This window comes from Gopherus evgoodei, chromosome 4, assembly GCF_007399415.2.
Source record: "Gopherus evgoodei ecotype Sinaloan lineage chromosome 4, rGopEvg1_v1.p, whole genome shotgun sequence".
NCBI classification, from domain to species: domain Eukaryota; kingdom Metazoa; phylum Chordata; order Testudines; family Testudinidae; genus Gopherus; species Gopherus evgoodei.
The window spans coordinates 90405197-90693554 of record NC_044325.1 but is presented as its reverse complement, the minus strand read 5'-3'; the positions used below and the strand labels follow the sequence as shown (position 1 = coordinate 90693554).

General features: G+C 40.4%; 3 protein-coding genes across 8 annotated transcripts; all 3 read right to left on the bottom strand.

Annotated features, from left to right (window-relative positions):
- Positions 1–92476: 92476 nt before the first annotated feature.
- On the bottom strand, positions 92477–144307 carry SLC17A6 (solute carrier family 17 member 6). Its single transcript, XM_030560174.1, has 12 exons — positions 143267–144307; positions 140132–140384; positions 138574–138692; positions 112819–112933; positions 110887–110974; positions 110686–110772; positions 109152–109294; positions 104652–104801; positions 101830–101962; positions 100238–100348; positions 96463–96590; positions 92477–94599 (listed from the first exon to the last, which is right to left on the bottom strand). The coding sequence occupies exons 1-12, from the start codon at positions 143350–143352 to the stop codon at positions 94264–94266; spliced, it is 1749 nt and encodes a 582-aa protein (XP_030416034.1). The 5' UTR covers positions 143353–144307; the 3' UTR covers positions 92477–94263.
- A 16425-nt stretch (positions 144308–160732) lies between these two features.
- LOC115651152 (P2Y purinoceptor 1-like) lies at positions 160733–163561 on the bottom strand. Its single transcript, XM_030562114.1, has 2 exons — positions 163531–163561; positions 160733–161709 (listed from the first exon to the last, which is right to left on the bottom strand). The coding sequence occupies exons 1-2, from the start codon at positions 163559–163561 to the stop codon at positions 160733–160735; spliced, it is 1008 nt and encodes a 335-aa protein (XP_030417974.1).
- Positions 163562–174396: 10835 nt separating this feature from the next.
- Positions 174397–266715, bottom strand: ANO5 (anoctamin 5). 6 transcript variants are annotated; one of them, XM_030560167.1, is made up of 23 exons: positions 266400–266715; positions 241322–241366; positions 238270–238340; positions 231274–231321; positions 225064–225105; positions 222788–222901; positions 209553–209621; positions 207978–208262; positions 207409–207522; positions 204721–204836; positions 203408–203542; positions 201742–201847; positions 201586–201646; positions 199571–199722; positions 193747–193821; positions 192792–193014; positions 189144–189313; positions 185531–185628; positions 185073–185203; positions 183172–183377; positions 181904–182085; positions 180119–180224; positions 174397–178529 (listed from the first exon to the last, which is right to left on the bottom strand). In XM_030560167.1, exons 1-23 carry the CDS (start codon positions 266458–266460, stop codon positions 178305–178307), a joined length of 2835 nt encoding a protein of 944 aa, XP_030416027.1. In that variant the 5' UTR covers positions 266461–266715; the 3' UTR covers positions 174397–178304. The 6 variants fall into 6 exon arrangements, with proteins under 6 accessions (XP_030416027.1, XP_030416031.1, XP_030416028.1 ...); XM_030560171.1 differs by lacking the exon at positions 201586–201646 and having other exon boundaries at positions 201783–201847; XM_030560168.1 differs by lacking the exon at positions 225064–225105.
- Positions 266716–288358: the final 21643 nt, after the last annotated feature.

Genomic DNA, 288358 nt, shown 5'->3' with positions numbered 1-288358 from the left:
TTATTTGAACGGTACCCCTTTAGTTTGTTTAAAAGTTTGATGTTTCAATCTCTCTCTAACACACACATGCCCCCCCATACTCTCCCCCGTTCTGTTTATATTCATTTCAAGCTTTGGGTTTCTAATACTGGATTTTTTTTTTTTTTTGGCAACTGTAAAGAAGCAGCTTGAAAACCATGAAATTTGAAGAGAGACAATTTTGACAGTGTTTCCTAGCCCAGAATATCAACGACTATAATTGAATCAGTGTTGTGACTGGGAATTGCTAATCTAGTTTATAATGTCACTGCTATAGATGTCAGAGAGCCAGGAAAATAATGGTAGCTTTTAAAAGTGACAGCACCACATATATCATGCAGCAGATCTGAGCAGGAGCACTAATCCCAGTTCCTCAATCCCTAAGCTAGCTGGGGTTGAGAGCACAGCAAAAGACAGCACACGCTTAGGGTGAAATTTTGGCCCCACTGAAGTCGGTTGCAAAACTCCCAATGACTTCAATGGAGCCAAGGTTTCATCCTCCCGTCTTGAGAGAAGGGAACAACTTATGATGTGAGAGTTGAGTGTTCCTATGGACATATCTTCTCCTACTTGATTTTTAGACAAAGGAAATGCAGTAGATCTAATCTACCTGGATTTCAGTACTGGATACAGTTCCACACCGAAAATTATTAGTTAAATCGGAGAAGATGGAAATTAATATGAGAATTGAAAGTTCAATAAAGCACTGGTTAAAGGGGAAGCTACAATGAGTCATATTGAAAGGTGAACTGTCAAGATGGAGGGACATTACTAGTAGAGTCCCTCAGGAATCAGTCTCAGGACCAATCTTATTGAACATTTTTATTACTGATCTTGGCATAAAAAGTAAGCGTGCGCTAATAAAATGTACGCATGGCACAAAGGTGCCAGTACGGAGGATGAGTGGAATATCATACAAAAAGATCTGGATGACCTTGAAAACTGGAATAATAGAAATAGGATGAAATTTAATAGTATAAAGTGCAAGATAATTCATTTAGGGACTAATAATAAGAATTTTTGCTGTAAACTGGGACTTATCAATTGGAAATGGTAGAGGAGGAGAAAGACCTGGGTGTATTGTTTGATCACAGGATGACTATGAGCTGCCAGTCTGATGCAGCTATTAAAAAGGCTAATGTAGTCCTAGGACGCATCAGATGAGGTATTTCTAGTAGAGACAGGGAAGTGTTAGTACTATACACAAGGCACTGATGAGACCTTATCTGGAATGCTGCGTGGAGTGGGCAGCTGGTACCCTCTCCCCACTGCCTTCTTGACTTTGCAGAGCTGACCTGATTGGCTCACCACACTGTAATTTCTGTCCTGTCACCCTTGAGAGAAGAGTGATGCAAGCAGGCCATGCCTGGGATGTGCCAGGGAGAAAATCACCTAATTTCCCTCATGAGAAAAGATTGTGGAGCTTGAGTCCTTCATTGTGGAATAAAAGATCTCAAAGTTTATTGCTGAGATTTTATAAAGGTGGGGGACCTGCCAGTGGGTGGGGCTGAAAAGGCTATAAAAAGTGTGCTTAAGCTTTGGAGAAGTATTTTTTCAAACCTGACAGCTGCAACTTTGGAGGTGCTGATGTCCTGAATAAACACATGTGAAAAAAAAAATCCTGCCTCTTTTGAGACTAGAAAGAGATATTCTGGTGCAAACAAGGCATTTCTGAAGTGTGTCTGTTCTGGGTGGAAACCCACCTATCCCTTTTTAATCTCCAAAAATCTAGAGTATTGATATACCAAAATTCTGCTTAGGTGAATTTCCCTTTTTTACCTTTGTATCACCATTTGCATATGCACAGAAAAAGAGAAGCAATAATATTTCAAAGGCTGCACAGTAGCAGCCAATAGGCAGCCTTGATTCCAGGTGATATTTTATTAGAATAATGGAGAAAGTGACCAGATCATTAACATTTGAAAGAAACACAGAATCTGTTCCCAATTAAGTGTATATATGGCAGCAGTTTAGAGCCTTGCTCACTCTAATTCATCATCCATCACAGTTCAGAAAAATACTTATGCACATGCTCAAATCATTCCTATTTAGCAAGTCATTTTAAATTTGTGCTTAACTTTAAACAAATGCTTAAGTCCCTTTAAGTCAATGGGATTTATGCATGTGCTTAGCTTTAAGCACATGCATAAGTGCACTCCTGACTTGGACTGGCATGCTGAACAGTGGGTTTATTGACCAGATCCAAAACCTACTCAAGTAAATGGAAGGACTCCCATTGACTTCAATGGGCTCTAAATCAGGCTCCAAATAGCTAATTATTCTAGAAGGTGGGGTTTTTTTGTCTTTTTACATTTAAATACTATATTTAAGCAGCTGTTGTTTTTCTACTGTTCATAATAATTCTCCTTGTTTATCATATTATTCTCAGGGTTGTGATGGTCCTTAATTAGGCAGTGCTACATTCATTCCTATAAAGGGAGAGGGTAAAACAATGTCTGAATAATAAATGAAAATGTAAAGAATCTATATTGCATGGAAGACTCAGGGACATGACACGAGCAGCCTACAAGAAGAAATATCTCACATTTCCAACATAATTTATTCTGCAGCAGAAATATTTATCTTGATCTTTCTGATGCTAACAACAACAACAAAAACAAATCTACTTCACAATTTCCAATGGAAAGATGAAGGGATTTTGCACAGAATTCTGTTTTTAAAAGATATCATTAAAGTGAAAAGGAGGATCATTATGCGATTGTAAGACTCCTCTTCTTCCAGATCTGATTCCCTTCAGAGAAAGCTATAGATTTTTTACTGATTATTTTTCATAACATGGATTTAATGAAGATCGAAGTCAGAATGAAGGGATAACTGTTTTCTGCTCCCTGAACAACATTATTCCAATCCTTCTTCCCCAAATCATGTATATCTTTTGACTGTCTTTTAAATTACACAATGCATCTGTGGCAATAAATATCAAATGAATGGGGAAAGAAAAGCAAAGGAAACTCCATTGGGGTAATGAGATTACTCTGGAAATAAAGCGGTGGATTACTGAAATCTAATTTGGAAGTGATGAAGTACATGTGATTGCCAAGTAATTATTTCTGCACTGTTCTTGTCCATGGGGAAAATGGAGTTATTGGACATTGCACTATGTTAATAATCCCATAGCTTGACATTTACATGAACGTGCAGAAAAATTGGTCTTCCCCGTCCATTTTGTGACAACACATTGTATCAGCTAAGAAGCCTAGCATTAATATCACTGCACTGGAAACAACCTGAGTATACAGCATTTTTGTCTGGTCTATTGTCATGGAAGGAAAGGCATAATATTATACTACAGATTGTATCTAAAACTCTAATCATGTCACTCAACTCTCTATTGCAGAACATAAAGGAGGGGGCTAGGAGCAAATGGATGCTGCTAAGAGAAGTAATGAAGGAATGAAATACCCTGTACTGTATATACTGTATATATCCGAAATGTAATTTTGGTTGCAATATTCTATCTGAGATGTTTTTGCTAGATAAATGCTAATGGAAACATTGTTATACCCAAAATACCAAGAATGTTTAATAAAACGGCCTTATATTTCAGGTATGTGATCTCTTCATACAGTCTTTACTCAAACAAAACTGTCATTATATCAGCTGGGGTTTTAACGAACTGGGTTCATCATAAATAATCATGCTAAAACTAATCATTATTGGATTAAGGCACAGACACATCAGGTCTGTGCTTGACACCCCAAATCCCAGAGTAATGTGATGAAGTCAGAATCTCAGTTTTTATTTTAAAATAAATTATCTTAGATGTCATGATTGTGAAGAAAAGCTTGAAAACATGAATGGCATGTAAAGCAACTCAGCAATGTCTGCCTGAGTCTGCAGACAGCATTCAGCAGAGGCACAGCAGTAGCCACTGGAGCCAGGGAGGAAAAAAATCCCCTCAGAGCAGATCATCAGGCCACCTTGCTCAGTGGGGGCTGTTGCTATATGACAGGGAATGTCTTTTCATTGTATGTATGCACAATGTGGCCCTGATCCTTGATTGGTGTCAATAGGTGCTATCATAATAAAATAAATAAACACTAATAATAGTAAAATACCTCTGTGCTCGCCCTTGGAGGAGGTTACCACTAGCAGCCTATGCTCTGCTTGGCTAGTGCCTGTAGTGAGCCCTATATGGGAGTATATTTAGGGCCCCACCTTGCCTGATCTGACATTGAAGCTGCTTTGCTAGGTTTGCTTTCATAAACCCTAATTTTGAGAGGTGGGCTCAAGAAGCAAGATTTGGATTTCAAACTCTACACAGGGTTTGGCTCTTTCCCATTGCTACCATCATAGGAGCTCCATTCACTGATAATTTTAAAATAGACCATTCTGCCATTTTTACATGATTTCTAGAGAGCATTTGATCTTTATTTTTAATCAAAAATTGACTAGATTGGTAAAGTCAATTTTCATTTGCAAATACTAATAAGAATTGTTATAAAGTTTTCAAAATAGTATAATGATAGTAGAACTTTCACATTTCGTGTGGAAGGTAACATCATCTGATGTCTTGAAAGAAAAATTTTAGTGGCAATGGGAGCTGGTGGGAAAGGGGGAAGGTAGATTCATGAATTTTTTAGGATTTTTCCTCATTATTTTTTAATTTACCCCTCAAATTGCAAAATTTTGAGTGCTCTAGCACCAACATACTTCTCTTCTAACCAAGACATATTAGTTGGCTTCTGCAATTTAGCTCTCAGTTCAGGAAGATACATTAACTTCAATGAGATTAGTCATGTGCTTAAGTATCTACCTGGATCAGGTAGAAAACCTAGGGAAAATATGTTTTATAAATTGTATCTGCTTGTCAAATAATAGTAAGAATTCAAAAATAAACAAAGAAATAAAAATGTAGATAGACAAAACCCCAAAAGAGAAAACCATATTGAATAATGTCAGATTGAATCTATAAATATACTGTACTTCAAAGAAATGCTTTACCAAATGTCACCTCCAATGAACTACTGTTGTAATAAACTAGATAGAAAGCATGTTTATTACTGTGCTCTAGTAGACAGTATCAGAACTACTCAACTATATTTCATATGCCACTTTTTTGGCTGATCAAGTTGGTAAGAGCAAACCCACTTTTGCCAAAAAAGTTGGGACAGGACTTAAGAAAGGGACTGTCCCAGCCAAAATGGGGTGTATGGTCACCCTAATATAGATTATCAGAAGACAGCCTTTGCCTATAAGTAAGAATTGCAGAATATGTGCCCATATTGTAGCATAAAAATAGACAAATGCATATCCGATATTTTTTAAAATGTTTCCCAGTGGCAGATCTCCATCTCTAAACCTTAGTTTTACACCCCACCCCTATAAACATATATATTTAAAGTCTTGTTTGATATTTCCTTTTGCCCTTCACACCAGTTGTATATGTCCATTGGCCCCTCCCACACCCATTTGAAGTCCAAGCTCATAGAAATATTTCATTGACAAACCCATCCTCTTCCAGGGCTTCCCACCAACTGAATGCCACTTCCTCCTTTTCAATTGACAGTGAGTGGTAATGTTAGCAGCTTTTCACTGTCCCAGTCAGCTGAATGACCTGATAGAAGAAGCAAAACAAATTGGATGGAAGACAGACTGGAAATGAGACAGGTAAGCCTGTATTTTTCAGGTGCTCCACGAGAGGCTTGTCCACTAAAGTCTGAATTCTGGCAAGTGCTTCATTACAAAAAAAAAAAAAAAAAAGCAACCCAGCAACCTATGGTTTTTGTCCTTAATGCCATTTTATCAAGGACAGCTGTGAAACTGATACATATTAAGGTGCTGATCCTGCACTGCTGAAGTCAATGGGAGTTTTGCTATTGACTTCTTTGTGAACAGAATCAGGTCACATAGGTTTTATTTTCTAAGCAGTTTCTAAATTACAGGTGTAATTTTACATGCCTGTGTTTCTATGTAATTTTCCATTACTGAATTTTCACATGCACGTATATTTAAGGTTTGCACATCCTGGGTGAAATTCAATGCGCTGTACAGAAGGGTAGTACTAGGTTTGTGCAGTACTGGATTTAAACAGAAGCTAGGAACTAAGGTGACCAGATAGCAAGTGTGAAAAATCAGGACAGGGGGTGGGTGGTAATAGGAGCCCATATTTAAAAAAGCCCCAAATATTGTGACTGTCCCTATAAAATCAGGAGATCTGGTCACCCTACTAGAAACCTAAATACCTTTGAGGATCTGAGTCTAAGTCTCTTTATGTTTTGAATGATAGCATGGTGAGGAGGGCTGTATAAGTGCCTGGACACAGAGACCTTGTTACCTGATTGCCATTGAGAAAATGGAACTCGAAATTCAAGAAAAGAATTTTTAAACCAACATTGAATGCCTAAATTACTATAAAGAATACTTGATGATAGCTAATTTTTTTAAAGAATTTGAAATAAAAAAGTCTGATTAAAGAATAAATAACAAAAACCATTATACAAAATGTTATGCAGCAGCAAAGTCCATCGACCCTTTCACAATGATAGTAGGAATCAGGGAAAGGTGAAAGCTAATATGAAATGTAATTTTATTAAATTGACTTCTTGCATCTTATAAACTTTAGTTTTCATAATGCTGAAATATTTTGAAAAGCCATGAGCCTTACTTCCTATAAAACACATAAGCACATTGAGAATAATATTACACATATGTTCATGCATGCTGTGCCCAAAATACCTTCTTGGGAGCTAGGAAAATACTGTATAATAGTGAACTATACTTATAATGGTACATCTGGCACAAATATGACATGAAAAACTAGGAGAGATTTTCCTTTTTCAACAGGTAATACTAAAATTAGATATATACAGAAATATATTAAATAAACATATTGAATACATTAAAGAAATATTTACCCATCTTATTACATCTCTTACAAAAATATAGTACTAGAATAGAAAGTCTCCATTAACTTCAATAGGCTTTGGATCAGGACCTAGATTCCTATGGCTAATTACCTCTGGAACCACTTTACTCATTGGTTAGCATCCTTCCTTTTCTCTCTTGTGCCTGACTGCAGTTTAGCTAGTAAGTTTGCCAAGGGAGAAACTGTGCCTTGTCTTTGCTGATATAGTGCCTAGCACTTTGCAGATGTGACTGCAAACTAATAATAAATGATCATCAGCACTGGCATCTTCAATTGCCCATTACAACCCCATTTTTTTAATCATTAATTCTGTGAAAGAAACTAATTTAAGGGTGGGATTCTCAGAAGCACTCAGCTTTGGCCTAGTTTTGTTCTCATTGACCTCAGTGGGAAATCTCGACTTTTGTCATTAACTTCTGAGGGATTGGAGTTAGGCCAGGGCTGAAAATACTTTCTTAAATACGTTTGAAAATACTATCCTAAAATGATCAGAGCAGAGTTCGTCTAACTTTATGTCTGCTTCCCTCAGCGTAAAGAAGGGATGTTTCTTCCAGATGATGGAAAATGATGCAAAGTGACCACAGCCTCCCTGGAGAGCCTGTTGGGGCCAGTTCAGCCAAAAATGTATGTAGTACTGATAGTGAAGGGGGATGCACATAGTCAGTGTATTCCTTCAGCATCCTTTGCTGGCGAAGTTCCTATTGTATCTTAAAGCTACCTTCCACTGGCAAAAACACCCAGGAGATGGCTGGCTGTGGTACCATCACATTCCTTCCCTTGAGATGAATCTCTCTTCCAATGCTGAAGAGTAATTCACATCTTCCTGTGCCATCTTGGGTGAAGTTGGCCACTCAGAAGATGTAACTGATATGATGAAGGCACAGAAAGCAAAAAAAAAAAAGAAGATATCTGGAACCTCTGCAAATGCTAATGAAACATATTATTATGAGAAAAGCAACATCTACTAAAAGATCAATAGAACTCATTGATACATGGTGGGGTGATGGTTGGGAAATGGCTATTGCAAAGGTGGAAAAGATTTCATAGTGCTTGAGTGATGACTTTGAGGGGATTTATTCTTTGTTCCTGGCCCAGGGCTGTATACACTTTCTATAAAATAAAAAACAAAAAAAGATTTTAAACAGAAAGCTTAGATTCAATGTCCCAACACTGAGAATTCATTTGTGTTTTATAGAATTACATTTACAAGCCTGGTAGATTCATGAAATATATTTTCTCAAGTCAGTTATGAAACTCTAATGGGTTAAATTAACCAGGCAGTATAAATGTGAGCTGAACATATGGTCAGGCCCGCAGAGGGTTTTAAAAAAAACCAAATGTCTGGTAAAACAAGTAAAGTCCAGCCTCTGAGAATATGTTGTCAGCATGAAAAGAGCCCTCTTATTTATCACAATGAATAGAAGCGGACATCCACCATTATTTCACCTCTCTGGCATCACACAGTGAAATGGAAGAGAAACAATGTTTAAATAGAGACAAAGAGGAAAATTTCCCCAAAGAAATTGGAAGTTTCTTTGGGGAAACTGGTGTGAAGAATGGTAGGGGATGGAGAATGGTAGGGGATGGGTAGAAATCTTTGATGGCTCTGCCTTTAAAGGAAAGGAGAGAAAATCTAAAATGAAGTCGCACAAATTGCAACAAAAATTGAAATTCCTAGGAGCATTCTTTTGTGTTTTGCCTCTAATTGTAGCACTTCAAACCTAATGAGTTGAAAGTTTTGGATATTTCAAGTCCTTTAACTGAAACAGTTCATCACTGTAAAACACTTATTACTTGTTTGATTAAAATTGTTTTTGCAAGCTTTAGAATTTATCGTAGAAATCAGTCATTTGGATGCCACGTGAAAGAGAGTATAATAAATGTCAACACTTCCTCTTCTGTATGATGTGTCTCTGGATCAGAAATTATTTTCCCATCTCTTTCATTCATTGCAGAGGAACATATTGAAAGGGCCAAACATTTATTAGCGTGGTTTCCTTTTTCTGAGAGCAATTTGATCCCACACATTTGTGCCTGCATTTTTAGCACCATCAATTGAATTTCAGGTGGGATTTTCAAAAGTGTTCTGTGTTGATCTAAATCGGCCCCTATTAGAATCAATAGGAGTTTTACTGTTGATTTAAATGGGAATAGGTTTAGATCTATGCAGAGAGCTTTTCAAATCTTGTCCCATCTGATCTTTCATGCCTGTAGCATGAGAGTGGGAATGCCAATAAGATAGCAATAGAAGTGTTCCAGTTGTCACCCCTAGGTCATTTTGTGACTGCAAATTCTGCAGGCATGATGTGGACCCATCTCTTTTGAAAAAGTACCCAGTACAGAGCAAACATTTTTGCCAGCATTAATATGGAATCTCTCTCTTCTAGGTTACTTGCTAAAATTTAGCCCAGGTTGTTAGTGACAGAATATTGTGGTAGCTATGGGTCCTCTGGTGTTATAAGTCTGTGCGCTCATAGTCTTCATCCACATCAGAAAATCACATTGGCACTAACTAGTATCCTTTGATAGTCCTTTGATACCCTCTCCTTAAAAGAAGCAGAGCCAATTGAAGTAGCTGAAAAGAATCCTATTAACTTCGATAGGTTTGGATCAAGGCCTTAATGATCATTAAACATTTTTCCCCTGGAATATGTTGTTTACCTATTCACTTTCAGTAATTTTGCCTGATATGACATAAAAATTGTTCCATCTGACTTGTAAAAAGCATTTTTTCTAGCAAAATAATCTGCCTTTCACTTATCACAAAATCTACTGTAACTTGATTAGTTTTCACTTTTTCATGAAACACTAAAAATGAAAATGATTTTTGTTGATTCACATAATCCCCAACCAATTATGATGGAAGAAGATGTCTAATCATTCTTTCTTTGCTGTTTACTTTGGCTATTTCAAATCAAGATGTGAGCCAGATTTTCAGGACCATTTCTTCTGCATCTAGCTCAAGATGGGTGGCTACAAAGGTGGATTTAAGCCACATTTATGCATCCTGGGGGCTGCTAAGCAATGGTCCTGTCCTGATATTCAAATTAGAGCAGCCTAAAAGCTGTTCTAACTTGTTCAGGCTCATAATGGCCACCTGGTGTTAATGCAACTGGGGATTGGCCAGACATAGCAGCTCTTTGTTTACACCCCATATGTGGAACAAAGGCTGAGGCAGTGCAAGAGCTGCCATTACAAAGGAATGCTTTCTTGTCCAGTTAAGCCACCTGTGTGACTATTTTGGATTTGCAGACCAGTGCAAAGCACCCATAGCAAGGGTCATGATCAGGCCTAAGCTATTTTACAATACATTGGGATTTTTATTTATGCTTTAGATAAATGAAATGAATCAACTTTTAGTCTCTGTCACTGTTTCATGTGCTGGAAAAGTACGTGGAGGGAGAGTTGGTTGTTAAAACAACATAGCCTAGTGGGTAGGGCTCTGCTTTGGGACTCTGGACTCCTGGGTTCTCTTCCTGCCCTTGCTGGGTGACCTTTAGCAAGTCCCTTCCTGTCTCTATACCTTGGGGAGAGGGATAGCTCAGTGGTTTGAGCATTGGCCTGCTAAACCCAGGGTTGTAAGTTCAATCCTTTAGGGGACTACTTAAGGATCTGGGGCAAAATCAGTACTTGGTTCTCCTAGTGAAGGCAGAGGGCTGGACTCAATGACCTTTCAAGGTCCCTTCCAGTTCTAGGAGATGAGTATATTTCCATTTAAAAACAAACAAATGAAAATACAAAAACAGAGTGTACAAAAGCTTACCCTATACCTAATCCCTTTGAGAGATCTTAGGGTATGGCTACATTTGAAATTTCAAAGTGCTGCCATGGCTCTCCCAGCGCTGCATGTAAACCACATCCCTTACAGGTGTAGCTGAAAGCCGCGATCCCAGCACTGATTACACTGAGGCTTTACAGTGCTGTATCTTGCAGCGCTCAGGGGGGTGTTTTTTCACACCCCTGAGTGCGAAAGTTGCAGCGCTGTAAAGTGCCAGTGTAGCCAAGCCCTTACAGTTTTAACAGAAAATAGATCCATGTAGGTAGTAGGCCTAGTGCTCTTGAGAAACACTCAGAAGTAGCTTGCAGTTCAAAACATTTTGGACTTATGACTCTACAGGCTTGTTTATTTGACTTATTTACCTGAAGACTTGCAGGTTAAACACAGCCATCTGCAGTCAATTGTCCTGGTTAATGGGAGTCATCAAGATTCCAAACCACCATTAATGGCCCATCCTTTACATAATTACAATAGGCCCTCAGAGTTATATTTCATATTTCTAGGTTCAGTTACAAGAGTGGTGCATTTATACAAATAGGATGATCACACTCAGTAGATTATAGGCTTTGTAATGATACCTGACAAGAGACCTTTTACATGAAGCATATGCCAGTTACATTAGCATATTTTCACAAAATCATGTAGAGTGCAACATCACACCCTTTTCTTGAAATATGGTTGTAGTCTTTGTTTAGCCTCTTGCTACTAAAATTTGGGATTTTCCTGTTGATAAATGCTGTTATTGCAAATATGGGGCATGCAATTGTGCATACATTTTTCATATATAATTGTCTGGACCTAATTCTGATATGCATGCTTTAAATGTTAAGTGTGCAATTTTAAAAAGATAAGATCCATTGGTATGCCCACATAAAATACCTACATACTTGTAGTATTGAAAAACCCCACATTTGTCTTTCCATTGCCAAATCAGTGGTCATGCTACCTGATTTGTGCATACAAATGCTAGTTTGCATTTCAAAGGTGTGGTTGGTTGCAAAGTTCTAAAATGACCACAGACAGCACTCCAATTTGTTCAGTATTTTGATCTGAAGATCAGTGGGGCACAAAAATCATGATGGACTGATTTGTTTTTTTCTTCAATTCTTGAGAAGTGATCATTTAACAAAGTTTTGGAACAACTAGAGCCCTTCTAATGAGTACAGTTATATACTCTAATGACAGGATGAATTTCAGTTTACTTACCAGCTCCTTGGCCAGATTCTGCTCTCAGTTATACCAGTGTAAATCCAGAGTAACCCCATTGGTGTAAGCAAGAGTAGAATTTGGCCCTTAATGTTTCATTTCCCAAGGACATGGAAATATTTTTTTTTTGTGGGCAAGGATCAAATCCCATGAAATGGACACTAACTAGAATTATAATTTTAGATATTTTTTCAAAAAATAAATATATCCTTCATAGACATATTTTACAGATCTGTTTTTGCAGAGCTTGGAAAACTTGAACTAACATTTCTGCTTTCAGCTGTCATTCTGGCATTGGAGGTTAGTAAACCAGACATTTTTTTTTAATTGCATGTAAAAACAGACTATTTGCCTTACATTTCAAACTCTGTATTGGCCCACACTCTTGGAATTGCTTGAATTCTTGCTGGCTCACTAGTGAGGTTTTTATTTGCTTTCTTTTCATCTAGAGACATCTGCATTCAAGCTTGTGATGGAGTATGAAGTGAAATCATTGGGGAAATTGTAGTGGGCACCTGAGCTTGGGGGAGATGTGGAGGGGGGATTGTTCTTAGTTGAGAACTCTGTTATTCTCACCTACCAGACAGAGACAGCCTTAAATCCTCTCCTTATATACTGCAAGGCAGTTCAACAAATAATACACTGGAGGCGTTTGATAATATTCTGTAAGAGAATGTAATATTAAACCTGGACTACACTGTTAATAATAAAATAATAATGATTGTTTGAGTTGTGGTAGCACCCAGAGGCTTCAGTCTGGATCAGGGCCTTGTTGTGCCAGGCCTTGTACTAACACACAGAAAGACATAGTCCCTGCCTCAAATAATTAACAATCTAAGGATTAGATCTTGCAACTGGATCTGTGAGATAATCTCTGTACCTGAGTGCAGTCATATGGGCATGTCTGGATTACTCCTGCGTATAGGCTTGTGGGTTTTCATTGTGTGTGTCTTTTTTTCCTCATTCCCTTGCAAATGTATCCCTTCTTCAACTTTGCTTTCCCTCTCCCTTTCTGGCAATCAGGTAAGCAAGCTGTTTTTTAATGGCCTCGCCTCTCTTTTTCTATCACTCAAGACAAAACTCAACTCTTCTTTGACGAGTTCCCTGAGTGAAATCCTGTCCCCATTGATGTCAAGGCAAAACTACCACTTCAATGGGACCAGGATTTCATCCCTTCTTTCTGGATCATTAAAACAATGAGCTGGCTTCTAAAATCCCATATTTAATTCTTGCACTATGCCATCTGGGCAGATCTCTTGGTTCCCAATTACCCAAACATGTTCACCTGCGATAACCCCAGTAGTCACTGCAACAGGGTAAGTAGGAGAGTGGGAATTATTTCTTGATTTCAATTGTATGTAGCTTGTGTGTTGGCATAGATCTTCAAGCCCTATATTAATCACTGAAACCAGCACTTGCTTCATAGTACTGTGAAGTCAGACCACTTATATAGGTTTCCAAGGCCTTAAATCAGACAGGTTAAAATACCTTCACAGAGCTTAGAATATGGAAAAAGAAGCAGTATAACACCATGTGTTAGAATGTGTTTGTAGAAGTTGGTGATGAGTTTGGGATATTGAAATATCAACGATCCCTTTCTGCGTGGAAGGTAATGTGGTAATAAAGCAAAAAGTATGCTGGCCTAATGCATTTTCATGTAGTATCTTGAAAAATCTTCTCTCTGTGTGTCCATCATGCCACAAAAAATAGCAAAACTTCTAGATAATCTGCTAAAAAGATGCTAGGTAGACAGGAGTGTGAGATAATAACTTTTATTGGCCCAACTTCTCTTGGTGAGAGAGACAAGTCTCACCAACAGAAGTTGGGCCAATAAAGATACTATCTCACCCACCTTGTCTTTAAAAATACTGGCAAGGACCAAGGTGTAGAGTATCACAATATCCACCTTAACCATGGACTGGCAAATTCCACATTGGTTGACATACCTGGGTTTTTACTGTTATGGTGGGAAAATTCCAGAAGAACTGTTCTCAAATCCTTCAGAAGAAATAGCATGCAACTTCTTTTTACACTAATTGTCAGAAAGGTCAGAATTTGGTCCTGAATTTCAGCCTCCTCCTAGTTCTGTTTGTTTCTGGGCTTTCATTTATAAAGAAATGTATATTTTATTTTGTGTGGTCCATTGTTGAGTTCCTTTGCCTAAGAAAACATGGAAAAATATTAACAGATAGTGTGTACAAATCAACTAAATGTTGTTTTCCGACAAGAGTTTGTTTTGAATAAGATGTTCAAATTCTTTTCTGAAACCTGTCTTGAGAAACATACCCAGTGGTTTATAAATTCTGACTGTAAACTATTGCATGAAGTGAATATATATGTTAAAATGTGCATGATGCATCTTTCCACTATTGAGATTTCAAAATCCATCCTGATTCGCTGCTGTTTACATAGGGGAAATTAAAAAATTGATTAGTTACTTCCTTCTCTGCATTTCTATACCTTGAATGGCTATTTGTGGTGGCTAGGCAACCAAACTCACAATCTTTGGAACAAGTAGCAGACTTCATAGCACAGGGGCTATGAAGCAAGAGGCTCTGGGATCAATTAAAATGCCAGGCTTTTCCAGGCTAGTTTCCAGAGCATCTGTGCATGATTCCACATAAATTTAGGGAATTAAAGATCAGACAAAGATAAACATTTCTGTGCTTTGGTTAACATTGAATTAAAATGAGGAGATGAAATATGACAAGACCATGCAGACTGAGGCTACATTTACACACCTTTCATTTTATTTTATTTTTTTAAATCCAGTTTCAGTATTTTAGGTCTGTCATAACCATAGTCTGTTTAAATCATAACTGGGCAGAGCTGTGTTGGGGCTGCTATTTCAAAAGTTTAAATAAAGATAGTCTGGGTATTATCAAATGGTTAATGTAATATACATTACAATTGTATATACTTATATTAAAAGATCTTTCAACAAAGAAAGAGTTTTCCTGTAGTCAGTGCTCGTTAAAAGAAGAACTCTCCCAATGTAAATAACACATTCTGGATAACACTGTAGCTACAGTCAATCAGAAAGATTATTTTATCCTTTGAGGTAAGTAACAACATTTGTGCGTATGAAAGATACTGAAGTAAATTACATTCTGACCTCAAAAAAAGGCTGTAACAGGAAGAAAATAGGTCTCCTTTCTTTCTGTTGTTCTTAGCTGTGGGGAAAACAGAGATTTAGTGTAACAGCACTCTTTATAAAAGGGCTTGGTTGAATGAACAACCTACAAGCCTTTCCTTGCTGTGTGTAGATGGAGAGCAGACATGTCACACAAAAGTGATAGGATGATGTCAGCCAGTTCACAGGAGGCACTAGCTACATGAATAGACACTGCAGATTGAATGAAGAATACAGCACACCACGTGATAACAAATCCTGTGACACTGTGCAAAAATGCTAGAAACAACCCTTCAGTCAAAACAGCAAACAGAAAAAGCAGTTGAGAGCTGAGAAAAAAATATATAGTTTAAAGCAAATACTAGTTATAATTAAATCATTCTGCTTTATCTACATATGTGCCACTTCTGTCGTCAGAGTGATGAGCATATACATAGATAAAGGTGATAATTTGACCCTTTAATTAGGCCGGGATTTTTGAAAGTGTCTAAGGGAGTTAGATGGCCAACTCCTTTAGACACTTATCAAAATGCCATCTCAAATGCTTCAATTAGTGCAAATTTACTACAGCACATCATTTTATTTTTTACAGACTTTAAAAGATACAGAAGCTTCCCCCTGGTGCTAGATTACTGAAATTAAGTTTGGTAACAAGGTGGTTTGTGTTGCTAAGAAGCATACATAGATGTAATACAGTCTTTGCCATGGTACTTACGGAGCTGTATTAAGAAAAGTAAGGAGATGAATAAAATTCAAGCAGTATATGGTATGAGGCTCCAACACAGGTCTAGGACAATTTAATACAGTCTAGGATAAAACTCTGTTAGAGCATGTTTGTGACAATTTATTGTGTATTTTATTGGTTTCTGAAGCCTAGATCATGTTATACAATGCCAGCTCTTTTTGCTGCTTAAGAAAGGATGAAAGCTTTATGAGCACTGATAGCTGCTCTTTTGATATACTTCTGAAGTAATGCCTTCTTGGGCTAGGATAAGTTTAGCCTCTCTTCCTGTGATGTGATTGCATCTCCACCATCCATCTTTCCTATTGAGAACATATTTTAAAGGAACGTTTCAGAGGACTTACTCCAAATCCATTGTTATTAGGTTTTGGCACCCCATGCAAATCTCAGGCTATAGAAGAATGTCTCCCATTGTTTAAAGTCATTTACAAAATCATAGTGGAAGATCTGCCATGACTCCTCCTCCTCGGTGTCATGGTTAAACATATATAGCTCATCTCACCACCATCTATGGCATTCCAAGTCCTCAGATCTCTCCTCCTAACACAGCTAACAAAGCCTTAGGAAGAGATGTCCATCACAGTTCCCTTTCACTGTTACACGTTCAAATGAATTAAACCATGAACAAAATCTTTTTCTTACCTCAATATTAAGTCAGACCTTTTGTGAGGATTGAAAAGTATGATTCATCTTTTTGTGTGCTTAGTTTACTTTTCTTACACATCCACATTTTAGTACTCCTGCACCTCTGTGATCTCAGCCCAGCTTAAAACCAAGAAGTAATGGAAATCTCACGCAAAGGCATATTTTGACATTTATGTCTTGATTTCTTATCCAAAAAGAACTGATAGGTGAAGAGACGTCTACTCCTAAACCCCAACCTTGACTACATGTTATGAGAAAAGAGGTCTGAGCATATCCCACACTTATTATATAAATAATAACATAGTTCTATAATAGTAGCACGATATAATTAATCACCTTGTAGATCTCTGACTTAGTTTCCTTCAAAGTATTTATGTGTATGCGTGTTCTGGAGTTAGTTTAAATACATCTATACCATATCATAATGCCCAACCTTGCCTTCTTTGGAGAAAAGCAGTAAATGTTTACTAATTCTTCTTCTTCTGTTTATTTTACTTCAAATTTAAACTGTACAAGGCCCAGAATTTTCAAATGGCTTCCCTTATTGTGTCTGCAATTTTTTCATCCTTCTCTATTTGTGAATACAATCCTTCCCTTTTTACAGGCAAAATTTTTAAGCTGTCTGTCAGTGCAGTTGCCTGCCTTTTCCCAAAATGTAGCCTTTTTTGTGTGTCAAGGTGAGAGATTATCAGCTGACCTTCAAGGACCAAATTCTCAATTACATTTGATGAATTTCTGTTAAGTTTATATTTAGTTTCAGATATTTGAGATTAATAAGTATAGCATTCCACATCTCATTTGTGTCACATTTGAAAACCCTTTATTGACTATACACACAAGAGCATTAAAGTGATGCAATGTATGCACCTAGTAAATTCCATCTTCCTTCAGATTAGTACCTATTTCTTTGCTCTGTAACACAGGAGGTCACAGTGAGAGAGATGCCGCAGACACATTGTACACTATGAACGAAAGTGTCTGAAATGTAGTGCATGATGACCTTGGATCAATGCAGTGCAAAAATCGACAACCCCAACTACAGTGGGCCTGATTCTGATCTCAGTTACAGGGATAAGTCCCTCAGTGCAGAACAGGGATACGTCCATTGAAATCAGTGGAGACACAATGGCATAAAACTGGTGTAAGATAAGTGTCAGGTTCAGCCATTTCAATCTTTGGGCTAAATTGAATGCATGGGATGACATCTAGTTACACTACCCCAGGAGTTGCCCCCTGCTTCTTTCTTTCTTTCTTTCTTGCACTGCAACTTTCTCACTCAGGGGTGTGAAGAAACACCCCCCTGAGCGCAGCAAGTTACAGTGCTGTAAAGCGCCAGTGTAAACAGTGCCCCAGGGCTGGGAGCGTGGCTCCCAGTGCTGTAAGCTAATCCCCACCGTGAGGTGGAGTACCTGCAGCTCTGGGAGAGCTGCGACCACACTCGCACTTCAAAGTGCTGCCGCGGGAGTGCTCCCGCGGCAGCGCTTTGGAGTTTTGAGTGTAGCCAAACCCTTTCTTTCTTTCTTTCTTTCTTTCTTTCTTTCTTTCTTTCTTTCTTTCTTTCTTTCTTTCTTTCTTTCTTTCAATGGTGTAGCACACTCCCTCCATTGTGTGCCCTTAGTTCTTCTGATGGTTGGTATGTAGTAGAGGTGGAGCCAAAACTCAGTTCACTCCCTGTACCTCTCTGCTCCAGTCCCTTCCAGCTCCTTGTTGTGAGAGCAGGGCCAGCTCCAGGCACCAGCACAGCAAGCAAGTGCTTGGGGAGGCCAACAGAAAGGGGCGGCACATATGGGTCTTCAGCGGCAATTTGAAGGTGGGTCCCTCAGTCCCTCTCAGAGGGAAGGACCTGCCTCTGAATTGCTGCCGAAGAAGCCCTGTGTAAGAGTACCCTGTGTGAGAGTGCCAGCTGCACAGCCTTTGCTTCTCTCCTCACCCCCCCTTTCTGTGTTGGACTTAAAATCTGGTGAGCCCTAATATGGCCACCAAAGGGTGGAGGAAAGGCATCTGACTCTCTTGTACCCCTACATTAAGGCCAGTTATAATCTAGTCCTTTCATGTGTTTCAGTAAGGAAAGCAATTTCTAAGATGCTGTGAATAGATTTTTGCATGTATCTTACACCATTTTCAGAAGTGATGTCAGCATTTATATGGAGTAAAGGAGTCTGAAGTAGCTGTAAAGCAATTTGACACATTGCACAGTCTATTCATGACTAAAACTAAACATTACCCTTCCTCCAAAAGTATCTGTGATTGTCTGAGGTGGCATCTGCCTGCCTGTTAAATAGTCATTAACACACACTGATAGGAGCTTGGAGAACACATGATAATTGCTGCACTTCTACTGCAAATACAACTGCGATTTGATGTATCAGGTAAAGATTATTTACTTTTTAAAAAGTATAAATATATTTCTGAAGCTTCATGCAGCCAATTCTTTTTATACTTTAAGCAGGCCACCTTGGATCCCAGGCTCAAAGTATGGGTTCAATTATAGATGGAAATCATGCCCTTCATTATTATTATTTTTTATACATTTAAAAAAACCAAAATGATTAAGCACACTCTTAAAGTTACAGGTGCAAAATCTTATCCCTCTTCTGTATAAATTACATTAAAATGTCCCCATATAAAGAAAATAACTAATAGCTCCTCTAAAAGAAGGGTTACAATAGCGAAAAAAGCATACTTCCAGGTTGGATAATAAACCCAGCATGCTGAATTTATTGTGACTACTGATGTGCCAGGGCATGTCATTCAAAATCACACACTTTCTCTCTGCTCCATTGGCTTGCTTCATCCTTGTGAACTGGTAGGATATTGGGGTCTACAAGGCTTCTGCAGCAGCAGAGCCAGCAAATGGCCTACAGGAAACACACACACTTGGTTTGCTGTTGTTGGGCCATCCAACTCAGAGACAGAATTTTGACATCAGCCCAGTCCTCTTTTTCTTGAGCATAAAAATATCTAACAGGAAGATGCTTTAAAACAAAACAAACAAATGTAAATCTTTGGGGAGAACAGCACAGCTTGAGACCTGTCAGCCTTGACTGTGTCACTTTACATTGGGCTGCTTTTGCACTGCTCCAGCAACCTTAAACTTGCTGGATCCTGTCACTGGAGGATTTCCCCCTAAGTAAGACAATCCGCAAGTGGCATGAGCTTTCCTCAGTCATACCAGAGAATCAAGGCTGCTGTCTTTATAGCTTTCAGAATATCAATCATATTATCTACCTTAAAACTTATGGGGCAAAAATCAGACATTCCTGAAGTTTCACAAGAAGAAAGAGGGTATGTTTTTCAAAGCTTTGTGCTGAGTTTTAGCCGTACAGTTCCCAGTAAAATCAATGGCTATTACCTGGCCAAAACCCCAAGCAGCCCTTTGAAAATCTACCCTTAATGTGAATAACTGTAAAGTATATTTTAGTGCAGATGAATATGCTTCTACTGCACCGACAATTGTAAAAATAAAATGTCTCCCACTGCCGCCAACGTGTAACCCCCACAGATTACAACAACACATGTGCTCACAAATGCAGCACAGATATAGCCTAAACTTGGCTTACTAAAATGAACCACAATAATTCTTTCCAAGAAGTGGTTTAATTGTGTTGGCCTCGAAGGTTATTCATATTCTTGGCAGATAATCTGAATAACAGAATGCTGTGAGTACACACGCTTACTACATATAGAGCAGCTATTGCTGCACTTTCTGTCGCCATTCTGGTGCACCAGCCAGCATGGCATCTAATTCTTCTGTTTACCATTGTTGCTGGCAATGGTTGTGCAGCTGTTTCTGTGCTGCACCCAAGCTTTGGTTTCTCTGAAGTGTGGATTTTGTTGCCCTCCTACTGATGTCCTTGTCAACCAGGCAGCGAGTGAGGTTTGTCAGGAACACTTGTCAAAGGCATTGACTTTCATCTTGCTTACAGCCTCCAGAAAATTGTTCCCCTTGATGCTGAAGTCTACTGTTAATCCAACATCATGATTTTTTAATGCAAAGACCAATGCTTGGGTTCATCCCTCACTCTTCTTTAGCTTTGGACCATACAGGATTGATAGTACCATATATATGACACTTTCCGTTAGCAAATTTTTGCATGCATTGAAGGGGAAAAAAATGTTACCCATGACATTTTCCCCATTCTGTCTCTAGCTTCACTATATCTGGGTGTTTGGGGTGGAGTGGGGCGGGGGACAGAGGGGTAGTGTTATGCTAATGGAACTTGAAGTTTCAGGTGATAAAATATATGCAGTGGAGTATTACCATAGCTTCATGACATAATTAGCTGCCTGTTATAGAAAGGGCCCGATCCTCAGCTGCAGAAAATCAGAATATCTCATTGCCAGCTGAGGATCTGACTGTATGTGCTGTCTGAAACAACAGGTCATGAAGATAACAAGTTGTTCACTGACTCGGGAGTGAGTTTCAGGTAGAACTGGTTGAATTATTCTTTGAGAATAAAGTTTGTTAGGAACTCTGCCCCTTTTCTGTTTGTGTCATTTGTGAAGGGGTTGTGATTTTTTTGAAAGTCTTTGTTATCTGTAAGTATTCACTAGATACTATAAATCAGTATTTTTTGGCCTATGGGTTGTGTGCAGATTGTTCACCCTGGGGCAGATCCTTATCTGCTGTAAATTGTCATAACTATGACAATTTTCAAAACAGTCATGGCTCCATGAGCCAAGTGAGGATTTTCCCCTGTTACAATTTGTTATTCATATTTTAGAGTTGGTCACCTAAGCCAAAAGGTATTGGTTTTGCTCCTAGATAGGATGACTGAAATAGGATTTCAGTGACTAGACACTTATAAATTATTGATATTACATTATAGTATTTCTTAATTAATTATTATTATTATCATGTATTTACTTCTGTCCCGGTAGCACCCAAGACCCCCAAATAATGAGTCTCCCATACAGATTTTTTGAGTGAATAAATATTAATATTAAAAATACATTGACTTTTTAGGATTCATGACAATTTTAATGACTAGCCAATGGATTCTGAACACCCATGAATGATTAATAAGAGGATTTCATGAACAACAACAAATGAAACTCAGAGCTGGGATTCATAAATCAGGTTTTCACTATCTGAGCAGTACCTGTTCCTGTTAGACATTTTCAGAGATGCACCAGTTTTCACATAAGTCAAAATGTATCTAGCATATGTCATATGAGAGCTCTCTCTTTTCTTTTTCTGTGTATATTTACATGCTTATTGTCAAAATATATCTGCTTCCCAAGATCTTTGAAACTGTTCCATGCCACACTTTACAGCTCAGATATTGTATCCTTCTGTATCTAACCACAGAAAATTTAATGATTCAATATTTTCCACAATACATGCCCACAAGAATAGCCAAACCAATGAATGCTTCAGTTTTACAGGCCTTAACATGCTTTGAAAGTCTTTGATCATAATGCTGTTATTCAGTTCAGTATAGCATAAGGCAGTGGTTCTCAAACCTTTGTACTGGTGACCCTTTCACATAGCAAGCCTCTGAGTGCGACCCCCACATATAAATTAAAAATATTTTTTATATATTTAATGTCATTATAAATGCTGGAGGCAAAGCACAGTTTGGGATGGAGGCTGACAGCTCGCGACCCCCCATGTAATAACCTTATGACCCCCGAGGGGTCCCGACTGGCAGTTTGAGAACCCCTGGCATAAGGCATTCAGGATGACAACCTGGCCCCATTAAAGTCAATCAGATTTTCACCGTTGTCTTCAGTGAGGGCAGGATTTCACTCTCAGACTCCATATTAAATTAAGTCCTATTCTCACTATTGTTTCTGGGGTTCTGAAGATACGGAAAGCACCTTCGATGTCACATGGAATGCATGTTCGATATCACAGACATACAGTAGAGGTGATTCTTGGAGTACCTCTAATGCTGTCTTGGTTTCCTCTTGGCTGTTGAAGTATCCCTATACCATACCATTTAATTTATTCTCATAGAGTTACGCCGTGACAGATATTAATGGAACAGAAGATCCAGGTGCAGGAGGCTCTAGCCTGTAGCAATACCTTTGCTATTGCATGTCTGTGATCGCTTTTTGAGGCCTAAACCATAAGGTGGATAAAGTTCATGAGGATATATTGATTTTACAGACTGGGAGAGCATCCCTGGGGGGGTTTCTTCAGAAACTGTTTCATAGCTATCATCAGACTTCTAATCCTCATTGTTAGTGCCTCTTCTTTATGGATGTCGATACTGATCCTATGCAGGATCTAACTTGTATATTGACTTCAAGGGAACTCCTTACATATGTCAAGTGGTATACACATGGAAGTGTTTGCAAGATCAGGGATCTTCAGAATTCAAAGTTTGTTGAAAGTTCATGCAGTGTTATTGGTTTCAGGGCTTGCTGGGCTTCATATTTCATTATATTTCCTCTGGTAGTTATAGCCATACATTAAAGTCATTACCATCTATGCATTTCTATAAGTTCTTTTATAAGAACTGTCCTTCAGTGAAATTCTTGTGGCTGTAGCCACCTCCCATAAAAATAGTAGAAATATATATATGTGAAGCAAAACAGAGGAATAATGACAGTAGTATCAATTAACAGGAATGCAATATTTCTGTGAGCTGTGCTGTCTATTTACATCCTGGTGGAAAACTGAAAATAAAAGAGCGCTAACAGCTACAACCACGCAACTTGCATTAACTGGCCTCTCCCTTGACCATTTCTAAATTCTCCACTTGAAAACCAGATTATGGAGCATTAAAAACTAACTCACATGAAGACAACTTAAGTAAGGTTTAAGGTAGCTCTCAAAGAAACATATGTAAAATTAACCAATGTTTGTTTTATCATCTGAACTTGTCCAATAAGGCATTGAATCTTCTCCTTCTGTTGCTGTGTTGTATTTATTATTATTATACTTATCATATAATGCCAGAAGTATATCCAGTATTTTTTTAAAATGCCCAAAAAAGACAAGAATGCTTGCCTACTCTCGTGGAGAAAATAAAGCTCTTTGGTCCTTTTTCAGACATCTGATAAGCGTATCAGCCTACAACCTAAATATATATCCTGTGTGAGACATACTTAGATTCAAAGAGTCACTGTGAGTCACTTGAGAAAGTTGAAGAAGTTTTCCTAATAAGCTTACCATGGGATAGTTTTGATAAGTTTTCTCTGTGGAGCTGGGACTGATACCATAGAGGTAAAACAGATTGCTTGCTGATGCTCAGATGAGAAGCACCTGGAAGATCCAGGTGTCTATATTGATAGGGAATGGGACTATAAAAATGAGTCAGAAGAGTTTGGGCCCAGATCTACAAAGGGATATAGGTGTTGCTTCAAAGTTAGGTGGCAGCTAAACAGGGATTTTGCAGTGCCTGAATCTGGGACTTAGGTGCCTAAATCCTTTTGTGAGTTGGTCCTTACTCAGGAAAGTGCAAGAAACCAGATAGGAAATGTTCTGCAATATCTCAGACTTAAGTAGTGTGCAGGCTTTTTACACTGAGTGAGAGCTATCAGGAAATACTCTACATATTGAGACAGCAATCAAGCACTCAGTTAGCTTTATCTCTGTGCAGACCTTTCCCTATCAGGGAAGCCGTGTATGAGAGAAGCTATTAGAGCTCTCAACTGCATATCAAATTTTTGAGAGATAAAATTGATTCCTGTACATATATATCTATTCGTGTTGCTTTCTCCAAAGTCCATATTTATGCTTTTTTTAAGCCTGATGAATATTTGCATTGTGTTTTCTGTAAGATTCTCTTCCCTTCTTAAGGATGTTAAAGTTTTATTTATGTTTTAAGCTCTGTTGAGCTAGAATTGAAGATCTTAAAGGTACATTATTTCCCTAACCCAATGTCATTTTATTCAAGCCAAAATATTCATGTATGTAGCATCTTATTCAGAACTTCTAAAGAGTAAGGAAAAATTTGTTTTTTAAGTGAAGACCCTGTATGTTCACTGGAAGCCAAACAGGTGCCTACGGTAACAGATACTTGTAAATAACCTATTATTATTACCATTTATTTGTATTCTGGCAGCATCCAAAGTTCCCAGTCAAGATCAGAACCCCACTAAGCTTGCTGCTGCACAAATAGACATGGGTCTCCGTCCTAAAGCGTTTACTGGCTAATTTGCTCCATGGCTAATGCTGAGGAGTTTGAACGTCCTGAGAATCAGGAATAATGGAGCCCCTTGTCTGCAGTCAGTTCCTATATAGCACTTCTAATCTACAAAGCTCAAAGCATTTTATGAAGGGGTACAAATATAATTTTACCCATCAGGAAACTGAGGCATACACAGGGGAAGTAACTTACGCAGGATCACATAGCAGGTCAGTGGTGGACCCAGGAACAGAACCTAAGTTTGCTAAGCCCTAATTAAGTGTTCTAGTCACTGATCCATATTGCATATAACATTTATTTATAGTTAGCCCTATGTGGTATCTGAGATGTTGCAGCTGTGTTCTATTCTAAGGCCTGGTCTACACTGGGGTGGGGATCAGCCTAAGATAAGCAATTCAGCTACGAGAATAGCATAGCTGAATTCGATGTATCTTAGGTGGACTTACCTTGTGTCCTCATGGTGCGGGGTCGACTGCTGCAGCTCCTGTTCACTCCGCTTCCTCCTCTCGCCGTGGTGGAGTACAGGAGTTGACAGCAGAGTGATCGGGGATCGATTTATCGCATGTAGTGTAGATGCGATAAATCAATCCCTGATAGATCGATCACTACCCGCCGATCTGACGAGTAGTGTAGACGTACCCTAAGGCCTGGTCTAACTGGGGTGGAGGGGGGAATCGACTTAAGATATGCAACTTCAGCTACGAGAATACTGTAGCTGAAGCTGACGTATCTGAAGTCGACTTACCTCGCAGCCTCACAGCGTGGGGTCAACTGCTGCCGCTCCCCCATCAACTCTGCTTCCACCTCTTGCCACGGTGGAGTACAGGAGTCGACGGCAGAGCAATCAGGGATCGATTTATTGCATCTACACTAGATGCAGTAGACGTAATAAATTGATTCCCGATAGATCGATCACTAGCCTCCAATCCGGTGAGTAGTGTAGACGTAACCTAAGTCTGGGGAAGTACTGCTGCAGTTCAGGAACTGTGGGGAACCACAGATTAATGCTGACCTATTAGTAGCTACCTCATTGCCGTCTATAGTTAACAATAGAAGGAACAGCCCTTGTCAGGGATTATGAGTAAACCTAGGCCCATAAGTGGTCTTTTTAGGGGTTATGAGGCTTTGTATACTCTCCCTCACATTTGGCACCCACTTAGGGGTCAGGCATCATCTGACCCATAGTGACTTCACTCAACATTCTGTCATTCTTATTTATTTCATTTATATAAAATCTTGTTCACTGGAATGCTGAGTGAACTGCTGAAGGAAATGTACACATCATACATTTCTAGGATTGCGTTAAAATTTAGTGTCCTGTAAGACAACGAGGAAGTTAATGTGTGCTGGTAGCATGCATGTACCTGTTTCATGTTTCTAATCTGCCATAGAGAATGCTTTTCAGTGCTTTGACTTTGTTAGTCATCTGATTTTCTGCATCATTATATCATCTTTTTTTAAGACCTCTGACAGCATAGCTGCACCATCTGTTCCATCCCCAAAGGATGCTGATTAGTAATCTTCACACCTTCAAATTGAACTCCAAAAACAAAGCAAAAAATATGATTAAAAAGTTAACAAGCTGATTCATCCTACCATAACATCAGTTCCCCATATACTATATGCCCTATAAAGGAGAATAGCTCTTCCTCTGCATCATAAAGAGCTAATTACACTTACAGAGAATTCAAATATGCATGGTGAACTCCTGGAAAATCTTTGATTATTGAACCTGCTAGAAGATTCAGACCAAGTGATAAAAGGGAAAATAAACAGCGTGCACTATTTGTGTCAATAAAAGAGCTGTGGTGTTGAAATTCCTACAGTCTTGAGATCTCTCTACCTGCAAGATAATGTTAAACTGCTGCCAAATGATACAGATCTTAGATTATAAATGAACTGTCTGACATAGCGCTGTTATGGAAATGAATCTCCATGATCCCATTTCACAAAGCTTTAGATACAAGAGGCCTGTCAATATTTCCCACATAATATGTCCATGAATTGTATAAAAGAGGCCAGATCGTGGTATACACTATGGCCTCTTTGAACTATGATAGTGGCGCGAAGTGGATGTAAAGCTGTTGTAAATGGACATCTGATAATTCTTGCTATCACAGGGGAATCTTTGGTTCCTGTAGACCTGTAGCCAGCCTTACAACAAATGTCCCTGAAATAGGGGACATATTGAGATGTGCGAGGGTGGAAAGGGGCAGGGCGAGTGCATTCTGAACTCTGACAGTCTCTAGCCGGAGACTTGATGGAGTCATTGCAAGCAGGCACAATTTAGAGAAGCCCTGAGGATGATACTCTATCCAACTGGCTGCAAGTTACCAGCATGTTTGGGGGAAGGAGCAGAATGATGTTTGGAAATCCTCTTAGCTCTCTCTCTCAGAGGAACTGAGAATTGCTCTGGTGCATGAGAGCAGCATAGTTGCTCTACAAACTGACCTATCCTAATTTTGCAAAAACAAAAGTAATATGTACAGTCATACATTCTTGCTATCTTTTAATTTATGCAGAACACCATCACCCTGTAGATTATCCCTACTAGTAGAAAGAATAATCTGCGTGAGACAAGAATGAATGAAGTCAGGGCTCGGTGAAAGAATGTAAAATGTGTAACATACATTCTCTAAAAAAAACCGGAGTGACTCTTAAATTCTCTTGAAGTATTATCCTCTCCATGCCTTCATACACAGGAGACTAGCAGAGCTGCATATCCCCAGGTGAGATTTTCTCCACATGGTTATCTTCCCAGCAAGAGGTTTTTGGGTGTGTATATATGCACAGCTCAAGCCAGCATTTCTTGTATAAAGCTTACTGAAAAGAATATATATATATATATAGTAAGCTTTATAAAATCTTTATAATATATATAAAATATATAAAGCTACATATAATAATTGTGTATACACACACACACATATATAATTTCTAGTAAGATTCATACAGTTTTTTATATATATATTATATAACACTAATTAATGGAAGGGTTTCTGTATTTTCAAGGTATTGGGCCAGGTCCTTGGTCCCTAATGTCTCTTTGTGCCACTCTGGTGGTGCAAAGAGACCTTATACCTGCCCTAAATGAACAATTAAAGATGCCCCCAGAACCTGGGTGAATCCTTAGCTGGAATAAAGCCATCCAGAACACAGCATCTCCCACTCCGAGCATAGGGGTGGAAAGGGGCAGTACAGGATGTTCCACGATCAGGGGAAAGCCATTAGAAGCTGATACAGGTTAGAGCAGCTAAAGTAGCTGTTCTTCATCTGCTCTAATTTGCAGTTTCTGCCCTTCTCCCCCAACAATCTTGTATAAAGGCAGATACAAAGTAACTTTCTTAAATTCCCTAATCCTTCACTGCTATCTCTCCCTAAATAGCTGCTTTCTCCTGATTGTAACTTTAACATCATGTGGCTTTGAGTCAGTCATCCAGTTCAGGAACAAGAACAATACCACATGACATATGTGTCCAATCACAACTAATCATCACAAGTTAATAATTGAATATTGTCCTATCAAATGTTCTCAGCAAACTGTTTTTGGTCAATCAGCTGAGTAAAGAAACAACTTACAAAAACAACAACAAAGGTGTAAATTTAAATAATGAATCAATTTGCTGATCTATTGGCAGATATTCATCAAAAAGAGAAGGACACTTATATCCCAGTTCCCTGACGAGCTCCCCAGAGAGACCCATGTGCCCGCATGAAGCCCCACTGTCTTCATTGTCTAAATTTGTCAAGTAAATTATTCTCTGTGAATTATGGGCTCAGTTCCAATGCAACTACAAAAGAAAGGGAATCTATGTGGGGATGGGGTGAACAATGGAAACCTCAAGATGAAAATTCCAGAAATGCAAATCCACAGCAACTCTCCTCCAAACCAATTTAAATGGATGGTTAAGGGGATACTAACCGGTAAACGCCTTCAGCAATCAGTGCTGTAAAAATAGAGCAATGTACTTTAGTCATAATTTTCTACTACCCCTGAACCTTGAGATATTTCACTTGAGTCATCATTGAAGGGATTATTTGAGATGACTTGTGGGCTGGACATGACCTCAGTAAAGCCATATTTCTGACAAGAACAAATTTTACAGCTCCAGTGAAATTAAGTTGCTGGCCTGCTATTCATCACAGTCCTGTCTCCAGTCACTTCCAACAGAAAGTTATGTATGTGCTCAGAGAACATCTTTGAGTAAAAATTTTCTCTCCTGTCCAGCTTTCTCCTCACAAAATGTATTCAGTTTTGCAAAACCTTTTAGAGAATAATGGTTACCACATTTCTAAAAGTTTGCATGTTATAATTACCCAGTGAATATCTTGTGATGTCCAGACAACCTACTAGCAATCCATGTACAAACACTTGTGGGATAAGGAAAATATCAATCAACAGCTAATAAAGATATTACATTAAACAGTTAAGTCCAATACCATGCATGCACTAGTTAATAATAATAAACAAGATCACATCCTTTATTGCTTCATTTTGGTGGAAAGGATGACAGAACTTAGTGCAAGAGTTGTTTATCAGCATCAGAACTATAAAACCATAACAAACAACCCCATATAATTTCCATTGGGGTATATGCAGCTCTGTAATTTTTATGCTTTTGTTTTCCGTCTAGTATATTCTTATATTTATAGGAATCTGTTGTCTCCTAGATGTAGCTGCCATTTTGCACTCAATTCAAATGCAGCCTGTTGCAGACAAAATCTACACTTCGCTATTCCATGAAGAATTTACTTGTGTTCTTTCTTACTTGCTGTTTCCCTTTAATATAAAATAAAATTCACTTGGAGTGGAAATATGTGGCTGCTCGTGTGTATGGAAAAATGTGAAAATTGCTATATGAAATGTATGACTATTTATGTCTCTACCCACACATAATTTTCCCCCCTCCCCAGGAAATATGCATCTCTCTATATTAAAGCTAAGGGAAACATGTTAAACAGTGCCCTTCTTTTAGCAGCAGCTGTGAAGCAACATAAATTCTCCCCCTCTTCCCATGCTTGTTGCTGATGGCAGCATCTGTGTGAGCTAGAACTTTGGCTATGTCTTCAGATGGGATGACCATTTTTCCTGGAAGTCATTAAGTACTGCTAAGTGTGTTGTTAGGGTCCTCTGCCTAATGCTCAGGGTGGGTTGTAACAGAATAGTTTTAGCCAAGAGGGCCTGGGAAGGTAGGGAGTATGGGGAAGTAAGAAAGCTGTGGGGATCTGGGCTGTGGAAGCAAGGGTTAATAGACAATGCTCAGAAACACAGGAGCTCAAGAGGCTCCCTGAAGCCGGCTTCGGCCACTAATAAAAAGGAGGACATTATCTGTGAGGCATTTCCGGGAGAAGAGAAGCAATCCTGTTTGGCTGATCCAAAGTGAGGTTGTTCTTCACCTGGGCAATCCTATCATGAGACCTCATGTTATTTTCTCTGTATTTGACTGTCTGAAGAGCCTTCCATCTGAACAGGAGATGGGGCTTCAAAGACACATTTTTTTCTCTCAGCTTGCTTCTGAGCCTTGCTTTGTTTTGGTGAAAGGAGGAATTCCAAAAGATGGTTTTACTAGCAATCTGTTCACAAGTCTTGCTTATTTGTTTTGGGGGAAAAGAAGGAAATATAAAGGGTAGTGTTTGTTTTCAGCCTGGCTACAGGCTGCATAGTATTTTACCTTTACCTTTACCACCATTGCCTGGCTAGAAGCTGTGCTTTGCTTTGAAGAAGTCAGGAGTCCCAAACATTGTGTATTTACAGCCTGGCTGCGCCCTCACTTTACTTGCAATGAGGGAAAAAATGTGGTCTTAGAAAGGTTTTCAGGAAACCAACCCATGTGGCAGCCTTGTTCGAGGCGTAGAGTGACCAAGAGCTCCCCTTTCCCCTAGGCGTGCATGGTTGACTGCTGTTGAAGTGCTCTCTCACAGAGAGTGCTAAGTCCATCTCTGTTTTGCTCTGCTGTTGTGCATGTGAGTTAGATGCTCCCTGTACCCCCTTCATTCACACACACACCCACCCCATGCAATACAGCCACACAATATAGGCCAGAATGTTGGCCTATATTGGTTGGCGATATTGACATGCACCTGTGCTCTTCTGACTCAATACACAGCTGTCCCATTTATTACCTTATTTTGAAATCAAATCACAAATAAAAGATTCAATGTAAGCTCTTAACTGTATAAAATCCAACTGAAATTCATTTTACATTTGTTTCCTAGCTGTTTTCAGGTACTATGAGAGTTAATGGTTTGAGTTTCAGGCATATGTCAATTATCTTTGTACAAATAAGGTTTTTCTTGTTCCACCATGTTTCTACTACTGTTATTTTACTTGATGTTTTCTGTCTTTCAGACATGCTAGGGAACTGTAAGAAAGCATTTCACAAAGACCACAGGCAAAGCTCATAAAGCCTATCGGGGTACACTTTTGCTACCAGTTTTACTCCATTTATTCCCTTTCCTTCTCCTCTGAATGATTCCCTTATATTTTCTTCCCTTTGTGTGGTATAGGGGGTTTTTTTTGAGGGGAGGTATTTTGCGTTTTTTTAGAGGGAAGCTGATATTGCTGTGTCTTGTCTCTGACTCTAATGCATTCATTGGCTTTGAGAGATCAATGACTTTTTTTTTTACTAACAGAGCAAAAGATACCAAAGTATGCATCTTCTCTTTAAAAGCTGTTCTGGTTTTTGACTGACACATGTCACAGCACAGTTGGTAGGTCTGAGCCAAAAAGTCATTTTGTTATGCCGCACACTTTACTAAGAGACATGCCAAAAATCATTAAATTCTACAATACTAATTATAAAATGAATATCAAAATATTTCAAGTGTGAAATGCAGCTGCAGTGCCTCATGGACATTTTAGTTCAGGTGTCTCATACTCCCATTCTCCTCTGTAAGCTAGATTTTCTGGATGGACTACAGCTCCCACGATACATCCACATGACAATCATGTTATCATGTGAGACTAAGTCCACCACAGAAGCCTTCTCCAAAGAGGTGAATTAGAGTGCAAGGCACCTGACCTACCATTCCCATGAGGCACTGTGGCAGCAGTTTAAAATAAAAATATTTAAGTTTTGGCCAAATATTTCAGTTTTCAGGCATTCAGTCTTTCAATGAAAAATATTTTTTTCATGAAGACCCAATTTTCTCTTTAAAACAGATTTGAGGAAAAAACTTTAGCCAGGCCTAATTATAAGTGAAGCTGGTGGTGACACCTACAATTAAAGTTGCCTAATATTTTCTATTACAAGCACCTGTTTTCTACTAATTTTAGCAAAACTTTCACCATTTGGGCTGAAATTTTCCATGTCCGATTTCTGCATCAGGCTGAATTCCCTGAGAGGCAAAAAATGGTCCAGTCACTTCTGAGAACAAGGTTAGAGAAAAATATGCTAATGGTAATATTTTCCCCTTACCAATTTTTGAAGAGATCTAGCATCTCCATGTTTAGGAGCATATTATTGAAATTTGGCAGGAAGATTGTTTTGAAGTCAGAGAAGTGCCTTTTGTTATCCCAAAGGAAATCCACCCAGAGCTGGAAAAGTATTAAACCTTTTGAAATTGTCCTTTGCATATGCTCAGTGGAACTTGTTAGAAGATTGCTACTAAAATCTCAGAACATTCTAGCTGCACTAAACACGCTTCGTAGGTCCCATAGACTTTGAATTTTGCCTGGTACAACACTGCCACCACAACACACCCTTTGGCATATAAAAATAATTACTGGATTTGGAAACTGGAGGATACTATTAATTCTAGTCTCAGCTCTTTCGTTTACTGGTATGAATAATTTTGTGCAAAATATACACTTTATTATTGGGCAAGCAAGTAACATTCTTTTACATTACAGAGGAAGTAACTAAGAGGCTACACAAAATCATTTCTTGCAGCGCTCAAACTCAAGCCTCATTCACTTACACACAATGTCTTCAGAATGAATGTGTCAACTGTGTGTGCCTGGCTGTGCTGTCTGTAATCACTAGACCCTACCCTCTTTCTCCAAGAAGAGAACCTGGCATTTCTGATTCCCAACAGTTCATTGCTGTTTAGCAAATAGGTGCATAGACCTTCCACAAAGAAGCCTACTACTGCTACTGACTACTCATTTATTTCAAGTGGTAGAGGTCTGGGCTGTGGATTCAGACTCTGCTGATTACTCATCTGTGAATGAGCAGTATAATTACACATAATGAAATCTTATTGAGGGGATACTGCTTCAGCTGTGAATCAGAGGAAAGAATTTTGTGTATGTTCTACATTTTTGTCCATTTTCATACAACGATAGTATCCATTGTGGTTTAGCCGAAAAGGAGCTTGAGTAAGTAACTCTACCTCTATGTTCAGTTATCTTGGGGTTATGTCAATTTAAAGATCAGTTGTTTACTAAGCAATATATCATATTGTATCTTTAAAGTCAGACAACCCCTCTGTAGTACAAAGTGTACCTTAAGTTATTATCTGCAAATAAACCTTTGTAATGAGGTTTTAGATCTATTGGTTGAGTGTTGATGATAAATTCTCTGTGGAACTGACTTCAACCCATTAAGCAAGCTGGCTCCTGCCATCGTAGTTGTTAATTTGACAGGACTGTGTCACATTAAGTAGAACAAACATGTTTTCACCCACTCAGCCATCCAGAACGGACATGGCTGTTACTCTAACAACTGGATATTGATTGGAATCATTCACCCCTTCTGACCTGGGGCTGGTATACAAAAATAGAGCCAGGGCTGATTAAGAAATTGCATGTGTTTTGGGCACATGTGTGCAGTGTTAACAGTACCCATAAATTTCAAGCTATTTGAATATGTGTCATGTTAATGGTCTGAGCATTGGATCTGTCACTCACTTCCTTCAGAGGCACTGAAGCCTCATTTATCTTGAATTATTTGTTTTTCTATATTCATGTACCCATCTGGTCAGACTATATTTTTAGGGTTCACTGCCCCACATCCAAAAAATAACTTGGAAAACCTGCATCTACAATGAAATCTCTTATCGGGAAGCTAAAATCAAAAAATAATAAATGAGTAAAAGAAAAATTAGGATTTGTTTCCATTATAATCTAGGTGATGGTAAGTAATTAAGTAGCTACCAATGGGCTAGTTTTATGCTTTCTTGACATAAAATTTATGATTTCTTACATTAATAAAAGTTAAGAAGAGATAGAAAAGAATGTAAAAGTAGAGGATGCAGCTGCCACCATTCAGAAGGCCAAGCAGTTTTAGAGGACCAATACAAAATATATTACACTTCTTCCTCCAGATTCAGTGGGCAAGGTTATTGTTTAGCTTACACACCCACATGAGGGAGTAAAGGTGCATAGATTGTCCCCTCACTGCCCGGTGTGAGCCATATGCTCTGTGGCTCACAGCACAGAGAAAAGAGAATCTTGGAGTGGGCAGAGCCTTAATTTTAGCCCTGAAAGCACTGGCAAGCCTTGATGAGTGAGCATGGAGGGGGTGGGATGGGGTAGAGGGAAAGTAAGCTGCTTCTGCATAGGTCAATGGGGAGGGGGGTCAAATCATGAACCTCACTGTGACTGTTCTGAAGCTAGTGCAATTGCATGCTACCTCTTACTCAGGGCTCTTTGTTATGTCACAGTCCAGATTACACATAAGATTATGTATTTGTTGCTGGGTTGTTTTTAATTTTCTTTTCTTTTCTTTTTATGTTATAGAATGTTCATATTTCTGTATTGTATTGATTGTATTAGACTGATTTTATTAAGCAAAAGATCATTTGGATTAATTTTCCCAGTTTCCCAGGATAATTCACTTAAAAAGGTCTCTATTTTCCATATGTTGTTGTGCATTTAGTTAACTATTTTCTTTAGAAATACTGTCACTGAAGATAGTGGAATGGCAGAGTCCAAGAGGCTGCTGATAAATTCTTACATGTGAATTCAAAAATATCAAACCCAACAGTCAGAGCTTGTCGGAAGATGTGCATGCTTTTTAAAACCGTAAAAGAAAGCCAAGCAGGAGGGAAGAGGGTCTAGAGACAAAATCTGTATTGGTGAAGTGAACAGAGGGGGCTAACACTGATTTTCTCACTCTAATATAGTTTCTGGTTCAGGGTGAGAAAAAGGCAACTCTTTCTCTGCTGACTTGTCTCATGACACAGTGAACACTTAGATATATGACATTATTAATATGATTTAGCTAGCAAAGAGAGAGGGTGCAGCTCTCCTCATTGAGCTCTGCCATTGAGGAAAGAACTTTTTGGTTCTTCACTGCATATTCATAAGAATTTCCCAAAGTTTCTCTTTCGGACATTAAAGAACCAAATTTTATGTTGGAGTAAATGGGAAAAACTGCTATACAAATCCATTAAGCTGAGTCAATTTCCACTGGTAGAGAATCTGGCCCAGAAGTGCAATAGTTCTGTTTGGGACAGAGGATCCACATACCTGTGGATGATGGTATTTGGTGAACTATTGCAGTGGGCACAGTCTGAGCTAGTAAAAAAATAAAATCGGAAACAATAAAAGCTAGTCAATAATAAAATTCAAAATAAATTTTGTTCATTTTTTCCAATCTGTAGAATTCTTATTGAAAATATTTTCATCTTCAAAACAAGTCATGTTGAAAAAAGCAATTTTTCACATATTGAAACTGAAAATTTTTATTTCAAAAAATTATTGGGTTTGGGGAAAAAATGTGTCTAAGCTAACCAATAATAATTGACAGTATTTCCACACATGCCCCCTCCCCAAACAAATAGAAAATCAAAATGAAAAGGAGCTGAAAACAGGAAAAGAAAAGCTACGAAACCAGATGAATGATTATAAGAAAAGAAGAAAGATACAACCAAGGAATAAAAACAATATATGGAAAATAAGACTTACAACTGAACACAAATCAATAAGTTACAATAACAGCTGAAAATAATCATGAACAAGCTAGAAGAATAAAAATGAAGATCAAATATGAAGACCAAATACAAAGACTGCAAAAGAAGGAGAGGGGAATTTAAAAGTTAAAAAAAGAAGTTTTCACTTCCAATTTAAATGAAAAATATATAAAGACATTTAAAAAAACCTGTTTCATAAAGATTTTTTTTTAAAAAGCCGTTTTCTCCCAAAAACTGTTTTAATTGAAAAAAATTTGAGCAGCTATGCTCCCCAGTGCTTTAAAATGACAAGGGAAGACACTGTAGGAAGTCTTTTAAAAAAAGACAGTACAGTCTAGTGGAACTTGACCTTCTTTTACTGTAGCTCATGAGCTGCAGACCAGTCTAAGGAAGATATTTTGACACGTTGCACTGCAGAAGTCATTGGGTTTCAGCCAAGTGGACATGCTGATGAAAACTGACTTTGGCATCATGGAGCTACAATGGCATTAAGGATTCATGGGGACTTTTCAGAGGAAGGCAGGCACAGAAACCTGACTGAATGCAGGATTAGTCACAAGGGAGACACAGGCACTGCTGTGAATCCAAAATAAGCAATGCATTACTTTTTCATGCTGCTGAGCTATAAATATATCAGCTCAGAAAATGAGGGTCTCTATTACAACAGGATTATCAGGGTAGAAGAGTTGTACTACAGTATGTCATAGATAGATATAATGTATGTAAACAAAGCCATACTTCACAACAAGATAAGAAGTTAACTATCTTAATTGTAACTATTGTATATCATTACTATAATTTTACAATGATGTTGAATTGTAATGAATTTGCAATTTGGATATCCTCAAACACTTCTGCTATTGCTCATTTGTATGTAGATTTAATATTTTGCTTCATAAATAAAGGGATTCAAAATAATTATTTTCATTTACACTAGAATTATATTATTGACATTTTGCTTAGCAGACTACAGCCCCAGAAGACAATGACATTGTCTTTAAAACTTTCACAAATCCTGTAAACAGAGCAGCCCAGGTTCTTTGGTGTGATGCAATGCTTTGATGTGATGCACTGCAGTTGCGGCACAATCTAATGCCAAGGCCAGGTCAGTTAGCCACAGGAAGATCACCGCCAGTGTAAAGGAATGATACATTAGTATGCTGCCTTCCATATCAACCCTTTCCCTGGAATAAGGACATGACGGGTCAACAAAGAGGAGGACGGAAGTCTGAGACTTACCTATACGCCACTGATCCCTGAGTGCTGTATTGATCTTTGGGGCCACCATTAGCTGTATCTTAAAGTACCTGTCAGGCTGCTGTAGTTACACTAGTCTAGTGAACAGTTGGCCTATGATCAGGACACTGTAAAGGTCATTCCAGGCCTTTGGGTCATCATCCCAAAGCTTCATTGTGCACTCCTTAACCATAAATGAGAATCCAGGCCAGCATGTCCTGAACAGTAGCTGCTGCAAAACTCTTCTTACAAATGCTCTCTCCAATCTTCAAATGACTGTGCTTTGGCCATGTTCAAGCCCTTTTTGCATCTGCTTTCTGGGACTGAGTTTTACTGGCACAAGTATTTATAGAAAGGAAATTTCAAAGTTTTAGCATGGCTTTGTGGAAAATGAATTTTAAAGTCTTACATGCAAGCATTTATACCAGAGGTTCATGGGCATTAATCTAATGAAGAAGCAGAAACAATACAATGTGACATTATTGAACAACCATCCCGAGCCAAACAGCAAATAGTAACTACAGTATATGCCTGCTTATCGAGGTCTGTTTAGCCTGGGTGACCTCTGAAAGTTTCAAGTAACCAGGTGTTTGGATAAATGGAAGTGTACTATAACTAACATAGGGCTACGTGAGGAACATACTGTGGACTTAGATAATTAGGAGTTTTTGGTTAAAGGGAATTTGTATAACTAGAATTATTCTGTACTGTTATTTCCAAAGAGCTGTTCATGATTGATCTATAGAGCTAGAATTATTCCCAGAAACATTTGGGATCTGATCCTAAGGCCATTAAAGTCAATAGGAGTCTTTCCCTTAACTTATCATAGAATCATAAAATCATAAAATATCAGAGTTGGAAGGGACCTCAGGAGGTCATCTAGTCCAACCCCCTGCTCAAAGCAGGACCAATTCCCAACTAAATCATCCCAGCCAAGGCTTTGTCAAGCCTGACCTTAAAAACCTCTAAGGAAGGAGATTCCACCACCTTGCTAGGTAACCCATTCCAGTGCTTCATCACCCTCCTAGTGAAAAAGTTTTTCCTAATATCAACCTAAGCCTCCCCCACTGCAACTTGAGACCATTACTCCTTGTTCTGTCATCTGCTACCACTGAGAACAGTCTAGATCCGTCCTCTTTGGAACCCCCTTTCAGGTAGTTAGTTGAAAGCATCTATCAAATCCCCCCCATATTCTTCTCTTCTGAAAACTAAATAATCCCAGTTCCCTCAGCCGCTCCTCATAAGTCATGTGCTCCAGACGCCTAATAATTTTTGTTGCTCTCTGCTGGACTCTTTCCAATTTTTCCACATCCTTCTTGTAGTGTGGGGCCCAAAACTGGACACAGTACTCCAGATGAGGCCTCACCAGTGTCAAATAGAGGGGAATGATCACATCCCTCGATCTGCTGGCAATGCCCCTACTTATACAGCCCAAAATACTATTAGCCTTCTTAGCAACAAGGGCACACTGTTGACTCATATCCAGCTTCTCATCCACTATAACCCCTTGGTCCTTTTCTGCAGAACTGCTACCTAACCATTTGGTCCCTAGTCTGTAGCAGTGCATGGGATTCTTCCGTCCTAAGTGCAGGACTCTGCACTTGTCCTCGTTGAACCTCATCAGATTTATTTTGGCCCAATCCTCTAATTTGTCTAGGTCCCTCTGTATCCTATCTCTACCCTCCAGCGTATCTACCACTTCTCCCAGTTTAGTGTCATCTGCAAACTTGCTGAGGGTGCAGTCCACGCCATCCTCCAAATCATTAATAACTTCAGTGAGTTTTGGATCAGGCCTGTAATAAATTAATCTGTAGCAATCACAACCTGCTCTCAGATATTCCATGAGGATTAAGAAGTTAAACTCATTAGATAAATTATTCATTGTGAATTATTCACTCAGCTCTAATCACACACACACACACACACGTATATTGTATAAAGGCCATCATGGACCAGTCATCTCATACCCTGCTATTCCCTCATTGACTCTGTTGACCTTCAGGGCATGTTAAAAGTGCTATGTACTTCCTCCGTGTTTTCTTGAACTGGAGGAGGAATGAGTTGGGAAGGGAGGGGTCTTTGTTTTGTGAGTTTGGGAGAATTTTACATGTCGATATTAGATCATTTTTGAATTTTTGAATGTATTTGTATGTTGTATTCTCAGTGTGCCTTGAACTTTAGATACCACATAGATAATTCATAGCTCTCAGAGCATTTTACAAGGGAAGCTAAATATCATTATCCCAAATCTACAGTCAAGGAAACTGAGGTGCGAGGACTGAAGTTACTTTCCAAGGCTATATAGCAAGAGGCTAGAAACTATATAACAGAGGCTAGAAACGTATCCACTGTACAACACTACCTCTTTTTATTGGCATTAATAAAAGCCATCTGTATTTACTAGATATTCTCATTTAGTCATTACATCTTTACTATGCACTTCTGCCATGCAGAGAGAAAGTGATTAAATTTAGTAGAAGTTGCCCTCTTGAAAATCTTCTCGATTTAGAAATATAGAAGGAAGTGATTATATTTATTATAATCCATGGGATATAAACAAAAAGTTTTATATCTATAAAACAAAAAGAATTATATCTATAAATCCAAAATAGTGGATTTATAGATATAATTCCAACACAAAATACTGGGAGTGATTGAACTATCCCATTGCTTTTGGGTCTATTTAAGTCAATAGGAGCTTTCCATTGACTATTTATTTGTATTATAGTAGTACTTAGTGGCCCCAAAACAAATTGTATGATGTGCCTAGAGTCCTAAATTGAGATTGGAGCCCTAATGTGCTTGACATTTTACAAATCTATTACAAAGAAGTCCCTGCTCTGAAGATCTTACAGTCTAAGGGCTGGTCTACACTGAGGGGGGATTGATCTAAGAGCTGCAACTTCAGCTACACTATTCGCATAGCTGAAGTTGAAGTATTTTAGTTCTACTTACCTGGCTGTCCTCATGATGCCAAGTCGACTGCTGTGGCTCCTCTGTCGACGCTGCTTACTCCTCCTGCTGAGGTGGAGTACGGGCGTCGATTCGCAGATTAATTTATAGTGTCTAGACGAGAAGTGATAAATCGATTGCCGATAGATACATTACTACCTGCCGATCCAGCGGGTAGTATAGATGTACCCTAAGTGGATAAAACGTGCCAAGAAAGTAGTACTTATCCACATTTTACTCACGGGACTGAAGACACTTAGGACATATCTACATTTCAATGTAAGCCCAGTGTTAGTAGAAATCAAGTTACCAGACCTTGATTTTGTTAACTTAGGGTTTGAGCGTCTACACTCATTCGTAATCCCAGGTTAGAAATTGTTGAACTCTAGGTCCCAACCTGGGGCTTCAGTGTCTTCACTGCATTATGCAAGCCAGAGTCCAACCACCCATATCCCAGGCTTCTTAACTCCCTCCCAAAATGTAGCTGCTCTAGCCCTTTGTTCATGGTGCAGTGTGGGAAAACTTGACTGTCCACAGGATAAAGAAAGTTGGCCCACGGGATTTTGGGAAACTTTTGGCAAACTCCCAGAACACAAATCCAGTGGGGCTGCATATACACTGCAAAGCAGTATGGCTTGAACCCTGGATCCTAGCTTGACTGAGGCTCTGACCCTTCATGTATAGGGTCCTGGTACCCTTGATCTAAGCCCTGGGTTAATGCGATTTGTGTGTAGACAGAAGAGGGTTTAGGCTTGAGCCAGAGTTCAAACCCTGGGCTCAAACACTGCAGGTGTACACTGGAATAAAAGACCCCCAGCATAGTTGTGGCTGGCCTGGGTCAGCTGACTTGGGCTCCTGGGGCTTGGGCAGCAAATTGCTGTGTAAACATTTGGACTTGGGCTGGACCCTGAGGCCCTCCTCCCTTGCACAGTCCCAGAGTTTGGGCTCCAACCTGCACCTCAATGTCTATAAAGGAATTTTACAGCCCCACAACCCGAGCCCCATGAGCCTGAGTCAGCTGACCTAGGCCAGGTGTGGGTGTTTACTTTCTGTGTAGATATATCCACAATGATCAACACAAGACTTGCCCAAGGTCACCTTCCTCTGCAGCATAGGACACGGGTCACCTACTGGAGGATTCTCTGCAGCTTGAAGTCTTCAAACCACAATTTGAGGACTTCAATAACTTAGACATAGGTTAGGTGTTTGTTACAGGAGTGGGTGGGTGAGATTCTGTGGCCTCCATTGTGCAGGAGGTCAGACTAGAAGATCATAATGGTTCCTTCTGACCTTAAAGTCCATGAGTCACATGTCATATTTTGTAAGGAAATCTGCGATAGAGATAGGAACTGAACCCAAGTTTCTTGAGACCCAGTCCGTAGGATCAGCCCCACTGTGTCATGTTTGTAGGTTACTAGGCATCAACATAAAATATTTGTGATAAATCAAGAGCCCTTTCCTGCAGCCCCTACTCACAGGAGTGTTATAATTCTCCCCACCTATTACTATTTTCATTATTGAAAGTGACAAACTGTATGAAACAAACATGGCCTCATTTAAGGGAAATCAATGATAGATGTTGAGGCTGGTTCAGCCAGGGTTCTGATCTTGACTGATCTTTCTTAGCCTGATTAAATCAAGCCTGGGTTAGGCTACCATAAAGATTTAGTGAATTTGATTAAATTGGAACACTTCAGACAATTACAAAATGGCATATGCCTTTTCTGTGATATACTGCTTTACTATTTTGCTCTTTCCCTGCCTTAATATCATCTGATTGAAAGAAACTATGCAGTCTCCAGTGAACATTGTAGCAGCAGCAGTAATTTGTTTTCATATCCTGTTAACAAGCATTAAAAAATAAGTATTACTGGATAAAACAGAACTGAAAGTTTTCTTGATCTGTTTGATTGATTAGGAAAAATAATTCAGAAATTTAGCATTTTGGAGTTTTCTGAAAAAACACATGGGTCTGATTCTGATTTCACTTTGAGCAGCTTTACACTGGTATAACTCCTATAACTTTTATGGAGTTACTCCATTTACACTCTCCTTACAAAATATGACATGTGTATCCTCTGGGCTCCTTAGACTTCACTTCCTGTCACTAGAGTTTGAATATATCCATGGGCTATGCTGAGTTTTCCAGGCTTGACTTGTCTTCATTCATGCTCTGAAGCCCTGCTGTGCATTTAGGTCTTGGCTCCTTAACTGGGGGGGAAGAAGGGGGAGTGAAGGTGTCATCCAAGGCCACCCATTCATGGTGCCAAAATGCACTATTGTTCTGAGGAGATTAAATAGATCTTCATAATATGATGCTTCCTCTCCTTGCATGTAGTGAAATAGCGAACATGAAGACACTTAAACTATCATCACTGGGTGTCTGAATTAACACCCATGATGTTAAATGAGGCCAGTTCACATTATTCAGAGCTATTGTTTCAGGCTGTCCACAGATTCAGGCAGGTATTACGGCACTTGATTCATGTTTTCATGGTTTTATTACTAACCACACCAGCTAGACTTTAAAATGAAACGTGAGCTGAGATTCTGGAGAAGAAGCCATTTTGGGAGTTGTTCTGGTGTGCTATACCTCTGTATGCATAGCTTAATTGAAAACAAAAATGAATCTAAATATAAGGGGGGAAATAGAGAGGGTTCGCAAGGAAGTTACCAGCACGTGTGGCATGCTAGCATTTACTGTACCAAGGTGATACCATGCACACAAAAGACAACCTTAGTATTTATTATTTTATCTAGTGTCAGTTGTCAGCATCTGTGCATTGATTTATGAAAGGACTAAATCTGTATAAGAAAATTTGTCCTTGCTGCTGCAGACATTCAGTGCAGGAATACTAAAATGCTGAAGCCTGCAAATGTCATTTTATCATGGTGGAATTTTAATGAGTTCTTGAAAGTGCAGCTCATTTCTTCATTCATCATAACGTGTTCATTAAATAAAGAACTGATCATGAGTGACATACATCCACTTATAAAGACAACTTTCATATGAGCCATAGCTTGACTTGAGATGGTTTGTTTTATATCCAAGTAAATTTAGATTTGGAGCAGCAGTGAGGAAAGCAAAGGGAGGCAGGCTTGCAAAGATCCTGTGAGATAATGAGAGCAACCCCCCAAAGGAGATCAGTTTGCAGGGATTAATTTTGAGCAGCCTGGTAAGGATGATGAGAAGTGACCTGCCCTACAAAAAGAAGCAATAAGAAAACAAGATGTTGATTTGTGAAAATAATGGGCTGTGAGCAGTAAAAGAGAACAAGATCTGTTTTATCTTAGGTATTCATATGGCCCACGTCACTCCGCTATCTGAGCACCTCAGAAACTATAATGTTTTTGATCCTCACAATGCCCTTATGAGCTAGGGAAATATTCTTATTCCCAGTTGGGAACTGAAGCAGAGAGAGGCTATGTAACTGGGCTACAGTCACAGCAAAAGCTTGTGGCTGAGAAAGGAATTGAACCCAGGTTTCCTAAGGTAAAGCCAGGCTAGACTAGTGCTCTGACCACTGAGACATCCTGTCTGTTTAAAATTCACCCAATATTTTCTACATCACTCCTACCACATGGCAAAGGGACAGCCACTAGGGGGAGAATTAGAAGGGAGATGCCCCTCTCTGTCTTTTTATTATCCTGTTCTTTCACCCTCAGAACAGCTCCAGGGGAACTATTCTTTCTCACTCTTTGGTCCCTCTAAGCATTTATTTTATGTGGCTGTATATGTTCATGTTGCTACAGTACATTATTCTGATCAGTGTCCTGCTCTATCCATGTACTTCATGCAGTGTGCTCAGAGACATGGAATAAATGCAGGAAGGAGGTGGAGAGGATAAAGCAACAGAAAGGGATATTAGAGACTGGTTCACCAGGCCAGGAGTCCTTACACCATGTAGATGGCAAGCCTAGTTGCTGGTGTTACACTCTCAGGATAGTTATCATGGACTGTCATCAATACATCCTGCATCTTTTTAATATAGATTTTATTTTAGACAGTTACAAGGGAATAAAGAAAACTGAAAAAAGAGTGATAGCAATACAGCTTTAACAGAATGTAGGCAAGGTGTTTACAATCATATGATAATGGAATCCATTGCTTCAGGTAGGTGGAACAGTCAGGAAATAGAGAATTAACTTCACTGTGACACAGTGTGCCAGTAAGATACCACAAATGCTAAAGGCCTATTCCAACACACTTACTCTAGTTTAGGAGTCTAACCTACCCCATTGATTTCAATGGGAGCACTCAAAGAGTAAGATTCTACTGAATGTGACCAAGAGTATGAGAATCTGACTCTAAATTAGATGGTTTTGCTGCCATAGTATCTTAATCAACATGTTTTTTAAAAGTTTTCCAGATTGAAAAATATTATTCATTTTTACTTTGTTTCATGCAAGACAGTTTTTCCATAAACAGTATACCCCATGCTTCCCAGCATTCTGTAGTAAATCCTGAATTTTTAAAGACCAGATTACGTGGTTCACCAAAACTATTGACCTGATTAGTGTATACTTTTTGTGGACCTACAAACTAAAAATTACAATGTAAGTCACATAGCAGGGAATAAGTTCCATACTCATTGCCACAGAGTGTAGCGTCACTTTAAAAACAGCATAATAGTTTACATACATCTCCGTTATACTGCAGATTTTTTTACTGATGACTTTTTGTCAGCTACTTGATGTAACATCCTTTTCAACCAATTCTGCAATCTTTGGATTTCATATTTATATGCGTAGTAATGCACTTTTCATGTAAAGTATTTCCAGCATGGCATAAGCATTCATATATATGTATATCATAAAGGAGTGGAAACATCAGGCACAGGTTAGTTCCTAGTCTTGTTATTGGAATATGAAGCTTTTCATTCATAGGCCACAGTTTGAATTCAGTCCTAGAATTATTACTGTCCCTGTGGTATATGAAATCAGTTGATGGGTGTGGGCTTGGCCCAGTTCCTTATGGGTAGTTGTCCACATCATACAAACTCCTGCCATGCCTGTATAAATTGGCATGCTTGTTAACAGAGTCATTTGAAGGAATATGGCTGTTGAGGGGTGGAGCTTTTTGGTTAGAATAGAGAGAGATTGCAACAATGTCCATGAGAATTCACTTTCACCTATATTCAGCATCCTTTAGTCAGATATTGAGAAGTCCAATGGGGCTCTTCAAAATGAATGGAGCTATTTTAGAGGTAAAGGTTAGTTTTGGTTGCTTGGTTGTATTTTGATACAATTCAATTTGCTTAAGGAAAACCAAAACAAAACTTAGAGGCATTTTTCCATGGAGAGTTTGTACATATGGTCCAATATATTTTTAAGGATCAAGGATCTTATTGATCTTATTGATACAAGAAAGAGCTATTGTTTATGTTTTGTGAATTTACTAATGGCAAGATTCTGAAATCCTGATGTTGAGTGCCCCTTATTCCATGAGTATTCCCAATTAAATTCATAGGGTTACTTCATGATATAATGGGCTTCACAACATAAGTAAGGAAAGAAAATGTTTAGCTTCTGTTTCTTTCCTCCCATACTGCTATAATTTCAGGACAATTTTTCCTTTTCAGTTAGTGTCATTTGTTTTCTTTAATGGTGCTACATGAAAAGACACATATGACCTCACATCCTGTGAATGAACTATTCAAATCCTATATCTTGGCAGGGAGTTAGACTAGATGAGCCTTGCGGTCCCTTCTAACCCTATGATTCTATGGTAAGGTTTTTTAAAGAGCTCTGTCTCTTTAAGAGATGGAAAACATGTATCCCACTGAGAATCTTGCTGTCTGAACAGGCCTCTTGGCTTTAAACACTGACTAATGTCTTGTAAATGAAGCCTGCTATTTGATCATTCTTTTGGTCCATTAGTAATTCACAATCCATTGCTATTCATAATGCTATCTGTATTGAACCCATGTAGAGTGCATTGCAAAATGTTAGTAAATCTGCCCTTTGAAGGCTATTAGTTAAGCAATAAATCAACAAAGGGTGTGTAGGGCTGTGATGAAATTATCATGGTTCAGCATTGTTAGAACATATAAGGCACCATCAGAGGACTTTAATTCCTCTGAGGAAAAGAGGAATTTATTATAGCAACATTCTCTGAATTTCCTTTATTGGTACAAAAATTACTGTGACAGAAAATTTGGCAATGAACAGCAGTATTAGGGTTGTTAAATATTTCCTATAGATTGATTAATCTCTTCAGAACTCATACCAGCTAAAACCAACATGAAATGAAACCTTTCATAATATACAGCTATTTAATATACAAATATATTTTAAAAATGGGAGATATGGCAAAAGCAAAAAGTCCTGGTTGATTTCAGTATTTATATTAAGACTAAAGGACTTTCATTTTAATTTTTAAAAAGACAGAAGACTTTAACAGAACAATTGTTTAGTATCATATACTATAATTATGCTGGCTAGACAGTATCTTTAAAATCCCCTTTGTCATGTGCTCATAACAATGCAAAAAATTTGGGGGGGGGGAACTGAAACGTTCAAGCTGAGTAGAACATGGGCAAGTGGGATTCTGCCCCCATCTCTGGCACCTAATATATTTCTTTGTCTATAGGGAGAAGTGTAAACAGATTGCAAGGGCTTGGAGGAAAAGTCTGCAGAGAAGACGTGCATTGAGCTGCCATAGGTATCCCTAGGCTGCACCAGGTCCTGTGCAGATGCCTGCTAGGGATATATCTGGGGGCAAGAAGGCACCTGTCAGAAGCAGGGCAAACCACTATGAGTATTCAGGCTTGCATAGCACAGAGTCCCTGCTGTGTTTTTTGAGAGAGTGGGGGACTCAATAAAATACCTTCTGCCATTGTTGTGTCAGGCTAAGGTGATTAAAAAACTGTTCTTTGCGTTTTGAAAAAATTCTACCCACACTTTCTAGTGAGTCTGTGTCAAAAGTAGAGGAAGCTTTGGTAACTTTGGAGTGGATGCAAATAAGGATGTTGTAGGCAATTGAAAAGTGAGTTCTGAACATAATTTCAAGAATCCAGATGTGAAAACATTTAAGATGTGATTGTTTAATTTTTATTTTATTTTAATGGCTACTTTACTGCAAAACACATGTACAGAATGGGTGGTAGGTAGGTGCTGACTTTTGGGAGGCAATTTTGGGAAAATCTTCACATTGTATGTGTTCTGCTTCATGGTTACAATTGAATGAATTTATCTAATGGTTTTGACATTTTTTCTTGTCCTTTAAATTATACAGGAATGGACGTTCAGTTTTAAAAATTAAGGGTGAGCTCCTGCAAACATTTAGGGTATGTCTACACTTCAATAAAAAACCCACATCTGGCCCACAGCAGCTGACTCAGGCTTGCGGGCCTTGGGCTGCAGGGCCATTTAATTGTGGTGCAGATGTTCCAGCTCAGGCGGCAGCCCAGGCTCTGAGATCCTCCCATCTTACAGGATCCTAGAGTCTGAATCCAGCCTGAGCCTGTAAGTCTACTCTGCAATTAAACACAACCCAATCCCCGTGTCAGAGATTGGGGGCAGAATCCCACTCGCTCAAGTTAACTGTCATGGGCCAGCTACGGATGTCTAATTGTAGTGTAGACATGTTCTCAGACACGTGATATCACACATCGGAGTAAAATTGTTCACATCCATGTTTGCAGGATTAGACCCATATGCAGAGGTGAAAGTAAGCCGGTACAGCGTACTAGCTACCGGACCAGCTTCCCCAAGCTGCAGTTTAAAGGGCCTGGGGCTCCCAGCAGTGGCTGGAGCCCCGGGCCCTTTAAATTGCTACCAGAGCCCCGCTGCCAGGTAACGGAGGTGGCCAGGACCCCCGGGGCTCCAGTGGCGATTTAAAGGGCCCAGGGCTCCAGTGCGGTAGTGGCAGCTGGGAGCCCCTGGCCCTTTAAATCACCACCGAAGCCCCACCGCTGCTACCCTAGGGCTCCAGCAGCAGGGCTACAGGGATGATTTATAGGGCCCGGAGGGTAGCGGCAGCTGGATCCCTGGGCCCTTTAAATCACCGCCCAAGCCCTCAGCTGCCGCTGCTACCCCAGGGCTTCAGTAGCTTGGCTCGAGTGGCGATTTAAAGGGTCTGGGGCTCCCACTGCCACTACCCTCTGTACTCTTTAAATAGCTGCCTGAGCCCCGCTGCTGGAGCCCTGGGGTTGCGGCAACAGCTGGGACCCCCAGGGCTCCTTCGGCAATTTAAAGGGCCCGGGTCTCCACTGCAGTAGCAGCAGATGGGAGCCCCTGGCCCTTTAAATTGCTGAAGGAGCCCCTGGCAACTGCTGCTACCTTGCGGCTCCGGCAGCAGGGCTCGGGCGCTGATTTAAAGGGCCTAGGACTCCGCGGCAGTAGCTGCGGCTGGAACCCCGGGCCCTTTAAATGTCCCTGAGCCCTGGGGCTCCCAGCCGCCTCTGCAGCTGGTAGCTCCATCAGTGATTTAAAGGCTCCGGGGCTCCCAGCCACCACTACTGCAGCCAGAGCCCTGGGCCCTTTAAATCTTGATTTAAAGGGCCCAGGGCTCTAAAGGTCCCTCTCTTTCTACTTGAGGCCCTGCCCCCTGCTCAGGACTCCGGTGCACTGGTAAGTCCTTTAAATTACCTTCACCCCTCCCCTATGTGACTGAATTTTTCAAAACTGTCATCACCTTGCAGCTCCCATTTTTCTCCATTTTTCCATGACCAATTATCCCATACTTCCCAGTACTGCATAGCAAGTTCTGTATATTTTGAAGCCAGAATGAAAACATTGAAAGCAACTGGGTGATGGGAACTTTTGAAAATCTGGCTAACTTGAACTATTTGAGCAAAAGCAGTTGGGAATCAGTCCTGTACTGGTAAATCAGGTTTTTAAATAGTGGGCAAGATTGATTTATTGGGAGCACCTCAAGTTTATGAGCAGGGCCTGCTCTGAGCACCAGCGCTCAAAGGGGTGGCACTCCGACTCCTTTTTTTTTTTTCTGCTTGGGGCGCAAAAAGCCAGGAGCCAGCCCTGAGCAGAGGTGAGCTGCAGCGGTGGGGGGCGCGGGGAGGTCTGCAGGAAGTAACCTGGGGGGGGGCCAGAGGAACCGCTCCCCCTCAGCTCACCTCCGCCTGCATGCCGCCACTGCTCCGCTTCTCCTCCCTCCCTCCCAGGCTTGCCACATGAATCAACTGTTTTGCGGCAAGCCTGGGAGAAAGGGGGAGAAGCAGAGCGGTGGCGGTGCGCTCAGGGGAGCAGGTGGAGCAGAGGTGAGCTGAAGCAGTGGGGAGTGTGGGGAGGGCCACAGGAAGTAACCCTGGGGGGGACAGAGGAACTGCTCCCCCCCAGCTCATCTCTGCCTCCTCCCCTGAGTGCGCCCCCACTCCACTTCTCCTCCCTCAGGGAGGGGTAGTAGGGGAAATGTGGCGTGCCAGGTGGGGCTGGGGATTTGGGGAAGGGGTTGGAATGGGGCAGGGAAGGGGCAGAGTTGGGGTGGGGCCATGGAGTCACGGGAAAATGTTTTTGCTTGGGGCAGCAAAAAACTTGGAGCAGGCCCTGTTTATGAGAGAGACAAAACTGTTCCTAGTTAGGACAATAAATCTTCAAAAAGCTTCATTGTACTCCAACTTGTACTTTGCCTTGGCATATTTTTTCCAGAGAAAATACCAACAGCAAAATTCTGTTTTCAGATACCAACATATGACTCTCATTAACTATCTGAGATCAAGAAACTTAAAACACTCCATTAGAATGATTCCCCACTTTCCCAGGAGGTATGGCCACAAATTAAATAGCAATTTTAAGTAAGGAATTACTTACTAGTACCTGAAAATATTAAGCTCCTGAAAAAACATCGCCATCCTTAAAAAAAAAAAAAAGTTTAATTTTGAACGGTGGCCCAGAGGCATAGCAGGGTTGTACTCCAAATTGCCATAGATGAATTTGGTACCCTGAGGTTGTGTTAGTTCAGATTGATTGAAACATCAGTCAAGTTTAATCATGATGGTTGCGAGAAAGGAATATAAATTGTAAACAGAATGGTAGTGCCAAATAGGATGATCAATAAATAAGCGCTCACAGAAATCTGAAGTGTTACATTTCACATGAACTATGAACTCACTTCATAGTAGCTGTGCTAAAATGGCTGTGATTCATAGCAGGAGGGACTGATTAATATTGTTTATGACATTTTATTAAAGTAAGTTGAACTTCATTTTTCAAAATCCTGGTCACACTCACTATTTTTATTCAGTTCCTTTGAAAGCATTTCCTCAGAATAAATCCCATGATTTTTTCTTTGTGTGAATGGAATTGAGACTTTTAGTTAAAAAATAATGAACAGTAATTAGGGCATAAATTATTTAAAGGCCTTGTAGTTTAAGCAGACATAAAATCTGGCAGGCAATTAAATTCATGGCAAGCTCTGGGGGATACTGGTGGAAACAGGTGGAAATAAGTATTTTATGAAACCTGAAGACAAGCTTGAGGGCTCAGGAGATGGTGGTGTGTGGATGCAAACTGGCATTTTTCAATCTAAAGCTGGTTTAACAAGCTATTTGGGAAACCTTATTGCACTAGTGTGCATGTCCCCTGTGGGGTATCGTGAACCTAAAGCTTCTCATTTAGAGCTGCAGATGGGGAACAGCTAGCTAGCTCTATGAAAGCTTTCTCAGGTGTCCATCTTTTGTGCATAGAAATATCTGTGAAATGCAGCACAACATTACATATGCTGTGAAATCAAAGCAGAGTGAACAGTGTTTGGATAAATAAGCAAAGCTCACCAGCATTTATTAATAGGATTAATGGCATAGTGCTAAAGGCTCTGCTACAATAAACCTACACCAAAATGGAAAGTTTACACTGCTTAAATATTACTAAAATCTTGCCATAGAACTGAAAAAAACTTACCTTGACCTTTTGTTTTCCATGATAGATGTTTTAATAATTATCTATCTTCAGTATACCAACATCATTCCAGTTAATAAATAGCTTATGAAATAGTGGGATACATTATCCCTGGAAAAATGTACAGGAATTTGAAAAAATAGTTCAATTAAATAGACACAAAGCTCCCTTTTGTCAGCTGTCCCTTTTGTCATTACTGTGCAATGCATACAAATCTACAAGACTTGTCCTTTCTTCTCATTAAATATGGATTATTGTAAATAATAGTGATATCTCCTTTAGATATGGCCTAGCAAACTAGTATAATAAGTGTATATATAATCTATGATTTTGCGGGAATGATGCACCACCGAAGGACTTGATCCTCTGTTGTGAGGGAAAGAAAGTCACAAGTCCATTATGCAACCAAGGCTAGACCCTCATCTGGTATAAATTGGCATAAATGTATTAATTTTGAGCTCTGATAATTTACCCCAGAAGAGGATCTGGCCCATAGTGTTCAGCTATGCACTCCCCTCTTGGGGCCTAATCCTACAAACACTTAACACCTCAGATATAGAGATATACCGTCAGTAACTTTTCTCACCTACCTAAGTATTTGCAGGCTTAGAACCTTAGGTTTTACTCCTAGTAATAATTGGGAGGGGTATCTTGGCAGCCTTCTAACTGTGCTCTTATTAATGCCAAATCAGCTTCTCCCCATTATTGTTAACACTGTAAACCTTAACTAATGTAAAGCGTTACTCTTAATTTTGCTTATTTTTTTATCCCAGAGCTGAGGCTATCAGACTCCAGTACATCCTATGCAGCATTATTATACCAGAGTGTAGAGCTATGAAACAATATAATGATTAGACTATTATGCTGTCACATTTTGGGGTGCAACCCAGACTAGTAAGGTGTTCTGTCACTACGTGCCCAGAAACCCTAGGTGCCTTAAATGTTCTGCTGCAGTGGCTCACAGCCTGGTCAGCAGCAGCCAGAAGACAGGCGTACAGTTCCCTGAGTGTGTCTATGCTGTGCAGCAATAGTTCAGCACTCTGATCCCATCAGACAACACAACAGCCCCATCCTGTTTTCTCCCAGCTTTGGCTACTACTTGCCAGGTGACCCTAACACACCCTTAGTCCCAAATTTCCCCATAACCATCTGCCCTGAAGTGTCCAGCCTTCTCCTGGAACACTCAGAGAATTAGTACATAGGCACTGGAGGATTTATTTTAAATTAAAAGTAAATGTATTCAGCCAGATTTTTCACATTTGATAACTGGCGACTGTGCCTGTAGGAGAGGTTGTTCCTTTCAGAATATTTCAAATATACTTGTTAGCATCATATGGGGGAGGAGGGGCAGTGCGGGGGAATAACAAGGAAGACTTCGTTGTCCTGCCACCTAATTGAATTCACAGCCCTCAGTTAGACACGCAGACTCCCTATAGAATGAATGTGAAGAGTCAGGGGTTCACAGAAGCCAGCACACAGAACGAGGAGCCACCTAGGCTTGCTAATAGGAAATGCCAAAGAGAGGGTGTGGCCTAAAAGGGATTTGGATGCCTAACTCCAGGATGGAGGAAGACACCTCTCTCCACTTGAGATTCACCTGGAGTTTGGAGTATGTCCCTCGGCCCACGCCACTTCCAACAGCTCCCATTGGCCTGGAGCAGTAAACCGTGGCCAATGGGAGCTGCTATCGGTTGAACCTGTGGACGCGGCAGGTAAACAAACTGGCCCAGCCCACAAGGGGCTTTCCCTACACAAGCGGCGTCCCAAGTTTGGGAAACACTGCCTTGAAGGACTGATTATTTTTATACCTTTGGTGGGCTTGTGCAGAAACAGCTAAATATAGACAAATTTCTTTAACTAACTCTGCCTGCATGTAAGCGATACCCCAGTTAGTAATAAGTAAAATATTTTGCACAGTCCTAGTAAATCTATTCGTTTCCATTGTAACTAACATAGAATGTGTACTGCCCATTCTAACAAATGTAATGCTGCCATTAATAAGTAGAAGGTATATTTGTACCTAGAGTATAGGCAAATAAAATAAGTAAGACCAGTAATCTTTTTTCTTTCCTGATATATGAAGTGCCATGTAATTGGAAAATACAGTTAAATATGGAAATTAATGATTGATTAATAAACCTTCTTGCTGCCTAAAAAGCAGTTTTCTTTTTAACCTGTTAGATGTTGCCTGAATTTGTCAGCTGTGATTTCCAGAGTTGCCTGGGGCACTTGGGCACACGTTTACTCTTGATTTCAATGGGAACTGGGCATCTAAATCCTTTAGCCTGGGATTTTCAAAGGTGCTTTAATGTGTTGCTGATTTTATTCAGCCTTTTTATTCACATATGTGAGGTCAATTTGTTCTAAGATCCATGCCAACTTTACCCCAGAAATAGTAGTTCTACTGGTAAAAGTCTACCATTGCGACAGTTTTGGTGGCATGACCTCTCTTCTATTAGGTAAAATGGCACAATCAGTGCAGCAGGAAAGTGAGTAATATGGGATGGGTAGGAAGCATGAACAAATCATTCAGAAGATTATTGATTAATGTTATGCTGACATCTAAGGACCCCATCTGAGATCAGGGCCCCATTATACTAGTTGCTATCATGGACATGGTAAAAATCAGTCCTTGTCCAAAAGATTTTACAATGTTAACATTTTGCCCCAGGGAAGGTTAGTAGACCCACAGGGGGAAGGGATAGCTCAGTGGTTTGAGCATTGGCCTACTAAGGCCAGAGTTATGAGTTCAATCCTTGAGGGGGTCATTTAGGGATCTGGGGCAAAAATCTGTCTGGGGATTGATCTTGCTTTGAGCAGGGGGTTGGACTAGATGACCTTCTGAGATCCTTTCCAACTCTGATATTCTATGGGTTCAAATTTATATTTCACAAGTCTCATTTCAGTACTTTAACTACCAAAGCATTCTTCTACTTTGTGAATCAAAGTTTCTCCTAGACAGATTCTGATGGTAAAGATTCTATAGAATCCATGGTTCAGTTTTCATAGAAGACTGTAGCCTGAAGGTGCTTGTTAAAAGCAAGAGTGGCAGACAGTTCAACCATTCATCCCTACTTCATTAAAATCATGTAACCTGTGAAAAGATTCATCTTAATCATTGATGACCTTTTGATATTCATGAAACTCAATGGTAGGAGAGGATGTATTTGGTCATTCAAGAAAAATCAAAAATTCCTTCTACAGTCACAATTATATAGAGGAATGGGTGAAGGGAATCTTTGTTGTTGCTCAGTGACAGTTGAAGGGAATACAAAACTCACCAGCGTTGGTGGGAAAAGATAAGGTAGAAAGGAAGGTTCAAGAGAAAAAAAAAAGGAGAGAGTAGATATACCGATGGAGGTGCACTAGTGGGGAATCAGAATGGACAGTTTCTTTATGTGCTAAGAATACCATAAATCTCCCTAGCCTGAACTTCCCCAGCCATTCAAATACAAGAAGTATGGAATTGTATTACAGCCATCAACTGAACTTATGAGATGGGATTCAAATTACTTAAATCAATGCCAATAAAAACAAATAACTTGCAAAGAGGTGAAAAAATGTAGTTTTACAACATACCAGCAACAACTACAGAATAAGCAAAATAAAGAGTGCTGTATAGATGAGACACTCTTTAAGACCAATACCCTGTTAACAAGGAGCAGAGACAGCAACTGCAATCACATTTTAGTGTCTTGAAGATATTGTTGTCCCATCTTCTGACACCACTATACCATTCTCTGACACCAGCGTAACACCTCTGCAAAGCAGTAGCAGATGTCCAGGAGCTTGCAGGTTGGCTTTCCAGTGAAGGAGTAATGAGTGACACAGAGTCTGGATATATTCTAAGTGTACCTGCTTTATTTACAAATATACTTCAGTCTGAGAAAGAGGTATTCAAACAGCATGCAGGGCAATCCCTTCTTTCCGGAGTCTCAGCCCAACACCAATATCTAGTTCCCAGAGAGCAATTCTGCCTCAGAAATTGACTCTAATATAAGACCAAGGCAGAGAGTAAATTTTCCTGCTGCTCACACAACTCTTTCTCTGAGACCCATTGTCTCTACAGAGAACTGTAGAGGAGCGGACTCACCCCTGCAGTGCCTCCTGCTGGTGACTTCTCGGAATTAGCTTGGTTCCAGCTCCGGAGCACCCTCTGCAGGCCGGTGATCTGCCTATCCTCTGGCTCCCGTGTCCCTCCCTGGACCAGTGCCCTTTTGCCTGAGGTGCTGCCCCCTGGCAGTAACCCCTTTCTCTCCGGGTCTCCCCTCCCCAGGGAATTCCCACCCACTATGCCAACCTTGCCTCAGTATATGGCAACTGCCAGTCATAGTCTAGCCCCCACGCCCTGGGGCAGACTGCAGTATCAGTCTACTCATCACTGGCAAGGTTGGGTTTGGACCTGCTGCCTTGGCCTACCCCTGGGCTGCCCTCTGCAACCCCCAGTACCTCTTGGCCTTCTGCTAGGCCGCAGCCTGGGGCTTTCCAGGCTGGAGCTCCCTGGCTCCTCAGCATTTCCCCAGCCCTGCTTCACTCAGGTACCCTGTGTCCAGCTCCCTGCAGCCAGGCCCATCTCGCTCTACAGATAGAGAGAGACCTGTTTGGGCTTCTAGCTCACAGCCTCTTATAGGGGCCAGCTGAGCCTGATTGGGGCATGGCCACAGCTGATCTTACTTTCCCCAATCAGCCCAGGCTTCTTGCCCCAGCCATAGCCCTCTCCTGGGCTGTTTCAAGTCCTTCAGGGCAGGAGGAGGGGACCACCCTGCTACAAGAACCCTGCATGACAAAAACTAGCAGCTACGTGGAATGACTTAACAAGACTGAATATTTATTGAGGAGCTCTTTAATGACCTGAAAATCAAACAGAAATCCTACCAAAAGTGGAAACTTGGATGAATTGCTAAGGGCAAGCACAAAAGAACAGCACAAGCATTCTGGGGTGTATTAACAAAAGTATATGTAAGACATGGGAGGTAATTGTCCCATTCTACTTGGTACAGATGAAGCCTCAGCTGGAGTACCGTATCCAATTCTGGGCCCCAGGCTTTAGGAACAATGCGGACAAACTAGTGCGAGTCCAGGAGACAGCAATAAAAATGACAAAATATTTAGAAAACTGGCCTATGAAGAAAGGGTTAAAAAAACCTGGGCATGTTTAGTCTTTAGAAAAGAAGACTGAGGGGGCGGGAAACCTGATAACAGTCTTCAAATATGTTACAGGCTGTTATAAAGGGAATGGGGATCAGTTGCTTTCTATGTCCACTGAAGGTAGGACAACAAGTAATGGGCTTAATCTGCAGCAAGGGAGATTTAAATTAAATATTAGGAAAAAAAATTAACTATAATTAGAGCTCCGTGTCTGTCATGGAGGTCGCAGAAGTCATGGATTCTGTGACTTTCCGCAACTTCCATGATTTCTGCAATAGTCAGTGTGTCTGACCCCCGGGCTGGCCAAGCAGCTGGCTCGGGGGCCAGCTGCTCAGGTGGCCCCGCAGCCAACCTCACGGCCACTGCTGGAGCAGCCAGGGACCGCCCGAGCAACAGCTGGTGTGGCTGACCCCAGTGACCACCTGAGCAGCAGTTCCCAGAGTGGACGGAGCAGCCACTGTTCTGGCGCCTCCCGATAGTTGGTGCTGCTGGCCCTGACACCCCCACCCCAGTAGTGGTCCCCTGTGGCTTGTCCCCACAGCAGCAGCCCCCTGGGTCTTTCCCTCTGCAGCCGTGGCCCCCTGGGGTGCTCCCCCCGCACCTGTGGCCCCTGCAGCAGTAGCTGCCTCAAGATTTAGTCCGGAGTATTTTTAGTGTAAGTCATGGACAGGTCACAGGCCATGAATTTTTGTTTATTGCCCATGAGTTGTCCATGACTTTTTCTAAAAATACCCATAACTAAATCGAAGCCTTAACTAGAAGGGTAGTTAAGCTCTGGAATAGGCTTCCAAGGGAGGTTGTGGAATCTCCATCACTGGAGGTTTTTAAGAACAGATTGGACAAACACCTATCAGGGATGGCCCTGCCTCAGTGCAGAGGACTGGACTTGGTGACTTCTCAAGTTCCATTCCAGCCCTACATTTTTGTGATTCTATGATTCGCTCATATGCCAAGAAAGAAGACTTTGGGTAATAGTGGCACCCTGTGAGGCCTTCTAGAACAATATTCTCCATTGGTACTTTCCTTGCAACAAATGTAGTTGTTTACTGGCCAAAGTCAATTAGCTGTTGTTGGTATTCACAGGCACCAATGAATGATGGAGGAAGGGTGCTATCACAGAATCACAGATTATTAGGGTTGGAAGGGACCTCAGGAGATCATCTAGTCCAACCCCCTACTCAAAGCATGACAAATCCCCACTTCCCAAATGGCCCTCTCAAGGATTGAACTCACAACCCTGGCTATCTTCCCTCATATTAAAGCTTGTTCATTGAGTTTCCCCAGAGCCACTGTTGTTCACCTCATCTCAATTTAAAATGTCAGCAAAATATCCAAGGTGCCTTTGGAATCTTTACTGAGTTTCTCAGTTATGTTCAGGTTGGGGGTATGATTGATAGACAATCTCTAGATTGTCTCAAGGATGAATTTCGCTGGAGGTGCAAATCAGTTGCTGTTAACATATTACTCCAATAGACAATTAAATACAAAAAGATGTTTATACCCCTCACATGCCTTCTGTTATTTTTCAACACACACCCGCACTAACCTCTAGTTTAATCTTAGTCATTCTTTTGCTAGTTAGTAATGGCTCTCTTTGCCTTCCAAGGAGTTGAATAAATTCATTATGACTGATTATGTCAAACTCAAACCAATGGCATTTCCTTTCTTTGTGGTACTCAGTTTTCAAACCTCCCTTCACTTCTGTTAGAGGGCCCCAAAACAAGTTACTTTTCTAGCATCTGCTCAGATTTTGGCCTGTGATCTATTCTGGTGATTGACAATGTTATCCTGGAGTGTCACTCGGACCCTAGCCACTATGCATAGCTCAAGGAAATAGTTGTTACCTTCTTTATTTCTACTACAACAGTTCTTCTTTGTCTCTTTATCAGTCTGCTCAATGGCTAAGGAAAGGAAAGGGATAAACTCTCAGTGGTGTGGTGTTGGTGGTTTTCAATCGTAAGGCTATTTTTCAAGCTGGTCAGCCAGCACTGATATTATGCAGTTCTTTAGGAGGTGTTCTTTTGATGGATAATACCCCAGTGACATAAGCCAGAGCAGCAATGGCAGCAACAGAAGCAACTGAGGTGGTAGCATGATTTTTACTGCATGAAACAGAAGAACTTGCAGAACCTGTGAGAATGTGACCCACAGGAGAAGCTGTTGCCAACCTGCTCTCTTTTTTTTATAACTTTTCACTTTCTTTTTCATTATGTTTGACATTTTTCTAAGACTGAGTTTTGTTAACTGTAAGTAGCTTGTGGCAGTGAACAAGGTCTGCTGTGATATAGAACATGCACAAAGAAAACATATGAAAAAGAACTTTTAAATGATGGAGAAGACATTGGTGAGCTAGGGCTGTTTCTGTGAAGTACATAATGTCCAGTCATCACCCCTAATGGGAGCTGAGGATGCTCCATTACTTGCAAAGTTGCTCAGCACTCAGGCCCAAGGCTTTAGTTTGCTGTGAATTCCAGTGCCCAATGTGCCAAGCTAGATATTACAGTTATTCTCTCCTCACATCTTCACATGGCAAGGAGATTGCAACCTTGGCTTTCAAAGCAAGAGTTCTCCACAGTTATCCAACCAGGAGTTTGTCATGTCTGCGAATATCTCTGCAATCCACTCCAGATGGTTCTGTCCTTGAATTCTATTTAGAAATGTGGATAAGTGCAGAAACCTGTTGCTCACTAACTCAGCAGTGTTTATAGGTGAAACATACTATACCTTTGCTCTGCACAGATTGCACTGGCTCTGTTTCCAGGTACAGTTCAACGTATTGATTTGAGCTCTAAAAAGATTTACGTCTGGCTATCTAAGGGTATGTCTATACTGAATTTTAAAAAAAACACCACAGCAGCAAGTCTCAGCCCAGGCCAACTGACTTGGGCACTTGAGGCACACATTATGGGACTAAAAATAGCAGTGTAGACATTTCTGCTTGGGCTGAAGCCTAGGTTCTGAGACCCACCCCTCTTGACTAGTTTCAGAGCCTAAGCGAAACATCTACACTGCTATTTTTAGCCCTGTAACAGGAGGCCCATGTGCTCAAGTCAATTGATCCAAGCTCTGAGACTCACTGCCACAAGTTTTGGGAGGGGGACATTCAGTGTTAACCTACCCAGCCAGACCATAGGTGAAATACTGGCCTCACTGAAGTTAAAGGTAAAGCTTCCATTGACTTGAATGGAGACAAGATCCATCCCTATCTCTCCTCATGTACCACCCTGACTGCTATCAGCTAAGACATTGCCAGTGACAGTTCATAGATTGGTGCATGAAGACTGTATACTGCAGGCTTTAGTATTGTAAACTGACTCCTTGTGTAGCATTCCCAGTACCTTTCAGGGGAGGCATTTAATTATAATTATAATTTTGTTTTAAGCTATTTTCATCATTGTCTGTATAAAATATGTTCAGCGTTATCAGAAGCAGTGGTGGGACCAAGCTCCAAATTCCAGAGCTGCATTTGAACTTCAGGTATGTTTAGATATGGGGTAATCTTAGTGAAATCAGTGCAGTTATTTTGGTGTAAAATCAATGTGAGATCAGAATCAAACTCAGTGACTTTCTCTCTTACCAGAAAACATGTCTGCTACCACAACCTAGGAAGAGAGCCCGGGGAGGAATTTGCAGTGGAGGAAGGGTTGAAAGATGCAGCCTCCGCACCACCAGGACACACAAACACAAGAGAAAGCAACATTGCCAAGGATAGAGTTGATTAAGATAGCTGGGATCATCTACCTAACAACCGCTGTTCTCAGTGCTCCTAAACTGGTCACAAGCCTTGAGGGAAGGCAGTGTAGTGGTAATATCACTTGCCCTTTCTTGTGTTGACTCTTTTGTATATTAGTGTGGTGGGAACAGGTTTATGCAGAGAGCTATAATTCACATCTCACTTTCCTGGCTGTAGTGGCTCTGACCCAGAGCGATCTCGTGCAGAACAGTTCTTTAAAAAAAAAAATCACTGCAGCAGGTTGTAAATGATGTGAAGTAGGAAATGAAAAATCCTGCCTTGCCCCGAGTGTGCAGACAATGGAAACAAGGCTGACTAATCCCTGTTGAGCTATCCTGCACTACTTGCCGTGAGCCGCACAGAAATGCAGGAGTCAGCACAGCCACACCAGGTCAGAGAGAAGAAAAACAAAGCCACCTCTTTTCCACATTTTTGGTGAAGGATTTTCTATTATACTCCTTTTTTCCTATGCCTTCGTATTGTTCCCCAGCCCTACCCAAAACACTGCTTGAGATCCAGCTAAATGGAGCCCAAAAGAGTGTGTGTGCATGTGAGAGAGAGAGAGAAAGAGAGAGCATCGCAGTCAAAGAACAGCTAAAATGGCTGCTTGAGCAGGGGAAGCTCTGTTCTCTGAAGTTGATTTGAAAGCAAGGATTTCCCTCCTAATTTAAAATGCTGTTGACTGTTTGATTCCCCTGAACTACTATTCCCAAATGTTGATGTGTTTGATGGTAATCAGAGAACAAAACACCTATTGCTACTCCCAGATCTGATATATGTGGGGCCAGGTTAACTATTTGCACGTGTATATTTATCCAGTCACCTTAATCTGCATTAGTGAAGACAAGAAAAGAAACAACAAGCAGATAGGATTGCACAGTTCAGGCATTTGTTGCTATGATTATTATTTATGAATCACCTACAATATTCTCAGCACAGAACAAGACACAAAATGATGAAGGCAGTTCTTCCCCAAAGAGATTAAAATCTCACAGATCACATTATCTCAGCTGTGCCTATTGAGTGAGTCATGGTCAAATATATGCATACAACTGCATTCATCTCACTTTGAATATCTGGCCCCTGACCTGTTATGAATCAGTTTGTTTTCAATCCTGGTCTAATATTTGTCTTTAAAAAACTGTACAGAACAGAAAAGTTCCCCTGACGTTTCTTATTGCGTGTATATGTGTGTTTCTTTAAGAAGATACTCTATATCTCTGCAATAGCTGATGATCATCATGTGATGCAGGAATTACCATGGAAACTACCTGTGTGCATTTTTTATTCAGCAGCACAATCAAAAGGCAAGTGAGAGCCACATAAGTTGTTGGCACACAACTTACAGCTGCCCTTGATCTGTTAGCTTAGTCATTGGTGAAAATATATCATTGTTTTTAAATTGACTGCATATCTTTTCCATCAAACTAGTTTTCCTTTGGAGGCTGTGTGCAGATAATTCAAGAGCAAAACAGAGATCAGTTCATTTATGCGAGACAGATGCATAAATGAACTGATCTCTGTTTTGCTCTTGAATTATCTGCACACAGCCTCCAAAGGAAAACTAGTTTGATGGAAAAGATATGCAGTCAATTTAAAAACAATGATATATTTTCACCAATGACTAAGCTAATCTTAGACACATTTTGGTGACAATTGTGTGGAAACGATCCAGTTTATTTCTTATGCAATGGGGCCTGCATGTTCCCTGTGACTTGATGCCTAAAATAATTTCTTTCATATACAGAACGCATGTCATTCATCATACTTTTTAAGCCAGCCATTTATTCTGACTGTTCAGGCTTTATGGTATACTTTGGGGAAAATGTGGCTATGTGTTTGATATAATGAAATTAAGCATTTTTTCAGAAATACTTTGATAAAATTCTTCCTATAGTATTACTGTGTTCCCATTTCTTTCTAGTGTTATACAGCAAAAGGATTAGAAATTGAAATGCATTATTGTTTTAGTCAGAGATAATGGTACTATCTCGGGATTTAGAGCAGACCATTTATCATGTTCAGAATAGACCCCTAAAAAGCTCCTGTATATTGGTCTTGGGCTCCACCCTGGGAGATGCAGCAGCAGGAGGCTACATGTAATCTCATTCATTTAAGATTGTGCTGATCCTTCAAGAAGCATTTGCTACTCATTCATTCCATGTAAGCAAAGCCTAGCGGCTCTAAGTGGCTCATTGAAGTGCCCAGCAACATTTTGTTCATAGCTCTTCATTGCTTAAAGGAGAACAATAGCATCTTCCTAGGTGCAAAACATATTTGTATCTTCTGAAGGCTGCCTCCAAAAGGGACTATGGCAATCATTTTGTTATGCATCAAACTCATTATTACCTAGTCCTGTGCTTTACAGTCCAGTCCTAAAAGGTGCTGAATAACTTCATCTTCCACAGACCGAGGTTATATATGTCCTGTTGATGCAAATCATATTAGAGAAAAAGAGAGGAATTACTAAAGGATGTTGCAAGCAATTCAGCTATGATTAGTTTTAATCTCAGATATAGGATATTGCCCTGTAAGAATCAGGATTTAAACTACATCGAGGTTAATTCATGTCAAAACCCAACTTTTCAGATAAGTTTATATTTTTTCCCACTAATCAGGAAGGCAGAATAGGCTGGCTGATACAGCATTGAACTGGGAAACCTGGATTCTATTCCGAGCTCTGCATCTGGGCTACTGAGTGAACCTGAGCAAGTCATTTAACCTCTGTGACTCAGTTTCCACTTTCTGTAAAATGACCTTCATACTCACCTCTCTTTGAAAAGCACTTTGAGACCTAGAGACATAAAGCTCTGCATAAGAGCTGAGTGTTATTATAATCATCATTCTTATCATAAAGCAAATGCTCTGAACAATCATATAAATCCCATCCCCCCTTTTTTTTGTTTTCTGTCCCTGATCTTGCCCCTACTGACTACGTGGGGGCTCCATGTGGACACAGCAGTGAGCGCACACACAGAGCCATTTTAACACCCAATGTGAGCAAGCATATTTGTGCCCCCTACCATATTTTTGTAATTTTTCTGCTCTATTTTTCCACCCCTGAGGCTTTGTGCCCTGGGCAGCTGCCCTGCTATCCCTGCCCTGGTTGCCACCACGGGTACACACGATGAATTGCAGGACTGGGGGCTTAGTTGGTCTGTCAGCAGCCTACATTCCAGGCAAAAATCTCCTATTATTATCACAAGTATTCCTTTGAGGAAAAACATGGCTGTAGTCAAGGGCATCCACTGGCATACAGTATGCAGTATGTGGATCCATTTCTTTTATTTTTTTGGAAGCAAGACTATCACTCATTTTTCATCTGCTGCTGTAAACACTGGTGTACAATAATAAAGTTTAAATTGTCATAGTTTTCAGATCACTGACTTGCCACATCTTAACCTAAAATAATTGCCTCCATATAACTTCTGGATGTATCACTATCAAAGCCTGACTTCATTAAAAAAAAAAATCAAAACTCTTCCAGCTCTGGATTGAAGACAGAGACTTTAAAAATAACAAATCTCTTGCTTTGAGTCTTTCTCCCTGTCAACACCATCGGCTGGCTGCCTGCTGCCATACTCAACCCCTCCACAAAGCCACATTAGCTTCCAATGCACAGATGCTGATGTCACTCATATAAGATCTCAATTAACAGGGTTTTTATGGGGTTAGTTCTGATAATGCATTAACATTTTTAAAAAGGAAAAATGTCAAAACAAAGTTCAAAATAATTGTAACAGCCCTCCCATCATGCATCATCAGTGAGGCTTAAATCCTGAATCTGCAGCATAGACTGTTACTACTTGAACTACAAAATTATATTTGGCTGACAGTCAGAAAATGCTGTTATTCTACAAAAATTTGGGGGTAGGCCCCTGGGGCCAGGTGCAAGGAGATGGTCAGGCCAAGGGAGCTTGGCCTGGCTCAGCTTTCTTTTTCTTCCCACCCAGGAGCTGATGGAATTCCTGCCTGCCCCCAGAGGGGAATTAGCAGCTGGGGGCATGTTCTAGGGCCAGGGGGTGATTGGAGGAAATCTGTCCTATCAATTTCCCACCAAGTCTCATTCCCCCATCTTTTTTTAATAGCTGCTCCACCAGCTTCCAGATATTCCCAATTTACAGCTGCTTTGATGGCAGTGTTGGCCTGAATAACATAAGCCACAACAGGGAAATGGTGATTTTCAACCATTTATATTTCAGGAAAAAAAATGTATTTGGACAAAGCAATGATATTCTCTAGCCTCAGGACATTCGTCTGGCCAGAACTTCTTCTTATAATACAGAATATTGGTAGAAACTGTAGAAAAAATTTATGCACAGATGCTGAACACAACCTGCATGTGTATAACTTGTGTATGTATATATAATTTATGTACAGTATATTTTATTCATTTCTGTTCTAAAAATGCACTTATCCAGAGATTTAATAATGATAATATACAAATAAAGACACGTATATGTGATAGAGACATGCATGTGATAAATTACAGAGCAACATGATACACTGCAATAATCTTCCACCTTTGACCACCTCATCTGTACTCTGCCCACTAATCTATCTCCACTGGGACTACTTCTCATCCTCCAAACAGCTGAGCAGCTGTCAGATAGGCCCCAAATCTACTATCTTTTTAACGTTTTATAAAAGCAACATTCCACAAAAATAGAGAAATTTATGAGTAATGCAGACATTACATATTGGGACATATTCCTCAGCTGTGCCAAGTTTAAACACCGTGCAGCTTAGAAGAATGGAGTGAGGGAAGAATAACTAGCTCTAAGCCATTTTCTGCTCCCCCAAGCTGAGCAGGCCACAAAAAAACCTTCCCCCAGTGTAACTTATGATGGTTGCAGCAATCTCAGAGGGAAGCTATGATTGCTGAGCTTCTGGAAGAATGCCATGTGCTCTATCTTGCCCCCAGCATATCCCTCAAAAGGAGGGAGAGGAAGTAATATAATCTGGGTGTAAGGGCTTCTCTTTCCTCAAGAATCCTGGCTTCCCGTTTTGGGCAGTTTTTCAGCTGCTTTGCACTGCCTCAATGACTAATCACCTATACGCCATATGCTGTGTGTCATCTGTGTGTGTGTGAGAGAGAGAGAGAGAGAGTGTATCTAGCTGTAAAATAATAACACTATGGTGTATACAAATTTTATTAGCTAGCTTGAATTTGGGAGAACCGGTTTTTTATACATGAGTCCTGAGAGTGAGACTTTGATGTCATTGGGATATCCTGCATAAATAAGGGGAACAGGATTTGGTTCAGTGAGGTTATCATGATCCGGGGGGGGGGGGGGAAAACAATATACTGTTTGTTTGTGAAGCTTAGTACAGTCTCCCCTATGTGCTGATGTGTTGTGGTAAAAACTCTGGCTCTTCGTAGCACACCAGCCATTCTGGAACTATTATTGTTGAAGGAAGCTTCTCTTACAGAAAAGGAGATCACGACAGTGGTCATGTCACCATCTTTGTCACAGATGTATTTGCTTATAGGTCTTACAGACTGAGGAAACAGTGAATAAAAAGGGCAACTTCTAGTGATCAATAGACAAAAATGAACCAGAGAGAGAATTTTCCCTCTTCTTAATTTGATTTGACTTGTGAAAATCATGAATGGCTAATAGCATATACACCTAAATTCATAAATGTCTTTGACCATTTTTTGTTTTGCCTCTTTTCCTCTGCTCTCTAAAAGCATAGTTATACCACCATTTATTGTATACCCAAAACAAGACCAAAGCGTAGATGAGGTAAGAGCAACAGAATTAGGCCACAAACAACATTTGTGGTCTCAGCCAGGGCAAGAAATATTACTAGTTACCAAGATGGTAGACACCATAGAAACACCTTAGACAGATATATAACATAACTGAACTCTGCATGGAAACAGTTGATAAGATAGTCAAAACACGCACTTAATCTGCAGATTGACTATTTGTAGATAAAAAATCTTTTCCCAGTTGTTATATATTTTATTAGTTTTCCCAGCATTTGAATAAAAACAATGTTCTCTCTGGCTTGTGTAGTATATGTATTTTTACCATGTCAGGAAGAATCTCATTTTATTCTTCATTCATATTTCATTATTTGAACTTGACTAAGGGTTCCTCTCATTTAAGAATAAGTTAGTGAAATTTCTTAGGCTCTAGTGGCTCCTTGTGGAGTTGCCTCTTTTAGACTGAACTCCTGTACATAATTCACTATTTGATTCAGAGGTATTTGTCTTAACCCTTAGAGGAGCAGGTCATGATTTAAATGACATATTGTAGGAAAAGGAGGTGTTTAAAAATTGGAACACAAAAGTACATGAGTAGGCAGTTTTGCAGTCTCACTGTGCTCACTTGGTACTTTTCTGCTTCTTGGCATCTTCCTTAATCAACTTTGCTTTGGTGTTGTTTTAACTCTTAAAAATATATATATTTTGAAATCAACCCATATTTGATTGGAACATTTATGGGCCAGATCTTCAGATAGTGTAAATTGGCCTAGTCAATAGGGTGATGCTGATTTATATCAGCAGCGAATATGGCCCTCTCTTAGTAATGCTCTCGCTTTGTCGCCATCATCTTGCTACATTCCGCCACAATCCACAGCTGTTCAGTTAAAAATTTCTGAAGAAATTTACTCATCTATCCCATAGACAAAAGTGAAATCTCTGTATCACAAAGTAGGAAGAAACATTTCTGGGGATATGATGATATGCTAAGGGAAAAATGACTAAATAACTAAGATTTAATGCATTTAAAAGGTCACATTTAACTAATTGGAGGCAAAATGATTGAAAAGTAGGCTCTGATTTGCCATATGTAATTGTCACATTTATCTACTCAAGTGCAGTACATTAGGTACCAGATTACTGCATTCATGTGTGCAAATAGCTGCCTGCTTGTATTAAATTAGAAGCTGGACTGAAGTGAGATGAAAATATAGTCTTTAATATATTGTGATGTAAGGTGAAGAGCAATTCAGATCAATGGAACTAGAGACTCTCAGCATGTCCAAGAACTGCTCAGCACCTTGCAGCATTGAGCCCTATAGGCATTGAGCCTTCCTTTCTTTCTTTCTTTCTTTCTTTCTTTCTAAAGAATAAAACATGACTGACAGCCCTATATATGGAAGTCCTATTTATTCATAGGACATATATGGCATGGGCAGTGAGAAAGCAAGCTTCTCCAGCCTAGCTGTGTGTTTCATCTCTGAGGTGGAGGGTCTAAATTTAGACACCACCATACACTTTCATTTTCAAAGGCCAATTCATTTCTTTACTGAGAGTAGCACCAAGACCTCTTACAAAGAGCTAGTCTGAGCCATTAGGTTCAACCTTGAGCAAGGGGTGGGATATAGCTGAGCCACTCCAAAACTAGCCTCTGCTTTCTTCCTTCTGCTTTCTTTAGCCTTCTTCCTCTGCTTTCTTCTTGTTCCAAAGGGGGAGGAAGGTCAGCTACTGCCAATGTTGGAGCTTTCTTCCTCCTCATGCTTGAGCACCTCTAGCCAGTTACTAGAAACAAAGAGAGCAGGGAAGATCAAGGATGGGCTACTTGAATGTGCATGCTTCTCCCCCAGGGGCAGGTATGTGACAGATGTTAGTCATGTTGCTTAAGACACTACTGGGAGGTGTATAGAAAATATGATAAGCACAGTATAATAACCTATGTGGAACAGAATAGCCAAGGCTCTAGCCACTTCTTATACCTCTCAACAATTCCCTTCCCATTTGCAGGGTCTTCCCTCTGCACAAGAACTTGAAACAAGATCCAGGTAGAGCTTTCTCAGCAGAGAGAGGAAATGAGGGGCCCCTCTATTCCCATGTGTGGTGGGGCAAGTTTAGGGCACAATCTAGCTCAAAATGACTCTGTTTTATTTTAAATATCTCAAGAATATATTTTTTCATGGCTTATGTTTATTACAGCAGTTACAGCTGTCTCACAAATACGTCTAGTTTGCAAGCGAGCAGGGCCGCCCAGAGGGGGCAAGTGGGGCAATTTGCTCCAGGCCCCACAGAGGCCCCCACGAGAGTTTTTTGGGACCTCTGGAGCAGGGTCCTCCACTTGCTCCGGGGGCCCTGGGAAACTCTTGCGGGGCCTGGGCCCCTGGAGCTTTTTCCGCTCCCGGTCTTCGCCAGGGGAGGGTCCTTCCGCCCTGGAGTGGAAAGACCCCCCGCTGTTGAATTACTGCAGAAGCTGGACCCGCTGCCAAAGTGCAGCCAGGTCTTCGGAGGTAATTTGATGGTGGGGAGCCCCCTCCGTGGGTCTTCGGGGCACTTTGGCGGCAGGTCCCGAAGTGGAAGGACCTCCTGCCACCGAATTACCACTGAAGCAGGGCCCCCCGCCGCCGAAGACCCCAGGCCCCCAGAATCCTCTGGGTGGCCCTGCAAGTGAGCATCCTGTTTTAAGCTAGATACACACTCATGTAAGGGAAATGAAGTAGCATCTATGCAGCTACTTCCTTGGCATAAATGGAACAAAATACGGCCTAAATATTTTAGTCAAACATCTATGAAATCTTTAAAATGCAATGTAATTCTTGTGTTTCTTCACATTCCTTATCAAGCCCACTATTGTTCCCACTTACTCTAGATTTGGAATCTTACTAAAAGTCTTCAATATCTAACCCATTTCTGTAGCTTTCTATAACTGATGAAAATTAGAGGCATGACTGTGTTTCTTTTTTTATTGCTGTTGAGACACCTCATTTGAACTGATGTAAATCTAGGCCCTTGATTCTCTGGTGCATTAGTAAGGCTGTGTCATGCTATTCCCTTAATACAGTGCAGACTTAAACCCAGTGGATACAGCCACCAGAGAAGTCCCCTTGTGAAAGTGGTTCCTCGAGTGATGTGGAGCTACCATGGCAGCTCCAGTCCCCAATCTCTAAAGACTGGACAGGGATTAGGTGAGACCTAGTAATTCCCAGATGCTGGGATGGACCTTGTGTCATAAACAAATAGCTAAGGGTTAATGTCTCTTTCACCTGGAAAGAAATAATCTGAACCACCTGACCAGAGGACCAATCAGGAAACAGGATTTTTTTCAACTCTGGGTGGAGGGAATTTTGTGTCTGAGTTCTTTGTCTTCTGCCTGTATGCTCTCTCGGATGAGAAGTTTTTCTATTTCCTGCTTTCTAATCTTCTGTTTCCCAGTTGTGAGTACCAAAGATCAGATAAGAATTTATATGTTCTTTTGTATTTACATGTCTATAATTGCTGAAGTGCATTGAATTGTATTCTTTTTTAATAAGGCTGTTTATTCATATTTCTTTTAAGCAATTGACCCTGTATTTGTCACCTTAATACAGAGAGACCATTTGTATGTATTTTTCTTTCTTTTTCTATAAAGCTTTCTTTTAAGACCTGTTGGAGTTTTTCTTTAGTGGGGAACTTCCGGGAATTGGGTCTGCAGCTCACCAGGGAATTGATGGGAGGAAGAAGTCAGGGGGAGGTCGGTGTGTGTTAGATTTACTAGCCTGATTTTGCATTCCCTCTGGATGAAGAGGAAAGTGCTTTTGTTTCCAGGACTGGAATTACAGAGGGTGGACTCTCTCTGCTTAGATTCACGGAGGTTGCTTCTGTGTATCTCTCCAGGAGCACCTGGAGGGGGGAAGGGAAAAGATTTATCTCCCTTGGTTGTGAGACTCAAGGGTTTGGGTCTTGGGGTCCCCAGGGAAGGGTTTCGGGAGGACCAGAGTGCCCCAAAACACTCTAAATTTTTGGGTGGTGGCAGCAGTACCAGGTCCAAGCTGGTAACTAAGCTTGGAGGTTTTCATGCTAACCCCCATATTTTGGACGCTAAGGTCCAAATCTGGGACTAGGTTATGACACCTTGGTACAAGACCTTAGATTGAGCGTTATGAAGATGTCTTTGCACCTTTTCTCTCCTGAGCTGTTTGAGTGCTCAGGTACAGCCTTCAAACTGAGCCATAGAATTTCAGGTCAGTTGATGGTCAGACCATGAACTGCCTTTACTTTCTTTAGATGAAGATAAAAAATAGTAAATATTTTAAAACTATGATGGAACTGTAGAAACCTTGTCCTGGTGACAAAGAGGATGCTTTCTAGGAATCTTTAAATAGATATAGATAGACAGATATTGAGAACTGGAACATTAGCTTTTAGTTCTGCCATTTAGTAATACTTCACAACCCAAAGGACATTGATTAAATCAAGATCTGATGTCTGGGTAAATTGCAAATCAGATAGTCCTAACACTCCACAAAGAAAAATCTTGTCTGATGTATCCCTTAGGGAACAAATGTAATTGGTTAATATGGACAAATAGGGTCTGAGGATAGTCTCATCCTGGGACATTTATTATTGAAACAAATTGCTGAGCAAAAGTTTAAGAAGCTTTAAAAAAACTATCAGATGAACAATGAGCTCTACCTTTGGTCTGTGAGACAAATGGCTGGCTTTCCTGAAAGGGTAAGAAGGACACAGCATTGATTTGTGGGAGTTGAGGATATTCCACACCAAACCAATTTGGGTCTTTAATCATTGGGCTAGATTAAAATGAGCTTGATGCATAAAATATGATTTCCACCTTTCTTTTCAAACGCAGCCATCAGAAAGCACAAATTAATGGCATTTTAATCTGTTAAAATTCAAAAGCAGTATTAAGAATTCTAGTTGATCCACTCCCTCTTATGTCAAGAGACACTGTAACAGTCTTAGTATCCAAAAGAGTAAATGATGTATATAGGATCATTGTTATGGGGACTGGGGATGGATGGGGAACAACCAAAAAACAGGAAACTAGTATAAAAATAAACCTCTAAAGGCCTAGTCAACCAGATGGGCTTTTTCTGTTCTAAAATTATTTATATTTTCAAGGCTACATCTGTAAAAGAAAGTTAAATGACCTCTAAGTAATTAAAGAGAACTTTTTCAAAACATATGAGGACTAAGCAGAGTAAGAGAACAGGAAAGATAGAGACACCATCAAGGCTTAGACTTCAATTGATTTGTCCATTATGATCTCTTTTAATATACTACTTTATTTTCTTCTCTTTTGAGAAAATTTGATCAGTGAAGAAGCTTGAACAACCATGCTATCTGTCCAGCAGATTAACAAAGAAGCTCTGCACCTTGCTTAACCAGTACAACAGTGAAGTTACAGCAGTGAAGTTACTCCAGATTTTATAGATTCACAGATTATAAAGCTAGAAGGGACCCTTATGATCCTTTAGTCTGACCACCTGTATAATGCAAGCCATACAACTCCCTTGAATTAATTCCTGTTTGAACTACAGCATAACTTTTAGGAAAACATCCAATCTTGATTTAAAAATGTGCAGTGATGGAAAATATTCTACAACCCTTGGTAAATTATTCCAATGGTTAGTTACCCTTGATTAAAATCTTGCACTTTATTTCTTTAGTCTGAATTTGCATAACTTCTGCTTCCAACCATTGGATCTTGTTATACCTTTGTCTGCTAGACTGAAGAGCTCTCTTTAATCACAATTCTATACTTATAGACTACTTAAGCTTCCTTTTGATTTGCTAAATAGATTTAACTCCTTCTATCTCCCTTTATAAGGCGTGTTTTCCAGTCCTTTAACCATTCTTGTGGGGCTTGTCTGACCCCTTTCCAATTTTTCAACTTCCTTGAATTGTGGACCCCAGAGCTCGACATAGTATTTCAACAGTGGTTGCACCAGTGCCAAATACAGAGGTAATATAACCTTCCTACTCAAATTTCCTATTTATACTCCAAGAATTGCATTAGCCCTTTTGGCCATTTCCACTGGGAGCTCAAGTTCAGCTGATTATCCACCATTACCCTCAAGTTGCTGGTTCCCAGGATAAAGTAGCCCATCCTGTAAGAATTGCATGCGCTCTTTGTTTCTAGATTTATAACTTTACATGTAGTACATATTGTTTATTTGGGCCCAGCTTACCAGGCAATCTAGATCAGTGATCTGTTTTCTTCATTACTTGTCACTCCCCCAATCTTTCTATGAGTGCCAAACTTTATTAATAATTTCTTTGTTTTCTTCCATGTCTGTGAAAAAAATATTAAATAGTATAGGGCCAAGAACTGACCTCTATAAGACCCCTCTAGAAACACACCCACTATATGATGATTCCCCATTTACAGTTACATTTGGAAACCTATCCGGTTGCCAGATTTTAATCCATGTAAAGTGTGCTATGTTGATTTTGTATCATTCTAGTTTCTTAAGTCAAATCCCCTACAGAATGGAGTGGAGCGCCTTCTCTCTAGTTTTTCAAGAGAAAGGGCTGACCTGTCTTAGGCACCTAACTCTGAGAGATGTTTCATAGCTGTGAATCTCAAATGGAGACAATTAACTCCCTTCAGCCCAGAGCAAGGTCATGCCTACACTACAGAGTTAATTCGATTTAAGTTATGTCAACAATCATAAGCTGCTTTAATTACCCATTGGTTGTGCACGTCCACACAATGCTCTTTGTGTTGATGGAGTGCATCCATAGTCAGTGCTCTTGCATCAACAGAAAGAGAGTTGCATGATGGGTAGCTATCCCCCTGTGCAACTTGCCACCCTCTGCCACTGGCAGTTCTGGGAACGGATCATGGTGCATCACTGGGGCATGCTCACTGTCTCATGATGCATTTCTTTCTAACCCATCATTCCACTGGCTTCTGACTTTGTTTCATGCTGTTTTTCAATGGCTCTTGTTAACTGTTCATCCACCATCTCTGCCTGAAAGCATGGATCCTGAACTGCTGACCAGTCTGTTGATGAGTCTTACAATGCAGCTGGCTGGTCTTGCGGTATTTCATGAGCTGCAAATCAGAAAGTGAATAGGTGGTGCCTGCCCTGCTGTGTGCCATGGAAAGAGTGGTGGGATCACATCGTGATGCATGTATGGGGTGACAAGAAGCAGGAGCGGCGCCAGGGTTTTAGGCGGAGGTCCTTCCGTGCTCCTGGTCATTGGCGGCAATTCTGCTGCAGGGGGGTCCTTCTGCACTCTCGGTCTTCGGGGCACTTCGGCGGCAGGTCCCGGAGTGAGTGAAGGACCTGTTGCAGAATTGCTGACCATGACCCAAAACGTGGAAAGACTCCCCGCCGCCGAATTGCCGCTGAGGGCGGCTGCCGCCCTCCCAAATTCTGGCGCCCTAGGCCACCACCTAGGTCGCCTAAATGGAAGCGCCGGCCCTGACAAGAAGTGGCTGCAGAACTTTTGGATGTACAAATCCACCTTCCTGGAATCATTTGCAGAGCTTGCTCCAGCATTGTGGTGCAAGGAGCCAGAATGAAAACTGCCATCACTGTGGAAAAGTGAGTGGCAATTGCTGTATGGAAGCTGGCAACTCGAAACTGTTACCAGTCACTTGAGAATCAGTTTAGAATTGGAAAGTCCACTGTGTTGGCTGCAGTGATACAAGTGTGGAGGGCCATTAATTGCCTCTTGCTATGAAGGACTGTGATTCTCAGTAATGTGCAGGGAATATTTGATGGCTTTGAGGCAATGGGATTTCATAACTGCAGCAGGGTGATAGATAGAATGTATATCCCAATTTTGGTCCCAGACCGCCTTGTGATGGTCAACTAGACAGGTTACTTCTCCATGGTCTTGCAGGGGCTAAGGGATCACCATTTCACTGATGGGGCCATTTCACTGACATCAATGCGGGGTGCTCAGGGAAGGTGAATGATGTCCGCATATTTAGGGACTGGACTGTATAGAAAGCTGCACACTGGGACTTTCTTTCTAGACCAGAAGATTCAAATGGGGGATGTGAAAATGCCCATAGTGATCCTGGGAGGCTCACCTACCCCTTGCTCCCATGGCTCATGAAGCCTTACATCAGGAACTTAGATGGCAGCAAGGAGCACTTTGACAACAGGCTCAGCAGGTTCCGAATAATTGAAATGCCTTGGCTGATTAAAAGGTTGCTGGTGTGGCATTTTTGGCAGGTTAGACCTCAATGGGGAAAATATTCTGATAGTCATTGCAGCCTGCTGTGCTCTGCAAAGTGAAGGGGGAAGTTTCCTCAGGAGTGGAGCACTGAGGTAGATTGGCTGGCTGTTAATTATGAGCAGTCAGATACCAGGGCAATTGGAGGGGTATGGTGGGGAGGGGTTATTCAAATTAGGGAGTCTGTGAAGGAGCATTTTGACAGTGATTCCCAATAATGTATCTTTCTGTGATGCATTCATCCAGGCAATGTTTACTTGCTGCCATGAATGACCCCTGCAGTGCTTGCTTCCTGAGCAGTAATTGTACTGACCCCTTCTCCCAAGCCCACCCCTCCGCCTCTCCCCCAAGCATGCCCCATCCCTGCTCTGCCCCCTCCTCCTCCAAGCACCTCCTGCATGCTGTGGAGCAGTTGATCGTGGCAGGGGGGAGTCTCTGGAAGGGAGAGGAAGGAGATGATTGGCAGGGCCGCCTGCAGATGGGAGGCGCTGGGGCAGGGAGGGGAAGCTGGTTGCCAGTGGTTGCTAAGCACTCACTAATTTTTTTCCTTGGCCTCTAGCTCAAAACACAAAAATTTTGTCAAACAGGGTCCTAGTAATGAGGAACAGTCTCTTGGTTACCACTCTCACAGATGCGTTTAACTCCAGCTTTCACTGTGGAATTAAAGTCCCTAGGGATGGCATGCACAGGGTATTGCGAGGGCCCAGGAACCTGTGAGGAATGTGTTGGGGAGATTGGGGAAGGCATGGAACAGAGTTCTGTACTGTCTGCTGGAAGCGTCATGCAGGGATGTCCTCAGACTGCAGTGTAATGCAGGACTTGAGGATCTCTGCCTGGCCCTCCAGCAGTTTTGTCATCTGCTTCTTCCCCTGTGTCCTTTCGAGGCTATCCAAGCTGAGTATCATTAATTGCCTGTCTCCAAGCTCTTGTTTTGCTATGTGCTGCATCTGCTGACTGCGGCCCTTCACAAAACATAGCTTCCTTAGTCCTCCTGGTTGGCTACCTTATCTGACGGAGGTGCTCTGCTGGTGTGCAGGAGTGGGTCCTCCGAGGCACATCTGCAGAAACCACATAAACAATGTACAGAGACAGTATTGTGAGTCCACTCACAGCCATGAATCACAGAAGTTATACACACCCCTTTCTCACTGTCCCTTTGCTAGCACACAGCTCAGAGAGAGTCCCAAATATGATGAGTTGCGGGGGCAGAGTTGAGAATGGGGAATTGGCAAGAACGGAGAAAAGGTTTGGATGGTTTGTGAAGAAGGTCACTACATGCACCTCAGAAGAGTATTCTGAATATTGGCACAGGCTGAGATAATCAACCCCATATCTCACTACTGAGAGTAACCAAGAATGCAAGGGTGCATCTCTTCATGCATGTGACATCAGACTGGAGCCATATGCTTCTCACCTGGGTGCTGCTCTGGTCCCTGCAGAAATAATTGCCAGATGGCACAGCAAAGATTCCTTCAGCTGGGGGAGAAACAAGGCAGCTCTGCCAAGGAAACTTTGGCAGAGGATTGCAGAATACCCACAGAAAAGTTTCCTAGAGATCTCTATGGAGGATTCCGAGTACATCCCCATGTACATTAACAAACTTTTCCACCAGGCCCCACTGCATAGCTGTATTGGCTCATATGTTAATTTCTGTCCCTTATCCCTCTACTACCATATAACAAAGTACATGAGAGCTCAATCTCCTCGCAATGTGCTGTATCAAAGCAAAATGCTTGGCTACCAGAGCTCATGCCCCCTACTTCAGGCACTCCAGAGCTGAAATTCTGGGACTGGCTGGACCCCTCTGGAGTCAAAAGAGGTTCTGACTCACATTGCCACTGGACAATGCTGCCATGTGTACCACATCCCCCTCCAACTCCACTTCCTCATACACCACAGGGCTCTTGGTGGGGGAGGAGGGGTTACCACTGAGGATGGCATGCCGCTCCTCTGTCTACCTCCGAGCGCTTCCCGCAGCCAAACAGCTGCTTAGGACTTTCCAGGAAGGAGGGGGGAGGAGCGGGGATACAGCATGCTCAGGGGAGTAGGTGGAGAGAGGTGGGACCAGGGCGGGGATTTGGGGAAGAGGTTGAAATAGGGGCAGGGAGGGGGCGGAGTTGGGGCAGGGACTTTGGAGAAGGGATTGGAATGAAGGGTGGGGAAAGGGTGGAAAGAGGCTGGGCAGGGAAGACGTTCGCTGGATCAGCAAAACATAACCCATCTCTGGCCCTGCTGCTGCCAACTCCCCCACACATGCTCTGGGGAGGAGGGCAGGCAGGCGGGCTCTCAAAGCTGCTGTTTAAGGCAGTGTTTACAGTCACTCTCGCTCTAGGGATGGGGATGTCTGCTGCGTGCATTTCAATGAGCCATTTCCACAGTTCTCTGAAGTTTACCCTAGTCAAACTGCCCAAGCTTGACAAACAGCCTTGCAGCTCCTTGCTCCCAACCTAGCCATTGAGCCTGCTTTGCCTGCATCCCCAATCCTCCTCTCCAGCTATACCTCGACTCACACCAACCCTCTGCCAGCCCCTTTGCACTCTTCAAATCTCCCTCTCTCAAGGGATGGCCAAACAAATCACCATTGGAATCCATCCCCATTGATCCCATGCGCAGTGTGAAACGCTAGGGGAGAAGGGAGCCAGGAAAGCAGCAGCAGTTCAGTCACTGGGAACAGCCCTTTTCCTTTAACACTGGGAAGGAGGGAAAGGTAAGGTAAATCAGAGAGAAATATCACAGGGGGGGTAAGGGGAGAAGGGAACAGGGATATTGAATTTTCCAGTTTACAGAAGACAAGCCTGTTCCCCACACTTCTCACCTTCAACCATGCCTGAGTGAGAAAGAAATCCCTGATCCTCCTAGGGAACGCGGAGGCTTCAACACAGGTACTGACTGCTGAGTAAATTCACTCAATAGAGGCCTACAACTCCCAACTTGCTCTACTGCACCTTGCACCGAGCTGCTGCCTTAGAGAGAGAGCAAGGCATGCTGTGAGTAGTTGGGAAGAATGTTAAAAGTGGCAACTTATTCTGTATGAATAGTTACTTTAAAGAGTTCCTGCCATTACAGCTATGTTGATAGACTGTTAGTGTAGATCATCAGTGTTACTGACCACATAAGGTCTATATATTTTATTCAAACTCCTCTTCATGTTACAGTTTTTTAAAAGTTAATATATTGACTTTTAATAGCATATTATATTACTCTTCATTTTTTTCATTTTTGACTATACTATTGTATTGTATGAAAAAGTTTCCATGATGCGGCCCTTGGGCCAAAGTACTAGTCCTCATGTGGCCCTCATGGTGATTTGAGTTTGAGATCCCTGGTCTACACTGACACTGCATCGATCTAACTTTGGGCTTGTCTACATTACCCACTGGATCGACAGGCAGCAATCGGAGGTCGATTTATCGCATCTAGTCTAAACACAATAAATGGACCACTGAGTGCTCTCCCGTTAACTCCAGTACTCCACCAGGGTGAGAGGCACAGGCAGAGTCAATGGGAGAGTGTCAGCCATCAACTTACTGCAGTGAAGACACTGCAGTAAGTAGATCTAAGTAAGTCGACTTCAGCTACATGTAGCTGAAGTTGCATAACTTAGCTTGATCGCCCCCTCCTCTCCCCAGGGAAGACCTGGCCTTTGTTACAAAAAGTGCTACTCCTCTCGTCTAGGTGGTTTTATTTTGTTGGCATAGCAAGAGAGCTAAATCGGTGGGAGGAGCATTGTAATGTGAACACCTCAGCTGTTTTGTCTACGAAAGCTGATATTGGTTGACAAAACTGTTTAGTGTAGACAAGGCCTAAGGCACTTAATTACTTTTGAGGAATGGGGCTTTGGACACTCCAGCCCACAGCCTTAGCATTTATTATTGGCTAGTTTAAATGCTCTGCATGCTGGCTTCTGTGAATCCCATTCTTAAATGCATAGCATTTGCATTGTATAGGCAGTCTGGCACCTAACTCAGGGCTGTGAATTCCATCAGATGGCTAGGTGCCCAAAAGTTAGGTGTTACAATGCCAAAGTCCCTTTGTAGATCTAGCCCTGTGACTTCTTGAGAATGTAGTAAACCTAAATAGTTCCCAGTTATCACTCGCATTTTTCTCTACATTCTTTCTCCCAGCTGATTTAGCTCACAGTTGTTTTCAGCTTTTTGCAATTGTCCCTTTTAAGCATCAAGTATATATTACTAGTCTAGACTTTATTGTGTTTGTCAGAAAACAAATGTAATCAAGTCTTGATCACCGGTACCTAATCAACCACTAATTTTAGGTCTGTGATCAATTCCTCTTTATCTGTCAGAATGAGTGTGACTGAGAACAGGTTTGTCTTGTATATGTTTTAACTTTGCACGGCTTGTTTAAGCTCTGTTTAAAAATCTGTACCTGTCTCTCCTCTCATTTATGCCAGAATATGTTAAGATTAATTCCACTGAAGCTGATAGAGTTAGACTGATGTAAACCCAGTGTGCGTCCAGAATCACGCCCACAGATAGTATATATTGTCTTCCCTGATAAGTGATTAATGGAGTAACCATATATCCCCATTAAACAAACAAACAAAAACCTCTACAAAAACTAACATTTCTCACTTCCTGCTTTCTCATTTTATCCTGAAAAATGGAAAACAAATAGGGACATATTGAAAAATCGGTGACTGGGTTGCATGCACTCATACATAATACAGCAAGACAATGCCAAGTGACGCACTTCTGAGAAATCTCAGCTGGGAAACTGAAAGATTGGAACACATTTAAATCTGTGTAAATTAGATATTACTTATGTCTTATGATTTATTTGTTTAAAAAATTAATTCATTTGCATAGACACCAGGGACCAAATTAGGGTTGCACGAGCAACCTTAATTCTGGCAGTTCTTAACATTTGAGTGCTTGATTTTGGAACTTTAGCGTTTTTTCAGATAGTTTGGGTATAATAAAATATAATAAAATATCTATTGATAATGTATTGCACCTGTTCAGTTTGATGCTTGTGTGTCCTTGGAGGCATGAGGCGGGGAGGGGGCATTTCATTAGCTCTGCATCCTGCTGTCCCCCATGGACTCAAGTCAACTACTGAGGGAATACAGAGTCTGACGTTGAGTGAGTCTGTTCCAATTGTAATATTCTCCAGGATAAAATAAACCTAATTATGCTAAGAAATGTGGTAGTTATGGGAAATATTAATATAAAAAGCATGATATAATTTTAATTAACTAGTACAATTTTTAGAAGAAGTGAGGATGTGCAAATAAATGGAATTGATATTTCGTGTGTTTTCGTCATCTCTCACGCTTAAAATATTTATTATATGCCAATATTTTTCTTCATGTCATCCTGATGGATCCTCCAAAGATGTTGACTTGACAAAGAAAATAAAAATGAATTAGGGACAGAGGATGCTGTTACAAGATATTATTTTGTGGAGACTGATTTTGACTTACTGGGACTGTGTCTCTATTATCATTAAATCAAATCCTGGGAGCTCAAATCCTAATGCTATAGTGTGACATGAGATTTGGAACTGCAGCACAGGTGGCAACGATCCATATTTTAAGCTATCAGTGCCAGAAGTTGCTTTTGGAACAATTGTCTCTAAAGCAAATGGAAGAAAAAAGCAGTATTGCATCACCACTGTGGATACAGCTAATAATAGGAGAGGCTCTGAGGCAGCTTTCAATGAAGTTGCAGGTTAGCAGCTATATGCAAGGAGATGTCGCACTGCAGATCAAGAGGGGGACAGGGAGAGAGATGGTCAATAAAAAATTACATCAAGGAGTCTGGTGGCACCTTAAAGGCTAACAGATTTATTTGAGCATAAGCTTTTGTGGGTAAAAAAACCACTTCTTCAGATGCATGGAATGAAAATCACAGATGCAGTCATTATATAATGACAGATAAAGAGAAGGGAGCTACCTCACAAGTGGAGAACCAGTGATGACAGGGCCAATTCAAAAATTACATGTTGATAATTATGATAATATATTAATTTATTGTTTATAAAATATCAATAGCTTTTGCCTGCTCCGTTTTCACACAAAAACATTTGATTTGCCCTATGCCAAGGATTAGGGTATAATTGAATTTACACCATGTCTTGCATTCTGTAAAAAGTTGTTATGTAAAGTTGCTGCTGTTTCCACAAATGTATAACAAGGAAAAGAGTATTTGCAAAACTTGAGGGTTCATTTGCAAATAGCTTTATCAGCTATGTGCTGATTTGTTTTTATATACCCAATTAATCGCACACAGGGAGAATGTGAAAAAGACCAGTGAAATTTATTTTTATTGTCATTGCCTACAAGATAAAAGAGTGCTTTAGAGATGAACTGCAAGCTCTCTCCAATCAGTGCCCAAGTGAAAATCAATAATTCATCCGTATGCATCTCCTTGTACTTTGCTGGCAATCACAGACTAAATTAATGGCAGCACATGACAGATGAAAAGAATTACTCCACCATTTTCCCCCAGGAGAACAACACCATTTCACTGCAAATGGCACAGAGACTCAATGGTTCACACACTGTTGTCTCATGGAATAGAAGCAGAATCATGCTTAGATTCAGGATCTTTTAAAGGTATTCCAAGTAAGTGTTTTGCATTCATATATGCTTCAAATGTCTTTATATACAGCCAAAAAAGTTAAAAAAAAAAGAGATAGTTAATATTACCTTCTTATTAAGTTATGAGGAGGTCCCCGTATTTTATTTGTGACAGAGAATTTAAGCATGTTTCTATACATGACATCTGTGTACACTATTGCTCAATGCCATTATTTTACTAGCTGCAGCATTCTATTTTTGTTAACCACACTTATTGTGGGGTTTTTTCCTAATGCAGAAATTATACCTTTGGTTTTGCCACATATTTTGACAATAATATCTTAAAATATTCAAAACGTATCCCTTCACTGAACTGCAGAATTTGTTTCTCTCCAGTTGTTTCCCAAATTTACTTAACCTCTTTTCCCACTTTGGATTATTGTTGTTGGATTCTGCCTATGGAAAACATCTGGTCTCATCTATGAGCCAAATCCACTTGATTATGAAAAGCGTTAGTAATCCTAGAGAAAAGGATCAAGGATCACTGATCTGCTGCTAGTAATGACATTAATTGGTGTGCAATGCACCAATTAATTTTTTATAACATAATTTGGAATGATAAAATCATAAAAGGAAATAAAACAGTACCAATGAAAACACCAAGGGAAAGTTAATCAGTTCTAAATTCCTAGGTAATGGTATCCTGCAGTCAGGCCCACTAATTGCCCATTTAGTGTATGTTCTGATGACATAATGTGTTTAATTTGTTTCATTGGGTGAATGTTTTGATACTCAGTATTCTGTTGGGTGGATTTCTTTGTGAAACCCCATCTTGTGTGTGTCATTTGAATTCACTGCTCTGAATAAAATATATTTTTTTTAAATTTGCCTTGAGTCTTGCTGCTATTTTCTTTTACTATTTTAAGTAGAAAAGGCATTGTAGCAGCATGAGCTCAGGAGCAGACTAGCAAATGAATTGTGAACCAGAGAGTCACAATTTCTCCCCTGCTATTCTTTCATTCTGGAGGAGATGTAACAATAGAATTCTTGGAGTAGCTAATTCCCAATATGTGCTCTCTCACTAACAAATGGAGGGTGGGTGGAGGACAGAGTCATGGTTTTGTCCACTCCCAGCCTATCCCCGCCCATTTGCTTTCAGGGGTAATTCATGTTTGTCAAGAGTTTCAGTCTGAATGGAGCCTTACTCCCCTTTACTACTGAGTAAGGCTGATAGCCAGGTTTAGGAAATCTTAGACAAGATTTATCTAAAGGTATCTGAAGTCTGGGAACCTTTGGGACAAGTTTTAAGTGAAGCTAAGCAGAATTTTGAGCAAACTTGGGACAAATTTTGAGCAGAGTTGGGCAAATATGGAATGCACTTGAGACAAGTTTCAAGAGAACCTTGGCCAAATTGTGAGCAAGCTTAGAGCTACATTTCAAGGGTATTCAACTTGGATGGAACATTTTGAGCAAACCCTCTAGTCAAGACCTGAATAAAGATAGACGGGTTTATGGGTTTGGATGGAACCCATAATTATGGATGAAGCTCAGTGTTTTCATATGGCGTTGACTTGAAATAAGACAAAACTCAGTGGTTTTGGATGACTTTTGCTCTGAGTTGCTGTCTATATTCAAGTAATATATATGCAAATCCCTAATACAGAACAAAAGTTGTAATTATTCATGCTATTTTTAAATGAAGATTTATGCAATCTGTTTTTTTTGAAAATGCACCTCAAAGTACTGTCCACATACTGATAACAGAGAAATAAATGCAACAGCCTCTCCAAGAACCAGAAGAAATGAAGATCCATTATCCCAGCCTCCAGTGCCAACTGTCACTGCTCACATCCTACTCTTGAGATTACAGCTCTCTCCTCAAAAGCCTGGGGCTTTGAGACCACTGACTTTCGCACAACTGCACTTCTTACTGTTGGAGGTATTGTGACCCAGTTGCTAGACACTGGTCTGGGAATCAGGAGATTTGGATTTTATTCCTGGCTCTGCTGGGTGACCTGAAGCAAGTCACCTCAATCGTTAGTTCCTCCATCTGTAACATGGGCATAATTATACTTACCTCCTTTGTAATGCACTTTGAGATCTACTGTTTTTAAGAAGCACTATACAAGAGCTGGGTATTATTACTGAACAGATTCTCAACCTCTGATCTGACCCTTTATCAGAGAATAGGCCTCAGTTCGACAAAGTTTTAAAACATGCTTATGTCCATCTCTTAGAAAATGGGAGTTAAGCAAATGCTTAAAGTTAAACACATGATTAAATGCTATGCTGAATAGGGATGGACTGCTGAATCAGGGCCTTGGTGAACGCTTTAATCTCTATATCTTCTGTTATTAAGTACAGTTTGTATCTTGTCAAATAGACTTCATATACATTCTGTAAAGTAGGTCAAGAACAAGTGAATCACTCATGGCCCAGAGGATTTTATCCTAAATAAAGCACAGTGTAATTAAATTTAGTAATATATACACTATATGATTGTGGCAATAAAGCTAGCTCTCACCAATTGTGTGCTCAAGGTTATAGCCTACTAGAGATATTCTAAGACAAACAATCAAAAAAACAAATGCTCGCTTGAGTTTAAGATATCTTGCCTTGGCTGTTTTTATTCATATGAAACACAGGATGAGAAATAAACCAAGAGACATTGCCATGTGACAATTATTGATTCAAAAGGTAATTCTTATTGTCTTCATTTTCATTTCCATCTCTGTGGGACATATTCAATATCTAAAACTGATTAGTTAGTTTGACAAATAAGGTTTATTGATTTATGACAAGGTCAAATTTTAAGCTTCTCAGTATGGTTCTGAAGTTCTAAAGAGATTATGTCTGGAAAGGAACAAGAAGTTTAATGCAACAGGATGCATGTGATTGAAATATTACTAAAAATAGTAACAATGTATCAAAATAATGTTTCTCTATGACATTTTTCTCTAAATAGTTTTTACTACATTGTAAATTCAGCAACTGAATATCAGGTTAAGTTGATTAAAATAATGAGATGAAAAGTTCCATGAGGATTTGTACATGCAACTTATGGAAATGAAACTCTATTATTATATGTTATGCTAGATGTTTTTAATTTACATAGATGTGCATTACCAAGTGAGCAGGACTTGTCATAAAGCAAAGAATTTAAACATGACTGTTTAGTGTATATATAGACAAAAAATATATTGCACTGCTAGACTCTTAGGGCCAGACTATGATCTGTGTCCTCATGCTGGATAGTCAGAATATTTTTCCTCCACCAAATACTCCTATGAAAATTAAAAAATAATTTTAAAAAATTGTCTCTGAAATTTTCCAACGAAATTCTGACTTTTCAGTGAAAACTTAAAAGCTGGAAACTTTTGGATGAAAACCAAATATTTTGGCTGCTTGAAAATTTTTCAGTGAAGATTTCTTTTTTATAACTGAAACAATAAACTGAGAAATGCCAGCAGGTGCTGCATGTAAGCTATAATCTGAATACCTCATATCCCCAGTTTCCTTATAATGCAGGGCTCCCTGGTCAGACAAAATTTTTCATGATGCTCTTTTTGGTTTTCAGGTGTGACGGTTGTTTTTGTTTTTTATTTGACAAAAAGTGGATACTTTTAAAAAATAATTAAATAGGCATTAATCTCTGACAGCACCTTTCATCCAAAAAATGCTGTTGTCCTCTTCATATATGTGATATTTATCATTTGGAGTAAATTGCTCATATTTCTGATTGGGTTCATTCATGTATTTAGTTAGGCTGAAAATTAAAATAAATAACTTTCTAACCATGATATTATTCCTGCATACACAATACCTTCCAAGGGAAAATCAGCAGACAGCTTACCAAGAAATTAGTTATGTAGGCTGCAGGAGTACCTGTCAGAGCACTTCTGTGGTTGAATTCAAGCTAGTCTGCATTTAATGAACTGAGGTCCTCATCACCTAGCCAAGTACACTTGGACTGTATGCCTGTCTCAAATGCTCATCCCATTCATTAGCCTATGTGTACAGAATCTGCCAGCTGAACTTCAGGGTACAAGCAATGCATCTTATCATGCTGACTCCTTGTCATTAGACCAGAGGTACTGTAGTCTTTATAATGCCTTGCACGCTGCCATTGTTCATTGTTTGAACTGCTGAACCTGGTTAGTAGAAAGACAAAGAAAAACATGTCCTTGCATGTATTTGTGAACAGATGCTGTGCAATTGTGCAGCCGTGCTAAGCTGGGAGTTGTATAAAGGTCTATGCATTTTGGAAAATAAATCTTGCATTACAAGGAAACATTGACTGCCTCCAATGGTGACAGGGAAACCAATAATAGCAGCTGCTTTCTGAACAGAGTTAGAAAAGACTGTGGCCAGAGGTGGATTAAGATTTATTGGGGTCATGTTAACAAAGAACATTTTGACCCTCCACACTCTGGGGATCCACGGGCACCAGAATCAGGTGGGGACATTTGCTGAAGCTGTTCTGTGGCACCTGGGCAGGCGAAGATTTCGAGAATCCTCATAGCAGCCCAGGCTTCCTGGGCAGCTCTTACCATGGCCTGGCTCCAGCTTCTGGCCTGGCCAGGGAGCTGGGCCTGGAGGGGAAGAGGAGGATCAGGGCACAAGGATACAATTCTGGCACTAGTGGCTAGGGGGACCAGAAAGCAAATGTGAAAAATTGGGAGAGGGGACGGGGATAATAGGAGCCTATATAAGCAAAAGACCCAAAAATCGGGACTGTCCCTAAAAACTTGGAGCTCTGGTCAGCCTACTGGTGCCCCCCCTTCTACCCAGGTTTCAGTGCCCCTCTGGGGGCCCCCAACTTGGCCAGGGCCCCTGGGCACAGTCCCCATGAGGTCCATGCGTCAATCCACCACTGGCTGTGACAAGTTCACAGGGGAAAGCTTGGAATAGCTACATGAAGACACAAATGACAAACGAAACAGAGCCCTTTGCTCATGCCAAGAGAGTGCTCTACATCCTCTGTGTTAGAAAAAGAAACCTAATGTCATGGAAAGATAATGGTATAGTGCATCTGTGTGAGACAGACAGACCTAAAAAAGGAATCTTGAGAATGCTAAACAAAGACTTGAGTGATACAATGTCTGAAACATAAAACATTATAAAACATATCAACTCACTGGATATATTTTAGGAAAAATTATATTGGAATAACTGTCCATGGCCCTGATTCTGCAAAGACATAAGCATGTGCTTAACTGTGTGAGTTCACTACACACATTGTGAAAAGTGAAGCACAGGAGCTAAAAGGCTCTCTGAAGCAATGTTAACCATTTTAAATTAATTAAAAATGAATACTATAATAGTAGCATAAGAAATGTTAAAACTGTACAGTTTACACTAGTATTTTACAGAACAGATAGCCTAAAAGCAGAAAGAAAAATTCATCGGTGATAACCTCTGAGAGAAGAGCTGTTGTAAGAAGAATGCTGTGCATTGATGTCAAAGACTCCCACAGTTGAAAGATAAGTACCTGAGCAAGCAAAAGCTGATGATAACATCACCTCTTCTAAACAATCTGAAAGACAAACTGTCATAGGTCCTAGAATTTCTGTTAAAATATCATTTGAATAACTCTATAGTAAAAAACACACTGGCCTTTCAAGGGAAAAGCTGAGTGAATAGCGTAGCTGAAGTCGACATACTTAGATCTGCTTACCACGATGTCTTCACTGTGGTAAGTCGACAGCTGACGCTCTCCTGTCCACTCTGCTTGCTCTTATCCTTCTGGTGGAGTACCGGAGTCAACGGGAGAGCACTCAGCGGTCGATTTATCGCATCTATACTATACCCCTGCTGGATCGATCACTGCCCAATCAGAGGAGACATTTCAAATGGTCACACTAGGCTGGAGAATTTATGTACATGCAAGTTTTGCTTTGTAAGTTTCTATGTGTACCTCTTTTATCTAAGTGCTTACTTGGTTACTCTAAGTTCAATACTTCAAAGAGTTCAAAGCTGAGTAATAAAAAGCATGTAAATGACTAAAACATACAGACTGAGATTTACAAATTTGCTAAAGATATACAATTGATATGGACTTGCAGTGGGATTGAGTGTCTAATACCCTTCTGCCCCTATTGAAAATCCTAGCCATAATGTGTACTTGAATTCATGCAAAGATTCATCCTACATGTATGGAAATAGTTTTGAGTCAATAAGCGGCTAAAATTGCTAAGACTGGGGAAATTCATTACACTAGTTCAGCATAGGCTTTTAGCAGGCAACTGTGTTTACATGCAATGCAAAGATAGTTAAAAACAGCATGCTTACCTAAGGAAATTTGAGAAGAGAGATTTTTCAAAGCACCCAATTTATAGTATCATGTGAAACTGATAGCTTCATAAACAATACCAAAAGCTTGATTTATTAGGATAGAAGTCATCTACTAAGTGATGAACTATATTGGATAAAGGATCAAATTAGCTGCCAGCATAAATCCATTGAATTATGTAAGGCAGCAGAAATTTTTGCCCCAAAGAGTTTAATAGTTGGGTAATGTAAGAGTTTCTTTTCCACAAAGATTTGGGTTATAGCTGGCCTATGGTAAATTATAAAAAAAAAAAAATTAATTAGAAATAGCTTTCAATCATTAGGGGCTTCAGTGGGCTATGGGTCAGTCCCCAAGTGCATACCTGAAGTTGGTTTGTGATATTTGTGGGTGTATATGACTAGAAAAAGCTTGGCTATGAATTGTCATTATCTGGGAAGGTAATTTTGAACAGGATTGATATTTAAGTAAATTAAGTCATTGTTGCAATGTCTAACTTATCATTACTTTTCTGTGATTTCTCACTGACAGAAATCTTTTGATTTATACATAATTTGTCTAGCAATAGATAAGTGCCTGTTTTAAGGATACATGAGCCATACTAGTGTCAAACCTAGCCACCCTCACCCCCTGGCCCCCAGCCTTCCACAGAATAGCATAGAATTAGAGTAAGTTTATCACTTTGTTATAAGACTTTGATTTACTGTGATTTGAATTATGGCTTCTGGATAAGTTAATCACGATGGGCTGGAAAGCACCCAGGAGATCTGTCCAGCTGAGAATTTTCCTGCTGTGGGGGAGTTCTCCACTGATGTGGAGCAGGTATAGCTGACTTCTGTGTCAACTGTCACTTAGCTCCTGTGCAGAGGGCACATCATAGACAAGAGAGACACTATCGGGGTGTGGCTGGAGCATGCTGTGCTCCAGTTTTACTCATCTGATGTACTGTCTCTTAGGGACTGTTGGCAGCTGGCAGAAGTTAGAGCAGCCCCCAGGCTCAGGTGCAAGATCCATGCTGAAAATTAGAGAGCTTTACCAGTTCTTTGACTCTCCCCCTCCCTCACTGCTGCCTGAACAGAAGTTTGATGTAGCAAAGAATCTAGGCTGCTTTGTTACGTTTAATTGTTTAAACTTTCTAAACACCATCTTTGCTTTACTTTCAGTAATTTCTTATTTATCTTTAAATGTTAATATTTAAAATTTAATTCCATTGTGGTCACTTCTGCCTTTCAGACAGCATTAGTCTTCTCCTTCCTGCAGGCAATGACTTGCCTGAGGATGGATTATCCATGGCTTTTTCCACAGGAGTCGCTATACATCAAAATCCAAAATTAGAAATTTTGAACAATACTCAGATTTGGGGTGGGGGTATAAAAAGCCTTAAAAAGGGTGCATTACTTAGCAGTCTTTCTATAGTGTTACCTCCAAAGGTGGGAGAAGAGCACAACAAGGGGTTCTGGCTGGATTTAATTAATTACATATGCTACACAGATACACAAATGTAAATATATACAATTGCACAATACCAGCCAGTGATTATTCTGTGCTGTGCCTTAGGTGATAGCACACTGAAAAATTATTACGAAGAACTAGACTAGTAACATCAGACACAGTCAATGGCTTGGAGAGAATGTACATAGATATTCAAATTCAAATTAAAAGTAGTCCAGTGCAGTTCTAGGTTCATTATAATTTACTTTTAAATCTCAGAGTGCAGCGTTAGTTAATCTTTAAACAAGCTGAGAGAGCAAAGGAAATCCAGAGATAAAGCACCTGCTCTTAAATAGTTAATATAGAGTTGGACTAATAAATACTCAACCTTTCGAATTCCCACATAGCTTTCACTGAAAGGAACAAAACATTTTTATCTTTCAGAACTGGTGACTTAAGACTATGATGTGATCTTTCAAACAGAACAGCTTTGAACTGTGACATTTATTCTGACTTCAGTATTTGTTCCTATTCTAAGCTTCATACCAAAGGGGGATTTCATTTTGATTCACAGATATTCTTTTGTGACTTAGAATGCAGCCTTTACCTTGAAGGTTTTTTTCTCCATATAAAGGCATTTTTGTGGAATTTGCTCCACTAAATCTCATGGCCACTTCTGAAGGCAGAAAGTCTTTTATGATAACTTCATCGTTGCAACAAAGAGTACATGTGAACAGGAAAGGGTTTCAGCCACTGTGGCTTCAAATATAAATAGTGGTCATTAGGCTAGTGATAACATCCATGTGAAATCATTACAGAACTGCCATTGGACATAGAGGGTGGAATCCTGGCCCCATTGAAGTCAATGGCAAAACTGACTTTGACATCTATTTAATGCTGTCAATTTAAAGGCTAACTGGGGCAGTGAAGATTTGTGTGACAATTCATTTCCCCTCCTTTCACCACAGCCACCAAGTCACATGTATCAGGTATGCAGAGCAGCACAGGAATAAAGGGAAGATTAAAAGGCAAGGCAGCAGGGCCGGTGCAACCACTAGGTGAACTAGGCGGTCGCCTAGGGCACCAAGTAGTTGGGGGCGCCAAAAAACGGAGCCAGAGAGCCAATGTGTCGGCTTGCGGGGGTGGAGAGTCCCAGCCATGAAGGAGCTGCTGCAGCATGGAGGGGCAGCAGCCCTGCAAAAGCAGCGGCACTGCTAGCGGGGAGCAGCTGTGCCCCCCCTCCCCTCCTGCCCTGGCTGTGGCCTGGAGCCCCCACCTCACCCCGAGGGCTCCTGCAGGCTGCAGCAGATGCATGAAGGTGGCGGTCCCTGTGCGCCCCTCAGCTCCTCACTTGCCATGCTCGGGCTCTGCGGCTCCCGCGTGAGCCACCGCCGCTGCCCCTCCCAGAGCTCCCCTCATCCCCTGCCTCAACACTCTGCAGGGGAGGGGCTGCGCAAGTGGCAGCCCAGCAGTGTGTTTTGCCTCCACATGAAGCCTGTGTCTGACCGGCATGGGCATGGTAAGGGGAGTCCCAGGATACAGTCAGGGAGCAGGGGGAGGGTTGGATGGGTCGAGACTTCTGGGGGGTGTCCTGTCAGGGGGCAGAGAGCGATTGGATGGGGTATGGGAGTCTTGGGGGGTCTGTCTGGGGGTGGGTGGGTGGATAAGAGTTGGTAGGGGTAGGGTAAGGGGGGACAGGTATGGGGTAGCATCCTAGGGGGGCAGTTAAGGTGGGGGGTGTCTCAGGACGGGGCAGTCAGGGGACAAGGAACAGGGAGGCTTAGGTAGGGAGTGGGGTTCTGGGGGGCAGTTACGGGCAGGGGTCCCAGGAGGGGGGAGTTGGGAGTTCTGAGGGGGGCAGTCAGGGGGCAGGAATTGGGAGGGAGTGGTTGAGGCAGGGGTCTCCTAGTCTTCTTTTTTGATTGTTGAAATATGATAACTCTAGGAAATGAGGGAAGCCGGGGGCACGTGGGGGCCGGCACCCACATGCATCTGCTGCAGACTGCAGGAGCCCCCGGGGGGGGGCACAGGACCACAGCCTGTGCAGAAAGGGCAGGGGGGCGTGGTTACTCCCCACTAGCATGTTGCCACGTTTGCAGGGCTGCTGCCCCCGTGCGCCGCACTGGCTCCTCCATGGCTGGGGCTCGCAAGTGGGACGCTCTGGCTCTCCAGTGCCTCCAGAATGTGTCTCCTCTCTGCTGAGCTGCTGCAGCGGCCCAAGCCCAGCAAAGTCAGTGAGTGGACTCAGGGTGGAGGCCACTGGGTGGGGAGGGGAGGGCTCATGGGGGTGCTGTGCACCCTCCAGGGGAGTTCAGGGGGCAGGGAGGAGGGAACCTGGTCTGGGGAGCAGCCCTTGGGCACACTGGCCCCTGGGGTCTATAAAGGCTCATTGGGATTTGCCCCTCAATTAACCAATGTGCAAGGAGGGCACAAGGTGAAAGTTTCTCCTAGGATGCAAAATATCCTTGCATTGGCCTTGCAACGCAAGTGTACCTTAAAGCCTATGCAGAGTTCAGCTGAAGTTGTTGGAACTGATTGAAAGACTGGGACTTGTGGTCTGGAATTAGCACAGTAAAAGAGAGGCTGAAAAGGTGCGGGCGGAGGGGTAAGTAATGATTCTTTGTGAGGCTAAAGCCTAAAACGGAGGGAGGCATACATATAATCACCAATATGGGAAGGGAAGGGGACAGGTCCCTCAACTCCCTTCTCACTTCCCTCCTAATTCTGCCGTCTCCATGCCAGGGAAGTTAAAAATGAAAAAGCTTCCCCTTTCCCTAAACATGCCCTCCTGCTGCTTAATGGTCCCCCGGATCAAACAATAGTCTATCTCTCCCCTTCACCTCCTAGGTCACATTGCTGTTGGCTGGCTCCTGGGCATAACAGACCCCAGATCTGTAGGGAAGAAGCCTACAGCCCTTCTTCCTCCTGACCTGCTGTATAGATCCCTTTCCCCCATGCTCAGGGGACTAGAAAGCACCAGGAGGTGAGAGAAAGATTGAAGGCAGGAGACCCTGGGGATGCAGTGGAGAAGAAAGTAAAAGGAAATGGAGGACTAATGAGAAATCTCAGGGAGGGGATATATCTTTTGAAGAGACAGAAAAAAATCAGCTAGATGCTTTGTGTGCTAACGAGTTAGTGTTAATAAAGGGCTTTGAAGATGAGAAGTGGTACATACGTTATTTTTAAATAATGGATGAATATTACAACACTGCCCAGTCTTATATATTCAGACATTCTAGAAAGTTTTGTAAAATATGCAGAACTCTTTTCAATAGTTCTAAAAAATTGGCAAACCAGAAGATATTCCAGTTCCTATAAAAATCTCCTTTAAAATAGCAGAGCTCTCCCAGTCCTATAAAATAAGGTAATTGTTGGGTTTCTGAGTTCTGTATGGATGAATGGGGCAGTACTTAGATAAATTTAAGTGCCTCTGTTTGAAGAAATGAGAAGATGTCAAGCTAGTAAGAAAAAATATTGCCTGAACTTAGTTAAAGTATGTGATGGAAATAGTTCCTGAAAATACAGAAGCTTTGAGAGAGATTGAAAACTGAGAAGAGTTGATTTTTATTTTGTTAATTAGTTGCATTTTCAGAGTTGTTCACTTTCTATCATAATACCAGAGTATTCTTGGTGCTATTTATTATGCGTTCTGTATCTTTCAGCATGTTTCTATCATGACATCCCTGGCCCACAGAAGCAATTAAAGATAACTTCAAATGTTACCTGACTCTGTGTTCTGAGAACCAGCCTAGCCTAAGAGTGGGAAAGTCTGGGACAAAAATCATTCTGCCTAATCTTTTTGAGCCCTACAATTCCTTCTGTCCTGCAGGGTAAAATCAATTGAACACCATTAAGCTCCTATTAAAAAATACCTACCCTTGTTCAGGGACTTGTGGCATTTCACTGATTTCTACTGAGATTGTCTATAGACCTGTGGCTCTCAACCTTTCTAGACTACTGTACCCCTTTCAGGAGTTTGATTTGTCTTGCGTACCCCCAGGTTTCACTGGACTTAAAAACTATTTGCTTACAAAATCAGACATAAAATACAAAAGTACTGAAAAATTGCTTACTTTCTCTTTTTTACCATATAATTATAAAATAAATTAATTGGAATATAAATATTATACTTACATTTCATTGTACAGTATATAGATCAGTATGAAAAAGTCATTGTCTATATGAAATTTTAGTTTGTACTGATTTCATAGTGCCTTTTATGCAGCCTGCTGTAAAACTGGGCAGCTATCTAAATTAGTTGATGTATCCCCTGGAAAGACATCTGTGTATCCCCACGGTATGTGTACCCCTGGTTTAGACCCACTGCTATAGAGGGATGGATTGTAACCCTACATACTGTACTAGCCTAGGTAAGGAGTAGAGTAGTAGAAACAGGGCAGGAAACGGTTTCAGCTCCATGAATCACAATCTGAGCCCGGCTTCTCATTTATTCCAGGGGGGTAGTAAAATGCACCAGTCTTTTTGCTGGCGCAGATTACTTCCTTCTGTGTGCCAACTCTGCAGCCCTGGCTAACATGTTGCTCCACCTGCTCCCGATCCCTGCTCCACACTCCTCACTTACCTGGGTGAGAAAGGGGGAACAATCGGCCCAGAGGCTTCAGTGGGCCTGGGGCAAAGCAATTTTGAGGGCCCCTTCCATAAAAAAAAAAAGTTGCAATACTATAGAATACTATATTCTCATGGGGGCTCCTGTGGGGCCCGGGCCTGGGGCAAATTGCCCCATTCGCGCCCCCCCCCCAGGCAGCCTGAGGGGGAATAACAACCTGGTAGCAGCTGCTTCTCTTACTACACATCTGTATAGATAGGTGATGTGAATAGCCCATACAGGGCTCTTTATATCTTTTTACTCCCCTGCATAGGTACACAGCAGGGCTTATGACATACCCCAGAAAAAGTAATTGTAGTAACGTGATTCAAGTTGTTTATACCTCTCTGCATCCCAAACAAACGAAAAAGATTACAATATCCTTTTTTTATATAAAAGGATAAATAGAGCATTTTATTAACACTTTTTGCAGCAACAAAAGTGACACAGTCCACGTTTTCATTAAACACAGCAAAAGCTATGGTCACATTTTACATCACTTTGAGGCACAAAGCAAAATATTTTTTTTCCCTTAAGGTCAAAGTATGATTTGCATTTAAAAAAAAGGAAGAAGAAGAAACAATCCTCAAGTTGTATATTGCAATAGCAGGGCCTCCAATCACTAGCACAATACAATGAACAGATAAAAAATCCGGAATGGATTGTTACATACAATGATAATCATTTGATTTGAGTTGGGAAATGGATCACCATTGTCATTTTTAGAGCATTAAGAAGCGGTCAAGTGTTGCTAACTTTAATTTGGTTTGGTTTGGTTTTAATCCCAACAATCCCAAATGTCTACAACAAGCTTAATATAAAGGTACTATATAGACTAAAAGATTATGCACTTTATAATGCATTGCACTTATTGCTTGGTACACTAATGTTGCAATTCTTCTTGAGTTATGCTAAGAGAAGACAAGCATAATGAAAGTAGAAGTAATACTCTTCCTAAATCCATCACTAGTTATTTGCCACTTTGGTTTATTGTGAGGATTGTTACTCATATTCAGCATTTATTAGAATTCTATTTGACAAATACATTTTTGAATTCAGGGCTTTGTAAAATAACAACATTTTCTATAATTACAGTATCTTCAATAAACTTTTATCTATTTATACAACTGTGCCACAGTATGACAAAATAGGAAAACTATCAAGAGAAGAAGGATGAATAAATTATTTTCTGTTTCTTTCATTTAGTTCAAAATACTCTGCAAAACAAATACATCCATTTTGTGTTGGGCTACTTGCTCCTGGTAATTTTTACTTTGGATTATCTGGGGAGGGGGCACATATTTTTGTAGGGTATATCTCTTTTTCTTCTAAAGTGATTTGCAACCAGTACAAAGTAATTTACTATAATTAAAATACATTGAAAGTATTTCTTGCAAAGGTTGTTTTACAGTCTGCATGAAAATTCAGATTGAACATTATATGCTGTTTTTATACTGGTTGGTAAATGTAAGGAAGAATGTGACACATACTATAATTTCATTATATTCTGTAAAGAATACAAATAAGAATTTGTGCCTAAACATTTGATATAAAACACCCAAATAAATTCCTTTATTTATCACAGAGTAGCCTGCAGCATGTAATCACAATAAACATACAGTATGCCTTATTTAGTTCTTTTAGAGCATGATCCAATTCCCATTGAAGAGAACTGTATCAAACCCTTATAGATGTCTAGGACTGAATCCTTTCTTCTTGAAGAAAGTCCTTATCTTAGACCAAACACACAATCTCTACATTTTACTGAGTAAACGTGTATACTTAACACAATCAGTTTATGATCTCTTCCAATACCGTGTAACAAATATATAAGTGCATTTTTTAAAGATCAAGAAGTTTTGGCTTTCTGAACAGACTATTAGATGTGCCAACTTAGTTGGTTGTTGTGCTTTAATCCTTAATTATGAGCTTTAGCTCATGTATACTGAAAGTATCTAGTTGCCTCTATAGTTTTGACCAGTAAACCCTTAAAACTCTAATGTTTATAGAATGGATACACCCGAGTGGAGGTGATGACCTATCACAATTCATACAGATTGCACTTTAATGGTAACCTTTTTTTTAATTAGTTAGACCTTCCTGATATGTGTTTACATGTTTATACTACATTCTTTGTGTGTAAACAATCACAATGAATTTAATCACAAACACTACAAAATATATCTAATATTGAGATTTGTTATGAATAATCTTCTCTTTCCCTATGGCTGAATGAGTCTTGGACTTCTTCTTGTACAAATTCTTCTTTCTTCTCCCAACCATTTGGCCAACCACCATTGACCTGGGTCGTAGCACCATAAGACTTAGTGGTACCATAATTTACGTAATTCTGAGTAATGTCCCCTGTCTCTTCATCAAGTTCATCTTCATGAATGAAACCACATTTCTCTTCACTTGTCTGTTCAGGGTCAGCCCAAGGTTGTTTCTCTCCTGAAGCGAATATGCCATAGAATATAACTCCTGCATAATGCACTAAAGCAGCAATAAGGAAGACATACTGCCATTCTTCACGTGTCTGTAAAGAAGAGTATTGCTAAGTCAAAATAGCAGCACAGACTTGATAGCTGTTCTGAACTAAAAGGGCTGATTAAGGCACTGAGGATGTAATTTTCAAAAGGGCCCAACTCATAGACTCATAGACTCTAGGACTGGAAGGGACCTCGAGAGGTCATCGAGTCCAGTCCCCTGCCCTCATGGCAGGACCAAATACTGTCTAGATCATCCCTAATAGACATTTATCTAACCTACTCTTAAATATCTCCAGAGATGGAGATTGCACAACTTCCCTAGGCAATCTATTCCAGTGTTTAACTACCCTGACAGTTAGGAACTTTTTCCTAATGTCCAACCTAATTCTCCCTTGCTGCAGTTTAAGTCCATTGCTTCTTGTTCTATCATTGGAGGCTAAGGTGAACAAGTTTTCTCCCTCCTCCTGATGACACCCTTTTAGATACCTGAAAACTGCTATCATGTCCCCTCTCAGTCTTCTCTTTTCCAAACTAAACAAACCCAATTCCTTCAGCCTTCCTTCATAGGTCATGTTCTCAAGACCTTTAATCATTCTTGTTGCTCTTCTCTGGACCCTCTCCAATTTCTCCACATCTTTCTTGAAATGCGGTGCCCAGAACTGGACACAATACTCCAGTTGAGGCCTAACCAGCGCAGAGTAAAGCGGAAGAATGACTTCTCGTGTCTTGTTTACAACACACCTGTTAATGCATCCCAGGTTCCTTTGATAATCCTAGTCTAAAAGCTCAATTTGTACAACTGCAAGATATTTCTCTTACTTATTGGCTAACTTCTGTAAAAAAATCAATGAAAAGTCACCTCCACTATCATTAATTCATATACACAAGTTAATGTGACAAGCTAACCAAAATATCTGACCCAATACTCAGGTCTGTTTTGACTCTCTTATACCGCTAAGTGTAGTGCAAAACAACTGGAAACCCAGCATATTTTGTACCATGAGAAATATCACTATGCCTGAGGAAAGCCATCTGCTGGCATCTGAGAGGAAAACAGTGTTGCTGGTGAGGTTCTGCCACCAACTACCCTAACATACGCTTTGGACTGGACTGGCCCCAGTATTGGGGAAATGCAAAATCTTTGTCAAGCACTTCTCAGCTAGACCAAAGAATCCGGACTGTTGTTTCCAGTTCTAGGCCGAAATTTTGGAACCATTGAAAACTATGGGCAAACACCCATTGACATCAAAGAGGATAAGAGGGAGTCCCTATGAAAAATGTTGACCAGTTAATAAAGGAAAACATCACTATATTTCAGAGTATCATGAAACAAATGCACTGCTTCCAATACAGTCAGCTTTATTACCGCTTTCCCCAACACTATACTTGTTCTCTTTTCCATGAATACTTTCAGTCACTAGACCTTATCCTCCTTTTGGTACTTTACTTTTAGTTATGAAAAGTTTCAAGGACTATTTGATCTGGGAATATTTTTTAAATATTGTTTTTTTAAAAATGTACAAATTCATACTTGAAATAAAATTAATAGCAAGTTTGACACATATCTAAACAATTTAAATACTTGTTTGTGTGCCGGAAGGTGATGTTTTCCTTATGAAGGAACTGGTTACTTTAAGAGAGGGTAATACATATCCAGATAAAAACAGTAACAGTCTGTGAAATTCAACAGAGCTAAGGAAGACAAGGAAGACCTCTGACTGAGGTGGCATACAATGAAGGTTGCTCAGAGTTTCCAGGAAGTCAAAGTGCTGGATAGTTAGTGGATAAAGCCAGAAGCTAAGGGATATGGAAAGTAAGTTTAGGAATGGGTTTTGTCTTTAATACTAGTGGAATTAAACTGCTCCTCTTGAATTTAATGGGAATTATTTGAAAACCACATTACAGCTTACCTTGTGCTTTGTCATTGCTCCAACAATTATAGGGCAAACCATTCCAGACAATGTCCCAACTCCATTGGAAATTCCCATTAAGATGCTGGCATACCTTGGGGCTATATCTAAATGGTTGACATTGAATCCTGCAACACAAATACAAATGTGCATTCCCACCATAGAATGTGTCCATGACTATTTATATAGAGCCATTTTTGGGGTGCTTTACAGGAAAATGTGAAGCAAGACTAAATATATGAGACAGATTTTTGCTTTAAGTTTAAACTGAAAACAGCTTATAAAATTATAACTGTATTTTTTCCCCAAAAAATCTGTTTAAAAAAAAAAACTCTGAGAAGGGAAATTGAACCCACAAAATGATAATGCTTTGGGGGAAGTTCTCAGAGAGGGACTTGCGGTGTAATTCACACCCCTTTCATGTTGTAAATTACAGATTTTGTGGGTCACTTCCTGTTACATGCTGTGTCACTTCCTCTTCATTTCCTCCACATTTCTCTTCTTGGTCACACAAAGCATCAGGGTAATGGCTGTTTTTGTGTGGGATGGTAAAATAAGATCAATAAAAGGAGACTATTTTAAAAAGATATCATATTTGTTTGATTTTTTAAAAATTGTGTTTACTTCCTGCAGCTCTAACAAGCAAATTCTTTTCAAATGTAGGCTGCCACTGTTCAAAGAATCTTAGAGAGGGGAAAGTGTTTCTAAGAAGCTACAAGACTCTAAAATTCCCCCAAATAAACACCAAAAATATATGAAAACAGAATTTGAATGCCAGGATCCCTAGGCATTGGAGAAAAAGATAGATGGTGTAGGGGGGAAAACAGTTAAAAATAAAGCATAACACATCTTTTCATGGCACAATTTCTTACAGAAAGTTTGTGGTAAACACTGGATACACCACAAAATTCTCTTAGTTAGGTATTTTGTTTGTTACTAGGTTTAGAGGTGTTTTACAATGATTGAATTAAGTTATATTTCAGTAGAAGGATAGGTCTTGCAGGATTAATGGGTTTTAATGAGTGATTTGAATAAGGAGACAGTAAAGGTTTAACATAAATTACCATAGAGGCTGTTCCAGATATAAGGACTTGTGTGCACAAAAGGAGTTAGGTGCCTAAGTCCCAGTTTTGGGACCACTGTGATGCACAAAACTTTTGCTAAAACTTCTATGCTCCTGACTTCAATCAGCACCTATGTTTTTGCAGTAAAAGTTCCCTAGGTAGCTATGCTTCTGCTTTAGGGCATGCGCACTGCTGCTTCCCTCTAGGTGTCCTGTTATCTCTCTCTTTCCTAAGCCCCAGAGTGATTCACAAACAAGGGGAAGATAGTTCAGTCACCTAAATCTCATGAGGTGCCCAATCCCTGTAGGCATGCTCATAGGATGCTTACTGAACTGGGCCTCAAGCAAACTCACACACAACATCCAACAGGGGTGAGGGGGAAGGGGAACTCCCTCATAAGTTTTAACCCAGTGGCTAAGGTACTCAGCGGGGCAGTGGACCACCACCACTCTAAAGCCCTCCAATGGCTAAGAAGGGATTTGCTTTCTCTCAAGTGAGTGTTTTAAACACTGAGCTATGAGTCTGATGTGGGAACTCCTTAGTCTCCTGTTGAACCTGTTCCATCATAGATAAATAATTAAAGACATTAAAATAGGGGGTACTGGATCCTGGGTCTCCCACATGAGTGCTTTAGCCACTATAGCAAGCTACAGAATGCTCTCTCTCGCTCTCTGTCTCTCTCTCGGTGCAGAAAGAGCGAGAGCACAAATGTGAGAATGATACTATAGCCTGGTGGTTAGAGCATTCAGCTGGGAGATGAGAGATCCAGTTCCTGTGCTCCAGTGACTCTTTAATTATTTATTGAGGGTTCAACAGCAGAGACTGAGGGAGCACACCAAAGTATCCCATAGCCCAATGGTTAGAGCACTCACACGAGCCCCATTTAAATCCCTTTTCCTGCTGAAGTGGATGTGAGACTTAAACCAGGGGTCTCCCCCATTCCAGGTGAATACTTTAGCCATTGGGTTCAAAGTTATGAGGGAGCTGCCGCTCCTCTCCCCTTCCCACACCAGCCTCTTACTAAACCAATGTAAGCACCTAACTGCAAAAGAAGGTTCACAGCTGAGAATTGCTAACAGAGATAGGTTCCTATCTCCAAGATAGGAGCAGGACTTAGCACACACCCCTGTCATCATCATCTCCCATTGGGTAACTTAGGCAAAAGCATGCTGGCTTTTGTGAATTGCAGTCTAAGGTGCCTATGGCCATGGCTACACTTACAGTTCTGCAGCGCTGGTAGATACAGCTGTGTTTGTACAGCTGTGTAGGGCCAGCGCTGCAGTGTGGCCACACTGACAGCTACCAGCGCTGCAGTGTGGCCACATTTGCAGCATTTGCAGTGCTGTTGGGAGTGGTGCATTGTGGGAAGCTATCTCAGCATTCAAGTGGCTGCAACGTGCTTTTCAAAAGAGGGGGGTGGGGTGGAATGTGACAGGGAGTGTGGAGGAGACAGAGAGAATGGATTTTTGGAGTTGACACTGTTCTCAGCTCCCTGCCTTGCAAGTTCTAAGGACCTGAAGACACACAGTGCCTACCTTCAATCATTTTAAAAGTTCTGACCCCTTCGCCCACCCCTCTCTCATTCACTAAATGCAAATTATGTACTCCTAAATAGCCGTCAGACCAGATAAGCATCTGCTCAACATGGACTTCCCCCCTCCCTCTGCCGTGTGAGCGTGCTGTTTCTCTCTTCAAGCAAACAGCTGTGAACATTCCAAAGTAATTCCCCTGCCTGCCTCCACTCGCTCAGCAAACAGGAGCTGTGTTTGTTTTTTAAATAAGCAGTTTGGCTGAACTCCAAGCTCTCCCTTTCTTCCGGTTTGTTGTGGACAGGAATTCTGGGATACCTCCTTATACCCCGGAGGTCAATAAAAGCGCTGGTGGGGTCTACACTTGCTGACCAGCGCTGGATCACCAGCGCTGGAATCGCTACACCTGAGGCTCGACCGGGTGTACAGCCAGCGCAGCAACCAGGGAGTTGCAGCGCTGGCTGTGCTTTGCAATGTGGCCACATCCTAAGTTGCAGCGCTGTAACCCCCTCACCAGCGCTGCAACTCTCTAGTGTAGCCATGGCCTATGTCCTCCAATTCATTGTATAGAAACTTAGGTGTCAAACTCATGCTTTGTGAATTTCTAAGCACCTAAAAGTTACGCATTGTAATGCTGAGTGTCACAATGCCTCACTCCATTTGTGTCTACATGGGAGAGGTTGCAAAGATGACAGTGGGAAAATGAGGCAAAGTCAGATGACCCCGGTAATGCCAAGTGCATGAGAAGGGAAGTATGAGGCTGAGATGTAGGCAGGAATGGAGTTGTGCAGAACCTTAAAACAGAGAAAACAGCTTCTGAATATGCACTACATCAAGAAAACAATAACCAAATTTATTATTTTGTAATACACAGTAGAAACAAACATGTAAAACTCAAGCTAGATTGTTAGAAGGCAGATTCCAAAGCAGAATTTACAGTAATATATTTGCATTTATCCACGTGCAGGCTATATGGGGGCACGGAATGGAAATACTTGCACAAATATAATATACAAGATGTCATATTCATTGTTCTTTTCTCTGAAAATTATAATAAATAACACCAGGCTGAATCCTGAGATTCTTACTCAATTTAATGTCATGGAGTGAAAACTGAGTGAGGACCTCATGTTTTTCTTGAGATGAAATAACTTCCCCCTATTAGCAGAAATGGTATCTTACCGGATATGGCGAATCCACTGAAGCCCACAGCGAGTACTAAGAATGAAATAGCCATTCCTTTACTATGAGAATACCCCACCACCAGAAGAAGAGTTGCTTCCATACCAAAACCTTGGGAAATAATATAAGGACACATACATCAGCTTTAACTGCCTATTAAAAACTGCAAGCAGTAAGGTACCAGACCTGGTATTCATTTAGAATAAACAGTGAAAAAAACGTTATTCTTTAAATTTCATTATTTTAGAAATGCCTATTAATTAGAATTAGAATTATACAACTCTTTCCCCCAAGAAAGCACACACTTTTGCAATGTCAAATAACCTCTTGGTTCAGTGTTTGCATGCCAGCTTTTGTATGTCTCTGTATGTCTCTTTTCACAGTGATCCAAATGCAGCACCTCCATTATGCAGCTGAAATTTGGCTATCTATATTAAAGGCTGAAGTGCTGCATAGATCCTAACTGTGAATTTCATCCTCGAACTGAAGGAGCCTCACTGTAAGAGTTATATTCTCTTCTCATATGTCCAGTCACTAGAAATTGAGACTGAGTAATGCAAAAAGCATATAACAACTTTTCAAAGGAATGCAGACATATACAGTAGATGGCTAAAAATTACACATACTTGGACAATTTTCCCCCCTACTTAATTATTCACTTAGACTCTGTCTGCAATTGTGGAGGTCAATAATGTGATAGTGTATTTGTTTGTATTCAGCTATTTGAATAATGTTGTTTGGTGCACACTGAATTGTTGGGAAGCCCTGTACCTTAATCTACTGTGATTAACTTCAAATAGCTCTAAGAATTTTTAGACTAGAATTCTGCCTATTTCCCATTTCATACATTGTGTGAACTTTTCTTTTCTAACTCTCCCTATTAAAGCCACTACTTTGTAATCTTTTTGTAATGGTTTCCATATGTCTACACCAGAAGGAGTTGAATTTCAGTGAGGAGAAACTGGAAAGACAGGAGGAAATAAAACAAGCATTTGTAGGGGAAAGACATGTATGAAACCTTCATCCTAGCATGACAACCACCATTCCTTCAGTAAAATTCTGTGTGCCCCAAAGGCCAAGAAGAAGAAAAGGGAGAATCAAGGAGTGACAAAGGAGCCTGAGAAAGAAACTCTATTGGGCATCTTGTGCCAGATTTTCAAAGGTATTTGGTGCCTACAGATGTGGATAGGCCTGATAGGATTTCAAAAGTTCCTAAGCAGGTTAGTCACCAAACCTCCCTTGATTTCAATTGCACTTGGGTACTTAACCTCCTGAGACATTTTTTAAAATCTCACTAGGCACTATCTGCACTTTTAAATATCTAACTGTCCCCTTGTCCCTTCTCATAATTTCTCCGGTGAATGAAATATGAAGGAATAAGCGGACAACTTTATATCTGTGCTTGGAGGTCACCTTCACTTAGTAACCACCATTTGTTTAATAGCCACATCTTTATCGTACAAGTAAAAGGTGAAAGTAATACTTAATATAGCCATGGCTCCTACATGAACATATGCAATTTATTTATGGGCTATATTCTAAATCACATTCAAGGTATATAAGAAACTTCTACATAAGGTAGAGTGCCTTACCTCCACAATTCATTATCTTTCTCACGATAGTGGTTGAAAGAATTTGCCTGCTTCTTAGGAAATCTGCAATCTGTCCCCCGATAGGCACAATAATGGTCATCACTAAATGCGGCACAGCAGATAACATACCCACCTAAAATAATGACAAATGGGAAGTGTTGGCACCATAATAAAATATTGATTTATCATTTTCTGAAGCATCAGAAAATCAACAACTACTTAATTGATTCTCTGCGAGTTCAGGGTAGGTATTTAAAGCAGGCATCTTGATTTATTTTATTAAATGACTGAAATGTGACTATGTGCATGATTGTAACTTGCCATTTTCTTTTCTTAAGGATAGCCAAGACAAACTGGGAATCATGCACAGAACTCTGAGTACTAAACATTACAGGATACAGATCAATAGGTAAATTAAGTCAGGGGTTTCAGAACTAAAAAACATCAAGAAGCACAAATGTCCTGGATCTACATTTCTTGAACTTTCAAACTCCTGTTGAGAGTAGTGGAACTTTGTAATGTACAAGGAATTGAGGATCAGGCCCAGAATACTCCATGTTTAGAAATCATATGTAAGCTACACACTAATGATACACTCAGATGTAAATCAGTGGTATTTTTCTGACAATTGGCTCCATACACACACTAAACTTGACAGAAAATCCTTCACTGAAAACACATAATAAATTATGTATGCCAGGATAATATTAAAAATGAGGTTATGTCGGGGAACAGCATTTCTGTGGTACCTTTTACAAAATGCACTATGATCAAAGGCAGAAAATGATCTCCTTTTTCCATCTAAAGTGTGAAAATCTGTATTTTGCTGTAGTTTACAAGATAGAAGTCTAATCAGATGGCCAGATTCAGCCCTGATGAAAGCACGTGTTACTCCAATTTAGTCAGATATTTAGAATAGGAAGTAGCTACAGTATTTCAGGTACCACTATAGGATACTCTAGGTAAATGTTGGCTTTTCAGTTGCAACCACTGTCCGTAAACTAACTCCATTTGAGGGAGCTAAAATATTGGTTCTTGTGAAAAAAATATTTTTCTAGGTTTACAATAGGTGGACCATTGTTTGACTATCTAGCTCTTAAAATATTTTTTAGAGATGAAATGTTAAGACTAACTCTGTGTGAAATGACCATTCTAATCATATGCCCAAGAGAAGAGATTTCTTTAGAAACATAAACTAAAAAAAAAAGGTCTTAGAATACCCCCAGATAGACTAATTTCCTTAGCCCAGAACATTGAACAGTACATAGCTTCATATGAAGACTAACATTTAAATTTCCAGATTAATTTATCTGCTGTACTAGAACAAGGAAAACATGATAAGCAGCCATGTTGCTTGTTCATCAGTGAACGGAAAGGGCACAATGGATTTTAACTAGAACTTCTAATATTGCTTCTTCTGTGAAAAAGTTAGAAGCAGTGTTATTCCCATAGACCATTCACACTTTTCTCTGAAGCTGCAATATTGTGTAATGTATATTAAGGAAGGGGTGGATTCAAAACCAGTTTTTGGAGGTGGGAAGAGAGGTGATCAGAATCCAATCCTGGATCTGGACCTGAATTTCACCACTGGTCCCTTTTTCTGTGTGATGGCTAAACCCAAAACTCAACCTGAACTTTGAGAGAGGTTTTTAAGGTCAGGCTTGACAAAGCCCTAGCTGGGATGATTTAGTTGGGATTGGTCCCGCTTTGAGCAGGGGGTTGGACTAGATGACCTCCTGAGATCCCTTCCAACCCTGATATTCTATGATTCTATGAAAGTGAGTGATACAGAATTCAGATATGAATTTTGCAGCTCATGCCCATCTCTGACTTCTGAATGCCATAACATAATTGTGATTGTATCCTATAATACTGTAACAATTCTGTGGCTTCCTAGAGTTTTCTGGTTGTCAACATGCTGCACACCATAGACACTTGGACCGTCATTGTAATAACATGGCTAGAGTTTAGATCTTCCTGCACCAAAACCTCAGGCCCCTACCACTTGAGCTAAGAAAAATTTCTGTTCACTCTTTGCAGCATAGGACCTAAGACACACAGGTGATAAATTATTATTCCATCTATCCAATGTGCAAATCAAGGGCCTGATCTGCTCACTGAGTTCCATGGAAGGACTGCTTTGGACCAGTCCTTACTGGTCAGATTGTGCCACTTACCCATGCAAGGGGTGATACATAACTCCATCAACCTCAAGGAGAATGGGAGATGCCATTCCTGGCTGAATGCCCCAATGCATAGGGGACTGTGTAAGCTGCACCATTTATTTTTATTATTTATTTTTTGGATGATGCAGCTTGCTGTCCCCATTATTACCAGACCAGTGCAGGGAGGTGGAAGTGGATGGTCCTACTTTCCCCCCAACTTTCCCCACAGTCTTGGGGGCACCATGCTCTCCAGGGGGTGCACTGACAGACTGCAGTTGTGATGGGCCTTTGTGCAGTCTACATGGCTGAGGCATTTTGTATGCTCCACCCAAACACCAGTGCAAAGTCCTGTTCCAATATGGCTCCAGACAGATCACTATAAACTATTTCCTCTTAAAAAAAATTTAGTGAGTGCACTGTGTGTAAATTTAAGCCTAATCAAAAGGATACAAATCCCTTTTCAGTTTTGTCACTTCACTCACATATGCTGGTACATAAAAGGAATGGTGACTTGCTGCACGGGAGAGGAGCTTCAAGAATGATAAAACACCAGGAAACATGTGCATTACAATTTTCCCTCTCCAGGTAAATATCTACAAACATGATTCTTCAGTTATTGCTACTCAAAATATATGACGTTACATTATGTTTAAATACCTTGCTTATTTCAAACCCAAACACCTCTTCAAAGTAAGCAGGCTGGCTAATAAGCAGCAAATAAAAAGTCCAGCTTCTACAGAAGTTTGCAACAATTATTGCATAGACAGGCATAGAAGTAAAAAAATTTTTCCACGGAGTCTTGAATTTCTGAAATGTTGAGAGAAAAGCCCAGTTAATATTTTCTTGGTTAATGATTATTAAGCTTCCCTTACCATGCATGCTATTTTAGCTACTGTTCAAGGGAACAGCTGCTTAACTTGACATGAGTAGTTCCATTGGCTTTAATGTTTATAAAGTAAAATGTATGCATAAGTATGTGGAGGATCAAAGACTTAGCATAGAAACCTGAGCAAATGGTGTCTACAATAGTATTCAGTGAAGCAGCTCAAATTTACTCAATACTGTCATTCATTTCCATTCTTCTTGTACAAATACTATGTACAAATCTCATTCAATCTCCGCAAGTATGATTAGAACCAGTCATAAGTAATATAGCAATGTCAGGTAGTAAAGCTATCATTAAGGGCAGTTGGCTTTTCCATTGTAAACTTTGGAATATATGCTCAGCTGGTGTAAATCAACATAGCTCCAGTGAAGGCACCAGCTGAGAATCTAGCTCTGTATTTTGAACCCTATTTAAATTGCTTGTATAGTTTCATTATGACATTCTGGAAATTTCTTTAAACAAAGTCACAGCTGAAGCACCATTTTGTTCTAGTTTTTTAAAATAATACATTTTGACCAATGTAGGCTGATGGAGGAGGGGGATGGAAGAGAATTTAGAATTGCTGAAAGTTTACAGATTTCAACACTGCAACCATACAGCATCCCACACCCAGATCCACAAAGGTATTTAGGCACTTAAACTCCAGACTAAATCCCAATATTAGGCAATGCTGTGATCCACCAAACTCCTGCTTCACTGCTGCCAAACTCTGTAGGTAGCTAAACTCACTCAGAACGTAAGTTTTCAGGGTAGATGTTCCCTCAGCACCTAAGTTTCTGCCTCTGGGTATGAGCACTGCCACCTCACTCTAGGCTTTCAAACACCTATCTCCTAGTTAAGTCCCAAAATGATCCAGGACCTAGGGGAAGATAGGCAGAGGAACCTCTGTCTCATTCTTGGAACCCAATCTGGCAGGCATGCTCAGTGATTACCTACCAAATTGGGTCCCATTCAAAATCTGTCAAGTGGTCCCCACCTTATGACATTTAGCTCAGTGGTTAGAGCACTCAGCTAGGGATGTTAGAGACTTAGATTCTATTCTGCCTCCACCATTGTCTGAGGAACAGGAAACAATTTAAAGAGGGATCTCCACACATCTCTCAGGAGAGTGCTGTAACCACCAAGTTAGGGGGAATTCTGATATAGGGCTCTTTCAATTTCTGCAGAGATTACTACCCAGAGCCCCCAGCAAGATTTAGACCTTCCACCTCTGCATTCCAAGACCACAGCTTTAACCTCCTGAACTACAGAGCTTTGCCTGTTGCAGCAGTTCCACTTTGGATAAAGACTTAAATAGTCACTGGGCCAGAGAGACAAATGACTCTATAGCCTGATGGTTAGGGCACACACCTGCTCCAATGGCTCTTTAATTAGTTAAACACAGTGGAGCATCTTCAACAGGAGAGTTTGAGGGTTCTCCATTAGACTATCCTATATCTCTATGATTAGCATGTGCCTCTGAGTGGTATGTGAGCTCCTTGCTCAAATCCTGGTCCTCCCTCAGGCAGAGGGGGGAATTGAGCCTTGGTTTCCTATGTTCCAGGGGAGTGCTTTAATCACTGGATTAAAAATTATAAGGTAGGTGGCACCAAAACAACTTCCTCCTCCGGCTATAGTATGTGGAATGAATAGGAAGGTACCTAACTCATTATTACAAGAAACAATTTAGGCATCTAATTCTTGGCAGGGTTTAGGACACACCCCTCCCCTCAGCATCTCCCATTGGTTAATCTAGGTGACACCCTACCTAGTATGTTGGCTTTTGTGGATCATATGCTTAAGTGACTGTCTCTCTGCATGCATTGTATAAGGAGTCTAGGCACACAGCTCAGGCTTTATGGATCACATGGTTGTTCCTGTGATTTTTCTAGGCATTGTGATGCTCAGTATCACAACATTTAAGTCCTTTTGTTGATCCAGGCCCCAGTGACTTGAGTGGAGCTTCACATTGGCCCAGGTTTCTTCCTGTCTGTGTGGACAACTGCAGAATCTGTCCGTACAGGAGTATATGGAAATTATTTCAAAGGGTGCAGCTGAGGGTAGGATTAGGTCCATTAGGTCTTGAAAACTGGCATGGTTCCAAAGGAAAGTGGTGAAATTCACTCTAATACACAGAGTATGTGCAATGCTCTGTGCACCTATTAAGTTCCACTTACGATCCTTAGACAGGGTTAAGTGAGACTTAATTGGTGATGAGGGCATGGTGAATGCCCTGGGAAGAATGTCATACTGCACATATCAAAAGAAATTAAGCCATTAATACAGACTAATCACTTCCAAATATAATTTTGAATCCAGTTTTGAATAATGAAAGTACAAATAAAGGAAACAGGAAATCTCCAACCCAAACCTGAGCAGAATATACTGACTGCTCTTTAAATAATATTTGCACAAGCCTTAGATATTGTGTTTAGAATTTCAACCTGGAGCAAATTTTTCTCATCAAGCATGAGATTTTCAAAAGCACCTATGTCATTGAAAAGTACAAACACCACTGAATTTCCAGCTGGATACTACAGCTGTCAACAGTGGATCAAAGCTCAAAGGTCTTGATTACGGGAAAACTGGCCTAAGCCTGTGCTCAATCAAGAGCAAATGGTCAGACCCAATTAGAAAACACTATAAGGAGAGATCTCTGGGAATCAGTGACAGAGGAAGGTAGGATTAGGAAGGTACGCAGGGTAATAGAGGAGGCTAGAAAGCTAAGAAACAAATAGCAAAATCTAATTTTCCTTATTTAGCATTTGTAAAGCTATTTCTTTAAACCTTTTTAGAAATGAAAGGAATGGAAAAGTGCTCATTTTGCATGGCAGGTTTACTTAATGGCTGTTAGAAATGTCTCCATTTCATACCAGACTTCACAGGGTTCACTGAGATGTAAACCTGTATAGGACAATGTCAAATTACACAGGGTCTAAAGGGCTGTTCGTTGAAAGGGTGTTTATTATAACTGGAAAGGTTCTCTTGATTCCACTGGAGTCTTTCTTCTTGAAATGAACCTTAGGTAATGAAGTTACATTTGTTTCTCAAAGCTGTAGCAAGGTGAGAACTATTATGCCCCTAATCTCTGCGGTTAAGCTATATACTATGATTTAAAAATAGTTGGAGGCACAGAATTGTGAGAGCTTCTCTCAGTTCAATACATAAGCTTTCAGACAAATTGAACTTAGACCAGACCAGAAGGTGATGCAACCCTATCTGATTCTACTTCTCAGCATCTCACTGTGTATCCTAGTTTCTCCTCCACTTCAGCTGTTCCTCATTTTAACAGTCAAATGATTGGGAAGGGATAGAATGGGAAGGAAATAGAAACACTGTCATCTGCTCTAGACCTATAGAAACCTCATTAAGAGCCCAACAACCTCCAGGGTTTCCACATGTGGTGAGGCATTAGATCTGGAGTGGAGTGTGAGGGGAAAAACTCCCACTGCACAGCATGGTGCTGCTTTCTCTGAAATATCAGGAAAACTCGACAGAGACAATGTCTGATTAGGAGTTAATGCTGCTCCAAAGAGGATTAGCACTTTCAAGGTCCCTTCTATGGCAGCTATTCTGCACCTTTGAGGGAGATAGCATGGATCCTAAAGGAATATCCTTAAAATCACTCCTAGCATAGGCCACTTTTAAACACTGATTTAAAAAAATGAACTGAAAAATGCAACAGATGTAGATTAACTGAACATCAGTGATTCCATAGCATGGTATTTCTGTTGTATTATTGTGCAAAAACAAACTCATTGGACATAAATTAGGCTATGCAACTGATATCTGTACATAGCAAGGATTGGATTGAGGTAGGGAGGGGAATGATGCAGAGGGAGCAGAAAAATCCTTTGGGAAGCTAGCAAAGAAGTGAAGGAAGCTGCAAAGGGGGGTAATTGGGGGATGGTAGCTAAAGGGATGGAAGCTTCATGAGATATGCCAACTATGTGAAAAGGTTAGTTCAAACCCTTTTCATTTGGCATAGGCCACTTTTCTGATGATCTTGAGCTTTGATCCACTGTCGCCCTTATACAGAGCAGTCCTTTACTACATGTGTAGTAAAAGGAGGGAAGAGTTAGGCCTTGTATGCTTTATGTAATAGCACAAGCTATACAGACATTTCTGATGGAATTTGTTTTCTGGAGAGTTGAATTGTTTAGAATAAGTACATCTATCTTGGGTGGAGTTAACTCAATTGTTTCTTTTACCATTTTCCTCTCTACATCCAAAAACCATGCTATAATCTGATGCCACTGTATGTAAGGATAGAAATATATATAAGTTCTTACTTCCATTGCACCTAAGAGGTTGGCACTCTCTCCAATGCTCTCCTCTATGTATCTGCGCTCTTCGTCTGTGATCGTTGGGTGTTTTGCAGGACTCTCATATGACACCAAAAGCCAAAACATATACCAAACTATCCCAAAGCTCCCTGTTGAAAATGTAAAAGGAAGAAGGACCTTGAAAGGAAATACAAGCGCTCTAAAGCAACCAATGAGGAAAAATACTGGCATATTTCATTTCAATGGCATTTGAGGTTGCCTTCTTTACAGTGTTGTTCTCACAAAGACCAGATTCCACAAACACTTCCTATCGGTGAGAAGTGTTTGGCGGGTTGGGTCCATAGTGAGTCTGTCATTTCATTTCCAGAATGACTTCACTATAAATGTAGAATCACTGAATCCTGAATAGCCACTGGTACATTTCAGTGCATGGAAACAGCTTTGGAGTTGCATTCTACCTAGAGTGAAATTTCATTTCTACTTACCCTGTGTCACTGTTAGTAATTCACTACACTAACATTTTACCTGAAAAATAGAAGATTGTGGCACTGTCACCACCACATTTCTGTGTCATTTTGAGTGAATTTCTTCTCTGTTCGTACCAATGCTGAAATGGGTTTTAAAGATGTCTCGTCTAAGTAACAGCTCTTATGTGAAATTTTCTAGATTCTGTTGGTGTGATACACTAGGAGGCATGTGAAATGAACGGTGTTAATTAGAGCAGTGTGGGTATTCTGTGTTTTTTTTCCTGTGATTAGTTTGGTTAGTTATATTACACCATAAGGAGGTATTCATTCTGGTTAAAATTCATTTTAGGTTAAAGAAATAAACCCTTAGGACTAATTTCAACTCATTCCTTACACCCCAAGTTTTCAGTGGGGTTACACAGAGAGTATGTTTATGTATATAATATAAAATTTTACCATTATGCTTTGGACTTTCTTCTGACTTACAAATTTCTAATACAGCACTAAAAATTATAGCCACTTCGAGACATCTAATCCAGTCCTCTGCATTACTGCAGCACAGTTTTCAAACTTCCTCAAAATCTTTCCCAATAGTTCAGATCTATTCTCACTCTTTATGGGATCTTTCTCTACTTCATACAAGTTTTACACTGAATAATTAACTCCATTGGCCAGAAAGTCCACTGGTGTAAATCAGTGTAGCTTAATTAATTTATGCCATCTGAGGATCTGCCAATCAATCTCTGTTCAGCTACTCTTGATTTACACTGATGTGAATGAGGCATCGTGAATTGGTGATTTTACATTTCCTATTTAGTTTGTACCATAACCAAAACAGTAATTCTCGCTTTCATTCAGCTGAAATGTCTCCCGTTTAAGACCCCATTGCTTCTTATTCTACTTATACAATTCATTCACATTTTCCCTTCCTCCAACAGTTATTTCTCTAGGCTGTATGTTTAGATTCAAACTTTAGTCTTCCTTTATTAATATAGGATGAAAATAATGAAGCCGTTAACAGTACAGACTAGATTCATGTAGTAATGGTGGGATGTAAACAAAAACTACCATACCATACACATAAAACACAGAAGACCATCCAGTATATTGCACTAGAATCCCAGCTAAAGGCATTGCAATAACAGCTCCTGCATAGGAACCTATAAAACAAGAGATCCATGATTGAAAATGGAAATACATTTTCTATGGGACTATTTAATATGATCGGGGTAGGAGGGGAGAAAAGAAGAGGACAATATTAAAGGGTGTCTTACCACAAAAAGAAGTGGTTACTAGCCTACTTCTTTCTAAAGGAGGAGCCCACTTGCTCCATATCCCATGGCAGGCAGGATAAGTGACACCCTGTGGAGTGGGCATTCCACAAGTTAACATGTGCTAATCAATTAGTATTGTTTATGCATTTATATCTGTTTAAAACTAATATAAAGAAAATGATGATCTAATAATTATACTAGCATTTCTATAGCACTGCATGGGCACAATACAACTCCCATTTTACAATGGAAAAACTCCCATGAATGGAAATTAGATCAAGCCCTATATGTTTACTACACCATATGTAATTTAATAACTTGTTAATATTCACAGTGCCCCTGTGAGAAAGGTGGTTACAATAATTATAGGTGAGAATAGTAGGTACAGAGGTGAAGTGACATGCCCAAGGTCACCTTTCACATCCATGGCAGTGTCAGCATTTGAACTCAAGACCTCCTGACTTCTCCTAAACCTAGGTTTCTTCCCTTAGACCATACTTGAGCTATCTTAAGTTCTAGCCACCAGTAATATAATTGAAAAGTACAATGACATAGAAGCTAAAAATCAGCCACTTTCCTTTCACCCTGACCATAGAAAACAAGAGCAGTGTGATTCTGGGAGACTAGCAAATATTGCAAGTGAAGTCTTTCTCAATGTCTTTGCTGTAATAATTCTTTAAGCACATATGAAAAAGGAAAGCTGAACACTGTTAGTTGATTTCACTTTAAAATGACTACTCGCTCTTCAACACAGGTTCAGCCTTTTGTATAAAAACAGTAGAATTTCACTCAGATTATTAATATTTTTATGGACCATATTTGCACCTTGTAATATACAGTAATTTTTTACAAAATGTTCCCTTAATAGCCAATTACACATTAAAAATTAAAAATTGGATTTTTGTGTATTTTTAGAGCAGTAGTATTTTTCCTTCTTTTAATGTAACATTTGATCTTCAACTGAACATAATTTTTAAATTCAAAACTTTTTTTTTTTTTTTACAAATTGGAATTCTTTTTGTGAATTTGCAACAATTTATGCAAAACTTCAATTATATGGTTTCTACAATCCGTTGCAAATGTTTTTCACAATCCTGTTCAGAAGCAAGTTTTGCATGTAGAATTCCATCAAAGAGGGAAAGAGGATATTTTAATGTGACAAGTCTAAAAATATCTTGTTTTATTTTTTATCTCCTAGTCCTCTTTCTCTCTTTCCCACTTCCTTAGGAGGTGTAAAGATCTGCCTACATCAATTAATTTGCAAGACTGGGCCTGTATTTGTGCATGCAAATTTATATAGTTGGATGTCTCACTATGTAACTTGCACATGGAAATATGGGTAGTACACTAAGTATCCACCTTGCACATAGCTTGTTCACCCAAATATAAGGTTTTTACATAATAATAAGTGTTCAAAATTGGTGCATTGGTGATCTGGAGACCATGTATTCAAATCTGGTCTAAAAATGTTAATGAGACAATCAAATTTACAATACAGGCCTGGCCTTGCTCCCATTGAACTCAGTTGCAAAACTCCTACTGATGTCAATGGGTACATAGTCACTGCCTATTATAGAACCACATACTTGATTTTAAAGAAAGTGTTCATTCTCCGGTCCCAGTCCAGAAACTACCCTGTGTGGGACACCCCCCAGATCAAGGTCTGTGCAGCAGTGGCTTAATTGGGAATTAAATAGTGTGTATGCCTTGTGCTGGCCCTCTGAATGGGGGAGATTTTACCATGTAATTTTATAGGTGAAAGAAAGATACATTGAAAACATAACCCAACGGTTCAAATAGCTGCATTTCATTGCACTAGGATTCAGCTCTTAACTGGAATAATATTTTTTCACTTAAAACAAAGACTGCTGGTTAGCAGCTAATGAACATCCACAGTCATATTTTCTTTTTACTCCAACTTCTTTTCCATACCTCTACAAGGCCCTGCAAGATCCGGACAAAGATGACACACCCATAATGCACCTTAGCAGCAGATGGTATTAGCATATTAAGTGTGGCGGTCAGCAATATAGCAGCCCCAAAGACCCTGTAAAAGAAAACCAGGGAAATTATTGCAGTAGTGGTCAAAACAACAGAAATTTTCAAACACACACACACACACACACACACACACACACACACACACACACACACACACACACACACGTGTTAAATGAACATTCTTTACAGAGGAACATTGAAATTACCAGACTGGAGCAGACTCACAGTCTATCTAGTCCACTATTCCCTAATAGTGGCCAGCACTGTATACTTCAGCATAATTGGTCCCTCTCCACACATAGGACTCATCTTGATATGCAATAGTTTGTGATTGGTTTAAGCCGTAAAACATGAGATTTAATATCCCTTCCAAAATGTGTATCAGTAATTATGAAGACTCTGAACCTTCTTGATATCCATATAGATGTCCAATCACGTTTTTTTTTATCTCCCAAAGTTCTTGGCTTCAATGACTTTGAATTCAGCATCTTCCTATGGCATTGAGTTCCACAGTCTAAGTAAATATTGTGTGAAAAAATTGTCCCTTTTTAATTTTGAATTTCTTATCTTTTAATTTCTTAGAATGTCTGTCCCCTTGTTTTTGTATTTTGAGACATGGAGAACAGAAATTGCTGTTCTACCTTCTCTGCCATTACATATTTTTTACCATGCTTCTCTTATTCATCACCCTTCTAATTTAAACAATACTCATCTTTACAATCTCTCTACATAGGAAAGATTTTTCCAGGTCTACAATCATTTTCATCATTTTTCTCTGAACTTCCTCAATTCATCAATTCATCAATACTGTTTTGAGACAGATGACCAGTAGTGCACATGCTGTTCCAGAAGCGGCAATGCCATTTATTTATATAGAGGCATTATAATATTCTCAATATTTTTTATCATCCCATTTTTATGCATTCTAATGTCATTTCCTTTTTTGATCACAGCTTCACATTGAGTTGTCTACAGTGACACTCAGGTCCTGAGTTAATACCATTAATTTGGAACTCTGTAATGTATATGATTGGTTTAATTGTTTTCCTCTAGTGTGCATTATTTTGCATTTATCAACACTGAATGTCATTTGCCATCATGTTGTCCATTAACCTAGCTTGATTAAATCCCTCTGAAGTTCCTCACAGTCTTCGCTGGACTTGACTAACATAAATAACTTTTTGTATCATCTGGAAATGTAGTTACCTCACTTCTCATTCCCCTATCTTCTTTTCTTTAAATAAATATATTAAACAGCATGGACACCTAGTATGGAACCTTGAGGCAGCCCATGGTTAACCTTTGGCCACAATGAAAATTGACCTTTCAGTCCTACTCTTTGCTTCTAGTCTCCTAGACCATTTTTCATCCATCACAATATCTTGCCTCTCACCCTATGTCTACTCAACTTCTTTAGTAGCATCTAGTGCTGGACATTGTCAAAGGCCTTTTGGAAGTCTAATTAATGATGTCAACAGGTTCTCTTTTACCCACTACTTTACTGACACCTTTAAAGAATTCCAAGACTATGTCTACACTAGAGACCTTACACAGACACAACTGTACTTATGCAGCTGCGCCTCTGTAAGATCTCGTGTAGTCACTCTATGCTGACAGGAGAGAGCTCTCCTGTTGACATAATTAAACCACCCCCAACAAGCTGTGGTATCTATGTTGGTGGGAGAAGCTCTCCCACTAACATAGCACTGTGCACTACCACTTATGCCAGCAAAATGTATGTCACTCGGGGGAGGAGGGTGTTTTTTCACACCCCTATGTGCATATATTTTGCCAATATAAGTGGTAGTGTAGACATGGCCTAAGAGAATTGTTACACATTATATTTCTTTCCAGAAACTTTGCTAATTAGACCATATCATATGATTTTTCAGTTGTTTTGTTATTCTCTTTATTCCATTGTATCTATTTAAATATAATAAAACATCCAAATTAGGGAAAACGTCATTATTTTTAATATAGTGTAATGTAATCTCTTTCTTAGGTACACTGTTTAAACATAGTATCTATTTGGAAACTAGTGGCCTCATCTTGAAATTACAGAGCACCCATAACTCTTTTTGACTTGCATATGTGCTTAACACCTCTGAAAATCAAGTCTGAAGTGTTTGACTCTTGTCTGATGCTGGTATATATCAGAAGTAACTATTGATGTTAACAGACTTCCACTGATTTAATTGACAGTAGATAATTGACAATTTAGCCTGTTAATATTTAAAACAAACAGATGTTAAATATAACAATAATATTCTAACTCTTCTTCACTTTAAGAAAATGACCCACTGTAACATTCAGTACAATATCTGTTTGCCTCAAAGCTTTGATCCTGCAGTCTAACAATATACAATATTCCTGCTAATTTATGGCAAAATTTTATCAGCCTTATGATGAGCAACACCTTACTCCTCAAATAGTTTTATTGGTGCCACTGACTATTACTAAGTGTATCAGAATCTGGCCTTTAATAATAGTAAACAATATAAATCTTCTCATCTTTAAAGTGGTTTGCAGATATTGTGTAATTAATGAGTTCTACAGCATAGATGATTTTGTGGGTATTCCACGTAATTTTGTGAAATGTAAATATTCTTCTTAAAATATCATTTTGTTTCCATAGCCTGCTCATTATAAAAGCTCAGAATGGCTTATCTGACTGTATAACAGTTCTACATCAGTGCTCAAAAAGCACTCTAATTTTCACTAATTAAATGTCTGAAGTAAACCACATTTATCCAAAAAGTATGTCAACTTTTGTACATACTATGTGAAACCTACAGCGATCATTTGGTTAAACCAGATCATTTATAACCTTAATTCCTGTTGGGTATGTCTTTAATACAAAATCTACATGATGATCATAAGATTTAAAACAATCTGAATGTTTTAAAGAGTTACTTAGTGACTTGACTGAAATCTTGTTATGTATTGTCTATGATTATATCGTATTTTAGGACAAGATCGAACAAAGACAGAGCCATCCAGTTTCCCTACTACAGAAGAGTCTGCAAGACTGTATAGCTCAGCTATCTATTTTAGTTTCCATTTTTCCTAGCTCTTTGACATTTATTATGGGTCTGATTCAAAATTCAATGGAAAGATTCCTCAGTGGGCTTTGTCTTGGGCCTTATATGATTGTCCCTTTTGTCTCTTGATATTCATTATATGGCTTTTTCTGTCACCTTGAAATTGCAAGTGGATTTGTGTTGAAAAACTGATTCCTTTAAAAATACCCATCGTTAAAATCAAATTCTTCTTTTTTTTTTTCATCCTCTGCTTCCAGCCCAGAAAGTGTCACAGGGTGAGTGCTTCACACAGAGTTGTGGCACAAAGTATTGAGAAGCACATCCCCAGCTTCTCCAGGGAGCATAGCTTGCACCATGATGAGGCAGGGGCCTTATCTATGAGATACGAAGGAGGTGCCCCAGCCCAGTGGATGGTTATTGCTGGAGCTCAGTAAACATCTGGCTCTGCATTCTGTGCCCTTCCTTTCCTGGCCCATGCTAATGTCCACCCAAAAAAGGTTCCGTATACTGGGTGGATGGTGGGATGGGAGCAGGTAGTAACTAACCTTCCATTCTAACATTACACCAGCCAAGGGTCCCCTTTGTGCTACTGGAGCTGGGCCATTTATTTATGAAAAAATATAATGCTAAAATAAATCATAGGGACCTCCAATTACATGGCATTTTGCTATCACATCCAGAACTGATTGATGGGAAAGAGGTCACCAAGGCATTTATCAACATTATCTTTGGCTAATGACCAAAACTTAGTGATAACCAGGCCTAACAAGCAGGAAGAAATTATTAGTTACAAGGAGGAATTCTTCCAAATATATGTTTGTTTCATATATATCGATTTAAGGCTAAAGACTGACACAAATCCCTGAATAGGAAATTAAATATACTGTACTTTTAATTTTGACAAATGGTAAAGGGCAGCTGTACAGGAAGAGGCCTCTGTTTATATACCTCTTAACACCCCATACAGGATATATTTATGGCAGGGCTTGGCAAAATTTTTTGTATTTTTTCCTAGATGCCCCAGCCCAGTGGATGGTTATTGCTGGAGCTCAGTAAATATCTGGCTCTGCATTCTGTGCCCTTCCTTTCCTGGCCCATGCTAATGTCCATACAGGATATATTTATGGCAGGGCTTGGCAAAATTTTTTGTATTTTTTCCTAGATGCCTGAATTCTGTGTTAGCTCTTCATTTTTTAAAGTATAGCTTTTGTTTCCTGGTTGATGAATCCCATCAAAAGCATGTGCAGTTCATTTCCTTTCATTTTAATCAGATCCCTCCCAGAAGTTCAAGCATACTACAGCAATGTCACATTAAAATATTTTTTTCATTTTGCAGATGAGAATAAATTCAGCATCTTAGGAACTTTGTTTTAAAAAAATTTATTATTGCTCTAGAGCGTTTTTTTCAACCTCTCTAGAGCAATAGACTGTAACTGTCCTATGTAAGTGTCGCAAAAACAGAATGCAGGGTGAGTTTTATTTTATTCATAGGCAGGGATGAAGGGCTCTTTGGTTTGGTTTTTTCCTTTTATTTTCTGAATAGATCATCTAGCTAAGTGTCTTGTGCAATAATAATGCATATCTTTTAAGTCAGTTCTTTCACTGATGAACCTCCTTGGGCTAAGCAACAAAGAGTCCTGTGGCACCTTACAGACTAACAGATGTATTGGAGCATAAGCTTTCATGAGTGAATACCCACTTCGTCAGATGCATGCTGGTATAATGGATATTGGGTAGTGGGAAGTGGGTATTCACCCACAAAAGCTTATGCTCCAATACATCTGTTAGTCTGTAAGGTGCCACAGGACTCTTTGTTACTTTTTACAGCTCCAGACTAACACAGTTACCCCTCTGATATTTGACTCCTTGGGCTAGACTCTCAGCTGTTGTGAATCAATGAACTTCGTTGAAAACAGTGGAAATCACCATTCTCTTCAGCAGTCAGGCCAGGAAGGAGAGTATGTTAGAAATTACTACCTCCTTATAAAGAAGTAATTCCTAGAATTCCCTCTGACAGGAGATTAAGAAATCAGTTAAATCAGTGTAAATTTTTGCTTTGGCAAAGTGACTCCAAATCTATGCCACTATAACTGATTTCAGACTCTTGCCCCTAGATCCTGTTTTGCACAGTTTAGTTTTCGGTTTAAGGCTATATTTCCCAGCATGACCTTTGTGTCAGTCTCCACCAAACAGATATAAGTTGACTCCTTCAACTTGTCCTCTTCTAGAAGAGAAAGGAAGATGCCCCCCTAAAGAATGATCACAAACATATATCTCCCAGATGAGACCTATTTAGAACTGTAAATAACAGTAAACATTCAGTAGCATTTATAAGCAGATGACACAATAAACAGAGAATCCCACAACGCTATTAATAACAAGCTATTTTTAATTGTAGTACCACACTTTAACACAGCCTCTTAAAAACCTGTTCCCCTGCTATTTTTATTCTAAATAGATATGAACTCAAATCTAGGATAAAACAGCACCAAAAATTATTATTCTGGATTTAGGTAGCTCTTTATCCTCATTCTCTGTTGCAAAATTAAAAACTGTAACACCATTTTAATGCCTTACTGTTTTGAGGGAGCCAGTTTTCTATATTACCTTAAGTCTTGAGTAAATCTATCCTTCTATAGCTACCTATGCCTTTACACACACACATATATGAACAGCTCATTATTTCCTGCAGTTCAACATAATGTTTCCTTTTGCTCATGTATCTTTTGACAATGTGGTGCTTATTCATTCTCCACAGATCTCATATTCTTCCTCATTAGCAGAGTGTTTATATTTCTATAAGCCTGCTGTTTATTACTTCATATAACCCTGGTTAATCACATAGTCCACAGCTGACATTTATTCCGGTTTGAACGAAACCAGGATAGTTTTCATGTATAGCATTGCTAAGTATATATTTAATGTTCCTATTTTAATAGATGACATCCACAGATCGGAACTGAAGTTGCAATTTTCTCAGAATATGTTATAGTCCCACAAAATCAGTTTGCTTAACATCAAAATCAGTTGCTTGCTTCCTTCTAGTTCTAGTTCTTGTTAGTATTTTAAATTCTAATAATATTCTGATCAATATACATTAAATGCCCCTTTGCTTCAGTCCTGTTTCTCATACCTGACTCATCTGATAAAATTAGGTTCAGACTTGTCTCTAATCCTGTACTCTGCTCAGCAAAGCAGATAAGAAAGTAAACATGCACTATTTCCAGAAATATTTTCCCTCTGCTTTTACTGAAATCCTATCCAGATCAATATCTGAGTAATTAAAGTCTTTTGTGATCAACGTTCTGGTCCTTTAAATTACACTTATTTGCATACTATATTCTGGTCTTACTCTAAAACACATATAGATCTATAGCAATATCAGGATTCCCCCAATTATATTAAAAATCTTAGCTCCTATCCACATTATCTCAGCAATATTATTATTATTTATTATTTGACTTATGGTATCACCTCTGAGTCCCAGTAGTGGATCAAGATCCCATTGTGCTAGGAGCTGCACAAATGCAGAACCCTTTTGGTCCCTGCACCAAAGAGCACCATCTTTCAAAATATCTGCTACTGCTGCATTGCTGTATTTAAGCCACCCTCCCCAGTCCTTCCCTTAACTGCTGCCATCTTTCCTTGTTTTGTCTTATCTTTCCTCACTACTTCCCATCCTACTTGGTTTTTCAGCTCACCCATATATCACTTCACCATTTCAGAGAAAGTCAGTGGCACTTGGGTTCCTAGGTCACTTAGACACTTTAATCTTTTTTACCCAGGATCTAAAATTTTTTGCAGTCTCTTTTTGGGGCCTGATCCAATGAGAGTCCAATGAAATGGCACTATGTAAGCCAGCACAAACACTGCTGAAACACAGCTGGGAACTGAAGGAACTGCAAATAACACATATCATAATGGGGCTATCTTGCGGGGATTGTGGTGTACTGGATTGTCTTAGACATAGTACATTGGAGTGGAATCTGTTTGCCTATTCTGTTGCTGCACCAACAAGTCAAGCACTGTTCAGAGAGAGAGACCTCTCCTTCAAATATCCTAGGGAAATATGCACTAAGCCGGGTGACAAAAAATCACATGTTTATGGCCTCATCTCTGCTAGTTATAAATCTGGACACTTCATGATCCTTGTTACCAAACAAAACCTCATACCTCAAATGTAGACATCAGTCAAGCATTAACTCCACTTTTTAAAAATAAATTTCACATGGTCACTTCAGGAAAAGTTGGGACTATAATTCAAATCACTTATCAGGTATCCAAGCAGCCATACTCCCTTTCAGAGTGAGCGTGCCAAACCTATGGTCTTAGATTATCCTATATCCAATCACTGCTATAATCACTAGATGCAATCCCCTCCCAGAGTCAGAGAGAGAACCCAGGATTAAGTGCTTCAATGTTCAGCTCATGCTAGCACACATTGGCAGCTTTGAATGCCAACAAGTATGCTTATTTGTGCTTCTGTAATACAAGGAGTAATAACAGCAAAAGCAATTTTGAGGAGGAACTGGAATAGTTGAGATGCGAATGGGGGAAAGAAAAGATGATGATGACTCAGGAAGAAAGTGATTAAAATGGAAAGAAGTTGCAGAGGGGACTTGTTTTTTTGTTTTGCCTTTAAGCTGACTGGTTCATAGCCCTCCTTTGAGGGAATGAAAGAGAATAAATGTTCTTCATCTCTGGGTTTTTCATCCCCACAACTCTGCAGCTCCGCTGTTGTCATCTGCCATTGGCATGCAGCTGGCACTGTATGACTACACAACATTGTGGAGTGTTGTAGACACAGTTTGCTGCTGCCTTTGGACGAAACACCAGATCCAGGGGCGGCTCCAGGTCCCAGCATGCCAAGCTTGTGCTTGGGGCGGCAAGCTGTAGGGGGTGCTCTGCCGGCGCCGCAAGGGAGGCAGGCAGGCTGCCTTCGGCGGCTTGTCTGTGGAGGGTCCGCTGGTCCCGCAGCTTTGGTGGACCTCCCACTGGCACACCTGCTGTGCTTGGGGCAGCAAAATGCCTAGAGCCACCCCTGACCAGATCCCAAACTGAACTGAAACTAACCGTAGTACAGATACATGCCAAAAAAGATCCAAATTCCTTAAAGGCAGATCGGTGGCTGATTGGGTTAGAGATACGACACAGAGTAGGAGTGCAGGTTTGGAGGTGTCCTTTGTGGTGTTCGTAATGTGGACATGTGTTTAACTCCAAGGGCTGTGAATGAAAGCTATTAGGATGATACTCAAAAGCTAAGAGTCACTTCTATATACTTACAGATTAGGGGTCAGATCCTCAGCTAGTGTAACTGGCACAGTTCTATTGATGCCATTCACTGATAGCACTGACAAATTGCTAGATAAACCTTAGCTGTTATGCTCAGAATGTAAAAACATTAAGTAAAAACCCTATGAAAATTAAAAAAAAATTAAAAAAAGCCCAGTTATTATATAACCAAGAAGCAAACCTGGATTTGTTTAAGGATCATAAAATAACAATTACTATATTACTGAAGCCTACAAAACTGTGTTTTATTTGTAAATGATTATACAAATAAAGCAGAGATTTATTCTTAATTGGCCAAATCTTTAAATCCTAAATCCAATGCATTGTTTACAGTGAACAATTTATTTAACACATTTATTTCCTTATTCTCTTAATGAATTACCCACAGTCTATTTGTTACTTACAAACTGCTAATCATCACCATTTCTGGGAGTATTCACGATTCATAATTTGTCATTCTTACTGTCGTTTCTGCTCCTGGACTGGTCAACTCCCATACTTTTCCAGACGATTGTGTAAACACTTCCAGTGCGCACATTTATGTGAATGCCTTTGTACAAGTATTCACAGTATGTAGCCTTTCCACATTCATTCTTGAAAACAAAAATGGAATGTTTGTGGAAAGCCAAAATGAATTAATATTTTGTTATTGAAATGAAAGTTTTTAACCCTGACTCAGTGAGGTTTTTGCCTGTTTGAGGTACCGACTTGAAACTATAAAATGACTTCAAGATTTAGTACTGGACAACTATATAACAACTTTTTCCTCTGTGCTTTGATGTCTTAGATCCAGATCTCTTTTGCCACAGAAAGCCCTTTTAGGAAAATCCATGAGTTTCCCTTCACAAAGTTTCTCCAAACTCTTCCATCAAAGTGAGGTGGAAGTGTTGCCCCCTGTGGAAGAAGCAAGGTACTGTATTTGTCATCCAGAAATGTGGATAGGCTGAAGGAATGGGAAGATGCCTATTATTGCACCTGCCACCTCCCCTTCCTCCCAGATGGTGCACTTTGTCCACCTTTGTGAAAAGTACAAATATTGCTACAAATGAAAGTAATTTATTTTTTAAAAATACAAGAACTCCTAGGACCAGATCCTTAGATGTGTTCAATGTCTGCTTGCTGAGAACCTGAAGAATGAATAAGAGTGGCTTTCTGCTATCTTTCCACCATGCTGATTTGGGGGGAAGCCAGGGCTAGTTCATCTCCCAGTCCAAGTCAGAGCAAGGCCGCTTTAACTTGCCTAGTTGATAATGTTCCATGAGACTATTCTGCCAGCCCGCAATTACTGCAGTGTAACATCCTGTGCCCACAACCTATCCTACTCTTTCCTGTCCCCAGCACATCTACAGCAGAATATCAGCAGCATGTGGTATATGATTAGCTACATTGTCTTTACATGACCTAGGAAATCCCTTGTGTAATTCCCAGACAGCACATTTAAGCCAGCCCTCCATTTCTTTTTCAGTGCAAGAACAATTCCAGGGGACATAGCAGGGGCCAGGATCTGGTCCAGAATGTCCAGAGACTTGTTTCCAGGAAGATTTTTACTAGAATCATCTTGCAAATGTTGCCACCATTATTCTGTTTCTATACCTATGCTTTTTTCTCATTGGGCCAAATCCTGAGATGCGCTGAGCACTGGCTGAACACTTACATCTCCCACAATTTTAGTTGCCAGTTGCACATACCTTTTCCCCAGCTGCTTCACTAAGAACCCCTGCCCCAAGAGGGCTCTGGGGACAATAGGCTGTCTGGGGAGTTCTTAGTAGCCTGGATAGTGATTACAGGAACTGTACATTCAAGGGGAGGTAGTGGGCCAGGAGGCTGTGCAGAGGCAAGAAGCCTCTGTGTGGAAGACCATTCCTTCTGATAGATTCTCTAGACTCCACAAGTGATCTGCTCATTCCACCCTTGATGGATTTAAGGCAGGTATTTAAGCCTCCTCTTTTCTCCAGACTAATTTATTTTTATCAAGTCTAAATCCATCTGAATTTGCATCAAGTTACAAGTATATAAAAATCTGGTTTAGAGCATTAGTACTTCAGTGATCTGCACTTGTTTTGCAACATGATCCATCAGGTCATATGTGGAAGAAAGAACAAAACACCCAAAAGCTAACTGATTCACCAGAAGAAGTCTAGACATTATCTAGAAGGGCTAGACTGAGTGGCATAATGAAACTCCAGGGCTGAGTTTAACAACCCAGTGCATCAATAATGCATAATAACTTCTGCCTTTATTTTGCTACGAGCCATTTAGAAGACAATGACAAAATTCCCACTAACTCTAATGATCCAGATGTGGCCCTATGTGGCTATCAAGCTGCCCTCTCCTGTTTGCTCCCAGGCTGGTTTTGAAATGTGAATGTATATTTCTGGCATTGCTGGAAGACATTTATTGATCCATGCGCAGATAACACTCAACCCAGGGGTTTTACTTTACAGCTCAATATAATCTTCTAGGTCTAGCTAATGTCTTGACTCATTCTTTCTAATACATTAGCTTTGGGATGCCTTAGTCCTTACATATGTAATCTGGTTTCAGAGTAGCAGCCGTGTTAGTCTGTATTTGCAAAAAGAATAGGAGTACTTGTGGCACCTTAGAGACTAACACATTTATTTGAGCATAAGCTTTCGTGGGCTATAGCCCACTTTATCGGATGCATGTAGTGGAAAATACAATAGGAAGACATATATATACACAGACAACATAAAACAATGGGTGTTACCATACACACTATAAAGAGAGTGGTCAGTTAAGGTGAGCTATTAGCAGCAGGAGAGAAAAAGAACTGTTGGCAGTGGTAATGAAAATGGCCCATTTCCAGCAATTGACAAGGAGATGTAAGTAACTGGGGGGAATAAGCATAGGGAAATACACATAATCTGGTAGATCATGTTGCATAACAAGAGTTCTCATTCAAAGTACCTTACTAAAGATCTTGGTCTCGTTTTGTTATTTCCACTTTTCTCTCTTGATTTAGATGCATTTGCTGTTTTTAGAATTAATCCAGTGTGTTTTAATCTCAAATGCTTTGAGGAGTTGTTTTGTGATATATTTACCATGTGGAAGACCCAGAGGTATCTCATCTAGCTAAATCGTATGTTTGTTCATACTACTTTATCCCAAAGTTTTATGAAAGGATGCCTTTGTGTCATTCTGTACAGACTATGGCCATGTTCTGTGCTGATGTACGCCAGCAGAGTATTTGGTCCAATCTTTAGTTCTAATTTACAGCCTACTTTTGCTCTCATTTTTGATGGTCTTAACTGCACATGCAGGGCCAAATAGTGAATTCAGTTACACTGATATAACTATCTGAAATTATCTCCATTAGAGTGAATGTTGGTACTCTGGATTTAGTAAGTGTCATTGCCCTTCTGGTTCAGATCAATGGTATGGCTAGTCCAGTTTCATGTCTCCAACTCTGACAAGCATCAGATGTTTCTCAGTAATGGGGAAAGTTCTGTCCTAAACCCTGGTGGTTAGTGTTTGTTTATGTCCTGAAGAATGATGATAGATATCCCTCATCACTTTTTATACCAGCGAATGAAATTGCAGATTATATTCTTTTCATTCTAAACCTTTTCTGACCCCTACTACATTGTTTGTTTGCCTCGATAATATTTTGTTACAATGAGTTCCACATGATAATAATGTAGGGTGTTTTTTAAAATGTATTTCCTTCTACCAGAGTTAAAGGGTTGCCTCTTGGTTTCATGAGATATCTCCTTGATCACATATTATGAGAAAGGCTAATTAGGAGTTCCTGACCAACCTTTTCTGCACTCTTCATTATTTAATATGCAACTATCGTGTCACTTCTTATTCATCACCTCTCTAAACTAAATAGTCCTAATAATCTATTTCATCTGCCTTTATATGGATGCATTCTCTTGCTTCTATTTAATTGCCCTTCTCTGGACCTTTTCTGTTTCTGTTCACTCCCTTTTAGAGATGGGCTGGTCAGAACTGAACCCAGTATTCAATGTGAGAGCATACCACTGAGTGATTTTAGTAGCATTCTGATTTCTTCATTATTATTCTGTCTCTTTTTTAAAATGGCCTAATATCTTGCTTGCTCATTAACTATTTCTTTGCACTGAGCCTGAGCATGTGTTTCTACTGTGCTGCCCACAATGGCAATTTATACCCATACAAGTGATGGCAGAATTTGGCTTGCAATGGCTGCAGCTATATGCACAACCCTAGGCATGCAATTGGGTGTGCATTTCTGCATGATCACCAGGATCTCTCACCACTGCACACCTGTATCTTTAAGCCTTAGGAGAGAAGAACTCTCCTACTTTTCTATACTCTTCCTATATTTACTGAACTAAGTATTTTCACCAAGAACAGCATTCCCTATACCCATTCCCAAACAATCTCAGGCCAAACTAATACACTCTGTTTACTTTTGTTCACCTTCCCCTTCCTATCCTTTTTTGATCTTCACATCATTTCAAGCAAAGACTGGAGCTGTCATCTGTGAAAACATATGGAATATGGTGGATACCTTTTTGGTGTATTTCAGCATTCTTAGTTCCTTCTGGGTGAAATTCAACAACATTCATGTAAAACCTAATGAAACAACTTTGTGTGAGAACCATTGGGTTTGCTGGGACAACCCACAGGCAGGGTATAGCCACCATCTACACCAGTCCTTCCTTGGGAACAGGATTTGTGACCATATGAATTATGCATAGGAATACTGTTTGTGAAATCATGGACCCAACTGACCAACCACTTCTCCTCACTCAGCCCACATTACTCCCTCAACATTAGTCATCCAGAACTCTCACAGTCAAACTGGTGGGTGAATTTCACCCTAGGTAGAGATTCATAAAGGCTTAATCCTCCACAGAGAAGGTGCAGAGTATGTTTTCACTGCAGAGTAACATAACAGCCATATTGAGTGAGCCCAATGATCTATCTAGCCCAGTATCCTGTCTTCCGGCAGTGGCCAGTGCCAGACACTTCAGAGGGTATGAACAGAAGAGGGCAATTTATCGACAGATCCATCCTCGGTCATCCAGTCCCAGGTTCTGGCAGTCAGAGGCTTAGGGACACCCTGAGCATGGGATTGCATCCCTGACCATCTTGGCTAATAGCGACTGATGGACTTATCCTCCATGAACTTATATAATTCTTTTTGAGCGCATTTATACTTCTGGTCTTCACAACATTCCCAGGCAGCTCATGTTCTCAACACTCATGTTAGTCCTTTCAAGTTACCATAGCACAAGCAAGAGCAGCCAGACTGCAAAATAGCACTCAGGTTGCTGTGTCCACACTGGCACTGTACTCTCTCATGTGTGACACTAAGAATTCTGGACGCACATCCCATGCTTCTTAGCACCACACTAAGATGAGCTACTCTATTACTCTTTCCAAATGAATTGTGGGAACTGTCTTTTCCGGGCACACGGGGAGAATTGTGGGAAGCATCAGAGGACTACTGGTTCTCATGTGGAATTAGCCTGTGTGCACTATACATAGTAGTTGTGTCAACAGCTGAGGAATCATGCTAACTCAGGTTTTAGTCTATACCCCCTCTTGGGCCTGCCAACTTGAGTTAAAAGCGCCTCCACACATGATTTAAAAGGGTTTGTGTGTGTACAGGACTTAAACTAGGGAGAAGCTCCAAGTTATGAATTGAGTTAACTCTGCAGGGAAGACAAGCAATTTGAAATCTACACTGTTCATATGGTGCTGAGGACTAAATAGAGTGTTCAGCACTAACTGTGCTAACATGAAGTCTTTGCTCACACTGGCACTGGGGTGCAACCACCTTGTTTTATCTACTGCATGCTCTGCAACAGCTTGCAGGCTCAAGGCCTGAGAATTTGCAAAGACCCTGAATGTCACATATTCTACAAAAGTCTAGCAAAGCATTTAAGCACATGCTTAACTTTAGGTCAATGGGAATATTCACATGCTTGAAGTTAAGCTCATACTTGTGTGCTTGGGGACAAGGAGAGACACAGTAACAATGTCTACTGGGGAGTACTGTGTCCCATGGAATTCCAGCTTGGGTGTTATATATTTGCAGCAACATGGGTACATAATCCAGCCTTAATTATAACTAGATATGGTTCTCAGATTTAATCATAACTTCTATGTTTAGTAGGGCTGTTGATTAATTTCAGTTAACTCATGTAATTAACTCAAAAAAAATCATGATTAAAAATTAACCACAATCGCAATGTTAAATAATAGAATACCAATTGAAATTTATGAAATATTTTTGGGTGTTTTTCTTCATTTTCAAATACATAGATTTCAATTACAACACAGAATACAAAGTGTGCAGTGCTCAATTTCTGTTATTTTTATTACAAATATTTGCACTGAAAAATGATAAAAGAAATAGTATTTTTCAATTCAGCTCATACAAGTACTGTAGTGCAATCTCTTTATCATGAAAGTGCAACTTACAAATGTAGGGGTTTTTTGTTACGTAAATGCACTCAAACAAAACAATGTAAAACTTTAGAGTCTATAAGTCCACTCAGTCCTACTTCTTATACAGCCAATCACTAAGAGAAACAAGTTCTTTTAAAATTTACAGGAGATAATGCTGCCCACATCTTAATGACAATGTCACCTGAAAGAGAGAACAGTCATTTGCATGGCACTGTTGTAGCTGGAGTCGCAAGATATTTATGTGCCAGATGCGCTAAAGATTCATATACCTCTTCATGCTTTGGCCATCATTCCAGTGGACATGCTTCCATGCTGATGACCCTCATTAAAAAATAATGTGTTAATTAAATTGTGACTGAACTCCTTGGGGGAGAATTGAATGTCTCCTGCTTTGTTTTACCCGCATTCTGCCATATATTTCATGTTATAGCAGCCTTGAATGATGACCCAGCACATGTTGTTCGCTTTAAGAGTACTTTCACTGCAAATTTGGCAAAGTAAAAAGAAGATATCAAAGTGAAGTTTCTAAAGATAGCTACACCATTCAATCCACAATTTAAGAATCTGAAGTTTCTTCCAAAACCTGAGAAGGATGAGGTGTGGAGCATACTTTCAGAACTCTTAAAAGAGCAACACTCTAATGCAGAAACTACAGAACCCAAACTACTAAAAAAGAAAATCAACCTTCTGCTGGTAGCATCTGACTCAGATGATGAAAATGAGGATCATTATTGAGCAAAATCTCTCATCAGCATGGACGCATGTCCTGTGGAATAGTGGTTGAAGCATCAAGGAACATATGAATCTTTAGCATATCTGGCATGTGAAAATTTTGCGATGCTGACTACAACAGTGCCATACAAATGCCTGTTCTCACTTTCAAGTGACATTGTAAACAAGAAGCAGGCAGCATTATCTTCTGCAAATGTAAACAGACATTTGTCTGAGCAATTGGCTGAACAAGGACTTGTAGGCTATAAAGTTTTACATTGTTTTATTTTTGAATGCAGGTTTTTATTGTACATAATTCTACATTTGTAAGTTAAACTTTCATGACAAAGAGATTGCTCTACAGTACTTGTATGAGGTGAATTGAAAAATATTATTTCTTTTATCATTTTTACAGTGCCAATATTTGTAATAAAAAAGAAATAGAAAGTGAGCACTGTACACTTTGTATTCTGTGTTGTAATTGAAATCAATATATTAGAAAATGTAGAAAACATCCAAAAATATTTATATAAACGGTATTCTATTATTGTTTAACAGTGTGATTAATCTGCAATTAATTTTTATCACACTATTAATTGCACAATTAATTTTTTAATCGCTTGACAGTCCTAATATTTAGACAAAATACCATCCATCACTGTACATTGCCCACCATATGCAAACCTTTTCATGGGTTAGAAGGCAATACAGGAGAGCAACGTTCAGCATTGTCACTGATCTGTGTGATCTTGAGAATTTGGTCAATTAACTTCATCCAAGAATTCTGAGACACCTATTTGGAGATACTGTTTTAAATGCTTATATTCATTGCATTAAGAACACAAACCTTTTCAAGGTTAGGAGGAGATATGTCACCACACTGACATAGTCCTGACCATGAAGAAAAACAGAACTTCTCATTAAGTTTAAGATTTATATCATTTAGTGTTTCTCTTCCAATCCCATTTTATTTACCTTTCACTAGAAGTATTGAGAAAGAATTCACATTTCAAGAGACTCTTCAAGACTGGTATAGTCTCCAAGTTGTCTTTAAAGTGTCTCAGAATTTTCAGAACCTGATGATGGCGTTGCATTAGTCTGAAGATATTTCAGGAAACATTTGATGCAAAGTTAAACAAGTGTTTAATTACTTAAACAGGGATAGGATGGCTTGTGTTCAAAGTTGAGCACATATCCAATTAATTTTCTGAAATGGCCTCCAAATTCAAATGAAACAGAATAGGCCCAAAGAAACTGGGATTGTTCCATGAATATGGCTGCTAAGCAAGACAAATACAAGAAGCTACCACCAAAATTAGAGGTGTTTATGTTTTGTCTGTGCTTGTCCATGGTGCTGTTAGCCTTAAGGCTGGTCCTCTTAATAATGTGGTGTATCTCAACAAGCTGTACCAGAATAGCAATTTTGCTTGTCATCTAAAAAAGGTGATGAGACCGGCTATTTCCAGTCATACATCTACATGGGATGGGGGAGGTGTCTGTTTGCTGCTAATACTAAATCCTATTTTAAGCCTTTTGCAAAGCATTAATATGTAAAAGCTGATCCCTCACCATCTAATCCAATCTAATAAAGACTTGGCTGCATTATTAATTTTGCCACACATCTGAGGCTCGCTTTTATCAAACAAAAAACCCCACCGAAATCCCTTGGTGAATCATTAAATTGTGAAAATGGCTTCATCATTCATGACAGAAAAATGGAAGGACCAGAACCATATGGCACAGGGAGCAGCACTACCAGCCACCCTCATGAGTGGTACTTAAAAGGCCCTGCAACACTGTGGATGACCGAGACTTCTTGGTGCTTTGTGCTCTGTTGGCTGCTCTGACTGGAAACAGAAGAGGCATGCACCTGTGCCTGGCAGCATAACCCAGTTCAAGCTACATGGTTTTGAAGTGAACATGAAAGGAGGGGTTGGCAGGAGTAGCCTCAGGGGTTATTTGAAAATCCAGTTACATTAGAAGGGAAGAAAATAGAATTTGCAGAACCAAACTGGAAATCAAACATTCCTACATATCCCAGTTACAGTATGATTCATTTATTGTTTGTTAAATATAACAATACTCTGTGTTAAAAATATGAATACTTTGTTACTTCTATATACAAAATGAGTGTGGAATAATTTATCCTGCAAAAAAGTGAATAGAAAGACATTAAGCTGCAGTCACACTTTGAATTCAGAATACCTTAGTTTAGAAAGATTGGGCTTTAAATTATTATTATTAATTTACTAATTAGTTAGGGATCAGTGACAATAATAACAATTTCACTCTCACTCTAATGCCAGAGTTCAGATTAAAATATTTCCGACCTTTTGGGAAGAAATGCATTGATATATCTGTATGGAATATAGCTCAATATATTCAGGCAAGTAATCTCAGTGGAATCAAAAGGATTACTTGCTATGAGCAAGGGTGATCAGAATTCAGTCTTTACTGCTTGGGTGAATTGGATTTTAAAAACTGAAATAAAAGGAAGAACTTGACGTCACAGGTTGCTTTATATATTTCTATTTAAGCCATCATGAGGAAATGCTATCGAATTTAATATAAATTAAATTAACAAAGGTTCTACAGAAATTCAGCAGCATTCTGTGAAATGAACTAAAAACATATTAGGCCAGCTGCTTTAATGGAACTATACCATTTACACCACCTAAGAATCTGACCCATGGGACTTAACAGAAAAAGAAAAGCTTATGTCATTACCATAGAATTTCATAGCTTGTTTCTTTCCTTTTTTAAAATCATTATCTCCTCTTAGATTTTATATGATTTTTCATATGAGAAAGTTCTAACAGCTGAACACTCACAATTTAAAATGTTCACTACCCATTGTTTTAATCAATAGAAGCCTGCAACTCTTTTATGGTTTAATTTTCAAAAAATGAATTTTCACAAGCAATGGCCGATAATTACTCATGCTGAACGGATTTTTTTTGTGCTCATAACCAGTTGTGCATCTCACTGGCCGCCTGGATACTCAGCTCCATATTTTCATGTGCAAACACAAGTATTGCTTTCCTACATTAAGCATGAAATTGCACACATGAGACCAGCTCCTCAATGGGCCTACCCTGATTTATACTATAGCTGTCTATCAGTGGTGAAATCAATCAGTGGTGAAGTCAGAGGGAATTTTGGCATTAACTTTGATGGAGCCAGGATTTCACCCAGATTTTTAGCCTATCATATAAGAAGTGGTCCCATTGTTTCCAGTTAAAAATCCTATTTTAACTATCATAGATTATTAGAATTCTGCTTGGCAAATGCAGCAAAACAATATGAAAGTGATATTACAGTTCCACACATTTTCACTTTGGTGTTATAGCACAACCAGTACATGAAATCACACATTATTCTCAGACCTCTGTGGCATTCACGGAGGTGTGAGTGTGGAAGAAGGCTAAATTCAGAATTTCATTACTTTTCTAGTTTAAAGGTAAACTACAGTTAACCCTCAGCACTTATGTAACAGAGACTTACATCTTTGACGAATGCACAAATAGCTAGTCCTCACAGCACCCCCAATGTGTTCATCAGCACTGGTTCATTTCCAGGCACTGGCTTGAATATGGAAGGCACAAGGAATCTCTCCTCTACTTGTATGGTCCTGTGACAATTATAGGAGTAACCTTTCCATTCACCTCCAGGGCTACACAGTGCCCAAAAGGGAAGTGAGAGTGGCAAAAAGGAGTCAGGCCCATGTGCCTCCCCCTGTGCTATCTCTTGGAGTGTGACCAGCACAACAGGGGAAATAGTTAACATCGGTCACTCCCCTTGTGTGCCAGTGAGCTCTGGGAGGAGATCAGTCTCCCTGCATCAGAATTCCTCCTGCAGCTTCCTATTAGGGCATTAAGCAGTAGATTCCCACAATGCAGGGACTGCCTCAGTGGCACCACTGAACTGTCCTAAGTGGGTTGTTTCACACAATGGGTCAGTGTTAGCACAGGATAAGAATTCAAGAGTTATTTTTGTCCAGTCCTGTTCTCACTCCATTAGACAATGTTGTCTCTACAAGGTAAGAGGCTGCTTCTGTAAACCCTTTGTCATGAGATTTATCACTTTGGAGCCAATTCTGCACTACACTCCAGCCACTTTGTACCACTTAGATGATGCAGAGGATCCAGATCCTTGCTGCAACCCATCAGTGGAAAATCCATGATAGGAGTGAGAACTCCCTGGGGGTATAAACCTAGTAGAGGTGACTCATGTGCCAACTACTCCCCTAGTATAGGGAAGAGGATACATGGGAAGGGAATAGATAGAGCTCCACTAAGCTTTCAGTCTTTCATTGATTTAAATTCCAATTGGAAATCTGCACTTGTGGCATAAGGTAATGCAGTCCCTAGGCTGCTCTAACAAATGATGGGTCTGGATTGGCACAGAATAAGTGATTGTAACTGGTTCCCCAGTACCCTTATCCTGCATCAAGCAGAGGTCAGATTCAAGGAACAATTGAGCCCTCTGACTTAAGCACAACCATTCATGTGTTAAGATTTGCAGGACTGGGCCCTAATATCCTATGATGTATTTTAATCAATTGATATATTAGCAAAACAAACTGCATCAGCTTCTCTGGCCTATGGTGTAAGGGTAATACTTCGAAAATATTCAGTATAATGTCATTGCTGTGCTACAAATGGACAGTGAAATTAATTATTGAAAAATAATTTCTGCATTTGTTACCAAAATATCCCACCTTCCCCATGGTTATAAAATACCTAACCATCTTGGTCATCAATTTTATATAAGACATTTTTGAATTATAAGAGCTCAAGAACTCCCAAACCACAAATCATATTTATGTATTATTTAACAAAGCTTCAATCAGTGTAAAATGCATTTGCTTTAAAAATCTCTGTTGACCTGAGCTGAACCAGGATTATTTTTGAGGCCTAATTCTAAATTCTGAGGGTTAGGGTTGGAGAACAGTTAGCATTTCATGGAGTGCTATTCACTCAGACACTGTGAAATGCTGTCAGTCCCTAATGTTAGGCACTCTTGTGGGGAGCCACTATAATACTGGCATTCAAACCTTTAAAAGCACCCCGATGTGATTTTCAGGGCTTTCAACTGGCAGTAGCTTGCACGGTGAATTATGACCCAGTTGATTTAGCAATGCAGAAAATTGATACCAAAATTCTGCAGTGTAATTTTCCTGGTTTCACTGATAATATTCAAAGGAATTTAAAAAAAATACAAATATAATTGTGTGTTCATGTCCTTCCCTCCTTCCTTGGGATGCATTTTGCTGTGAATTATCCTGAGGAAATCCAGAGTGAATCCAGTAAAACCAATAATAATTAATACTCATCATTTCTAGATCTTTGGGCAAGTAGTATGAGCCTGAACCTGCTTATCTTGCATGAGAGCATCAACGGGCATGGTGCTGTAACTGACCTACAGTATAATTGTGCATGTGCATTTTTCTGGGGTACTTCTTGGAACCCACCTCTCCTCCTTTGCCACAGTCACCTCAAGGGCCTTGCATCATGACATCATTTCCTCCAGCTAAGGATATCTCTCTCTCTCTCTCTTTCTCTCTGCAAATCCCATTAACTCCATTCCCAGTGTAAATTAGCTTTGGGAGGAAAGTAGTATTGTTCAATAAGAGGCAAGATACCCCTCCAGAAGTGAGCTCACTAGTTCTACAACATTCCCAGAGCTCGAGGGTCTGGGGAGAAAGAAATCGTTAGTCCTGATTCCTGTGTGGCAGAGCACTGCCACTAAACTACCAGAATGGTCCCCGTACTCCATGCTATTAATATCTTAATGTTTAATCAATGGAAAAATTATCTTCACTTGGAGGGCATGTGAGGCCTTGGAACTTTGTGCAACCCGAGGTTCCTGTTCTCTGCTCTCATTTTTGCAGGGTGATGTCACATCAACATTCTCCAATGGCAGAACCTCCTCTGGGAGGAGAGATGACTCTTGCATTCTAGTCGAAGGGATTGCTGTTCCATTTTTAGCTACTACACAGGGAGATGTAACGTTTGAAACTCTTTGTTAAAAATGAGCTTTGGGCGCTTAGGGCCTGGTCCTGATTTTGTAAAGTGCTGTTTATTTCCTGTGTGTCACTAAGTGCATTGAAGTCAATGGGAACTGAGGCTGTTCAGCACAACAGAGGATTGGGCCTTTATCGTACAATCCCCAGCTCCCGTTGATATCCAACACAGTCGAGAGTGCTCAGAAGATAACCAGCACTTAAAAGCACATTAGAAAGCCCTTGAACAATCAGAATGAAATATACAATGCCAAACCCACCTCCTACTACTCATGCAAATATTCCCATTGACTTCAAAACTGAAAATGTTATTGGAGTCAATCAGGGACAATTTGAAAATATATTTCTGAATTGTCCAAGACCAATATTTTCTTTGCCACCATTGTCAGTCTTGTAAATGTATTTATCTTTGAACTAAAACATCAAACTAATTACGGGGATAGAAGGAGTTATTTAAAAACAAACACTTCTTGAAGGAAAATTTCACTGTTGCAATGTGAAATTAACCATGACCAAAACCATCATGCAAAAATACTTGGATAAACAGCTCCTAGAAATCTCTATTCAGTCCTCTTTGTCACAGGACATTCAATGTGAACCTGAAGAACTCACATGGTAATAGCTGTGAGATTGAGGCTGCAAATAAATTAGAAAGTGAGCCAATGCGCAGCAACTGTCTTGATTTCTGCAATTAGCAAAGAAATCCCTGATCCCAGTAAAAAGCTCTCATTGATTGACCAGATGAAAAATAAATAGCAGCAAGGGCTTGGCTCACCATTCATGATTCTTGCTTGGCAGGAAGTAACAAAGACTTTAAAACTGGGCAAGAACAACATGATGGCTGGGGGGATAGCTTTAAAGGCCTGGCTAATGTGTTTCAGTTCAACAAAAGAAAAATATTCTTCTATTTAAACTGAGAATTACTGGACTGTAGGAAGGATTCCATGATGTGAACATGAATATGTTTTAACTGGAATTTGATTTTTTTCCCCATATTTTAATAAATTAATGACATTTTAGAGACATATCCAAATCCTTGTAATTAACGCTACAACTGGGCTGCTGGACTGAATCTTAATGTCAAACAAGCAAGCTCCTGCCTACTCAGCAGCACCCTGCCAATAACAAATTAAGTACCTGGTGAATCCTGTCCCCCTTTTCCCTTAGCACTCCTGGAAGCTCGGAGTCTTACTCTCATGCCATTCCCATCAACCTGATCACTGTCTTCCTCTCTCCCTGACAGTGAGTCATCTTTTTCTCTTTAGCTCATGCTAAGCCTGTAATACCCTCAGTGGAAGATGGTGAGTTCTATTGTATTGCAAAGTATGAAGAGCGCACCTGAAATTAGTGTCCTAGCCCCAAGCCACTAGCAATTTCTGAGCTGCTCCACATGCAAGCAAAAACCAAGGTTTCCAAGACATATAATAAGGTTCATAATAAAACAATTTATCGCCCGTTTAGATGTGATGGTTCACTTCTAAATGGATATTCTGCTGGTTCAAATTAGTGTACTTCAACTGGCATGTGCAGCTACACTGAAGTTACTGGAGGAGCTTGAAGTTAATGGAGCGATGTTAATCTACACCTGCTGAACATCTGGCCCAGGGAATTTGTCAATGTGTGTGCATTATTGGAGGGTGTGGTACAAACTAGGAGAGCATAGGGTCCAATTTTCTAGTCCATACTCCGCAAAATTCCCATTGGACCTCATTGGCCAAATTCATCACCGATTAAAATGGTGGAGATAAGTCACACATCAGGTATAATATGGTCAGAAATAGGGTGTAGATATCTTACACTGATAAATTCAGCCCTCACCTAAGTAGCCACATCTCACTTTGATTTCATTTAGGCCTTAGGATTGTTGGGAATGGTATGCATATAAAAGAGCTAGATTCTCAGACCTCACTTAATAGCACTTTTCTTCTTCCAGTACCCCCATTTATTTCCATTGAGTACCTGGGTGACAGCACCTAGCCCTAAAGTTTGGAAACTTGCTTTATCTATACATTTTCTGCTGCTGTACCTCACTTCTGTCCCTTAAAATTTATATTAATGTTTCCCGCAAACTGAATGTAAAATCTGTGCAAGTTCTATTGCTTTGCCATTTACAACTATTTGCAAATGTTTTATAAGGCTAGATGTGTAATTTACACCACCATTTACATCACTGGTAAATTTGTCTTTAAGACTTCCCTGGCTATTACAATTAGTGACCTTGATCCTGCTCTCTGCTATGCTAGTGTAGATGCAGACTACCTTCATCACTGAAGTGACTAGAATGACTCTGGATTTACACCAGTGTAATGGAGAGCAGAATTTGGTTCAAACATTCCAGGCTGCGTATACCACTACAGAATTTTTCCTGGTGACTTCCAGGGCTTTTCCACCTACTTGATCCAATTCTGATTGCAGTTCTACTTTTATAACTGTATTGAGTCAAATTACTTAAATGGAATTACACTGAGATAATCAAGAATGGAATTTGGCTCTCTGGTTCAGATCCTACAGCCTTTGTTAAGGCAAAACTATTGAAGTAAATGAGTAATGGGCTGAATGAAGATTGCAGAATTTGGTACAGAAAGGAAGGCAAAGGTGCTGTATTTGGATGGACAGAGGCCTTTTAGGGGATGATCTCTTGTGAAATTTTTTTAAATCGCCTTTTATATTTCTAATCTATTATTGGAAAGATGGAGGAAAGGGACATTTTAACTACGAGATAAAAATATATGGAGTTCCTATATATGTTAACACTGCTTTTGTTTCATTTCCAAAATCATGGACCAAAACTTCTATTGGTGTAAATGAGCATCCGTAGAGCTACACCAATTTACACAGCTAAGGATCTCACCATTCATTGATTTATCTTTTAATGGAGCTCTGTGCTCTCAAGAGAACTGCAGTCTTGGCAAGTATATTTGTGTCCTTATTTAAAACAAAAAACAAAAAAAAAAACATAGCCTGGCGAGAGAACTTCATTGTATAAGTCTGTCTAACGCTCATAGTCCTACCTTTGATGTTACACACTCCTGTGATGAGCTAAATTGTACCTTCCCTTTTAATATCCATTTGTACCTAGTCCATTACTGCTCAAGAAGAGTGGCACTAGGACCTTTCCTACCTCTCCAAATGATGAGTCTGTGGCATTAAGGATGGATATGAATGCCTCATGTGTCTTGAATACTCAGTGGATCTAATTAACAGGTGGAATCACACACCCTGGGTGCTTGAAATATTGCCAGACACCATAGAAACGAATCTTTAAGACCCTGCGCCATCTGCACTTCCTTTTCATTGTGCAAAGCTCTTTGAAACCTGTTTTTCTTCCATTTTATTCAGAGTGGACTACATTCGTTTCAGTGTCAATTAATAACTACTGATATCTGCTATTTTCCCCTTTTCTTTCTTAAAAAAGATCATGTCTAAATAAATAAAGGGATTTCAGTGTTTTTCAACTTTGAAAATTTCTATCGTGATAATCTTAGTGAAAAGGGAACTGAATAAAGTAAAAAATAACCATACCAACTCTGTTTTAATATACCTTTTAAAGGACAAGAAACAAACATGAAATCCATATAAAATCAGAAAATAATTAAAATGGTAATAAAATACAATTCCAATATTCAGTTTCATTTATTTCAAATGTTTGTTTCTTGCTCTATGACTACAGAGGAACACAGACGTATTTCTCAATACCCCCATGCTTTTCAGAAATATGCCATTGAAGAAATGCGTCTATGTGACTTGAGTTGAATAATAATTCCTTGCTGTATAACTATTGCCTCGATGTGTTGCAGTGCCAGCTATAAATGCTGGCTTGCAGAGGCGATTGTTACGTTGGGCTTCATGTTTGGTTTGCACGACACTGCTGATACAGCGAAGCAGAGCCCGACATATTCTGTCTCGTCCATAGAGACTCATCTTACAGTGAGTGGAGTGAAGGAAAGTGCCCGTCCGCTATTGCCCCTCTAACAGCCTAAAGAAGAGAGGAAAGCTGCCTTTATTCTGAATTCAACAGATGACAATTGTAGGAAGCCATCAGCACAATAGCACTAACGTCTCCTTTTCGCATAATGTGCCTGCATTTATACCAGCTATTTTAACAGTTAAAATCTAAACATAGCAACCCGATGTCTAGTATACATGTTTATGTTTACATACATTTATATATTTATATTAGATCGTCATTACCTGTTAGCTGCTAGTCTGGATGCTATATATCCCCCAGGGATTTGAGTGACTATATACCCCCAGAAAAAAGAGCCATGGATCATGCCAACTGTTTCAGGATCCCAGTTAAACTTCGCTTTCTTCCAGTGAAAAAAGGGGAGGAGAAAGAAGAGAAAGAAAATAGGAATGATGTAAGCAGGCCAAATGAAAGCATTTTATTTATAATAGTTTAACACTAGGCGATCTTTGCGGAATTTCGATTAATGTTGAAAATGTCCATTTACTAGCCGGTACGATATAGAATGGGGCAAGGTGCTAACCTTCAAAATAATAATCGATTTACTTTACAATTGGTCTCTAGAACAAATATGCTAGAATACCTACACAAATCTGGCATTAGTACTGGAGGAGAGAGGAGGGACATGATTTCTATCTCCTGACTGCTATTAACCCTAAAAATACGTGAATCTTGGAACTAAAGATGTCCTTGAATCCCCTAGAGACAGGGGTGGCAACAAGTATATTTTTTTTCTGTCCGATTCAGACTAGCGAAGGTTGAGGTCGGGAGGGAGGAGGAAAGGGCCTCTCTCCCTCTCTCTCCACACACAAACACACACTCAGACTCACACTCACTCTCTGACACACACAGCCAGTTGTAAAACATCTCTCGCTACAAAGAGAGAGATGCATACGTTACAGGTAAGCTCACAAACACGGGAATGAGGAAAATGTTTCAGGGTATTTTGGAGAAAAAAATTGTCTCATTATAAGTGAATCACCTGCATTTGCAATGGAACCCATTGAAATATATATAATGGACTCAGTGGAATCGAAAACGGCCATATCAGTCTATCTAGCTGTCTGTTTATCCCTCTGTGTGTGTACACATGATGTGTATGTGTATATACACGCATATACATTATATATGATGTATACATGTATACATGTATGTATCATATATATTCTTGTCTTTGTGTACATAGACTATATACATATGATTAAGCACCTTATACATGAAATATGTTTTCGCATTGGGCCATAGATTACTTTTATAGCGTTGTATTTTGTTAACCAAAATTCATTCATCCTGATATTTCCAAACGTTCCGCAACAAACCATTCCATTCCCTTTAGAAAATCGGGCAGCCACTTTGGAGTCGTTTATTCATGGTCATGTTCTCTGTTACGTGCATTTAATTTACGAAACGATTGAGATCCCCAAAGCTGGGTAAAAAAGCAAAATATCTGCACTCAGACTTGTGCCACGAAATGACCTCTTGGTCTGGGAAAGAAAGAAAACAAAATAGGCATAATCGATCTTTTATTTTTCCCCCAACATCATTTGGATCATTATCCTTTCTGTTATAAATAAAATATGACAGTTCAGTATAGGATTCTCCTACCCAGAAACTAGCAGATTATAGGAGAAGGAGGAATTATTATTAGAATGATTGGAAATATCATAAAAAGCCAAAGGGCCCTTATTTATTCTATTCATTCTTTATTCTTTGTTATTACTCTATCCTGAGGGTATTATGGTTTATATTGGTGTTGCGGGATTAAAGGGGAGTGATTCCCACCTCTTTAATAATTTTTCCTCCTCGGTGTATGGTGCTGTTATTGACCATATCCACGATGGCTACTCCCAAATTACAACGGATTCCAAAAGAGATGCAGAATCCCAGTCCACTCATGATGGCAATGATGTACCTCCGGGGCAGCCCAAAGCAGGCACAGTCGCACATTGGGGCTTTCTTAACGGGCGCTTCCAGGGGTTTCCCATCTTCTGTCAGTTCGATGTTGTCCCCAGGCTTCTGTTTCTTCTCTAGGACTCTGCCCAACATAAGGGGGAAAGACAAGCAAGAGACTTGAAGTCAACTCTCCCGAACAGGTCACGTGAATGTCAAAGTCACTATGACTAAAAAAATCACCTTCAGTTGTTCTTTAGCGAGACCTGTGGGATTCATAAGGATTCATTTCCTCAAAAAACAGGGAGGAGCAGCAGCTGAGAACTGTTCATCTATCATTAAAGATCTCTAGTTAAATATGTAGGATGCATTAAGAAGACATCAGCTGCAACCACTGCAGAGGCGCCATGTTGTCTAATTCAAAGGGGATTGTCGGGAGATGAAAAATTGTCTTGGCGGTTTAACTCTATTGCTTTTACATTATAAACATGAGAGGAATTAGTTCTACAGTGAATGCTGCTTGTGGATGTGGGAGAGAAAGAAATGTTGTAAAGATAAGCAATTATTTCTATTTATTCCACATCTGCAAAATGGCTGTCATAGACATTTGAACGAAAGATGCCAGTGTTTGCGAACTACCCATCTGTAGATGATTCAATAACCTTGCAATATTAATAACTTGAATTTGTAAAGATTACATTAAATAATCTGCACGGTGATCATTAACTAGACTTAGTCTAGGTCTGTTTTGTACGTTGCTCTCTCAGTGCCCACATTTACCAAAGTATTAAATCGAAGCTCCCAGGGTTTTAAGTGGAAATGTATAAAGGAAAATTCATACATTAATATTTACACATTTTGATTACAATATAATGAATCAATGCAGACCAGAATCAATTCAATAATGAATCAATTTGCACCCAGATAGTGTGCTTCAAAACATGTACATGCATTTTATTTTTATAGGGGAGAAAAATCTTAATATGACTTTTTGAGCGAAAAATGTGCTGGGTTTATTGCTAAAATATTCCCGACACTGCTGATTCTCAATAAGATGAAAAAGAGGCAGATTAACTGCTCAGAAGTGCAGCCCCTGCAGAACAGGGTATTTGAAAACTGCATCCAAACATTCCATTTTGCTAGAACGCTGCCTTGACTCCAAGCCTGCCAATCCTTGCTCACGTGAACAATTCTCCACAGGTGAGTAATTCAACCGAGGTCAACTCCCCTGAATAATGGGTGAGTAAGGATTGGCAGGATCAGACCCAAAACATTATTCATATTATATATAACGAAAGTATGGACAATGCCCTGCAACACCTACTCAGTTGAATTTACTCTTATTATTCACTGGGGTAAGGCTTACTCGCTTGAGTCAGGGTTGTAAGATCCCCATCCTCTTAAAATAGAACACTATTTTTATAGTTAAAACTAGTTCATTCAAATGATAAAATCTGAGCACCCCCTTTCACACAGAATTGAGTTGATCCCTCCTGAAATGAAACAAAGATCCTGGGACATAATAAACTGATTATTTCCACTTTCAAATTACGGATAGAAAATTATACGTTGATTCTCAAAAGAATGTGGTTAGTCCTGATGGAATATTTGTTAAATCCTCGGAAGTTCAAAGAGTGTTTTATTTAGATAATTCTTTAAAAACCTGTTTTGAGATATGACCTGGAAGGCATTGTGAGATGCAAGTGTGTTTTCATATCTCTCGAAGAATATTTACTGATGAACTGGATTATTGCAGTGATATTCGTAGAGAAGAAAAGTACATTTTCCATTATATTCGAGAGGCCCATAATAATATATTCTGTTTTTCAGATATTTTACATATTTTCAGTCAGTTTAAAACGATCGAATTTATGTAGGCTGGTGGTAAAATAACCACTGTGCTAGTTTCTATTAAAATAGAAAGCATCATTTTACCTTGATAATTTAGCTCATATCGCCTTTCCTCTCAAAATTGCATAGGAAGTTGTAAATCATGTAACATTATAGCTGGAATAATACTGTGCCTGTGTACAATACTGCCGCATAGGTGGAGAAAAACAACATCCACTGTAGGTATTAAGACATTTTGCTTTATTCAAAAAATTCCAATAATGTTGGAGAGAGTGAGGTTCTTTGTTTTAAAGGAAAATGTCGGAAAATATATCCTCAAGATTTTTATTTTATAATTTTCTGGTTAAAAATCGTTTTTGGGGGATCACCAAAGTCAGATTTCACAGAGCCATTTATGATGGAAAAATGTATTCACATCGAGGAATGGTGTGTTCAAATTTCGTGTAAATGCACTTCAGGTGTGTGGTTGCCTGCATCTATATACACACCTGAAGACGATGGAAATACGTGCATCCCACCCGCATTGCTGGATTAACTTTATGATTTCATCCATTGCTGTTGTGCATTTTCTGCAAAAGAAATTGACCCTTTTCTATGCAGATGGATAAATAATTGAAGGTATCTCTCTCAATATATTTGTCCTAGCTTCAAAGAGAGAAATCGTTCGGTTATCAATTATTTATGCTTTTCCGTGTTTTTCTTCATCTGACGGGCAGTTACACATGGGAATCGGTTAGTCGAAATCAGGAATGATTTTATAGTTTAATTTTTTTAAAAAATATGCTCTCTAAGGAAAGTGAAAAGGATCCTACGGGTGCCCCGCATTGAAATGAAATAAAAATGCTGTACTGGATTGCTGCTCCCTCTTGATTCTAGTTTTAAAATGAGATCAAATTTCTGGGGTAGAAAGATGGGGGAAATCTCTTAGGACATATTTAAAAACATCCTCCGCAAGCCAGCTATACAAGTTATTTCGGTGCCATAGTGTAATGGTATAGTGTTAGTTTGTAGGATCCAGATGATATCAGGAAAACCTATAAATAGCTATCACTCTATCCGCAACCAAACGTAAACAAATAGCGTATATTCGAGCTGATCCAGCAATTTTAGGCTAAGGAAAGCCTCCCATTCTTTCCAATAAGAAATCCATTCCCCTCCAAAAGAGATCTTTCTTACCTGTAGAGTTGACCGAGCGATTTCCCAGCAAAATTCTTCATTCCCTCCTTGCCGGGGGTCAAAATCCTTTGTTTTACCGACTCCATGCCTGCAGAGGTTTTCACTGGGCTTCACTCTGTGCTGAACAGGGCACTGCTATGAACAGCTACGATCGCTCATATTGGTTTAATCTCTAACTTTTTCACCCATTAAATGGCTATTGGTGCGTCTCCAGATAAAGGGAGTGTGAGTGAGTGTGTGTGTGTGTGTAAGAGAGAGGGAGAGAGAAAGAGAGAGCGTTACATGCAGCCCACGGATTTCCTAACAGAACAGAGTTGGGAGCCACAATTAGAAAGTCTTTTCGGAAGTGCAGGAGTCATTGGCAGAAGGTGGAGGCAGTGCCATGGCTGATTTGGAAGGAGGAATGACCCTACTTCCTAGGAGAAGATGGTCCAGTGTTTAAAATAAGTCCTGGTTTTCTGCTAAACGTTTCCCTAACCCGTAGGGGTTGAGAGGTGGGGACGGGGGTCATCTAGTTTATCAGTCCAAAGAAGAAGTCAAAAGTTCCCAATGCCCAGCACGTGCCAGCCTGAGAGAACCTGATGGCTAAGTTCCAAGCTGTCGGACAATAGCAGCCCTAGCACTTCATTACTGAGCGCAAGTCTGCAGCCACTTACCCCAAGGGCAGCGCGTATAGAGCACCGATCTAGAGTAGACTGGGATTTCGCGCGCCGGGGGCTGGTGATTCTAATCTGCACAGCGCCCTTTATTGCTCCAGCGTGTGCCGGAGTGATTTCAGCACCACAGATAGCGCCCTTGGCTTTCGGGTTGCTCCCGAGTGTTCTCAGCACCAGGGAGAGCGCAACCGGGAGCTTCCCGGGCTGCCAACTTCCTAGGGGAACTGGGCGGATTCATTGCGGGGGACTGGAAGACTGGATCCTATGGAAACCGAAGCGGAGCCGAGTCATCGTCCCCTTCCAGGTTTTTCAGAAGATGATGCAGCTAAAAGGGAAACTGGAGTTTATGAGACGCTGACAATCTACTTTTGGACTCTCGCGTCGCCCCCACCTCCCATTCCCTCGCCTTTTCTGACGCATAGCCCGACCCTGTTGTTCAGAGCAAGAACTACAAAGCACGTTTACAAGGGAGTCTGGGGCATGCAGAGGCTATTGTACTTAATTCAGTTGCGCTGTTAATGTAAATAAAGGACGTGATCATATCGCTAAAGATAGGCATTCAGAGCTCCTGGAAAAACAGGGCACCAATTGCAAAATACCTCGGAATATTAATACCAGATATACTCTAACAGATGTCTCTCCATAGATAGAATCTGTCTAAGATCATATTTTATTTCTAGCTTATTATTTATAGCTCTCTAATATAGTGTCATAATTTAGATCTATATATTAGACATGTATATGGTTTCTCACTCTTATACACGTGTAATTTTATACCTTTGTGTCCTGCCCTTTAATGACACTTTTGTAGAATATCTAATATAACTTTTACAAAGAATATTTTTTCACCACTTCAGTGATCAAGGTACGTTCTGAGAGTTTGGTCATCTTATCTTTCCAGATTTGGGTAGAAAGATAAGGTGGACGAGGTAATATATTTTACTGGACCAGCTTCTCTTAGTGAAAGAGACAAGCTTTCCAGCTTACATAGGTCCAGTGCAAACAGAATTTGGTAGTCATTTATCAGTTTTAATCACCCAGCAGTTGATTGTGCATGCTAAAAGTAATGTTTTATTTCTAAATCAAGATGACTGCATTTATATTAGACCTCTTGCCAATATGAAATCCATCTCAGAGTTTCTATTACAATATTTATTAATTAGAAAAAAAGGAAATTCATAATTCTATACCCCAAAACAAATTTATTTGAAAATTGAAATCCTTGTATTGTTTACTTTCCCTATAACAAAAGTTTCCATAAATAAAATATTTTAAAAACTAGGGTGAAAAAAATAATGTCCTGCTAAAATATATAGTCCTGCTACAAAATTCTAAAAACAATTGTTCTGGATTATTTAAATATTTTTACTAATGTTGCCCCCTGGTGGAAGGACAATGGTATTTTACATTAGCATAGGACATTCATATCAGTAAGGCCAATTCTTATAACACTGCAGCTACTGCAATGATAGTAGATTCCAGTTTGAAGAGGTATTTCAAAATGTGAAAGCACCATAAAGTACCACAATAGAAAGTACATTTAAACTATATGCTCCTAAAACAAGATGCTTCCTCATACTATAATTCAGCTTTGCTTTATACAGCATGCTAAATACTGAAAGTGGCCTTCAGTGCAGGTTTCATTATAGATTCTTCTTATGCTTCTCATTTCATTTGTTGAAAAGAACTTAGACATTTCCAAGACTCAGAAGGGATAGAGAGTAATTCAGTCAATAATGGGGAAATGTTCTAGACTCAGATACAGAAAAGCATCCTTGTTCAGGAAAGCATTTAAGCACGTCTAAATTTAAAAGTGTGCTTTTCTGAATCAGGGCTTGATAGTGTTAGTCTCTGCCTCAGAGGCTTACCTTTGTGTTATTCATTTGCACAGTACCTACTATGAACAGGCTCTAAGCCCAAATTGGATTCCTTAGCATTGCCACGTTGTTATTATACTGCTACTATTAAAGCTCATTGAATAAGGAGTGCTCAGTGGCTTGGGAGAACTAAATAATAATTGATCATGTCAGTCTATATCCAGCCTAGCACTACCCAAGAGTAGCTTTAGAGGCCTGATGTGCTCTTCCATTGAAAAAAAATGAACTAGTTCTTATGTACATAAAAATAAACTCTAACGATGGATCCTGGAAAGTTAAAATGGTATCATCCATAGGTGTAGTGGTAATTCTGAAGTGGGTATACTATGCCTAGTATATACGATATTAGCAGTTTCCTGAGTCATTTCCCAATGAGAGCTCTACTAATTGTTTCAACTGCAGTTCAGAAAGCACTTCATAGTAAAAAGCTATGATGGCCAGTGCTATAAAACATGCTCAGACCAGTCAGCCTTCTAAATGACACTAGAGATTTACCTATTTATTTGGTGGCCTGAAGACAGGGCTGGCCTTAGGATTTATGGTGCCCTAGGCGAGATTATTAAACTGGTGCCCCTGTGCCTGATCTGCTCTTAGCAACGCAAACATAAGCTTATAGTATTGGAAAACTTGCCACATTCACATTATTAAAACCAGTTTAACTTAATTAAGCACACTGTAATGCTGATGGACTAGCACTAAAGAAGCAGCACTATAGAAAAAATTCTGATATGACAGAATGATGCAAATAATATATTTTTTTTAATTTATCAAAATTTTATTGGAAATGTATATGAAGAGGTATTGAAACAAAGATTTGTTTTTAATTAAAACAATCTTTCTGGCTTTTTTGGCTGCAAAATGAGTAATAATGTCATTGTATGACAAAGACAAAGTCGTGTCTTGTTCTATCGCAAGAATAGCAAGACCAGTTAAGCATTCCTGACTCATTGTAGAGCGGAGATAGTTTTTAATGAGCTTTAGTTTTGAGAAACTCTGTTCTCCTGATGCTACTGTTACAGGAATTGTCAGTAGAATACAAGTGGCAATGTACACATTAGGATATATGTCAACAAGTTTGCGGGTATGAATAAACTGTACAATGTCCATCACCAATTTTGCATGTGGCAACATTGATGACAGTGTATTCAATTCTTCATACAGTTCAAGTCCATTTAAATCAAAACTATCACCGTGCTTCAGGAGGCTCTCTAGGTTCTTGCACTTTGCCATTAGTTGCTCTTGTTTTCCTATTTCATTGAATTTAGTTATGTCATACAAAAATCCAAACTGTTCATGGTGTACTTGCAAGGTATTAAACCTTTCATCAACAGCAGATACTGCTTTATCCATCACAACATTAAAAAATTCAACCTCAAATTTCTTTTCTGGATCATCTATGGGCATGATCTGCTGTACAGATTCTTCATAAAGAAGTGTTCCTGGCCTTTTTAACTCATATTAACTATGTATTTACTTTATGAAAGTTGGAGAAAACATTGTGAAAACGTAAAACATTGGCTGCCCAACTTCTGGGCTGGCAAAAGTTATACTGACTCACAGGGAAAAAAAAAAAAGCAAGAGAAGCTTAGTGCAACATATGGTCACTTTATACCAGGGGTCGGCAACCTTTCAGAAGTGGTGTGCCAAGTTCACTGTAATTTAAGGTTTCTCGTGCCAGCAATACATTTTAATGTTTGTAGAAGGTTTCTCTCTATGTCTATATTATATAAATAAACTATTGTTATTATCTGAGGTCTTGGCCACCGGTCCTGCTCAGGCCACTGCCAGCTGAGTAAATGAAACCCCAAACCGGCAGCGGGCTGGTGGCTGGAACTCTAAACAAGGATCCCAGGCCCTGCTCAGCCCGCTGCTGGTCTGGGGTTCTGACCACCAACTCCTGCCAGCCAGGATCCCGGCCGCCAACCCCCCCTCAGCTTGCTACCAGCCTGGGATTCTGCTCACCCAGGCTGGCAGGAGGAAGAGTGGGGCTGGCGGCTGAGCTCCTGAATGGCAAGGGGCCGGCAGCCGGAACCCCGGAGTAGCAGTAGGCTGAGTGCTGCTGGCACCCCAGACTGGCAGCAGACTGAGCCACTCAACCCCCCACCGGCCCTGCTCAGCCCGCCACCAGCCCGCTCAGCCCACCACCAGCCCACTCAGCCCACTGCCGGCTGAGTGAATGGAACCCCAGGCTGACAGCAGGTTGAGTGGTTCAACTGGCCTGCTCAGCCCACTGCCAGCCTGGGGTTCCTTGGGGATCCCCAGGCCAGCAGTAGGTGCTGAGTGGGGCCGATGGCTGGTATTCCAGCTGGCAATAGGGCAGCAGCCAGAACCCCAGAGCAGTGATGGGCTGAGCCGCTCAGCTTGCTGCTGCATACCATCAAAAATCAGCTCACCTGCTGGTCCAACAGCTGCAGTAGAGGAGGAAATAGGTGGAAAACTGCAGGACCCCAAAATCCACCTCTTGGGGTGCAGAGTGGCAACAGCAGCAGCAAACCCTCAGGTCCAATCACACGCCAATGGGCACCGCCACCAGCCCAATGGACCATGGTGAAGTTAGCACAGCATCTGATCTCAGGGATGGGGCACCTATGGAGCCACAGCAGCTCCTCCTGCCCTGTGCAGCTCCCCCCGGATGAGATGGATTGCTGGCAGCTGCCAGCCCGGAGGAGAGGTGCTCCCCAGCTAGGGTGGCCAGATCCAGATGTCCTGATTTTATAGGGCCAGTCCCGATATTTGGAGCTTTGTCTTATATAGGCACCAATTACCCCTACCTAGAGTGACCAGACAGAAAGTGTGTAAAATCAGGACAGGGATGGGTGGGAGTGGGGGGGTAAAAGGAGCCTATATAAGAAAAAGACCCCAAAATTGGGACTGTCCCTATAAAATAGGGATATCTGATCACTGTACCCCAATCCCCTATCCTGATTTTTCACACATCTGGCTAACCCCAGCCAAGCCCTGTGTGACATTCCAATTCTGGCTGCCTGCCGAGGAAGTGAGTTACTTTCACTTTCATTGCTCAGCAGGCAGGCAGCCAGCCTCTCCTCCCCCCCAGCACCTCACTCAACCCAGCCCTGATGGAGGGGAGGGAGGAGAGAGATAGGGGTGATCCTGGGGAGGAGGGAGAAAGGAGGGGGTGCTCCGTGGGGCGGAGGGGAGGTGAGCTCCTTTCCCAACCCCTCCCCCCTCCCCTTCCCAGAGACCCCAGCAGCCAATCCCATTCCTCAGACTGTGCTGCATTCGGCTCTCTCTAGGACCCAGAAGCTCTGCTTCTACACTGTCTGGGCTGCCTGGAGAGTGGTGCCCCCAGGCAGAGTGAGGCCCTACGCGGCTGCCTATTCTGCCTATGCCTAAGGACGGCCCTGCCTGAAGATATGAATGATTGTTAATTATTATTGTTAAAGTCTTTCTGTCAACACACTTGAAATCAATTGGAGTTTTTCCATTGACCTCAGTGGGCTTTGGATCAGGCCCTTATGCAGTAAATACCAGTTATGATAGCACTGCGAGAGTTTGCACACATTGGCTGAAAGCAAATAAATCTGCCTCAAACAACCCAATAAGAACACTGTTCTCGAAGAAGCTTTCAGAATAATTGTAGGTTAATGTGTGAGTCCAGCAGGATACTGCACATCCTTGAAGTTTTTCTCATGGAACTGAGTGCAGACAATTGTATTTATGATTGATCCTGCACCCTTTGATCAGGCAGCATTCCCACTACCTGTCAATGGAAGTTTTTTTCTGACTGAAGACTGCAGGTTTTGGGTGCCTGAAATGAACCAAATACTGCACAGTTTCCCTATATGTCTTTTGACTGACTGTATTCCTAATGAATTAAGCAAAACAGAAGCTAAGAGTTCATGACTGTATTTTTCAAGGCTCATTTTTTCATATTAATATTGATCCATCCATCATTAAGGTTTTCTATGGCACTCATCACAATAGTATCTAGAGATTTATAGAATCAGCCTGATAATATACATCTCTTACTGGGTGTCTGACTCAGCTTGCTAAATTTAGTTGTGTCACTGATGAACACAGTACAGTGTTATCATATTAGATATCTGTAGATTGTATCAGTGAAATAAATTGGTGATTTTTTATTAATTTAAAAATATTTGGATTCTCTAGCAATTGCCTGCAACCTTGCTTTTGCTACATCACTCATTACAAAATGTATTGTCCTTTCTTATTATGTGACATGCACACAGATCCACAAATGAAGTGGTATTGTATGATAGAATCCTATTTACAAATGTGCAACTTTGTAGATGTACATTTAAAAGATTTAAAAGACCCTCCACTCTACGCACACACTCACATTCAGCCTGAGACTTTGGGGGTATCCAGAGCCCCTTGGAGGCTTTGAAAATCTGTTTCAGTAAAATAGCATCATATAAAGTACACTTATTTGAGGCTCACAATTGTTTATCCCATAAAAATTCAGCAGTAAGGTGCATGACCGCAACAGAATCCAAATCAATTTGGGAACAATGCTAGTGTGAGCAAGGATCACAGATTAAGTCTGAAATTCTGGGCCCATTGAAGTCAATTGACCATTAACATCAATAAAGCCAGGATTTCACCTTAATAATGGTGCAGTTTGGTACCTCCTTTGGGACTGGGGAACTATAAAATCCCAAAGGGATGCAAAGAACTGTAATTTCTCTTAGAAAGAAGTCAGGCCATATAGGAAGCTTGAAGGCAGAGAAATTGATTGAAGAGAGTCTGGAAGAAATAATAGCTCATTAAACCTATGGGCATCTATTTCCTGTGCATTTATAACACTGGTTCTCAACCTATTTACTACTATGAGTCTCATATGCAGATCTCTATGTTTATGTGGGCCACATCCACACAATATATATACTACCTGTATGGCTCTGAGGATGTCACATGGGCCACAGCTGTGTGCTGATTGGGTAGCAAGCAGCCCACTGGTCATGAGTTGAGAACCACTGATTTATAATATAGTTTATGTTAATAGGTTTCTCATTAAATAAATCCTGTGGTAGGTCCTTAGCTACAGCTAAGAAAAGGAAACACAAAGATGGCTTTAACTCATCTTTGCACCATTCTCCCCATCAGGGGTCAGTGCTGGTCTTGTCCTTGGCAGAATTTAGAGCAGCCTTTGGCTGATCTAGCTATGTCCTGAAGGCCTGATTAGTAGCATCTAACCAATGGTCAACTCCGTTGAAAGCTGCAAAGATCAAGTCACTTAAGAACCCAAATGTGGCCTTTACCCATTGTCATGGGAGGACATCCGTTAGTGAGGTCTCTGTGCTGTGTCCTGCTCTGAAGCCCAGTTGTTGAAGCACTCAGGACGCCAGCCAATGTCACATGTAGTTGTAGTTTGGTTAACATTGCTTCCTTGTTGATTTTGTCTGAGATGCCATCTGAGAAGTAGCTGTAGATCTGCTTCATAGCCAGCTATCCTCACTTTCTCCTGAGGTTATGACTGCAGTCCCATACAAGCAAATATGGAAGTAAAGACTACTGAGGGATTACGTTGAGAGGTTCTGTAAAGTACGTACTAAAACTGCGTATAATTGATTGCTTCCTGTTCCCCCACCCTCCATATGTTGCTTGGTTTATTAGAGGGTAAACTCTTCAAGGACAGGATGGTGTCTTCTAGTGTGTCTGCACAGCATCTAGCACAATGGGACCCTGATCCTCACTGGGGTGTCTGGAAGTTCTCACAAGGTTAATAATAATAAATAATGTCTCTGCATATGCTGTACTTTGGAATATATTATTCAACTATAGCAGTACAAAGCAGTCTGAGATCCAGTTTAAAGATCTCCTGTAAGTATTCTCCTCTTGTGGGTCTATTGAATATGGTTTTAACTGAAACAGGCTGAGGAGTTCCTAAGCAGCTGGACAGAAGGAAAGTTAATGCTCAGCTCTACCCCGAATTAGTCCATGCTTATTGAAAATACAGCCCTGTGGCTTTGGGGTGAGAGCACAGGAACAGGTAGGAAACAAGAAAAGAGACAGAGAGAGAAAGATACCAAGGATCTAATGAGGAGCTGGCTACAGGGTTGGACTGTGCAATCTTTCGGCAAGTAGAATCCTCTGTGTGTAGCTCTTCTGGCAACCTCTGTTCAGAGTGAACAGAATAAATGAAATTGTGAAATATTCTGAGACTCCCTTTGTCACTGTTTTTTCTTCCAGTGAAAAACTGACTTACTTCAAAGTCCTGTCTCGCCTCCTTCCACTTCCATGTTGCTGCATTTGCTTGGCAAAGGTATAAAATTGATAATTCTAATAAGAAAGAAAAATGAGATTATTGCACTAATCCAGAACATTCATTTAAAGGTTTTTTTCCCTATTTTAAAGCATTCACATTTTGAGTTTTATTATAATGTCAGAATCTGATTCTGGGTTGATTCAAAAGTTAAATTGACACGTAAGAATCAAGGGCATGCTTTATTTGGTTGAAGGCATTGTTTGTGCCCTCTCGTGGTGGAAGTGAATAAGGCAGTGTAAAGGGGACTAATTTTTTTGTTTTTCCTGTAAGAATGTATTTCAGCCTGAACATAGAGAGGGTTTGATTTTAGGTTAGCATATTTGATTGCTCCACAGTTATAAATTTTCAAGCTACATTGAGAGGTTCTAGTTTCATTTTTTTCCAACTAGTTTACTTTTAACATAGACAACTAGATACTGAACAAAATATTCTAATTGAAATTCTAAACAATTGACAAAGCCCATTTAAAGTGCCAAACAAAGCAGCACTGCATTATAACACTCGCAGCTTTTCTGCCTTGTCATAGAGAAATTTGTTATCATACATTTTATATATGCCTTAGAAATAAATATGCTTAACTTATTCTTAGATTTTCAGAAAGCCTTTGACAAGTTCCCTTACCAAAGTCTCTTAAGCAAAGTAAGCTGTCATGGAATAAGAGGGAAGGTCCTCTTATGGATTAGTAACTGGTTAAAAGATAGGAAACAAAGGGTAGGAATAAATGGTCAGTTCTTAGAATGGAGAGAGGAAAATAGTAGTGTCCTCCAGGGATCTGTTCTGGGACCAGTCCTATTCAATGTATTCATAAATGATCTGGGGAAAAGGGTAAAAAGTGAGGTGGCAAAATTTGCAGATACTACACAAGATAGTTAAGTCCCAAGCAAACTGCAAAGAGCTACAAAAGGATCTCACAATACTGGGTGACCAGGTAACAAAATGGCAGATGAAATCCAATGTTGATAAATGCAAAGTAATGCAAATTGGAAAATATAATCCCAACAATATATATAAAATGATGGGGTCTAAATTAGCTGTTACCACTCAAGAAAGAGATCTTGGAGTCATTGTGGAAAGTTCTCTGAAAACACCCACTCAATGTGCAGCAGCAGTCAAAAAAAACAACGAACAGAGTGTTGGGAATCATTAACAAAGGGATAGATAATAAGATAGAAAATATCGTCTTGCCTCTGTATAAGTCCATGGTATACCCACATCTTGAATACTGTCTGCAGATATGGTTGCCCCATCTTAAAAAAGATATATTGGAATCGGAAAATATTCAGAAAAGGGCAACAAAAATTTATTAGGGGTATGGAACAGCTTTCACATGAGGAGAGTTTAATAAAACTGGGATTTTTCATCTTGGAAAAGATACAACTAAGGGGGGATATGATAGAGGTCTATAAAATCATGACTGGTGTAGAGAAAATAAATAAGGAAGTGTTATTTACTCCTTCTCATAACACACAAACTTGAGATCACCAAATGAAATTAATAGGCAGCAGCTTTAAAACAAACAAAAGGAAGTATTTTTTTCATATAACGCACAGTCAACCTGTGGAACTCCTTGCCAAAGGATGTTGTGAAGGCCAAGATTATAACAGGGTTCAAAAAAGAACTTGATAAGTTCGTGGAAGGTAGGTCCATCAATGGCTGTTAGCCAGGGTGGGCAGAGATACTGTCTCTAGCCTCTGTTTGCCAGAAGCTGGGAATGGGCAACAGGTGATGAATTGCTTGATGATCACCTGTTCTGTTCATTCCCTCTGGAGCATCTGGCATTGGCCACTGTCAGAAGACAGGGTACTGGGCTTGATGGACCTTTGATCTGACCCAGTATGGCCATTCTTATATTCTTGGCTATCACGGCAATGCTGATAATTTACAATCTTGTGCTCATCTAAAATTTAATACCAAAGGATCCCAAAGGTCTTTAGTAATCAGTCATATAACACAGAGAAGTGCAACTACCTCTGGGTGAAACATCAAGAATTTTAGCAGTGCATAGGAACACTGTACAAAAGTTTATGGTGGTGGAATTTAAGTCAATGAGAAGTAACTACCTAAATTGAAATCTGGCCAAGCACATTGGTGTTAACGTGTGTTTATTTATTAATGCTGTTATGAGATATTTAATTATTATAAATTGTCAAGACTCCTATTTTACCTTACTATATTTAATCTAATCTATTTTTGTTTTAATAACATCCTTTATTGCTGTGTTTAAAAGGTGAATTAAATCTTATACAACAGACAAGCGCGTCTTATTCTTCATTACATTAAGGCTACTTTACACACTCTGTCAGTGTAAAGGGGGGATTAAAGTGAATGTAAATATAATTTATGCTACTTTAGTGCACCTTCACATTGCCAGAGCTGTGCAAAAGGGTCTTTGTGTAAATAAGGATCAGTCCCTGCCCCTTTGGAAGCACAGTGTCAATTTCCTTTTGTTGCTTTGTTGCTTTTATATTATTTTAAAGGCGATTTTGGGGTCCTTGACCCCTTGGCCCTCCAGTTCTAAAAATACCTCTTAAGCATAAAAAAGTCCCCACAATAGGCTATCCCAATTTGGAGGGTTTTCTTATCTATGGAGATGCTCAACTAAAGGTTTTTAGAAAATCAGGAAAACTGCACTATGTTAATGAGCAACTTTGAGCCCTAATGAGACATTCGTCTGTCATGTAACTATTCTTGAACAGACAAGTGCTTGCCTGCAAAGTTTCTTATAAAACCAGTCGTAAGATGGCAAAAATTTTGCAATGGCTCTTACTTTTCTGAGGACAATTTTTATTTTATTTTTCTCATTATCACATTAATACAAAAAATACCCAATCAGCTCTAGTTGTTATTTGTCTGTGGTTTTGTTGACATTAGAATCTCTTTTTGATATTCTGTTATCTTTCAAAACATGATTCTTTCACTGCCTATGAGCAACAAAGATTTTGGCTTTTTTTCACAATAAATATTTAGAGCAGTAAATGGTGGTAGATATTTTCTTATGGGAAAGAGTCCACATTTTTCAAGGCAAACATGAGAATAAATGTCCTTTTTCTTACCACAAGACATTAAAGAGAACTGAAGCTTTTAAAAGGTTCTGAGGGAACCTGTGCAACAGAATGACTGTATTGCCGCAGTTTTGTTGAATACCTAAGGTGTTTCTCAGTTTTCCCTCTGGGAACATCTAAACAGTACATCATTAAAAATGGCAGGAAAACCTCTGCTTTGTTTTAGGACACTGCTAATAAGCTTGCTGACAACTGTGCTGTGTTCAAGGGAACAAGGGATCAGGGGTGTAAGACACTTGTTAGTTTGAAACTGAAACACTGCACCCTCCTGTTTTCCTGAAGTGATCTTGTGTAAATGGAAACATTGGCTTCTCTTGAACACAGAGTTCATTTCCAAATGTCTCCGGGGAACAGACTAACCTGAGGCTGGGGACCTAGTTCATCTCATTTTCATTTCATCGTATGATGGCTAATTTTACACCTTTTATACACAAACATTCTTGTTATATGTTGGGAAAGGACCCACTATGGCCTGGAATAGCTATTTGGCTTTGTTAGAAGACTCTGTGGCTTCAAATGCAACTGGGTGTGTGCAATTAGATGACCAGCTAGACCAAATTGGAAGGAAAGTACCATTCCCCATGCTTGATATGGGATGGATTTGGTGTATCACATAGCAATGTATGCTCCTTTCAGGAACCCTATGGCTGTGCACCTCACTGACCTCTTCAAGAGCATTATCCTGGTCCTACTCCCATTGACTCCAGTAATGCAGGACCAGGCTCCACATGCTTATATCCCAGGCTATAGAAAACCTGCAGCATAAAATTACTAAGTCTGGTGGAGAATGAAAGCTCTTCAGGGCAAGGAGCTAGACTGTTGATTAATTGCAGTTAACTCACACAATTAACTCAAAAACATTAATCGCAATTAAAAAAAATCATGTTTTAATTGCACTGTTAAACAATAGAATACCAATTGAAATTTATTACATATTTTGGATATTTTTCTACATTTTCAAATATATTGATTTAAATTACAACACAGAATACAAAGTGTACAGTGCTCACTTTATATTTATTTTTTATTACAAGTATTTGCACTGTAAAAAAACAAAAGAAATATCTTTCAATTCACCTAATACAAGTACTGTAGTGCAATCCCCTTATCATGAGAGTTGAACTTAAAAATGTAGAATTATGCAAAAAAACCCCAACCCCTGCATTCAAAAATTAAACAATGTAAAATTTTAGAGCCTGCAAGTCCACTCAGCCCTACTTCTTTTCCTGCCAATCACTCAGACAAACAAGTTTATTTATATTTGCAGATAATACTGCATGCTTCTGGTTTACAATGTTACCTGAAAGTGAGAAGAGGCGTTCTCATGACACTGTTGTAGCCAGCCTTGCAAGATATTTATGTACCAGATGCACTAAAGATTGATATCTCCCTTCATGCTTCAACCACCATTCCAGGGACATGCGTCCATGCTGATTATGGGTTCTGCTCAATAGCCATCCAAAGTAGTATGGACCAATGTATGTTCTTTTTCATTATCTGGGTCAGATGCCACCAGCAGAAGGTTGATTTTCTTTGTTCAGCCTCCCAATATTGGTATCAATTAGAGCCAATTATGACACAGCACTTGTCTACTAAGAACTGGAGACCACCAGTTCCTTTCACACTGAGCATGTTGTCAGATATTCATGACTTTTGGTTGTCAGCTTCTTTCAAAGGGCCCAATCCAAAGCCCATTGAATTAATTGCAAAGGCTCCAATGGGAGTCTTCAGTGAGTTTTGAATCAGGCCAATCATAAAGTTTTGACTTCTTATTAGCACTAATTTGAAAGTTCTTCATTAAACACAATCTCCTAGACTGAATTTCTGGGATGCAAATACTTTCTAAAAGTCCTTTCTGTTTGCATGGTTGTGTTCACCTTCACACTCTTTTCTACTGGAAACACCATTCCCTGGAGGCAATTTATCTTGCTAAAGATCTCTGTTGAATCCATGAGCCCAGCAAGTCTAATATTATGTCACCCTCTAAACTGAGTTGGTTTCTTTGCTTCCACAGATTTTCATAGCATGATGCCTGCTTTTTGTGATTTATGACAAGAATATTAATCACCCTCCGCATGGTGCATGCCTCATCATCAGTATGCGCCATAAATCATCCAGAAGTACCTTCACATCTGGTTAGCATTACACCTAAGGTATCAAGCACTGCAGTCTGTCTCAGTCTGCACGGGCATCTTAACTTCACACATACACTGTGCCTTGACTGTTCTTTTCCAAAAAGCTTAATAAATCAATTGCCTGTTATTCAAAAGCCACCCAACCTCCGAGAAGCAGTATTAACAGAGAGCCCCCATCAGTCCTCCTTGACTAGAAGCATGGTGAGTAAGTCATAAATCCTGAATGGTAATGGATGTGTGTGTCAACTGAGAGAAAAATAGTAGGATTTGGTGGGGCACAGAAGAGAGGGAATTATAAGAAAGTCTGCAAATTTCTCTGTTGGGACTAAACTACAGGAAGCTAAATACTGCCTTAAATGTAATGGAATCTTCTTAGCCCTGGTCTACACTGGCGCGGGGGTGTGTGTGTCAATCTAAGTTATTGAACTTCAGCTACGTGAATAACATAGCTGAAGTCGACGTACTTAGGTCTACTTACCGTGGTGTCTTCACCACGGCGAGTCGACTGTTGCTGCTCCCCCATCGACTCTGCCTGTGCTTCTCGTGGCGCTGGAGTACAGGAGTCGAGAGAATGCTCAGGGGTCAATTTATCACGTCTAGACTTGACACGATAAATCAATCTCCGTTGGATCGATCGCTGCCCATCAATAGGGTGGGTAGTGTAGACATGTCCTTAGAGAGCATTAGTGCTTATGCAGGGAATTCTTCAGAGATGCAAGGGCTAGAAATCCTTTCTAAACCTATGGCCAATCTGTGGGGCTGAAAGCAGATTCTCACTAGCCCTTAGGCATAGGTTCTGGATCCTCACAAGTGCTGATCCACTCTTTCGTTCCCTGTCTGCTCCCAGTAAGCTGTCTCAATGCCAGCATGAAACCCCTCCTTGGCACATATTGGAATAGGAGCCACCATGAATGGCCATTCTATCCACGCTCCATTTCCCTGTAAAGGAGCAAAGTGGTGCAAAAGGCCAGGTACGAGCAATGCCACTCTATAAGCAGAAGTTGTCTCTAGTTAGTTTTGTGGCCTGATTTTTCAGAAGTGCTGAGCTCCCACTGAAATCAGTGGGAGCTCTGGGTGTTCAGTGCTTCTGAAAATGAGGCTTTATTCATTCTTAATGAATGTGTCCCATTTAGTTAAGGATTCCATCATCTTAGATTTTAGCCTCTTTCACCCTCTTCTCCAAGACCTTTTCTTAATGAATCCTTTGCTGTTTCATAAAGGGTTATGGAAAGATGTAAATCAACTAATAAACATTTTAAAATGAAAATGATTAACGAGTGGCTGATAAGGATTGTGAAACACCTGGGCCTGATTTTGATCTCAATTTGATCTCAGTTTCATTCTGGTGTAATTCCTTTGATTTTATGTCAGTGTAAGGAAGATCAGAATCAAGCCCATTCTGGTCTCTGTGGATGAGGAAAAAAGATAGTGTAAACTAAGCTTTTCAGTTCCTGATTGCATCCAAGCACCTGGTATCTCCCAGTGTTTCAATATATGTTCTTAGAGAAATGAGCTGGCCTATGAATGGTTATCCAGCACAATATGTTTGGTATGAATAAGCTACAAAAGGTATTATCATAATCTACTGATTTTTCCATTGGTCTTATAGCACAGGGAGATTCTGCACAAGGAATAAATCCAGGTAGCTGCAATGCAACCAGAATGGAGAAATTGTGGATTACTCATGAGGTAAAATTGGTGGAGGATCAAGAAAGTTGACTGTTGGAAATGGGCCACTGTAAGGAGGCGACCTGGCTCCCCACCGCGCCTGAGAGGGACGAGCCAGATCAGGTGCCTCAGTGGGCGGAGCCACCGCCGCCTGTCCTCACCCCCTGGAAGTCAAGGGGTGGGACAGGAAGTATAAAAGCCCGGCCCAAGCTCTCAGTTGGTGGCTGGCTGCCAGAGAGGACAGATGCTGGTGCCCGAGCTCCCGCTGGGCCCAGCCTACCCTGTGCTCACTACCTGGAGGAAAGCTGGCCTGACCCGGGGGTAGCCGACCCTGGTTTGGCTCCTGAAGAGCCTGAACCCATGTCAGTGTGTTTCGGCCAGGATCCCCACTGACAGCAGCGTGCCTTTGCCACTGCTAGGGCCCCGGGCTGGAACGCAGTGGAATGGAAGGGCCTGCGTTCCCCCTGCCACCCTCCCAAGGGTGGCAGACTCCTCCTCTCCCTGGCCTGAGGAGGCCTTGTGGGTGGACGTATGATATACTGTGTTTACTCAGCCTGTTGAAGGCCTGAGCCTGAACTGCTACTGCCCCGCACTGCCCAAGGGCCTGGGCTGATCTACTGTGTTTGCAGACCCTTTATTCCCTCAGCGCCTGCTGAGGGGTTAGGCCTACCCGGACTGCTGTGTGTAAGGAGGCGCCTTGGCTCCCCGCTGCACCTGAGAGGGACGAGCCCCAACACCCCTGGCTTACAGCCACCTTGATTGCATTGGCATTGTTAGCACTACAGAAGTAATTTTCCCTCCTTTAGTGTTTACCCCTTTCTGTCAACTGTTGAGAATAGGCCACTTCCAGCTTAATTGAATTGGCTCGTTAGCACTGACTGCCCACTTGGTAAGGCAACACTCACCTTTTCATGTGCAGTACTATATATACCTGCCTCCTGTATTTTTCACTCCATGCATCTGATTAAGTGGGTTTTAGCCCACAAAAGCTTATGCCCAAATAAATTTCTTAGGCTCTAAGGTGCCACAAGGACTCCTCATTGTTTATGCTGATACAGACTAACACAGCTACCACTCTGAAACCTGTCTACTTTCTAAGATGAGCAAAAATAATGCAAACATCTGTCCTTGCCAACCTTTGAAATCATTGCCAGAAGCAGACGTTTTCTTATACCCAAGGTATCTTATTTTTTGAGTGAAAAGTTTTTGTAGCAAGATGGGCTTTTCTCAAAACAAAATTTATGAAAAATTGTCAACATACAATTTTGTTTTCATTTAAAAAACTACATTTTTAAAATATTTTTGAAATAAATCAAAAGTATTGAAAATTTTATCAAAATTGAAAACAAGATTCAATAAACAAACATTTGTTCATCGGAATGGGGGCTCTGGCAAGTGAAAAATGCTAGTTAGCATTTTGTTAACATTTTCAATTTTGACCAAAAAAAGGATCAGTTTTGAAACTTTTGAAATAGTAATACTTTTTGTGATGTTAAGTTCATTTACCAGCCAGTTCTGTTCACTACCTCCGTAGTTTTTGGTGTTTTGAATAAAATGGAACCAGGATTCACACAAATTTTAGTCTCTGGGACTTCCTGAATAACTTTATTGCTTACAACCATCTCCCACATCGCCAGAATTACATTTCCCAAGTTAATGGTTCTTACAAATCTGAGAGATCAAAGCATCTCCAAGGTACTATATAATCCGTGATCTCCTGACAACTGAAGTCGACGGAGTTTTGCTGTTGATTTCAATGGGACTAAAATTTTGCCCTAATTTTCAGCTTGACAAAATTGGTTTTGTGAGGGAATGGAGTTATACTGGGTACACAGATGTCCTTTGCTGTTGACTCCTCCAGGTTTTGGTGTGACAATAAGAGGAGGCTATTTTGCAAACCTGGTCTCGAAAATCCCCTCCTGCCAGGAAACAGAAGAGAGGGTTGATGCAAGTATTGAGGCTACACACTGCTACCTCTACAAAGAACACGGTGTCTACATGCTCAATGGACCTATTGCCATTGGGCCACAATGCTCTTAAGAAGATGCAGGTGTTTCTTGACAGGTGGTAAGGGAAATAAAGGAGTGCAAAAATTATCAGAACAGAGTACATGAGCTTGGTGAGCTTATCCCTTTTCTGAAAGTGATGAAGGCCAGTCTTTTGCAGTGTCCTGACACTGCTGCAGTAACAGTAACAGATAGCAATGAAAGGCAGCAAGCAGCCGACCACCGTGCAGCACATGGAAAAAAGAAGCATTATATAGGTGGAGCTGGAAAATACATAAAGAGAACAAATAGTTTTGTTGTCTGGGCATACCTGGGTGCTGGCAACGAAGGGGACTGGCACACTGGCCAAGCTAGTTGCTACCCATATGGAGAGGCAAATCAGTAGTGATTGTTGTTTATTTAACAACCACAGAGACTTTAGCGGATGCACTATAGCCAAATAGCGATCCACACTCAGACAAGTGACAAAGTAGATGCTGCAGTAATAGCAAACATGGTAAATTGTCCTGGTAATCTTACAAAGAGTATCTCCAAAGATCCAATGCAGCTGATTTAGATGGTAGTAGATCAGAAAGGGGAGGGTTAAGATCCAAGAGATGTCAGCCAAAACTAAGTTACAAAGGAAAATAGTGCTCCTGTTCCAGCGCTTCACCCGGAACATGAGGATCCAGATGACAGGCATGTTCAAAGTTAGTCCCATAGCCAGGATAAAGAGAAAGGTCCCTGGAATGAGGGTCCTCTGGATGGTGCCTAGGATGGTGCCAGCACTTCCACAGAAGTCAGCCTCTGCTTTCTGTCCAAATACAAAGCAAACTGGTTTCACTGAAGCTCAACATTATAAACTGAATAAAGTCTGTCCACCTCCCATCATAACCAAAATGAGATGTCTGAGCCTTTGCTCACTGGTCTTGTCATGGCAAATAAATCATTATAGTTCTGATCCGTACAGGGTGATCAGATAGCAAATGAGAAAAATCAGAATGGGGTTAGGGGGTAATAGGTACCTATATAAGAAAAAGTCCCAAATATTGGGGCTGTTCCTATAAAATCGAGACATCTGGTCACCCTAGATCCATAGCCCACTGAAATCAATAGAGGCTGTCACTGACTTCTATAGGCTTTAGATCAAAACCCATAATAGTAACTGAAGGGCTGATTCATCTGTCATGTACACTGATGTAACTACACTGACTTCAGTGGACTTAATCCTGATTTTCTGACTCTTCATGATAGAGCAGGGCCAAAATGAAAAGTATTTGTTAGTATTCATTTCAGTGAATTCATATTCATGTTGTGTTTGCTTTCTGTGAACTTCCAAGCAAACTAGTCTGCTGGTGGGAGTGTTCCCAGAAATGGCAAATTTTAAGCAAATATTGGAGCATAATTGTCGCAAACACATTTTTAGTCTGTAGCTGTGACTATCTGCACCAAAACCTGTTTCTAGAAGTTATGCTCAACCAATCAGGAGTGAAAAACATGCAGTGTAACCTATATGCCAAGTGAAAACTAGTCAACAAAGCTTCAATTTCATATACTAGAAATCCATAATGAACTATCTTCTTGTGAAAGGATCTATGGACCAAAATGCACTCAGAGAAATTACAATTTTGAATAGCAAATAAATTTGAGAAAACTGTGAGCAGACAGTTAATGCAGAGAAAAAGAGTGAAAATATACTTGATAAAGTAATCATCCACTGCTGTACACTCAAGCCACCAGCAAGACTTGAGATCTAGAAGTTCTGCTTCATCAACAAGTGTCATTCTATATGATCGTTTGTTCCCTTGCTATGACTATATCTTTTAGCAAAGAATCCCTGGGGACTCCAGCTATCTGCAATCCTGAACTTGTATTTTATCCTCTCTCACATCAATGAGAGACAAGTCCCAGAGAAATTAGTGAGGGACCAGGACCTCTGATTTCAAAGGGAATCCCTTTGGTGTAAATTATTGTTCTTCATGAGTACAGACATCACATTCTGGCCAGATGGATCAAGTACCAAATATTCAGTCAGCCATAATTTGTTCAACATTTGATTCACTTAGCCATCTAAAAGCCTTGATTTGAAGCACACAATTGCAGAGACAAAACGAATCCACAATTACTCAATGCCCACAGAAATGGATACTATTATGCAAAAATCTGGCTCTAAAAACCAAACTAAACCTCAGTTCTTACCATAAGAAATGATCTACCTGAGTTAAATGTACAATATTAAAGACTGAAAAAATTCTCTCCCCCTTTCCCCCATTTCTTGTACGTTTTGTGGACTGTGCTCTATTTTAATTAATTTAGCACCACCTGCCATACTGTATCAGGACTGCAAGGAAGAGATTCTAAAATGAGTTGTAAAAATCTGTTTGTCTAAAAGGAAGAAAGAAAGTGTTGCTTTGATGATAGTGTATCTTCTTTACTTCATTTATTGTGCTAAGAACTATAAACTGTGGATACCTTTTCCAGTAGTTAACTATAAAGTCCCAGAATTGCCCATGACAGCCTGGACTAGAATAATCGTACTTAAACACTGAGTCAGGAAACTTCACACATCCAGCTTCATATGAAATCATGGACACCACCACCACCCCCAAAAAAGAGAGACATGGCAAGCACTTATCTGGCCAAGTGTTCTCCCCATCCTCATCCCATATACTGTTCTGTTTTGTATAGCTGTTTGCTCCTGTAGTTACCCACTTACTAAGGTAACTTCCCGGCTCCCTGACATGACAGATGTGTGAATATTATCACAGATATAATGGCTTTGCATCTGCACAGGAGGAGGGGAGGGTGTTCCATATATAGGCAGGTATCTGATTACACTGGGTGGAAATCTGAAGTGTTTTTTTCTCAAAGCTGAAAGTGAGTCAAGATAGATTTTCTGTATTGTTCCAAATTCTAATTTCTTTCAACTGCTAGTTTCAAAAATAAAAAACAACCCCACCTTCCCCACAACCAGCCTTTTCTGTGCATGCCCAGCTTCAATTCTTCCTGTTCATTACCCATAAGTTGGCTCCTCTGTCTTATTTTGTGTAGAAGAAAAGAGTGATTTACTGGCAGACTGTAGTTTGAATTTAAAACCTCCTTCTGGCCATAAGATAACAAGCATTCTGTTGGTCCCTGAAGCAGGGACTTACTTTGTCTGGCTTCAAATCCATCCACTGCCTCAGTTTGGATGTACCACCTCAGTTTCCCCTCATTGCCCAGATAATCAGTCTTCACACTGCAAGTGTTCTCTGAATAGCCCTCCCCTTCATAGTTCATTAACATAAAGTTCAAAATGACTTTTAATTTCGAGGTCATTCTCTTCACATGATTAGCTGATGACCTTCTGAGAACTTCTGTTACATTTCAAAGAAACAGGTTTCCTGCTGTTTTGATTTCCTTTCCTGCAAGGTCTCTCTCCCTCTTTCTCTCTAATATAATCACTGTGGCAGCAATAAGTATAACAGCAGCTGTGACTCTTTCCTCAGGACAGCCAGAACAGTGAGTCACTGTGTTACTCTTCTGCCTCAGCAAGGCGTATGCTTTGCTGGGGCTTGGACTGTGTGTCAGCTCCCTGTCTGCCTCACCGGCAAACTTGGAGAGACTCTGTTACCTGCAAGGCAAGGTGAGACTAGCAGTCAGTGAACCTGTTGCCCCCTCAGAAACATCTCTCTGCAGTGTCCAGTCCCTCACACTGGACACTCACAGAAATGACTGATTGCTGCCTCCAAAGAGACAGTGAGCACTCCAGTCTCTCAGTTTAACTGAAGACTCATACTTTAACTCAATATAACAGTACTGAGATGGTTTATGTTACTATACTAAGTTTAAGTTTAGTAATAAAAAACAGACATTTAAGTGATACTAAGCAAGAGAAAAATAAACAGGTATGGTGCCAACACAAAACAATCTGTCTAGTGACTAAAACTCAATTTTAGCAAGTTGCAATCTTTGCCTAAGAAGTTTTCTCACTTACATCAAGTTTGCAGCATCTCCAGCCCTTCAGGCCTGAGGATCCAACTCTAACAGAGTCAGAGGTAGTTGTTCCCTTTGGATAACTAAGCAGTTCTTTCCCCTTCCTTTTATAGTCCAATAAACTTTCAAACTGTATTCTTTACAAAGTAAATCCAGATAAAGTTTCTGTCCCTTGCTGGTAGATGCAATGCTGTCTTCCTCATCCTCTGGTCAATTTGCTTTTTTGATTGGCTTAATCACCATTTTTACCTTACATGTAAATGTATTTCCATTGTCTCTGGTCTTACCTTGCTCAATTTACATCGGAGACACAGGCAAATGGGTGAAACAACATTCCTTTGCTTCTAACTGTTTATTCACTTTCCTTGGAATGCTTAAATTGAACATATTTTAGGAACATACTTCCTGCACGCATACATATTTCTTTACAAACTAACTGTACACAATAATATTAATAACCACCATGTCACCAGTTTTTATATACCTTACAAGACTCTGTTTGGCTAAATAATATAAAGACAGTGTGTTGGGTGCACCCTTTGCCAGTTGGCATAAAGGGGCTCCGAGAGTGTGTCTACACTGCAATAAAACTCCCTTGGCTGGCCTGTCAGCTGCCTCAGTCTTGTGTGGTTCAGGCTGCAGAGCTATAAAACTGCAATGTAAACATTTGGGCTTGGGTTGGAGCTTGAGCTCTGTGACTGCATTGGGTGGGGGGAAGGAGTGTCTATCCATTGCACTGAGACTGAGTTCAGACTCGGGTTTAAGCCCAAGCTCCCCTTTCAAGCCAGTGAATGCTGTGGGCTATGTAAGGAAATATTTTCTTGTATTTGTTTCTGATTTGCCTCACTATTAGTTATCTTCCATGAAAGAGTCAACACAAATATGTGTTGAATTTGCAGAATTGTTTTGGTTTAAACCTCCATCCACTCTAACTCCCCCTACAATTTACAAAAAAAAAAAAAATCAAAATGTTGTTTGTTTCAAATAAAAAATAAAACATTACATTTAGAAAATGTTCAAAAGACTTTTCATGTCAAAATGTACTTCAAGTGTATGCTAAAAAGAATTTTTTAAAAAATCTTCAAAATGTAATACTTTTTTTCAATCTGAAACAAATTTTGTTTTTCAAGTTAGATGTTTTGGTATGGCCACTGAACTGACCAATCTGTTATTCACACAGCTGTACTTTCATGGTGTTAGGGCTGGCTAGGGGCAACCTGTTTGCACCAGTCAGTCGCTTAATCGTGATCAGGAGATGAGTAGCAGGCTTGGGAGTGAGCCAGCTCAGAATGCCAAGAAGTCAGGATCAGACACAAGTTGCAGGCAGCTAGCAGAGTCAAGGACAAACCATGATCAGAAGCCAGAGTCTAGGGTCTACAGTGAGCAGATTCTGGAGCAGTCTGCATTGTTGCTCAGGCAGCTGCCCATAATGCCTTCCTTGTCTAAATACTAGCATCAGCCAATCACTAGGGTATGAAAGGCCACCATAAAGGACCTGCTGGGCGGTATTGCCTACAGTCTACCTGCACATGTTCCTCTAAAAGCCCCTACTCTAAGTTTCCAATGGTGATTTGGAAATGACAGCAGACCAAAATCCCCTTGGGCCCAGGTTCTTACAGGTGGGGTCAGGATTTTACCCAAAGAGTTTCTAGAATACATGGCAATACCTGGGAACAAATAACTGTCTACATCACTGCAATGTTTACTGATACTTTGCTAATGGGATAAATGTTTAATCAAGAGACACTGATAGCAAAGTATTACATGGTGACTATATGGCAACACACCATAGGCTTCTCTCTACCTTCCTAGCAGTTCTTTCATTTTAGTTCATTCCTGATGGGGTATTTTTATACCTTTTCCACAAACCACTCTTGAAAATATATGCAAAGAGTCAGCTACCATATGGTCCATGCTTCCAGAATATTTTTTCCTCTATTAAATTGTACAAAGTAACAGTTGCAGGAAATCAACAAAGGTCAGCATGATGAGAGCTAAATGGAATAAGGGAAAATCTGATGTTGAACTAGAGGTTTTTGTTGCTGAGTGCAGGACCATTTAGCTGCTGTACATAGCATTGATGGCAAGCATGTAAGGTATGCTGAGATGCGGGAGGAAAACATGAATCTTCTATAAAAGATCCAGCTACTTAATGCACATAACGTCAGTAGAAATTATGATGTCCCTGCCCCAATATATTTCAATGCCATCTCCCTATGTCGAACTCCCTATGTGCTTGTTGGAAATAGGATGCCAGTGAAGACTTCTAAGGTTATTATGTTAAGCAGGTTGTGTGTAAAGGTGAGAAATGCCAGTCCTGTCTTGGCTGGGAAAAAGGTAGCACATTGGGGTTCACAAGGCTAAAAATAGGTGGCTGGTGTGACTGGAACAGATGGAGCAGGAATGTTTGCATAGAAGGGCTTCAGCAATATGAGAGGCTTTTCTTTTTTATGTGAGACAATCACACGAGCCTGTGTAAATAAGTTCTATGAGGAGCAGGGATTCAGTGGTATAGATTCTGCTCTTAGTTAGGATGATGTAAAACCAGAGTAACTGTTAAACTCCACTTAGGTTAGTTCATATTTCCACCAGTAAACTCAGAATTTGATCTCATGATAGTATTTTAGGAGGCCAGGGATGAGTGCTCATAGGCAAAGATTGGAGTGTGGTTACCAGTGCAATACGAGCACTTGACTGTACATAGATCAATATGGATTGAGCTTGTTCCGCTCTAACAACAGTTTTGCACCAGTGCAACTCCAGTGATTGCCCTGGAGTTACGCCTCACTAACACCAATGTAAATGAAAATTGAATCAGAGCCTGCAAAGTGTACATTTTCAGCATGGTTTGCAGTATGTTACATTGGTAATTCTCATTAAGAATGTGGCTATTTTCCATCTAGAAGTAACCAGCCATTACTTTAAATACCGTTATTGATTTAATAGCTTTTTCAACGTAGCAGCTGGACCTAAGGATCCTGGGCTGTCTTAGATTTCAGTTACACCAGTGTAAATCTGAAGTAACTCCAGGGACATCAATGAGATTACTCTGGATTTGACCATGTACCAGATCAGCAGCTGGCCCCTGTGAGTGGAAAGAGCATTCCACAAGGAGCTCTTGTACCTAGGAACATGGGAATAACCATACCAGATCAGACTATTGGCCTTTCTAGTCTGGTATCCTGCTGCCACCAATGGTCCAATTTAAATCACAAAGTATATAAAAAATCCACCTGAGTTTAATAATAAACTGTTTATGGTCATATATATACTCCATATATTTTTCTCGATTAAGAGCAGAGCTATACAGATTTCTATTTCTTTCCTGACCCAAGCTGTTCAGTTAGTGCATAGTACGCTCAAGCAACAGCTGTGACTGTTTGACTACAAAATGACAAATCAAGGTCAATTAGTAATCTCGGTGAAAAAGGTGTTATTTCCTGGTTAACTGTTGCAGCGCTGCTTTGTCCAACAGCTAAAGAAACTGAACTCACTTAATTCACATTTTAGACTATCATTTCTCGTTAAGAAAGAAGACAGTTATTGGGGCAGAGGACTATTCTTAGGCATCTTTCAAAGTAGAGATCTCCTTGCCAAATTTCATATCCCACTCCTCTGCCTAGCTGATTTCTCAAAATACAGCCTCGAACCATTGCAATGCATTCATAAAGCATTTTATGTATGGGCATAATTGAGAGTAGGTAATTAGGTTTTTGTTCCGGTTTAAAATTGTTACATCTCAGTGTCACCATTTAAGGACAACAATACAGTGCTTAAAAACAGAGGGGTAGATGTTCAACTGTTGAAAATTTGTGTTGTGCCTTTGACTTCCAACCCTTTCAGGGTGTCAGGTCCAAAAGCCTCTCTCTTTATAGATGCAGCGTCTGTTTAATTTTGGACAAGGTATTTTTCTAGTGCATCTTCTCAGTGTGTTGCCGAATTCCATTTTGAGACAGATTTGAAATGTGCAGATTCTGATGATGTAGCATGCTACCTTCCAGACCCTAGCTGGAGCATCTACTCTCCCACATACCTACTAATGGGACAATTACGTTTCTAGAACTGAATTACAATTAATTTACGTATAGCATGAATTTGCTTGATATTTAATAGAAGTTCATTCCATTTTGTCCATCAGTACTGTCCGGCGTCCAAATACATCCTAATGTATGTATGCATGGAGAATGCCCTTCCCATTTTTGAATAGGACAAATGAGGAATGTAAAGGAAGAATGTTGACTAGCCACAAACAGGTGCACTGGACAAAACTAGCATTAGCACTATTTCTCCTCTTGTACCATGTTAAAACAGAAGAGGTATATTCTGAGTGCAGCCCTTGTTATTGGGTATTTGGTAATCATGCAAGGTAAATAAAAGCTTTGATATTTTCCCCCAATTGAAAATTTACCATTTACATTAATGGGGGCCGTATGGGGCTGTTGTCACAGTTCAGGGCACCTCCACCTTGTGGTCTGCCAAGGGCACGCACTGTAGGCTCCTGCTCCTCAGCCATCACCTGTCTTGGGTGTAGACACCCATCTGTCTCCCTCCTGACCAGAGTTTTTCCAGGCTGCACAGTTCCAGGACTACTCTACGATATCCCTATGATAGACTATCAATACCCTGTAATAGCCTGAACAAAGCTTATGAAATTAAACTTTAGTGAACAAAGTTAAACCTTACTGAGTTAGAGTTAATACCTTTAGGGTACATGATATTAAAAATGCAATTGTGTATGTTATTCTACCATCTCTAGTGGAGATGGGGAAACACTATGTACTTCCTCCATTATCAATCCTTGAAAGCCACCCCCATGGAGAGGTGCATATAGTAGTTCAGAATGGATTCTCTGGGGACCAACAGACAAAGACAGAATTTTTGGAGAAAGAGCCTGATTTTAAACAGGCTCAAGGTCGTCTTCCTGTTCCAGCTAACGGTCAGGACCCCCTGCTCCTTATGGTAGGGCTGGAAACACTGGGGTCTACCAGTGTCACATCAGACTGAGTGCTTGTACTGATCTGAACTTGTGCAATAGTGCAATGAACTTGTAACCCCAGGAAATCCCCCTTGAGTGGGGGTTTGAAGAACTGCTCCTGCCAGAATCTATGTTACGGCTGCGGTTAACTCTAGCATGTTTATTGGCATGGAGTGCTTTTTATCTTAAGAATAAAGTAGGCTTGCATAGGAAGTGCTGTGTGGTACCTTATAACTATAGCAATCAGACCTGTTAACCATCTCTGAAGAGAAAGCAAGCAGGTGTCCTTAGGCAACCTGTCTGTGTTGGGAACTGTGCAGCTGGACTACTGAGGGGAAATACAAGTGCAGTTGCCCTGGACTGTGACAATACCCAAGCAAGTCATACTACCTAAACAGGCCAATGTCTGTGCTTTGCTTTCTCTCCAGAGACTATGAACCACTGTAATTGCTACCTGTTATAAGTTACTACACAGCCCCATATAAGCAAGCACATTTATTCTTAAGGTGAGAGAATTACAGAGAAAAGGTATTAACACAATAAAAGAGCCTATGTGCATATTAATATACATACCAGAGATCATCCCACACCTGCAGTAAGAGCAGTCCTTCAACCGCTTCCCCCCTCCAAGAGGTTTTTCTGTGGTATAAAGTTCATAATAGCTTTAGGTCAAAACTCTCATACCCATGAGTAGTTCAGTCTTCCTTTATACATGTAAACAGGTGATCAGCAGACAAAGGCTCCCTTCACAGGATATAGCTTCAAAAGGCTGGGGTTTTACATAACTTAGGGGGAGAGGGAGGAATTTCTATTCACTTCCTCCTAGATATTTCCCAGAAACAGGGCCACCCGGGGGAGTGGGGGCAAATGGGGCAATTTGCCCCAGGCCCCGGGCTCCTCAGGGGCCCCCACGACCACGGTCAAGGCTCCCTCCCCGGCCCGACCCCGCCTCCGCCCCTCTCCCAGAGCCTCAGCGCATCCAGGAGTGTCCCTGAACAGCTGCAGCATGGCTCCGGCGGGGCACCTAAGTGCCTCCAGCTCAGAGCTGTGTGGTCAGAGGGTGTGGCTGCGAGCTCCACTCCGAGTGGAGGGAGCTCAGGCCCTGCTGGAGCTTGCAGCCCCCTCCTTACCATGCGGCTTTGAGTGGGGAGGGGCTCAGGCCCCACCAGAGCCATGCTGCATCGCTGTTCAGGGACACTCCTGGACGCACTGAGACTCCAGGTTAGAAGGGAGCCGGGGGTAAGGGGCCGGGGTTGGATAAGGGGCAGGGAGTCGCGGGGACAGTCAGGGAACAGGGAGGGGGCAGAGGTTGGGGGGCAGTCAGGGGACAGGGAATGGGGGGTTGGATCATGGGCATTCCAAGGGTCTGTCAGGACTCACCGGGGTGTGTGGATAAGGGTTGGGGCAGTCAGGGGACAGGGAGCAGGGGTGGGGTCCCGGGATGGTGGTTGGGAGGTCTCTGGAGGACGGTGAGGGGACAAGGAGCAGGATGGGTCGAGGATTCTGAGGGGGGCGGGCAGTCGGGGGGCAGGAAGTGGGTGACGGTCAGATAAGGGGCAGGGCCAGGCTGTTTGGGAGGCACAACCTTCCCTACCCTAAAGCTCATTCAGCAGTTTGAGGCTTGCAGAAGAGCCAAGCTGTTAGCTTTTCCGTTAGATAAATGCATGGAGGTTTAGTCCATTAAAGACTATTAGCCAGGATGGGTAAGGAATGGTGTCGCTAGCCTCTTGTTTGTCAGAGGGTGGAGCTGGATGGCAGGAGAGAGATCACTTGATCATTACCTGTTAGGTTCACTCCCTCTGGGGCACTTGGCATTGGCCATTGTTAGTAGACAGGATACTGAGCTAGATGGACCTTTGGTCTGACCCAGTATGGCCATTCTTATGTTCTAAGCTAAATGAACCGAAAGTTATGGAGATAGATATGAGTCAAGAAAGCCAGCAGAGTATCAGAAACCTGGAAAAATCTCTGACTGGATGAGCTCAGGCGTTTGGTCACAAGCTGAGGTGGTTCAAAAGTTTTGGATTTTTTTTAAGCAGAATTTTTTTTATTGTTTAAAGAAACAATCAAACACAGCAACCAGCAAATATTTGGCCACACACTTCTGAAACCCCAAATCATGTTCAGGTTTTGGCAGACTAATTTCAGCTTTTCAGTTAAAAAAACCACAAGAGATTTTGAAGGAAAGCAGACATTGTCCATGATTTTTTTCTGCGTTTTAAAACCCCCTAGTTTTCTATCCAAAAAAAGTTTTGATGAAAAATATTTGTCCAACCCTTTTAATGAGCTTTAGTGCCTTTTAGCACTAGCTGATGCTGAGAACCAGTGATACTTTGTAAAGAAGTTTTCTCAAAACTGGGTTTGTGCCGAGATGTGGAAGGTTTATTTTTCCCAGGGCCTCCCGTGGGCAGGGGGGAGCAAGTGGGGCAATTTTCCCCGGGCCCCACAGGGGCCCCCACGAGAATATAGTATTGTATAGTATTGCAATTTTTTTTATGGAAGGGCCCCCCGAAATTGCTTTGCCCCAGGCCCCCTGAATCCTCTGGGTGACCTTGCCCAGGAAATCCGTTTTATACATATTGTCCCCAAAGACCATTCTTGTCTGGCACATCGTTCAGTATAGTCCTTTGATCATCCCAGCCCACAATAATACAAAACCTTTGCATTTGATACAATGGACTCCAAACTTAAAACTTAATTAAATAATGTTTTTCGGGGATATTGCAGGACATTGCCATACCTGTCACAACAGTAGACGAGGGTTCTCTGCAAGGTCCCATCATTTACTTGTATGACTGAACAATATGTCTCACAAGTTTTTATGATTTTTTCCCATTACAATGTACTCCTCTTTGGGTGCAATCCTGGACCCACTGAAGTGAATCAAGTGTTTTTGTCATTGAATTAAATTTAGCCAGGATTTGACCCTTTCTCTATGCTGCTGGCCTTCGAGGCCAGGCTATTGTTTCTTAAGAGTATCAAATGAGCTTTAATTCTCCTTGTTCTGGGAGCTTCTGAAAGATACTCTATCATAAAGCATAACGATCATATATCAAGGCATAGCTACATCATCCCCCTACACTTTATCTGCTTCCACCTGGCTCACCTTCTCTCAATTTTTCTGTTTATTTTTCTCCTTCTCTGCTGCTGCTTTCCTCCTCTTCTCTTTCCTACTACTGTTCTTACTTTACCTTTGGATACCCACTTAAGGAACCCACCGAACACAGGGTTACAGAGTCAATAGCATGGTAGATAATCACATTGTCTACTTTATCTTTTGCACAGCATTCTTTCCCAAGCTAGTGTCATTTTATCTTTGCATTACGATATTATCACTGCACCTGTACTTATTCATTTCTTGGAGTTAAACCCTTTGAAGTCTGGATGGAATCAATCCAAGTGCTTTTTGTGACTCATCTTCAGCTTTAATGAGAGGATCTGATGGCCTGTTGCCTTTTGTTTTATAACAGTGGCAGCATCTGCTGAATGTTGAAAATAAAAGTGAATTCGCTGGACCAGCCTCCAGATTCACCAGTGGGAGTGCCAAACAGACAGTCTATGATGGATGCTTGTTGTCACAACTGAGTTTGAAAGAAGAGAATCAAATGTTCATGTTTACAAATCCATTGAGTAAAGCACTGTAAAAATTCTTCATAAGGAGCTTTTTACCTTTTTTAGCACTTTTTTCCTATGCTCATGCTGTAAGTTAGTTAATGGCATATACTTTCTCAAGCGCTTAAGGGCAATTACAGTTGCTATTGGTCAATCCTGGTGCCTCTTACAGAGGCAATGGGAGTTGTACAACTGTAACTGAGACCACAATTTGATCCAATATCTTAACAAAAATACTTCTAAAAACGTGAATTCCAAATGTGTGGTCCACTGGTTCTACTGGTGGTATCTGTGTGGGACAGACTCTGGGAGCTGAAAGCATGTGAGGAAATTGCCATCTAAGTTATTGGGTTCAGGAGGAGAAAAGAGACTGCTTCAAATAGTGCAGGAAAAGATAGCCTGAGATGACAGCTTGTTTGTTCACAATCTTGTTTGCACCAGGAGCAAAACTATTGGATTGTGGAGGGCCTGGTGAGCTTTTTCATGTCATCATGGTTCTCAGAAATAGCAAACACAAATTATTCAGGGATATACTCCCCTTGTTATGATATACACGAGCCTATCAGTCAAGGCGAAGTGCATGCAATACAAGAAAAAAAATGGTCCTTACAATTGGTTTTTTATGAATCATGATGAAGCTACATAAATCATTCTATCTTGTGATTTTGTATTAGTGCTTTCAAGCAAGATATAGGTCCACTATACTACATGCTATAACAAAGAGAGTATTTAAAAGGAACTTATCAGTGGTATGTATTTTTGTTGAATCTAAAATCAATGTCATGTTAAATCGATGATCAAAGATTAATCATCTGTAATACAAATAGCACTTTTTTTGTGGCACTGTGAACACTGACTCAGCCCTTAACTCCAGACACATGCCGAATTTTACAAAACAAGTAATATATATATTTTTTTAAAAGTTGACAGCACAGTTAAAAAATAAACATTGCTTTATTCACTAACACATTTAAAATCTCAGTATTGTACATATAGATTAGTTTAAATGCAATGTTTAAAAAATTATTCCAGGATTAGTGAATCATATACATCAGTATGATACTTAACTGTCAAAAATACCAGTCCATTTACCTGACAATATCAGCTGGAAACAAAAGAGGCAAACAGCTTAGTAAGAAAATCTATCCTTTCCTGTCACTTTCTCCTGCAGTCTGAAACTGGCAACATTATTAAACAATTTACATAAAGAAGATAAACCATAGTAATAAAATTTGCTAGAAAAACAGTATAGTGTTCTGTGGTTGCATGCTTATTTCATGGTCATTTGCTTATATCATCGCATGTTAAACCTTTCCATAGCACAAATATCACCACTATATTGGGGAAAAAATTCGTTGATTGGGTTACTCTTTATACTTAAAAGCCAATAAGCTTCCTCATTTACCAATTCCATTGAAGCAATCCACAGTTGCCTAAAAATTACAGTAGCTACAACACTGAACTTGTTTCCCTGTGTTTAAAGGACACTTTTAGAGACACATATACAGTCATAGTATATATTTTGTACGTTCAGTATTAATATTCAACATCAAAACTAGGTATTCAAATGTACAAAAACTCAACACAGAATATTTAATACTTTCAGATTCCCAGTATGGCTTTTATTTTTGCCACTTTGCAACACTTTGCAGGAAAAAAATATATAATCTGTGAAAGTTTATAACCCTAGTTATGCTAATAAAAGTTTGTTGAAACAATGCTTAGCCACTAACAAAGAAAAGGTAAATAGTTAAATACTGAGACAGCTTAGACCGACCTGTTCTTATGTAACATTAGCTGTTAATTTCATGATAATTTACTGTCTTTTAAATAGCTTTTTGTGCATGCGAAAAAGTGATGCTTTAAAGCGTAAAATGTGTATGTTTAAAGCTGATCCCAAAGTTTTTAACTTTTTAATATATACTATAATATGTGAAGAAAACAACCCAATGTTCCTAGAGTATAAGATTACATAGTTAGTGCTCTCAGAAAATGACCTAAAGTAAGAAATGGGGACACGTGTTAAATCAGCTTCATTGTTTTACTACCTGGTGCTTCTGCACATCAGTGCTGCATCCTTATCTTTAAGTTATTTGTGTCTCTCCTTGTTTTTTAAGATGCATTGTCCATTGCCAACACAACTACACTGCTGGAAACTTTTCAAGTGTGGCAAACTAAGACTTTTTTTTAAAAACTACAAAGACTTGGTGTAACTGACATTCTCTTAAATCTGCATGAATACAACATCAGATACGGAGTTTACTGGTTTTTAACTTGAAACCAGACCTTTTGTGCATCTTGTTCAGAGGTTACATTACCATGTTGTATCTTTTCACCTTACTACTTTACACATGCTTTGCCGGTTGCTAACAGTAACAAAATTATGAAAATAATTTAAACATGAAAATATGAAAACCACGTTTTCCATTTAATTTACAGTATTTGCTGCTTTTTACAGATATTTTACAAAGTGCTTGTATCGTTTACTATGGTTTGGTAGAGTATACAGAATTACAGCTATTGTAATGAATCTTTGGCTTATTGCACTTCATAATATAACATACGTTCTTAAGCAGCAGACTAATCTTAGCTATATATGCACTTCTACAATGAATCAGAGTTTTTAAAGTTACATCAATGTTACCACGCAACCTCAGCTCATCACATATACTAACTGCCAATGTTAAAGATTTAACCAAGTAGCCCTGGAGACACTCAAGTCAATAAAGATTCTGAGAAGCCTGGCTAAGAAAGCCAACTGAGTATTCAGTCATCAAATGTGGTTAGTTGCCACTCTGCTCTTAAAGCAATGGAAAGAGATGTACATGTTCGTAATCTTCCTGGCTGATAGGAGAATCATGTGATGTTCATTAGAGGTAAACATTTTATCATTAGAAATTCTACCAGTAATGTTAGTTCTGCCCAAGACACAGATTTAAAACTCTGTTATAATATAATAATCAGCTAATTAGCCAGGTATTTATTATATTCTTTTTCTGATTCACAGGTTTTCTCTGCTAAAACCAAAAGTGGAATCGAAAACTTGTGGATTTAGTAAACAATGAGTTCTTTAACTGAAAGGCAAAATAGATGATGGGGGTTTTGGTCTGGTACATTTAAATAACTATAACTTTCAAAGTGCAGATATAGTAAAATTCCAAATAACACTATTTAGCATGCTACATTTTGGGAGAATAAAGCAAGTCCATTGCGTCTTCAGCTCACAGTTCACTTCACAGTGCTTTTCACTCTTTTGCATAGCACTGACAAACTGAAGTTTGCACATGCAGCCATTGCTAAGCCAACACGATGCACTGCCATATGGAGGTTCAAAGTTTCATGATGACTGCAGGTTCACTTTTAAAATATACTATATCATTTAATTATAGAGCGAGCATTTTCACATCTTGTGTAAAATGCATATAAACAAGGCACTAATCATTGTAAGGTGGATATGTCTTTAAAATACAGTAAAATCAGTAAAATATTGTAATTAAAATTATATAGCAAGGGCAGTGCTCATAAATAGCTTGTAGCTATCTTGCACAAATAGCTGAGAATTAATATACTTCATACCTTTTCAGACAGCCCCATGACAAAATAAAAAAGGTTTCTTCTTGGCAAGATTAAAAACAAAAAAATTCAAGGGTTCCTTCTATCAGGACAATGGCTACATAAACATACATTGCTTGGCATTTTTTAAATATTAAGAATACTTAATTTTATCCCTTCATAATCACATTCACATACAAACACAATGACATATATAGATCAATCTGTATTACAGTCCAGCTTCCCCACACTGAGGTCTGTTCAAAATTCACAGCCCTGTGATTAATTCCTGAAGAATTTCTGACTAGGTGGTTCAAACCATTTTATCCCTTTGTTGTCATTCTCAGAGATAACATGTGCATAATCAGAAGTCATACGATGGGGCAGGACCCTACTAACTTAGTATAGTTTTTCAAATGATGTCTTGTAGAGTTAAGAAATAAAACAACTAAGTTTCCTTAAATAATGTAGTCTAAACTAAACTATCAAACCCCGGCAAAAGTACTGTAACTAGCAGATTATTCTACAAACTTTTGCTGTTTAAACTTTATTGTGAGGAAACTCTTTAGCAGATGAGGATTATTCGGAGTAAAAAATAGAAAATAAATTAAACTATTCTTTTTCTTCATTAGTCTATCTCAATTCTGTGCCTTAAAAAATCCAAAGTAGAATTAAGTCAATATATCTTTAAAACACATGTTCCTAAAAAATGAATACAAGTTGCAAGCCTGTGAACAAATATTATATATGAAATGTAGTGGATACAAAAAAAGATCATTTTGCCTCCATGTTAGCTAATTAAGTTGTGATGTTCTAGACACTCATTCTCAATCTTCTCTGTAGCAGGAGTTGTCCAGTACATTCCTTGACATCTAGCTGGAAGCTAGTTGGCACTGTCCCTTCTTCTCCCATTTAGAAGTATGGGAAGCTCAGGATAGTTGTGACCCACCTGATCACAACCTCTCGGGGAAAATCACAACCCCTATGCTGGGAATCAGCATCATAGGATTTCCAAATAATATATTGATTTTTAGACCCATGAGATTTATCCATTGTCCAGACCTATGGATAGCTACAGAACAGCTACAAAACAGGGAAATTGAGAAATAGTATTTACCAAGCCTACAATACTCAGTAACAGGTGTCTTTTGGAAAAACAAATGTTTAAAATCTTTGGACTGAAAGCAAAGGGTTAAAACTATCATATGGCTTTCAACATACTGCATACTGAGCAGATCACAGATAAATAAGGACTAGAGTTTCAGGGACTAAAATCGGACAGCCCCTCCAGCTACATTGCCTGGGATAACTCCACTTTTCCTTCTGTGGCAATTACTTCCTTTTCCATGTTTTCATACGTCTTGCATTCACACAGTTTCTGCTTCAGCTTATTGAGTTCATATTCATGCAGAATTTTTTGAGTTAAGAACTTTTCACGTTTTATTCTGGCTTTCACCTCTGCTGGAACGTCTGGAATCATCCAGGCCACAAAGAATTTGACAATGAACACAATATGCTGCCCAAAAAAAAAAAAAAAAAAAGGCAAGAGAAAGTGATGATGATGTACTACATAATAAAGGAATAATTAGATCTCCAGCTAAAAACTCACAACATAAGAGCTAGGTATTATTATTAAAAAGAAATGTTCTCTTTTCCTTTAAAACTGAGCATACTGTAACATGACTATCCTGGAACAATACATATCATGTTACAAACGCTGCTATTTCTGGATTTTATGTACAAATAAAATGATTATAGAACACCCTTACACTTAAACACCAACTTTGATCCCAAAGTGCTTCATAACAGATTCAGGAGGAAGAGTGATACCTTCTGAATCGCTAGCCCCATTCTGCTGGATCTAGATGCCTCATTGGAGATATATGTAGCAGGGTGATTACCCTGCTCCGGCCCTGAAGGGGTTAAAAGCAGCCCTGGAGAGGGCTGTGGCTGGGAAAGGCTAATTGGGGAAGTAGCCACAGCTGAGGTGATGCCTCAATCAGGCCACAACTGGCCCTATAAAAGGGCTGTGAGCCAGGAGCTCAAGAGAGGAATCTCTCTCTAGTGGTACAGAGAGGAGGACCTGGCTGCCTGGAAAGCTCAGGGGGATACCTAGGGTGGAGCAGGACTGGGGCAGGGCAGAGGGAGCTGGGGAGCTCCAGCCTAGCAAAGCCCCAGGCTGCAGGCCGCGTTGAGGGCCCACAAAAGGGTACTAGGACTGCAGAGGGGCAGCCCAGATATAGGCAGAGGCAGCTGATCCAACCCCCTTGCCAATGATGAGTGGTTTATAGACTGCAGTCAGGCCCAGGGAACGGAGGCTAGACGATGACTGGCAGTAGCCAGTGAGGCAAAGTGGGGATAGGAGACTGGGGGTTCCCCTGGGTGGGGAGACCCAAATGGTGGATTGTTGCTGTGGGCAGAACCCCTGGGCAAAGGGCACTGGGGTCCAGGAGGAACATGGGGGCCAGCGACAGATGAGACATCAGCCAGCAGAGGGGACTCCAGAGTTGCAAAAAAACTAATTCCCTAGACCACCAGCAGGAGGCGCCATGCAAGTGAGTCTTCACCCCATCACAATATCCCATCCACATATTGACCCAGCTCAACTTGTGAGAACTGACAGGATTGCAATGGGAAATGCCATGGATGCAGCTCATGAACAATCCCCCTATTCCTTTGATAGCCTGCAAAAGGCTGGCTTACTACTCAAAATGATTGACTTGAGCAATTTTAGCTGCTGCTCATCATCTTAAAACACTTTTTTTTAAATGTCAGTACTGCAGTCCTCTCACAAGCAGCACTCCCAACTAAATGGGAATTATCCATATGGGAGGCCTAGTGGTTTAGTTATTTTCTTATTTGCATAAAAGGATTTAACTCTGCTCTTCTCTTTGGACCGAATCTCTTGATTTCAAAGGGAGTCTTGCTTGAGTAAGGACTGAGTGAAAATTGAGGGTTTGGTCTTTATTTTGTACAGCTGACATTTTCTTTGTGTTGCTTATACAAGCGAATACAGGATACTATCAGCAGCTATTTCACTTTCATAAAAAATAGTAACTATATACAAAATGTATAATGTATTGATTTCAGAAGACTGGCACATACCTCCATTATAATGATAAAGGCCATTTTTGCAGCAAGAATGTGCCAAAACTGCATAGTATGTAAATATTTCTTCTCGTGGCCTGGTGGATATCGATAGTCTCTGTACCTGTTAGATATAAATAAACGTAAAGGTGAAATGTTATATTTAATCTGAGTCAGACTACAAGCTCAGTGACACTTACATGCAAATACAGCTGTCATTTAAGAAACTTTTTGATCTTGTTCTAAATGTTCTGTTCTCTTTGGCAGGAACAGGTTGGCCCTCATAACTTGTTTCTATTGCCAGTTTGCTCAGACACCCTTATTCACAACAACACAGGATGGCTGAGGATGTGTGAGAAGTGAAATTTATACGTGGATTACTACTGTATTCAGGGGGTGACCAAATAATGGACAATTCCTGAATAGCACAATTGAAGCTGATTGAATGGTATCAGAATGGACAGATTTATTGGACAGATCCAGGGCTCAATGGGTGAGCAGGCATGTGTGTGTTCAGCATTAATATCTATGGCAGGATAAAGACAGACTACGGGAGCTTTACTCTGAGTCATGATCTATCTGTAGTGGATTTGTTTTGTATCCAATTGTATGTTTCCTTTTTGTCATGGATATCTCTGAAGTTCCTTCTCCAATCCACAATTCCTTCACTATGGACAAATCCACACTTTTTGAACAACACATTGAACCCTTATGGACATAAAATTCCTCTGCCATTGGAAAAATATGTCTATGCTAATGCACACCAACTAAGACTATGTCCCAATGTGTGTATACAGATATTGGCCCTTCTATATAAAATGTCAAATACCTAGGCAAAGCCAGGCAGAAGCAGACATTTTGAAAATGAAGGGCTCCATCATGAGAGTGTGAAGCACAACATTGCTCTTGAGAAACTTGTGCTATGCCAGGGCCTTATTCTTTGGGTATTTTTTCACTCCATTCTAAACCTGATTCTAGGAGGTTTACTTGTCTCCAATCAGGCAACAGAAGCACATCACATGCACTGTGTGTTCAATCAAAATTCACCAGCTGAGCTTGGATTTTGAATACTTGCATCAAACTGCTTGTGACAGGGGTGACCAAACTTACTGGCCCTCCGAGCCGCATACGATAATCTTCATTAGTTCGAGAGCCGGGACCCACCTGCTGGGGGCTGGGGCTTCAGCCCCATGGGAGGTGCCTGATGGGGCTCAGGGCTTCAGCCCTGCTTCTGCTGAAGCCCCAAGCCCTGGACTCCCCTCTCCGCTCGGCAGAAGCCCCTACCCCACCACCCCGCAGCAAGGCAGAGGTCCTGAGCTTCCCTGCTCTGCCCTCAGTCTGGTAGGTGGAGAATGGGGGAGAGCGAGGGGAGCTCCATGAGCCTCACTTTAATGGTAAAATGTGGTTTGCAAGCCACAGTTTGATCACCCCTTACATAGACCAAAATCAGTTTTAGAAACAGCCAAATACAGAGGTGATGATGAGTGGTGAGTATCTGGGTTCCTTAGATTCAGTTAGATGCCTTCAGACCAATTGGTTGCTTTCTCTGTTACACCCTTTTTCGTGCCTTTGCATTTATTAGTTACACCAACTTAGATTCCCTTTGACTCAAATGAAAAAAAAATGTGATTTTTGGTGGTTAGTGGGGTTATCTAAATCATTTTCTAAAGGAAGCTAGAGCCTGCACTAGTTCTAACATTAAAGAATTAGGCCTATCTATTTTCTAATTATATGAGAACTATCTACTTGGAAAACTGCACGTAAAACATAAGAGACAATTATTTTTTTAAAATCACCACAAACCTGCATGTGAGAAAGTTCTCTGGATTATTTTCAGGCCTTTTTCCCTCTAGAAAATCTGAGACTTGGAACACAGAGAGACTGTTGTTAATGTACCCAGACATGGGTGAATCTTCATTTGTAGAATAGGCATAGTAGTAAACTAAACGCGGAATCATATCAGATGTGAAGGCTACAATAAAGGCCTGAAAAAAAAAACCCAGAACTTGAGATGATAAGCATAGCATAAGCCGTGACTTAGTGTCTTGCTTAATATTTTTCTTTGAAATGAAATATCTGATTCTGTTTGACAGTCCAATGTGAAGTTGGAACACTAGATGCAGCAGTTTATTGGTTTTCAGTTTATAAAAAGTATCTTTAGCCACAGCTGCTATCTGGACATCCAGGAGCAGCTGAGGATCTAACTGAACCCAGAGACTGTGAATCTTATTAACTATTCTCAACTGAACGAATGAAATTACCTTGGCCAACTCCTATGGTTTCCCTTAGCCAACCAGCACTGCCAATACCATATCTGGACTGAGCTTCAGCAAACTAACTCTCATCCATGCCTCAATCTGGCCAGACACTGGGAAAGTCAAGTGAATGATGGTGACTGTCAGTAGCCAAATACTGAGGTGAGGTGGGGAGACCCAGAAACCCGGGGGGGTACTGCCAGGGGGTAGCCCTCATGAGAAAGGGGGGCACCAGGTCTGGGAGGGACACAGGGCCAGAGGTAGCAAGGCATCAGCCTGCAGAGGGCACTCTGGGTCAAAACAACTAATTCTCAGGACGGCCAACAGGAGGCGCCGCGCCGGTGAGTTGTCACCCCGGTCACAGAGGGGTTCCAAAGAGGATGGAGCTCGGCTGTTCTCAGTGGTGGCATATGACAGAACAAGGAGCAATGGTCTCAAGAAGTCTAGGTTGGATATTAGGAAAAACTATTTCATTAGGAGGGTGGTGAAGCACTGGAGTGAGTTACCTATGGAGATGGTGGAATCTCCACCCTTAGAGGTTTTTAAGGCCTGGCTTGACAAAGCCCTGGCTGGGATGATTTAGTTGGGGTTGGGCCTGCTTTAAGCAGGGGTTGGACTAGATGACCTCCTGAGGTCTCTTCTAACCCTAATTTTCTATGATCAACACCCTGGTAGCACTGCAACGCAAATGGTGGTGTTATACACATAATGAATAGGTTCTATACACAATGAGAAACAGTAGAAGCTGATTATAAAACCTATGAATCCTGAAAGTATAAAGCATCATATGAAAATGGACTTAGTTAGTTTACTTACATTAGTGACAACAGACAAGATGGCCATTCCATTTAGAATTTCTTGCCAGACTCCTATACTGTGGGCTTTGGCAGCAACAGGCCTCCTGAACTGAGTGGTAAGCTTCCAGGAATCTACTCGAATCTCCAAGATATTATTCATCAGTGCAAGAAGGGGAGCCAGTGGAAAAGAGGCCACAAACAGAGTAATAAATCCAAACTGAATGACTACATGGGAGGAAGGGAAATGAAAAACAGTTGTTTTGAACTCTAGGGAAATTATCTTTAAGTTCGCAATTCATGCTATTGAAATACCAGAGCATCCAAGATAACCCTACCAAGTGAAAAACAACTCTAGTGGAATGTATTCATATCACCAATTTTCTAAGTTACAACAGTGTGCTAATAAAAGTATAGTATCCAAGTACTTTCAAGAAAGAATAGCGTGTGTGTGTGAGATAACTGAAAGACTCAGCAGTTTGGAAAAGAGACTGAATGTACAAAGCAGTAAAGTCTGACTGACCAGACTGGGACTAATGCAAGACTTTACATGCTGGCTCTCAAACCCTCCAATCTGTACTATTATTTTATAGACTAACCTCTTTCAGCTTTTAATTAATTTTAATTCATTCCCAAACAAGAAATTGTTGAACATATATTCTTAGCTTCTCTTCTTGTGACTCTATTGTTCATGTGTTTACTGACAGTTCATTACATATGTGCCATTGGTAAATCTTAATATGAATTAAAAAATTGCAAACTGTATACATAAATAATCACTTTAGCTACTACCAAAATGAAACCACCTCTGGTGTGGTATGTGGCAGCCTTTTCAGTTGTGCCAACACTACCACAATAGTTTAGGCACAGAAAGTGAAAAGGAATCCTATATCTACTTAAAGCCCCAGGAGAACGTAAAACACCATAAAATTTGGCCAGGACATTGGTGTTAAATATGGTTCCAAAACTGTCATGAGATCTCTAATAACCACATGTGGTCAGGACTTCAATTTTCCATCACAGCCAAAAAATAGAATCTCTAACAACCAAGTGGTCACTGAATCATGCTGGGGCAATCGTCCAATTATGATTCAGGAAAAGGAAAAACATCTACTGCATCTTCACTGCCACCAGGAGCTACTACAGCAGCTATTTTTTATCACAGCCCAAGGTGAAATGGCTACATGACACGAATGTAGCTAGGTAGTTCCAAATAAGATTTAGATTTATATGCACAGATTAGGAGTAGCATTAAGAGGGACACCACCAGGCAATCCTTTCAACAAATGTTGTCCTTTCTATTTGACAAACACTGACTTTTTTTCAGTGTCTTCTGGATTTTGCATGGGCTTAATTTCTGGTTTTTTTAGTTAGCTGTTTGCAAACTGTTTCATCAGTCATGTCGGCACCATTTTAGAAATAGTGCCAGTTGGTTAGCTCATGCTCCCTCTGCTGGTCAGCTCGGTAGTATCAGAGCACAAATCAGTGCAGATCCAAAACACAGTGGATTCTCTAATATATACTGTGGATCTCATATCTGCAGGGCAGATTCTTACAGCATACATGGCACTCATCCCATGGTCAGAGTTTCCATTGATATCAGTGGAACTAACACCTAGGAAGAATGGCAGAATATTCACTAGAGAGATGCAGTGTGGATAACAGATCCACCGTCCAGCTGAGAGAGAAACAGTTCTTGGCTATATAATACTATGAACAAGAACTTTACTCAATGCATTATAACAATATAAAGGCAGCTTCATTTATTGGGCTAACCTATTTAACTCCTTCTATCGGTGAATTCTATGCTGTTCACAATACTTATCAGAGAATACGCCAACCCCTCAACTGGAAAGCTCTGTTCTTATAACCATAATAACAAAAGTTTCTTATCCTCATTTCAAAGTTGGGTTTTCAGCTCACCCATTTCTAGATATTCATAGAATAGCCCCAAGGCTCCAAAGCTCTGCAGATCATGATCCTGCTCCCAGCGACTATATAAATTCTCTGGATTACATCTGGCTTTCCTGCGTCCCCACCAATTCCAAATCCATCTGTGTGTGTGTGGAAATGGGAACAATAAGGGAGGGGGGAATACAGAGTCATGATTAGAGAACATATTGTGCACTATACATTGATTCATAAGCACCTCATTCCCCCGAAGGAAACCAACTCCTCACTCCTAAACTGAACAGACTTTACAAACATCTCCAACAGAAAAGAAGCCAAAAGAACTCTAAAAATTTGTTTTACTTTTCAGCACTTATGCGGTTAATTTACCTACAGCATTTCTCTCAGCTTGGCCAGTGAAAAGATGCTACTCATCACCCTTAATTTCAGCCATCTACAAACTGAGTGGCTCAATGTAAGGCATCACTTACGGTACAATGGCCTCTTGTATATTTCCCCAAATCTGTTTGCCAGCCATAACTATGGTGAGCTGTGTCGTCAATTCAATCAGGCAGCCTGCAGGATCACACTGACCAAAAAAAGAAGTTGGAGAGAAAACAATAATGCAAGTCACTAAGTTGGCCATCACCTGTATACAATACAATTTAATGTAAGAAAGAGTTCTTAAAGTGCTCAGGGAAAGTAGTAATTTGCACTTCAGCTCCCAGCTAAAAATTCACCTTCAGGGAGACTGTTACAAAAGGCTAAACTGTATTGTATTTTTGTCCAAAAAGGAAATGTGCTAGGTAAAACATTTCAGAATTGAAATATTCAGACCATTTGAAAGAGAAAAAGTTACTCAACAGGGCTCAGACTGGCCTCTCTGGGTATATCTACACTGCAGTTGCGAATGTGTTTCCCAGCACAGGGAGACAGACTCGTGATAGCTCTGCTCAAGCTAGCACACTAAAAATAGCAGAGTGAATGGAGAGGCATGGGCACTGGCTTGGGCTATCCCCCTGAGATTGGACCCATGGGGTCAGGTGGGGGCTTGGACTTGGGTAGCTAGCCTGAGTCACTGCCCATACAGCAATGTCCACACTATTATTTTCAGTGTGCTAGCTTGAACAGACCTAGTCCACACTCCCAGCTGAGTGCAGACATACCCAGTATGGGTGCATGTGGATGGTGCATAAGCAGTCTCCCAACTTCCTCCAGTAACAGTTTCTGCCTTTCCCATTGAGTCCAGCGAGATGCCAACATGGCACCAACATTGGTACCTCGAAATACCAGAGGCCAAATCCCAAGTACTCAACTCCTGCATCTCCCATTCACTTCATTAGAGAGCTGGATGTATTTAGAACTTCTCAGGATTTGGCCCTCACTGCGGATTTTCAAAATTTCTGCTCCGTATCAGAGCCACCATTAGAATTGACTGGCCCAGAAAACATCTAGAAGACTTCAGTCCCTAACTTCGCTAATATAGCTGCCCTTTGTTTGCCTTGAGCTATTTTTCTCCCTCTTGCCCTCTGGGCAACATTTAACACCCAATATTGCCTTCAGAGGTTTACACACGGCTTCACTGGGAGTTATGCATGAATATCCAAAGCCAGAACTTTTAGAAGTGTTTTGCATGCAGCAGCAGGCCAGTCATCTTTGATGCTAACCTCAGTGTTCAAAATGCTGGTGGAGATACCTTAATGTCAGTGAGCACTGTTGTTTATCCTGGCTTTAATCTGTGCAGAGGAGCACCGTCTTCACCCACATACAGTACTCACAGAGCCAGAGGCCCCACTAAACAGAACCAGTACATCATTGAGATAAGTAAGGTGCTCATCAGTGATTTAGAAAAAATAATCCTCAAGGTCCTCATGCTGTTTAGGGACAGTAAATTCTCATGGTGGCCATCATAAAGAGCAGAAGTTTTAAAGACTAGTCTTCTTTGCAAACAGCAAGGGTCAAATCCTGAGAAGTGCTAAATACATCCAGAGCCAGAAAGGGATTTAGATTCTTAACTGCTGCTTTAGGCACATAAATCCAAAATCTAGATCCTCCAAACCCTCACTCAGCAGCCACCTAATCCTGTAGCTATCTAAACTCCCTAGGTACCTAAATTTACACCTGTAAAGTCCCAGCGGTGAACAAACTTCTTCCAGTAGGCATGTGCAATACCGTTCAAGTCATGACTTTGCCAAACTGTTCAGAGCCAAGCTCACGTTTAAACTCTGGCAGAATCCTGAAACTACATATTTTTTCCATCTATCTTATCTGCAGGGCCTGATCTGGTAGGCAGGCTTAGAGGTCACCTTAGGCCCTACCTACCAGATCCAGCCCTGCACAAAATACAGCTGTGACAGATATGATGATATCCTGCCGTATCTTGGGCAAACCTTATGGAATTGAATTTTAATACCTTTTGGGTCCCTTATATTGAAAATGCAAATTGTGTATTATTGTACAGAACTTCTTTAGGAGGAAGGCAGAATTAATTAAATCTCTGGAAGATATTAGGAACTTCAAAAGTCTTTTGGGGACTGTAAGTGTGAAGTGGACTTCCTAGGAAATATGTAGGGGTGAGGGGAATGCAAATGACCCACCTCAAATCCATCCTTTGGAAGCTGCACTTTGAGCAGAAACCCATTGGCTAATTACCTGGTCATGATCTCTTCAAAGAGCTATGCTGGATAAATGAGAAACTCTCTTACTTTTGAGGATTCTTGTTCAGAGCAAAGGGTCTGAAGGACTGCTCCTGTCAGAGCCCAGGTTGTAGCTGAGGTGATCGTTGGTAAGCTGTTAGCATGTGTGTAGGTTTTATTGTCTTTAATATGCTTTCTCTATAGTGCTTTTACCTTAAGAACATGTGCTTGCTTAGAAAGAACTGTGTGGTAACTTACACTGTGTACCACCTCTAAGAAGAGAATGAAGAAGTCTGCTCAGGCAGCCTGTATTTTGCAAGGAATAACACAGTGAAAGCAGGGACCTGGAAATACCTTAGTCAGGAGGCAGAGAGACACACATTTCTCTCCAAGAAAGGCAACGGCTGGGAAGCTGGAAGACCAAGAATGGGTGCGCTTGCTGGACAACTGAGGTGAAGTACAGGTGCAGTTGCCCCAAACTGGGGCAACAGCCTTGGAGGTGGTCATGGTGCCAGAGTCACCATTATACTAACAGTCCAGTGACTGGAGATCTAACCCTGGTTATGAAAGACTTGGGTTCAAATCCCCATTCTGCCTCATTGAACCCAGGTCTCCCATCTCCCAGGTGAGTGACTTGCTCAGTGAGCTATGGGTTATTCTGGGCCAGGGCCTCTCAATCTCTCCTGCTGAAACTATTCCATATTGTGTAAAACACTTAAATAGTCGTTGGGGTAGGGACTGGAGACCAGGTCTCCAGGAGAATGCGCTAATTGCTACGCTATAGAGTTATTCTCTCTGGTCCAGTGGGTCAGATGCTCTAACCGCTGGGCATAAGGGAGCTGCCACCATCACCATCATTTTTTGGCAAGAAAGAGCTGAGCTGGCTTAGCCGCCTAACTCCAGAAGAGGGTTCACAGCTGTGAATCCCTAGTGGCGATAAGCATCTCCCTCCAGCACCTAACTCCCTTTGAAGAGCACAGCTTAGGCCACGTCCCTCTCCTCTGAATTCCCTATAGTGTAGTTTAGGCATCTCCCCTTTCAGCTTGCTGGCTTCTGAATCCCATTCTTAACTACCTAACTTGCCCCTTCCACTGTATAGGGAACCTCGGCAGCTAATGTAGGGCTGTGGATTCTACTGGGTGGCAGGGTGCCTAAATGTTAAGTGTTGCAATGCTGACCCTAAATCCCCTTTAAGGATCTAGCTCTAGATCCTCAGATATACCTGAACTCCAATTGGTGTCCCCAAGAAGGAGGGTCGGGGGGGCGAGGTAGCTTTCTATTATCTTTTTGTCTTTCTGATCCTGGGAACTGTCAGGGGCTAGTTCGGTCCCTAGTGCCAGTTTAGAGCAGCAACAGGATTCATTTCAAGTACCTTCCCACATCTAGAAAACTTCTGTTATCATTAGAGAGGATCTGGCCAACTGTACTTATTATATATCCTCCTCCTGAAGTCCAGAGGAATGCATACCTCTTCGTTTCTCCAGCGACTAAACATGTATGTATATGTGCCAGGGTACCCCACAAATTTCCCTTTGAAGAAAGCCACATAGAAGCAGGATGAGTAGTAGTTGACAAACTGGAAAAGGAACATCTTCATAGTGAGTCTGTTCTCATACTCCAGGTGAGTTCTTGGGATCTCTGGGAAACCAGAATAAACAGTTTTAAATTCCCTTTACCCCATTTCAAACATGGATTCATAAATGTTTATCACCCTCAGCATCTCAAGAAACAGCTCAAGAAAACACATTACGGTCAGCAGCTGGCATTCCTGTTGTCAGACAGTATAGCCTCTATGCACAGCGCATGGAGGGGCATGGGACTCATTCTACAAATGCTAATTGGATCAGATTTCCCCCTTTTCACACACCGGCTAGTGTCACCAGCTCCACCTTGGAATCTTTAATCACTTAATTCCTCAGAGCAGCATTTCCCAAACTGTTGGTTGTGCCCTTGCAGGGTGAGAAAGTTTCCATTTTGGCAGTAAAATAGAAATCTAGCATAGATGGAGAAGATATCCTGTCTTCTGAAAGAGAATCACTTGCTGCAGTTTTATAGGGCTGGATCTTCAAAAGTACTGTGCCCTTCAACTTTAAGTGAAGCTAGTCGGGGCTGTAGGTACTCAGCATCTCTCAAAGAAAGGCCAAAGGTGGGTAAGAGAGCAAGAAGGCTTTCTACTTGTCAGGAAGATAGTTGAAGCAAAGAGGTAACATGCTGGTGTGATCACCACAAGGGTGCTACTGAGGACTCTGCTCCATCTTTTCAATCATGTTTGCTTTTCTCAACAGTGGAAAGCACTAATCCCACCACTGGTAAAATAAACTGTAAAATATCATTAGATAAATAGCCATTCTGAGCAGGAGGAGGGAGAAAAATAAACCACAAGAACTCAGGCTGGCCAGCAGTGGGCCGAATCTCCCTGCAAACATACTGGACTAAGCTGGCTTTGGGAAAGGGCTACTTTACTCTTCCCTGCACGAATGTTGGTGAGTTTGGCCTGACAAATAATTTCTGGAGCCCATAAAAGAGCTTTCAAGTAATTGGACAGTCAAAAACAGGGGAGTCAAAATAGGGAAAATATATAAGGAAATATTTGGGAACTCTGGTCTTAGAACTACTGAATGACACATTTTGCATTTGGGTTCAAATTCTGCCCTCAATTGTTGATGCTACTGGTAATTAAACTTGTGCATCTCAGAGCAAAATTTGGCCTAGCTATTACATATAATTCAGGAATAAAGGTGGTAAAACACATTCTTGACAGATATAGTCAATGTTTCATACTCCGTTCTTCCACTAAAGCTTCAGGAGTCCCAGCAAAGTGTAGATTCTCTTCTCAACATTAGAGGGCAGTAGTCACACAAAAGTAAAGAAGTGGATGATCTTTTCTGATTGTAGCTGATCATCACATAACAGTGTGAGCTAATTTACAGAAGGAAATGGTATTTCACAGACTAGGAATTAGTCCTTCACATTGATGTGCAGACATAAAAAAATGATTGCTTGAGCTTTCATGCACATATTAGTGGGATTTAGCAGGATTCAGTTTAAAGATGAAAAAAACAAATTAAATAGGAATAATTTTTTCTTCTATGCAAATGATTATCTTAGTAGTTTATTTGCACCTATTATCCCATTATTGGACAGAGAGAGGAATAAAAGTTAAGAGCCAGACAATGAAATTTAGCCCAGAGAAGTAAGCACTACAGAACTACAGTTCTAGATGTGGTTTTCTTGTCCCAGTTCTGCTCACACTGAAGCCCATGGCAGAACTCTCACTGTGATTTCATTACAAATAGGGAGTAGGTAAAGCTCTGAGTATATAAAGACAGGCAGCAGCAAAGTGAGCTGAACTCTCATAATCCAGCTCTCAGAGTGTTCCCGACATGATCCAAGACAGACCCCTTCCTATCCTTAAATCTAGAAGTATGATGCCAGGATTAAGACCATCTGAATACTTGAGTATTAGTTTCACAAACCAACATGTTAGTGGACAGTACTTTTTTAGTTAGCTTGTTAAAACTGAACATTTGGCAACACACTCATTCTCTGTGTGATGCAAAGCAACTTCGAGGTGCTGAAAAATAATAAGCCAGATCGTTCCCTCCTAGGAAAAACACACAGAAAGGGTCCTGGGAGAGGAAATTTCTATAAGAACCTCATTACGCAAATAACCATACACACACCCATGTCAGCAATGGGCCTCCAGCAACATTCTCCAGTTCCTGGGCAGCTTGGCACTATCAGGGACTCCCACCTGGTCACAGCCATGAGGAAAAAGATGATATAGTCCTAAATCCACCTGCTCCTGCCCTCAGTCTCCACTCCCTTCCCTGTATGAATGCTTGATCTGCAGGCTCCAGTACTGTGGAAGCTTTCCCCACCCTGCTCCTTTTCCATAAGGGAGATCCACGTGTATGAATCTGGATGAGACAATTGTACCCAATAAAATTAAGTTAAGGAGCATGCTTATTTAACTGGAATAATTGTCCTACTTGATGTAGAAAACAGTGCTCCATTTTTAGAATCCCAGTCAATTCATATTCAGGACTTCTAAAGGAAATTCTGCTAAACCAAGATGGCTTGATCTTGCTTTGAAGAGTTTAATATTACACACAATTATAATTTTTATTTAGACTTCAGAACACAATTGCCTTGGTGTCAGAATAATTCCAGCATGTGCAGACATATACAAAAAGATACACACATAACAAGACAAAGCCACTTATGACAACAGCTATTTAGATACAGTAACTCCTCACTTAACATTGTAGTTATGTTTCTGAAAAATGCAACTTTAAGTGAAACAATGTTAAAGAAATCCAATTGTCCCATAAGATTTAATGTAAATGTGAGGGGTTAGATTCCAAGGAAATTTTTTGGGGTAGACAAAAGGCATTATACTGTATACTGTACAGTACTGTACTCTGGCTGGGAAGTGCCACTGGCTTACTCACATAGGCACAGCCCGCTGCAGGTAAGGACACTAGGAAGCACCTTTGCACCAGCAGTGGCAGCTTCCTCAGAGAACAGGCTCGGACTTTGCTGGGAACGCTCCAGGCCCACCTCTTCCTGTCCCTGCTCTACTCCAGACCCACCTCTTCCCACCCCCACTCCACCTTCTCTCCGGAGCATGCCACATCCCTCACCCCCCAAAGTCCTAAGTGCCGCCAAACAGGGAAGCACTGGGAGGGAGGGGGAGGAGGCAGAGAAGCGGAACTTGTGCAATGCTCCCTTGTAAAGTTGCTGCTCTTCCACAGAATCTTACAAGCAGGCAGCCAAACAATGTTATAAGGGAACATTGCACAACTTTAAATGAGCATGTTCCCTAATTGAGCAGGGACATAACATTGAAACAACGTTAAGTGGGACAACATTAAATGAGGAGTTCCTGTATAAGGAGACTGAGTGAAATTGTTAAACTTTGTCCAGCATACTATACCATGCCATAGTAACAAGACAAAGACTCATCACAAACCTATAGGGCCTGGGCACAATGGGAATTGTGCATGAGCAAGGAAAGCAGTATCAGGTCCCTATAGATAGATTCTACTTTTAGTGACTCCATTATAGAGCAGAATGTCTCCCTGGCAATTCTGTCCTCTTGTGAGTTGCTTACCCATATCAGTGATCCAGACAGCTATTTTCTCATACAAGAAATTCAGTATCATGATGATGACAAAGTTCAGGCATGATGCGGTTACTGAAGTTGCCAGCTGTGGGGTCAGTAATCCACTGATGGGTTGCAGAGTTTGTGTATTCTCCATGATGCTGGCAAAGGCAGCATAGACTGCAAGACGGTACACTATCACAGCTATCATGCTAGCTATGATAAGAGAGATCTAAGGAAAGGACAGAGATGTAGAATTTACATTACAACACAGTTACATGCATGCACTTTAAGAATGGAAATTCATAGGGTCATGCTTTAGCTTTTTTTGTTTTGCTTTCGTTCTTTTGGCTATGAGTTCAGGAGCACTGAAATGCAAAGTACACAGATGAAATACCCTGTTATATTAGTTACATAATCCACCAAAAGTACTTTATCAGCATAGAAGTTTGACCGTTTAATAATTCTATTCACCTGTTAAATTATTTGTTCTGTGTCTGTACAGCATCTAGCACAAGGTTCTGCTCCATGACTAGGGCTCCTATGTGCACAGTAGTACAAATAATTTATAATTATAATAGTACTGGGTAGTCCATCTCTCTGCAAACTCACTGGTTATATATCTATCAAACTGACACTACATTTGATCTTAGCAAAAAAAAAATTCCCCTTTTATTTTTTCTGTATTAGATTTTCTCAAAGATAATTGGATTATACCAAGGTGTGACCCTGGGTGAAATTTGGCCCTAACCTAGCAAAACTCACCAAATCTTTAGTTACTGATAGATCTTCAAGATATTTATCTTCTCCATATAAATTAAAGTGTACTTTGCATGACAGCAGGAAACATGCAGGATAGTATTAACTGGGAGATCTAAAACAAACACTGTAATACAAGTTAATATGATAATGAAGATCAGCGATTGTAATACATGTTAAAGTGATGATTCAAAGAGATGCTCACCCAGAACAACACTGTAGTTCCTGAGATGCAGAACCGTACAGCCTGGCTAGTTAGAGGCAAATAAGGCTCCATCTCCTGCAACAGTCAAGCAAGCACAGCACAGTTCACAATCCACATACATATTTGGACCCCAAGCAGCACACAATGCCTGGAACAGCTGTGTGAAAGCAAACATCCTATGAAAATCATTTTAACCCCTTTCATTCTGAAGAATGTATGTTTCATGGTTTGCATGTGGTAGCAGAGAAATCAGAAGTGAAGAGGCCAATAAACAGTATCAATAATAAAGCCAATAACCAGGAAGACTAGGTTAAACAAAATCATGCACAGTGCCTGAAGGACGATTGTGTTTGCTTTCTCCAATTAACAGTATTTGATTTTGAGAACAAGAGAAAATTACTGCTATAGTTCCAAGTCAGTTGTAATACAGCTCTGGCTTCAAAATTTCATTACTGTTTTCAGTGTTTTTCACATCAAGGTTTCTTACAATAAATGTTTACTTAAATGTACTAATTTGTTCCACACAGCCACAAAGCATTTTACTCCACTCCTTCAAATCCTTTTTTTCAGTTGAAGAAATGGTTAAGTTTATTAGTTGCCAATCTAACTGCACTATCATGCAGCTATATCTTACCCCAAAGATTATTCCTATATAGCACAAGAACAGTTTCCCATTTTCATGTAAAGTCTTCTTTTTAACAACCATTTCTAACTCCTAAAATATCAGATCAGATGGATTAACAAGGGCTAATACAAAGGGTAGAGAAATTAGTACAGCACATAAAATCTGATAATTATGTTACTTATGCCTCGTCTACACTGAAAAAGTTATACAGGTCAAGAGTGTCAAAAAAACACAGCTACATTGATCAAGGGTGTGAAAAAACCACAGCCCTGACTGACATCACTATGCCAACAAAATCCCTAGTGTAGACACAAGTCTGTCGATGGAAAATAGTTTCCGCAGACATACATAATTTCATTCAGGGAGGACATGTTCCTACATTTACAGAAAGCCATTCTGTGGTATAGGCTGCACTACCTATACCTACACTACCACTGGTATAGAAATCATAGGGTTAGAAGAAGGGTCATCTAGTCATATAGTCTCCATAGTGTGGAACTCTCTAGGACAGGGGTGGGCAAACTTTTTGGCCCAAGGGTCACATCTGGATATGGAAATTGTATGGCGGACTATGAATGGTCACAAAATTGGAGATTGGGATGTGGGGGCTCCAACTGGGGGTGCAGGCTCTGGGATGGGGCTGGGGATGAGGGGTTGGGGGTGCAGGAGGGTGCTCTGGGATAGGACTGAGGGGTTCGGAGGGTGGGAGGGGAATCAGGGCTGGGGGTTGGAGCGTGGAAGGGGGTCAGGTGTGCAGGCTCCGGAGGGCTCTTATCTCAAGCAGCTCCTGGAAGCAGTGACATGTCCCGCCTCCGGCACCTACCCAGAGCGTGGCCAGCTGGCTCTGCATGCTGCCCCGTCCACAGGTGCAGCCCCTGCAGTTCCCACTGGCCAAGGTTCTGGGCCAATGGGAGCTGCGGGGGCAGTGCTTGCAGTGGAGGCAAAGAGTGGAGCGCCCTGGCTTCCTCTATGCGTAGGAGCTGGAGGGAGGGACATGCCGCTGCTTCCGGGAGCCATGTGGAGCCATGGCACACATGGAGCAGGGCAATCCCTGGACCCTGCTCCCCAGTGGGAGCTCGGGGGCAGGATTAAAATGTCTGAAGGGCTGGTTGTGGCCCCCGGGCCATAATCTGTCCACCCCTGCTCTAGGACAAGTGCTGTTTTCTCATTATGTCTGTGTACAATGCCTTCCACGATGGGGCTCTGATCCTGAGTGGGGTCTCTAGGCACTACCATAATACAAATATTAGTACTGCTACTACTAATAATAATAATGCCATATAACTACTGAGACAAAGTAGATGCTTGTTTTGAAATAAGGTGATATTGGACCTCAGGCATTTTCTTGAAACTACTTTATTTCTGTTACACAAAACCACCAGTACTGGACAGAATACGGTTCTCTGTTACTCTGGTGTAATGCAGAGTAATTTTACTGGATTCAGTAAATGTCTCTCAGTGTAACTGAGAAAAGCATTTTCTTTTGTGTCAACCACATAGCATCAATCATTTTATGAGGGCTGTTCATAACTGAGACAAATGACAAGATTCTTTAGCCAGCTGAAGACCAATTTGTGCACAAGACACAATTTGAATTTGAAGTGTATAGCGCTGTACTTTTTTGGGTGAAAGATATGACTGTCTAAAATACACTTAAACTTTTATCAATGAATAATTCTAAGCACTCTTGCAGCTTGATTGGCATAAGTTATATTCAATGATAGTATACAATAAAAGTCTTCCCCCTTAACGGAATTATAAAAACAACTGAAGTTAATGTTATATGTATACAAAACCAATGTCCTTTCACACTTTCAGTATCACACATTAGGTAATGAAAGGAAATGAAGCTACAGTGTGGATAACCTGTATAATTTTCTATGCCTGAGCACTGACAGGGATTGCTACAAAAGCCTCTGAAAATCTGCAAAGATAACAAATGCTTTCTGTCATAAAGAAAAGGCTCAGAAGGTAATTGAGGTTTTAATGGCAAATGTCAATACATACTCAAAGAAAAAGAAACAGCTATGCATTGATTTCTTGTTCTGTCTTATAATGCCACGCTCAATTTTCACGTCTGAGACAAGAAAATACATTGATGGGCAACTCCTGATCTCCTGTACAAGACAAAATAAACAATTTTGCACAGGGGTCCACCATGCTTTTAGGGGTGACGGAATCGTTTCTGAGTCTAAGCAGTACCAGCAAATCTGCTCCAGATACGCTGCAACTATAGCTTATATGTAACTGTATAAGCATCTATGTTTGCTTCACCTTCCATGACCCAACACTGGGATTTTAGGCCAGTAGATGTACACAATCACTGTCCACTAGTCATGCCCTTACTTCCCTGTTCAAAACCCACTATGTTTTGTCATGGACAGTGAGACTGCAGCACACTGCTCTGCAAGACACGAGAGTTATGTGACTTTCCCACTTAGTAGAACCACATTGGTTCTGATGCTTTGTGGGTACTGTGGAGCTATACAAGAAGGAAAAGTATTTAGCCCTAAGCACAGACAGGGACACATGTCAACATATATTATTAAACAGGCAGATGTTCCTTTCCAATGAGTCCGATCCAGCAGTCAAAAACAGTTACTTGTCTGAAATGTTCTTTCGATCAATCTAAAAACAAAAACTCCACAGAGCTACACCGATGGCCTTGAGCTCAAGCAGTCATGCTGTGTGATTTTCAGAGATATTTATCTCACCGTTGAAGTGCATATCACACTGAGGCATAAAAATGACAATGGTGCCCTAGCATAAGTAGAAAAACTCTCAGTGAGAAAAAAAGATCAATGTATATTTCTCCTAAAAAGTAAGGAGGCTTGAAGGGAAGGGCCATGCTGTTCATGTAACAGTATGCTGCTTTTACAGCCATGGCTAAATTGAAATTTTTCCTCTGAAAAACGTGTTACTTTCATGTATCTGTTTGCACGACTGGTGAAAAGGAACTATTTAAAACACAAAGGGACAAAGAGTGTGACTGAGACAGTCCATTTTAAGATGACGGAGGCTATTCCAGAATACAAGAAATGTCAATCATATATTCTAGAAACCTGCTTAAAAAAATGATAATGGAAAAACTAACAAGCACATAATATCTAATTGCATCCCAAATTTAACTTCAGACTCATATCATGGGCCTTCACAAGGTTCACCTCCTCAGCACTTAACACAAGCAAGTTTAGCCATCAGAGGACAAACACAACACCTATCCACCTTTTCTGCATCTTTTTTGTGTAAGGAGTTATTTGTCTTGCATTCCGTTCTGCAGTGAAGACAACAAATGTGTTTTCTTTCATTTGGAAAAATTATAGGTTTGTTTCAACTGGAAACAGAGAGGAGGGATGTCATAAACAGATAGCTAAGGGTTAACGTCTCTTTCACCTGGAAAGAAGTACTCTGAACCACCTGACCAGAGGACCAATCAGGAAACAAGACTTTTTCAAATCTGGGTGGAGGGTTTGTTGTGTGTGTGTCCTTTGTTCTTTGTCTTCTGCCTGAATTTCTCTCAGCTAGAGAAGGATTTTTTCTATTTCCTGCTTTCTAATCTTCTGTTTCCAAGTTGTGAGTACAAAGTAGGTTTTTCTTTTGTATTTACATGTTTATAGTTGCTGGAGTGCTTTGAATTGTATTCTTTTTGAATAAGGCTGCTTATTCAATATTCTTTTAAGCAATTGACCCTGTATTTGTCACCTTAATACAGAGAGACCATTTGTATGTATTTTTTTTTCTTTTTATATAAAGCTTTCTTTTTAAGACCTGTTGAAGTTTTTCTTTAGTGGGGAACTTCACGGAATTGGGTCTGCAGCTCACCAGGGAATTGGTGGGAGGAAGAAATCAGGGGGAGGTCTGTGTGTGTTAGATTTACTAGTCTGACTTTGCATTCCCTCTGGGTGAAGAGGAAAGTGCTTTTGTTTCCAGGACTGGAATTACAGAGTGTGGACTCCCTCTGCTTAGATTCACGGAGGTTGCTTCTGTGTATCTCTCCAGGAGCACCTGGAGGGGGGAAGGGAAAAGATTTATTTCCCTTGTTTTGTGAGACTCAAGGGTTGGGTCTTGGGGTCCCCAGGGAAGGGTTTCGGGGGGACCAGAGTGCCCCAAAACACTCTAATTTTTTGGGTGGTGGCAGCAGTACCAGGTCCAAGCTGGTAACTAAGCTTGGAGGTTTTCCTGCTAACCCCCATATTTTGGACGCTAAGGTCCAAATCTGGGACCAGGTTATATGACAAGGGATACTTCAGTTTGTGCTGTATCATCATTTCTGTATTCAGCATTCCTTTTAAGTAAACAAAAATGTCTACTGCACAGAAACCCAAGAGCCAGTATGACTTTTGCTATCTCTGTAAAGCAGACTTTTCCTTTTCTATACCTAGTACTTTCTATTGCTTTGCCGCATTCCTTATCATGCAGACAGCAAACATCTGTTGATTGGTCATTTCTCCTTAGCTACATTGTGTGCGTGTATGTGTATCTATCTACATATACATGTATATATATAATTTGTCATATTACATTCATGTAAAGAGTGAAAACGTCAATTCTTACCATGCAGCTACCTGCTGCAAGAAAATAATAGGTGACAAGTTATGGGGCCAGATTCTGCCCTAGTTTAAACCTGATGTGTTTCTATTGTGTTCAATGAGATTGCACGGGATCTGGGCTGACTGAATTTAGTCCTGTAAAGTTCTATATGCCAAACTTTCTACTCCCAGACATAGGGCTTGTTAAAAAAATATCATCTACCATCATTCTGATGAAAAACAAGGAAAATAATTTCACCAAGTGTTTGCAACATCTTTTTGATGCTCTCTGTATATCTTGGATCTTCTACAACCATCATCACCATAATGTCCGAGTGCTTAACCAGCTGTCAGACACCAAAGTAAATGCGAGAAAATTTCATTGAGTTGAGCAGATTTACTTCAGATTGCTCCTGGTATAACAGACAGCAGAACGTGCCTCATTGCTTCGTGTAGCACAGTACCTGAAAGTCTGCTTTGTCCTCATACAAGTGGTTCACTGCCACCATAGTGTCACAGATCTTTACTCAGCAATTAGATGCTAACTAGTTCCTAAGACAACCATCACATTACAAAAAAGTGTTAATATGGAATTTTAGCATAAAGTTTTGTCTATTTTGGTGTCCACCCAACAGACATCTTCACACACTGAGCATTTTTTTTTAATTACCTGAGTCACTGGATTCTTTTTCCTGTGGGTACATTTGGCTTCATATTCTGGCCTCAGCTGGAGCTGTTGCTGTTCCTCTTCAAAATCAACCAAATCCCATTCATATTTGAGTCTAGCCTGTCGCCGCTTCCAAAACTCCAAGAAAAGTGTTACTGTAAGTGAAAAATGTCAAATAAATCACGTTATGAAAAGTGAACTGACTGGTAGGCTCTAGATACCACCCAAATTAAACAACCCTTCTCTCTCGTGTCTCATGATTGCCATTCTATTACTTCTTCTCTCAATGTGATTTGCCTGATGTTCATTCCATAAATCAGCCACAAAAGAAAGCTCACTGCTAAGAGCTGTAATATGAATTAGATATATTTATTGGTAAATTGAAGTGTAAATGTTGTTGAGTAGAGAGCAGGATGACAAAGTAGCAAGCCCTCATGACTGCATTAGATAAGACACACACATTTTATTACAGTGATTAGTTAAAACACAAGCAGCTACACAGAACTAACAAATAAGCTGGGATATTTCAACCTAGGCCATTGGGTACAAGAATCTATTATGGAAACATCTTTACTATAGATAAGCAGAACTGTTTTTCAGTAGAATGCTTTTCAAAGTTTTCCAAGAAGCATCAGATGCTCTTTTGAGGGTTATTTTGATAAGATGGCATTTTGAAGATACTGAGCTTCAGATGTTTCTCAGAAAGTCAAGGGAGAGCTTGGCTTAAGAACTTTCTTTTTTGAAATAGCAGAGTATAGAGGCTTGTGTGTATATGAATGTCAAAATGACAAGGTATCTAAAAAGCTTCAAAAAGTCCTCTACAAACTGATCTAAAATGCTGCAAACATCTGGTAATCTGAAATGTCTGTATCTGAGTTGGTAAGAGTTTGTGGGTTGAACATACACAAGAAAGGGTTTATGTTGTGGTACTCTATAAGCCGTGGTAGAGCATTCTGGAAATATGAACTTATTTATGCCATTCAAGGCACAATGTTTAAAAGTAAGAAAGATCTTGAAGAACACAAGCTTACAAAATCTATTCATTCTGAAATTTCCTGAAAGATCCCAGTGCAAAAGATGGTGCCTAGACTCTAAGATGATAAATAGACATATGATAGACAGACCTTTGTGGGATAATGGAAACTGTAATATGGTTCTTTCTGGTGGGCTAAGACATTTGATACATTCTTTCATGGTTTAATCACCCAAACGGGAAAGGTTCTTTATTAATTAAGGTAAAGAATAGGAAATAATAAGCATACTCTCACAGACATTTACAAAGATGCATATGAAATTTAACAAAAGAACAAGCATTAAAGTCAATAGAATTTTGTATCTAAAATGGATATGTTAAATGGCATGAATAAAACAATGACAAATACATGCTTACAGGAAGTCCCATCACAGAGAAGACAACTCAGTTAAATACATCTGAGTTCTGCATCTTCAAAATACACTCGTCTGATTTCCCTGGTGCAAACGTGGGACAATGTAAGGGTTCAGGTCCTAAGGCTACCTATAATAACGCACTCTATGCGCCTATGTACTACTTTCTGCTTGTGGCAGCCATCAATCAGAAGTAGAAAAAATTTGCTTCATAGGGTGAGAAAGAGAAGCTTTATTGCAAGGATCAGAAGAAAAGAGAGAACACAGTCTGAATTGCCTTCAACTGTTTAAAACCTGTTGTCACGTAGGGAAGAAACTAGCAACGTGTTCACTACAAATTAGGTTATTAAAATAAAATAATAATTGTAACATTAGGATTGACCTGTAGATAAACAATTCTGCAAAAACACAGTCTTTAATTGCATTGCACCAGGTGTGTGGGTTGTTTAAGGTACTAGGTTATGTTTTCTGTAAAGAGCAATTCCTCCCCAACTTTAAATTATTTTTATTCTTTGGTGGGGTAAATATTTTTAGATTTAAGGCAAAACAAAATGGCTTTCCCAACATCCCTGAAAGGTTTAGTCAAGATCTCCCCATTGCTTTATTTAAACTTTGTTATCAAATGTACTCACCCCATATGCCCATGAAAATTGCAAAAAAAAGTGTTGCCACGTTATCAAACAAATGGGAGTACTGTAACAGAAACACACAGGGACAGGACAATTCAGTGACAGAACAGTTTTAAATAAAGCAGAACATGACAAATAATTGCAGAGTTGGATACAGACCTTTGAGGATTCACATGTGGTGTTCAGCTTCCAGTACTCACATTTCTCATCACAAAGAGGACACATGATGATCTCTCCTCCAATCGCAGGGGCACAGATTTCTGTGCTGAGGAGAAAAAGATGGTTTTACATTTTCTTCAGAAGCTCAATATGACATTTCTTTTGGAAAAAGATCAAAGCTTCACTCATTCAAACTTAAGGGTTTTTAGCTTTGCTGATGATGTGTCAAGGTTACATACTATGATACAACTGTAGCAAGTCAGAGAAACCTCCAGGAAAAAACCAGTTGCTCCTGGAAATGGAGTTGGTGATTCACTTCGTGCCATGCTTCCCTCTGTGCCAGTACTGAATCAGTACTTCAGCATTCTGTTCGGGAGGTACTGTGCTGGATGTACAGTCTTTCAGATGAGATATAAACAAAGGTTCTTTCTAATCTGGTCACTAAAGAGTTCATAGCACTTTTTTTTTTCAACTTTCTTCTTTTTATTTCCTGTTATATATTGTTGTGTAGTGTTGCTGTATAATATTAAGCAGCTTCCATTTTTTAATCGTAAGTAACCATATTGCAGGACTAGGTGAAGTGACCTGTGTGTATACCTTTTAATGACCACTTAAGTCTGAATGTGCATAGGGATCTTTCAGGAAGAATATAGGATATTATGAATATAACACAAGTCTCATACTGGCATAATTAGCAGAACAGGGTACAGAGGTACCAGTTCCTGAATGCACTTTTTAGCTACACACGTCAGAGACCAAAACAAACTTTGAATGTCCACTACATGTGAAGCCTGGTTCATCTCTGATGGGAGATGTTCTCTGTATCGCTCCTGGACATTTTTGGTAATTATTCACTATTGTTGGCCCTCTGAAGGAGGCCAATAGCTTTCTCTACAAGATGGATCAAAACTGGAGGGTCTAAGGCAACAAACGAACAGGTGATACATAAACAATCTTTATGACAGAGAAGCTTAAAACGGGCAGAAATGGTAGTATCCTGAGGACCCTACAAGCCACAGCATTGCCTGGATAAGAGCAGAGTGAAAATCCTTTGCCAAATTAAAACAAAAATTTCAACTTCCAACTATATGTTAGGTTTTACTGTGCAGTAGACAGCTGTGTTCTATTTGTGCAACCCCAATTAAGCCACTGGAGGTTGTCTGGGTGTAACAGAGCAGAGTTTCCCCCTTTGCTTAATAACATTTTATGTTTGCTGCTTTTTTATAATGAGCAAAACTACATTCTTTAGTTGGCTTTGTATTTTCAGGATCATTCCTACTTGTAATTTTATTTTTGGTAGATGTTAATACAAATTAGGACTTCTACATATACAAAAATACTGAACATAAGCAGTTATGAAAATGTGATGCTCTAAAAACACAGTATACAGCTAGCAACAGAGTCCTGTGGCACCTTACAGACTAACAGATATATTGGAGCATAAGCTTTCGTGGGTGAATACCCACTTCGTCAGATGCAAGCTTATGTTCCAATACATTTGTTAGTTTATAAGGTGCCACAACACTCTTCGCCGCTTTTACAGGTCCAGACTAACACGGCTACCCCTCTGATAGTATACAGCTAGACATTTTAAAACTATAATCCTTCTTTTTAACAAACAGGGTAAAGATATCTCTTTCAATGTAATTTTGGCAGTTACATTCACCTGCTCATATTTTCATCCATTGTAAACAAACCATACAGAAAACAGATTAAGCCAACCAGTGCTGCAAAGAACAGCATCTCTGTGTAGAAACCCAGCCAGGCAAAATAGATTCCAATCTTCTCTCCATAGTACTTCCTGCACACAAAGAATACAATTGGGTAGGCAAACTCACAAAAACTGCAAATCTCAAAAGGCAAAACTAGCAAGATCCAAGCAAAAGTAAAGATAATGGGCCAGTGTTTGACTCCACCAAATAGTAAATCCAATGATTTATGCTGTATAAATGAGATCCGAATTTAGCCCAAAAAAGAAAGCCACATGTGTTGAACAAGCACAACACAAGTACCTTATTTAGGGAACAGATGAAGCTACCCTTGTTTTCTCTTCAAGGAATACCTTGCTTAAGGAACTCTTTCCCCCATTCTCAATGAAAATACAGATTTATTTGTTTTATGCACCAAAAGGGGATAGCAGAGTATAAAATTTAATGATTCACAATGGCTCCTAAAGGATCATTTTAAAAGAACTGGATATTTATCATAACAAAGGCAACAAGGAGTGTTACTAAAGGTACTAATGGACTAAGGGGACACTGATTGAATCTCAGGCAGGTTTATGCTGGGTTTTAGGCTTAATTACAGTTAAGTTTCAGGCTCAGGCTACATCTAGACTACTCGCCGTATTGGCGGGTTAAAATCGATTGCTCGGGGATCGATATATCGCGTCTCATCTAGACACGATATTTCGATCCCCGAGAGCACTTATATCGATTCCGGAACTCCACCAACCCCAACAGAGTTGCAGAATCGACAGGGGGAGCCGCGGACGTTGATCCCGCGTGGTGAGGACGGGTGAGTAATCCGATCTTAGATATTTGACTTCAGCTACGTTATTCACATAGCTGAAGCTGCGTATCTAAGTTCGATTTCCCCCCGTAGTGTAGACCAGCCCTCAGATTCAAAGTGCCAAATCTCATTGACTGTTCTTGAAACATTTCTACTTTAAGCAGTGAAAGAGATCAACTGATTTTACAAAATACCTGATACTCCTCATAATTTTTTTTCTGCATCTGAAGCAGATCTGGAAAACTGTCCCTTCTACATTTGGCTTTGAATCTGAAGTACAGTTTTGCCTGTCTCTAATAAAACATACACTGTGTACTCTCAGCACATGTGCCTGTTTAGGCACCTGTTTTTCCTCAAACATTAGAAAGGAATAAAAAAATCCCCAGGAGGAACAAATCACAAATGAATGCAGTGAAAACCAATGAAATGTGGCCAAGTGCAATGAACACTTCACAGCCCATATCTTACCTAATGAGATCCAAAGGTTGCTCCTTGTAAAACCGTAAAAACCTGGCCCATTCCATGTATAATGTGTATCTCTCATTGTCACAGTTTGGATCATTTGACTTCTTCCAGTATTGGCACTGTGTGAATGTGCACAGATCAGAGGAGAGACAAAGAAAATCATCAGTAGACTAACACATTACACTAAAATATACAAATCTTAACAGCAACACATCCTGGGTGAGTATTAGGGCCAGCTAAAATTACTTGGTGCTCAACATCATAACTCAACCCTAGAATAACCCTTTTAACACACAATATTTTAAAATATATATACCCACTTGTCAACATGAAAGACCTGCATACATTAGACGTTAACGAAAATTGCACTGATACAGCTATTTAGTGTAAACTCTTAATGTAGGGATGCTGCACTCTTGGAAAAAGGGCCTTGCACTTCTGACTTCTTCTAGTAAGTTACTGGAGTAAGTTGCAGTGGCACAAGCCAAGTTTTACATTAGTGTAGCCTGTCTACATTAGGAGGTTGCAGCGATGAAGCTACATCAGTGAAAATCTTCCTGATGTAGATGAGCCCCAAACAATCCCCACCTCATGAAACAGACTCAAGTCCAAATCCCTTGGGTCAGAATCAGGCTCTTGTGATAAATTCCATAATCAAGGGCCTTCCACTGAGAGATGCAAAGATATACACGTAACACAACGTAAAGCCATTTTTTGTTTCTTCAGAGATTGTTATATTGTGTTTATCACTGCAGTTTCTGAGGCTATAGTGCAAACATCCAATAAAATAAGACTGTCACACTAATTCATTTCAATGGTAGGCTGTACTTTCATAGATTTTCCTATTGTATGACAGAATACTAAGAATAAGAAGAGTTTTCTGATCATTTCAGCTTCCTATTAAATGAATAGGATGGAAGGACTGGAATGCTGTCAATGTTTTTATTGCATTTCTTAAAGCCCCATCTCCTGGAGTCACATGAATATAGGTATGTCTACATTCAAAGTTGTATGTGTAATTCCCAGCTCAAGGAGACATACTTGCACTAGTTGTAATTGAGCCAGTTCACTAAAAATAGAGTGTAGCTACATGGTTTAAGCAGTGGGAGCAGCTAGCCGCCCTAAGTACAATCCCATCCAAAACCCTAGGTACACTTGGGGCAGCTAGCCCCTCTTGGGGCACACATCTCCATAGCTATATTCTATTTTTAGTGCTCTAGCTCAGTCACAGCCAGTGGTGATGTCTCCTTGAGCTGAGAATCATACCTCCAGCTCTAGACATTCCCTTATTGAGAACTTCTGCTTCTGTGTTTTTGTTTTTAAAAAGGCCTCATTCTTTGTTCAGAAAAAGCATGAAAATATGACCCAAGGGCACTCTACAGGTTCAAAAATCAGAAAGTAAGTTAAAAAGAACCCCAAATATTATATTTTAAATAGCTCATGATTTTTAAGTCAATATCATGATTCAAATGTATCTCTTGAGGTTGGTAATACTGGTATTGTGTGGAAAGACATCATAAATGTGTTTTGGCACCACTGCTGTTATTTATTATTATTTGTTTCTGATGTTGCCCACAATGTAATTGCTGCTTGCCAAGCATAAAAATGGCACTGGTCTCACACTGCCATGCTTAAAATCTGAAAACCACCAGAATTCCCATTCACCCAAGTAGCTGGCATCATTCCTTTCAACAGAAGTTTCTCGTTTTCAGAGTCTTTTTCCGATTTGTCTTGTGACAGAAACTTATCAAAGGATTGTCAAAAACAAACAAGGAAATTAAAAAATAAACCAGTGACTTAAAATGCCACTAGGCACCATAATTATCCTCAAACAATTATTAAAAAACAAATGAGGAATTAAATTAGAGTCTCACAAAAACAATAAATTAAAAATACTACCTGGAGGTAAACTTTCAGTGTAATACACTGGTATTTAGTAGCACAGCTCCCTCTTGTTTACACTATAGGTATGTCTACGCTACGCGCTGGGTCGGCCTGCATACACAACTGCAGCCCATGTGACATCCACAGGGTCATACAAGTAGCATATATATTGTGTGGGTGCAGCCCACATAACACACAGAAAGCTGCATATGCAGCCCACAATGGTAAATAGGTTGAGAACCACTGCCCTAAAGCAAAAACCAGAATGTTACCAGACTTTACAATACTGATAGTATGCCACTAGAAGGCATCCTGATGTGGAGAAATGACCACACAAAACTTTGGGGCCAAATTTATCCCTGATGTAACTACTTCAGTGACATTTTATACCACATATAGACATGATTCACAGGGTTCAGCTAAAAATGTTATTCATTTCCTTGTTTTCACCTGTGTTTGTAATATGTTACTATTATAATTTATCTCACAATGTAAAATAAAAACATTTATAAAATACATTGCAGTGTGAATCACAATACTGAACTCTGTGACTGAAACACTTAGGTAAACCCAATACACTTAAGTATATGGAAAAGCACTGTAATGCATACAAAAACAGCATAATAGAGCTGGCAGATATTCCTTGTGCATTACAGAGCAGGAGATCAGAGGGCCCTATAAAAGCTGAAGGGGTTGGGGACCAAATATATTTCGACTGGAAACAGTAATGTCACAGCAGGCAAAGCAAATGAGGGAGGAAAGCTGGACTGTGCTATACCTTTGGGAAAGTACAGCTAAAATACTTACATCATGGAGAGGGTAAGCAGCTGTGTAGGTGCCATTACTTAACAATCTTTTAATCCCAAACTTTTTCTTCCCTTCTTCTGTTCCATAGGGGCACCGTGTTAGAATATAGTACACCTAAAATGCAAACACAGAGAGTTTAATCCTTTTCTGTTATAACATGGTTTGATACCACACTCCACTGATGGATCAAGGAGCATTGCTGATGGGACTGTCCAATCTTCCTCAAAGGTAATGCATTGCAGTAACTGCAATAAAGGGGAAATTAGAGGATCCTCAAGGCTCCACCTGGAACAAGGATGCCCCAGCTGTCCCACCCTAGCTGAGAACTGGTTTCTCAAAAGCCATCTGTACTTAGAAAGATACATAGACATCAGATTTCATCACACAACATCCAGAGACACTGTACCTTACTGCAGCAAAGTAATCAACCTTCTGTAGATTCAGAACTCAAATGGCTGTCTCAGCTTAGTGTTTGATATGTGATCACAGATATCCCCAGGCACCCACCCACCCACAGGCCTATGTTACATTCTGCCTGCACCTGTAAAGAGATGGTTTGAGATACATACTATTCTGTTTCTCCTGGATGCTGAGAAGAAGGTGCTCTCATTGTCAATGAGATAGAGTTCCTGCCTACTTTTGCTGAAGGGTGCCGTGAAGTAGTCTGGTTCAGGGTGCATCACCTTCTCCGGTAGCCTAAAAGGCTCAAGCATACAGTCCAATGGGTTCTCTACAGTAGGGGGAATATCATTTTCCTTGATGGGTGCTTTAATGTTCAGCACTTCAGCATATGTGATCAGAACCTCCCATGGGGCATGGATCTTCACAAAATAAGTTTTGCCATCTTCAGATTCCTGCACAAGAAGAGTTAAGCCTGAGGTCAAACTGAAGTGTGTATGTGTGGGTTAATTAAAATCAAGTCAGACAGTATCCAAAACTTTTCTTTCTTTGTGCTTTTATTATCTTTAAGGCTTACATTGATTCTGAAAAAACAGGAAGAAAAATTTCCCTCCGCCAGAAAGCTTGTATGATTAATGGTAGTGGGTATCTGTACTCTTTTCACTGATCAGAGGCTTATGAGGAAATTTCAAACTGCATCAAACTTGTATATTAAAGGTCAAATTCTCCAGCCTACTTAAAGGCCACAGAAGACACTGAATGCATTGGAAATGGTGTGGTTTTACAGAGCAGGCTATGCAGGGTATAGAAAACCCACACAGCAGTCAAAACTCCTGCATGCAATGGTGCTATGCCATCTCCCAGGCAGAGAGGGCAGTTTTAGGATTGGTGTACTGAGACTGCTGGTGTATAGACCATGGAATCCACAAGTATGCAGATTTCCCTGCAAAACACCCTGTAAATCAGCAGTCATGGAAGCATGCAACCCTGTTACTTGCAGCAGTGGCTAAGGAATGATTCCCCCAAGATACATCCCTAAGAACTTCTCTGCACACAGTATATGTTAGGGTCTGACTCTAAACCAGTAATATTTAACCCCTGGCTTACTGGAGCCCCATCTCTGGTCTCATGGAATCCATTGGTTTTGTCAGAAGTTATTCTGCCCCACCTATTCTCAAGTAGAGTAAGGATAATGCTGACCAGAGAAGCACTTCCCCCGCTATCCCAATCAGATGAGGCAGAAAAGTAACACTGAGCAAATGGACACAACTGCCATCCCAAACCTCTCCCCATCCTGATCCTAATACCCCACAGCATATGAGTAATTCCCATTGACTTCAACAGATGTTACTGGCATGCTGTGCGGAGGTGCTGGAGGAAGAATCTGGCCCAAGCAGAAGTTCCTTTTTACACTGATCTCCCTGTGTAAGTGAACTCATGATTCAGTTATTTTGGGACCATTTCCTTTTCATTACTGAGTAAAACTCAATTATGTCCTCCTGAAACACAACAGTTTTCTTCTCACAGTGCTTAGAATACTTAGCAATTTTTCTTGATCCTATATTAACCTGTTTAACTTCAGTTACTCACATGGTTTGAAGTACTGAAATCTCCTAGAACCACTGATACAATGGTGGATAAAATCTTATCGGAACAGACTAACAAATGTATTATCTAGCAATCTGAAAATTCAGTTATTTGGTCCTATTTTGCTTTGTATGATGAGAACACTGGGGTTTTTTTACCTTTTTGTCTTCTGTTTCTAGCTCCAGACCAGCCTTTTGTAGATTCTTCTCAAATTCTCGCCTTCTTTCCTGAGGATAAATAAAGAGACTTTACTAAAAAAAATGAAGCTGAGGCAATTTTTACTTCATCCGTCAAAAATTTTAACCCTCCCTTTATCCCTGTGTATAGGGTCTGATCTTGTATCCATCAAAGCCAATACGAGTTTTGTCGTTGCCTAAATAGAAGCAAAGTTGGATGCCAAAGAGTAATTTTTCCAAAATTCTACTTGTTGCCTTTTCTCTCAAAGTAGCTGGTCCCTGTATATTGACTATGGCCTGGGGGGAAGGGAATTGATCTAAGTTACACAACTTCAGATATGTGAATAATATAGCTGAAGTCGACATACTCAGACCTACTCACTGCGGTGTCTTCATTGCGCTGAGTCGACTGCTGCCACTCCCCCGTCGACTCTGCCTGCGCCTCTCGCAGCAGTGGAGTACATGAGTCGATGGGAGAGCACTTGTGGATCCATCTCTGCCCGTCGATCCAGTGGGTAGTATAGACATACCCTAGGACTAGCTCCCCAGACCAGAGTAGGTGATCCCAATCCAGCCAATTTAAGAGAGCTGAGCTACACCTGGGCCTATAAATGCACTGTTAGTGAGCAACTGGGAGAGATGGATTGTGACAACCAAACTGGAGTGGTGGGTCCCTGGAGTAAGAGGCTCAGGGAAGCAGCCCTGGGGGCTGTTGCCCAAAGAAGGGAGCAACTGACAGACTAGTAAACTGCCAACAGCAGGAGAACTAGACTCCTGGGAGGGGTGGCCTGAGGCTAAGGAATGAGTTAAGATTGTTTTTTGGTTTGTTTGTTAACCTGTTGAGCAAATAAACCTCCTTGCAAAAGACTGAGCACGGCAATGCATGCTTTGGAGCAAAGGAGAAGAGTGGCCTTGGTGACAGTCGCTAATTGCACTACATGCTGGATTTATCATTTAAATTAAATAAGCAATACCAATTTTGCTTCTTTTAGAAATCACTGGCAAAACTCTTACTGCTTTCAAGATCAGGTCTACAATTAGATATATATTTTTTTAACTGAATAGATTGTTCTACAGAATATTTTTGGGCCATCTATCAAAAAATTAATTTTCAACCAAATTTCCTTTAGACTATAACTATTTCTATATGAAGGCAATCTGTAAAGCAAGAATGTCATAGAACACAAGGAAATACAGGATACTCCTTTTGCATTGACTGTGTGTCAAATGGGGATTCCATGTCTTATGGTACTATATGCTAAATAGATCAGTATGTCTACTGATCACAGTAGCCTTGTACTTTCCTCTGAAACATGTAGTGTTGTGCCAGATGGACTACCAGCCCGACTCAGTATGGCAAGTCCTATGTTCCTAGAAACTGATTTCCTATTGAGACAAAATAGATCATCCTTCTATGACTTCTACGATTTGGTTAATTACTCTTTTTATGTATTGAGCTGGAATCACTTTGACCTTTACATTTTCTCTGTCTCCCATACGAGCATAAGCACACAAACAGAATTGTAGTTTACTGAGTTGATGATCAAATCAACACAAAACAATGCATCTGAAAAGGTTATACAGCATGATGGCCACTACATTCAGGTGACTTATCTAAAAACAATGCCATGTTATGGAGCAGGTACTCAGCTAAATAGAGCACATGGGAGGCTGTCAGTCCTTGAGTCTCAGCCCTACATGCAATTTACAGCAAGCTGCAGTCTGCTTTAATTTTGCATCAGCCAGCAACAACTCCTCACTCTCCCCAGCCCCTGTATTAGAACCTGTGGGGAAGAGGAGAATTAGGAGCCAACTGTGCTGGTTCTATGCCCATTGGGGATTCAAACTTATTGGCAGAATCATCAGTGGGAAAGTTAAGGGCAGTCTCTTCATCCTTTGTGCTGCTCAGGAGGTGCAGGTATACAGAGGACTGGAGAGTTCAGTCCTAAGTGACACATGCATATATTTTATATAAAATACTCTATGAAATAAACTGTAGAATCATAAGATAAATGAAATTATTGTGCTCCATTGATCACCTCACTAGTCCTCTGTCCACTAATTCATCTTCTCTGAAACTTATTCTGGCATTTTGTACTCCTCCAAAGTTTCAAATAAACCATCATATCTTTTCTTATTTTTAAAAAAATGTCAACTTGCCAGGGAACATTTTCCTTCTCTTGCCAAGTATGGAATTTCCCTAAAATGTTCCCTGTCCCAGGCTTAGGATGGGCAATATTTTTTCTAGACATAAAAATGTCACAATTTAAAAATTCATTATCTCATAATCCTGCAGGACTATAAATGGGGGCCCATACTATTGCCTCTATTGTAGACCTTTGTGCCATTTCAGAAGCACAGAGGAATAGTAAAACTAATTTACACAATTACACTAGCTTTACACAACCCCTATGGCAGAGGTTAAAAAAAACAACTTAAAAACTCTCTTAAGTGTTTTTAAGAGATGTTTTCTGGAGCACATGCAGCATATGCATGATACAAGATAGTGTGAAGGTGGGATAAACTAAAATCAGCACTCATGGAATGACCTACAAAACTCACTGCCAGCTTTGCTTCTCATGACCAAGGTGTATCCATCCCACGTCTATGCTAATACAACTTTCATTTCAAATCACACCATCGTGTATTCCCTATACACACTAAAGTGATCCAGTATGAACTTACTGACTAAAGTAGACTTAGATATGAAAACATATTTGATAAGATTACCAAAATTAGGCCCAAAGTCCAATGGGAACAGGGGGACTAATGCAGGTTTAATATCATACATAAGTAATATCAGTTATCTAAGAAAGATAAAAACATATTACAAAGGTAAATCCATCTCTTGATAACGATGATGATTGCTAGTAACAATAATCAGTAAATAAAAAAGGGCAATAGAGTAAAATTACTTTTTAAACTTTACAGCACATTATCCCTTAAGATAAATTTTAAAAAGCTACTCTTGAGCAACAGACTGTCATGCTGGAAAAGTCTGTTGTGTGGCAGAGCATCCACTCTTGTCCCGACTGAAGTCCATCTGTGTAATTTTGAGCCCTAAGAAAAAATATGAACATTCTTATATATATATAAAAAAAAATGAAATATGTGACCAAATTCTGGGTTAATCTAGGCCTCACGCAACCCCATCAACTTCACTGAAGTTGCACAGGGCATAAGTCAGTGTAGAATTTGGCCCTCAGTTAGGAATTTAGGGGCTTGGTGTTATGAAGTGCTGAGCATCTCTAGTTCCCAGCAGGGTGTTCAGTACTTTGCTGAATGTGCTCAGCACTTGGCAGAATCAGACCCATAAAGATAAAAGGTCAGTCCTCTATATATTGTGCTCCTGAAACTTCCATTGAGGCAATCTGAATTTTGAGTGTGAAAGGAATGCAAGTCCAAGACCTACATTTTGGAAATGTATTTACTTTTTCTACTTTAAAAAGCAATAAAATGTTACATTTAATAGTAATCTCCAAGTGATAATGCAGAGAAAGCCAGATTGTGTTTAGCTGTACCATAGTCATGTACTGTGGAACAGAACAGAGTAATGACCTCCTCTTGCCCCACTCCTTCCAAAACTGATATTAAGGCTACCCAGAACATAGATCACAATGTTTAGGGGTAAGCAGGAGTTTTACATCAGTGGCTCTTCCCTAGAGGAAATGAGCAAAAACTGGGCAGGCAGTGGGTGAAACTATGGTTCAGCCCCTCCAGGCACCAGCCTAGCTCTTGGAGACAGGGAGATTCTGCACCCCAGAAAATGGTGTCATAAAATATTCCCCATATGAGAGCTCCCAGAGGTACAAAGTTTGGGATGCTCCCCATGGGGTGGTAAAGAGCATGCTCTAGTCCTGTGGTTTTCAATCTGTGGTACGCGGACCCCTGTGGGTCCACAGACTATGTCTAAGATTTCCAAAGAGGTCCTCCCCTTCATTTGACTTTTTTAGGGCTCCACAAATGAAAAATGGATGGAAACCACCTCTCTAGTCCCAAATAAACAGGTCTAGTCAGAACTTTTTAAAAAACAAACTCAGCTCTTTTTGATCAATAAAATCAGTAAATGTGTGTATAAAAATAAAATATTAGTGAGATCACTCAGAAAAATAAACACTATCTGTCAGAGGTATTGAATAGAAATATAAAGCAAATTGCTAAACATACAATGTAATTTAGGCTTCTGTTAACAGAAAGCTTTATGGCTAGGATTCAGTCATGTGGCTTTTGAACAGCCAAGTATAATACACAGAAAAAATGGTTTCCTGTGGAAATTATTCTGATTTGAATGTTTTACATGTAAATTTTTCCATTCCCCTGTGAATAAAAATTATATATAGCTATGCACAAGATACTGAGTTTATGTTTTGCACTTAAAATAAATACATTAATGCAAATGAGCTTATTAAGTAGGATTTCAAAGTGAAAAAGGTAATGTAATCAGTAACTTTATGGATTACCCCTTATTGAAATATAAATTATTGTTTAAATCTCTCTTTTCACATGTGCTAGACCACTGAGAACCTGTAATGAATACAGTAAGGCTGTGATGAATATAAATCACAAATAGATTTCTTAAATATATCCAGCCTGACTGAATATTTGATTAAAATTTACTACAACTGCCCCCCAAATTTCAATCTTAGGGCTTTATCTAGCTTTGCCTTCAGTGAATGCTAAGGATACGCCTTGAGTGAATGCTAAGGATACTCAGCATCTCCCTGCATCATAAGACAGCTTGGTTTGAAAAATTAAAACAGCTAACCAGATGGCCGCCTGCTGAAAAGTCACCTAGACAAAGCAGTATTAGAAATAAATGTCTAACTTCCAAGACAGCTGAGGCTAACACTTCTCAGAGTTGGACTGAATCCAGAGATTAAAAAGCACCGTTTACATAGATCACAGCATTCCACAACAGCCATTAGAGAATCAATAGTAGAGATAATGGGAATCAACAGGCAGGGGAGATCAAATGGGAAAAAAACTAGGCCTGAAACAAAACCCCAGATACAAACACATCCAGATTTTGGGAGGGTTTGAATCGGATACATATCCAAACTTTTCTATTCAGGTCTATCCCTTTCATTTTGCATGAGTGATAAGGAAAGCTCTATTAATAAGAAAGCTTTTTATGGATGTAATATTTACAAATCTGTTTCAAAGGGTAACTTTGAGGATTATCTCAAGACACCATCCTATTAACTCTGAACTGAACAAACTGATTACAGTTTAAGGACGTGACCTCAAAAGTATGACCATTTTCTTAACAGCAAATTTTTCTCAAGACTTCCCTTGGCAGATTCCCTAGTGCGAACTAGAGATCAGCAAAACACTAAATCTGTAGTATCTGGATTTGTTTTGCATGAAGCTAAGGAAGAGGATGCACATATCTTTAATCATCTAAAGTGCCTTTTCTGAATAGTAATATTGAAATGCCATGAAGAAGTTAATCTCACTCTTATTTACGCAAAACAGTTTCCCTGAAGCAAGCATGAGCATTAGAAACCTGTTGTCACAAATTTTATTCCTTTCCTAAGAATGTTTCTATTCTTAGCCTGTACAATTTTGCCAAGTCACTGTACTGCAGTAAGAGAACTGCACATCTCTGCCAAGAGATTACTGTACAACAACAAACTGCACTGGATTTCTGTAATCTTTCAAACAAAATCCAGTGCCTGAGTGTGTATTTCATTCATATGAAACCACAGATGGTGATTTCTCTGTGGATAAAATTCTGAGCAGAGAGCTGCATAGCACCTACCCATCTAAGGGCTTAAGTGGGACATTAGTTGTGCACATAGGCCTTCACTGGCCCTAAATACAGGGGTGAAATTCACCCCATCTCCATGTTGAAATTGGTGCAATGATGTTTGTCTTCTAAAGCCAAATTTTCCAAATCTGAACTGATTTTTGGCACAAAAAAGGAGACACCTGAATGATGTCTACTTTGGGAAGAAAACATTGCAGTTACAAAACTATGCCTGCAATCCTAATTTTGTGAGTAAAAAGCAGGGACGTCCCATTAAGACTAGGATGAAAATCAGGCCATTAAACTGTGAAAGCACCACTCTTTTTCTTTGGCTTTAGTCCTATTCTCCCTTGCAAGGAGAATCGGTGAAGGAAAACAGGTTTGATCTGCTCCTAATTTAAGATGTGAAGGTTCCATTCAGTTGGGCTGACGGAGGGGAAGTGGGAGTAAATAGTATGGGGACATGGAATGAAAAAAGTCTTAGCTTCAGTGCACGTATTTCTAACTCTTGATGCCATCAGCTGCAATTCAATGGAGTTTGAGGCTCAGAAGATGGTTTTCTGGGAGTGGTAGGTCTATGGTGGTAGCCTTTTATTGCAGCAGGTTCCCTCAGGGGCTGGGCTTAAACAAAGTATTAACTCCAGCTCAGGGCCAGCTCCAGCGTTTTTGCTGCCCCAAGCAGCAGAAAAAAAAAAGCCACGATCACACTTCAGTGGCAGCTTTACCGCCACCGCTTCCTCAGCAATTTGGTGGCAGGTCCTTCCCTCTGAGAGGGACTGAGGGATCCACCGCCGAATTGCCACCGAAGACCCGAATGTGCCACCCCAAGCACCTGCTTGCTGCGCTGGTGTCTGGAGCTGGCCCTGCTCCTGCTCTGTATATGGGCCTGGATCCACAAAGGGATTTAGGTGCCTCAAAAATCACAGGAACATCAATAAAATCCACAAAGCCTGAGTTAGGTGGCTTCCTGTACTCCCTGGATTCCCTATATAATGTATCAGGTGAGACAGGTGTCTAAGAACATGATCCACAAAAGCCAACACACTAGCCAATGGAAGATGTGAAGGAGAGGGTCATATCTAAGCCCCATCTATTTCACGGAAACAGACGCCTAAATCCAGGCTGCAGGGAGGTCCCTATCTCTGCTTGTGATTCACAGCCAGGAACCTCTCCTGGAGTCAGGTGGCTAAGGTGCTTAAGTTGTTTCTTGTGAGAACGAGTTAGGGCCCTGCTTCACGCCACACAAAATGGTTGGAGGAAGAGATGCCCACCTAATATCTTTTAGCTCAGTGCTTAGAGAATTTAAATACATCAGTAGTCATTGGGTCAGAGAGAGCAAGAGAGAGAATGAGTCTATAGCCTGATGGTTAGAGCACTTATCCAGGAGCTAGGAGACCCCGGGGCCAGTTCCCCTGCACCATTGACTCATTAATTATTTATCCACAGTGGAACAGCTTCTGTAGGAGAGATTGAAGAAGCCCCATACCAGAATATCCCATAGCCTTGGTCACATCCCAGGTGAGTTCTCTAACCATTGGGCTAAAAATTATAAGGTAGGTAATAGCACTCCCACCTCCTCCTCCAGCCAGATTCTGAATGAGATTCGATCTAACAGATGGCCTCTGAGCACACCCACTGGATCAGGCTCCACAGGTGAGAAAGATGCTTCTTTTCCTAGCTTTTCTTGGTTCGTGGATTGCTTTGGGGATTAGGCAGGACATTGGTGTAAGGCAGCAGTACAGTTCCTGGCCAATGGGAGCTGCAGGGGCAGCACTTGGGGCAGGGGCAGTGTGTAGAGCCCCCTGGCTGCCCCTACACAGAGGGGGACATGTCGCTGCTTCCGGGAGCCACATGGAGCCATGGCACATATGGAGCGAGGCAAGCCCCGGCCAGCTCCCCGGCAGGACCTTGAGGGCCAGATTAAAATATCTGAAGGTCTGAATGTGGCCCCTGGGCTATAGTTTGTCCACCCTTGGTCTAGCCCATGCTACCTCCAGCTACACTGCTATTTTTAGCATCTTTGCTTGAGCTGAGCTAGCACATCTGTCTATCTCCTTTGGGAAGCAGGGTCCCAGCTGCAGTGTAGACATATTCTTAGAGAGAAAGCATTGTGTGCAGTCTTTCAATTGTGCTTTTGAATTAACTATTGCCTGGGGGTTTTATTTTCTCTTTTTCCATTATAATCTTGGTAATTAAGTCTCTCCTCCTTCTTGTTTCCTGAGGTTGACTAGTGCTGCCCAACATGTAGGGGTTTGTGTTTATAGCAGAAGTGCTGAACCATTCATCGCGTATATATATCTGTTTCTTTCTTTTCTCTGTTGACTGGCATCCTCTTCCATCTTATTAATTCCTTTTGCTATATGGTAGAACAAGAAGCCTCTTGATAATCCTGGCAGGGAAATCATACTGCTGTATATGCAGAAGCCAAAGGATCAATTTGAGAACGGAATAGAGTGCTTTCAAACAAGCATTAGAGTGCTTTTTAACAAGCAAGGTCTTATAGGATTGTTGCTGTAATAAAAACACTACTCTCTCCAGACATATTGGCTAGGTTTGGCCTGCTAAGGAGGCTAGGCTGTAAGATCAGGGAAGTGCAGAAACGATGTGCTGAGTCAAAAGAAAGGACATTCTCTTTTGATGTTTTTCTTGATGTTGCTTTTTTTAGTTTATTGAGATTGCAATAATAAAATTCTAGGGTTTTGTAAGTCAGGGACTGATCTTTCCAGCTGTTTTGCGTCCTACAACTAGAACACAAGACTTTTTTGTTTAAAAGGAGGATTAATATTTGCATAAGAGTGCAGGGAACACAAACTCTTAAACAAGGCATTATTTCCTTAATAGGAAAGTATAAATTAGACAGCCCAGCCTTGCAGTTCCTTTCTTAGGCCTGGTCTACACTAGGGTGGGGGATGAGGTCGAGCTAAGTTGGTCTAAGTTATGCAACTTCAGCTATGCTATTTTCATAGCTGAAGTCGAGGTACTTAGAGTTACTTACCACGGTGTCTTCACTGCGGTAGGTCGGCTGCTCACGCTCCCCTGTCGACTCTGCGTATGCTTCTCACTCCACTGGAGTACCGGAGTCGACGGGAGAGCGCTCAGCGGTCAATTTATCGCATCTTCACTAGATGTGATAAATCGACCCCCGCTGGATCGATTGCTCTGGAGGTAAGTATAGACATATCCTTAAAAAAATACTATTGTTACTTACATGAATTTTTGGCACCATAAATATACAGCATGCTTAAAAATATAGTTAAGACCTATTTCTTATTCCAAACATAATCTCTAATGGCTCAAGTAAGTGAAGACATATTAAAAAAGCCAAAATAACCCCAAGTTTACTATATTTAAAAATATTACCATTTTTAGGTCAATCTCGTGACTTCTTTTTTAAATTCCTGTGGTTGGAAATACCGGAGCTTACAATGTAAACAGCCTGAGTCAGGCCCAAAATATCAAAGTAGACAAAAAATAATTTAAAAAAAGTCACTTATTGATTCTTTCCAGAAAGGTGGCCCACTGTTGCCACCTTTGCTGTTTTGCCTTGCTGGGAACTTGAGTGCTGAGTTCTAACTGGAACTTTGCAGCAAAACCCAGCACGCTTGCACTTAATGGCCTCTTGCATGGAAGATTCCATCTTGAGGGACACTAAACTTGCTTTTAAAGGAATGAGAATTCTTTAATAAATAATAATAATAATAATAAAAGGAAATAAATTACAAGTACTTTGGCAATAAGGCAAAATGCCAGCAGAGAGCCTAGAAGGGGCAGGTGCTGAGATTGTTGCGCTGGGAGTATAAAGTAAGTAATTAGAAATAAAAACTCTTCCACTAACTGCCTCACACAGACCACATCCACCACAGAAACCTCAGGAGGATGTAGGGGGATATACGAGTCATCAATGAACCACACAGGTAAACAGAGCAAATTAATTTAATTCAGGAATGCCTGTAGGTGAAACCCTAAAATTACATTTTAGACACTTTAACTGTTGAATAAATACTGTGTTCATCAGCTGTGGAAAGGCAGGACCCAGTCATGCAGCTCTTGCTCACATTAGTAGGGACAACAGTATCAAACCTGGACACTGTATCATCAAGTGTAACTTTTTCTCATGGTGCCTTTCCCCAGGCATGTCATTTATCATACACTAAAATATTATTCTATTTGTAAAGGGCAAACATCAATGTTTTTAAGAAGCTAACACACTATCAATGCATTTACTAAGGGATTTATAAAAATGCTAGTGCCAGGAATAAATGGTGTCCCTAATATCTCACACCTGCTTACATAAAGCACTTGGCTAAGCCATTAATTTTTCTGAAATTGGATTTTTTCCCTTTGAAGCATTAGTAATTGACTCCGTACTTCAAATAGTGGAAAATCTGAATCAGGATTCCTTCCCCTTCCAGCGACTACCAAAAGACTCAGTTAGCTTTCGTCTTTGTGCACTATCACCCTCAGGAGCCATGCATTTTCAGTGTTGTTACAAGCAGAGGAAAAAAAAATTACCTCATAGGTTCAGGGGGATTATTTCCACTCCTAAACTAAAAGTTTTAACAGAACCTCTTGCTCCTTTAGGTTCCAAATTCCAAGGACACAGCCATCTTCATCTCAATAAAATCTTATAAGATTATTTTTACATTATGCTTCCAAATGAGGAAATTCAGACCAAAAGTTGCTAGGACTAGCAGCAAATGTTTATTAAAATGCAGCAGTTCAGTCTGGCTTCCCAAGGGAAAAGATGCCTTTATTTATTTATTTATTTTATTTATTTAGTAAATTGTTTAAGAATTACTGAACATACTAATCCCATGTCTCTTGAGCTCACGTACAATAACATTTAAAACCACACGTGGTTGAACTAATGGCCACATTCACTATCCTTCTCAATCAACAAAACAATACCCTTCGCCAGAGCCCCACTCACCCCTTTCAAACTACATAAACTTGCGAAATAGATCGGAGTATGCTACAAAACCAAAGGTCAATAAACCAATGAGCAAGAGTTAGTTCCAGATTCAAGGGCCTTCCACAGTAGGGTTGAGCATCAGTAGATCACAACTGCCAGGGTAAAACATGAGAAGAACGGCATCCCCTGTAATAATCTCTGGGCAGACATATGAGATTGAGCACCAAGTACAAGAAACTAAACATTATTATTTCAGACAAAGTGCTTGAAGAGGAGCCTTATAACGAAGAAGAGTATCTGGAGCTCTGAAGGTAGCTGAAGATAGCAACTTCAAAGAAACCTGAGATTTATGCAAGTATCCTATAATTCAACTTCCAGGAACCTAGAGTTGCTGTAAATTGAGTTTGCAAAGTAATTTCTTAGTTTTAACTCAGCTTTTGATGTTTTGACATTGACTGCTGTTCCATTATTGGTATTAAAATGACAATCAAACTAGTTCAGTGCAGCATCTGCAGGTCCAGTCCTGCTCTAACAGAAGTCAAAATTCTACTGTCATTAATGGGAGAAGAATCAGGCTGCAGTTCTTCTGTATAAAAGTATTTCAGTTGCTCCCATACATCAGTCTGATTACACTGCTTTACAGCCAAAATGCGTCTGAAATAAATGTAGTCCAACTTTACTAATTCTGGGTCACTGAGAACGAAAATGATGCTTAAAATTGTTGATTGGCTCTAGTTTTCAAGATATGCTATTGGGTCAGTATATACAACCCTTCACTTGGGAATGGCGGAGGAGAAGTGAGTTATAAAGGGAAGGGATCTCAATTTAAACCAGAAATGACTAAAATACATCTTTGACCGGATCCATGAATAAATCTATGACTGGGTTTGGACAGTACTTGCTTTTGAGGCAAAACAATGAATGATGCAATCTGAAGCTGGTATTGCATCATACATGATATGAATTGCATCATGTTATTCCTAGAAGTCATGGATGATGCAATCATAATGAAGCTTACATCACTCTGCTGAACAAATTGCCCTAGATCAGCTCTAGAAATCATACAGTGTCATGCTCGATTTTGCAAAGGGACACATTTCTGTTTAGCCAAAGTGAGCAGAGATGCCTCGTACTTGTGTGGACGGTGCAAATAACTTCTGCTATGTTTGTGGTGAAGTGACTTTTGCATCACAAAAGCGCAGTATAACCACTATGGTTAAGAAAGCCTGTCACCTTTCTTTTGGCTGCAAAATTGGAGATCAGGACAAGAGGTGGGCCCCACACATATGCTGCAACACTTGTGCAACAAATCTTCGCCAGTGGTTGAATAGGAAAAGGAAATCTATGCCTTTTGCAGTGCCAATGATTTGGAGAGAGCCAACAGATCATCCCAGCAATTGTTACTTCTGCATGGTGCCTCCAGTTGGGAAAGGTGTGTCAAAGAAGAAAAAGTGGACTGTGCATTATCCAAACATTCCATCAGCTATACGCCCAGTACTCCACGGAGAAGGACTGCCGGTTCCTGATGCACCAGAATCATTCTCACTTGAGTCAGACGAGGAAGAGGAAGAGGATGAAACTTCTGGTCCTGAACCATCAATGTCACAGGACCCACATTTTCTCCCATCCTCCTCCTCTGAACCACACCTCATAACACAAGGTGAACTGAATGACCTTGTCAGGGATTTGGAACTACTCAAGAGTAAGGCAGAGCTGTTGGGCTCCAGACTACAGCAGTGGAATCTCCTGGCAGGCTATCAGGGCAAATGGAGCCCATCAATGCTTGCAGACTATTGCTGGACAGTGACAAGAGATGCTCCATTTAATGAATACAAGAGACAAGCCAAGAAGCACCGAGTAGACACTGAATAGGACTAAACTATGTACATAATAGTTTTTTGCCTTTTGTTTCATAATACATTTTATTTATATAACCCTTTTGCTGATTTTTAAAGTGTTACATAAACAGGACAGGTGAAATATTATTATGTAAAGCAACCATAAACACATGAAAAGACCTAGGTTTACAATTTGTGATTAAAACTCTACTCTCTACACAATATACATAGACGTAAAATGTGAAAACTTAAATATCTTAGAAACAGTAGCCAGTCAGTTGTTTTAATTGCCATATTTGAATTCAGCACATCAAAATACATAATAAATATCACATTTTATTTCTGAAGCAGACGACTTCTCAAAAATTGTAGACCAGTGTTACAGTTCATGCTTCTTGAAAAAGGAAAGGCTTCATTACGACTGAGAAATTTTTCACCATCAGTATACTAATTATAGGGCAATTTCATTAAATGAAGAAAATATTATCATTAGTTAGGACCCAATCATGCAAGGTGCTGAGAATATTCAGGATCTGAGAGTGATAAGCACTTTGCGGGATCAGTGCAAATTCACAACAAAATTCCACACCAGAAATTTCAGTACACCAAGCTATGAGATTTTACATAGTCCAATTCATGTAAATGATCCCAAGGACTTAGTAAGGAGGTTCAGGCTATGCTAGGTCATCATTCAGAAGATATCATAAAAGAAACTTACCACCTTCTTTTCCTCTTCTTTATTTGGATCATCCAGATAAGAAAGTACAAAGTCAATTCGTCGGACACCATCCCTGAAGAAAACAGAATCTTTGCTTTGGTGTCTCTTGTTAATCTGTGGAGTACATAAGGAACATAATTAAAAACCAAATCTTGTTATTGCTCTGAAACTAGGCAGAGGAGAGGATTGTTTCCTCAGTTTGGTTCAGTTCTTCAGTCTTTTCAGACCTGAAGAGATCTGAACTCAGGTGAAATTTCAACAACAGCTCCACCTGTTATATAGGAGTTATGAAGTGATCTCAAAACTCGCTGCACATATGCGTGACCGATCCACATACCTTATGTGTCACAAATGTTATATACACTACAATATACAATGACACACATTAGTATAGCAATGCTTGGCAATACTACTATAGTTAAAGGTCACTCACAATCTTCTGAAATGCCTCTTTTCAGTTTAAAACTTTCCTGCAAAAATGATCATGGTAAGTGCTTCAGTGTCACAGAGAATGATGCTCATTGTAAAATATTAGCATGCCCCTTTAAACAAAGGCAAACAAGGGCACAATTTAAAAACCTGAAAGCAGGTGGCACTACAGCAACTCTGAAAGTAAAAAGAATGAGGAGTATTTGTGGCACCTTAGAGACTAACCAATTTATTCGGGCATAAGTTTTTGTGGGCTAACTGAAGTGGGCTTTGGCACACAAAAGCTTATGCCTAAATAAATCTGAAAGTCTATAACAGGGGTAGGCAACCTATGGTACGTGTGCCAAAGGCGGCACATGAGCTGATTTTCAGTGGCACTCACACTGCCCAGGTCCTGGCCACCGGTCCAGGGGGCTCTACATTTCAATGTAATTTTAAATGAAGCTTCTTAAACATTTAAAAAACCTTATTTACTTTACATACAACAATAGTTTAGTTATATATTATAGACTTATAGAAAGAGACCTTCTAAAAACGTTAAAATGTATTACTGACACACAAAACCTTAAATTAGAGGGAATAAATGAAGACTCAGCACATTACTTCAGAAAGGCTGCCAACCCCTGGTCTATAAGGTGACAAAAGTACTCCTCATTCTTTTTGCTGATACAGACTAACACAGCTACCACTCTGAAATCTGAAAGTCAAAAAAGTCCATGCACTTTCCATTTCAAAACAAGGCTCATTAAAGCAGCAGTTGTCCAGAAACATTGCTAAGCAACAATACTTAGATGATCACATATATAAATGGAACACAAAGAACATATGGGTTACATTTAACAGGTTACGTAATTTACTACTTGCTTCCTTTAAAAAAAAAAATCTCCTAGACCAATGGACCAGGAAAGCAGGGAAACTGTTCTTTTAAAAAAAAAAATTTAATAGTTAATTTCATGTTTTCATTTGCAGGATGCTAGAATGGCATAAATCTCTACCAGTGTAAATGAGCTACTGAATTTATACTTTCAAGTTAATAATGATCACTACCTCAGTATGTCTGCTCTTGCCAACACTGTTAGGCTTGGATAATCCCATACAACATTTTGTCTAGAAACAACAACTTTTCTAAACAGGATCTTTCTGATTATCCCACTCCAGAAAATCTACCTTGCCAAAATAAAGCAATCTACACAAGCTGACACTTAGGGTACGTCTTCACTACCGGCCATATTGGCAGGTAGCAATCGATTTCTCAGGGATTGATATATCGCGTCTCATCTAGATGTGATATATCGATCCCCAAACGAGCTCCTGTCGACTCTGGAACTCCACCAACGCAAGCGGCGGTAGCGGAGTCGACAGGGGGAGCCGCAGATGTCGATCCTGCGCCGTGAGGACGGTAGGTAACTCGATCTAATATACTTCGACTTCAGCTACGCTATTCACATAGCTGAAGTTGCGTATCTTAGATCGATTTTCCCCCCTTGTGTAGACCAGCCCTTAGGGCTAAATTCAACCCTGGCCGAAATGGGCTTAAGTGTTATAGACTTCAGTAAGAGTTGCAGGTGCTTACACAAGGGTTGAGTTTGGTTTTTAGGGCCCAATTCTACATTTTATTAGAGCTGAAAAAGGAAATGTACAAAAGAGATGCCATATGTCATTGTTAGCTATAGATCAAATTCTGCCCTAGTTTACACCGCAAAGTACATAAAAAGTTATCTAAAAACTTGCAACATAGTTATCTGAGTATGAACTTTGCTCCCAATTAACAAAAGACATGACACAGTGAAGCAAGTTATGACCACAGCCATCCAAGCCACTAGCACTATCACTCATCACTGTTTTACCCTGAGACGTCGCTTCAGGAACAGATTGTATCTCCTTCCGGTCTGTTGGAACAACCAACAAGGAGTTAGCAAGCATGTCATCCACTTCAAGGACCCAAATCTTGACATTGTTCCAAGCACAGAACTCACAGTGAAGTCAGTGTCCAAATCAAAGGCAAGATACGGCTTCAAGGATATGGGGAGGGGATTAAAACAAGCCCTATATAGCTATAATATATAATTCTTAATTATAATAAAGCTAATGCAGCAACTGGCATTCAACAAGTAAAAATGAGGAGCCCCCAATCTCTTTATTTTATTTCTATAGTACTATCTGTTGCTAAGTACGAGGTCACTTAAAAAGTCAAGCAGATCAAAACAACAGGCCAAGAAAAGGTCATCAGCACGCAAATGTAACAACAAAACCAAGCAGCAGCTCATAAAAAGATCAAGCATCTTTTTCTCAGGCTTACTTTATTTTGGAGTCATGCAGCACACAAAAAGCAAATGGGCGGCTATATATATCTGATAAAATTATGCTTCAGGGCATAAACTCATCCTTAAATGGGATAAAGAAAGAGATGTCCCTTATATTCCACAACATAGAAAAAGTGAATCGAGGGGCTGTGTCTTCATTTTTTACTTGTCGTATCAGTAACTGTGAGAGACAGGATACTGGACCAGCTACCAATCACTTGTTCTGATGTAGCAATTTCTATGTTTCTTTAGAATATGCCAACCTTTCAGAAAATTGTTGACCATATATTTCAAATTAGAGAAACATACAGTGACAATATAATCTTTTTCAGAACTATTCTTTAATCCTGCTCCTCTTGTTCATTAACTAGCAATGCTTGCTTTTGTGTATAATAAATATACCAGACCAACTAAGCTAGACTAATTCCTTAGAGAAGAAACCTGGGGAGTCTTGGAGAATGATTTTGCATCCACATACCTCTGAAGACTGCATGTTTTCTGGGATCTTCTCAATCCAAGACAGGGAAGAAAAGACACTTTGGATCTGAGTTTTATGAATAGCATACGCTTTTGCATTTATAATTTTGTACGTACAAATAAATATGAGAGTGAATACTTACAGATGCAATTATTGTTATTTAGACATATAATACTTGATGTGAATCAGATAGCCATTTAAATAGTATCACAGAATCACAGGACTGGAAGATACCTTGAAAAGTCATCTAGTCCAGACCCTTGCACACATGGGAGGACTAAATATTATCTAGACCATTCCTGGCAGGTGTTTGTCTAACCTGCTCTTAAAAATCTCCAATGATGGAGATTCCACCACCTCCCTAGACAATTTATTCCAGTGCTTAACCATCCTGACAGTTAGGAAGCTTTTCCTAATGTCCAACCTGAACCTCCCTTGCTGCAAGTTAAGCCCATTGCTTCTTGCCCTATCCTCAGAGCTTAAGAAAAACAAGTTTTCTCCCTCCTACTTGTAACAACGTTTTTCCACACTAGAACACTGGTATCATGTCCCCTCTCAGTCTTCTCTTTTCCAGACTAAACAAACCCATTTTTTTCAATCTTCCCTCATAAATCATGTTTTCTAGCCCTTTAATCATCTCCCCAATTTGTCCACATCTTTCAATTGCACACATATGTATTTGGCCTGAAAGAAGTGCACCAGCAGTATTTTATGCACTCAGAATGGGATGTCTCTTCTAAAAATCAGGCCGTAGGAGCTAAATTCTGCCTTTAATTACCTGTGTGAAAAGACAGTGGGAGCTGACTATACTGAACAGCATTTGACTCAAATAACCTGATTAAAATCTACACAAACAAAGAAAATCAATCAAATTCTGCAATCCTTAATCAAGCAAAATTTCCACTGAGGTCAGCAGTGTCCAGGTATTATAATACACCTAGTACTATATTTGGCCTTCAATTATAGTGAAATCCACAAGGTTTCACAGGTGAACCAAATTCTGACCACAGTTACATGGTACTGAACATCATTAATTTTTTTCTTGTCCATAAAGTACTGTCAGTTTAGATATCTAAAAATAGTATAATTTCTGTTTGGATCTAATCTAGGATGGAAAAAAATACTCATATGAATCTCTCTCTCTCTCTCTCTCAGTCAGCATAAATATATTTATCTGTAACAGCTAGTGGAAGGCCTTATTAAGCACATTAATGATGCCATTCCACCCTTCTGTTTTTAGATTTTGCAGCAAAAGCAAGACCACTCTTGCTCACTGTGTGCATGTGCGCATTTAGGGGCTCACATATAAAACCACTGTAAAGTAACTTGCATCAGTTGTATATTGAAAAGTAGTAGCTGGAAAGATTCATATTTTCTCTTTCTTAACAGTTCTGTTTTTAATTATGGCAGATAAGTTTGATGTGAGACAAACTATCTATTACATTCATTAATATCCCGACTCAATTTAGCAGCTATTATATTGTGATTTATATGGCTCTGGGAGGAATCTATAACTGAATTACAAGATACCTCATAAGTGTTACAGATGACTAGTAGAGGCTTATGAAATGATGTTCCCCAGAATGTTCATAGTTTACAAGTGCCTACAAGAACCTGATAAATCCAACAATTATAAGAGAAATGAATAGAAACTATTCTTTAAAAAAAATTATTTGACTTTTTGGTTTCCAATCTTCACCTATAGTAATGCTCCAACAATACAGTCCAATAACCTATATGAGAGCGATGTGACTTTATTAAATGTGGACCAGTCAGGTAATTGAGCATTATCACTGTCCTATTATTAAAGGTATGATTTCCCTTTCATGTAATTACGCAAGTGCAAGCCTATTAAAGTTACACTGCTTTAACTGAGTTCATAATTTAACCCTGAATCTTTATTTTCCACCTAACCATCCACCAGAAGTTGGCAAAAGGGACTATGTTTTAACAGCTACTCCAAAGAATGGCAGGGCTAGCAGTATGTTGCAGTGTTCATACAGGTATGAGCTAAAGCCCTATACCAGGGACTTCAGATCCAAAAGAAAGGTTATAAACTGGACTAAACTTTGAGTCTGGAATTAAACAAAGCCTGACCTAGAGCTAAGGACAACTATAAACAAAGTTCACATTCTGTTTTGCCTTGATACATTAGTGTAAAATGACTAAAAGCTTATTGGTCGACCCACCCCACTAATTGCAGTCTAAAATCCCACCCATTTAAATCCTGTCACACAACTAAATAGCTTATGTACAAGTCCTGACCACCTCACACCCTGCCCCAGATGCAAAGCAAACAAACCAGCTACCACTAATACAAGAGGGGAAAGAAAAACTGCTGGATGTGGCATCAACCACTGAAAAATCATAACAGAACATGCTTTATAAAAATGACTTGACTCTCACCCGGGATTCACACTAAGTGACAGTGACTGTTGTAAATGTTTACTTAACATTAAGTACCCACTAACATGCTGAGTTCTGACCTTAACTTATTCTGTCAAATATCCCTCATTACTGAGGCAAAAAACACACACATTCAATATCATTTACCAGGCAATGTTGTAACAGCCACTGATGATTGAATCCTGTATGATTTCAGGCAAATCCTAACATCCTGCATTCCAAGACATTAACATGGAAGGCCTACCTGTCTGTGCTGCTGTGTGCACCACTCCCTTTCCAATGGCAACATAGTAATTCCTCAGACTTCATCCTGCCATTAAAACCTCCAAACCTACATGTCTACACAGTAGAAGGCAAAGGGGGAACTCTGCTTTGAGCATTTATTTCCATATTTATTTCCAGTCAAAAATCTGTGTGGTCCTTGGAGGGCAGCATGTTTTGGAATGTAGTATTTCCCAGCCTTGATTCCTTTCCAACTATAGCACATTCCCTAACATCCCACAGAGCCCCAACATTGCAAACTTGGGACCAAAGACTCAGACTCTGGTCCTCCAATCTATAGTTTTCTAATGTTCCATTTTATTTTCACAGTGTATGGGTACTTTTGGGCACCAAATCAACTGTAATTTAAGAAGTACTTCAGTCATTTTCAAATATTTAGGAAGGATGCCTTATCAATTAGCTTAATCAGAGTTGTACTGTATTGAAGAGCTATAAGAATATAATGTATAAGTTAACAAGTTAATTATGTCAATAACATTACCCTCAAATTTGGTTCTAGGAGTTGTACAATCACTGGCCTCCATTGCCGGAGAAGGCAATAGACAATGTCCCACATCCCTCAGAACTGAAATCTTTACTGCACCTGTCCTAAAATAAATTCAATTTTAGAATATTTTGCAGATTTGTAAGGATAATGTTTAAAAACTGATGGTTTAGTGTGTTTTTTTTATTGCGTAGTTATGACTGTCTTACGTCTAGCCTGTTTTGTAGGTTTTTATCTCTGAAATAATATAAAAATTTGAAATTAATAAACTATAAAAATTTAGTTATTAATTTGTACAAATTAACAATGCACTGCAGAAATATAACCTGTGGATATTGGAATGCATGAAAATTAGAAAGGTGTGAAAGCTGCATTACAGGAATCAGCATTCTAATCGTAAGTAAGGATGTGTGTCTGTCACAGAGGTCACGGATTCCGGTACTTCTGTGACTTCTGCAGCTGTCGGCGCAACAGACCCCAGGGCCGCCAGCGCAGTTTGGGCAGCTCCTTGGCCAGCCGCACCGGCCACTGCTCAGGCAGTCTTGGTCTCCCCCACTTCTCAGCTCCAGCATGTCACAGACAGGTCATGGGGCCGTGAATTTTTGTTTATTGCCGATGGCCTGTCCATGACTTTTACTAAAAATACCCATGACTAAAAAGTAGTCTTAATCATAAAGTAAACATAGTTTGCACCAGGAGCTTATTAGGTTTAATTTTTGAATCTGATGTTCATGAAAAAATCTCTAACAGAATTAGCTAAACATTTTCTTAAGACTAAAAGAGTGAGATACTGATTAAATTTCTTCCATGCTTAAAAAACTCAGTAAAAGTCATTTCCAAAGAACATAAACATTCTCTAACGGCACATGCAAATGAGTATATGCTCCACCAAAAATCAGTGAGCCAATTCATCCCTGGTATAGCTCTCCAGTAACTCCAATGGAATTATTACACCAGGGATTCATTTAGCATAAGGTTCTGCAGAATTTTTTGCTGTAAGGAATCAATATAATTTAATTGGTTGTTCTAAGTTTGCCAGGAAAGTGTAATATAGACCTTGTTAAGACCATGAATGTTCCAATTTCAAGGTTGGCTTCAAGCAAGCAGCACAAAGTTGCAATAAAGTTTTCAATTTAAAAAATATATGCTTATAAATATTTCCTGCACTTTCACTACAGTTCTTATGATTTTGAACTACTTAGATACTGAGGGGGTGTGAAGGTACAGTTCAAAGCAGTTTGCAAGTATTTTAATGTTTCTGATCTGAAGTTAAAATACACAGAAAAACTAGGAAGACATGGAAACATTGAAACAAAAAACAAAAAAAGAAAAAAACTATGCTAAAAGAGAAAATGTGTATTAAAGTAAGACACCAGGCCCCAGTGTAAGCAAGCATACAATTCCAGTGTATCTCAGCATGTAATTCTCCATTTATATTTAAACTTTTTTTTCTGCTTTATGAAGGGAGTACGTATATCGGGTTTAGTAATGTAGTATATTTGGTTAAGCAAACAAGGAATAGGTTTGAGAATTTTTCAGTATGAATGAGTTGACATTTGCAGCCTATATTTATTATTTACAACTTACCACAATAAGGAACAAGGACATGAAATACCTCAAATCATGTTAGTGATTATTTCTTGATCTTTAACACATTTTAAAGTATCATGCTGACTCCGATACAGAACTACGGATCATTATGGTAGGAGGAAACAAACTTACATAGACTAATAACACCAGAATTAGAACACACGCTATACAAACTATTTCATCAAACAAAACAATGAGTAAAAACATAAAAGAAAAACTTTCCAGTTCTCTCATTTAACATTTTAATTTTGTCCATATTAAATTATATAATCATTTTCAACTCGCTTGGTTTATGGATTGCAACCAAATACAACAAGTGACCACAGGCCAATCTACTATCAGAATACTTCAAAACCACATTTGCTTTCACATACTAGAGAAAACATGATTAGCTTTTGAAGGATGATGACGTGTTTGAAAAACTGGAAAATTTTCAGGGGCTGTATTTTGGCACACAGTAATAGAAGACACCAAAAATTAGTGCAAGGAAGCATGAATACTGCTTGCTGCTTACCACTTGATGATCAGGGATGAGTAAAGAAGTCTCAGTGCTGCTTAGGCCCTGCCAGTGGCATCGTGGGAAAGACATAATGTTAGTGATGATGCAAAGGCAGCAGAATGTTTTAAAAGTTATTTCAGCAGAAACAATGAAGCTTTGGGTTTGTTTTTGTCAAAAGCTGTGCAGAGTGATTGCTGGATTTTAGCCCCAGGAAACTGTAAATTAACTAAATCATTTCATCATCTTTACTTCTTCAGGTGAAACAGGTTGTTTGGATTATAGCCACTGATGTTTTGCATAGTTTAGTAGAACACAGAAATGCAGAGTTAACAAGAAGAATACTTTAAAAGAGGTGCCAATCCAATATTTCGAAATTTTTCCATTGTAAAAATTATAATCAGTAAATATTCTGGAACTCATAACAGTCTACCACATGATAAGGGAAAATCTCATACAAATAGGCTATTTCCTACTTAATTTTGGAAAGGGTTATTTAGGTCCTTCATCTAGAGTTATTTTTCCCATGTAAACTAGAAGTACCATATGCACCTCATAATGAAAACAAGCATGATGAGAGAAATGATTTGGTTTCTGATGTGAATAAGGCAAGGTAAATAATGAGAGTAAAGTTAACCACATGCTCTGTTCCCATCAGTGTGAATAAGCATTGCTTGCACAAGTGACGGTTTGTGGGATCAAGCCTGTAAAAATGGAAAAGATAATGGTTTGCAAAATAACCACAGAAAATGCTTTTCTAACATGTGATAATCCTTTGTGCTGTCATTTTACAAATCTGTTTCCAAAGCTAAATCACAGCATAAAGATGGAGATGAGCACTGGGATGCTGTAGGATATAAAGTGGTGCAGCAACTGCAGAGGATGACACATGATGTGAAAATATGGCAGTTGTCCGCCAACTGGAATGGATGTTGGACAGAGTAGCCTATTTACTTCACATAAAATCCTTGCTTACTAGTACTGTGTAGTTACGGTATTTTGATAATGGATAAGATAACTCATCTTACATAATGTGCATTAAAATAAAGTAAAAAAACAAACAAAAACATCTTGTTGTCAGTCAATTGGAATAAACACAGAATTTTGAAAACTGAAATGAAATTAAAATGAAATGAAACAATGTTTTTATTATTACTTTTCACTTTTTCATTTACTAGAATTCTACCTGAGAAAAATAAAGAAATATCGATATAATTTATTTAAAGCAAACATAAAAGTTTTGTCTACATTGAAATTTTAAGTCAAGAAACAAATATTTGTCTTTCTTTACTTTGCTAACAAACTCAATTCTTGATATTTTGTTCAAATAATAAAGAAGAAATCCTCAAAACAAAGTCCCACCTAGACAACTGTATGTAGATCAATCTGTTTTATGGTTAAAGTGCCTTGATATGTTACCTAGTCTCAATTCTGCATTGAGGACTGATCCTGCTCCTGTTAATGGCAATCCCCATTATTGGCAGCCATGGAAGAAGTCTTGAGAAGCACATTACATCTTTGTAGTTCAGTCTTCAGTGGAAAAGTTTCCCTTGATTACATAGTTAATATGTTTAAAAATTCAAAGTACTATACAAGTTTGTGAACAATGAAAGTGCTTATTCTTGCTTTTATTTGTTCTCGTAAGGATTTCAGCCTCTTCATTTGAAAAATGCCCTCCCTTTTCAAGTTGCACAATTCCACTAGCTCTCTCTTTTGAGTTTCTTTTCTTCATTCGCACTCAAACATTTTTCATCTCCTCCATGATCACCTGTCAATATGGGTTTTAGGCCCCACACCATCCTTTATTTGGCTTCTGCAGCTGCCTTGTTTTAATGAAATCTTGACTTTTAAAAAAAAAACCTCAGAGATAAAATAATAGTACAGAACAAAGTTGAAACAGAGAAGGATGAAGCCAACAACTCAGTGTTGTCAGCAGGGTTGCCAACTGTTCTAATCACACAAACTCAAACACCCTTGCCCTGCCCCCTGGCCAGCCCCTTCCCCGAGGCCTCGGCCTTGGCCTGCTCACTCCATTCCCCTCCCTCCCTCGCTCACTCTCCCCCACCCTCCATCACTTTCACCAGGCTGGGACAGGGGATTGGGGTGTGGATTCTGGGTTGGGGGAGGGGCACTGTCATAAACAGATAGCTAAGGGTTAATGTCTCTTTCACCTATAAAGGGTTAACAAACAGTGACCTGCAAACACCTGACCAGAGGACCAATCACGAGACAAGATACTTTCAAATCTCGTGGAGGGAAGCCTTTGTCTGTGGGTTTGGGGTTTGGCTTTGTTCTCTCTGGGTCCTGGATGGGGCTAGAGGCGCAACCAGGTTTCTGCCAATCTCCCTGCTACAATCTCTTATCTATTCAGAATTGTAAGTAAGAAAAGGCGGTCATAGTCTTTTAATTTGTTTTTTTCCATTTGCATATGTGTACTTGCTGGAAGTAGCTTAAACTGTGTTTCTGCTGGAGAAAGTTTCTTTCTATTGTTTATAAGCTGAAAGACCCTATAACTGATTACCATCTGAAGTGCAGAGATAAACCTTTTACTTTTTTTATTAAAAGTTTTGCTTGTAAGACCTGTTGATTTTTCTCCCCTAATTAAGGCTCAAAGAAATTGAGTCTGTATATACCAGGGAATTGGTGGGAAGCAAGGAGGGAAAGGTAAATTTCCTCTTTGTGTTAGATTCAGGCAGCTTGAATCTGTATTGCCTCTGGGTGAGGAGGAGAGAGAAACTTGATCTCTCTGTGTTGTGTTTCAAGGAATTGATTCACGGTATCTCCTAGTGCACCCAGGCAGGAAAGACCTGGGAGGAGGTAAAGAGGTGGGAGGGAATGGTTTATCTCCCTTTGTTGTGAGACTCAAGGAATCTGGGTCTTGGGGTCCCCTGGGAAGGTTTTGGGGGGACCAGAGGGTATCAGGCCCTAAAAATTCCTGATTGGTGGCAGTGCTACAGAATCTAAGATGGTAATTAAGCTTAGAGGACTTTATGCTAGTACGCATATCCTGGACGCTAAGGTCCAGATTTGGGAATTATACTATGACAGGCATACGAAAAGTTCAGAGTGTGGGAGGGGACTCTGGGCTGAGCCTGGGGCAGGGGGTTGGGGTGCAGGAGGGGGTGTGGTGTGCAAGCTCTGGGAGGGAGTTTGGGTACCAGAGGGGGCTCAGGGCTGGGGTAGAGGATTGCGGTGCCAGAGAGGGATGAGGGCTCTGGCTGGGGGTGAAGGGTGTGGGGTGGGACTGGGGTGAGGTGTTTGGGTACAGAAGGGGGCTCTGGGCTGGGGCCAAGTGGTTTGGGTGCAGGAGGGGGCTCCAGGCTGGAGCCAAGGGGTTTGGAGTGTGGGAGGGGGCTCAGGGCTGGGGCAGCGGTACGGGGTCTGGGAGGGAGTTAGGGTGCAGGAACACATACATATAATTTAAAAGACTTTCTCATCCGGCTGGGGACCTGAGTCTGCTCTCATGTCACATAAAACATGAATAATTTCACTGACATTACTGGAGTTCAGAAGTGTCAAACTGGTCAGAGAGATGAAATACCCTTTCCTCATACACTTAATTTGCAAGATCTTTTGCATAGATCTTATCACGTCTGTGCACGTTGCCTTGGCACTGTCACTATACAAACAGTAACAACAGGAAGAAATATGAATGGGGTTTTCAAAACCGATCAGAACTGGCTCATATTGAAGTTAAAGATACAATTTCCATTGACTTCAGTGGCAGAAGAATTAGCCAATGCTGAGTGCTTTAGAAGTATGACCTCAATATGTATACAGTATTCCTCTAACAATGTTTTCCTGATGCATTTGGTAGAATTGTTCAAAAAAATTTTTTTTAAATTACAATTTTTTAAATTTTGTTTTCAATTTTTGAAACTGATCTGATTTCACACATACAAAAAGTGGTATTTTGCATTTTTTCTACTTGAAAATGGGGAAGTCATGGGTGTTTGCTATTTCTTTCAGATAAAATTTAACTCATTTTGGGACACAGACCTAAAGGTGCTGACCACCTGCAGCTCACATTGAAGTCAGTGGGCCAGACACTTAACTGGTATAAAATGTGTAGCATCGTTATCTACAATGGAACAACGGCAGTTTAAACTAGTTAATGATCTGGTTTAATAAGAGCTGAAGGGGCTGAGAGACCTTCATGATGGAAATTTTAATTTCACAAAAACTTCACAAAAGACAAATTTTCTTACACACAAAATCATCCAAAACGAAGAACATTTTGGAGCATAAATTTGCAAAAACAATTCTCATCACTTTCATACAGCTCTAACAGGATCAACACCTGATTTATGTGAGTAATGCTATTGCCTTCTATGGTGGTGAGGAACTTGAAAAAACCCAACAAACCAAAACAATGCTATGTTCAAGTAACATTAATCCCTTAACTGAACCTACAGTAGCAGATAGGCAAAGATTATCTCCGTCTGTACACTACCTATGTACACATATTGTGCAGATATCACAGAGGTCAAAGAACTGTGGTTGATTTGATTTCTCCTATGCTACAATACCTGGTTTACTAATTGGTCATTTATTAAAAAATTAAATTTAAACTTCCCTTCTAACCCAAAAAATCTGGACTGTTTTTCTTTTGTGCCCTTTTCTCCTCTATTTCTGAAGTGAAAGAATTGGAAAGCAATAAAGTCAGTGATTGTCTGCTGCCTCACAATTGGTATCATCAACTGCACCTGTGAACAGCGGGGTAAAATGCTACCAAATTGGAATGGTAGCATTTTACATTCACTTTCCACCATCTTTGCACTCATCTAAGTGACGAGATAGGATAAAATGCTTCAGAGAATCAGGCTCATTATAACTTAAATCAGCTCTGTCACTTGTTTGAGCGCTTCAGAGTTATTTATGTATATCTTGGAGATTTAAGGATAACCGAGGTAAGATCCCCCAAGCGTCTGCCAAGCAGTCTACTCACAAAGATTAATGTTGGATGCAACTGGTAGGCAGGGTTATATTCTAATCCATGCTATGATTGTATCCAGTCTCAGATGACAAACCCACAGAAACAATTTGAAACACTTTTCTCCCCACTGCAGCTATTTACAAGAATCCCTGTCCTTTCCTCCCCAATCAGCTGTTTTCTGGTAACTGCTAAGATCTTCTTCTCCCATTGCACTGAAAGCATCCTGAGAGATTCAGGGAATTTAGTACCTGTCATTTTAAAGCTATTGGTCTGAATTTAAAAAAGGGCATGTTCTGCACAATATCAAACCTACATAAACAACTGTGAATTAGGAAGTTCCACTCAAATGTTACCGGGCTTGCATCCTGCTTGGGAGAGACTGAGAAAAGAAGCAAATCAAGCAAGACTCCTCCTCCCCCCAAATAAAGTACCTAGTGAAAAGAGAGGGGAAGAAATAGGGAAGTAATGTCAAAGTAGGTCACAAATGCAGGGAGACTGGAAAAGTAAGAACAGAGTGGGTAAGAAAGAAAAAATAAATATTGTAGATTTTTGTTGCCAGATGAGCTTCTGGGTGTTTTGTTTTGTTTTGTTTTTTTGAGCTGTTTATAGTTTTGTTTTGTATTTTTAATTAAATTAGCCTTTGATAAAAGTACTGGTATAAATTACAGGGGAAAAATCACTCCATATGAATGCAACCCCTCCCTCAAAAAACCCCCCAAAACAAATAAGATTATCCTTCCATAAGAAAACCTAAAATCCTAAAAGATCATCTTGATGACTGACCAAACAAACCCATAGGTTGGTCATGCTGTCCCTGTAATGTGCACCTCTGTTCCTTTCCAAACAAAACAGACAGCCCAAGGGGAGTGATGTTTTGATATGCTTTCAAACTAAACCAAATCAAAGCTGATAGGTCTAATGTAAGGAGTACGCTGTCTTCTCATTTCTCCTTTAATGTCATGATTTAATTCAGTTCTGTAATCCTCTTTGCATTGTGCCTTTAAGTGAGACCATTAATATTTTCCTACTGTAACAATTTTTGAGGGACCAGTGCAAAGAAAATGGAAGCAACTCTGTGTAAGCCTTTCAGTGATAAGAACAAAGATTTCACCACCTAAGTGGTTTAGCAGTAGAAGCAAAATGCCTACCAATGCCCAAAGTTTGAAGGGATTGTTTCAGCTTAGTAGCTCGTAGAAAGCATGTGAATACGTTCCTAGCGCACATACTTCTGTTGCTGTGACACCTGCAACGCTTGGGGGATTAGATGTCCCAAGCATCCCTATAAATCATTAAACCATTACAAAAAATGAATGTCATCTTCAATATTGTCTTTTTAGATTTTTTTTTTAAATCTAAATTAAAAAATAGGGAACATACACTTCCCTCTCTTTAAGTAAAGAATGTACCGTATATAATTAAAAATGAGATATTGTGAGCTCTGTTAAACGAATTATACCTTTCATTATTTCATTACATGGAACTATACACCATTATACTGAACAGATGGGCTCACATGTCCAAATTACACAATTTCCTTTATCCTTGTCATAACCAAGTTCAACAACTGTATCTCAAATAATTCCTAGGGCGCAGGAATCCAAATATGCCTTTGTCTCTTTAACAGGCCAATATCATACGGTTTTGTAACATAAAGCAATGTGCTGTGTTATCCTGTGTTGTGCTTATACAGAAGCATTGTGTCTTCCTAATTGCCAAGACGCTGCACTGTGGCTGTTGTTTCAGATTGATATTGGAAATACTTTCAATTCAAATTGCATGCTATATTTTTAATGTTGATATATTGTAACGCTCTTTTGCAAGATTCAGTATATAATCACGCTATGTACAGGGGCAATATTAAGGTAGGATTTGCTCATCACAAAACCAGGGAAAGAAGAAAGTGTTTGCCTAGATAATATTATAAGTATTTAAATCAGGATAGACAAACTAATGTCAATACATCTAAAGGCATACTATTAATCAAGATTAATTCCATCTCCCAAAGCGGTACTTCCATTACTGTCTACAACTGAAGTACACAAACTTGAAAAGTGAATGGCACATATCACGTATCTTACCTCAGAGTTGCTTCGAAGTTCTGATTCTGTGTTTGAAATAGTTTCACACAAAGGTCCATTGCTATCTTCCCCTAAAGGGTGCAGGAAAAAAAAAATCACATCAAAATATATCTTTCCTATTTAAAACCTTTTTTAAAGTGTAAGAGAAGCAAAAATTCAATGCATCAAGTTAGAAATACTAATTTTTCATTTAAAAAAAATCAAAAGTCAAAGCTGGGAAATAGTTGTACTTCTCAACAACAACCAGAAACTTCCTTCACAAATGATTCCTGTAGCCTCGGAGACAAAATACTCCAAGTGTTGTGCTCAAGTTCCACTAGCTCATTGTAACCTTGCAGTCACAGAAATAAATTTAACTCTGATAAATGAATGTCAGAAATCTCAGAAGATAAAATCCATTCTTGCATGGAATGTCTGATAGGATCATATCTATAAGGGTCACACATTGAGAACCTTGCTGCCTGAGTTCTGAAAATTCAATTTTCCCTGAGGATGTTGGCTAGAAATTGAAATTGGCCTGTCATTGTTGGGGAATCAACGGCTCTGAAACTTCACAAGAAGTCTTTGTGAATCACAGATGCCTGTGTAATGGAGATATGGCGAGAAACTCAGGAGGGGTAACTACAGCTCAGATTACCAAAATCCTTGTTATTTAAAAAAAAAAGTAAAAGGGATTTCATGGTGTTACTTTGATAGCAGCACTGATCGCTAGCATTACCTACCGTATGTATACTCAGCCCACAATACTAGTGCTTGGTGTTGATATCTCTGTCATCTATCGCACCCACACCTGTGCTTGAACTGTAATACCAGAATGACTGACTGCCTCTCCTTGATAGATGCTCTGCAAGGGCAGAGTTAGTAAATATCACCATGGAGCTAGGGTTTATATTGGCCTTAACTCTAATAAGGAGGCTGTGGACTGTGTCCCTGTTTGAGTTCTCTTTTATTAATGTTTAAAGGTTGCTGATATGTCAACTTTTTTATTATATTCAGGTTTCATTCTAAAAAAAATAGTAAAATACATTTTATAGAATTTCCTTGTATTAAGAAAAAAATTAAATGTAGGAAAATTGTGTATGTTCCACATTCTGCTACTATGAAACTGTATAGGCATATAGCAAAACAAGTATTCACTATAGGGTTGAAGTCTTGTCAATTCAGCCTTTCTCTTTTACAATGAGGCATTCATGCAAAAGATTAACAAGATGGTTTGTTTTTGGCTGTGCATGGAAAAATATGCCTTTAAAAGAAACAAGAGAAATAAGAGAGTTATTTGATCCACACATTGGAGCATTTATAGAGGGGAAGATTATCATCATTTCCCTCCATTTTCAAGGACACAGATGTGCACAGGGTCTGATTTTCAGAGGTGCTGAGCACTTGTAACTCCCATTCATTTGAATTTAGCTGTGGGGACTTAGCACATCTAAAATCAAGCCTATGCAGTTTACCAGAAGAGCCTGAAGAAACACCACAGATAAACATGTATTTCACTGACTTGCTCTACAAGACGGAACGACAATTCACATCAAGTGCTGCATTATCAGCCTTTTTCCTTTCCGTAAACTGTTCCAAATTTCAGTGTTGGTTTATCTGTGTATTTTTTTCCTCGCTAGTATAAACCCAGTAACACATTTATTACACTTCTAGTGCCTGCAAACATATCCATATCTGATGCCAAAATCTCATCTGGTTTTCTCCAAAAGTGATGAAAGTCAGGGTAAAAATAAATTTACTTTATCTTTAAGAGCAAACTTAATGCTCTTAAAGTAATATGTGTAAGCTTGTTTCTAAAATATATTCTTTATATTTTCACCATCTAAGGTGAGGAGATACTATATAACAAACACATTAATTTACTATAACATTCAGAAGTTTCCCCATAAAACATTATCTGAGACGTGGTCTACACTTAACATTTAGGTTGACATAGCTATGTCAGGCAGGGATGTGAAAAATCCATATGCCAACCTACCCCTAGTGTAGATGCAGCTATGTCAATGGAAGAATGCTTCCACTGACCGAGTCACTGTCATTCAGGGAGGTGGTGTTCCCATGATTCAGTTATGCCACAATAGTTAAATTTGTAGTTACATACTTACACAATTTGCACATACAAATTCTGTTTGTGTACCCATATTTGGAGATCTGCACATGCACATTTGTTGATGCAAATTTACAGGCCAGTGATAAGCCATCCTTGAAAATTCAGCTCAGGAGTAACAGGATTATTTTCTTCCTTTCATATCCCACTATCCCTTAGGTATCACTTTGAGGACCAGACAAAACTGTGCTCCTCTCAAAATAGAGGTTCATAAGTCCTGTGGTGAATATTTGTTTCAAAACAATAACACTAGATTTTCAGAAGTACAGACAAGGAAAAAGGCTTCAGCGCTGACCTTTTAATTCAATACATCTCAGCACAGCACAAAATACTCAACACACAACAGAAAACAGACCTGCACTTAACATGAGAGGCATGTCACAAAAAAGGACATTTGACTGCTTGATAGTTGTTGATAACAAGTAATTAGTATTCTTACATTTGTCCCATTTATTTGAAAAACAAAGCTGTTCATGTCACAAAATACCTAAAGAAAGCTGGAACTTAAGACAATGACAGTCTGAGATGAAAGCCTTACAATTTTTAATCCTGTTGTATTATCATGAATGTAGAGTTGAAGAGTTTAATGCTAAATTCAAGGGAAACTATAACTCAGAATTGTAATATTGAACTGATCTATCAGTAATGTAGCTGATTACATATGCTGGGAGTGAAAACAGCTCTGTCTGTTTTGGCAGCATTCGCATTCAAACAAAAGTATCTTTCCTCGATAGTATTAATAAGGACAATCTCTATTTCCAATCAAGAATTTACATTAGAATGTATGAGGTACATGTTATAAATATAACATGGTTCCATGTATCTCACTGGTTTTACGAAATATTTATGACACAACTGATGTAAATTCCAAATCTGAACAAAGAGAGAAACAAAAAGATGACACACAAAAAAGAGAACACGGCATATCGCTGGTTAGTACAATACCTGCTGACTTTGATGGCTTGAACTTGGTGAGAACTGCAATATTATCTTTAAGGGAAAAAACATTACAGTAAGAACCAAAAGCCTGAAAGTCACATCCATTTTATATCATGATACAGTTAGTACAGACCTCTCCTGTTGCAGCAGACAAAGCTGCCATAACCAGAACAAGCCACTAGAGATAAAGGGTTATCAACTGAGCAAATAGTATGATTTTTATAAGACTCCCTCCTAAAACAAAAATCTCTAGAGTACATTTTTGTCTTTCACCCTCTTACACAAGCATCTTATTCAGCAGCCTAAAACAGCATGACAGCTACAACAGCAAGAAAAAGACAGTCACATCTGCAGTAAACATTACTTCCGCTTGCCAAAGATGACAAAAGAGAGTGCATTTTTCCACATATACAGAGTACAACAACAGCAGAGGCCCTGTTTTGCTATTCAACATTAGACTGCCTAATAAAGGTAAACAAGAGATTTAAAATGACTGTAGATTCAAAGGAGTATGCAATAAACACATCTATTGGAAAATAAATAGACTCATTCACCTTACAATGAAGAATTCAAGCAAATAAATTGCTGTCAGCCGCTGCAATGGCTCAAGCAGTTAGGAAATAATCACAGGATAACCTACATCTATAGAAATCCACTCTAGAAAGATAAGGACACTTTTCCACATTTAAATATGAGTAAATGTTATTGCCGCTCCATAGTCAGCAACATGGGGTTTCTGAAAGAAATGCCTTCCCACTGCAAGCACTGTCTCTGATGTCTCTTCAATTGGATCCATAATTGAGGCTAAATTTTTCAAAAGCACCTGAGTGATTTAGGACCCTATATCTCATTGTAAGTCAATGAGACTTCCTTTTGTTTGTATTAATTTCGTCAGGTGACTTACTTATGAAAATGGGACTTAGACACTTGAAAATTTTACTCCTGAATCACTATACCCCCTCCCATGGCCAAAGCTGTCAGTTTGGTTGTACAAGCAGCCACTGTTTGCAGGAGGTAATAGTAGAAATGTATTGCCAACCAAATCCCAGGGCGTATTTCATTATCTGTATGTATGAACACCCATAGAATTTCAGGTACTTTCCACTTGAGTGACAGCCCAGGACGATCAGACTGCTGTAAAATAGCCCCTATGAGTCAACAGTAGGAATAGAAATGTGGAGGGCATAGAGCTGCTTTGACACTTTTGCTGTTTTTTAGATAACTTACTGTATATACAAATAAGGTATTTATTCATTAGGGAGATCAGGTATATATTATAAATGTGCACAATTTCTTAAGTAATTACATTACAGGACATTAGACATAGAATTCTACATCTTTACTGGAATTGCACAAGAGGTCTTCCTTATGTGCGCCAGGCAAAAAAGAAATACATTAACAAGCAAAAACTCAAAATAAAACCAATTGCATTTCACATATCTGCATCTAAGAAATGGATTTTTTAGACAATTCAGTGTTTCAGAAACCCAAATATTGGCTTTCTTCTTAAATCTACCTATTCTTCTTAGATCCCTCTCACTCCAGAAAGATCACTGACAAAATCCTCAATGGTTTAGACAGTGGTATACTCACATATTTTCTAAGTCACCAGTAACATATTCTTCTAATGACCAACAGGTGAGATAGTGCAGTGTGGCTGGTAGTCACACATTTGAAAAAGCAGACACATGGCAGGAGACTAAATGAATGCACTAGACTTAATATGATAATGTGGTGAAACCAGGTAAATTCACTCTCATGGCAGGGAGACCCAGCATAAATGGCAGAATATTTTTTTAATTAGCAAGTAAAAAAACAAATGCAAGATAAAAAAATCAAGGAAAAGCATCATAAAATGTAATCTGTTGATTTACCCTGGCATGCGTAGTTTAATTGTGAAGCTTTATAAATACAATACACTAGTATACATATTCAATGTATTTTGAAAAAGCAATGAAGCCTTAGTAAGGCAAGACCATACTGCAGTTATGAACTATTACATCTTTTCTGAGAAATGAGATGAACTCCATAGGACTAGGGCTACTGCTAGTGCGAGCCTGTGCAAAGTGTAAGAGAGGGACACTACCTTCACACACTCCACACTAGCCAGAACAGTTGGTCAGCTGCAGAAATGAACATGCTCTGCACCCTGTTTAAGGATGAAATGGCAGCTTTGCTTCCTCAAAGCTCCATAAGACATAATGGGTCAGACCCTGGACTCAATAACTGTTCTATGTACCCTTACCGTTCTACGTACTCTTAACTCTGGCATAATCGGGAATTCTTCTGCCACAGGCCACATCACCTTCCTGCTCTATTGTCAAGGGCATACTTACAGGCAAGGACATGATTAGAGTGATGCAGCACTCTACCTGTCTTCAGCAGCAATAGAGACCTTTGAGGGAACGTGTGGCCAGCATAATTTAGAACAGCCAGAAGTGGGGAAGCATAAAGGTGGTTTGAAGGCCTTTTTTCCTTCATCTCTGGGTTTACTCATAGACTTTAAGGTCAGAAGGGACTATTACGATAGTCCAGTCTGACCTCCTGCACAACGCAGGCCACAGAATCTCACCCACCTACTCCTTTAAGAAACAAAAGTTATTTTATTAAGCATAAAAAGTAGCCCCAATATGTACCTTCCTTTAAAGAGGGTCAACCAAATGCAGCATCCTTTTATTATATCTTTAAAAATACTATTGGGATAGACTGTGACTTTGAGTATTTTCCTGCAAAAGAAAGGGGAAGGAATAGCTGTGTTTTGAGCAGTGGCCTGCTAAACTCAGGGTTGTGCACTCAGTCCTTGAGGGGGCCATTTAGGGATTGGGGGGGAGGAACTATTAGGGACAGTACTTGGTCCTGCTAGTGAAGGCAGGAGACTGGACTCAAAGACCTTTCAAGGTCCCTTCCAGTTCTATGAGATAGGTATATCTCCATATATTTATTTATAACATCCCAGGCCCCCTTTCACAGGCTACCCAGACTTTGGGTCCATGTGCATAGCAGGTAGGTCACCTCAGACCTCTAGAGCAGGTGGGATGGGAGAGGTGGATCTCTGACTCCATTCAGCATGCTGACTAGCATACTTAAGTTAATGTGAGGAGTGTTGCAACTTGTTTCTTGCATAAGCAATAACTATCAGAATCTCTGCAAGGGGGAAGCTGAGAGTGAATTGTGCCTCTGAAGCATGTTTCAGAGACACAATGCCTCCCTGGATTATTCCTAACTGGCGGTTTACACACATTCAGAGCTGTGCCTAAATACACAATCTATTTCTTAGTAGATTTAAAAAACATTGTTTGAGTTCTTAGTGATGTCAACATGATTTATTATGTTTGTCTCGCTGGGCACAGATTCAAGCTTACCCTGGTACAGCTTCACAGAAATCAATAGAGTTATGGATGAATTTAGCCCTTTAACTTAAGCATGTGTCCCCAAACTCAATTACACATGCACACACAGAAACTAAAGTACTGGATCTACTCTCCTTAAGTAATTTTTTTTCATAAATCATACTGTTCAGCCCTAAAAGCTACTGCACATCCATTGTATGAACAATTATATTCTTGAAAAGCTGGCCCAATTTTCAAACTAATACATACCCAGAACACAGACAGAGCAAGTAGCACAGCCTCCCTTAAAGATATCATTAAGAAGCTAGCACATCTGAACTGATGCTTCTAAATAATCTATAATAAATAAGTAATAATCCTAAGCAAATGCTAATTAGGTTTTTCTCTCTCCCTCTTTCCAGAGGCTGCAGAGATGTCCAGCAGTTAAAAATAATACAGCCTCATATAAAGGGCCTTTGTATCAAAAGAACTGAATTTCTCTCAGATAATACATTAATATTGTACGTAAATAAGCTACAAGAAAATGTTATGTTTCTAAATCAGCAGAAATATAAACAAAGTGCAAGGAAGGAACTGAAATCACCTCTTACACTCCTCATGTGAATTCATGATAACATAGTTGACGCAGAACCTCTCTTAACTAGAGATACCTGTTTTCCTGAGCAGCTAGGAATAAGATGCTGCTACAGACATTTACATTGGTACCATTATTTTGTAATGAAACATTAGTACTCATCTCTAAAAACCAAGCCCAAATTAACTTTAAATATACTCGCTCTCTACAGTGAATGCAGGGATAAATTCTGCTCTCACATCAGCGTAAATCCAGACTAACTCCATTAGCAGCAGCAGGAGTCCCCCATAGGCATCTCGGATGACTAAGGAAGAGGCCTTGAGGGTGAACATGCAGGAACAGGAGCTATGCCTCCCTTTCAAAGGATGTAGTAAGTGTTATCTGCTGCACTGACACTTTCATTTACCAAAAAAAGTGCTTTATTTTTAAACTTTGCTACAAACAAGCCTCCTGAACTGTTCCAAAGAACAGGGTGTTACTCACATACAAGAAACAAAATTTACAAGAATGATAGTGTGTAACAAAGCATCAACATACAGCAGAGAGACAGAGGCCTATTTCCAGTGCTAACAAAATCTCTTTTATCATTTTAGAAAGAATGCCTAGGGCAGCTCCAACATGTTAAATTGATGCAATCCAGAACAATATATCAGAAAGAAAAAGTTTATCATTGTGCAATGTCTTTTATCTCCTACACAGTACAGGTCAAATCTTAAAATCCTTACTCAGTTGTCAGTCAATTTTATTCAGGAAAATTTCAGAAAATTCAGAAACCAGAGACCTTGGATTTGACCCTTTGTGTCTCTCTTTCAAAGGATTATAAAGCTTCCCTTTGGTATAAAAGGCATCAGCTTTGGAAAAGGTCTGTTTTTAGCAAAAACCCACAAACAAGGGTCTAGTGGCACATGGCTTAAATGGTATTTTAATGTGGTGGTGCTGGCAACTCTTTTCAACAGCACACAGGATTTGAATAGCTAGCAGTGCTGGGAGTTCTTTCCAATGTGGGCTATAATAAAATATCATTCCGTACATATTATATGTTACAAGTATCATCAGCTCATCATTTTGCAAAATGATACACATCTACATTGATAATCTTATCAATTACAGTTCCAAAAAGGAATATTCTAAATTGGAGTAATTGGACATAGGGAGAACCTATAGTATTTTTAAACTGCCAGACATTTAGGTGGTATTTCAAATAAAGGGGAAACAAGATGCTGAAGAAGCCTCCCAAGGGTGGATTGGCAAAATACCAAACTCTGTAATTCCTGAAAACCGACCTAATTCAGTATTTCAGCTGTAACAACTACTATGCACTTGCTTTCACTGTAGTGTACTGCTTACGTCTTCTATACCCTCAGGGCCAGATGTGTCCATTACTACATATGTGGCTACACAAGAAGATGAAAATGCTCTGGATACCTGCTTAACTCACACACATAGAGACATGCCACGGATCACCCCTCTTTATATTCAAGAGAAGAGGCTCTGCATGAGAATGCAGCCATGATATACTGCACACTCCAAAGTCCCCTGAAATCACTGGAGTTATAGTGGTGTAAAATTGAAGTAACACAGTGGTTAATTTTATATTATTTATTATTTGTATTATACTGGGGTATAGTGGTTTCAACCTGATGGGGGGCCCTATGCACTAGCTACTGTACAGAAATAGAGTAAGTAACAGTCACTGCCCCGAAGAGCTGACAGTCTTGAAGACTGTAACAGCTGGGTGTAATGAACAATAATATGGGATAACAATAATAATAAGATGGTATATACAGACTAGGGGTGTGTAGGCGTAATAAGATGATCAGAAGCAATAAAGACAAAACCAGGCCCTAGATTTATTTTCACTAGGCAAGTTTTTGCATTTCATTCCATTTCAACATTGAAATTCAACTGGTCAATTTCACATTATATTTCTCCGCACGTTTTGGTTCTCAGGCACAAGTTTGGTGATCTATTCCATTGGTTTTCCTGACCTCTCCAGAAATACGAGTAAAATCCAGGACCTCTGGAAGTCATTGGGAGTTTTGTCACTGACTTCAATGAGCCAGGATTTCACCTTCTATGCTTAAAATCAAAACAGCCATAACAAAAACAGAACAACACAAAATCATTTTTGTTGTTTTGTTTTGGATTTTTTAAAAAATAATCTCATTAAAACCTTCCTATTTCTATTTGGTTTTGTGATCTCCCAATTTGGAAAGCTCACGTTTTGTGCCCAAGATACTGTAACAGAGATGGGATGACTTTTTGGGAGCTGGCACTAGATCCCAGATCATCTCAGAAAGAAATGTTTCCCATCAGTCAATAAGATGATTTGGGCAATGGACCATGGTCCTCAGGTCTTACGGTATCTGATGCAAGCATTAGTCTTTAAAACAAAGTGAAGTGAGCACAGACATCCAACTTGACAATGGCCCTGAAAATGGATGTTTACTATACACGTGTCTGTTGCAGTTTTTACTTGACAGCATGATACATTTACAGAACATTATCAATTTGTCAACTCCAGGCTCTCCAATATCCTAACTCATAGTTAAGAAAACCTCTTTGAATAGCAAACCACAGGGCACTCTGTAGTTTGAGGACAGACTGTAGAAAAATTAAAGGCCTGACTATGATATATTTAGATGTGCTGCCTGCATGTGTGCCCCACCTACAGTTTTCATGGCTTGATGGTGTTCTGCTCTCTTGCCAAGTATTTGATAATGCTGAAGTTTCACAGTTATCCCTATAACCATGGTGAGAAGGCCACGTCATCTCCTGAGATTTTGTTATAAAACTGCACCATTTCTAAAGTGATTCTTGCTTCTTAACAGAACGTGCTTGGAAGCTTTTAAATCAGTCACAGATACCCAAGAGGGTATACATAAAGCTCTGACCATAATCAAGAACTCCATGCAGAATAATCAGTGTGGTAAATTAATTAAATTTTAATATTACAACTTTATGTTCATGAGTAACCCATATGTTCCTTTAAAATTTCTGTTTTCAAACTGAAGCCTGAAATTATCACCATTTACACTAGCAAGATAAAATGTGACAGCTGTTATGGCTGAGAAAAGACTATAATTATTTCCTTACACTACATTTATTCTTCATCTATAGATCTGTGGGTTACTGTTACATTACAAATGCAAAACAAACATTCCAAGGGTTGCACAGTAAGATCCAGATTACAACTGGGGAAAGGGCACCAGCAGACCTTTAATCCTTGCTTACTTACAAGGGGCCAGCAACAATCAGTGGGAAGCACAAACACTCGACTAATATAGCGTTGACAGTGGTACATGGATTCCCACGGGAAATGAGGAGGAATAGGATGAAACCAAGCACAGAATCTACAACCAGAATCTAGCCCTAATATAACTGAGTGTGAAGATGAACTCAATGGCCCAAATTCTGCTCTCAGTGACAATCAGGATCCAGACACCTGAAGGTGAGAACAAAAGGTTTAAACGCTAAAAACAAGCCGTTAAACCAACTGATTGCATACTGTGTTATGCTATTATAAAAGTATATCAAGTAAGATTTTTTATGAACGCTTGTAATGTTCTGAATTTAATAGTCATTATGAGATACGTATGTTATGGTTATGAATGTATGTATACATCAGTGGGTCTCAATCTGCAGCCCAATCAGCACACAGCTGCAGCCCATGTGACAGGCCCATAAAGTTTGTATATACAGTGTGTGGATGTGGACCACATAATACAGAGAGCTGCATATGTGGCCCACAATGGTAAACAGGTAGAGAACCACTAGTATGTATCATATATAGGTTATAATTGTAACTGTGGTGCAGCTTCATCATCACCTCACAATAGGGCAATGAAGCAATCAAGCAATGAGAGGCTACCTCCCAAGAGTAAGGAATAGCTTCCATACCAGGACACACTAAAAAGATTAGAGCTGTTCAGCTTAGAAAAGAGAGGATTAAGGAGGAATATGATAGAGGTCTATAAAATCGTGAATTGTGTGGAAAAATTGAATAGAGAAGTGTTATTTACCCTTTCACACAATAAAAAAACAACAGGGGTCACCTGACGAAATTAATACAAACAAAAGGAAGTACTTTTTCACACAACACAAACAAACCTGTGGAACTCATTGCCAAGGGATGCTGTAATGACCAAAAATATAACCGGGCTGAAAAAAGAGCTAGATAAGTTCATGGAGGATAGGTCCATCAGTGGCTATTAGCCAAGATGGCCAGTGACACAACCTCGTGCTCAGGGTGACTGCCAGAAGCAGAAGGCAGAGTTGGATCACTCCATAATTGCCTTGTTTTCTACACTCTCCCTGAAGCTCTAGTTCAAGTCACTGTCAGAGACAGGATACCAGGCAAGATGGACCACAGTCTGACCCCAGTATGGTAGTGCTTATGCTCTTTACCAGATGAAACTGACTCCCAGCACCTAGCTAATGTTTAGCTCAAGAAAGAGTAACAAGAAAGCATCAAAGCACATGGAGAGAGCTTGAAACTGAAAAGAAAACCCCAGTTTTCCAAACTAAGCAAGGAGGGAGTTTTCCCCTTTGAATATTTACAGTGACTGAAGGGGGAAAAAATGCAAACTGTTTTAAAATGGAAGGAGTTTGAACTGAAAAGTATCCAGAAATTGAGGGACAGCCTTGAGGAGTGAAACTGTCTGTGGAACACTGGATCCCCCCTACAGCGAGGGGTTTTGCTGGGAAACTGTTTAAAAGCAATAGATAACTTATATTAGAAAAAGGGATTTTATCTAATATGGAAGTGTAAAGTCACTATATTTTCTGTGTAACTTGTGTATGCTTGTTTTCTTATTATTTCATCTTTGAATGTGTGTTTTTTCTATTAAATAAATATTTGTTTGTTTATACACCAAGCAGGTCTCTAGTGTGAAAACTGTGTATACTGTGTATGCACAAGGGAACAGATAATCGGGGACTGGTTTCTTACCATCAGAGTGACAAACCACAGGGAACAGTCTAAGTGTCTGGTAATTAAAAACATGGTGAGGATTGATTTGGAAACACACAGGATTGGGAGGGCTGTTGGGGTCACCCTGCAAAGAGTAACTAAGCTGGTGAAAGCCAGGGTGAAACCTTATGCTTATGGGCTGACTACTTGTGGCAGGGATCTGAATCATAGCCACATGGCACAAAGATGCCCCAAAGCTACAGAGTAGGTGGTGACAGAGCTCCTGACCAGTTTGAGTGATCCCCACAACATCACAGTCATCCCAATGTAAATCTAGAATAACTCCACTAAAGTCATTGAAGTTAGGCTGGATTACACCGATGTAAAAGAGAGCAGAATTTTTTCCTAAATATGCAGGCTCAGGCACCACCCAGGGCACTTCAATTTGGGAGTGAGAGGAGATGTTTCTGCTACCCGCTCTTGAGAAACACACACACAGCTGCAGGGTTACCTCCCAAAATTTATACAGAAGCCAGCCCCATCCACTTCAGGTATTTTGAAGCGTCTCTGAGCATGATATCTAAATACCCACATTACAATCAGCAATACCACAAGTGGCACTAACCTGAACCTTCTGCTAGCAGCTTCGGCAGAGACCCACAACTGAGAAGGGTATATGGTAACTGGAGCACACGCTCATCCCTCCAGGTCGTTCAGTGCCGGAGCTATGCAAGGAAGCTCATGCTGTCACTACTCACATTAAGCTTGTTCTGTGGATGCTGACAATCACTAGATTTAAATTCACTTGAAAGTAAAATTAAAAAAAAAATGCCAGGCTGAATGGAAGGGAAGGGTTAAGAAAACCCCCCAAAGTCTGACTATTGTGTGCACATCTGAAGAGATAATACACTAAAAATTCAGTAGCAATTAAACACAAGAAGCAGAAGTCAGAATTGCAGAACTTATTTCTACAGCTCAGTATTCACACTATATGAATGGTATGATAGAGCCACGAACAGGAAAATGAGCCTGTGTAATCCATTCACACCTTTTGGCAGATTTCTGAAATATAATATATTACTAAGGATCATAATAAGGAGGGCTCAACTGCTCTAACATCTCTGTTCATAGTAATTTCTACACACTTTTGAAAATTATGAAAGAGGTAAATGTTGCCTTAATCCCAACCCAGGGAGCAAAAGGCCTAAAAGCAGACCTGCTTCAGGTCTGAAGCTGGCATCCTTCTCCACACATTCAACAAGGACAAGGGAGCAGCCAATGTGACAACACAGTAATGGAATTAGTGCTCCACAGCCTGGTAAAAGAGGACTCATAAAGTCCGCTTACGCAAGCTTTTCCTGGGCGGAGGGACCCTAACAATCAAAAAGTTACTAAAGTACTTTGTACAGAAGATGTACCAAGATAGACCTCAAATGTGATATTCTGTGAGTGAGAAAAAGGGAGTTTCAGAAATGATGAATTCAAGTTCTCTTGTTAGGAATAATGCCTGGGCTAAGTGAGGAGGGAAGGTCTGATTTAGCTCAGAATCTTCCCTCAAGATCCCACCTGCAATTGTGAAAAGTTGCATTAGCTAACACAATGCTAACCATTACTGACTCACTAGTCAGTGTAACAGGATGGTTTGCCCCATCAGCTTGAGAGCCTGAGGCTAAGCCCACCTTGATTACTGGATGAACCCCACACAGGAGAAATCAGGTGATTCCTGTATAAAAGGAATCAGGGTGAGTTACTGACAGGAGGAAAGTTAGTCAGGGAATAAGAAGGGGGAAGCTCACAGCAGGAAAAGAAAGCTCTCCAGGGAGGCTTGGGAGAGATGCTCAACAAACAGGGAAGGGACTGGGCAACCCAGAGCGAAATAAAGAGGTGAGGTGAGTAGCCTAGGGAAAATCTCAACATGACTCAAGAAGCTGACCCTAGCAGTGTAGTACAGGACCTTAGGCTGGAACCTAGAGTAGAGAATTGGATTAGGTTCCTTTACAAGCCCTGAGAATGGCTATCGCAATGGTGGTTTGGCCCAGCAAGGAGGCTGTAAGTTGAACTGAGGGCTCTCTGAGGAAGAGCCCCAGAAAGGCAGAAGGATTTTTGTTTCTGTTAAAAACAGTTTTGGATTCACAGTTTGGACAGCTGTGACCTAGGAAGGGTAGAATAAAGACTGTGACCTAGCCAGAGCTGCTGAATGAGTTTCCACTGGAGTGACATTAGATAGCAGCTCCTTACTGGGCTAGCACTTTCTGTGCTATGCCTAGCCATGAGAGGGGTGCCTAGTGATAAGTAGACTTTGATTACAGTCAGCCTATCACAATTAAACCTTGGTGATATGAGAGAGTTAATATGGACAAGCCTCAAAGCTGTTTGGAAGCAAGTGTAGACAACTATATTATGGTCAAAACTGTCAGTGCTTTATTGCCTTAATATAAGCTACATAATGTTAACATTAAGCTTAATATTTAACTTTGTTCAAATGCATGTGTATATGTCAATTATAAGACACTCTTCAATTCAATACACTAAGACTAGTATTTTAAATATCTAATATTTTCCTAAAGATTTTAAGATATTAATGACTGATTTACATTTAGGACCACTGTAAAGTGCTAAAAATTAAGTGTGCCACTGTACTATGTTGAATTCAACAAAGAGCATTCAAGTTCTGATTGACAGATTCATAAATATCAGAGTTGGAAAGGACCTCAAGAGGTCATGTAGTCCAACCCCCTGCTCAAAGCAGGACCAATCTCCAGGCAGATTTTTGCCCCAGATCCCTAAATGCCCCCCTCTCCCTCTGGAATGAACTCAAAACCCTGGGTTTAACAGCCCCATGCTCAAACCACTGAGCTATCCCTCCCTCAATGCTAAAATATTACCTGTTGCTGATATAAAGTTGACAAACTGTGTTCAACCACACACATTAACTGTATCTGTATCCATATCTTGCTTACCTCTGGTTCAGAAAACTAGGGTTAAAATCTGTCCCCATAGCTTTCTGAAATACTGCTGAACATGGTTGGTTCTGGTCTAAATTGTGTCCAGCTGCTGCTTGTCTGAATCTATGCTAACATTCACTATCAGAAATGGGTCATTTTCCTGGTGTATAACTGGCAAACAAAATTGAGTTCTTTCTGTGACCAATGTTTAACAAGCTGTGGACTTTTACAAATCTATCACAAATGGTTGCATGTCACTGGGAGTACGGTACATCTAGTAATAAGTTCTTAACTAGTATTTTAAAAAATAAGCTTCCATCCATCTTAGATATTATCCTTTAATCACATTGTTGACCTTTTTGCATATTACTGCCTCACAGGGAAAAACAAATGAGACATTCCAAACGTGAGAGCCTGTTATAATTGCAACAAATATCCAAACAATAGAGAGAATTTTCTTCCTTCCCTACGGGTATATACAGATACAACTGAGAATATCTAATTAGCTTTATCTAGGGCATTAGTGTGTGATGCAATGAAGCCTACCCGACAATCACACCACTCCTTTAATTCAGCCTCTTGATAATAAAACAGTTAGTACCAATGTTCATTGAATTGCTATTTATCACAAACAACATAAATCTGTAGAGAAAGCTGCTGTCTCAGAGACAATGTTACTGTTACATACATCTTTAACAATGATCAGAACTGCTTGCAACTCCTTAGAAGGCTCCTTACTTTAATGAAAGATATTCACAAAAGTATCTTGGGTTGTTTACTAAATACTACAACATTTTAGTATAATTTTAGAGCATTTTGGGAGAGTTCTCATTCCTCTGAATAATCTTATCCAATCTGCTGAATAAGAGTATATTGCAAGCGTCCTCACCTACACATGTGACACTGTCCTTTCATTGTGTGAAGCAGCTGTTCAGTATTTCAGCAAGAAGTACAAACTTTATACAGCAAGAACAGCCAAGAATGTCTGATGGATGAAATAGGCTTTTCTAAATGAGCCAATCTCAGTGCTTAATCTTTTCTCCAGGGGCAACAGCAACTAACCTCTCATGCTCCAATCCAACATCCTGTAGTTAAGGGGTGTTGACTAAAGCCAACTAGTCTGCATTTACATTAGTGATAAATTCTGAAAAGCAAAGTATTTGAATTTGTTAGTAATATGAAAAGATTTGCTCAGAGGGATGTGGAAGCAGCTGCACTCTAATAAATCAGGGTTTTTCCTTTAGCTACATGATGAAATATTATTGGCACCTCTGCAGCTGTAGAAATCAAAATGCCATGATTCTGCAGTGTGAGTTGAGCTAAATAGCAGAAGCCACAGAAGGGAATTCAACACTCCTCTGCAACTCTTTGTGGGTGAAATTCACCTCTATTCAAAAAGCCATGGCCAATGTGTCATTCACTTCTAAACTGAGGAGTGGAGGGGCCATAAGTGCTGGAATGGCCTTGTGTTGGGCCTATCAACAGCACTGCATTTGGGGAAGACTGAATTAAATAGTGAACTGTCTGCAAACTGTGTGGCTGCAATAGCCACAAAACCTATAACTGACGGCTTACATTACATAATGAAGTACTTTATTATGAAGATTATGGTGCTAATGAGATGTTTACTGCACTGGTATTCTGCCCCTGGAGCATGCTGTTGTTGGGCTAAGCCAGATAAGAATTAAAAAGTGCTGGAGACACAAGATGCACTTTTCTTTAAATTAACTGGATTTATAGAATAGAACCATAAGTGAGACATGTAAATCATAGTCTGCCACATCCACATTATATTGGTAAACTAATTGCTTAACAATTTTGGCTTATTCTAAATTCAAAGTGCATTTTGATTTAACTACTCTATTTCTATTACAGTTCGCAACATCTTTAGCTAGACTGCAAAAGACAACTGCATATGATAGCATCTTGCACTACAAATCTCAAAGAACAGATTTTCAAATGGTCTAATTTGGTCTAGTTCTATGGAAGTCAATAGAGCTACACAGACTTACTTGGAAGTAACTATACCAATTTATGCCAGGTAAGACTCCAGTCCTAAATGTTTACAATGGCTTTAAAAAAAAAAAGTCCACAAAAGAGTTGCTTTTCAGCACTGTGGAGTATGAGTCAGCTGCATAGCTCAATCTATATTTGGTAAGAGTAAGCTGCAGAAAAGATTCCCCACCCTTTTCTCTGGAGGAAGCTGCCACTTGAGAGTGCTCATTAGATACTGAACTAACTGCTTTACTTCAGTGTTGTATTACAGACCTCTAATGGTTTAATATGAAAGATTAGACACAGATTGGCTGGGGAGTCTTCAAAGTATGTAACAGCAAACCTTTCAAACATCTGGAAATTCTCATCACACATGCCCATACCCTTGTCTCCCACCACACTCATGCAAAAACACTCTCCTGAAAAGCCTCAAATATATTTTCTCTTGAGGTGTATTCAGATTCCACCACCTCCCCCCAAACAGGGGGAACAATATACCACCATCAAATACAACTTTATTTTGTACAAGCTGACAGCATTCCACCCTTCAGCTTCACTTAGATATCTGTCAGTCACTCATAACCTTCAAGTGCTATTTAAATGGTAGAAATCTCCCAGGAAAGGCTGGTGGCCCTTTGGGGGCTCTGATGGAAAAGTCAAATATGAATTTTACATTCCCCTCCCCCAACCCCCGCTCATTGATCTGTGATGACTTACTAGAGGGTTTGAAAAATCCACGTATCAGGGCAAGAAAGAAGCTTTCCTGGACTACTAGCATGGGAACTAATGCTATTGAGCTCTGCAGCATCTAAGTCTTTTGGGTTGTTTTTTTTTTTTAAATAAGTTTCCAGCTCTTATGGTTGCAAAGATAACCATCCATATTTGAATCACTTTCACATAAAAACCGACAGTCCAATGTGTTTCTGCTGCTGCCTGGTCTCATTAATTTTAACGGCTGCACTTTTGAACTCTCCGCCTACTAATGAAATGGCTACGCATCAGATCAATTTTGCTATGCTGATCACTGAGAAAACTATGAACTCTACCCACCACCATGGGACCTGGAGACAAACTTTTTTTTTTCTTTTTTTATCGTGGCTACTATGTGTCAGGTAAATTTTTCAAGTCCTGTAAATAAGCACACTGAATTTCAAAGCCTAGTTCAATAGGCACTTGAATGAATGAACTGTCCACAAGCAGATCATATTTCATACAGATTTCTTCATTATTAGAAATTGTGCTATTAATGTTGTTTTGCTGATTCTTCATAGCAAATATACAATCATTATTCAACATAACTCACATAGTGTTGTTTCTGTTCCTTCATTTGATAACTTAATGTTTGCAAAGTATACTTCTGCATCTTCTCAAGACAAATTCCTTTTCATTACAAAATAAATTGTTTCTTGATTAAACAAATCTTGTCTATGGGTCTGTAATTTGCTTCCAGAGAACATTCATCCAAACAAAATTTTGCTCAAATCGATGTTAATGAAAGTCAAATGAAAATGTATGTACAAACATGTCACCCAACTAAAGTTACTTGGCAATTAATAAACTCAAATTAACAATCGCTAGGTTAGACAAACTAAGGCCTATTTCTGCTCATCTCACACATGAATAAGGATAAGATTACATCATGGAGGTCACAAGTCATGGATTCTGTGACTTCCAGATACCTCCATGACATTTTCCGCCTCAGCCCCGAGGCAGCAGGGTTACAGCTGTCAGCCAGTGGGGGAAGCTACCAGCAGGGCCGCCCAGAGGATTCAGGGGGCCTGGGGTCTTCCCACCACCAAATTGTCACCGAAGACCCGGCACTTCAGTGGCGGGTCCTGGGGCAGAAGGACCCCACCACCACCAAATTGCAGCCTAAGACCCGGAGTGGAAGAAGCTCCGGGGCCCCCAGAGCGAGTGAAGGATACCCCTCCAGGGGCCCCAAAAAACTCTCGTGGGGGCCCCTGCGGGGCTGGAAGCTTGGGGCAAATTGCCCCAATTGCCCCCCCCCGGCTGGGTGGCCCTGGCTACCAGCCACCATGGGCAGCTCCTGCACCTCCCATCCACTGCGGGCAGTGGGTGCTAGACCCTCCCTTGCAGCAGCTCTTGGGCTCTCACTCCCCCTCCCTCACCTTAGGCGTCAGTCATCCCTCCTCAAACCCTCCCCTTATTTTTAGTACAAGTTACACACAGGTCAGAGGCTTCTGTGAATTTTTGTTTATTGCCTGAGACCTGTCTGTGACTCTTACTAAAAATAACCATGACAAAATCTTAACCTTACACATGAGTTCTGCCACTGAAGTCAGTGAGACTGCTTGCACAAGTAATACAAGGATAATTTGGCCTGTTTACTGGTGAGCTACAATACTTAAAAATTATCTATCATCATGTGCACATAACATAAAGTTAACAAAAAGCACACAGAGAAGGCTTTAAGACTAGAAATGTATCATTACTTATAAACATTTTGCATATTAGAAATACACACTGTGCAACATCTTGGTAAAAGGTATATCATATCAATACATAATTTCCCTATGCAAAATGGTTATAAAATTGTAACGTTCAGTGCAGGGCTCTCTTGGATCTGGTATATGTGTATTGTGTTCAATTAAATTATAGAACTATAATAATAAAACTACTGTAATAAGTCCCATTAAAATGAATGATGGTGCTAACCATAAGTATTATATACCATGTAATTTGGTGTAATTATGAACAGCTTAAAAGCAATTACTGTATATATTCTATAGCTTCTTTTCAAGTGTAAATAAATGCTGGTTTTTAAATTTTTAAAACAATTCTAATTAGTCCAGAGTTTGGGCTAACATTATGCTTGAATGTATTTTTATAGATTAAGACTTTTTTAGTTGAAGAAAAAGATTTAAACAGCCTAAACTGTTCACCACGTTCCTCTCTTACCCTTTCCTTTTCACACTCCCCCTTCTGGACTAACAGTCCAATCCTAATGTAATCAATAGAAGTTTCCCCCAAACAAGAACTGCAATGGCTCTAAGTTTATCTGCCTAATGTATTCAAAACTGGGGTTATTTTAAACCATGTTACAAGCAAACCCTATGGAACTGAATGCTAGTTTTCCCTGATCACTTCCAACAAAAATCCTAAAGAGAACAACCGTATAAAAGATAAATATTGACATTTGGGCACAGTATTATGGTTTTGAAAATCCATTTTAATACCTTTAATTGTTAAGGCTGTTCCAAAGTTGTAAGAGCCACTAAGTATGCTAGAATACACAAGGTATTTTTTCCTGTAAAAGAAACTCTGAAATAAAAATGACTAACAAGTCCCTTGAACTCAAACATCACTATATACTTAACCCTGATTTTAAGTCCTGATTCAGCAAAGCACATACTTAAAGTTAACATTGTGTGCTTTTAAAAGCTCTGAACAGGGATGGACTAAAACCTAGGCCTAAACTTTAAGCAGGTGTTTAACTGCTTTGCTGAACTGGGGTCTTGGTAATTAAGGCCAAACTTTTCAAACATGGGTGTCAAAGCTTAGCGTGCAATCCATTTTACACCTGAATTAGAAAAGCTGTTCCTCACTACACCACACAAAGCAAGAGAGCATATGGTTTACAGCGCAGCTTCAGGTACCAGTGCTCCAAGCGCGTGCCTGGGGCAGCAAGCTGCCAGTCCCTGCGAGGGCAACAGTCAGGCAGCCTTCGACGGCACGCCTGCAGGAGGGCCGCTGGTCCCACGGATTCAGCAGCAGGTACGTTGAAGCCGCGGGACCGGCAGACTTCCCGCAGGCAAACCGCTGAATCCGCAGGACCGGGGACCTCCTGAAGGCGCACCGTCAAAGACTGCCTGACTGCCGTGCTTGGGAAGGCAAAAAAGATAGAGCCGCCCCTGATGGTTTAGGCCCCACTCCTGCAATATGTTCCAAAAGGATGGTCCCTGCACTGACACATGCATAGCCCACTGCAGGATTGGGCTTTAATCACAAAAAATTGACTACTCTAAATGTTTAAGATGTGCAGCAATAACTATACTCCACAGGTTGGTAAAAGATCAAATTTCAATTGATTCTGATTCCCTTTGTTTTTCTAAGGGAACCATTTCACTGTTAGAAAATGCTGGCAATTAAATTAACAGGCTTTTCATTTAGATCGGATCAGCTCTAAACAATCCAATCTGAATTCAAGCAAAGTGGATGCAACCCTAAAATAAAATATTATGAAAGAGCTGCCTTCCAAATGAAAAGTCTAATCTCAGTGGAACTCAGTGTTGCCCGTTCTCATTTATCACAAGTCTTGTGGGATGTGGTGTTTCTCTTCATTCCCCAACTGCCGGAAACCTGGGATTATGTGAGAAAATCAACTTTCATTTTTTAAAAATACATACATTTCTAACCTCATGGTTGAATAGAAAATATGGGCTGTGTGCTCTAAAGGCTCTAAGGCAAAGATAAATTAACAACTCAAAAGGCATTATTTTTTTTTTAAATTTCATGAGTTTTGAATAATCTTGTGATTGTTAGACCTGACTCTTGATTTTGACTGCTTGATCTTGACAAAACTGGGAACAGTAAGAAAATTATCTTGTCTGCCTTTTTTCTTCAGATACTGTCATCAGACTGTTGGATGTTGATGGGAAATTACAATATGTCTCCATGGAAATCAAAGTTTAAACCAGAATTAACTGAGAGCATGATCCAATAGCTACTGAAGTGAGTGGGAGTCTTTCCATTGACTTCAATGAGCACTGGATTGGGTGCTAAAATGTATTAAAATAAAGGGGCCACATTAGAGTAAATCAGCACAACTCTATTGACTTTAGTGGAACTATACCAATGTCCAACAGAAAAGATTTTGGCTCAATTGCTCCGTGTTATGCACTGTCAGGCTGGATATCCAGCCTAACTTCTGGCCTGCTCCCTCATCTCCCATGATACCAAAGGCATCATGTATACATATCTGAGCTAGCTTTGATCTAGTCGGCCTATGTCACAGTCCATGCTGCTACAACTACACTGCTATTCTAGTTAGCTTTGATCTAGCTAGAAACATTTTCTAATTACAGTGCAGACAAACTCTAAAGACCCTAATTTCTACACTAGAAATTAGATCAGTCTGACTGTTGCTCAGTGATGTATGAAAAATTCACACCCCACTGAGCAATGCAATTAAATCAGCTGGTGTACACAGTGGTAGGTGGATGGGAGAATTCTCTCATCAACCTAGCTACTGCCTCTTTTGGGGGGGAGGGTGGATTACCTACAACTATGGGAGATCCCCTCCTGTTGTTGTAGATTAGTGTTTTCACTTATGCACTATAGCAGTGCAGCTACCCTGCTACAGCATTTTAAGTGTAGAGAAGTCCTAAGAGTACTAAAGAGCTAGTACATTCAGACTTCATAAAAGGCAAGGGAGTGACACTTTCCAAATCCAATTAAAAAATTAACCAAGGAAAATAAATTCACATGTGAACAGAGACATCCAAATCCAGGACTGAATGCCATAGAAATTTATTTTTAAATTGTTTTAATTTTTCTGATAACTTTTAATTTAATACAAAATCCAGTTCTGGCCAAAAAACTGAATGAAAGTTTTACCTCGTGCAACTTTCCTTTTCCTGAAACAATGGTTTTACATGGAAAGTGCTCCATTTGTAACTTATAAGTCTATAATTCATACATGCTGTAGAATTAATAACTTCAACTGGCATTATCTAAACTGCATTTAGACCATGATTTAGCACAGCATACAAGTATGTGCTTAAATTTAAGCATGTATTTAAATCCCACTGAAGTCACGCTTTAGTGATGTGCTGAACAGATTGATTTAACCCTATGTTTAAAGTTAAGCATGCGCTTAGGTGCTGTGCCAAGTCAGGGAGCAGATTTCCACAATACTTAAATGTGTGTTTGAAATGGGGCTACAGATTAATTTTCTCATTAAATGCACTAAAACACTTATCATATGTATTTGCATTTATATAAACCAGTAATATTTAAGTTAGCTGGGTCCAGTTCCAAATTATAAGCTTTCCTACTACAAACAACACTGACTTTTTTTGTTAAAATATAGTTGTCCTTGTGGTTAGCCAAAATGTTTTTAAGTTGTTCATCTACTTTTGACACACGCAGCTACATATCCACTTTTCTATTAACTAAATCCCATCCACAGATAACATGTTTTCTGACTTTAAGGAGTTTTTCTATGTTGTCTCATAAACATATTTTCTGAACTGTTTTCCAAACTACTACAAGCTTGTTTTTCAACACATAAGGGTAATTTTTCAAACATTGTTCAGGTTAATAAATCTTCTCATTTTAGTTCAAATCCTCCTAGAACAGGGTATCCTGTTCAGTTCTTCTATATGTGGACAAGAAATTATTACACCTATCACTTCAGTAATTGAAGTTTACTGTAGTACTGAATACAGAATATTCTAATTTCATTATTCCAGTGTAAATCTAAGTAATTAAACTGAAATAAATGGAGTTTACTCTGGATTAAATGAGATCAGAATATGGCCCAGAATGATGATGAGTTATCAAACTACAATAACACATTACAAGTGCACTCAGAAAACATTAGCGACTGCAGTCATTTTGTTACTTTTCTTTCTCAGATATGAAAAGACAAATAAGATAAGAAGCAATATAAATAAGTGTCCTGGAATTTAGGTTATTACTGTCAAGAAATTCTTAGTGTTGCATTAATTATTCTGAGTTCAAACTGTATATATATGGTTTATGCACATTCTTTTTTCAAAATACAAAAAACTACTGATGGAAAGCACTACATTCTGCAACATGGCACTGAAGTGTATACCAGCTTTCTGATGGTCCAGAGCCTTGGGCTATCCTCCACAACAATGCTACCTTTATCATTAATTTTTTATGTAAAAAACAAAGGAGAAAGCTAGCTAATAGCAGAGAAATATTCCTAGCCAAAGCCAAGTGTCTCCTGCCTTTTATTATTAGTTTCAGATTTCCCAAGTAATGTCTGACATGCCTTTAAATTTACCAGAATAGTAAGAAATAAAATTCTTCAGTAAAAAACTTCATATCACACCCATGAAGATAGGGGATCATTACCCTCTTTTTTTTTGTGGTAAAACCACAGGAGCGAGGCAAGGAAGTCTAGGAAACTCTCAATTTCCTTGAAGTGTTATACTCCAAACCTTCTCCTTTGAGGGGGACTTTCAAATCCAAAGATAGGAAGCTTCAGCTCCAGGTGGACCTGTGACTTTCTTCCCCTTATACTATCATTGCTGTCCCACCACTCAAGAGCCTGAAGGGATTGCAGTTGTACAACAAGTGCAAAGTCACATTAATTCCTATACAAATATGAACCAGCCTTGGAGGAAAATATGCTCCAGTTGCTCACTTTGCTTTGCCCCTTCTGACCGACAGCCTTTTGCATACAGGGCATATAGTTGAGGGGTTTTATACTGCCACTCATCACTATAATATCTGAATACCTATAGCATGGAAAAGCTTCTACATGCTCGGTGGGAAGCTATTATCATGAGTAATTGTATTAGAATAGCACCTACAGAATCCAATCAAGGATCAGAGTCCCTTTGTGCTAGGCATTGTAAAAATATATTTTGGTCTTAGCTCCGAGGAGCCGAGAAGTAGTCTTTACTGTAGAGCCTATTCTGCAGAGCTGTTGCCCCAATCAACCCAGACCCACTTTCCACAATCTTTAATACAGCTTGGATGGCTTCTGTTCCCTTACACTTTTAATTAGAGCATATAACTCAAGATCTGTATTGCAGCACACCTAGAGAAAACATTAATCATTCATTGTTCTGAAGTGGAAGGACAATTTACATGACCTGAAAAAAAAAAATCAAAACTGATCTTATTCCCTGTTTGCTTCTTTATGAAGAAGGCTTGAAAAGGTCTCTGTGTGTTTTGTTCTTTGTTGTTTGTTTGTTTGAAAGAGTGGGCAAGTGGTTTTGCTTAACTATTCCCTCAGAAGTACTAAGAGCGTGGTTAAACTTACTCGAAAAGTCATTGGAGATCTTAAACTGTCAACATTTATAGGTTTTATCAAGTATCAGAGGGGTAGCCATGTTAGTCTGGATCTGTAAAAGCAGCAAAGAGTCTATAAGGTGCCACAGGATTCTTTGCAGGTTTTATCAGAGAGGTGAGTGTGCTGATTATTTTTTAAATAAAGGCCTTGTATTTGTTCTCAGACAATCAAACAAAGAGTCAAGCCAAAAGTCTTTTCCCCTCTCAGGCCTTGCATATATTCAAAATTACAGAGGCTCAACTAAGGTTTAATGTAGTTAAACTGGTGCAAAATCCTAAATTTGCTATAAACCAGGTTTAAATTAATTTGGTTTAACTCAATTACTTATAATAAAATAATACAAACCAGGTTTAAATTGAATTAAGTATCCACACCAGGTTTTGCACTTGTTTAACTCAACTGGTTTTTAAACACATTTTGAAGTTAAAATGATGCAACTTTTGAATATTGATATGACCTCAGTTTCCTAATTTGTGATGTTATAATCCTACTAGTTTTCCAGTTATCCAGAGTTCCAGGGGATCCAAGACCTACATTTCTAATCTTAAAACAAATGGGTGGAATCTTCCAGGCCTTCATCTGTGATTTTAGTTTTGCTACTCATCTTTATATATTGCAGTGTTTCTAATGTCACAGCATTTACTCCCTATGTAATTTCCTTACTGGTGAGCAGCTGTGGCTATTGATTAATAACTTGACATTTAGTACTGGACAAGTATATCCTGAATGTCCTCAACTCAAAAGAAGCTATAACAAGGCCAATATCTGAGGCAAGAACTGTACTTTTCTGTGGTTGAAGAAAATACTTTTGGAGACATCATGACCTCAAACATTACCAGCTCTGATACAGTGGTGCTAGATGATTATGCATACGTTTAAAAAAAAAGAAGAAGCAGTTTAGATTAACTATATGTTAACACTTTAAGAAACACTAAAACCCAACCCTAGAAAATTGTCTAGGAATCTGATGGTTACAAGTTGCTTTGCAAATGTGTGAAAAAATAAAGCAATGAAAGGATTCACCATAATCTAAATCAATTTTGCCAAAAAAAGTTTCTAAAATATGTATATAACAGTTTCTCATTTGTAACATTTTCTATGTCATTCTTTATATGATCGTGGAAACTTAAAACTAGCAGGAAAACTAGCTTCTCCTTACATTCTCTGTTTATGACTAATAAAAAACCATAAAGGAGACATACAGGTAAAAATGAATGCAATAAGATTATTCCCAAAACAGTGTGTACTTTGTAAATATTAATCTTTCCTTTTACTCATGAGGAAAACTTCATCTCAGACTACTACAGAAAAACAACTAGTTGGAATATGTTATGAGGTTCTTTAGTAGGTCAGTTTTAGGCACAACTTATGAATTTCAGAGCTTAGGTAATGTGAGAGAAAAACAAGTCAGGCAGAACTCCGCACATGGCTCTGATAAGGTTCTGCTGATGAGAAGGCTCAAATACCCCCACTCCTTCCAGTACCATCAAATGTGAATATGGGCAAATATTCAGTGGGCATGAGCTTCAGAATTCACAAACTCACTAGTGATATCTGAACTATGTACCCAGAAAAGCTGTCACTGCAAATAGCTACTGATAGATAATTTTCCATTTGATATTGCTCATTATCAAACTCCTTAAAAGCAATGCTGTCAAATGCTTGCCTTGAGGGCCAAAATTTGATTGATTTCAATACTTTGAATCTGATGGGGAAAATCCACTAGATTCTCAATAGGTGTTTTGGTTTTGTTGGTTTGTTTTTAGTAATGTTTTGGGAATGTTTATGCACTCTGAAACAACATGAAACTAACAAACTCCGGTTTCAGAATTACTCTCATATTAATCTGGAATACTGGGGCACAAACAATGGATCTCATCCTGCACCTACTAAAGTCAGTGGATATTTTCTATTATCTTGACTAAAAGTAGAAGCAGACCACTGTTCTAAGCAATAAGAAAGTTATGCTGTTAAACAATGGCATCCATGTTAATTTCAACTGCATTCAAAAAGAGAAAAAAAATTGTGGCCAATGCGATATGGCAAAAGCCTCCTTTCTCAAGCTGTTCAGAGGATATTACAAAAAAAAAAATCAAAGGAGATTTAAAATATAAATATTCCTCCAGAGGTTTATTTGTTTTAATAAAAAGGGGGGAGTGCACACATACATACTCCAGGCACCTGGAAATATCAGCTTCAGGATCGCAAATCATTACAGACCAGTGGTTTTCAAACTGGGGTCTGCATATTATGTCTAAAGGGGTCTTGGTCATTACTATGAAACAGTAGTTTTCAACCTGTGGTCCATGGACCCCAAGGGGATTTGGACCACATCTAAGATTTCCCAAGGGGTCTACATCACTATTTGAAATTTGTAGGGGTCTGCAAATTAAAAGAGGTTGAAAACCACTATCACAGACTAAGCCTGTCCCCACTGCCCCATCACTGTTCAAGTCAGAGGGCTTCTCTGGGAGTCCACTCATTGGCAGGACAAGGTCTATAGAAAGCAGGGCAAAGCACAGAGAGAGGGAAGCAGCAAGGGGGCTGCCCCAGGTACAGTTCTGCACCAGTGCAAAGAGCTGTATACCCTGGGTCTACTGAATCATAGTGTTAGAAGGCACTGCAAGGGTCATCTAGTCTAACCCCCTGCCCAGATGCAGCATTTGTCGTGCCTAAAGCATTGAGTGTGCTACAAACAGGACGGGCAAGGTGCAGTCTCCCACCTCTCAAGAGGGAAGGATGTGGGGAAGGCTCCAGCATAGGGGAAAAGGAGACGGCTCCCTAGGCTGGAGGATTGGGCCTTCCAGCAGCCCCTAAACTGCCTAGAGCACCCCCGCCAACGCCTTATTCCCGTCCCTGGGATCCTCTCTGCCCAGGCCTGGGGGACTTAGGGTGACCAGATGTCCCACTCCCGATTTTATAGGGCCAGTTGCAATATTCGGAGCCTTTTCTTATATAGGTGCCTATTACCCCCCACCACCTGTCCCGATTTTTCTGCGGATCCCCCGCTGCTGCTGGCCCCCAGTGTCGGCACAAGCACCCGGCAGGGCAGCCGGGGCTCCCCCTGACCGCCCAGCGCCCCAGCTCCAGCCTCCTCCCACGCCCAGCCGCGCCTGCCCGCCGGCGGCACCGTTAGGTCCCTGGCCAGGCTCTCCGCCAGCCCAGGGAGGCTCCTAGGCCGCAGCCCGGGGAGGGAGCGATCCGGTCACTCTAGGTGGGGCGGCAGCCGGCCCGAGCCCGAGGCCACATGGCAGAACAAACAGCAGCGCCCACCCCGCGGCTGCGGGCACCTACCATCCGTGGCCAGCGACATCTCTATGAGGGTCTCGTTGTCCTTCCGCCCCAGCCTGTTCATGGCTGCTCCGCTCCCCGGACCCTGCTCTAGACTGAGACCCAGCCGCCCAAGTGCTGGAGCCAGGCGGGAGCACCCCGCGCCCCTTCCACTCCGCCCTGTCCCCTCCCTTAGCCAGCTGCCCCCGCTCCCGGAGGACGCCGGAACTCCGCGCACGCCCGGGTTTCGGGTTACTGTGTCAGCTGGGAGGGGGCGCGAGCTGAGTCAGGGGCTGCGCCGGGGCTGGGCTTGGGTTGCCGGGGAGGAGGCTGCATGCGCAGTTCTCGCAGCTCCAGCTGGAGCGGGGGGGTCGGCAGCGGCGCCTGTTCTAGGGTGTGCCCGCAATGTTGCACGCTGCTGGTGATGGAGCCGGGATGCCCTTCCTTGCCCACACGCGGGCTCGTAATCACATCTGCTGTTTCCGCCCAAGAAGCCAGTGTAGCGGCAGAAAACTGCTGGCTTTTTTCTTGGACCAAAATCTCCGTGTCGAGCTTCATGTTAGCAGAGAAAACGTGCCCTGAAATGTTAGTACCTAGAAAAGGAAAAAAGGTGCATGGAGTGGTGCAGAGGTATCGAATATAGATCCGTGTTCACTACAACTGCTCAAAGCGAAACCAAACTAGCCAGTGAAAGAGAAGTAGTGGGACCACTTCAGGTGATTCTCCTTTGAAAGACTCCGAAAAGGGATCTTGAGAGGAGAGCCCTTTCAGTTTAAGTTTGTGCTATGTGTAAAGCCCAGCATGGAAGAAAGTTCAGAAATACTGATAGGAGAACTAGACAAGTATTCAACGTTGGCGTTCTTGGCTGAGCAGGGGAATGTGGGGGCCATGCAATCAGAGAACAGAACAGATAAATACAGATCTTTCTGTTTTTCTCTGTCATACCATAGTGCTGCCCAAAAGTTGGCATCATACACCAGCTGTTACAGTTTGGTTTAGTCCCTTAGAGTGAATTTCCCCTTAGGGAGAATGAACACTATTGTAGGATTAAGCATGTGGCATATGTTTAGGATTAAACATTTATTATTCTTGGCTGCACCTATTAAGGAGGAGCAGACAACCAGACAGGAAACCCTATAACCTGCATGACTGTCACGCCTCTGAGTAATGTATATATGGTATTTGGGCTGTTTCTTTTATGCCAGATACTTCCCGCACCAGATGATCTTGCAAATGGACTAATATGGAGTTTAGAAGCTAATAAAGGACTAAACCAGGGGTCAACAACCTTTCAGACGTGGTTTGCCTAGTCTTCATTTATTCACTCTAATTTAAGGTTTCACATGCCAGTAATACATTTTAATGTTTTTAGAAGGTCTCTTTCTATAAGTCTATAATATATAACTAAACTATTGTTAAGTATCAGAGGGGTAACCATGTTTATCTGGATCTGTAAAAGCAGCAAAGAGTCCTGTGGCACCTTATAGACTAACAGACATATTGGAGCATGAGCTTTCATGGGTGAATACCCACTTCGTCAGATGCACTATAGTTGTATGTAAAGTAAATAAGGTTTTTTAAATGTTTAAGAAGCTTCATTTAAAATTAAATTAAAATGCAGAACCCCCTGGACTGCTGCCCAGGACCCGGGCAGTGTGAGTGCCACTGAAAATCAGTTCGCGTGCCGCCTTTGGCATGTGTGCCATAGGTTGCCTATCCCTGTATTATACAGTGCCTTTATCTAATGCAGCACCTACAGTAAAGATTATATAGGAACGATCAGAACTGACTCTAAAAGAGACTTGTATCGCAATCAAAGAGAATGCATTCCACCTGATAATACATCCCACAGTTCCCCCACTAAAATTTAATTATTCTTTTTGATGTTATCCACATTGACTTTACAGTATTCCAGACAGTGAATGGTCCAGTGAATGTGCATAAGTAGAACTGAATGGGTAAAGTAAAAAATTGACTTTGTGATTACTTCAAATGCAGTAAATTTATGGATCATTGATGGTTTCATGTAATTTACTGAAACATTTAAAATGGATTAATGGAAGAATTTTTTAGCCAAAATGTAAAGAAATATTTCACTTCCTTTCCCTTTTTGAAGCAAAATAGAGCTAATGAAGTCTGATGTTCATGGAGTCTTTCTTCATGAACTCTTTCTTCTTTATCTGCTCTAGGCGTTGTTTGAGGTTGTTACTATTATATTTTGACATTTCATTATGTACCCAATTGTAGTCTATGAGACATATAATAAATACATAGATAAAACTGTGTGTATCTTATAAATATCTCCCAACTGCACTTAACTTTCAGAGTTACTGAGTTATGGAGAAGCTTCTTGGCATCCCCCTCTTAGAACAATTTTACTAGACCACTCCATTCCAAGCAGGCATCTCAATTTATTTAATTAGCCATTTTGTAACAGTCACAAATAATCTCAGACTTTTTTTCTCCATTCACTCCCATCCTTCCATTCATATTTTCATAGCATTTGAGGCCAGAAGGGGCCATTAGGTCATCTAGTCTGACTTTCTGTATATCATAGACCTTTAAATTTCACACAGTTACCCTTATATACTAAGCCCAATAATTTGGGTCAGACCGAAGTATTTCAGTCCTCAGGAGTCTAAACCATTGTGTGACACAGGCAGAGAACAGGAGGACACCAATCCTGAAGGTCCCTGTAATGGCAGGGAACTGATTAGGAGAGATATGCCCTGATGATCCGAGAACCTAGCAAGCGATCCACATTTTATGCATAGGAAGGTGTAACCCCACCAAGATCCCTGACAGTCTGACCTGAGAGAATATTTCTTCCCACCCCTATATCTGATGACCAGTTAGACTCTTGAGTATTTGACCAGTCAAGCACTGAGAAAGAGGATTTTCTGTACCACCCACCTCAGAGCACTAGCCCATCCTGTTCAGTGTCCCTGTCTCCAAGTGTGGCCATCCCTGATACTTCAGAAAAAGGCAAATCATCCCATTCCCAGTTAAACATCTAGTTAATTGTGCATCAGAGAATAAAATTCCTTCCTAACCATTGCATGTGAATAGTTGAAGCCCTGAAGCATGAGATTTATTACAGTCATTGTCTTAATGCAGAGCTGCAAGTGTTATATACATGTTGGGGGCAATGCAGGCAATCCTGTTCTCCCCATGACCCATGAGAGGAGAGAATCACAGATTCACAAGTGCACAGACTCCTACCTAGGCCAGGAAACTCCAAGGCCACAACCATCCAGCCTGACCTTTTGCACACACAAGCTGTAGAATTTCTCCCAGAAACTGTAGTTAAGCACATCTTTTAGGAGGATATTGACTTTCATCATAAACCCTCCCAGCAGTGGTGGGTCCACACCCTCCCCTGGTAAGCTGCTCCAAGGTGTAATCACCCTCACTGCTATTGCAGTTTATTTCACAGTTGAATTTATCTAACTTCAACTTCCAGCCATTACATCTTGTTATGCCTTTATAAGCAAAACCAAAAAGATCCTCCCACTGTCAGACCACTATTTCTTTCAGGGGGAATCCCTTCTTCATCATTCCTACTAGCTCTGCTTGGTCTAGATCAGTGGTTCTCAACCAGGGATATGGGTACCCCTGGGGGTACTCAGTGGTTTTCCAGAGGTTACATCCACTCATCTAGATAGTTATCTAGTTTTACAACAGGCTACATAAAAAACACTAGCAAAGCCAGTACAAACTAAAATGACTTGTTTATACTGCTCCATATACTATACACTGAAATGTAAGTACAATATTTATATTCCAATTGATTTATTTTATAATTACATGGTAAAAAAGAGAAAGTAAGCAATTTTTCTGTAATAATGTGCTGTGACACTTTTTTATTTTTATGTCTGATTTTGTAAGCAAATAGTTTTTAAGTGAAGTGAAATTTGGGAGTATGCAAGACAAATCAGATTCCTGAAAGGGTACAGTAGTCTGAAAAGGTTGAGAGCCACTGGTATAGCAGGGGTAGGTAAACTATGGCACACATGCCAAAGGCGGCACGCGAGCTGATTTTCAGTGGGACTCACACTGCCTGGGTGCTGGCCACTGGTCCGGGAGGCTCTGCATTTTAATTTAATTTTAAATGAAGCTTCTTAAACATTTAAAAAACCTTATTTACTTTGCATACAACAATAGTTTAGTTATAGATTATAGACTTATAGAAAGAGACCTTCTAAAAATGTTAAAATATATTACTGGCACGTGAAACCTTAAATTAAAGTGACTAAATGAAGACTTGGCACACCACTTCTGAAAGGTTGCCGACTCCTGGTATAGTAAGAAGCAAGATCACATTTCCCTCCCCCAACCCCATCCTCAGATTCCATTACTGCCCAGTACATTTCAGGATTCAGGTCAAAATTGTTTGCTTATTCTTGAAGTCCTTCGGAAATTTGACCTATATTGATTTCAATGGGAGTTAAGTGCCTAACCAGCTTAGATGCTTTGGAAATCCAGGTAGTTGCCTATCTGCACCTTTAGGCATCTAAATACCTTTGAAAATTGGCCCTAAGTGCTTAAGGCTATGACTACACTAGAGAGCTTACAGTGGCACAGCTGCACCGATGCTCTGCTATCATCTTCATTAATTCACCCCCAAAGAGTGGTGGTAGCTATGTTAGCAGGAGAAGCCATCCTGTCTACATAGCATTGTCCACACCAGCATTTAGATTTGTGTAACTTATGTTACTCGAAGGTGGCTTATTCACACCGAGTGACATAAGTTATACCAACATAAGTGGTAGTGTAGACGTAGCATAAATCATTTATGAAAATGGGACTTAGGCTCCAAAGTCATTGAGGTGCATTTGAAAATTGACTCCAGCCTCTTGTTATTCATGTCTCTCTCCCACCCATCTAACATTACCCTTCTCTTTTGTGTCTCTGTATATTTTCTCTGCACTTCTGTTTTCTGGAACAGCCTTCCTATATTTTCAGCCTCAGTGAATCCATCCCTTTTTAGATCTGATCTAAAAAATCTATGCTCTTTCTTCACTTGCTCAGACCTCTTCATTTTTCTCCCCTCTTCCCTTATTTAATCTGTACTGTGGGTCATATTGTTCTAATTAAAAATGGAGGTCATAGTATGGCTGAACTTCAGTCTTGTCTATACAGCATGGTAAAGTGCATAAAGGAGTGTGATTTGTAGAGTGCTCTAACTGCCCTGCCTAGAGCTTGCTGGTGTGAACTAAAAGGTACCCAGTTCATGTCAGTTTAGTTCATGCCAGCAGGGTCAGTTAGCTCACAGCACATCAGCACACTCTGCAAATCACACCCTTCTAATGTGCTTTACTGCACCATGTAGACATTTGTTTACAGCTTCCAGTGAAGGATGCCATACAAATAAGGGTTCAAAACTAGAAATGCTAATGAGCATACTACTTAGACCAGGGGTGGGCAAACTTTTTGGCCCAAGGTCCACATCTAAGAATGGAAATTGTATGGTGGGCAATGAATGCTCACAAAATTGGGAGTTGGGGTGCAGGAGGGCTCCGGCTGGGGGTGCGGGCTCTGGGATGGGGCTATGGATGACAGGTTGGGGGTGCAGGAGGGTGCTCCAAGTGAGGATGGAGGGGTTTGGATGGCAGGAGGGGGATCCGGGCTGGGGCAGGGGTTTGGGGCATTGGAGGGAGTCAGGGTGGCAGGCTCCAGGTGGCGCTTACCTCAAGCAGCTCCAAGAAACAGCGGCATGTCCCCCTCCAGTTCCTACATGGAGGCACAGCCAGGAGGCTCTGTGTGCTGCCCTATCTGCAGGTACCCCTGCATCTCCCATTGGCTGCGGTTTCCGGCCAATGGGAACTGTGGGGGTGGCGCTTGGAGTGTGGGCAGCATGCAGAGCTCCCTGGCTATGTGTAGGAGCTGGAGGGGAGATGTGCTGCTGCTTCCAGGAGCCATATGGAGTGGAGCAAGACCCCGACCCCACTCCCCGGCTGGAGCACCAGAGTGGGGCACGCCCCAGACCCCACTTCCCTGCAGGAGCTCAAAGTCCGGATTAAAACGTCTGGAGGTCAGATGTGACTATAGTTTGCCAATCTCTGACTTAGACTGTAAGCTCATTGCAAGAGGGGCTCTATTTTATTTTAAGCTTATATGCTGCTTGACACAACTGGGCCCTGATTGGGGCCTCATGGGACTAGCACAATACAAATCATAATTAATAATTAATTAACACAGTGTTAAATTCAGGGGGACCCCTCTTCCTAAAGCACTATGGACCTGATTCAGTAAAGCATATAACTATGTGCCCAACTTTAAGAATGTGTAGTTCCCCTGACAAGCCTATTCATGTGCTTAAAGTTGCCTAAGTACTTTGCTCGCTCGTGGTGAGTTGAGGAAGGCAATTAAACTGCATGTTACTGCCTACAATTCACGGATTCAAAATATTTTCTTAAAAAGATACAGTTTCTTTAAGCCTTTAATTTACTCACAGTTTCAAATACAGGGGACATGTTTTATGTACACAGGGGACACAGTTATAATGCTAAGATTCAACAAGAGCAAGGGATGGCAAGAATACTGGTGGTTACAACTAGGTTGCTGGTCTTCTAATTATCTGCTGTCTCCTCCCTGCTCCACCCAACATGTGCTACAAGTTGTTCTGTATTATATCCACATGTTATTATACAGCTCTAAACATGGTATCTGGAATTCCAAGAATAAACCTTTGTAATTTAACTTATTTATGGTTTATTGAGGGATGGAGCCAGATCATGGAAATTACACAGTGACCCAAGCAGGAGGCAGAGAGCTGTACCATCCAAGAGTATCTCCCAGAGCACCAGAAAGGGTGCATGCTGTACCATCCCTTACAATGACATTCCCTGACCATCTCTCCATAGCCAGGCAGTTCCACAGACCAGTACGTGGGGAGGATGGAGCATTCTCCAGCCCCTAAATAGGCATGATTCACTCCCCCAATTATTAGGAAGGAATCCCTGCACTCCCCAGTCTCTTAAAAGAGGCTGTAGCCCTTTATTCTTTGAAATTGGTGGGATTTAATTGAAACATTTTTAGCTGATATATTTGCTTTATGTAAGTATTTATGTTTTTAAAAGGAAATAAGTAGAAAATGAACTCTAGTATCACATATCATCAGGGACTGAACCTGGGACTCTCACTATCACAGAATAGGCCTCAGCTATGTAAGCTAAAGGAGTAATTCTGTTAAGTGTTAGAACTTCTAGACTCTTATTCTCTATGGGGAAAAAAATTTTAAGTGCCTAAGTTTTTATTTAAGTGGCTAGAGATGCAGATAGGTGCTAGGGGGATTTTCAAAGCATAGAGTTAGGATCTAAGCTGCTTAGGTGCTGTTGAAAGGTTATACAGGGCAACCATCACCAACACTTTCTCCTTCTTGGATTTTTGCAAGAAAGGGCTTAGCTGCCTAACTCCAAGAAAGAGTGCGTGGCTGTGAATCCTGAGCAAATGGAGGTGCTTCCCTCCAGGCCTAGAATTAGGCACCTAAGGCCCTAGGAGGAAGGTGGCTTAGGCCACACCCTTCTCCTTGGCCTTTCCTATTGGCTAGCTTGGGCAGCCCCCTGCTCAGCATGCTGGCTTTTCTAGATGCAATTCCTGTACCAGGCAATTCCCATGCCTTGTATAGGAGAGTGTGGGTGTCTAACTCAAGATCTCATGCATTCTGTACTTCTCAAATACCATGTGCAATCAGGATCCCAGGTATTGTGTGCACTCAGAATCTTAGATAACATTGTATTGTTTAAACAACATAGCTTTGACAGAGAATTAATCATTCTACCAGTTGCATTCCTCCAAGGGGCCTGGAAACAATGTTTCTCCTAATCATACCTTCCCAGTCAACTTCAGAGTGACTGAATTTTCAAAGTAGGCACTGTGTGCAAATCTGAGTTGCAAAGCTCCATCTGTACATACTTTATAAAATGTAATCACAAGAACTGAAATAGAACTAATAGCAACAGGAGAGTAACTGATTTCCCTTTTAGTCTCATCTCCTGCTTGCTATTTTTCCCCTTGTAATGTTTAACTGCTCCCCAGATAGCTAAACCATCCGTCTTGAGTAGGGGGTTGGACTAGATGACCTCCTGAGGTCCCTTCCAATCCTAATATTCTATGATATTAATAGCAAATACAGTACAACACAGTCCTGTTGCTCTGAGGTTCTACTGCTCAGAAACTGCACTCCTAAAACTAATACTGTTTCCTACTCCAATATCATGAATGTGCTCCCACCAAAAAAATTAAAGATATCTAAGTTTTACCCAGTTTGAGATCCTAATGAGCCTGTTGGTTCTTTTGAATATATACAGTACCTGGTGAGACACTTAAACACTAATTCTGACTGGGATTATATGGTAACATATGTGTTGATGAGATATATTTGTGTATAATATGCTACATTTCTGAAGAAAGCTGCTTAAATTTAGATACCACAGTATATAGTCCTTCTGTAAGCTACAGGAAATAGTACATTGAAGATTTCCTGTTTAAAGAGATGTTAAATGTAAATACCACTTGAAGGAAATAACTCCCAGTAGTTATAGGCACCTAAGTATCCCCTGTATGTTTTTCAAAGTCAGTGCTTTTCAGCTGATCAATTATTAACAGTTTGTGATCTTGGCTCTGGGTTGAAAAACAAATTGTGTAAAAAGAAAAAAATGAGATTTTTGTAAAGTAACTGATGGTTTTTCAGTTTATGGGCTGTGAAGGTTTTTTTCCCACTTTGAACTTTAGAGTACAAAAAGTGGGGACCTGCATGAACACTTCTAAACTTAATTACTAGCTTAGGTCTGGTACGCTGCCACCAGCCAGAATTTAGTGTCTGGCACACTTTCTGTTCCCCCAAAACCTTCCCTGGGGAACCCAGATCCAAACCCCGTGGGTCTTAAAACAAGGAGAAATTAACCATCCCCTTCCTTTTCCCCCCCAGACTTTCCTCTCCCTGGGTTGCCTTGAGAGGCTTCACACAGATCCAGACTCCTTGGATCTTAAAACAAAGAGGAATTAAGCATCTTCCCTTCCTTCCCCTCCCCCCGCACCAATCCCTGGTGAGTTCAGACCCAATCCCTTGGATCTTAAAACAAGGAAAAATCAATCAGGTTCTTAAAAAGAAAGCTTTTAATTGAAGAAAGAAAAGGTAAAAATTATCTCTGTAAAATCAGGATGGAAAAGGCTTTACAAGGTACTCAGATTCATATAGATTAGAGGGACAGCCCCCCCCCCCCCCGGCCTTATATTCAAAGTTACAGCAATCAGAGGTAAAAATCCTTCCAGCAAAAAGAAACCTTTACAAGTTGAGAAAACAAACATAAGACTAATCCGCCTTGCCTGGCTATTACTTACAATTTTGAAACATGAAAGACTGATTCAGAAAGATTGGGAGAGCCTGGAATGATGTCCCGTCCCTCTCAGTCCCGAGAGCGAACAACGAACCAAACAAAAAGCACAAACAAAGACTTCCCTCCACCAAGATTTGAAAGTATCTTGTCCCCCTATTGGTCCTCTGGTCAGGTGCCAGCCAGGTTTACTGAGCTTCTTAACCCTTTACAGGTAAAAGAGACATTAACTCTTAACCATCTGTTTATGACATGCCCCCCAAATCTCAGACAGTGTGGAACCACACTGGCGGTGATTTTTTCTAGAACTTTAGAATAAACAGATTAATAAAACTCATGCACCTTTACATATACTACTAATTATGTAAACTACAAGACTTTTCACATTTTAAGGACAATTTTTAACCAGTTGAATCTGGGAAACTTTCACGGGAGAGTGCATCAGCTACTTTGTTAGAAGCTCCTGAAATGTGTTGAATTTCAAAATCAAAATCTTGGAGAGCTAAACTCCATCGAAGCAGTTTTTTGTTGTTTTCCTTGGCAGTATGAAGTCACTTTAACGCAGCATGGTCGGTTTGTAGCTGGAACTGCCGTCCCCAGACGTATGGGCGTAGCTTTTCCAGGGCATACACAATGGCGTAGCATTCTTTTTCACTGATTGACCAGTGGCTTTCCCTCTCAGACAGTTTCTTGCTGAGAAACACGACAGGATGGAAGTTTTGATCTGGTCCTTCTGCGTTAAAACTGCTCCTAAACCACGCTCAGATGCACCTGTGGTTACTAGGAATCGTTTGTCAAAGTCTGGGGCCCTTAGCACAGGGTCAGACATGAGGATCGCCTTAAGCTGGGTAAAGGCCTTCTGATACTTATTAGTCCACTTAACTGCATTCAGCTGGGTCTTTTTGGTCAGGTCTGTTAGTGGGCAGCAATTTGGCTGTAGCATGGTACAAATCACCTGTAATACCCGGCCAAGCCTAAGAAGGATTGGACCTGTTTCTTTGACTTTAGGACAGGCCACTTTTGGATAGCATCCACCTTGGCCTGTAGGGGGTTTATTGTTCCTTGACCCACCTGGTGTCCAAGGTAAGTCACTCTGTTTTGGCCTATTTGACACTTTTTAGCCTTAACAGTTAGTCCTGCCTGCCTGATGCGCTCAAAGACTTTTTCCAGGTGTTCTAGGTGTTCTGTCCATGAATCAAAAAAAATGGCCACATCATCGAGGTAGGCAACTGCATATTCTCCCAATCCTGCTAGGAGACCATCTACAAGTCTTTGGAAGGTGGCAGGTGCATTTCGCAGCCCGAAAGGAAGCACATTAAATTCATACACCCCTGCATGGGTTATGAAGGCTGACCTTTCCTTGGCGGGTTCATCTAGCGGTACTTGCCAGTACCCCTTGGTTAAGTCTAATGTAGAGATGAACTGGGCACGTCCCAATTTCTCCAATAGCTCATCGGTGCGTGGCATTGGATAGTTGTCGAGACGAGTTACAGCATTTAGCTTATGGTAGTCCACACAAGAGCATATTTCCCCATCTGATTTGGGAACTAGAACCACTGGAGATGCCCATGAATTGGTAGAGGGGCGGATTATACCCATCTGTACCATGTTTTGGATCTCCCATTCTATAGCAGCTTGGGCATGAGGAGACACCCGGTAGGGTGGGGTTCTAATTGGATGAGCATTATCTGTGTCAATGGAGTGGTATGCCCGTTCAGTCCGTCCTGAGGTGGCTGAGAACAATGGGGCGAAGCTAGTGCACAGTTTCTTGATCTGTTGCCGCTGCAGACGTTCCAAGGTTGTGGAGAGGTTCACCTCTTCCACTCCACCGTCACTTTTTCCTTTGTAGTAGACACCTTCAGGCTACTCAGCATCATCTCCTCCCTGGGCTGTAAACTGACAAACCTTTACATCTCTGGTGTAAAAGGGCTTGAGAGAATTAACATGGTACACTTTAGGCTTTAGGGTTAAGGAGGGAAAAGCTATGAGATAGTTAACAGCTCCTAGGTGCTCTTGGACCGTGAATGGCCCTTCCCATGATGCTTCCATCTTATGGGCCTGTTGCGCCTTCAAGACCATAACCTGATCCCCTACTTTGAAGGAATGCTATCTGGTATGTTTCTCATACCAGGCCTTTTGCTCTTCCTGAGCATCCTTTAGGTTTTCTTTAGTAAGGGCTACAGAGTGTCGGAGGGTGCTTTGTAGGTTGCTTACAAAGTCTAGAATGTTAGTTCCTGGAGAAGGCATAAACCCCTCCCATTGCTGCTTCACCAACTGTAAAGGCCCCTTAACCTTGTGGGCCATACACAAGTTCGAATGGTGAAACCCTAAACTGGGATGTGGTACAGCCCTGTAGGCAAAGAGCAACTGCTGCAACACTAGGTCCCAATCATTGGAGTGTTCCTTTACAAATTTACATATTATGGCCCCAAAAGTTCCATTAAACGTTTCCACCAGGCCATTGGTTTGATGGTGGTAAGGGGTGGCAACCAAGTGATTCACCCCATGAGTTTCCCACAGTTCTTTCATGGTCCCTGCCAGGAAATTAGTTCCCGCATCTGTAAGGATGTCAGAGGGCCAACCTACCTTGGCAAAAATGTCTGCTAAGGCCTGGCACACAGTTTTAGCCTTGGTGTTGCTTAGAGCTACTGCGTCTGGCCATTGCGTAGCAAAGTCCACGAAAGTCAGTATGTACTGCTTTCCTCTGGAGGTCTTTTTTGGGAAAAGACCCAGAATATCCACAGCTACTCGCTGAAATGGGACCTCAATTATGGGGAGTGGCTGGAGAGGGGCTTTGACCTGGCCTTGGGGCTTTCCCACTCTTTGGCACACCTCACAAGACCGGATATACTTGGCAACGTCCTTGCCCATCTCCTCCCAGTGGAAGGACTTCCCCAACTTGTCTTTGGTTCTGTTCACCCCAGAATGGCCACTGGGATGATCATAGGCTAAGCTTAAGAGCTTTCCCTGGTACTTAGTTAGAACTACCAACTGTTTTTGAGGAAGCCAGTCTTCCTGGTGTCCACCAGAAAGAGTCTCCTTGTATAAAAGTCCTTGTTCTACAACAAACCAGGATCGGTTAGAAGAGCTGAGAGACGGTGGGGTGCCCCGTGCCGCCACCCAAGCTTTCCGAAGGCTGTCATCTGCCGCCTGCTCAGTCTGGAACTGTTCCCTTGAGGCTGGAGACACCAGTTCCTCCTTAGACTGTGGACTTGGGCTTGGTCCCTCTGGAAGCGATGTAGGTGATGGGGTTGTTTTTGTTGATGATTAACCGCTTTCCGCTGGTGCACTATGCGATATTTCAGGCTCTGGCTGAGCCTCTGGGGTAGGGTTGTCTGTTGCTTCTGCCAGTTCAGTCCCGCTGGTGCTCTCTGGCGTTGGGTTTGGAGATGGGTTTGCAAGCGCTGGCGTCAGTGCCGGCAACGGTTCTGGTGCTGGTTGCTTTTCCAGTTCCGGTTCTGGGACTGGATGCACTGTGGCTGTTGCTGTCGTTGGCAGGGGATCTGGGTCCACCACCTCTGTCTGGGTCTCTGGTAACATAGACGGGGCCCTTGTGGACGGCTCAGGAACAGGGATGGGTCTGGAAGCTTGCCTGGCTTGTCTGCGTGTAACCATTCCCACCCTCTTGGCCCGCTTCACCTGGTTGGCCAAGTCTTCCCCCAGTAGCATAGGAATGGGATAATTGTCATAGACTGCAAAAGTCCACATTGCTGACCAGCCCTTGTACTGGACAGGCAGTTCAGCTGTAGGCAAGGTTACAGATTTTGACATGAATGCGTAAATTGTCACTTGGGCCTTTGGGTTGATGAATTTGGGGTCCACTAAGGATTGGTGGATAGCTGACACTTGTGCCCCCGTGTCTCTCCACGCGATAACCTTCTTTCCGCCCACTCTCAAGGTTCCCCTTTGCTCCGAAGGTATTTGAGAGGCATCTGGGCCTGGGGATCTTTGTTGTGATGGTGGTGTAATGAACTGCACTCGGTTGGGGTTCTTGGGGCAGTTGGCCTTTATATGTCCCAGTTCATTACATTTAAAACATCGCCAGGCTGACTGGTCATTGGGCCGAGGTGGGTTGCTGGAGACTGGTGAGGTGGGACAATAGGGTGTCTGGGGCTTTTTTTGGATTGTAGGTGGGGTCTTGGGTTGCCCCCGGTGATAGGGTTTATTTTCAGTTTGCCCCCTGTGATATTCGCTCCCCTTGCTAGTAGCTTTTTTCTTTTCTGCCACTTCCATCCATCTGGCTCCAATCTCCCCTGCCTCAGTTACAGTTTTGGGCTTCCCATCTAGGATGTACCTTTCTATTTCCTCAGGAACACCCTCTTAGAACTGTTCCATTTGCATTAGGAGGGACAGCTCATCCAGAGAGTTAACATTTGTTCCTGATATCCAGGCATTCCAATTCTTTCCAATGTGGTAGGCGTGTCAGGTAAATGACACATCTGGTTTCCACCTCAGGGCTCTGAACCGCCTACGGGCATGCTCAGGTGTTAGCCCCATTCTGATTCTGGCCTTGGTTTGAAAAAGTTCATAATCGTTCATGTGTTCCTTAGGCATTTCAGCCACCACCTCTGCTAAGGGTCCACTGAGCTGTGGCCTCAGCTCTATCATGTACTGGTCTGTAGAGATGTTGTACCCATGGCAGGTCCTTTCAAAATTTTCTAAGAAGGCCTCAGTATCATCACCTGCCTTGTAGGTGGGGAATTTTCTGGGATGGGAAACAGTACCTGGAGAAGGGTGTTAGCATTGGCTGGTACATCCGGCTTAACCTTTGCTAATTCCAGGGCCTGCTGGTGGGCCTCCCTCTGGAGCTCCAAAGCCCTCCGGTGGTCAGACTCTTTGGCTTTTTCTTCTCTTTCTCTCTCTCTTTCTCTCATCTCCATCTCTTTTTCTTTCATCTCTAGCTTTCTCCTGTGGTCAGCCTCTTTGGCTTTCTCTTCTGCGTCCAGCCTAGCCATTTCCTGTTTAACTGCTTTCTTAGCACTCATTTTTCTGCTTTCTTGTGCTGGCCGCACCCCCTGCAGCTTACTGACTGGGATGCTTCAGCTCAGGGCTGCTTGGTTAACAGAGATTTTCTAACTAGCTATACCCGAGAGGTAGAAAGAAAGAAAACAATTCAACTTGTAAATGCCTTTTTCTGGCTGTCTGCTGGCTCACAGCTTGAAGCCTCCTCTTAACAAAGACCCTTGTTAAAAACTTAACACCTCTGCCTTCAGGCTGCTTTCCAAGCAGCTAGAAAGGAGAGAAAAAAAAATCATACTGGCTTTTGGTTCCTAAAAAATCCCACACTGGCTTTTGGTTCCTAAAAATCCCAAACCGCTGCTCACCATGTCAAGGTTTTTTCCCCACTTTGAACTTTAGAGTACAAAAAGTGGGGACCTGCATGAACACTTTTAAGCTTAATTACTAGCTTAGGTCTGGTACGCTGCCACCAGCCAGAATTTAGTGTCTGGCACACTTTCTGTTCCCCCAAAACCTTCCCTGGGGAACCCAGATCCAAACCCCGTGGGTCTTAAAACAAGGAGAAATTAACCATCCCCCTCTTTTTCCCTCCAGACTTTCCCCTCCCTGGGTTGCCTTGAGGGGCTTCACACAGATCCAAACTCCTTGGATCTTAAAACAAGGAGGAATTAACCATCCCCTCTTTCTTCCCCCCCCCCAATCCCTGGTGAGTTCAGACCCAATCCCTTGGATCTTAAAACAAGGTAAAATCAATCAGGTTCTTTAAAAGAAAGCTTTTAATTGAAGAAAGAAAAGGTAAAAATTATCTCTGTAAAATCAGGATGGAAAAGGCTTAACAGGGTACTCAGATTCATATAGATTAGAGGGACCGCCCCCTCCCCCGGCCTTATATTCAAAGTTACAGCAAACAGAGGTAAAAATCCTTCCAGCAAAAAGAAACCTTTACAAGTTGAGAAAACAAACATGAGACTAATCCGCCTTGCCTGGCTATTACTTACAATTTTGAAACATGAAAGACTGAGTCAGAAAGATTGGGAGAGCCTGGAATGATGTCTTGTCTCTCTAAGTCCCAAGAGCGAACAATGAACCAAACAAAAAGCACAAACAAAGACTTCCCTCCACCAAGATTTGAAAGTATCTTGTCCCCCTATTGGTCCTCTGGTCAGGTGTCAGCCAGGTTTACTGAGCTTCTTAACCCTTTACAGGTAAAAGAGACATTAACCTTTAACCATCTGTTTGTGACATGGGCCAAATTCTTCTCTGCCTAAATTACTCCGGATTTACACTGTAACCAGTCTAAGTGAAAGCAGAGTCTCAAATTGCACTGTCCCACAGGGAAAGAAAATTACATGACGCTGGCTTTGTAGATCTTGTTTTGAATTATATCATTGTGAGGGATTAGCCGCAATAAAAAAAACAGGGGTTCAGACCCCAATTTCATGATTTTCCTGAAACCCACAGACATCATGGAAGATCCACCAGAGACCAAGGGAATCTGCACACATGCCTTGTGCTTCTGGATGAAGGCCCCTGTTGTGCTCTTTGATATGGCAGTTTCACTGGAGTTGAACTGTAAAGGAGTGTGTAAGACTGTCCTCAGTGTACAGCTTCCCCCAGAACCTCCTGAAAAGGGGAAGTTCCACAGAAACAAAAGAAACCCTAAGGCACACCAAGTAATTCACTTTCCTATAGATTTCCTATGGAGTGGAAAGTGGATGGGTTCCATCTCCCCCACGCTGGGAGGGAAAGGTCCATTTACGGGGAAAAATCTGGATTTAGTTTCTTTTATATTCATCATTTATTACCAACCTATGGGACCTGATTCTGTTCTCACACCACTTTCACACTGATGTAATTCCATTAACATCAGGTGAACTATTCTTAATTAACATCAGTTCAAGCATGATTAGAATCAGGTTCTGAAGGGTTATTTAGATGGCTGTGTTCATACAACACTAGAAATCTGCCTGGGCTCTCATTGAAGCTAATAGCAAAGCAACAATTGATTTCACTGGGTGCAAGATAAGGCCCTAGCCAGTCACCAAATTTTGTCTATAAAGCTCTGATGAGCAAAGCCTATTTAATCACATAAAGGTCAGAGGCTGCCCCTTTTTACTGAACTCACTTTCCATCCCCTAGTGAAAAGATTAATCTGTCTCTGTTTGGTCTCATATTGAAAAGTTCTGTTTTTTCAGTATTTAGCGCCCTCTGGCGGGAAGAAAATATACTTTCCTGTTGAGGTTGGATCTGTTGACCTGTGTGTCTTGTTTTATGAGTTTATTTATACCTATGTCTGTTAATTTACATAGGGCAATAGATGGATAAACTGTGCACATATAGATAGGAAGAACACATAGATAGTTAAATATTGGTTCTGGATATGAATATATCTGGCTACCAACTAAAGTAGCGTATTCATTTAATAAACAGAGGATTATGAACAGAGTGAACGGGGCTTCTGTGTATAAAAGCCAGAGTATTAAAATGAAGTGAAGAGCTTAGTGGCTCAGCCAGAAAACAATAACCTTCTTAATATATGTACTGATCAGATTAGACCTTCAAACACACTTGTACTCCAGTAGGACTCCACAGATTCCATGGATCCATCTACAGCATTGATGCATAAGCTCATATACAAGACACCTCACAATGCATAATCACAAACCTATTATCACAATTTTTAAGCTACACAATCTTGTTAGGTATTTTATTGCATTTGGACAAAATGAAGCATACGCTGTATGACTCACTTCCTATTTATTTGATGCAAGTTGGTAACGTTGCACATCCAACTAAACAAAGATATTGTTGCCCCTTCTTCTGACACCTGTGTCCCATACTGATACCAATGTCATCCTTCTGCCAAGATGTAGCAGATATGCAGAGTCCTGCAGGTCTGCTTCACAGAGGAGGAGAAATCAGGTTAGGGGAGTCTTGGTATATTATAAGGGTGATTTGTGTAACCCTTTCACCAGGTGGAGTCCGCAGTAACAAGGACCGGGTTCAGAATCTAAGGATTCCTCTGAATACAAAACAGAACCAGCTCTAGCCTCTGCCCAGTAATCTGGGAAAATTTAACACCACCCTGGGCACCTCTAAGAGACAGTACTTCCCCTCTCACAAGCCCTGTTTCTGTGTATAAAAAAAGAGAACTTTTAATGTAAGGGAAAGGGAACCAAGCATTAGTTTGGGAAAACACCACAACCACGTTCAAATGCATGCAACAATAGGCAAAAAATCGAACCCACAGTGCATCGGGCAGTGTCCTTTGCCTCCATTTCCCATCTTGTGGTGGGAAAATCTGACAAACATATGTCTTTTTAACAAATCCCTCCACTGCACCCCATTCACATCTGGCTGTCCTTGGTAAGCGAAGACCCAGAGTTCAGAAATGTGTTCTCAGGGGTTCATTTCCCACCCCAGAAAAGGCAGGGAGGGGGAGGAGGGTGTTGATCAATGTTTCCGTGGTCACTGTGTGCCTCTGCAACTGGGTGTTTGCTACCACTGCCACCACTGCTTTACTCTGCTAATGCTGGTTGCATGCTGCCACTGCCGGACACAGGGCTGTCCTTAGGCATAGGCAGAATAGGCAGCCGCGTAGGGCCTCACTCTCCCTGGGGGCACCACTCTCCAGGCAGCCCAGACAGTGTAGAAGCAGGGCTGCTGGGTCCTAGAGAGAGCCGAATGCAGCACAGTCTGAGGGACGGGATTGGCTGCTGGGGTCTCTGGGAAGGGGTGGGGGTGGGGGTTGGGAAAGGAGCTTACCTGTGAGTGTGACTCTTTCCCTCCGGCTGAGGTCAGGTGAGGCTGTGGCTCTGGAACCAGTATCCTTTGTTGTCTCCCATAACATCCATTCTTCTCCCCCCTGCCCCACGGAGCACCCCCTCCTTTCTCCCTCCTCCCCAGGAGCACCCCTCTCTCTCTCCTCCCTCCCCTCCGTCAGGGCTAGGTTGGGTGAAGGTTGGGGGAGGGGAGGCTGGCTGGCTGCTTGCTGGGGAATGAAAGTGAAAGTAACTCACTTCTTCGGCAGGCAGCCAGAATTGGAATGTCACACAGGGCTGGGTTAGGATTAGCCAGATGTGTGAAAAATCAGGATAGGGGATTGGGGTAGGGTGAGCAGATATCCCTATTTTATAGGGACAGTCCCAATTTGGGGGTCTTTTTCTTATATAGGCTCCTTTTACCTCCCACCCCCACCCATCCCTGTCCTGATTTTACACACTTTCTGTCTGGTCACTCTAGGTGGGGGTAATTGGTGCCTATATAAGACAAAGCCCCAAATATCGGGACTGGCCCTATAAAATCAGGACATCTGGATCTGGCCACCCTAGCTGGGAAGCGCCTTTCCCCGGGCAGGCAGCTGCCAGCGATCCATCTCATCCGGGGGGAGCTGCATAGGGCAGGATGAGCTGCTATGGCTCCATGGGTGCCCTGTCCCTGAGATCAGATGCTGTGCTAACTTCACCATGGTCCATAAGGCTGGTGGTGGTGCCCATTGGCATGTGATTGGACCTGAGGGTTTGCTGCTGCTGTTGCCACTCTGCACCCCAAGAGGTGGATTTTGGGGTCCTGCAGTTTTCCACCTATGTCCTCCTCTACTGCAGCTGTTGGACCAGCGGGCTGGGGGGTGAGCCAAGCATGAAAGCAGTACTGTGTTGCCATTTAGATTGTCATTTAACAACTTTGTTTGCCAAAAATTCTTGCTAACAATCCTGAATCCAATTTCAATATTTAAAAAAAAAATCAATATCTTAGCCAAAACCAGAAAATTAAGTTGTTGACAATTATTAGTGACAGGTTTGGTTTGAGGCAGGGAGTGGGCCAGTTTTCATCAAAGAAACAAAAAATGTTGACTGACTTTCCTATAGCCCGTTACTCCTGATAAGAGCCCTCCAACAACTGTAATATGCTCATCTCCTTACTAGTGTATAAAGCAGGGGTCGGCAACCTACGGCACACGTGTCAAAGGTGGCAGGTGAGCTGATTTTTGATGGTATGCAGCAGCAGGCTGAGTGGCTCAGCCCATCACTGCTCTGGGGTTCCGGCTGCTGCCCTATTGCCAGCTGGGATACCAGCCATCAGCCCCACTCAGCACCTGCTGCTGGCCTGGGGACCCCCAAGGAACCCCAGGCTGGCAGTGGGCTGAGCAGGCCAGTTGAACCACTCAACCTGCTGTCAGCCTGGGGTTCCATTCACTCAGCCGGCAGCGGGCTGAGTGGGCTGGTGGCGGGCTGAGCAGGGCCAATGGGGGGTTGAGTGGCTCAGTCTGCTGCCAGTCTGGGGTGCCAGCAGCACTCAGCCTACTGCTACTCCAGGGTTCTGGCTGCCGGCCCCTTGCCAGTCAGGAGCTCAGCCGCCAGCCCCACTCTGCCTCCTGCCAGCCTGGGTGAGCAGAATCCCAGGCTGGTAGCGGGCTGAGGGGGGGTTGGCGGCCGGGATCCTGGCTGGCAAGAGTTGGTGGTCAGAACCCCAGACCAGCAGCGGGCTAAGCAGGGCCTGGGATCCTTGTCTAGGATTCCAGCCACCAGCCCGCTGCCGATTTGGCGTTTCATTTACTCAGCTGGCAGTGGCCTGAGCAGGACCGGTGGCCAAGACCTCAGATAATAACAATAGTTTATTTATATAATATAGACATAGAGAGAAACCTTCTACAAACATTAAAATGTATTACTGGCATGAGAAACCTTAAATTACAGTGAACTTGGCACACCACTTCTGAAAGGTTGCCGACCCGACCCCTGGTATAGAGTGACCATGTGTTGTACTAAGATTCTCCTGCTTTTTTTTTCCCTGTGAGTCAGTATAACTTTTGCCAGCCCAGAAGTTGGGCAGCCAATGTTTTACGTTTTCACAATGTTTTCTCCAATTTTCATAAAGTAAATACATAGTTAATATGAGTTAAAAAGGCCAGGGACACTTCTTTGTGAAGAATCTGTACAGCAGACCATGCCCATAGACGATCCAGAAAAGAAATTTGAGGTTGAATTTTTTAATGTTGTGATGGATAAAGCAGTATCTGCTGTTGATGAAAGGTTTAATACCTTGCAAGTACACCATGAACAGTTTGGATTTTTGTATGACATAACTAAATTCAATGAAATAGGAAAACAAGAGCAACTAATGACAAAGTGCAAGAACCTAGAGAGCCTCCTGAAGCACGGTGATAGTTTTGATTTAAATGGACTTGAACTGTACGAAGAATTGAATACACTGTCATCAGTGTTGCCACATGCAAAATCGGTGATGGACATTGTACAGTTTATTCATACCCGCAAACTTGTTGACATATATCCTAATGTGTACATTGCCACTCGTATTCTACTGACAATTCCTGTAACAGTAGCATCAGGAGAACGGAGTTTCTCAAAACTAAAGCTCATTAAAAACTATCTCCGCTCTACAATGAGTCAGGAATGCTTAACTGGTCTTGCTATTCTTGCAATCAAACAAGACACGACTTTGTCTTTGTCATACGATGACATTATTACTGACTTTGCAGCCAAAAAAGCCAGAAAGATTGCTTTTAATTAAAAACAAATCTTTGTTTCAATACCTCTTCATATAAATTTCCAATAAAATTTTGATAAATTAAAATAAAATTTGCATCATTCTGTCATCAGAATTTTTTCTATAGTGCTGCTTCTTTAGTGCTAGTCCATCAGCATTACAGTGTGCTTAATTAAGTTAAACTGGTTTTAATAATTTGAATGTGGCAAGTTTTCCAATACTGTAAGCTTATGTTTGTGTTGCTAAGAGCAGATCAGGCACAGGGGCACCAGTTTAATAATCTCGCCTAGGGCACCATAAATCCTAAGGCCGGCCCTGGCCGGACACTCACTGCCATTTCTGCAATGCCATGTTCTGAGTTTCCATTGCTAAGTGATTTCAGCTCTTAATGATTTTACCATGTAACCTCACTTCCAGTACAGCCTCTGCATTGTCTTTCCTTTCACCATTGTCCTGACACCAGGTCTAAAGCAGAGCCCCTGGACCTGCTTATCTGTGATTCAGCTCTGGTCCTTGCTGAACAGAAACAAAGATTCTCAATTGAATCTAATTAGCTCTGTCTTTAAGCACTGGAGAGGAGAAGGGCAAATGGTGGCTAGAACTCTTTGGCTAAGTATAACAATATTTCATGATCCCTGCACTCAAGTACCGAACACCAAACAAAAGTGATCATTTTGGCAAAGCCACTTCATCGTGTTGTGTAGCTAGACAAAGTAGGCAAGTCTATGTAAACATGGTCTGTTCCTGAAGTCTTTCCCCTAGCTCCTCACTAGGTGTCAGGGGAGAGCTGGTTCAGACCCTGCTTACGTTTGTTTCATTTACATCAACCTCAGAACAAAGGTAGTCAAAAAGCAAGTCCTTCTTTCAGGAATCTCAGCCCAACACCAATGACAGTTTTCAGAAAGCAACTGTGCTGCAAGAATTGACTCCAACCAGAGGCCAAAGCAGAGAGCAAACTCTCCAGTTGTTTTCACACAGCTCATTCTCCAAGGACCACTGCCTCTACACAGGAACTTGCATAGTAAAACTAACACACGATATGGTCCCTAGACTGAACCTTTGCTCACATGCTAAGAAAATGAATAGGGAAGACTTTGTGCAACATTACAACCTGCTCTATATTATAGACCCAATGTTTGCTTGAGTCCACTAAGCTGTAACAAAACTCCCAAGTTCTAA

What these genes read in the sequence shown, in the direction of transcription:
- SLC17A6 (XM_030560174.1), bottom strand. Translation starts at nt 143,352, where the DNA reads ATGGAGTCGGTAAAACAAAGGATTTTGACCCCCGGCAAGGAGGGAATG. An exon ending in GAGGAAAAATTATTAAAGAG is followed by an intron (nt 138,693 to 140,131) that starts GTGGGAATCACT and finishes TTTCACTGGAAG; the next exon opens with AAAGCGAAGTTTAACTGGGA. An exon ending in AAAGATAATGAATTGTGGAG is followed by an intron (nt 100,349 to 101,829) that starts GTAAGGCACTCT and finishes TTATTTCCCAAG; the next exon opens with GTTTTGGTATGGAAGCAACT.
- LOC115651152 (XM_030562114.1), bottom strand. Translation starts at nt 163,561, where the DNA reads ATGAGGATGGGGAGAACACTTGGCCAGATAA. An exon ending in GAGAACACTTGGCCAGATAA is followed by an intron (nt 161,710 to 163,530) that starts GTGCTTGCCATG and finishes TTGGACAGAAAG; the next exon opens with CAGAGGCTGACTTCTGTGGA.
- ANO5 (XM_030560167.1), bottom strand. Translation starts at nt 266,460, where the DNA reads ATGAACAGGCTGGGGCGGAAGGACAACGAGACCCTCATAGAGATGTCG. An exon ending in GAGAACTTTCTCACATGCAG is followed by an intron (nt 180,225 to 181,903) that starts GTTTGTGGTGAT and finishes TATATCTAACAG; the next exon opens with GTACAGAGACTATCGATATC. An exon ending in CCTTTATCATTATAATGGAG is followed by an intron (nt 178,530 to 180,118) that starts GTATGTGCCAGT and finishes TTTTTTGGGCAG; the next exon opens with CATATTGTGTTCATTGTCAA.